Source organism: Marmota monax, unplaced genomic scaffold (genome assembly GCF_021218885.2).
Source record: "Marmota monax isolate L192 unplaced genomic scaffold, Marmota_monax_Labrador192_F-V1.1 WCK01_AAM20220418_F8-fsc00001, whole genome shotgun sequence".
Lineage (NCBI taxonomy): Eukaryota > Metazoa > Chordata > Mammalia > Rodentia > Sciuridae > Marmota > Marmota monax.
In genome coordinates this window covers 56652348-56940705 of record NW_026693777.1, presented here as the reverse complement: position 1 = coordinate 56940705, position 288358 = coordinate 56652348, and the positions used below count along the sequence as shown (strand labels likewise).

At 35.9% G+C, this 288358-nt stretch overlaps 1 protein-coding gene and 1 pseudogene across 3 annotated transcripts; both read left to right on the top strand.

The window, feature by feature from the left end:
• The first annotated feature begins 57130 nt into the window (after window positions 1-57130).
• LOC124104093 (lymphokine-activated killer T-cell-originated protein kinase-like) lies at window positions 57131-58100 on the top strand (annotated as a pseudogene).
• A 19427-nt stretch (window positions 58101-77527) lies between these two features.
• On the top strand, window positions 77528-208936 carry Rfx7 (regulatory factor X7). 3 transcript variants are annotated; one of them, XM_058584828.1, is made up of 10 exons: window positions 77528-77653; window positions 77812-77974; window positions 130062-130095; window positions 170725-170807; window positions 172160-172282; window positions 195727-195847; window positions 197256-197336; window positions 198031-198238; window positions 201356-201651; window positions 202838-208936. In XM_058584828.1, the coding sequence occupies exons 2-10, from the start codon at window positions 77814-77816 to the stop codon at window positions 206108-206110; spliced, it is 4380 nt and encodes a 1459-aa protein (XP_058440811.1). In that variant the 5' UTR covers window positions 77528-77653; window positions 77812-77813; the 3' UTR covers window positions 206111-208936. The 3 variants fall into 3 exon arrangements, with proteins under 3 accessions (XP_058440811.1, XP_058440810.1, XP_058440812.1); XM_058584827.1 differs by lacking the exon at window positions 77528-77653 and having other exon boundaries at window positions 77792-77974; XM_058584829.1 differs by lacking the exons at window positions 77528-77653; window positions 130062-130095 and having other exon boundaries at window positions 77839-77974.
• The last annotated feature ends 79422 nt before the right edge of the window (window positions 208937-288358 follow it).

Here is a 288358-nt window from a genome sequence, read left to right as displayed (position 1 = left end):
TGGTTACCTGGACTCATCCATTTATATGAATAAATGAAAAAAAGATGGAAGTTGTCTCATGTAATCAACTTGCTTCTAAGTAATTGATTAGTCTCCTTAAGATACTATAAATGATCCTCTTGACTATCTAAAATGAAAATAAGCTTTGCTGGCCCTTCAGTTGCAAACCATTCTACAACAGAGGCCCCCCAGCATACCTTTTCTCCTGCTCAAATTTTCAGCATCTCTGACCTAGACCTTTCATATAGGTATTTGAAAGGGTATCTGAATCTACTTTACAAACTGTATAAATGAAGAATTCTAAATTTATCATCTAAGTCCATTAAAACCATTTCTTTATTTATCAGAGATTTTAATCCTCTTCCTATTTCAGTTGGTTCTGCCTTTGAATGATGTTTTCCAAATAAAATGGAAGAAAAACAGGAGTTAAGAAGTCCTGTCTTAACTTCACGTAGTTGAGAGGATAATTTATACTACCTTCAGGCGATCACCCAATTACTCAGTGGCAGGTTGATTACATGAGACAATTTCTACCTTCTTTTCACTTAATATATTTGCTTATATTTTTAATTAACAAGCAAAAATCACAAATATTTATGTTGTACATTACACACACACACACACACACACACACAGAGTTTAACCTTCCTAAAACAGGCAAAGTATGCCTTTCAATTATTTTAATACAATACCCTAAATAGTTTAAAAGGAAGTGGGAGAAAGTACATTTGTCTTATCTAGCATTTCTTATCCATTAGAACTCTAACCTTCCTGATGATAGTCTTAAAGATTTATTTCACATTCTGCTCTTTGCCTTTTAGTGATGCACCACTCCCTTTCCCCTTTTAGGTAATTTTAAGGCCTGAGCTCATTGTAAAGCTCCCTATGAAATTCATTCATTTTATTTATACCTCTCTTTCTCAACAATGTAATTAATGATCGCTTAGTAATTAGCTTCAAATTTTTAAGACTCTCTTACATATTTTGAACCATATTCTTTTATAGATAGCATGTCCTTCATCTCATAACTCATTTCTCTGTGTTTTAAGTACAACAAATTATTGCTTTGACCATTACCATTTGTGGTTCCAAAACTTGAAGAATCAGAGAGGACACGATCTTGCTCTTAGAATTCCAAGCTCAAATGATGTCTCAGGTCTCTGTTAAATTTAAGTTTAAGGGGCTGGGATTGTGGCTCAGTGGCAGAGCACTTGCCTTGTACATATGAGGCACTGGGTTTGATCTTCAGCACCACATAAAAATAAATAAATAAAATGAAGGCATTGTATCCATCTACAATTTAAAAATATTAAAAAATTTAATTTTGACTTAGTAGCCATTGCATTTCCCATTGTTGTATTACCTAGCTTGTCAGGGAAATATTTTTCCTCATGGCTGGCATGGATTTCAGAAGTCACTTTTTTATTGGATTTCACAAAAAAGTCAAAAGTCAACTTATTTTAACCACTATAATGAATTTGACAGGCTGGTTTTCTTTACACTCTTCAAATAAAATTATTCCTATAATCTTGTCCTCTTTAAATAATCTCTTCTGAAGAATAAGGTTTTTGTTCTAGAAGTTTTGCAACACCCTCTCATCAAATGCTTCAAATTTCCAATCTGGGCTAGGGTTGTGGCTCAGTGGTAGAGTGCTTGCCTAGCATGTGTGAGGCACTGAGTTTGATCCTCAACACCACATAAAAATAAATAAATAAAGTCCATTGACAACTAAAAAAAATATTTAAAAAATATTCCAATCTGATCTTAATACTGCAGCAGTTCAGAGGCAAGGCAAACTGGAAAGAAAATAGCTTTTATTGAGTAATTAAATCATGGATAGGAAACATATTTTGAGAAAATGGGAAGAACTGGAAAAAGCTCAAAATGTGTTCAGGAACAACGAGTGAACTCGTTTTTCTGAAGGCTTTGGAGAATGAGATGTAAAAGTTAAATCAGAAATGAAAATGCAGAGAATTTATGTGTGAAGCTAACAATTAGGATATGATTCTGGAGTTAAGGGAAGACCCAGGCAGTGCTTGGAAAGTGAATCAATATAAGTTTTATTTTAAGGTTTGAGATGGCAGTAAGCAGAACAATTAGAAGGACTAGTGGCAGTGAAGAAATTTCAAGCTACCTAAGCACGAGATAATAGGGCTTCACACTGATAGTAGCAAAAATGGAAATAATGAATAAATGGGAAAACTCATTCCAAACTACTGGGACTGTGTGGCAGTTCTTCAAAAAGTTAAACACAGAATAACCATATAACCCAGCATTCCACTTTTGGTATACACCCAAAAGAATGAAAACAGATGTTCAAACAAAAACTTGGACACACATGTTTATAGCAGCATTATTCACAATAGTCAAAAAGATAGAAACAACCCAAATGTCCATCAGCTGATGAATGGATAAATAAAATTTGGCATATCTATACAATAGAATATTACTCAGCCATAAAAAGTAATGATACATGTACTGATACATGCTACTATATGCATGAACCCTAAAGAAATCCAGATACAGAAGGAGAAATATTGTATTATTTCACTTATTTGAAATATGCAAAATAAACAAATGCATAGAGACAAAAAGCAGAATAGTGGTTGCCATAGAATAAGGAAAGGAGATGATGGGAAGAGACTGCTTAATAGGCATTGCATTTCTTTTTAGGGTAATAAAAAAATGTGGAACAAGATAGTAGTAATGATTGCAGTCATTGTGAATGTACTTCATGCTATTGAATTCAGTACTTTAAATGGTAAATTTTATGTTGTGTGAATGCTTTTGTCTGTGTTTGTATCCTCCCAAAATTCATATGAAACCTAATCCCCATTGTAGTTTCATTAAAGAAGTAGAACCATTGGAAGGCGATTAGATCAAAAGTGCTCTGCTTTCATTAATGGAATTAGTGTCCCCAACTAAAGAGGTCTGAGGGAGCTTTTTGACCCTTTCTGCCAAGCAAAGACATAGAAGTCACATTCTATAAAACAGAAGGCTCACCAGACACTGAATCTGCTGGTACTTCCATCTTAGCCTTTACAGCCTCTAGAATTGTAAGTAGTACCATTATGGTTTAGATATTAGGTGTCCCTCGAAAGCTCATGTGTGAGACAATGCTAGAAAGTTTAGAGATAAAATGATTGGGTTATGAGAGTCTTAATTGGTGCATTAATTCCTACTAATCCCTAACAGGGATTAACTGGGTAGTAACTATAGTCAGGTAGGATGTGGCTAGAGGTAGTGTGTCATTGGGGCATGCCTTTGGGGTTTTTATTTTTTCCTTGTTGTGTGGAGCTCCCTCTGTGTTTCCTCATTCCTGGTCTTGAACTGCCTTCCTCCTCCATACCCTTCTGTCATAATGTTCTGCCTCACCTGGGGCTCAGAACAATGGAGTCAGCTATCGACTTCTGAAACCATGAGTCCTGAAATAACATTTTTCCTCCTTTGATTGTTCTTGTCAGGCCTATTGGTCTAGCAGTTTAAAAAGCTGACTAAAACAAGTACATTTCTGTTATTTACAAGTTACCCAGTCTAAGGTATTTGTTATAGCAACCTGAATGGATTTACCAATAAACAATACAAAGTGCAAGGTTAAATACTGACTGCAAATATTAAGAAGAAGCCAAGACATTATTATTTAAAATACAGTTTATTGAGATACTGATGGTATAAGTTGTACATGGCTATTCACTTACAGAAGACTCTCACTTCACACAACATTATGGTTTGATCTGGAACATCCCTCCAAAATTTCATGTGTTGAAAGCATGGTACCCAATGCAGCAAAGTTCAGAGGTGGTGCTTTGAGGCAATGATTGAATCATGGGAGCTCTGACCTATTCAGAATTAATAGTGAATTAATATATTAATTAATAGCAAATTAATCCATTGATAGCTGAATGGACTAGTGGGAGATGGGAACTAGTTAAAGGAAGTAGATCACTGGCAGGGATTATCTTCTCCTCCTTGATTCCTTTATCATCTCTCCCAGATGCCATGAGCTAGGGACTTCCCTCCACCATGCCTTTCCTCCATTATGTTTCTATTAGAGCCAGCCAACCATGGACTGGACCTCGGAAACTGTGACCCAAAATAAACTTTTCTCCTCGAAGTTGTTCTCATTGGGTATTTTTGTGACAGTGACACAAAGCTTACTAACACACACACACACACACACACACACACAATGTATAAAACTAACTTAAACGTATTAAAAGTTGAAATTTCAGACCTAAAATTATAAAACTATTATAAAAATGGAAGAAAAGCTACATGGCATTGATCTGGGGAAAAAAATGACACCCAAAGCACAGGAATCAAACAAAAAAAATAGATAAATGGAATTAGATCAAACTAAAAAGCTTCTGCTTATGTTAAGCAAAATAATTCAGACTTAAAAAGTCAAGAGTAATGTTTTTTCTCATATGTGGAATTTTGAGAGAGAAAAAGGGGAAAAAAAAAGGATCTCATGAAAATAGAAGGAAAACCACTTCTCTCCTACTGGGGAATGAAACTGACCAAATTATGTTAAGTGCATGTATGATTATGTCACAATAAATTCCACTATTATGTATAGTTATTATGCACCAACTTAAAAACCTTCTGCACAGCAAAGGAAAATTAACTGAGTGAAAAAATAAACTACAGAATGGGAGAATATATTTGTGAAACATATATATAATAAGGGATAATATCTCAAATATATAGAGAACTCAAACAACTCAATAGAGAGAAAACAACTAATCTGATTAAAAAGATAGCAAATTCTCATATAGACATTTCACAAAAGAAGACAAAAATGATCATCAGGTATAAGAAAAAACTCAACATTATCAATTATCAGTGAAATGTAAGTTAGGATGGTTATTATCAAAAAGACCAAAGATAAGAAGTATTAGAAAGGATTTTCAAAAAAGAAAATACTTGTATGATGTTGGTGGAAATGTAAATTAGTAAAAAAAAAAAAAGTTGAGCTCATAGATATGGAGAATAAAAGGGTTATTTCCAGAGGCAGGGGTGAGTCAGGGACATTTGGGAGATGTTGGTCAAATGATAAAAAATTTTATACAGGAAGAATAAGTTTAAGAGATATATTGCTCATCATGGGGACTCCAGTTAATTATAATATATACTGGAAAATTGCTGATAGTGGATTTTAGTGTTCTTACCACAAAGTCATAAGTATAAGAGGTAATGCATGTATTAAATAGCTTGATTTATTAAATAGCTTTATTTCACTATATATGCATGTATCAAAACTTCATGTTGTACACTCTGAAACTCAGAGAATGGTGATACACACCTGTAATCCCAGCAGCTCGGGAGGCTGAGCCAGGAGGATTGCAAGTTCAAAGCCAGCCTCAGCTATGGTGAGGCACTAAGCAACTCAGTGAGACCCTGTCTCTAAAAAAAAAAAAAAAAAAAAAATACAAAATACAAAATACAAAATAGGGCTGGGGATGTAGCTCAGTGCTCCCGAGTTCAGTCCCCAGTACTCCCTCCCCCAAAAACTCCATGAATATGCAGTCTAGATTTATATCACTTGGTGCTCCAGAGAACCTCAAACCATGAATGTATTTTGAGATGGTCCTGAAGTGAAGCCTGTGACTAGCAAACACAAGTACCTTCTGGAGAAGGTATTGTAATAGGCTAAATAGCATCCCTCACTCAAAAAGTGTCCATGTCCTAATTCCTAATGCCTGTGAATAAGTAAACTTCCTTGGCAGAAGGAAGAGATGTGATTAAGTTAAGGATCTTTTTTAAAAAATATATTTTTTAGTTGTAGATGAACACAATACCTTCATTTTATTTATTTTTATGTGGTGCTGAGGATCGAACTCAGTGCCTCACACATGCTAGGCAAGTGCTCTACCACTGAGCTACAGCCCCAGCCTCTAAGTTAGGAATCTTGAAATGTACAGATTGTCCTGAATTACTCAGGTGGGTCCAAGACATCACAAGAGGTCTTATAAAAGGGAGAGGGAGAATGGAATCAGAAGTAGGAGATGTGATGGTGGATGCAGAGGTTGGATGATGCGAGGTATGGACCAGAAGTCAAAGGATGCAGGCAAGGAAGCAGGTTCTCACCTAGAGTCTTCAGAAAGAATGCCACCCTATTGATACCGTGATTGCAGGCTTCCAAACGGTGACAGAGTAAGGTTTTGCTTCTTTAAGCTACTAAATTTGTGGCGATTTGTTATAGGAACAAGAGAAAATTGTACAGTATATGTCTCAAAGAATTCTCAGAAATAATTTTCAGAAACAATGAGCCATACACAGTCAAAATAGCAAGCATAGAAAAATTAAAGTCACAATGAGTGAAACCAGCAGAAATAACAGAATAGATGCACAAAGTATTCAGTGAAATCGTAAGTGCAAATTTTTAAAACTTCTATGCCACTGTGTTTAAAGAAATAAAATATAAATTGAAAATTTCCTGTAAAAAATAGATAAAACAGACCTGAACTGACCAATTAGAAATTTTTAAATGTTTGCTTTTATTAAAAATAAAAAATTGAAATATACAATAACCACAATTTAAAATGTTATAGATGTGTTTATTAGTAGTAGATTAGAGCTGGCTGAAGAAAGAATAAACAAATCAAAAAACAAATTAAAAGAAATTATCCAGAATGCAGCATGTAAGATAAAAAAAACATAAAATATGAAAGAAAAGTTAAGAAAAAGAATATACATTTATCTATGTTCCAGAAGGAAAGTAAAGAGAGAATGGTCAGAGACCATATTTTAAAAGATCATGGCTGCTAATTAACAATAAGGGGGGTGGGGCTAAGGAAGGATAGAGTTACTTTGGATTAGGTAGAGGGGAGTGAAGGGAGGGGAGGGAGTATGTGGGTAGGAAGGATAGTAAAATGAATCAGACATTGACACCCTATTGACACCGTGATTATACCTCATGTACAATATATGACTACAGGACCGGTATGATTCTATATCATGTACAACCAGAAGAGTGAGAAATTATACTCCATTTATGTATGATATGTTAAAGTGCATTCTAATGTGATGTATAACTAATTAGAACAAATTTAAAAAAAAAAAAGAATCATGGCTAAGATCTCCAGAACTGACAAAAGACAATAATCTATAGATTCAAAAAGAACAAATCAATAAATAAAGTGAAACCATAATCTAAGTATATCATAGTGAAAATGCAGATACCAAAAACAAAGGCTTTTCAAAGCCAGCCAAATTTAAAATATCACCTTGGAAAGAGCAACTGTTATACTTATGACTGCTTTTTTCAATAGTAACAATGGAAGTCAGAGACAGTAAAACATCTTCAAATTTTCTTACAGGACATAATTGCCAATCTTGAATTCTATGTACCAAGAAAAATCATTTTTGAGATTGAATGCAAAGTAGCACTTTTCAGAGACATAAAAATCAAGTGCAACCAGCAGTTCACACTAATGAAAATTCTAAAGGATAACCAAAGGCAAAAGGAAAGCCATCTCAAATGGAAGGTCTGAGGTACAAAAAAGGAATACAGAACAAAATAGGTGCATATAAGTGGGTGAATCCAAATGAACAATGGCTTTAAAGAGAAATAATAATGACTTGTCAGATAAAGAAAATTACAACATAGAATTAAAATGTTCAAAAACATGTAAGTGAAAATGAGAAATGACTTTAATGTGTTTTAAGAAAATTGCCTTGTGCTGAAGGAGAGTAAAGGTATTGATTAACTTTCAAAAGTTAGTTATGAATTTTTAAATGTCTAGTGTCACCACTAAGAAAAAAGAAACCTAGTATATAACTTACAACTAGAAAGGAGATAATATAAAAAGATTGTTTAAAAGCAGAAAAAAAAGCATGGCAGGAATGAGAGAAAAAGAAACATAGTAAAAGTAGGACCAGTAGAAATCACAAGATGAGATGAAATATTTAAACCCAACTAGATCAGTAATTGCATTAATATAGACTTAATGCTCTAGGAAAAAGAAGTTCAGAAAGGATAAAATAACAAAATATAACTACACATTGTTTACATAAAACATATAAACAATGAGAATAAAATAAAAGAATGGAAAAATTATGCCACATAAATTCTTAATTCTTGCCCCCAAATGAAGTACAGCTATAACCCTATTTATATTGAATAAATAAATGCAAAGGCAGAGGGCTTGCTTAGCATGCCCAAAGCCTTTTGTTCCATCCACATTACCATAAAATAAAATAAATGCAAAGGCAGAAAGCATCATAAAGATAAAGAGGATAATTTTGTTAATAAAAAATTGCAGTTTGCCAGGAAAATATAAACATTTCGAATCAGAATAATCCTAAGAACAAAGTCTCAGAATGTGTAAAGAAAAAACTTTGCCAAATTTTCATCTTGGGACATTTTTAATGCACCTCTCAAAGATTATATAAAAGGAAGAGAAAAATCAATAAGTATGTAAAAGACGAGGACAAAATGAACAAACTAGTCCTAAAAAAAGATTACTACAGAATGCACATACTTTTTTCTCATGTGAAACATAATATAAAATTGGGCTATGTGTCTTAGCAAATCTAACATGATTGAAGTCATATAAAGACTATTCCCTTGTCTCAAGAAAGTTAGGCTATAAATAAATAGCAACAACACAACAAAAAAGATTTAAGGGACTGTGGGTGAAGCTCAGTAGTAGGGCATGCACTTGGCATCCATGAGAACCTGGGTTCCATCCTTAGCAACATAAGAAGAAGAAAAAAAAGAATTAAAATAGGAAGACAAACTGGGAATGTTGCTTAAAATCTGTTGGAGAAGAACAGAACATGGGGAGAGTTCAGGGAGAACTCAGGGAGGGGGGGGATGTTTGCAGGGTGGGTATCAAGCCAGTAACAGTGAGGAAGGAGGGAGGAAAAGAAAGATACAGATGGAAAGTGAAATAACTATAAGAATGTTCATTTAAGAGACTTAGTAACAGGACCATCAAGAAGGGCTGCAAATATTGTAGAGAGGAACATTTGGGAGAGACCAATAAATAATCGTTTCCTATGTATTCTTTTATGTAACATAATAATCATTATCTTATTATTCAACAGTTTTACATTCCTTCTTTTACTTAGTATACAATGCTAGCATTTTCATGCTATCACATACACTTGATAAAATAGCAATATGTTTCATCCGGTGATATCACAGTTGACTTAGCTGGACTTTTATTGCTGGACACCATATTAAAGAATATTTATGAAATTTTTATGTTTTTTTTTCATACTTAGGATCATTACCTTAGGAAAGATTCAAGAATTGTAATTACCAGATCAAAAGACAAACATTTTTAGGGTACTTGATATTTTGCTAAAATGCCTTTTTTAAAAGAAATATTTATTTTTTAGTCGTAGTTGGACACAATACCTTTATTTTACCTATTTATTTTTATGTGGTGCTGAGGATTGAACCCAGGGCCTCACATGTGCTAGGCAAGTGCTCTACTGCTGAGCCACAACCCTAGCCCTTGCTAAAATGCCTTCTAATATATTTACATTTATCTACATGTCCATCTGTAAGGATGGTACACTCCTTAATGATATCAGGAATTATATTATCATTCTTTGAAATTTTGTTAAATTTATGGATGGCATATAGAAGATTTTTTAAATTTGTATTTTTCTGATTACCAGTGAGGTAGGCATTCCCAATGTTTGTTAAAGATTTATATTCCTCCCTTCCATGAAACAATTTTCTTTTGTATATCATTAAATCTTAGCATTTCATAAAATTTATATCACCACTACAAAATAACTCTGATTTTTTTCTCAGTATTGATGTTTGTCTCAATTTTTTTTACATTTTTTATTGGTGCAAAATAGTTGTACATATTGACAGGATTTGTTTTTACATATTCATACATGCATACAATAAAACAATAAAATTTGGCCAATATCAATTCCCAGCACTTCCCCCTTCCCTATTCATCTCCCATCCCCTGGTCCCTTTCCTCTACTGATCACCCATTGGTTTTTAGAAGATCCACCCTCACCTTTATTTTCCATTTCTCTCCCTAGATTCTGCATATGAGACAAAACATACAACTCTTGATTTTCTGACTTATTTCACTTAATATGATGTTCCCCAGCCCCTCTTTCTGATTTTTCTTTTGTTCTTTTTTTTCTGTAAATGTGATGATTTCATTTTTTATGACTGAATAAAATTACATTGTGTATATATACTACATTTTCTTTATTCATTTATCTGCTGACAGACACCTCGGCTGGTTCCAGTTTTCCATTATGAATTGTGCTGCTATAAACATGGATATACTTCTATCACCACAGTAAGATGACATTAATTCTTCAGGATAAATTTGGAGGAGTAGTATGGCTAAACCATATGGTGGTTCCATGCCTAGTCTTTTGAGGAAACTCCATACTGATTTCCATAGTAGTTGTACTAATTTATAGTCCCATCAATGGTGTGAAAGTGTTCCTTTATCTCCCCATCCTCTCCAGCATTTATTATTATTTGTATTCTTGATAATTTCCACTCTGACTGATGTGAGATGAAATCTAGTGTAGTTTTTATTTGCATTTCCCTAATTTCTGATCATGTTGAACATTTTTTCATGTATTTGTTGGCCATTTGTATTTCTGCTTTTGGAAGGGTCTGTTTAATCCATTTTTCCATTTATTAATTGGATTATTTCATTTTTTGTTGTAAAGTTTTTTGGGATCTTTATATATCCTATATAGCCTATATATGTGTGTATAATATATATATATATATATATATATATATATATATATATATTTTCTGTCTCAGAAGAATGGTTAGCAAACATTTTTTTCTCCATTCTGCTGTTTTTGTCTTCACATTCATAATTATCTCCTTGGCTGTGCAGAAGCTTTGTAATTTGATGCTATCAATTTATTAACTCTTGGCATTATTTCCTGAACTTTAGAGAAAGTCATTGCCTGTGCCTAAAAGCTTCAGTCTTGACCCTACATTTTCTTTCCTTTTTTTTTTTTTTTTTGCGTGTGTGTGTGTGTGGTGCTGGGGATTGAACCCAGGGCCTTGTGTATGCAAGGCAAGCACTCTACCAACTGAGCTATATCCCCAGCCCCTCTTTCTGATTTTTCATTTGTTCTTTTTAAATATACATGACAGTAGAGTATGGGAGCATAACTTATTCTAATCAGAATCCCATTCTTACAGTTGTACATGATGTGAAGTTTCATTTGTTGTGTATTCATATATGAACATGTATTCATATATGTCATTCTACTGCCTTCCTTATTCCCATCCCCCTTCTTTTCCTTCCGTCTAATCCAATGAACTTCATTTCTCCACAACCCCTTATTGTTTGTCAGCATCCACATATCAGAGAGAACATTAGGTCTTTGGATTTTATGGGATTGTCTTATTTGCTTAGCATGATAGTCTCCAGTTCCATTCATTTACCAGTAAATGCCATAAATTCATTCTTCTTTATAACAGTAATATTCCATTGTGTATATATACCACATTTTCTTAATCCATTCATCCATTAAAGGGCACCTAGTTTGGTTCCATAGCTTAGCTATTATGAATTGAGCTACTATAAATATTGATGTGGCTGAATCACTGTAGTATGCTGATTTTAAGTCCTTTGAGTACATAACAAAAAGCAGGATAACTGGATAAAATAGTGGTTCCATTCCAAAATTCTTGAGGAATCTCCATATTACTTTCCAGAGTGATTGCACCAATTTGCATTCTTACCAGCAATGTACTAGTGAACATTTCCCCCACATTCTCGCCAACATTTGCTGTTAATTGTATTCTTGATAATTGCTATTCTGACTGGAGTAAGAGGATGTATTAGGGTTCTCTAAAAGAACAGAACCAACAGGAAGTATAATTATAAAAAGGAAAATTATTAGGTTGGTATATGTGACCAGAAGCTAGATAGCTGGAAGAACCAACTCTCCAGCACAGTCCAAGAGGCTGAAGCCCCAGAACAAGAGGTATTGCCCTAGTCTAAGACCTAAGCCTTCTGGAGAATAACTATCAGAGTCCACTTTAGAAGAGTGAAGAAGCGAGACTCTGATATTCTCAGACTATTGCAGCAGCAATCAAGAACCCATTCAAGAAAGTTGAGCTTGCATCTGCTGCTGATTCTTTGTTTTTCCAACTTTTATTCCATCCAAGCCATCATCCTTTTGGTCAGTGCTGCCCACACTTAGGGAGGGTCTCCTTTTCAATTGGCTATCCCACATGCCAATTATTCCTAATCACACCCTCATTGACACATCCATAATACTACTAATCCTTGGCATACTTTTTAAAAATTTGTTCTAATCCATTATACATGACAGCAGAATGCATTTTGGTTCACTGTACACAAATGGAGCACAGCTTTTCATTTCTCTGGTAGTACACAATGTAGAGTTGCACCATATGTGCAGTTATACATGTACCTAGGGTAATGATGTGTCTCTTTCTACCATCTTTCCTATCCCTGTGTCCCCTCCCCACCTCTCCCTCCCCTTTGCCCAATCAAAGTTTCTCCATTTGTCCCATGCTCCTCCCATATTATAGATCAGTATCCTTATCAGGGAGAACATCCAGCCTTTGTTTTTTGGGGATTGGCTTACTTTGCTTAGCATGATATTCTACAACTCCATCTATTTACTTGCAAATGCCGTAATTTTATTTTCTTTTAAGGTTGAGTAATATTCCATTGTGTATATATACCACAGTTTCTTCTTCCTTTTGCTTGGCATCTCTTAATCCAATTAAGTTGACAATTCAAATTAGCCATTACAGATGAAATCTCAGGGTCGTTTTAATTTGCTTTTCTCTAATTGCTATAGATGTTGAACATTTTTTCTTATATCTTTTGATCAACTGTATTTCTTCTTCTGTGAAGTATCTGTTCAATTCCTTAGCCCATTTATTTGTTTTTTTCTGGTGCTGAGCTTTTTGAATTTTTTATATATCCTGGATATTAATGCTCTACCTGAGGTGCTGCTGATGAAGATTTTCTCCCATTCTGTAGACTCTCTTATAATGTTCTTGATTATTTCCTTTGCGGAGAAACTTTTTAATTTTTAAGTATTTCTTTTTTAGTTGTAGATGGACACAATACATTTATTTATTTATTTATTTGTTTGTTTGTTTAGGGGTAGGGTACCAGGGATTAAACTCAGGGGCACTCAACCACTGTGCCACACCCCCAGTCCATTTTTGTATTTTATTAGAGACAGGGTCTCACTGAGTTGCTTAGTACCTCAACATTGCAGAGGCTGGCTTTGAACTCATGATCCTCCTATCTCAACCTCCCAAGCTGCTGAGATTACAGGTGTATGCCACTCTGCCCAGCTCCTTTATTTTATTTTATGTGGTGCTGATGATCAAACCCAGTGCCTCACACATGCTAGGCAAGTGCTCTATCACTGAGCCACAACCCCAGCCCAAGTTTTTTTATTTAGACATCATCCTATTTATTGATTCATGATTTTACTTCTTGCACTTTAGGAGTCTTTTTAAGGAATTCAATTCCTAAGTCAATATGATGGAGACTTGGGCCTGCATTTTCTTGTAGTAGGCACATGGTCTCTGGTCTAATGCCTAGGTCTTTGATCCACTTTGACTTGAGTTTTGTGTAGGGTGAAAGATAGAAATTAAATTTCATTCTACTCCATATGGATTTCCACTTTTCCCAGGACCATTTGTTGAAGAGGCTGTCTTCTATTCAATGTATGTCTATGGTGCCTTGTCTAGGATGAGATAACTGTATTTATGTGGGGGTGTCTCTATGTCTTCTATTCTGTTTCATTGGTCTTTGTGTCTGTTTTTATTCCAATACCATGTTGGGTGTTTTTTTTTTGGTTTGTTTGTTTGTTTTTGTTTTTTTACTATAACCCTATAGTATTATTTAAGGTCTGGTATTGTGATGCCATCTGCTTCATTTTTCTCATTAATTATTCTTTCTGTATTCTAGGTCTCTTGTTTTTCCAAATGAATTTCATGACTCCTTTTTCTATGTCTATGAAGAACCTCATTGAATTTTTTTTTTATTTTTTAATTTTTTTTTGTACTGGGGATTGAACTCAGGGGCACTCAACCACTGAGCCACATTCCTAGCCCCATTTTTTATTTATTTAGAGACAGGGTCTCACTGAGTTGCTTACCACCTTGCTTTGCTGAGGTTGGCTTTGAACTGGAGAGCCTCCTGCCTCAGCCTCCCAAGATGCTAAGATTACAGTTGTGTGCCACCATGCCCAGCCTCATTGGAATTCCATTAAATCAGTATAGTGCTTTTGGTAGTATGGCCATTTTTATTATATTTATTCTACCTAACAAAGAACATGGGAGATCTTTCCATCTTCTAAGATCTTCTTAAATTTCTTTCTTTAGTATTCTGTAGTTTTCATTATAGAGGTCTTTCAATTCTTTTTTTAAAATTTTTTTAGTCATACATGGATGCAATACCTTTATTTTGTTTATTTATTTTTACGTGGTGCTCAGGATCAAACCCAGTGCCTTACATGTTCAAGGTAAGCACTCTGACGCTGAGCCCCAGCCCCAGCTGCTTTCACTTTTTTTTGTTAGATTGATTACCAAGTAATATTTTTTGAGGCTTTTGTGAATGGGATAGTTTTCCTAATTTCTCTTTGGTGTATAGGAATGCAATTCATTTGGGGTATTAATTTTATATCTTGCTACTTTGCTGAATTCATCTATTATTTTTTCTGATGGAGTTTTTTTTGGGTCTTCTATATATAGAATCATGTCATCACTAAATAGGTAGTTTGAGCTCTTCTTTTCCCACTCATATCCCTCTAATTTTGTTCTCTTGCTTAGTTGCTCTGGCAAGGGTTTCAAAGACAATGTTGAATAGAAGTGGTGAAAGAGGACATTCCTGTCTTATTCCTATTTTTGGAGGGAATTTTATAGTTTTACTCCATTTAGAATGATGTTGAAAATGGGACTTACTCAAACTAAAAAGTTTTTTCTCAGCAAAAGATACAATAAGAGAGGTAAATAGAGAGCCTACATCCTGGGAACAAATCTTTACTCCTCACACTTCAGATAGAGCCCTAATATCCAGAGTATACAAAGAACTCAAAAAATTAGACAATAAGAGAACAAACAACCCAATCAACAAATGGGCCAAGGACCTGAACAGACACTTCTCAGAGGAGGACATACAATCAATCAACAAGTACATGAAAAAATGCTCACCATCTCTAGCAGTCAGAGAAATGCAAATCAAAACCACCCTAAGATACCATCTCACTCCAGTTAGATTGGCAGCCATTATGAAGTCAAACAACAACAAGTGCTGGCGAGGATGTGGGGAAAAGGGTACACTTGTACATTGCTGGTGGGAATGCAAATTGGTGCAGCCAATTTGGAAAGCAGTATGGAGATTTCTTGGAAAGCTGGGAATGGAGCCACCATTTGACCCAGCTATTCCCCTTCTCGGTCTATTCCCTAAAGACCTAAAAAGAGCATGCTACAGGGACACTGCTACATCGATGTTCATAGCAGCACAATTCACAATAGCTAGACTGTGGAACCAACCTAGATGCCCTTCAATGGATGAATGGATAAAAAAAATGTGGCATTTATACACAATGGAGTATTACTCTGCATTAAAAAATGACAAAATCATAGAATTTACAGGGAAATGGATGGCATTAGAGCAGATTATGCTAAGTGAAGCTAGCCAATCCCTAAAAAACAAATGCCAAATGTCTTCTTTGATATAAGGAGAGTAACTAAGAACAGAGTAGGGTCAAAGAGCATGAGAAGAAGATTAACATTAAACAGGGATGAGAGGTGGGAGGGAAAGGGAGAGAGAAGGGAAAATGCATGGAAATGGAAGGAGACCCTCAGAGTTATACAAAAGTACATACAAGAGGAAGTGAGGGGAAGGGGAAAAATAATATAAGGGGGACAAACGAATGTCAGTAGAGGGAGCAGAGAGAGAAGAGGGGAGGGGAGGGGAGGGGAGGGGAGGGGAGGGGGGATAGTAGAGGATAGGAAAGGCAGCAGAATACAACAGACACTAGTATGGCAATATGTAAATCAATGGATGTGTAACTGATGTGATTCTGCAATCTGTATATGGGGTAAAAATGGGAGCTCATAACCCACTTGAATCAAATTGTGAAATATGATATATCAAGAACTATGTAATGTTTTGAACAGCCAACAATAAAAAATTAAAAAAAAAAAAAGAATGACAATTAGAATGATGTTGACCTTGGGTTTAGCCAATATTACTTTTACAATGTTGAGATATGTTTCTACTATCCCTAGTTTTTCTAGGAATGAATGCTGTATTTTGTCAAATGCTTTTTCTTTTTCTCTGTCTATTGAGATATAATCATATGATTCTTGTCCTTAAATCTGTGGATGTTATGAATCATGTTTACTCATTTCTGTATGTTGAATAAATCTTGCATCTCTGGGATGAACCCTATTTGATCATGGTACACTATCTTTTCAATATGTTTTTATATGTGGTTTGCCAGCCAGTTTTTTATTAAGATTTGTTTTCATCTATGTTCATTAGGGATATAGGTCTGAAGTTTTCTTTCCTTGATGTGTCTTTGTCTGGTTTTGGTATCAGGGTGATATTGGCTTCATAAAATGAGTTTGGAAGGGTTTTCTCCTTTTTATTTTTCATGAAATAATTCTGAGCAGTATTGATGTAAGTTCTTCATTGACGTTCTGGTAGAACTCGGATGATAATCCATCTGTCCTGGGCTTTTGATTTTTGATAAGCTTTTGAAGGCATCTTTTGCTTAAAATTGATCTATTTAAATTTTTATGTCTCTATAAGTTTGTCAATGTCTTCATGATTTTCTATTTTGTTGAAGTATAGATTTTCAAAATAGTTTCTGATTATCATCTGTATTTCATTAGTATATGTGGTGATGTTTCCTTTTTCATCATGGATTTTAGAGAGTTGAGCTTCTTTCTTTTTTTCATTAGCTTGGCTAATGGTTTTTCTATTTTATTTATTTTTTCAAAGAACCAACTTTTTGTTTCATTGATATTTTGAATTGTATTTTTTATTGCAATTTCATTGATTTGGCTCTGATTTTAATTATTTCCTGTCTTCTACTGCTTTGGGTGTTAATTTTTTCTTCTTTTTCTAGGATTTTTGAGGTGTAATATTAGCTTATGTATTTGATATTCTTTTAAAGAACGTGATTAACACAGTGAAATTTTCTTTTAGAACTGCCTTTTAATATGTTGTGTCACTATTCTCATTTTCCTCTATTTTTTAATTTTATTCCTTACTTCTTCAGCTATCCATTGGTTATTCAATAGCATATTAGTTAGTCTACAGGTGTTAGAGTAACCTTTATTCTTTATTTTTTATTTGATTAATTTCTAATTGCAAAAAAATAAGTTGTAGATGAATATAATACCTTTATTTTATTTATATATTTTTATGTAGTGCTGTGTATCAAACCCAGTGCCTCACATGGTAGGTCAAGTGCTCTACCACTGAGCCACAACCCCAACCCTAATGATTCAAATTTTATTCTATTCTGTTCCAATAGAATACAAGGTATTATCTCTCTTTTATTATTATTATTATTATTATTATTATTATTATTATTATTATTTTGTATTTGCTAAGAGTTGTTTTGAAGCATAAGATATGGTCAATTTTAGAGAAGGATCTGTGTGTTGCTGAGAAGAAAATATATTGAGTCATTGATGGATGAAATATCCCATATTTCATCTAGTAAGTCTGAATTATTAATTGAGTCTTTTAGTTCTATCACCTCTTTATCTAGTTTTTTCTTGGAGATCTATCCTGAAGCAAAAGAGGTGTGTTAAAGTCACCCAGTACTATTATGTTGTGGTCTATTTAATTCTTGAAATTGAGAAGGGTTTCTTTTGATATATGTAGACGCTCCATTTTAGGGAGCATAAATGTTTACAATTGTTATGTTTTGTTGATGTATGATTCTCTTAAGCAGTATGTAATGGTTTTCTTTGTCCCTTCTGATTAACTTTGATTTTTGGTTCACTTTATCTGTGTGAGGATAGAAGCCCTTGCTTATTTATAAGATTCATGTAAATGGTATGTTTTTTCCCATTCTTTCACCTTCAGTCTCTGGATGTCTTTGAGTGTAAGGTGAGGCTCTTGTATATTTGCTTTATCTTGTTTTTTAATTTAATCTCTCAGTCTATATCTTTTGATTGATGAGTTTAGGTTATTTACATTTAATGTTATTATTGAGAAATGAATTTTATTCCCTGTTATTTTGAGCTTGTTTTTCAATTGAATTGGTTTCTCCTTTGACTGATTATTCTTCAGTGTAGTTCCTCTCTTTGCCGGTTTTCACTTTTAGTTTTCATTTCTTCTTCATGAAACATCTTGTTGAGTATTTTCTTAGTGCAGCCTTTCTAATTGTGAATTCTTTTAACTTTTGTTTATTATGAAAGTATTTTATTTCATCATTAATTCTGAAGCTTAGTTTTGCTGGGTATAGTATTCTTAGTTGGCATCTATTTTCTTTCAGAGCTTGGTATATATTATTCTAAGACTTCCTAGCTTTGAGAGTCTGCGTTGAGAAATCAGTTGGGATACTGATTGGTTTGCCTCTAAATTTTACTGTCATTTTTTATGGCAGCCTTTAGAATTCTGTCCTTATTCTGTATTTTGGGCATTTTCATAATAATGTTCCTTGGTGTGAGTTTGTTATAATTTAGTATATTTGGGGTCCTGTATGCCTCTTGTATTTGATTCTTTATTTAATTCTTAAAGCTTGGGAAATTTTCAATTCTGTTTCATTAAAAATATTGTGCATTCAGTTGGTTATTATCTCTGAGCCTTCATCTATCCCAATAAATCTTAAATTTGGTCTTTTCATGTTATCCTATATTTCTTGGAAGTTTTGCTCATGGTCTCTTAACATCTTTTCTATATGGTTAACTTTATTTTCAAGATAACATATTTTGTCTTCATTGTCTGAAACTCTGTCTTCCAAGTGGTCTAGACTGTTGGTGATGCTTTCCAGTGAATTTTTAATTTGGTTTATTGATTCCTTCATTTTGAGAATTTCTTCTTGACTGTTTTTCAGAATCTCGATCTCTTTATTAAAGTGATATTTTGCTTCTGTATTTTCTCCATGAAGTCACTCCTTACATCCCTTTTCACTTTACAGATTAGTTTACCTCTGAACATTCTAAACTCCTTCTCTGACATTTCTTTCACTGTGGTGTTGAAGGATTCTATTATTGAACTGTTTTGGTTTGTTTGGGGCAATTCATTCCCTTGCTTTCTCATGTTATTTCTGTGTCTACTCATTTCACAGTATGATTTTGAGGTAGTTTTCTACCCTGTAGACTTCTAGTGTCCCTGAAGGTTCCCAGTACCTCACCGTTTAGGGGGAAACAGGTAATAAAAACATTCAGTGCAAACAATTTACAACACATTAAACAAAATGGCTCTTGTTTTGGCATCTACAATGTTAATTGACACAATAAACAGAAACTATATGATCAGTTATTGCCCATGGTATAAACAGTAAGTTTACATAAGTGTTTACAATTTTAAGTGGCAAACAGAGATGGAAAACGAGTAATGTAGGACGTGATAATTGTGAGGGAATCAGAGAGAAAATATAAGTAAAACATAAAGGAAGGGTGAAAGAGAGATCAGTAAATATTGGTTCTTAGCAGAGGAAAAGAGAGAAATAGAATCAAGGGAAACAGATAAGTGAGAAAAAAAGTTATAAAATAAATACTGAAAAATAATTTAAAAATGAATGTAAAAGAGTATAAGAACAAAACTAATATATTCTAATCAAACATCTTAGTCCTCAAAATACTGATCTATGAAAAATAACTGCCTTTAAAAAATGCTAGGAATGAGAAAAAACAGATATGAATATAAATGTCCATGAACCATTTATGTCATAGTTGGAGAGAGAGAGAGAGAGAGCAAGAGAGAGAGAGAGAGAGAGAGAGAGAGAGAGAGAGAGAGAGAGAGAGAGAGAATATCTTGGTGAATAGTTAAAGAATTGTTTCCATTAGAGTTCAAAAGATTCTCAGCTTCTCTTCTCAGGTGTGTTAGGTGGGGTTGCTAGATTGTGAATGGAAATCCCATAGGTAGGATTCCCAGGGGTGAAGATTAGGCTTAGGGAGCCTCCATCTTCTTCCTTGAATAGTGATTGGTCTGAAGATTTTAAAAGTGCTTCTTCCAAGGAGGGAAGTTGCTAGACCACATTGGGAGATTGTGTCCCAGGAAAAAAGACTGGGTTTCACTCATGCAGAGGAGGGGCCAATCCTTGTTCCCCTCAGTCACTCATGAACTTCATGTTTTTTGGATTCTCATGTTCAGACTCCAAACTCAATCAAAACCTACCCTGTTCTTTTGAATTCCTGGCAGGGCAAATCTCTCCCAGCCAGGTACATCTCTCCCATCCAATATTCCAAGCAGCCAATCTGGAGGGGAAGTGGGGAAGCTGGTGTGTTTCCCAGACCAGTAGTCCCCCATTTAAACCCCTCTCCATATTTGATTTTCTCCTGGTCACTTAGGCAAACATTATGCTGTGTTTGCCAGATCTGTATTTGGGTCAGGCACAGTTGCCAGGACTTGGTTTCCCCAGTTGCTGATCCACTGCACTGGAGCTTCAAAATGGTTCCTTCCTCTGATTTTCCTGGCAGCCAGGAGAGATGTGGCTTTTTTCCCACACAAGGATGTTGTGAGGGGCACTTTTCAGGTTAGTCAGGCAATGTCTTTGACCTTTGATCTCTCCATATCCAGACACACTTCCGACCTCCTAAAAATGTGGGCTCCTTTAATTGATATAGCACTTTACTATTTCAGCACAGGGGAGCTTGCACCAGCTGGCAGCATTGCCAGTGGCAGCAGCTCAGGGAATTTCTTATTTATTCTGTGTTCTCCCTCTCTGCTAAACCAGCACTGCTGCCACTGCTATAGCCAGAATAGCTCCAATGTAGTTTTCTTCTTTTTTAGTTAATTAATTAATTAATTTTAATTAGGTATATATGACAGCAGAATGCATTGTGATTCATTGTACACAATTGCAGGACTTTTCATTTCTCTGGTTGTACACAATGTAGTGTCACACTATATGTGCTCTCATACATGTACTTAGGGTAATGATGTCTGCCTCATTCCATCATCTTTTCCACCCCTTTACCCCCGCCCCTTAGCCCAATCAACGTTCCTACATTTTTCCCATGCCCGCACCCCATTATGGAGCGGCATCAACTTATCAGAGAGGACATTCGGCATTTGGTTTTTGGGATTTGCTTGCTTCATTTAGCCTTATATTCTCCAACTCCATCTATTTACCTGCAAATGCCATAATTTTATTCTCTTTTAATGCTGAGTAATATTCCATTGTGTATACATACCACAGTTTCTTTATCCAATCATCCATACAATTTAGCTATTTTGAATTGAGCTGCTACAAACATTGATTGGATATAGACCAAGGAGTGGGATAGCTGGGTCAAATGGTGGTTCCATTCCAAGTTTTCTAAGGAATCTCCATACTGCTTTCCAGAGTGGCTGCACCAATTTGCAGTCCCACCAGCAATATATGAGTGTACTTTATACCCCACATCCTTGTCAATATTTATTGTTGTCTGTATTCTTGATAACTGCCATTCTGACTGTGTGAGACAGAATCTTAGAGTAGTTTTGATTTGCATTCCTCTAATTGCTAGAGATGTTGAACACTTCTTCATATATTTGTTGATCAAATTTATATCTTCTTCTGAGAAGTATCTGTTCAGCTCCTTAGCCCATTTATTGTGTTGTTTGTTCTTTTTTTGGTGTTAAGTTTTTAGAGTTCTTTATATATATATTCTGGAGATTAGTGCTCTATATGACATGCATGTGACAAAATTTGCTTCCAAAATGTATATTCTCTTGTCACCTCATTGATTGTTTCTTTTGATGAAAAGAAGCTTTTTAGTTTGAGTACATCCCATTTGTTAATTCTTGATTTTATTTCTTATGCTTTAGGAGTCTTGTTAAGAAAGTCAGGGCCTAATCCAACATGATGAAGATTTTCCTATGTTTTCCTCTATTAGGCACAGGGTCTCTGGTCTAATTCCTAGGTTCTTGATCCACTTTGAGTTGAGTTTTGTGCCTGGCGAGAGGTAAGGGTTTAGTTTCATTTTGCTGTATATGGATTTCCAGTTTTCCCAGCACCATTTGTTGAAGAGGCTATCTTTTCTCCAGTGTGTGTTTTTGGTGCCTTTGTCTACTATGAGAAAACTGTATTTATGTGGGTTTGTCTCTGTGTCTTCTATTCTGTACCATTGGTCTACATGTCTATTTTGGTGCCAATACCATGCATTTTTGTTACTATATCTTTGTATTATAGTTTAAGGTCTGGGATTGTGATGCCTCCTGCTTCACTCCTCTTGCTAAGGATTGCTTTGGCTATTCTGGGTCTATTTTTTTTCCAAATGAATTCCATGATTGCCTTTTCTATTTCTAAAAGGAGTGATGATGGGATTTTAATTGGAGTCACATGAATCTATATATTGCTTTGGGTAGTATGGCTATTTTGACAATATTAATTTTCCCTATCTAAGAGCACAGGATATCTTGTTTTCTTCTAAGTTCTGCTTCAATTTCCTTCTTTAGTGTTCTGTAGTTTTCATTGTAGAGGTCTTTCACCTCTTTTGTTAAGTTGATTCCCAATTTGGGGGAGGGGTGGCTATTATGAATGAGGTAGTTTTTCTAATTTCTCTTTCAGAGGATTCATCACTACTGTGTATAAAATGCATTTGATTTGTAAGTATTGATTTTATATCTGCTACTTTGATGAATTCATTTATTAATTCTAGAAGTTTTCTGGATCCTCTAAATAGAGAATCATGTTTTCAGCAAATAGTGATAGTTTGAGTTCTTCTTTCCCTATTTGTATCCCTTTTAATTTCTTTCATCTAATTGCTCTGGCTAGAGTTTCAAGGACTATGTTGAATAGAAGTGGTGAAAGAGGGCATCTCTGTCTTGGTACAGTTTTTAGAGGGAATGCTTCCAATTTTTCTCCATTTAGAATGATGTTGCCCTTGGGTTTAGTATAGATAGCTTTTACAATGTTGAGGTATGTTACTAATATCCCTAGTTTTTCTAGTGTTTTGAATATGAAAACGTGCTATATTTCTACCAAGTGCTTTTTATGCATTTGAGATGATCATGATTCTTATCTTTAAGTCTATTGATGTGATGAATTACATTTATTGATTTCTGCATGTTGAATGTAACTTACATCCCTGGGATGAACCCCAGTTGATCATGGTGTACTATCTTTTCAATATGTTTTTGTATGCAATTTGTCAGAATTTTATTGAGAATTTTTGCATCTATGTTCATTAATGCTAGTGTTCTGAAATTTTCTTTCCTTGTTCTGTCTTTGTCTGTTTTTTTGGTATCAGAGTAATACTAGCTTCATAGAAAGATTTTGAAAGGCTTCCATCCTTTTCTATTTCTTGCAATAATTTGAGGAGTATTGGTATTAATTCTTCATTCAAGGTCTTGTAGAACTCAGCCAAGAATCCATCTGGTCCTGGGCTTTTCTTGGTTGGTAGGCTTTTGATGGCATCGTTTATTTCATTGCTTGAAATTTATCTGTTTAAATTCTGTATGTCCTTCTGATTCAGTTTGCCAGATAATGTCTCTAGAAATTTGTTGATCTCTTTGACATTTTCTATTTTGCTAAAGTATATGTTTTCAAAATAGTTTCTAATTATCTTCTGAATTTCATTAGTGTCTGTTTGATATTTCCTTTTTCATCATGAATTTTAATAATTTGAGTTTTTCTCTATCCTTCTTTTCATTAGGGTGGCTAAGCATTTATGAACTTTTTTTATTTTTTCAAACAACCAGCTTTTCATTTTGTCAATATTTTCATTTTTTTTTTTTTTTTGGTTGTTGTTTCAATTTCATTGATATCAGCCCTGATTTTAATCATTTCTTGTCTTCTACTACTTTTGGTGTTGGTTTCTTCTTCTTTTTTCTAGGGCTTTTGATGTAATGTTAGATGACTTATTTGTTGACATTTTATTCTTTTAATGAACAAGTTCAATGCAATGAACTTTCCTCTTAGCATAGTGTCCCAGAGATTTGATATGTTGTATTGGTATTCTCATTTACCTCTTAGAATTTTTTTATCTCCTCCCTGATGTCTTCTTATACTCATGTGTCATTAAATAGCTTATTATTTAGTCTCTAGGTATTGGAGTAGCTTCTATTTTTATTTTATCAATGATTTCTAATTTCATTCCATTATGGTCAGATGGAATGCAGGGTAGTATCCCTAATTTCTGTACTTGCTAAGACTTGCTTTGTGACATGTCATATGGTCTCTTTTGGAGAAGGATCCATGTGCTTCTGAGAAAAAAGTGTCTTCATTCATTGATGGATAAAATATTCTATATGTGTTAAGTTTAAATTATTGATTGTATTATTGATTTCTATAGTTTCTTTGTTTAGTTTTTGTTTGGAAGATCTATCCAGTGGTGAGAGAGGTGTGTTGTTGCCACTCAGTATTATTGTCTTGTGGTCTATGTGATTCTTGAAATTGAGAAGGGTTTGTTTGATATACATAGGGCATAAATATTTACAATTCTTATATTTTGTTGATGTATTATTCCCTTAAGCAGTATGAAATATCCTTCTTTATCCCTTCTGACTAACTTTGGTTCAAGGTCCAATTTATCTGAGGCTGTAAACCCCTGCTTGTTTATGTGGCCCATGTGAATGATATGTTTTTTCCCATCCTCTCACCATTAGTCTGTGAATGTCTTTTCCTGTGATATGTGTCTCTTGAAGGCTTGGGTCTTTTTTAAAAATCCAACCTACCAGTCTGTATCTTTTAATTGATGAGTTTAAGCCATTAACATTCAGGGTTATTATTGAAATATGTATTGTATTACCAATCATCTTGGTTTATTTTTGGTTTTTAACTTGACTAGGTTTCTCCTTTGATTTGCTTTTCCTTCAGTGTAGTTTTTCCATTTGCTGATTTTCTATGTTGTTTTTCATTTCCTTCTCAAGGAATGTTTTGCTGAGAAAAGTCTGTAGTGTAGGCTTTCTCATTGTAAATTCTTTTAATTTTTATTTTTCATGGAATGCTTTTATTTTGTCATCAAATCTGAAGCTTAATTTTGCTAGATATAAGATTCTTGGTTGGCATCCATTTTTTTTCAGAGCTTGGTAAATGTTACTACTAGACCTCCTAGCTTTGAGAGTCTAGGTGGAGAAATCTGTTGAGATCCAAATTGGTTTCCTCCAAAAGTAACCTGAAAATCTCTCCTTACTCTGTATGTTAGGCATTTTCATTATAATGTGACTTGGTGTGGATCTATTGTAATTTTGTACATTTTGTGTCCTGTAAGCCTCTTATATTTGATTTTCTACTTCATTATTTAGGTTTGGGAAATTTTATGATATGATTTCATTGAAAATATATGCATTCTTTGGATTTGTATCTCCTCATGTTCATCTCTCCCAATAAATCTTAAATTTGATCTTTTCAGGTTATCCCACATTTTTTGGAAGTTCTGTTCATGGTTTCTTAACATATTCTCTCCATGATCAACTCTATTTTCAAGATTAAATATTATTATTATTATTCATTGGTTGAGGTTTGGAATTCCAAGTGGTCTAGTCTGCTGCTGATGCTTTCCATTGAATTTTAAATTCGATTTATTGTTTCCTTCATTTCAAGATTTTCTGCTTGTTTTTTTCCCCAGAATTTCTGCCTATATATTGAAGTGATCTTTCACTTCCTGTATTTTCTTTCTGACTTTCCTCCTTATACTGTCCTTTACTTCACAGATCAGTCTATCTATGTACTTTCTAAACTCCTTCTCTGACATTTCTTCCATTGTGGTTTCAGTGGATTCTGTTATTGGAGTATCATGGTTTGTTTGGGGTGTTTTTTTTCTCTCGCTTTTTCATGTTGTTTGTGTGTCTGCACATCTAACAGTATGGATCTGAGGCAGTAGAGTTTCAACCACGTTGACTTATAGTGTCCCTGAGGGTTTCCAGTACCTCACTGCTTAGGGGGAGACAAATAATAACAACCACCAATGCAAACAATATATAGCATTAAACCAAATAGGTCCTACTAAGACATTTACAATGTAATTATCACAATAAACAGAAATGATATGATCAGTTCTTGCCCACAATAAAAACAGTAAGTTGCAAAATTGTTTACAATTTCAGATGGAGGACAGGTAGAGAACAGAAGTGATATAGGATATTATGATTATGAGGGAGGAAGAGTGAAAATAACCCTAACCCTAACCCTAACCCTAAATAGAAGTAAAATATTAAAGGAAGAGTGAAAGACAGAACAATAGATATTGCCTGTTAGAAGAAAAGAGAGAATCAAGGAAACAAGATAAAAGAATTTGTAAAGTAAAATTTAAAAAAAATTAAAAATAAAAATAAAAGAATATAAAACAAAGATAAAATATAATAATCAAACATTCTAGTTCATAAAAAAACTGATCCATGAAAAATAACTGGCTTTCAAAAATGCTAGAAGTGAGAAAAAGATTAAATATATATATATATATATATATATATATATATATATATATATATATATATCTGAGGTTTGGAATTCCAAGTGGGCTAGTCTGCTGTATCATTTATATATATGTATGTAAATGATATATATATGTATATACATGTATATATATATATATATATATATGTATATACATGGATATATATATCCATGTATCATTAATGTCACAATTGAACAGAAAAAAAGAATTTAAAAAATCTTGGTGAGGGGTTGGAGTTGTGGCTCAGTGGTGGAGTGCTTGTCTAGCATGCATGAGGCACTGGGTTCTATTCTCAGCACCACATACAAATAAATAAAATAAAGGTCCACCAACAACTCAAAAATATTTTTTAAAAAATCTTGGGGCTGGGCATGTGGCTCAAGTGGTAACGGACTCGCCTGGCATGCACAGGGGGTTGGGTTCGATCCTCAGCACCACATAAAAATAAAATAAAGATGTTGTGTCCACCAAAAACTAAAAAATAAATATCAAAAAATTCTCTCTCTCTCTCTCTCTCTCTCTCTCTCTCTCTCTCTCTCTCTCTCTCTCCCCCTCCCTCTCTCCCTCTTTACTTAATAAAAAATCTTGGTGAAAAGTTAAATAATTCTTTGCATTGGAGTTCAAAATATTCTCATCTTCTCAGAAGTTTTAGAAGAGGTCTTCTGGAGGGTGATGCTCCACCCTCTGGATTGCTGTGGGCAGAACTCCTGAAGGCAGGGTTTAGGCTTAGGTGGGCTCCAGGCTCTTTGCTGAATGCCAATTGGTCTGAAGATTTTAAATCAGAACACCTTTAGCACCCAATACTTGCTGGTCCATGTCAAAAGACCGCACCCCAGAGTTCTCCTCCTGGGTCCACTCTGTGGTGGGGAAGTCAATTTTTATTCCCTCTATCACCTCTGAACCCCTGTTTCCTGGTCTTGGGTTCAGTCTTTAAACAATCTCTCCTGCCCCCACCCCTCCAAGTTCCTGGCCACATGTGTCTCTCCCAGCTGGTCCTGCAAGCACCTGAATTGGAGAGGGAGGAATAGAGCTGGTTGGGTTTCTATGACCAGTTGTCCCCTGTTTAAACCTCTCTCCATATTTTATTTTCTCCTGGTTACTTAAGCACACTCTATTTCATGCACTGTGTTTTTATTGGGCATGTATTTTGGGCCAAACTCAGGTTTGCCAGGAACTGGCTCCTTTAGCAGCCAGCCCCTGTGCTGAGCTGCAAAATTATTCCTTCCTTTGTCCTCTACATGCTGCCTGGAGAGATGTCGGCTTCTTTCCCCATACAAGGATATTGTGCAGCATGTCTTTCCAGTGTGTTGGGCAATGTACTTGATCTCTAATCACTCTGTACCCAGACATGCCTCAGGCCTCCCAAAAATGCAGGTTTCTTTAATTCTTTTATCCTCCCCACTCTGCTTGCTGAGGAACCACTCTGGCTGGTCTTTTGGCCTGATCATGGTAGTGACTGTGCTGCTGGGAATTTTTTTCATTTTTTTTATATCCAATCTCCTGTGTCCCCAATCTGCTTTGAATGTCCAGTTTAAATTTTTAATAAATTCCTCCCTTATATTTTTATTCACCCATCTTTTGGAGAAGCTGCCTGTCTGCTTTCTTGTTTTCACACAATGGAGCAGCCAGGAAAGTCTTAATATTCTTTATAACAGTAATTTAAGACACATGCAATCATTGAGCAATCCTCAATAAAAATATTTCTAGAAGGAAAACAACAAAGATCCATTGAATCCACTCTATGATAAGTACTGATCCCACTAGATACTAAAGCATATTACAATAGTACATTTATAAACATCTTTTAATACTGGGGCAAGAAGAGACTATCAGTGGTGCAAGAAACCTCAGTCTGAAAATAATTTTCATCCTATGTTTATGAAGAGTATATCATATTAATGGAAAAGAAAATAGTTCCCAATTAGTAGGTTCTCTATTCACCTCACTGATTATTTCTTTTGCTGAGAATAAGCTTTTTAGTTTGAATCCATCCCATTTATTGATTCTTGATATTAATTCTTGTGCCATAGGATTCTTACCACACACATGTCAGAGAACTAATTTCTAGAATATATAAAGAACTCAAAAATATTAACATCAAAAAAACAAATAACCCAATCAATAAATAGACCAAGGAACTGAACAGACACTTCTCAGAAGAGAATATACAATCAGTCAACAAATATATGGAAAAAATGTTCAACATCTCTAGCAATTAGAGAAATGCCAATCAAAACTACTCTGAGATTTCATCTCACTCCAGTCAGAATGGCAGCTATCAAGATTACAAACAACAATATGTGTTGGTGAAGATGTGTGGGGAAAGGCACACTCATTTCTAGTGTGACTTCAAATTGGTGCAGTGAAAATGGAAAGAAGTATGGAGAATCCTTGGAACACTGGAAATGAAACCACCATTTGACCCAGCTATCCCACTCCTTGATCTATATCCAAAAGACTTAAAAACAGCAAATTATAGGGTTACAGCCACATCAATGTTTATAGCAGCACAGTTCACAATAGCTAAACTGTGGAACCAACCTAGATGGCCCTCAGTAGATGAATGGATAAAGAAAATGTGATATATATACATAATGGAATATTACTCAGCAATAAAAGAGAATAAAACCATGGCATTTGCAGGTAAATGGATGAAGCTGGTGAATATAATACTAAGTAAAATTAGCCAATCCCAAAAAACTAAATGCCAAGTGATTTCTTTGATTTAAGGATGTCGATCCATAATATGCTGTGTGTGGGGAGGTGGGGATGAGAGGATCAAATGAACTCTAGATAGGGCAAAGGGGAAAAAGAGAAGGGAGGGGGCATAGAGGTAGGAAAGATGCAATGGTCATTATTACCTTAAGTGCATGTAAGAAGAGATGAAGGATGTGACTCTACTTCGTGTACAACCAGAGATATGAAAAATTGTGCTCTATATGTGTAATATGAATTGTAATTCATTCAGCTGTCATATATAACAAATAAAAACTTTTAAAAAAGAAAATAGTTACTTAGTAAATTGTTTTGGAGCAATTATTCAGCAGTTTGGGAAAAAATTCCTGTAGATTCTCACCTCATGTCAAACATCAAAATAAATTCCAGATGGTTTTAGGTAAATATATAATAACAAACCAAAACATATGAAAATTAAAAGTGAACATTTATCAAATTTTTGGAGAGACAGATGAAAAGCAGGCAAATATTTAACTGTGTGAACATTTAAAACTTATATTTATACCCCCAAGAAAAACCACAATTAAAATTAAAAAACAAGAGGGATTCAAGACAGCAAGCTAGAGGAAGTCTGCATGTGGCTTGGGATTCAAGCAGCAGAAGTACTACTTCTCTGTAAGGTGGGTGAAAGAGGGATTTCACTAAATTTCAATATTGGACTGTCAGAGTATTGAGACTCAGAAATTTGTGTGCATTAAAAAAGAAGAAAATGAGGTCTGCCCACTGATCGACAGACCCATGCTTGAGCTCAGGCTCTGGCTCAGGACTACCCATGTCGAATCTACATACCTTCACAGGATCCAGGCCCAGGTCTAAGACCACCTCCACCAATCTGCACAGGAACCCAGGCCCAGCACCGCCCCCAGCGCCCACCTGGGAGTCCACACCTAGCCAAACGCCATCCTGGAACACTGCAGCCATTGCCATAGCCCTCCCCATGCAGTAGCCTCCGCCTTGCAATAACAGATAGGGCCTAGAAGCAGTTGCATCTCAAAACAAGCAGCCCAAAGCCATTGTAAGGCCCACACTTTCAGCCCTATCTCTGAAAGTTGCATTCATTTGGGACATCCCCACTTCTATCTCAAGTTACCTCCACTATTACTACCACCACTTTTAGTTGCATTAGTGGGACAACTGCAGGGTCTGGAAGCCCAACACCAAGGTGAGGTACAATTAATCTCCATGGACACTACAAGATTATAGGGTAGAAACTGTAATACCTCAGATCTGCACTGAAAAAAAGGAAGGCACATAGACAACATGAAAAAACAAGGGAAAAAAGTGCCCCAAACAAACCAGGATACCAGAACAATAGAACCCATGGACAACATAGTTGATGAAATGTCAGACAAGGAATTCAGGATATACATAATTTAAATTATCTGTGAACTAAAGAATAACCTAAATGAACAAATACAGGCAAAAATTGATCACTCCAAGAGATAAGGGAGCAAATACAAGCCACCATTGATCACACCAACAATGAGATAAGGGAGCAAATATATGTAGCAAAAGATTACTTCAAGAAACAGATAGAGATTCTAAAAAATTACCAATCAGAAATCCTTCAATTGAAGTAAACAATCAACCAAATAAAAAACTCAATAGAAAGCATCACCAACAGACTAGATCACTTGGAAGACAGAACATAGATAATGAAGACAAAGTATAAAATCTTGAAAATAAAGTTGCCCACAGAGTGAAGATGGTAAGAAACCATGAACAGAACATCCAAGAATTATGGGACAGCATCAAAAGAACAAATCTAAGATATATTGGGATAGAGGAAGGCACAGAGATTGAAACCAAAGGAATGTACAATCTCTTCAATGAAATAATATCAGGAAATTTACAAAACATGAAGAATGAATTGGAAAATTAAATACAAAAGGCTTACAGGACACCTAATGTACAAAATTACAACATATCTACAATAAGGAACATTATAATGAAAATGCATAGCGTACAGAATAAGGATAGAATCATAAAGGCTCAAGAAAGAAGAATCAGATCACATATAGGGGGAGACCAATTTGTTTCTCAGTAGATTTTTCAACCCAGACCCTCAAAGCCAGGAGATCCTGGAACAACATATACCAAGCTCTGAAAGAAAATGGACGCCAACCAAGAATCTTATATCTAGCAAAATCAAGCTTCAGATTTGATGACAAAATAAAAAGCTAAAAGAATTTACAACTAGAGATCCTGCACTACAGAACATCCTCAGCAAAACATTCCAGGATGAGGAAATGAAAAATAACAATGAAAATTAGCAAAGGGAGGAACTACACTAAAGGAAAAGCCAATCAAAGGAGAAACCAAGTCAGGTTAAAAACCAAAAATAAATGAAAATGTCCAGGAATACAAATCATATTTCAATAATAATCCTGAATGTGAATGGCCTAAACTCATCAATTAAAAGACATAAACTGACAGATTGAATTTAAAAAAAGAGACCAAACAATATGCTGCCTTCAAGAGACTCATCTCACAGGAAAAGATATCCACAGACTGAAAGGTTAAATAAAGGATAGGAAAAAACATACCACTCATATGGACCACATAAACATGCAGGGTTTTCATCTTCACATTAGATAAAATGGACTTCAAATCAAAGCTAGTGAAAAGGGATAAAGAAGGACATGTCATATTGCTTAAGGGATTCATACATCAACAAGACATAATAATTATAAATATCTATGCCTCAAATAATGGGGCATCTATGTATGTCAAACAAACCTTTCTCAAATACTAGAACCAAAAAGACCACAACACAATAATACTGGATGACTTTAATACACCTCTCTCACTACTAGATAGATCTTCCAAACAAAACTAAACAAAGAAACTATAGAACTCAGTAATATAATCAATAATTTGTACTTAACAGACATATAGAGAATTTTCCATCCATCAATGAGTGAATGAATACACTTTCTTCTCAGCAGCACATGGATCTTTCTCCAAAACAGACTATATGTTATGCCAGAAAGCAAGTCTTAGCAAATACAAAAAAATAGATATTACCCTGCATTCTATCTGACCATAATGGAATGAAATTAGAAATCAATGTTAAAATTAAAAATAGGAGCTACTCCAACAACTGAAGAATAAACAATATGCTATTGAATGAGGCGTGGATAACAGAAGACATCAGGGAGGAGATAAAAAACATGCTTAGAGGTAAATGAGAACTCTGATACAAATTATCAAAATCTCTGGGACACTATGAAGGCAGTGCTAAGAGAGGTTCATTGCATGGAGTTGATTCATTAAAAGAAGAAAAAGTCAACAAACAAACAACCTGATATCACATCTCAAAGCCCTAGTAAAAGAAGGACAAACCAACACCAAAAGTAGTAGAAGACAGGAAATGATTAAAAGCAGTGCTAAAACCAATGAAATATAAACAAAAGAAACAATTGAAAAAATTGACAAAATGAAAAGCTGGTTCTATGAAATAATAAACAAAATTGACAAACCCTTAGCCACCCTAATGAAAAGAAGGAAGGAGAAAACTCAAATTACTAAAATTTGTGATTAAAAAAAATCAGACACTACTGAAACAGAGAAGACAATTAGAAACTATTCTGAAAATGTATACTTCAGTAAAATAGAAAGCCTCAAAGACACCAATAAATTTCTAGAGACATATGATCAACCCAAACTGAGTCAAGAGGACATAAACAATTTATGCAGATCAATTTCAAGCAAGGAAATAGAAGATGCCATAAAAAGCCTACCAACCAAGAAAATCCTAGAACCATACAGAATCACAGTTGTGTTCTACAAGACCTATGAAGAAGAATTAATACCCATATTCCTCAAATTATTCCATAAAATAGAAAAGGAAGGAACCCTTCCAGATTCATTCTACGAAGCTAGTATTATGCTGATACCAAAACCAGGCAGAGACATATCAAGGAAAGAAAATTTCAGACAAATGATGAACATTGATGCAAAAATCTCAATAAAATTCTTGCAAATCACATACAAAAACATATTTAAAAAATAGTGCACCATGATCAAGTGGGATTCATTCCAGGGATGCAAAGTTGGTTCAACATATAGAAATCAATAAATATAATTCCTCACATCAATAGACTTAAAGATAAGAATAATATGATTACATCAATTGATGCAGAAAAAAACATTTGACAAAACACATGTTCAAAACACTATAAAAATGTTCAAAACACTATAAAACTAGGAACAGTAGGAACATATCTCAACATTGTAAATGCTACCTATGTTAACCCCAAGGCCAACATCATTCTAAATGGAGAAAAATTGGAAGCATTCCCTCTAAAAACTGGAGCAAGACAGGAATGCCCTCTCTCACTATTTCTATTCAACATAATCCTTGAAACTCTAGCCAGAGCAATTAGACAGATGAAAAAATTAAAAGGATACAAATAGGAAAAAAAAACTCAAACTATCATTATTTTCTGACTACATGTTTCTATACTTAGAGGATCAAAAAAACTCCACCAGAAAACTTCTAGAATTAATAAATGAATTCAGCAAAGTAGCAGGATATAAAATCAATACCCATAAATCAAATGCATTTCTATACAGAAGTGATGAATCCTCTGAAAGAGAAATTAGAAAAACTACCCCATTCACAATAGCCACCCACCCCCAAATTGGGAATCAACTTAACAAAAGAGGTGAAAGACCTCTACAATGAAAACTACAGAACACTAAAGAAGGAAATTGAAGCAGAATTTAAAAGACAGAAAGCTCTCCAATGCTCTTGGATAGGCAAAATAAATATTGTCAAAATTGCCATACTACCCAAAGCAATATATAGATTCAATGTGACTCCAATTAAAATCCCATTGCCACTCCTTTTAGAAAAAGAAGAGGCAATCATGGAATTCATTTGTAAAAATAATAGACCCAGAATAGCCAAAGCAATCCTTAGCAAGAAGAGTGAATTAGGAAGCATCATAGTACCAGACCTTAAACTATAATACAAAGCTATAGTAACAAAAATAGCATGGTATTGGCACCAAAATAGACATGTTGACCAATGGTACAGAATAGAAGACACAGAGACAAACCCACATAAATACAGTTTTCTCATAGTAGACAAAGGCACCAAAAAACATACACTGGAGAAAAGATAGCCTCTTCAACAAATGGTGCTGGGAAAACTGGAAATCCATATGCAGCAATATGAAACTAAACCCCTATCTCTCACCAGGCACAAAACTCAGCTCAAAGTGGATCAAAAACCTAGGAATTAGACCAGAGACCCTGAGCCTAACAGAGGAAAAAGTAGGCCCATTCTGGAAAGCAGTATAGAGATTCCTCAGAAAACTTGGTGAAACCACCATTTGAGCCAGTTATTCCACTCCTAGGTTTACAGCCAAAGGATTTAAAATCAGCATACTAAAGTGACACTGTCTTATTGAGATTTATAGCAGCTCAATTCATAATAGCTAAACTATGAAACCAACCCAGTTGCCCTTCAACAAATGAATGGACTAAGAAAATGTTGTATATATTCACAACTCAGCTATAAAGAAGAATGAAATTGTGTTATTTGCTGGTAAATGGATGGATCTAGAGAATATCATGCTAAGTGAAATAAGCCAATACCAAAGAATCAAAGGACAAATGTTTTCTCTGATATGCAGATGCTAATTCACAATGGAGGTGCCTAGGGAAGAACAGGGAAGTACTTTGGATTAGACAGAGGAGAGTGAAGGGAGGGGACATGATATGCGGTAGAAAGGACAGTTGAATGAATCAGACATTGTTATCCTATGTGCATATATGATTATATGACTGGTGTAACTGTACATTATGCAAACCAGCAGAATGAGAAGTTATACTCTATTTATGCATGATGCATCAAAATGCATTCTACTGTCATGTATAACTAATTAGAACAAATTTTTTAAAAGAAAAAAATATTTTAAAAGTTATAAGAGAACCTGGTCATTGAAACAATGTAAATGATACCAAATGGTATAAAGCATAAAGAATGGGTTCCCTCCATGTTCTTGCAAACTCTTACATCTTCACCTGAAGGTCGCTGTTAACTTTTTTCTTTCTGCGTTCTCTCAGAAATTGTGTGGGGTGTGTGTGTGTGTGTGTGTGTGTGTGTGTGTGTGGTGTTTGACTGTTGACTCCGATTCTTTCAGAGAATATGATTAGGAATAATCTTGATTTTATTAAATACCCTATTGGTATCTGTTGAGATGACAGAGATAGTTTAGATACAGTTTTAGTAATATATTTATAATACGTATCACAGAAAAATGTTTGCTAATATTGTATCTTGATTACATTCCAGGAATGAAATCCCTTTGGTTCTGCTGGATTAAATACACATACTATTGTTTTCTCTTTCTCACATTTTACTTAGCATTTTTACTAATCAATAAAAGGGTTAGTAATATCTCTTTATTATTTGAGAGAAGTATCTTGGAATGAGAGAACACCAACATTTTTAAAGTAGGTATTCTCCACTAAGGACAGAAATGGCTAATATTGCCAATGAAAAACTGATGATGTTTTGGTTCATGAAAGTGGTATCATTTTGTGAATTTGATTAGCATAAATTCATATAAGCTCATTATCCTTAGATGAATCAAGTTCCTCATGTAGATTTTTAGGAAGTTATGAGGATTTTAGATACTATATTTAGATAGAGTTACAAAATATAATAATTATGAGAACTGACTGGAAGTAATCACCAACCAATTCTCACTACACATTCCTAGGACATATATCTTGTTTTTACAGTACAAAAAAATATTATCAAACTCCACTGAACAGATTCTACAGATTTATTTTGCTTTTTAGTTCTTTTGACTTTCAGAGAGCTTAAAATATTTTTTAATCTTTGATAACCAGTATCTTTGGTTTAATTTTTTTTTCATTTGCCATTAAAGGATTTTACTTTTCCCCCTTCTTATTCAGTGATCCAAATCTGTTTTAAGGCACATGGACATATATGAACACTTATATCCAAATATATCAGCAACTTTTATAGTGCTGAAGTTGATAATAAAGCAACTCAGATGCCATTTATCCTCTTCAATATAAAATATCTCTCACCAATAGAATCTTTTTTATGAATCATTGAAAAAAAATTCCTATAGTACCTCTTAACTCAAAAGAAAAAAATCTTAAACTCATCAAGTCCCTCTGAAGCTATAAAAATAACATTGCTTTGGGATACCTCTCTATAAATCTTTGATTGAAATTACTTTAGCAGATCTATGCCAAATTATTCATCTGGCTTTCCAAAAACATGGATTTGTCTAATTAATGCTCACTCTTATCATAAATATGGCTTGAGAATTTACTTATTCCAGGACTGACAGATATAGTAATAATTCCCAGTTCCAATAATTCTGTTATTTCCTTCTTCAGATAACTTTCATTAGGAAGTTCATTCTCTGAAACTAAAAACCCTGATGGACATATGTTCTTTTCTATCTTCCTTACATAGGAGGTTTTCTCTTTCCCATAAATCTGTTGAAAATTTGTTAGAATAGGCATAATCTAGCCTTTTTTATAGCAACCACATTCATTCATTATTTAACACGACTCAGGTAATTTATTCATTATGCACAGATGAGATATATATATATATATATATATATATATATATATATATATGATTTACTCTTCCAATCTTTGCATTAGGGAAGAATGATCTGAAGATATAAAGAGAGTTGTTCTCTGGTAAAATTAGTCCTACATAATGTATATATGTTTCAAGACTTACACAGTGAAAGATTTTAACAATAAAATAATGTCCTTCATTTCCTTAACACCAGAGGCCCTTGCCACAAGGAGAGTTTAAGTGATCCTTGGAGATCATGGGGGGTTTCAGTCCTTACAGTTATATAATGACTTCTGATCACCTGCAGACAATATTTCAGAGTAGTTTGTTTCACTGTAGTGTACTTCTGTTAAGAAAAATTTCCTGCAATTTGAAATAAGGCAAAAGGGCAAGTGTATACACTTTAAAAAATCACTCTAAATGATTAACACCTCTGACCAACATTATTTAATTATTTAAGGGATTTTAATTTTGCTTGACTCACTATTGACTCTTTCTTTTAATTTTTTAATTGATTTTTTTAAAAATAAATGACAGCAGAATGCATTACAATTCTTATTACAACTCTTGATTAGAGGTTAGACACTATAAAATTAGGGGTTCACTTTTAGATTATTCTCTGAAAGTAAAGATAATACCAATACCCATATTTTTCTTGCCCTGTATGATATTATTTTAGTCCATTTTGTGCTGCTATGAAAGAATACCACAGACTGAATAATTTATAAACAATAGAAGTTTATTTGGCTCATGGTTCTAGAGATTGGGAAGTCAAAAATCAAGAGACTACATCTAGTGAGGGCTTCCTGCTGTATCATCTCATGGCAGAAGGTGAGAAGTTGAGAGAAAGCGAGAGGTATAACTCACAGCCTCAAGGATTTTTATAATTGCCATTAATCCATTCATGAGAGCAGAGTCCTTATGACTTAAAATCTTTCCATTAGATTCCACTTCCCAACACTGTTGCATTGAGTATTCAGTTTCCAATACATGCTTTTGGGGGGACACATTCAAACTATAACAGACATTAACCAGTGTGTATATATTAGCAAACTCATTTTAACTTTCCTTTAACTAGATAACTTTGTTTCTGAGAGTCCTCAAATTCTTCTTTCAACTAGCTTTACCATCTGGTTGATTAATTCAATAAAGAGTTAAGAAATCATTCACACATGCTTATTATATGTGTATGAGAGACAGTCTTTTATTTTTTAAAAAAAACTATTCTTTGACAACATTAAGCCTCAGAAAGGCCCCAACATAAATATATTGAGTTATTTCAGCATACCTCTCTCACTAATAGATCATCTACACACAAAATGAACAAAGATAGTATAGAGCTCTACATCTACAGAATATTTTGTTGCACTTTCATTTCATCTGATCATGGAACTTCCTCCAAAAAAGATGATATTTTATGCCACAAAACAAGTCTTAGAAAACACAAAAAAGTTGAAATAATTCCTTTCATATGAGATCATAACAAAATAAAATTTAAATCAATGTCAGGAAAAAAACTGCAGAAACTATTCAAACACATACAGATTAAACAGTATACTTTTGAATAATGAATGTGTCACCAAAGAAATTACAAAGAAATTTTAAAATTCTTAGACTCAAATAAAAATAGAAATTTAAATTACCAAAATCTCTGGGGCATAGTGAAGTAAGTTTAAGGGAAGAGTTTATAAATATGAATGTTATGGTTTATATATATTAGGTGTCATGTGTGAAACAAGACAAGAAGGTTTAGAGGTAAAATGATTGAGTAATGGGAGTCTTAACCTAATCAGTGAATTAATCCCCTGATAAGGATTAACTGGGTAGTAGATAGGTAGGGTGTTGTTGGAGGAGGTGGGTCATTGGGGGTGTGCCCTTGGGGAATATATTTTGTACGCTGAGCTTAGACTCTCTATGCTTCCTAATGTGATGTCCAGAGCTGCTTTCCTCAGCCACACACTTCTGCCATGATGTTCTGCCTCACCTTGATGAGTGGCCTTCTTTGGACTGAGATCTCTGAAACAATGAGCCCCCAAGTAAACTTTTCCACTTCTAAATTTGTTCTTGTTGAATCTTTTGGTCACAGAAGCAAAAAAAGCTGACAAAAACAATGGGTGACTATGAGAAAAAAATCAGAAAGACCCTTAATGAATAAACTAAAAGCAATAACAAACCATTCCCAAAACCAGTAGAAGGAAAGAAATAACAAAGATCATAGCTGAAATTAATGAACTAGAGAATAAAACAACATCTAAAAGGACCACTAAAACAAAGAGTTGGTTCTAACCAAAAGTCAGAGCAAGAAGACTCAATCAAATTAGAAAAGAAAAATAAGATATTACAACAGATACCACTAAAATTCAGAAGATCATTAGGTACTATTTTGAAAACTTATATTCCAATAACTTGGAAAATCTAGAAGAAAGGCATAAATTTCTCATCACAGAGGACCTACCAAAATTGAATCAAGAGGGCAAAAGAACCTAAACAGACCATTAGCAAGCACTGAGATTCAAGCAGTAACAAAAAGACTTTCAATAAAGAAAAGCCCAGGACCAGAAAGATTTACAGCTGAATTCTATTAGACCTTCGAAGAATTAATATCCAAGATCCTCAAATTATTGTAAGAAATAAAAAAGGGAGGTGACCACCGACAGAAAAGGCCCAGTGGCCCGCGGTGGGACAGAGCTTCCAATCACTCCTGCAAGGTAGGCGGGCCTGCGACCCACCGGCAGAAGAGGAGCAGCGGCCTGCTGAGAGGCTGAGCCGCCCCCTCCCCCTGTGCCGGCAAAGTAGAGGGAACTGTGACCATGCACGGAGCAGGCCCAGCAGCCTGCTGAGGGGCAGAGCCGCCCCCTCCCCCCAGCGCCTGCAAGGTAGATGGAACTGTGACCACCATCAGAACAGGCCAGACCTGCAACCGAGAGACAGAACAGGCCCAGTGGCCTGAGGAAGGGTAGAGCCGCCCCCCCCCCACGCCTGCAAGGTAGGCGCACCTGCAACCCACTGGCAGTACAGCCCCAGAGGCCTGCAGAGGGGCAGTGCCGCTGCCTGCGCCTGCAAAGTAGACAGAACTGTGACCACCGACAGAAGAAGCCTAGCAGCCCGCAGAGGGACAGAGCCGCCGCCCGCGCCTGCGAGGGAGACTTTGCAACTATACAAGACCAATATAAATATATAGGGGGAAAATTCAATAGCACAACAGTTTCACCAAGTAGAAAGGAACGCGAACAGTATGAAGAGACAAGGAAAGAAAGGACCACAAGCATTGCAGGTCAACTCAACGTTAGAAGAGGTAATAGCTGCAGCAGATGGAATGTCAGATAAAGAATTCAGGATATACATGCTTCAGATGATCTGGAGTCTCAAGGAAGACATCAGACAGCAAAATCAGACAATGAAAGATCACTTCAACAATGAATTACATAAACAAATCCAAGAAGCAAAAGATCAACTATACAGGGAAATAGAGGTTATAAAAAACAAACAAACAGAAATCCTAGAAATGCAGGAAGCAATAAGCCAACTTAAAAACTCAATTGAGAATACTACCAGCAGAGTAGAACACTTAGAAGACAGAACATCAGACAATGAAGATAAAGTATTTCAACTTGAAAAGAACATAGACAGCTCAGCAAGACTGTTAAGAAACCATGAGCAGAACATCCAAGAAATATGGGATAACATCAAGAGACCAAATTTAAGAGTCATTGGGATACAGGAAGGGACAGAGTTTCAAACCAAAGGAATGAGCAATCTATTCAATGAAATAATACGAGAAAACTTCCCAGACTTGAAGAATGAGACAGAACCCCAAATCCTAGAAGCCTACAGGACGCCGAATGTGCAAAATCATGAGACCCACACCTAGACACATTATAATGAAGATGCCCAACATACAGAATAAGGAGAGAATTTTAAAAGCTACAAGAGAAAGGAAGCAGATCACATTTAGGGGTAAGCCAATCAGGATAACAGCTGATCTTTCAACACAGACTCTGAAAGCTAGAAGATCCTGGAATAACATATTTCAAACACTGAAAGAAAATGGGTTCCAACCAAGAATTGTGTATCCAGCGAAATTAAGCTTCAGGATGGAGGATGAAATTAAAACCTTCCACGATAAACAAAAGTTAAAAGAATTTGCAGCTAGAAAACCATCTCTTCAAAACATCCTTGGCAAAACATTACAGGAAGAGGAAATGGAAAATAACAATGAAAACCAACAGTGGGAGGTAGGACACTAAAGGGGGGAAAATAATCAAAGAGGAAAACAAACCATGTTTAGTAACATAAATAAACAAATATGGCTGGAAGAACAACCCATATCTCAATAATAACCCTAAATGTTAATGGCTTAAACTCACCAATCAAGAGACACAGGCTAGTAGAATGGATCACAAAACAAGACCCAACAATATGCTGCCTACAGGAGACGCATTTGATAGGAAAAGACATACATAGGCTGAAGGTGAAAGGTTGGGAAAAATCATATCACTCATATGGACTTCGGAAACAAGCAGGAGTATCCATACTCATATCAAATAAAATAGATTTCAAGCCAAAGTTAATCAAAAGGGATAAAGAGGGACACTACATACTGCTCAAGGGAACCATACACCAACAAGACATAACAATCATAAATATATATGCCCCAAACAATGGTGCAGCTATGTTCATCAAACAAACTCTTCTCAAGTTCAAGAGTCTAATAGACCACCATACAATAATCATGGGAGGCTTCAACACACCGCTATCACCACTGGACAGATCTTCCAAACAAAAGTTGAATAAGGAAACTATAGAACTCAATAACACAATTAATAACCTAGACTTAATTGACATATATAGAATATACCACCCAACATCAAGCAGTTACACTTTTTTCTCAGCAGCACATGGATCCTTCTCAAAAATAGATCATATATTATATCACAGGGCAACTCTTAGACAATATAAAGGAGTAGAGATAATACCATGCATCCTATCTGATCATAATGGAATGGAACTGAAAATCAATGATAAAAGAAGGAAGGGAAAAGAATACATCACTTGGAGAATGAACAATAGGTTACTGAACGATCAATGGGTTATAGAAGACATCAAGGAAGAAATTAAAAAATTCTTAGAGATTAATGAAAACACAGACACAACATATCGGAATCTATGGGACACATTGAAAGCAGTTCTAAGAGGAAAATTCATTGCTTGGAGTTCATTCCTTAAAAAAAGAAAAAAACAACAAATAAATGATCTCATACTTCATCTCAAAATCCTAGAAAAAGAAGAGCAAAACAACAGCAAAAGAAGTAGAAGGCAAGAAATAATTAAAATCAGAGCTGAAATTAATGAAATCGAAACAAAAGAAACAATTGAAAAAATTGACAAAACTAAAAGTTGGTTCTTTGAAAAAATAAACAAAATCGACAGACCCTTAGCCATGCTAGCGAAGAGAAGAAGAGAGAGAACTCAAATTACTAACATACGGGATGAAAGAGGCAATATCACAACAGACACTTCAGAAATACAGAAGATAATCAAAAATTATTTTGAATCCTTATACTCCAATAAATTAGAAGATAGTGAAGGCATCGATAAATTTCTTAAGTCATATGATCTGCCCAGATTGAGTCAGGAGGATATAGACAACCTAAACAGACCAATATCAATTGAGGAAATAGAAGAAACCATCAAAAGACTACCAACTAAGAAAAGCCCAGGACCGGATGGGTATACAGCAGAGTTTTACAAAACCTTTAAAGAGGAACTAATACCAATACTTTTCAAGCTACTTCGGGAAATAGAAAAAGAGGGAGAACTTCCAAATTCATTCTACGAGGCCAACATCACCCTGATACCGAAACCAGACAAAGACACTTCAAAGAAAGAAAACTACAGACCAATATCTCTAATGAACCTAGATGCAAAAATCCTCAATAAAATTCTGGCCACTCGGATACAAAAACTTATCAAAAAAATTGTGCACCATGATCAAGTAGGATTCATCCCTGGGATGCAAGGCTGGTTCAATATACGGAAATCAATAAATGTTATTCACCACATCAATAGACTTAAAAATAAGAATCATATGATCATCTCGATAGATGCGGAAAAAGCATTCGACAAAGTACAGCATCCCTTTATGTTCAAAACTCTAGAAAAACTAGGGATAACAGGAACATACCTCAATATTGTAAAAGCAATCTATGCTAAGCCTCAGGCTAGCATCATTCTGAATGGAGAAAAATTGAAGGCATTCCCTCTAAAATCTGGAACAAGACAGGGATGCCCTCTCTCACCACTTCTGTTCAACATAGTTCTCGAAACACTGGCCAGAGCAATTAGACAGACGAAAGAAATTAAAGGCATCAAAATAGGAAAAGAAGAACTTAAATTATCACTATTTGCAGATGACATGATTCTATACCTAGCAGACCCAAAAGGGTCTACAAAGAAACTATTAGAGCTAATAAATGAATTCAGCAAAGTGGCAGGATATAAAATCAACACGCATAAATCAAAGGCATTCCTGTATATCAGCGACAAAGCCTCTGAAATGGAAATGAGGACAACCACTCCATTCACAATATCTTCAGAAAAAATAAAATACTTGGGAATCAACCTAACAAAAGAGGTGAATGACTTATACAATGAAAACTACAGAACCCTAAAGAGAGAAATAGAAGAAGATCTTAGAAGATGGAAAAATATACCCTGTTCATGGATAGGCAGAACTAACATCATCAAAATGGCGATATTACCAAAAGTTCTCTATAGGTTTAATGCAATGCCAATCAAAATCCCAACGGCATTTCTTGTAGAAATAGAGAAAGCAATCATGAAATTCATATGGAAAAACAAAAGACCCAGAATAGCAAAAGCAATGCTAAGCAGGAAGTGTGAATCAGGCGGTATAGCGATACCAGACTTCAAACTATACTACAGAGCAATAGTAACAAAAACAGCATGGTACTGGTACCAAAACAGGCGGGTGGACCAATGGTACAGAATAGAGGACACAGAAACCAATCCACAAAACTACAACTACCTTATATTTGATAAAGGGGCTAAAAGCATGCAATGGAGGAAGGATAGCATCTTCAACAAATGGTGCTGGGAAAACTGGAAATCCATATGCAACAAAATGAAACTGAATCCCTTTCTCTCGCCATGCACAAAAGTTAATTCAAAATGGATCAAGGAGCTTGATATCAAATCAGAGACACGCCATCTGATAGAAGAAAAAGTTGGCTACGATCTATATACTGTGGGGTCGGGCTCCAAATTCCTCAATAGGACACCCATAGCACAAAAGTTAATAACTAGAATCAACAAATGGGACTTACTCAAACTAAAAAGTTTTTTCTCAGCAAAAGATACACTAAGAGAGGTAAATAGAGAGCCTACATCCTGGGAACAAATCTTTACTCCTCACACTTCAGATAGAGCCCTAATATCCAGAGTATACAAAGAACTCAAAAAATTAGACAATAAGAGAACAAACAACCCAATCAACAAATGGGCCAAGGACCTGAACAGACACTTCTCAGAGGAGGACATACAATCAATCAACAAGTACATGAAAAAATGCTCACCATCTCTAGCAGTCAGAGAAATGCAAATCAAAACCACCCTAAGATACCATCTCACTCCAGTTAGATTGGCAGCCATTATGAAGTCAAACAACAACAAGTGCTGGCGAGGATGTGGGGAAAAGGGTACACTTGTACATTGCTGGTGGGACTGCAAATTGGTGCAGCCAATTTGGAAAGCAGTATGGAGATTTCTTGGAAAGCTGGGAATGGAGCCACCATTTGACCCAGCTATTCCCCTTCTCGGTCTATTCCCTAAAGACCTAAAAAGAGCATGCTACAGGGACACTGCTACATCGATGTTCATAGCAGCACAATTCACAATAGCTAGACTGTGGAACCAACCTAGATGCCCTTCAATGGATGAATGGATAAAAAAAATGTGGCATTTATACACAATGGAGTATTACTCTGCATTAAAAAATGACAAAATCATAGAATTTACAGGGAAATGGATGGCATTAGAGCAGATTATGCTAAGTGAAGCTAGCCAATCCCTAAAAAACAAATGCCAAATGTCTTCTTTGATATAAGGAGAGTAACTAAGAACAGAGTAGGGTCAAAGAGCATGAGAAGAAGATTAACATTAAACAGGGATGAGAGGTGGGAGGGAAAGGGAGAGAGAAGGGAAAATGCATGGAAATGGAAGGAGACCCTCAGAGTTATACAAAAGTACATACAAGAGGAAGTGAGGGGAAGGGGAAAAATAATATAAGGGGGACAAACGAATGTCAGTAGAGGGAGCAGAGAGAGAAGAGGGGAGGGGAGGGGAGGGGAGGGGGGATAGTAGAGGATAGGAAAGGCAGCAGAATACAACAGACACTAGTATGGCAATATGTAAATCAATGGATGTGTAACTGATGTGATTCTGCAATCTGTATATGGGGTAAAAATGGGAGCTCATAACCCACTTGAATCAAATTGTGAAATATGATATATCAAGAACTATGTAATGTTTTGAACAGCCAACAATAAAAAATTAAAAAAAAGAAAAAGAAAAAGAAATAAAAAAGGATGAAACAGTTCCAAACTCATCCTGGAAAGCCAATATTACCCTGATTCCTAAATCAGAAATGACTCTTCAAGGAAAGACAAATGAAAAGCAATAGCTTTGATGAACATGGATGCAAAAATCCTTAATAAAATATTAACAAATCATATTCAACATCATGTTGAAAACAGTATACATCATGATCAAGTTGATTTAATTCCATAGATACAAGAATGGTTCAACATATCCAAATCAGTAAATGTAATACACTACTTAAATAAAATCAAGGACAAAAATTATATGATCATTACAATAGGTTCAGAGAAAGTCTTTGGGAAAATTCAGCACCCATTTATAACAAAAATACTGAGGAAATCAGGGATAGGAGAAATTTGCCTTAACATCATAATGGCTATGTATTACAAACCCAAAGCCACATCATATTAAATGGGAAAAAACTAAAAGCATTTCCTCTAAAATCAGGAACAAGACAAAGGTGTCCACTCTCATCACTCCTATTTAATAAGTATTTAAAAGTTTAGTCAAAGTAATTAGGCAAGAAAAGAAAAAAAGTGATACAAATAGGAAAAAAATCAAATACATCCTGTTTGTAGATGATATGATTCTATACTTAGAAGATATTAAAAACTCTTTGAGATTATTTCTACAGCTGATAAACAAATTCACCAAAGCAGCAGGATACAAAATCAATATACAAGAATCAATTGCTTTTTCAATCCTCAGTAAGAAAAGTAAAATAGGAAGCATCATTATACCAGACCTTAAATTATACTACAGAGTAATAGTAACAAAAATGACATGGTATTAGCACAAAAACAGAAATGAAGACCAATGCTACAGAATAGAACACACAGAGACTAACCCACATAAATACACTTATCTCATCCTGGACAAAAGTGCCAAAATCATACATTGGAGAAAAGATAGCATTTTCAACAAATGGTGCTAGGAAAACTGAATATCCTTATGTAGCAGAAGGAAATTAAACCCTTCTCACCCTGCACAAAACTCAACTCAAAGTGAATCAAGAACCTAAGCATTAGACCAGAGACTCTACACCTAAAAAAAGAAAAAATAGGCCCAAATCTTCATCATGTTGGCTTAGGAATTGACTTTCTCAATAAGAATCCTAAAGCACAAGAAGTAAAATCAAGAATCAATAAATGGGATGATATGAAACTAAAAAGCTTCTTCTCAGGGAAGGAAACAATCAAGAACATTATGAGATAGCCTACAAAATGGGAGAAAATCTTTACCACACATTTCTCATATCCAGCACTAATCTTCAGGATATACACAAAGAACTCAAAAAACTTAACACCATAAAAACAAATAACCCAACAATAAATGAGGAAAGGAAATGAGTACACACTTCATAGAAGAAGAAATACAATTGAGCAATAAATATATGAAAAAAGGTTTAACATCTCTAGATCTCTAGCAATTAGAGAAACGCAAATTAAAGCTACACTGAGATTCCATCTCACCCCACTCAAAATGGCAATATCAAGAATACAAGCAACAATAAATGTTGGCAAGGATGTGGGGAAAAAAACTTCATACTTGGCTGATAAGACTGCAAATTTGTGCAACCACTATGAAAAGCAATATGCAGAGTCCTCAGAAAACTTGGAATGGAACCACCATTTGACCTAGTTACCCCTTTCCTTGGTTTATACCCAAAGGACTTAAAATAAGCATACTACAATGACACAGTCACCTTAATGTTTATAGCAGCTCAACTCACTATAGCTAAACTATGGAACCAACCTAGGTGCCCTTCAACAGATGAATGGATTAAGAAAATGTAGTATATATACACCATGGAATATTACTCAGTTATAAGGAGAATGAAATTATGGCATTTGCCAGTAAATGGATGGAACTGGAGAATATCATGCTAAGTGAAATAAACCTATCCCAAAAACCCAAAGGCTGAATGTTTTCTCTGATAATTTGGATGCTAACACACAATATGGGGCTGGGGGAGGGAAGAACAGAAGTTCATTGGATTTGACAAAGGGGAATGAAAGTAAGGAAGGGGATGGGAATAGGAAAGACAAGATGAATCAGACATCACTTTCCTACGTTCATACATGAATACATGACCAGTATAATTCCATATCATGTACATCAACAAGAATGGGAATTTATATTCCATGAATGTATAATATATCAAAATACATCCTACTATCATGTATAACTAAAAGAACAAATAAAAAATTTAAAAAGAATTGCTTTTTATATAAAATAATGAATTTGCTGAGAAAGAAATCAGGATAACTATTCCATTCAAAATACCTTCAAAAAATGCTTGTGAATAAATCTAATCAAAGAGGTGAAAGAGCTCTACAACGAAAATTATAGAATGCTAAAAAAAGAAGTCAAAGAAAAACCAAAAGGATGGAAAGATCTCTCTTGTTTGTGTATAGGCAGAATTAATATTGGTAAAAGGGCTGTATTAACAAAGTGATTTACAGATTCGATGCAATCCCCATCAAAATACCGATGATATTCTTCTCAGCCTTAGAAAAATAAGTCTTACAACTGATACAGAAGAACAAAAGACTCAGAATAGCCAAAACAATTCTGAGTAATAACAGCAAAGCTTGAAAGCTTCACACTACTCAACTTCAAAGTATACTACAGAGACATAGAGACAAAAATAATCTGTCACTGGCATAAAAATAGATCAGTAGACCAATTGAACAGAAAAAAAAACTTATAATGGATAAAGGACCATTCCTTTAACAGATGGTGGTAGGAAAATTGCATATACATATGTAAAAAATTGAAAATAGTTCCCTATCTCTCACCCTGTACAAAAGTCAACTCAAAATTGATCAAAGACTGAAATAAGACCAGAAACTTGCAACTGTTAGAAGAAAACATAGAAGAAACACTCGAACATATAGGCATGGGTAGCAACTTCTTCAATAGGACTCCTATAGCTCAGGAAATAATACTGAGTATCAATAAATAGGATCGCATCAAACTAAAAAGCAGAGGAAACAATAGCATACAGAGAGAACCTACAGAATGGGAGAAAATATTTGCCAGCTACTCTTCTAATAGTAGCTTAATATCCAGAATACATAAAGTATTCAAAAACTTTAACACTCCCCACAAAAAAACCCATTTAATAAATGAGTAAACAAGCTGAACACACACTTCTCAAATAAAGTACAAATGGCCAACAATTATATAAAAAAAGTGTTCAATATCTCTAGCCAATAGGGAAACGCAAATCAAAACTGCACTGAAATGTCATCTCACTCCAGTTAGAAAGACAATCACCAAGAATACAAATGACAATGCTGCTGAGGATGCAGAGAAAACGGAAATCTTATAACTGTTGTTGTGAATATAAATTAGTACACTCACTATGGAAATCAATATGGAGTTTCATCAAAAGACTAAGTGTGGAACAACCTTAATACCCAGCTAACGGAATCCTCAGTGTTTACCCAAAAAAACTGAAGTCAGCATATTGTAGAGATACATGCATATCTGTTTTTATAGCAGCACAATTCACAATAGTTAAGTTATGGAACTAGCTTAAGTGTCCACCAACAGATTAATGTGTAAAGAAAATGTGATGTGTATGTGTGTGTGTGTGTGTGTGTGTAAAACACCATGGAGTTTTATTCAGTCATAAAGAAGAATGAAAGTATGACATTTGCAGGGAAATACATGGAACTGGAGAGCATCATGTTAAGTGAAATAAGTCAGACTCAGAAGATCAAGCATTGAATATTTTCTCTCATATGTGTGGAAGTTAAGAGAGAAAAAAGGAAGAACAGAGGATCTTATGAAAATAGAAGGAAGACCAGTAGGATAGGAAAGGGAATCAGGAGGTTGGATGAGGGAAGGGTAAGGAGAGATCCTGGGGAATGAAATTGATCAAAGTATGTTATATGCCACAATGAAACCCACTATTTTGTAAATTGTTATACCTGAATAAAAAATATTCTTTGACAAATCTCATGTTTTTTATAAAATAGGTAATTTTTATTTTTTAATTGACATAATATTTTAACTTATTTGTGGGATATACAGTATGAGACTTTGATATGTGTATATAATGTATAAAAATCACTTTAGGGTAATTAGCATTTCCATCTCCTTGAATATTACCATATCTATGTGTTGAGAACCTTCAAACTTTTCTCCTCTAGTTATCTTGAGATATGTTAATTGACTATACTTGTCTTATTATTCTACAGACCATTATTTTGATACCAGTTGCCACAATCTCATGTTTAACACAGTTCTCTTTTGAGGCCAGGGCCTTCTATATGTCATTTTCTTCTCAAGCTCTTTTCAACAAAGTATTAAGACTTGTAGTTTCAACTAGCTTAAAAAATAAGAGAATTATAAAATTCTGAGGTATCTTTCAGTATGTAGAAACCAAGTAAAAAATATTTTAAAACTTCTTGTCATTGGAAAGTACATGCATAGGGCTTTACCCCTCGAATTAAGCAAATCATACAAGTTTTGGGCAAATTTAATTAATTATACAGATCAATGTGCCAAGCAAAGCGATTAAAGGAAAATGGATAAATGACTGAATACAACTTATTCAGATGGCTAAAAATTAAAGATAAAAGGATAGTTTTAAAGACTGCCAGTTGTAAAGACATGTTATATACAACAATAAAAATTAGACTATTCGTCAGAAATTATCCTAACTAGAAACAATAGAATGAAATATTTAAAGTCCTAAAAGAAAAAAAAAACTTTGTCAGACCAGAATTTTATATTTCATGGAACTATATGAAGAAGAAATAAAGGCTTTCAGACAAAATTAAACAAAGATAATTCATTATCTCCAGATCTGACATTTCTTCAAAAAGAAGGAACCAGGGTCAAAAATCTGGATCCACACAAAGAAATGAAACATAAAAGAAATTTTCCCTTTATTTTAATTCTTCTAAAAGATCATTGGTTGTTTAAAACAAAAATAGGTGTTGTGTTTTGGTTTTACAATATATGTAGTGGTGAAATATATAAAAAATAGAACAACAGGTTGGAGGGAAGAATTGGGAGGATACAGTTGTAAAGTTCTAATATTGCATGTGCAGTGATATAGAATTGTTTAGCTGTAGACTTGATTAATTTTGTATTATATATTCTATGCCAACAACTAAAAAATTAAAAAGAAGTATAAATTAACCAAGAACACAGATAAAATTGAATTACAAAAAATAAGTTAAGAGCAGATACAAAAAGAGGAAAACAAAGAGCAGAGAACAAATTAAATAACAGACAACTAGCAAGGTGGTAGATTTAAATCTGATCATATTAATATGTTAATTTGATATAAATAGTGTTGCAACATTAATATATTTAATTTTTTAAGGGAAAATCTGTTAGGAATGTAAAATGATACAGTCACTATAGAAAACAGTTCGGCAGTTCCTCAAAAAGATACCATATAACCCAACTATTCTACTTCTAGATATATGCTGAAGAAAATTGAAAATACATGCTCACACAAAAAGTTGCATGTGAACATTCATAGAAGCACTGTTCACAATAGCCAGAAAGTGAAAACATCCAAAATTCCTATCAATTAAGCAACTGGATAGATAAAATGTAGTCTATCCATACAATGGAATGTTATTCAGTCATAAAAAGAATGAAGTGTTACTACATGGTATAACATGAATAAGCCCTCTAAATATTATAAGTGAAACAAGTTAGATACAATAGACAAGATATTGTATGTGCATTTATATGAGATACCCAGAATAGTCAATTCTATAAGGACAAAAAGTAGGTTGTAAGGGAATGGACAGAGAAGATAATGGGATTGACTACTAATAGGTATGAGTTTTGTGGGGGGAAGGCAATGAAAATATTTTGGGAGTAAATTGTGATGATAGTTGTGCAACATTGTAAACAGTCTAAAAATCACTAAACTGTATACTTTTAAATGATTGAAATGGTGAATTTTTTGTGAATTTTATTTCAATTTAAGAGACTTGCTTATATCCTGTCCATGAGAAACTTACTTTAATGAAAAGACATAAATTGTCAAAGTGAAGAGTAGAAAATTGTATCTCAAAACACTAGTCAAAGGAAAGTTGGCATGGCAATTTTAATATCAGAAAACTGGAGTTCAGAACAGGAATATTTCCTGGGATTAAACAAAAGAAAAGTAAGTAACAATGAAGAGATCTACATACACACAAATGCTAAGATTATGGGCACCCAGCAAAATATCTTCAGAACACAGGAAGAAAAATCTAATATAATTGAAAAAGATATATAAAAATCCAATTATGTTTGGTAATTTGAACACTTTTGTCTTTGTAATCAATCATTAAAGCAATTGGAACAAAAATCCATAAAGAATTAGAAGACCTATATGATACCAACAACAACCTTAACCTAATTGATATTTATAGAACACTTCTTCCACACAGCAAAATATTCATTCTTTTCAAAAAATGTCAAACATTCTCCAAAATAGATGATATTCTGGGCCATAAAATGAACAACAACAGAATTAAAAGAATTAAATGTGTATGTTTCCTGATCAAAACAGAATTAAAGTACAAATAAACATTTCTCAAAAAAATGTTTGGAAAAAAATTAAAACTCTTCTAAATAGTCAATGAGTCAAACTTACAAAGAAAATAAAAATATTTTGAATTGAATGTTAGTGAAAATCCAATATATCAGAACTACTGGGATACAGATAGGGCTGCCTTTGAGGGAAAATTTTAGCATTAATTTTATATTAGAAAATTAGAATTTGATTAGAAATTAAAGATCTGGGCTTTTATTTTAATAAAGAATAAATTTCATGTGGAAAGGAAAAGTAGCTAGTATCACAAAAGCAAAAATGAAAAGAACAAAGTTGAAAGACTCTTGCTACAAGATTTTGAGAGTACTATAAATACTCAGGTAATCAAGATAGTATATTATTGCTTGAAATATAGATATATATATCAATGGAATCAACAGTACAAAAAAAACTCCTTGGATAACACAGTCCACTGATTTTCAATAATAATAGAAAAGCAATTCAACAGACAAAAGAGTCATCATTTTTTCAACAAATAATGTGAAAAAGCTGCAGATACATTTCAAAATCAAAACAAAATCTCAACCTATACTTCACACCATAAACAAAAATATTAGGTCAAAATGGATAATAAATACAAATGAAAAATCTAAATCTATAAAGATACTGTTTTGTGACTTTAGTTTATGCAAGTATCTCATACTCGGATATCTTCATCAATAATTTCATGTACCATAAGAGAAAAAATTGACAAAAATTTCCCATCAAATTAAAAAAAAAATTAAACTTCAACATTTCAAAAGACTATGGTGAGAACATTAAAAAACAACAACAAATAAGCAATAGACTGGGAGAAAGTATTTGAAAATTATATATTATTAAAAAGTTCTCATGTTCTGAATATATAAAGAATTCTAAAAACTCAATAAGAAGAAACAAACAACCCAGAAAAAGAAAGTTTTGTGAAAGATGTGAATATACATTTTACATATAAAAAAGGACACATGGATAATAAGGATAATAAATAGGCACATAAAAAGATGTTCTACATCAGTAGTGCTAAGATAAATTCAAATTAAAACATAACATGATTCTACTACACAACTATTAGAATGACCAAAAAAGAAACCCCCCAAAAACAAACAAAACTAGTTTATAACAATGCCTGTGAAGATATGAAGCAAAGTGGAATCCTTATGCATTATTGGTAAGAATTTTAAAATGGTATGCATTTTGAAAATGAATTCTCAATTTTTTAATTCAAATTCAAATTTAAATAAACATATGGCATAGCAATTCAATTTCTAGATATTTACCCAATAAAAAGCAAAATATGTTTCCACATAAAAACCTGACCATGCATATAGGGTAATAATATTCATCTCATTCCACTATCCTTCCCTATATACATGTATGATTACACTACTGGTATGACTCTGCACCATATTCAGCCAGAGAAAGAAGTTGTGCTCCATTTGTGTACAATGTGTCAAAATGCATTCTACTGTCATGTATAACTAATTAAAACAATGTTTTAAAAATCTCACCATGATTATTTTTACAGCCCCTCTATTCAAAATCACCAAACACTCGTAGTAAGTCAAATGTATTATCATGGTAGCAAAAAGTGGATCCAATTCATATGGCTTTCAACTGGTGAATGAATAAGTAACTCATAATTCATGCAATGATTCAATACTCAGCAGTAAAAAAGCACAAATGAATGATAAGTGACTAATATGCATATGCTAAATAAAAGAATCTAAGCACACAACTCTGTATACTATGTAATTTCACTGACATTATATGACATTTTTTAAAAGGCAAAACTAGACAGACAGAAAAAAAGATCTGTAGTTGCCTGGGTCTGAGGGGATGGGAAAGGGTGGATCACTCAGGGGGATATACAAATTTGGAGGAATAATAGAACTGCTCTATATCTTGATCATAGTGGTAGTATGTAATTTTATGAAGTTGCCAAAACTCATAGAACTATATAGTTAAAATGGCAAATCTTCAACTGTAGAAATTATTTATTGAGATTATATCTCAATAAACCTGGATTTAAGAAAAACTAATGGAAGAATTAATATGGAATAATAAAACAATCTCCCCAAAATAGGAAAAAAGGGGCAGATAAGATAAATCAAAAATAAAATAAGCATGATGGTAAAGTCAATTACATAAGTAATTACATGAAATGCAAATAGACTGAATACCCCATCTAAAAGGCCATGATTACTAGACCAAATTTTTAAAAAAACAACCCAAGTGTATTCTGTTATGCTTTAAAAATAAATACACAAAATGATTGAAATCCTAAGAATGAAAAAAATATTATCATGAAAACACTAACTTAAAGTAATTCTATGTGACCATATTAATATCAAAGAAAGTAAACTTAAAAGCAGGAAACATACTAGAGATAAATAGTGGCATTTCATAAAGATAAAGAGGCCAATTCACCAGGAAATTACACCAGTCCTAAATTTTTATATCTGTAATAACAGTTTCGAATAATATGAGCAAACATTGATAGAAGTAAATCAGAAATTGACAAATCTCCAATGGTAGTTTAATACACCTAAGTCTGATACTAGACACAAGAGAAAAAACTCGATAACAAACATGAAAAATTGTACAGAATATTTGAGCAAAATGACTAACCAACTGTATTTACTTGAGATATTTGTAGAACACTGCATCCAATAACTTTAGAATGAATTTTTTTTTCAAGTGCACATGAAATGTTTTCAAAATAGACAATATTTGGTACGTAAAACAAGCCTAAACAAACTTCAAAAACTTGAAACCATAAAAGGATATGTTCTCATACTATGGTGGAATTAGAGTAGAAATTAATTAATAGAAAGATAACTAGAAAATCTGAAAATGCTTGGAAATGAATCAGTGCTTTTCCAAATGACCTAATAGTCAAGAAATCACAATGAAACTTGATAACAAAAATGCAACACATCTGGGGCTGGGGTTGTGGCTTAGTGGTGGAGCACTCACCCAGCATGTGTGAGGTACTGGGTTCAATCCTCAGCACAACATAAAAAAATAAATAAACAAAGGTATTGTGTCCATCTACAACTAAAAAAAAAATTTTTTTAATGAAACACATCTAAATTTATGTGAGCAAAACAATGTAGGCTGAAGAGTGATTTATTCCCTTTCTAAGCTCCAAATTTCTCTTGCTTGCCTATTCTGAAAATGGAATTGGGCCCTTTAAATATTTTTCTTTGCCAACTGGAGCTTTGTCATTAGAGAGCACTAGAAGTACCTTGTAGGAAGAAAGTATTTTGCTTCCTGGTTTGGGTGTGTGTGTTAGGTAAGCTTCTCCAGAGCGCATGTGTTGTTTTTTTTTTTTCCCCTCCAGGACCAAATTTCTGCAGTGTACAGTGAACAGAGGCACTTTCCCTTGGCACCGGCCTCAGGTAGTTGTATAGCAGTGCCCCCAGTGAAACACCTCCCCACTAACATCTTTTGCTGCCACTCCAGAGGGTAGATTTCTAACACATTTTGCCTTTAAGGGACAACATCAAGGTCTGTCATTCAGTAAGCCCTAGCAGTGCAGCAAGGTCTGGATCTCAGGTCTCCTTGGTCTCTTCTTTAGGTGTGATATCTGAGTGTAAGAGGAGTGGCTCTTTCCTTTATTTGCTATGCCTATATTATTTAGAATCCTCTTTACTTCTTGCTAGCCAATCTCTCATTACTCAAACACCCTTGTATGGTTAATAATTCTTTATACTAAAACATTTGCAGTTTAAATTGTTGTATGGGTCATCTCTTCTGATTGAATTTATTAATTTGCAGTACTTAATGGGAATCCAACTTTACTTGGGTGTATTAGAATAACAACAACAAAAAAATATTCATTTGTAAGTTACCATCTCAGAGGTTTGAAAAAGAACAGAACATGGAAAGAAATTAATAATAATGAAAACAGGAAGTGATGGAATAGAAAGCTGACAAAAAAATCGACAAAGTCAAAATTGTTTTCTTTGAGAATATTCAACTAGATAAATTCTTATCAAGATCAATCAAAAGAGAAAAAAGAATGAAAGTATGGGCTGGGGACGTGACTCAGTGGTAGAGCATTTGCCTAGCACGTGCAAAAGCCAAAAAGAGGGGGGGGGGGGAAGGAAAAGGAAAAGAAGAAGAGTAAAAATATAAATTACTAATATCAGAATTAAAGGGAAATAAAACTATATATGTCCTACAGACATAAAAGAGAATAGAGAGATATTTTAAACAATTTTATACAGATAAATTTGACAAACTATGCAAAATAATTTTAATAAAACCCAAGTTATCTTAATTGATCAAAGGAAAATCATAAAATCGGAATCACTGTTGAACATATTAAATCTATAATTTATCCCCAAAGAAAATTTCAAGTCTGATGTCTTTCAGAAAGGTAATTTCATCAAAATATTTAAGAAATAAATAATTATCAGTCCTACCCAATTTATTTTAAGGAATAAAGAGAACAATTTTTTTCCTAGCTCATTTTGAAGCTATCATAACCCTGATACAAAAATATGACAAAGACATTACAAGAAGAGAAAATTATAAGGCTTATGAACATATGCACAAAAATTAAAACAAAGTATTAGATAGTTAAATCCAGAGAATAAATACAAAGAATAATATATTATGACCAAATTTGGCTTTTTTTCAGAAGTAAAAATTGGTTTAAACTTTGAAAGTTAATCAGTATTATTCATCTTATCAACATAATAAAGGTGAAAACCATAGGACCACCTCAACAAATACAAAAAGACCTCCAATTAAGTTAGCCACTAGTTCATAAGAAAACTCAGCAAATTGGGGATAGGAGAGAACTTTTTTATTTTTATTATTTTTTTTTATTTTTTAGTAGATGGACACAATTTCCTTTATTTTTATTTATTTATTTTTATGTGGTGCTGAGGATGGAACCCAGTGCTTCATGCATGCGAGGCTTTTCTTTTGTAGCTCCACCACTGAGCTACGACTCCAGCCCCAGAAGAGAACTTCTTTAAGATGATAAAGGATATATATTAAAATTCTAGGGCCGAAGGTGAGCGACACCGGTGCGGATTGGAGAGCTACCTGACCTAGAGTGGTTGTTACAATGGAAGGAACTGATAATTTCAAGACACCAAGCAAATTATCTGAAAAAAAGGAAATTTGTGTTATGTTCAACTCCATATATAACTATCCTTGCCTCTCCATTTATGCAGAAGCTTGGCTTTGGGACTGGGGTAAATGTTTACCTAATGAAAAGATCTCCAAGAGGTTTGTCTCATTCTCTTTGGGCTGTGAAAAAGATTAATCCCATCTGCAGTGATGATTATCGGAGTATATTCCAAAAGAGACTAATTGATGAGGCTAAGATTTTGAAAAGCCTTCATCATCCAAACATTGTAGGTTATCATGCTTTTACTGAAGCCAGTGATGGCAGTCTGTGCCTTGCTATGGAGTATGGAGGTGAAAAGTCTGTAAATGATTTAATAGAGGAGCAAAATAAAGACAGCCAGGATGCCTTTCCAGCAGCTGTAATTTTAAAAGTTGCTTTGAACATGGCAAGAGGGCTAAAGTATTTGCACCAAGAAAAGAAACTGCTTCATGGAGATATAAAGTCTTCAAATGTTGTAATTAAAGGTGATTTTGAAACAATTAAAATCTGTGATGTAGGAGTCTCTCTACCATAGGATGAAAATATGACTGTGACTGATCCTGAGGCCTCTTACATTGGTACTGAGCCATGGAAGCCCAAGGAAGCTTTGGAGGAAAATGGCATTATTACTGATAAGGCAGACATATTTGCATATGGCCTTACTCTATGGGAAATAATGACTTTATCTATTCCACACTTTAATTTTTATGATGATGATGATGAAGATAAAACTTTTGATGAAGGTGACTTCAATGATGAGGTATATTATGCAGCTTTGGGAAACAGGCTACCTATTAGTATGGAAGAACTGGATGAATCCTTCCAGAAAGTAATTGAACTCTTCTCTGTATGCACTAATGAAGATCCTAAAGATGGTCCCTCTGCTGCACACATTGTTGAAGCTTTAGAACTAGATGGCCAGTGATCATGTTCATGACCACCTCACCATGTGTGGTTTGTGTCTATAACTGTTCTGTTTATTTGGATACATTTATATAGTTACTATGATGATCTACACAGTTACTAGTCTCTGAAAGAGGCCTATTGTAGGACCATAGTATTGTTAACATTTGAATTACTTCTTAAGGCTATTTTTTATATTTGCATGATAAGCACTCAGTATTATACTGGATTTTCTGTGAAGTTTAAAAAACTAGCTCTGCAGTCTCTTAAATGTTGCTTATATGGAGTTAAAACACTAGCTATAAAAGTTGTAAACTGTCTAATATTAATTTGAATTGGATGACCATAACTTTTACTAATGATAGTTGTTACATATTTTCTTTTTATGGATCTATTAAAATTAGCACTTTATACAGTGCAAAAGCCTGCATTTGCTTCTATTTTTTGGCTGATGTACTTATTAAATGGTCACTAGAACTTGAAGAAAAAAAATGACTCAATAGAAAACCCTTGGGTAATTTGATTCTTTGGCTTGTCTTGCTGTCTTGGATCTCCCCAGTCTTAGTTGTTTACTTAATTTACTTAATGTATTTTCTGTACTGATCCCTTTTTTAGTTTTTATTTATTAATCTATACTGTATTTCAAGGTTGTATAAAAATAATAGAACTCAAGAAGGTCAATACAAAATAAAGGATAGTTTTCATACTGAAAAAAAAATTAAAAATAAAAATAAAAATTCTACTGTTACATATCTAATGATTAAATGTCAAGTGCTTTCTCTGAGTTCAGAAATAATTCAAGTATATTTAATTACACTATTAATCATTGCCTCTGTGGGTTCTTGTTAGTGTAAGAAGGCAATAACAACAACAAAAATTGTAAGGTATAAGTAATGGAAAGAAGGATCTAAAGCTGTCATTCTGGATGACATGGTTTAAACATAAAAAACTCAAAAGAATGTAATACACATTTAGCATTAGTAAATTCACTTAGATCACTGGATATAAAACCTAAGGTATATATGTATTTGCAAAAAGAATTGATAAATAAAATAATATTTAAGCAATTAATTTCATTGGAAAACATCATATTTCTAGAAAAAAAACTGAGGAAAGACATGCAAGACCACAAAACTGAAAACTACAGAATATTTCAGGGAAAATTAGAGACCTATATAGAAGACTAGATATACCATGCTCATGGATTTGCAGATTCAATATTGTAAAGATGTCAATTCTCCCTAAATTAACATCAATTCCATGCAATCTCAGCCAAGATCTCATTGTGTTTTTCTGTGGAAATTTATTAGGGGCATCTAAAATTTATAAGGGGATGAAAATGGCCTATAATAGTCAAGAAATCAAGAAGAAGACATTGGTGGAGAATTTACTAACATCATATATTAACATTTAACATAAAGTGATATTGGCCAAATTATATTGTGTGGATGTACTAATACGTAACAACAAATTCCACCATTATGTACAATTATAGTGCACCAATAAAAAATGTGCTGGGAGAGCTAGATGCAGTGGCACATGCCTGTAATCCCAGGGGCTTGGGAAGCTGAGACAGGAGAATCGTGAGTTCAAATCCAGCCTCAGCAAATAGTGAGGTGCTAAGCAACTCAGTAAGACCCTGTCTCTAAATAAAATACAAAATAGGGCTGGAGATGTGACTGAGTGGTTGAGTGCTCCTGAGTTCAATCTCTGGTACCAAAAAAAAAAATGTGGAGGGAAAACATTTTAATTTGATTTTTAAAAATTCTTACTATAAAGCTACACTATTTAAGACAGAGGGGTATTTATGTGATGATATGTAAAATAGACCAGTAGAAGAGAAGGGCCTAGAAATAGGCCACACATATATAGTAACCTGATGCATAACAAAGATGCCATTGCAATTTTGTGGTGATAAGATTTCTTTTTTTTTCCCAATAAATTGTGCTGAGGAGCAATTGGATAATTCATGACAGAAACAGACTTTAACTCTACTGTCTTGGTCCATTTTTTTACTGCTATAACAGAATGCCAAATATTGGGTAATTAATAAAGAAAATAAATTTATTTCATTCACAGTTCTGGAGGCTTGGAAGTCCAAAATCAAGGGGATGCATCTGGTAAGGCTCTTCTTGATGCATCAAAACAAGGCAGAAAGACTCACATAGTGGGAGAGTGTGCACAGGAGAGAGAGAGAGAGAGAGAGAGAGAGAGAGAGAGAGAGAGAGAGAGAAATAGAGAAACCTGCTTTTACCAGAAACCCTTCTGCAAATAATGGCATTATTCCATTCATGAAGGCAAAGCCTATTTCACACCATTTACAAAAGTTAATTCCAATAGGATTGTAGGCCTAAATGTGAAAAAAATAACAGTAATATTCTACAAGAGGGGTTGTAGATAGTAAACATTTTCAGCTTTGTGGGCCCTAGGGTCCCCAACTGAAACTACTTGGCTCTGTTCTTAGTAAAAAGACCCCTAAGAACATGAATCATAAAAGAAAATATTAATAAAGTTCTGAAGTTTTGTTTATCAAAAGACATTATTAAGAGAATGGAACAGCAAGACAAAATCTAGTAAAAGATTTGCTATATATATGCATATGTATCAGAGTAGGGATATGTACACATATCATATATTTTGCATATCCGTGATACCTAAAGAATGCTTATAAATCAATAAGGAAAAGGCAAGTAAATCAACAAACAAAATGAGCAAAAAACTTGAGTTGGCATTTTACAAAAGAGAATATCAATATGGACATATGTCATTAAAAGATGTTCCATATAATTAGTTATCAGTAAACTACAAATAAGAATAAACCATAAAGAGGTATCAATATAAGACAGAATCGCTAGCTAAAATGAAAAACACTAACAATATGAAGTGTGGAAAGGCCATGGAGCAGCTAGAATAGGAAATTTTATATAATACAAATGAGAGTGTAAATTTGTACAACCAGTTTGAACTGCTGAAGTCTACTAAAACTTCCACTATGACCTAGAAATTCTAATACTAGGTATATAAGAGAGGAGTATAGATATGTAAAGCAAAAGGAATGTGTAGGACCATTCACAGCAGTTTTCTTTATGATTAGCCATAAACTGGAAATAACTCAGATGTCTATCAACAGCAGAATTGATAAACTGTGGTACACTCATACAATGGAATACCATACAGCAATAAGAATTTTTTAACACTGATGAGTATAGAAGACATGATACCAAAGAAAAGACAAGACATGAAATTGGAAAAAGCAGTATGGGTCCAACTCTACAAAATTCATGATCAGAAATAATAATCTATGGTGATTAAAGTAAAAATAGTGATTACTTATGGTGTAGACACAATGGAGCATTCTGGGTAGCAGAAATATTTTGTATCTTGGTGGTTACATGAGTAATACGTATGTAAAACTTATTATAATTTGATAATTTATCATTTGTGCATGTTTTGTCTATCTTAATTTACAACCAAAATTTTAAAAGTCAAGAAATTTACACAAACATATTTTCATTGAAAGATTCAAATAATACCAAAATACTGACAGTAAAGACATTAATCTTGCCATTATTTCCTACTCTTTCTCACTATTCTCCCTAGAGACTACAATTGTGAGCATAAGTCCTAATTATCTATGTGTATGTAATATTAGAAATTCATTTTTGTGAGCTGGGATTTTGGCTCAGTGGCAGAGCACTTGCCCGCAAGTATGAGGCACTAGGTTCGATCCTCAGCATCACATGAAAATAAATAAATAAAATAAAGATATTGTGTCCATCTGCAACAAAAAAATTGTTAAAAACCTTTTTTTGCTTATAATTTAATCTTACTTTTCAAAATATGTCTCCCAGGTCTTTGTATGTTTAAGTGCACATCATCCTCATTTTTAAATAGCTGCATAATGTTCCAAACTATAAAAGTCATATAATTTAATCATCTCCTTACTAATTGAAACTTCAATTATTTCTAATTTTTCACTATTTAAAACAATACTGAAAGAAGCATATGTCAATATTCTTAGAGCACACTACAAATATATTGATTTGCACTATGCACAATTAATTTCTGTAGGCTAAAATTGTAGAAATAATATTGTTGACTGAAGGAAAATTATAGTGCAAAAATTTAGGTACATTTTGCCAAATTGTCTTGAAGTAGGTATTACAGGTTATATTCTAACCAACTGTCCATAAAAATATCTAATTTCTCACATGTTTATAACTGGATGTATCAATCTTTTAAAATTTTGCCAGTAAGGACAAAACAAACAAAAACCCCCTGAAACTCATTGTTGTTTTAAGTTATATTTCTATGCATCATTTACATTTCCTGTGAAAGTGACTATATTTTTTCCCCATGTTTTTACTAGTCTTCCTATTTTAATTGATTATTTTGGACTTTATTATGAATAATAAATATATTTTAATAGATATTGAAAATATTTTCTTAGTTTGCCACTTGTAAATTTTCTTTTTTTTTTTTTCACATGGCATTGTCTAGGACTCTCACAATAATATTGAACAAGCTTTAGTGGAAAAACTTTTATTCATCATTAGATGTGAGGCTGGTGTATGCATATATCACTCATTAAGATAAGAAAATTTCTCTGTAATTCTGTTGAACTAAAATGGCTTGCTTTCTACTTAAAAATGGTAGTGTCACCACAGGTGGTGGTAAATGCCTTTAATCCCAGGAACTCTGCAGGCTGAGGCAAGAAGATCACAAGTTTGAGGTCAGCCTGGGCAACTTAGCAAGTCCCACCTCAAGTTTTAAAAAAATAAAAATAAACAGGGCTGTTGTTTATTGGTACAGTACCCCTGGATTCCCCCCAGTGTTGTAAAAATAAAACTAATATTATATAACATAAAAATACAAGTGTCCAATTGCATCACATATTTTTGCATTCCTTAAGATAATTATACTTTAATTTGAATATAATGATTTGCATTAATATATGCTGAATTTCAAATCAGCCTTGGATACCTGAGATAAATCCTACTTATATTTTAAGAATGTATTCTGAAAAGTCAAAGTCTAATGTTTTCTCTAATATGCAGAAGCTATAGCAAAACAAGAGAATTTAGAAAAGGGGGGACACCAGAAAATGGAAGGGATATCATTTAATAGAGAAGAGTGGTTGAAGGGAAGTGGAGAGAGATGGGAAAGGGGAAGAACAGAAGAATGAGGTTGACCAAATTATGCTGTATGTATGTGTGAATGTACCACAGTGAATTCACCTTTATCTATACCTATAAAGTACCAATTTATAAAAACAATAAACAGATGGGTGGAAGGCAAATAGAGTAGAGGAGGGGGAATCCGGGTGAGAGGGCAGGGGAGAAAGGAAGGAAAAGAAGAGGCACTGGGGACTGGTAGGAAACAAATTACATTCCATGCATGTGTGATTATGTAAATATGAACCCTACTATCATGTATATCTACAATGTACTAATAAAAAATTTTAAATAAAGTTAAAAAAATTCTGTGTTCATTTTGCTAATACTTAGAATTTCTATATCTGTGTTCATGAATGAGTGTATGTTTTCCTTATATAATTTTAATAGCCAAACCATGTTAGCACCCACATAAGTGAATCAGCAAGCTTTCTATTTTTCCATATTTTGTGTTAATTAATATAGCATAAGAATTACTTGTTCCCTACTTTTAGAACTATCTGTGTTTGATGACTGTTATAGTCTGAATGTTTGTGTCTCCCCTGAACCCTCAACACAGTTCATTTGTTGAAACTGAATCCCCAGTGCAATACTATTATGAAGTGGGGCCTTTAGGGAGGTGGTTAAGCCATGAGGGCAAAGCACTCATTAATGTGATTAGTGCTCTTACAAAAGAGGCCTGAGGGTACTTATTTGTCCCTTCCACCACAGGAGGACACAAATAGAAGGAGGCATTAATGAAGCACAGAGAAACCTTAGTTAAACCCTGAATATGGTGCTTTGATCTTGGATTTCCCAGGCTCCAGAACTGTAAGCAATAACACTTTTGTTGTTTGTAAGTTACACAGTCTAAGATATTTTGTTATAGCAGCCTAAATGGACTAAGACAGGGCCCTTTTATAGATTGATTTTTGATAACCCTTTCAAAATATTCCATGTGTTTTATATCATTGTTTGTTATTTTAAAGTGGATATTTCCTTTTGGATCTATTTTCTCAATTTTAATGATTTATATTTTCTAAAAATATTTTAATATAGATTTTTAAAAATTTACTAGCTTAAACTTCATATTCATCTTGGAGCAGTGGTGCACACCTGGAATCCCAGTAACTCCAGAGGCTGAGGCAGGAGAATTGCAAGTTCAAGGCTAGTCTCAGTAACTTAGTGAGACCCTGTCTCAAAACAAATTTAAAAAACAAGCTGAGGATGTAGCTCAGAGGTGAGGAGTACCCCTGGGTTAAATCCTTATAACCATAAAAAAAAAAATCTACTCCATACTGTAATTTCTAATGCTGATATTCTTTCTCCCCACCCCCACTACATTCCAGACTTTTAACATTTTGATTCTTTTCAAAGAGTAAACGTTTCAGCTTTTTTTTCTGCAACCCCCCCCCATTTATTTCTGGGTTTTTCTTTAGTAATACCCTTCCTTTCTTTTCCCTTATATTTTTTTGCGTTCCTGGTTAGCCATTTCTTCTGAGTATTTGTGGATTTTAATTTGTGTTGTTTTCACTGTCACTCTTGTTGTAGTGGTTCAGTGTACTGGCTCTGGATCACACTATCTTGGTATAAATACCAACTCTGTTATTTATGGACTGTGTGCCCTGGGGCAGCTTATTTAACAAAGCTTTGTTTCAGTCTCATCTGTGAAATGAGATGATAATGGAATTAAACTCTCAAGATTATTGGGAAAATAAAAAGACAATTTATGAAGATCACTTAGCACAATTCTGGTTTGCATAGTCATGTTCAACACTTTTTAGGAATTTTCATTTCTAAATAAGAGCATTTCAAATTTCTTTTTAATAAAGTTATTTAAAGAAGTGGTTTCTATGGCTAAGGTTATAATTTTTTTCTCATTTGTTTATTGATTCCAAAATTTATTACAGTGTGATCAAACATGATTTCTTATCTGGGAATTCATTAACAATTTATTTGTGTTTTTAGCAACTAGTTAATGTTTCATGTGTGTTTGAAGAAATTGTGCATTCACTCTTTATTGTGTACAAAGTCCTTTATTCTATCATTTCATTATTGTGTTATTCAAAGTCTACCCTTAACTTTTTTCTCCCTAATCTGTTACTTTCTGAGATATGTATTAAAGTCTTCCAAAATGGCTGTGTATTTTTCTTTTCTACTTATGTTTTTACCAGTTTTTACTTAGAAGTTATATTTGTGACTTTTGATGATATAATGTGAGATTTATGAAGGTTCATTATTAGCAAAGCTTCTTATGGAATGGTATTATTCCCAAATATGAATTATCTTGTTGAATCCTTTCACATCAAATTCTTTCTTGTCCAGCATGGTTATCATGTTTCTTTTTAGTAGTAGTTGCCTGATTTATCTTTGCATGTTCTTTTATTTTCAACTTCCTTCTTAGATGTGCTTCTAAATAATTTATAATAGATGTTTCACCAAATTTGGGGTTCTTTTTATTGAAGAATTTCATCCATTTGTTGTATAATTACTGATGGTTTGAATTTTTTTCTTGCCAACTGATTGTGTGTGTGAGTGTGTATCATGGTTTTAGAACTTCCCTCCTATCTGTTCAACATGGCTTATCCCTGTCATTCTTACGTTGCAATTATGTAGAACAGGAGCTGTCCTCCTGCTCCTTCTTTTAGTAAATAAAATTTTATTAAAACACAGGCGTGCCATTCATTTACCTCTTATCTATGGCTGCTTTCACATGACAGCAGCAGAGTTGAAGTTGTAACAAAAGACTGTATGGGCTACAAAACCAAAGTTATTAACTTTCTGTCCCTTTATAGAAAACGTTTGCCAATAACTAATCTAGATTTTAATTTTATGTTAATAATTTTAAACATATGCCATATCCAGACAACAAGTTAAATACTTTCTTCACTGATTCTTGAACTTCATATCTACATACTTTTTAAAAAATGTTTTTTAGTTGTTGATAGACCTTTGCTTATTTATATGTGGTGCTGAGAACTGAACCCAGTGCCTCACACATGCTAGGCAAGTGTTCTACCCCTGAGCTACAACTCCAGCCCCTCTTCATCCTTCTTGAATTCATTATTTATTTTGTCGAAGTTCATCTGACAGTGATCCTTTCAAAGAGAATCTATTGCTGATACATACCTTCTCAATTTTTCATATACATACCTTCTCATTTTTTGGGGGGCTGGGGTTGTGGCTCAGTGGTAGAGTGCTTGCCTAACCATGCAAAGCCCTGGGTTCCATCCTCAGCACCACATAAAAATAAATAAAATAAAGGTGTTCTGTCCAACTACAACTAAAAAATAATAATTTTTTAAAATCAAGTTTTTAAGTTTTAATATAACTTTTAATTATTTTCATGGATATAGTATCTGAACTTCTTTGAGGCTAATTACTACATTTGTTATCCAAGAATGTATTTTTACTTACAGAAATCTTATAAAATAAAACTTATCATTTCCTTTTATTTATTAAATTTTTTTCCTTAGGTATTATTCTTCTATTTACTGAGCTTGGTGACTCTAAAAGCATTATTAGTCTTATATTTGATTATTCTTGTACTTTCCAAATGAGAATCCTTGTTATTGCTCTACTTCTGCTTAGTAAGGGCTAGCTGGTGCTTATAGTGGAAGGAAAGAGCATACTGCTAGCAGAAGTTAGCTTCAGTTATGAGTGAGGAGCCTCCCTGTCCTTCCTGGGGTCCACTACAACTGTTCTGTTCTTTGGCTCCAAGACCTATAGGGAACCAAAGACCAACCCATGGGCAGTACAATCAGGTGAAGGGAAGGAGTCTAGCTGTGTCTCAATTAATCACTCTGGTTATTACCCTTGGGCCTGCGATTCACTGAATGGGCTCCCTCTGAGCTTGGAGCTTTCCTGAAATTTCTTCTGCCTCCTCAGAAGTCTGGAGCCTATGAGTATTTAGGGTATAGTTATTTTGGTTTGTTTTTCCAAGATTTGATACCATCTTCTAAAATTTTCTGCCATATCTACAGCACTTTTTATTCCAAGTCCTATTACCAGTTAATATCCCTCCATACTTCTCTCTCAGTCTTTTCTGTTATCTCATAACAGATTTTTGTAGACACTCAGCTTCCTGCAATCTGACATCTTGATTTAATCTTCATACACAGGCATGCCCATTCATTTACCTATTGTTACCAAAGAATTTTTACCAATTAACTCTTTCAAAACACATTTAAATATAATTTATGGGTGGTAACCTATGATCTTGCCATTTTTATTTTAAAATATTTTAAAAGATACTCAGAGTATGTTTGACACAAATAAAAGTGAAGCCCTAGTCTAATAATATTTCTGAGAGGATTCAAAACGATAAGATGACTTCCGTGAATTGAAGTGGAAAGGGGCATGAGACTTGAGTCGCTTGGCTTTGAAAACAGATTGCATAGTCTATTCAATTTTTTAAAAGTATTCTTTCATGGGGCGGGAGACATTGGTTGTAGAAGAGCTATATTTTTTAGTCGTTTTTTTCCCACCTGAAATATTGAGCAGCAATCAGTGACATATGCGACATTTTCAGACAGAAACATCTAGCTATCAAGCTTATCCTGTTTTGGAATTCTACCATCATCCCTGCCTGCTGTGGAGCCTGTTCAAAGTCATCAGGAGCTAAACTTCAGCAGCTTGAAGTGATTAGGGGAAAACTTCCTAGTGTGGGTAGAAAGCATAGGCCCTGACCCCTACATTATCTGGGTTTTTAAGTCCCTACAAAGAATGGGACTTCTTCCCTACATCTTCTTTTAGGGACCCCAGGAAGGACATGGATTTGAAATTCCTATGAATAGTCTTTGAAATTTCCCAACTAATTTTGAGCATCTTCCCTTCCTCCTCCTTTTTCAGTGATGGGATAGGGTTGAGTTTTGGAAGAGTTGTCTGTCAGACATCTTGGTATATTCCCAGAACTGACTCTCTCTCTCTCTCTCCCTCTCTCCACCCCTCCACCTTGGCATCTATTAAATCTCTCATTTCCTTTGCTTCTTGTAGGTCAAAGTTTTTCCCTTGCCATCCAGTACCTGCTGTGCCCTGGTTTTAAACACCCAAAGTTTCACTATCCTTCCATGCTGATCAAGAAATCTCAGGTGGCAGTTATCTCAGTGCAGTGTGGCTCTTGGTGGCATGACCTGTACGTAGCCAATTTTAAGAGGGGATGCTATAACCAGGATGCTGCTGTTTTTGCTTTTGTGTCACTTGTTTTTTTCAAGGTTCCTATCATTGTTGGGGTCCTTGTCCTCTACAATTACCTCCATTTTTCCTTTTCCCTTTTCTACCTCCTCAGAAGTAGAAAAGAAGGGGAGAAATCATATGTATTTGGCTCTTTATATGTATACAGAATCATGCTATTTTCACAAATACTTTTAATTGAATCCTCAGTAGAACTTGTGTGAGGGAGTTATTATCCCCACCTTTACCAGTAAGTAATGGAGGCCCAAAGAGGTAAAGGAGGTCTGAGGTCACAGAAGCGGCTAGAGTAGGGCCAGGATTGAGTTCTGGATACTAACCTTTGATGCCCAGGTACCCTCCCTGAGATTGAGCCTCAAACCTGGCTGGCAAAAGGGTGTATATCTAAATCCAGATGATAAACTGGAGGCTAAAGGGAGAATGTAGAAAACTCTTTTCCTTAAGAGAAACAGGTCTGGCTGAGGGCCTTTAACACAGGAGACTTGTAGCACCAGATAGCAAACTGAACAGACAAAACTGGCTGCTGTGGAAAGTTTTATAGAGTCATGGAGGCAAGAATTCATGAATTTTAAATGCAAATTAAGTAAGTTCTCAGCTCCTGCATTATTACTATAGATATGCTATTGAGGTTTCTTATTAGCCCATTTGTTTTTATTTCTTGGCCTATATAAAAGGAGACTTTCCAAATTTAGTAAGTCAATTCAATAAACATTTATTACCTGGCTACTTTATGGTAGGGACTATATTATGTCTTGCAGATACAGAGAATAAAAACACGCTTCCTTACCTCATGTAGTTCATAGTATATGGAGCCATGGACAGGAAGGGTAGATAGATACAAGAAATATCAAGTAAGCCTACAATGAGATAGCATCTAAGACAGATCTGTACCAGGTACTACGGGACCACAGAAAATAGCTCTAACTCAACTTGGGTGGAGGTATGGGTTGGGTAGGGAATGGACAAGGGAAGACTTCTGAGAGGATGCAATTCTTGACAGACAGGTGAGACCATTAGATGGTCAGGACCATAACTGTATGCATAAGAATCTTTTGGAGGAAGAGAGATTCACAACAAATTAAGGGAGCAGTGGAAACCTGTTCTGAGGTCTGAGAAGACAAATCAGTTGCTAGAAATGCATTGGCATCTAAATGAACGTTTCATTCCCTAGGTTTCTTCCAGTGTCACTGAGGTCACTTGTTATGTCTGTTCCTGGAGTTCTGGGTGGTTTTTCTGGATTTCCCCAAGCTTGGGCTGATGATCTGTTCATCCTCCTTTGTGTCCCCTAACTCTGGCTCATCTGAAAATTACTTAATTTCTATTGATCCCTGGGCCTATTGCTTCTGCCATTACTAAGCAACTATCTTATCTTCTTAAGCCCTGTTGTTGTCTTCTCACCGTTTCTGCTTACTCATTGCTTCTACCGGTTGCTGTTGTCTTAATGGTTTCTAAGGTCCGCTTTCCCTTGTGTGTCTTTCAGCTACTGTTTTTACTGCCAACGGTCTAACCCTCTCTATCATGTTCATATTCTCTAACAAAGGAAACAATATTCTAATTACTAACATCTTTCTTGGACATAGTTCATATATTCAGTCAGCTCAGAAGCCACTTGTCTAGCTAGGAGATTAGTTTCCTTGGTATTGGATGCTGCACTTTGTTCAAATCATGAAGCCAGGGCTGCAAGAAACAAGGATGGAGCTTATACCAACACAGTCAGCCTTAAGCAGAATTGTGGAGATGGCAGACAACCGGAGGCTTGGCAGATTCAGAAGAATGGCACTACAGACACAATTAGAGTCACTACAAATGGGGGGAAAATAAAACAAACCAAAACCAAAAACAACAACAAAAACTAAGCTAACATCAACCACAACATTACCTTGGCATAACTTCAGATGATAGTAAGGGGAAAATGATGAATAAAAGTAGAAAGTTCCTGGGAATAAACATGTTTGTGTACAAGAAAAAGCAGAGGAAATAGAGCTATCCTACAGAAGGATAGTCTATTAATGGGAAATGACTTTTCCTGAGGTCCATATCAAGACTGTTAGTCTGAAGATCTTTTTTTCTCAGACGCAGGGAAGGTGACATGAAGAGTATGATGAGGGTGATGGTTACTTGACCTGGCCAGGATGACACATATTGCTATTCAATTATGTCAAAGTGAAACTGCTTGGTAGATGTGGTTCACTAAAGGAGATTCGCCTGAAAAATCTGTGTGGGTTTCATCCAATCAGGTGAAAGGCCTTAAGAGCAGAACTGAGATTTTCCTGAGGAAGAAATTCCACCTATACAATAGCATCGACTCTTGCCCAAGTCTGGCTGGCCTGCCCAACAGATTTCAGATTTGCCAGCTGCCTTGACCCACAAACTATCCTTCTTCAGTTCATTTCAAGACACATTTAAGTACCTAATGTGTACAAATTATTATGTTGGGACATAACAATATATTATTGGGTCACAGGAAAGATATACCCCAAGTGACCCATCTCCTCCAGCCATGCCCAGCTGCCTACAGTTACCACCAAGTCATTCAAACTCAGGTAGATTGATTAGGTTATAGCTTTCACAATCCAATTATTTCAGCTCTGAACATTCCTGCATTAACAGGAGCTTTTGGTGGTGGGGGGGGCCTCATTTCCAAACCATAACCCATTTAAACTTTATCATTATCTATTCACTCCAATTAGGCCAGTCTCCTGCTGTATTTTCTCATGTATGCTCATATTCTTGCTTATAGTCATACTGCTTTTCCTTCTGACTTGCTTCTACTCTTTCTTCTACTTTTCTAAATTCCTTCTCTCTAATCACACTCTAGCTCCTGCTCAAGTCCCCCATGAAGCCACTTTTCATTGCTTTAGTTCCTTATGTTCTTTTGTCTGAACTCCCTCAGTCATTATTAGCTATGACATTCACTGAGGTTCTTAATCTTACATCTCACCTAACACTGTTTTGTAGACAGTACCCACCATTAGTAAGTATAAATTTGCAAGTACAAATTTGGGTATTCAAGAAATGGTACATTTTTACATTTTCTTTAAGTCAAATTAAATTCACCTCAGACTGAAGTCATCCCAACCTCAATTCTGCTGGAGAAGAAGGAAATACAATCTCAGTTTTTATTGAGTTTCCTCTCTTCATAGGATTGCACTAGAGTCTGGAAGACTTACGTTGAGCCTAGAATATAGGAAAAGATGGATTTTTGACATCATTATTATTCAAAGGTATATGATACCTAGAAGTTGGTAGACAACTCCTCTGCTTGTGGAGCTGACAAGGGCAAGGGGATCAGCATCATGCATCCACCTGAGATGAGGATATCTCCCTGGGGTGCTTCTAGGAAGCAAGGCTGGTATTTCTACTATTGGAACTCTAATTTTTTACTTTGTTCCAGTTTGGGGAGGGTAATTTTTTTCTATAATTCTATCTGTACACAACCCTTTCTTCCTTATTTCTCTTTGTTTCTCTGTCCTCAGATGTGTTTACATTTTCAACTCCCTAATAAAATATTCCCAAGGACCAAGGAATCTGGAAGATTTGTATAGCATTCTGAGGTTCCAACATAGTAGTTTGTACACAGGAGATACTTCAAAGTGCCTTGAAATGAACTAAAGAAGGATACTTGTAGATCATTGGTTAGGCTCCACCAGTTCTGATTGCACAGGCACTGACTTCTCATTGTAGAATTGGCTCTGATGTCTTTTCATTGTCTCTTTTAGGGTTAGGTAAACACGCTTTTTCTTTACCTCTTTTTGTTCACAGCTGTTGCTGGCCTGAATTTCTGAGATATCAAATTTCTACTTGGGACCTTTTTGGCCCCAAGTCAAAGTAAACACTTCCCTTAAAAGTTAGTCAAATGATATTAACTTGAACCCTCTTTAATATGAGATTGCAGATCATAACATAAATATGTGAATGGTATCAACACTGGAAATTTTCTAAATGAAACCCAAGGACTACCGGCATTCATTTTCATCATACCTTTTATTTGAAAAGCCAAGTACACTGTGCAAACTTTATCCATTAATCCTCAGAAATACGTAAAGATATCTAAAAGAGGGGCTTGCATAGATAGGGTAACATAGACAGGCAGTGACGGTGTTGTTGGCAGCCTACTACCTTGGCTGGTATTTGAATAGTTAAGCTATATTGCTTAAACAGCATTGTTTTACTGAAAATGAGATATTTGTGCTGTAATAGATCTCACATTTTCACATCATACTTACATCACTTCTCTTGATATTGAGAACCTTTATCCAAATTTGCCAATATTTACTTAGTTTTGAACTCCCCAACTTTCTTCTGTAATCTTGCTTCTTCCTCTATTCACCTTCCCCCCATCTGTTTCTCTCTCCCCCTAAAGCTATTAAAGGCAAGATGAGCACTCAAATCAAATTATAGCACTGGAACATAATGTATCAACTTCCTAATACTACTTGCATTTCAAAAGACAACATTTTAGTTCAAAGAAATTAAACATCATTTCCTAATATCAAAGATTTGGGGGGATGGAAAGCTTTCTTTCATTGTTCTCTTGAATAACATGTAGGGATTATGTATTCTTCTTTCAGCTCCTAGAGGAAAACATTTGCAATGGAAGAAGGCAAAGAAAGTAATGATTAGGGGAAAACAAGATGTTTTTACTTTTTAAGGGGTTGGAGGGAGAACAGGGTAGAAATTTACCTTTTTCATATCTGGTAAACCATGGTAATTTGTAGTAATAAAATGAATATTTTTAGCCCTTAGCTAATATTTACCAATGATGGAAACTTATTTGGGACTTTATTTTCTTTTGACAGAATGATCATAACTTATAACATAGAGCCACATTTTGTAAAATGGACTGTGTCTCCTTCCCCTTCTTTTTCTTGCCCTGTACTCCATTAAGGATCGGAACTCAGAGCTAACAGAGGGCTACACATTATTATCTCATCAAATAGAGCCCTTTCATGACTTCATGCCAGTGCTCAAGTCAGTCCCCTTACCAGAAATAGTCTTCCCCCAGGTCCCTGCCTATTTAATTTCTACTCATTCAAGGAGACTCAACTCAAATGCTAGCCAAGAGGCCTTCTCTAAACAGCTTCTTCACAATAAACAGACTAATCTCTCCATTACATCTCCATAGTACTAGTGGACACAATTATATTTTAGAACTCATTTTGTATAATTGATATATGTTAATATGTCTCTCTGCTCCACAGAATATAAACTACTTTGAGTTGGGGCTAGGTCTTTTATACATTTTCTGTGTCTTGATACTTTTATGTATTCGACATGATAAATATATGATAAATGGATATGCTAAAGTCTGGTTAGCATAAAAAGTTCACAGTTTTATAAAGGAGACAAGGTTCACAGACATAAGCAAGCAAGATAGTATACTGTACCAGACTAAGAAAATTAAATGTAGGTGACCAATGAATTAAAAGAAAATATATTAAGCAACTAGGAGTCAGGAATTAGGATAGGTAAAATGTAGTCACTACCTTTGAGGTATTCACAATCCACCTTGTACATTCTTTTTATGTGTACACATCACTTTACATGTTGTTTCTTACAACAACCCTGTGAGATAGGTCATTATTTTCATTTTTATAGAAATGGAAACAAGCTGGGTGCAGTGGTGCACACCTATAATCCCAGCAGCCCAAGAGGCTGAGGCAGGAAGGTAATAATTCACAGCCAGCCTCAGCAAAGGCAAAGCACTAAGCAACTCAGTGAGACCTTGTCTCTAAATAAAATACAAAATAGGGCTGGGGATATGGCTTAGCAGCCAAGTGCCCCTGAGTTCAATCCCTGGTATTCGCCCCCTCTCCCCCCCCAAAAAAAAGCAATGGAAACAAAGGGTTTGCATTCCCAGGTCTTCTGACTCCAACACTAAGATTTTTTTTCTCTCCATAAGTGTTTCTCAAATTTTTCCACTGTTGGACACTTTCCCAAGGAAGTATAAATGTACATTCCTCAAGGTTGGGACAAGCTCAATATCTGTACCTTAATAATTAATGTTGAGTATAATTTCTATAACACTTTGCATTGGATCAAACTGAAACTCTGGGAAAATGAGGAACATTGACCCTAAATTCTTGCATGTCCTTAGTACAGGGTTTCATGACCTGAGGGGCACAAGCACAATTTGAGAAAAACATGGCTACACACTAACTTGTACTCATTGTCTCTAGGTTTGGCTTGAGTTCCCACTCAAAATTTTGGGGAATTTCATCAGTTTTTGTTTTTACAGGCTTCTTAGTGGCATAATTTTATTTTTTCATTCTTCTCTATAGATTAACAAAACACACTTACTCCCAGATCTTAAGTGAGTAGCGAAGGATGACCCTTCCCTTCCCGGAAAGGATGTCTCATTCTGACAATAAGATCTCTTTAGTCTGCAAGCTCTCTTGTTGCTGGTTGAATCCAAAAGTTTCAGATGTCTGTCCCAATGGCCAGTTGGTCCTTGAAGGCCCAAAAGGCTCAAGGACACTCTTCTCAGTACCGTCACTAGAGGGCAGCTAGGGGCTGCAGCTCTGCTGAGCCCTCTAGTGGCTACTTGGGGTAACGTGGCTCTTTCATGGAACCTAGGAAGAACTCAAAAGTTGCACTTGGGAAGCCAGCCTGTGCAACACCCGGTAGCGAACATTTAAAAGAATGTCTTGGTTCTCAGCTTCCTTTTCTTAAGGCCTTTAGCGGGTCTCGGTTACCTTCCTTCGATAAGTTTCCCTGCTCCCTTAAAATTTCCCCCTCCCAGGGTATGGCAAAGTAAAGCCATCATTCTCTCTTGGCAAGTAAAATATTAGAACCTGGGGGACCTGGCAACTTTTTCTAATGCTTTTTTGCTTCCTCCATTTTTCCCAGGGACAGAGAGCTCATAGATATACATTTGAGATTTTTCAGTATAATTCATTTCCACATGGCTTGCAGGCTCTGGAATTAGACATCCAGGATTCAAATCATGGCTCTCCCAGTTAGTAACCAGGCAACTTTAAGAATGTTATTTAACCTTCTAAGCTTCTGCTTCATCTGTAAAATATGGATAATAATAATATGTATATTATACAGGTTGGAGGAAGAATAACTCTGATAATGTATGAAAGGTGCTAGTTTGGCATACTGAAAGTGTTTAACAAACATTAGCTATTCTATTCTTTTTCAAAGCTTATGTCTAGTGTATACCATATCTATTAACTGGGTCCATAAAATACAGTCTTTACATAGGACACGAGGGCAAAATGAATTTATTAGTAGCTTGTAGTTTCCTAAAGCGGCTAATTGTGGCCTCAGGTTATGAGAAAGAAGGCTCATTTGTGTGATACAATCTGTGCAATGGGTATTGGGAGCATGAAGAAATCTAAGTGGCCTGGGTCCTTATGGAGGAACTGCGTGTTGCACACAGGTATCCTTCCACACACACACCTACACACCCCATGTGCAAGCATTCACTGAATGTGGACAAAAGCAAGAGGGTTTCAGGACAAGGCAGGAACTGAGCACTCAAAGGCCAGGCCACCCAAACCAATCAGATTCACCATCCACTAGGAATCTAAAAGGTGGCAAAGCCTCACAGCTCAAAGTCCATGCACAGCAGGAAAGTGGCCAGAAAATCTGACAGGTAGAAGCCTGAGAGAAATACTGGAAAAGTTAAAGCTGAGGGCTTATAACACCCACAGGCCCAGAGAAAGGTCAGTGTGAGCTGAACAGCTGTTCCATCTGGTGCCAGAGGCCTTGGCTGTTGTCTTCTACAACCAGGCAACTTAGGCCTCCCTGACCAGCCCCACCTAGAAAAGCCAATTCTTCTGTTCTTAAAGGGGACTGATGTGTTTGTGGCAGGGAGCCTTAGAGAGCAAAGCCATCTCTTAAGAATGAATGGGAAGGGAGGGAGAGAGTGGTGCAGTCTGTGGCAGGGTGGGTTTAACTAGCTCCAAAGGAAGGAGCTGTGGCTTCAGCCTCAGCCTCCATGTTATATTACATGCGTTTCTTTTGGAGACAGGCAGGGGCCTTGGCTGCCAGGGACCCTGACAAGCCGCAACTTGAGCTGTGCTTTAGCGCCCAGGCTGAATTGGGAGCGGTATAAAGGGAAGAGGGAGGGCACTTGGGAAAGGGGGTGGCGTGGGGAGGCGGAGGGGAACAGCATGAGCAAAGGCATGAAGGAAGAATGAATCTGCAGCGCGTTGAGGATGGCATGGAGACTTCACTGATTGGAGCTGGGAGTTCTTGCGGGGGGATGGAGGCAGCTATGATTGGATAGTTAAAGTGGGGCCAGATTTGGAGGGCTTTGAATGCCCGACCCAGGAGCACTCAACCCAGCTCCTGACTTGCGATTTCCGTTCAAGACCGAATTACCTCAAGGGTGGTTAATTCCAACGGGTGTTCTTCTTTGGGGGCTTCAGCAAAGTCAGCTTATCCTCTTACCTGCTTCAATGCTCTTCATTTACTCAGAGAGGAAGTAATCCTCACTTGTCGAGGGGAGGGGGGGATATTGACCAATTTCACTTTACTTGATTTGAAGATACCAAAAAAAAAAAAAATCCACGCTAAATATTATTCAATTTGGTTTCTCCTCCTCACGCAAGTTCTTTCTCTTGCCAGCACCTCCCCCACGTTTTCCTGCTCCCCTCCACCGCTCCGCCTGGCCCCCACGGGCCTCCGGCGGCGCGGTCCCCAGGCCCACCGGCCCGCGCCCACCCTCCGCAGCCGCGCGCTCCGCGCCCGTGCGCCCCCCTCCCGGCCCCCTGCGCCGTGCCCCGCACACACTCGTCCACGCCCCCCCCCCGGCGGAGCGGTAGGTGTTGTGCCGTCTGCGCCGGGCCGCAGTGCGGCTGCGCGCACTGGGCTGCTCCGGGGCTGGCAGGGCAGCGGCGGCGGCGGCGGGGCCGGGAGCGAGCGGCGGCGGCGGCGGTGGCGGCGGCGGCGTGGGGAGTGGCGTGGAGCGGAGCCTGGGGCTGCAGCAGCGTGGGGACCTCGGAGTAGAAAGCCCCGGGGACAAGGAAGGAAGGCCGGGCCGCCAAGTCTCCGAGCGGCCGTTCTCCTCGGATCTGGGGGGAGCCTGCCCCAACACCTCGTCTTCAGACGTCCCCCTCCTCACCCCCCAGCCCCGGCCGCTGACGGGAGGAGGCGGCGGGGGGCTGAGGGGCGCCGCCATGCCTCTGCCGCGGTGAAGCGCCCGGCCGTGAGGAGCCGCTCGGTCTCCCCGGTGATGTCCCCCAGGCGGCAGGCGAAAGCGACTTACTCGAGTCCTGGGGTATAGGCCTAGCTTATCCAGCTTCCTTCCTCCTCCTCCTCCTCTACCCCTCCCCCCTTCTCCTCCCCCCCCCTTTCGTCCTCCCCTCCCCGTCTCTTCCCTCACCCTTCCCCGCGCCCCCATCTTCCCTCCCTCCCTCTCCCCCACCCCTCCAGCAGCTATGGCAGAGGAACAACAACAGCCGCCACCACAGCAGCCTGATGCCCATCAGCAGCTTCCCCCCAGCGCCCCCAACTCGGGGGTGGCTCTGCCAGCCCTTGTGCCCGGGCTGCCAGGGACAGAGGCCAACGCGCTGCAACACAAGATCAAGAACTCCATCTGGTAAGAGGATCCTCCATCGCTGGGGTGAAAAAGCCCAGGCACATTTCTGCTGCAAAGGGGGTGGGGGGCGGCGGATGAGGAGGCTGATGCATTCATTGAATGTGGGTTTCCCGACTTGGGTGCAAATTTGTAGGACCTCTGGTGGTGTGGGGACTTTGCATCAACCCCTGGTCTCCTTAGCCAAAATATGCTTTTACCCGGTCCTCAATTGTTAATGCAGATAAACAAGTTATTTGTGTTTTTCACTTAGTATAGAGAAATATGGGTCAAAATTAAGTAATTATTGCAAGATGATAACATGAATTTGTAACTGGGAATGTGAAATGTGTTTACTCCTTTTTGTAGTCATAGAGAGAGGAAGAAGTGTATTGTGAATTTTCACCAAACAGACATTGTGGGTAAGAATATTAATATGCAGCACAAAACCTAATGTGTCTCTTCCTTTTAGTTGGGTTAGCTGCTGTTTCTGGATGTTTTTGCCTCCTTTATTCTCACGTTGAATTTCCCTTCTAGGGAGCTTATTCTTTACATCGATTGTAAATAAATGCTTCTTTAATATGAAATATTTTAAAGTAGTAGTTTACACTGTAAAGTGAATTTTTAATTTAAAAAGTGGAGAATCAAATAAATGTCTTGCCATTTCGTGTAATTAAAAGAAAGAAAAAAGATAGAAACTACAGATGAAACACTCTTGCTGTTCCTGTGTTTTCCTGTATGAGAATTTCCAATATTTGAGCATTAGATTGAACTCTTACAGACTGGTAGCAGTCTTAATAATTAAATACATTAAATTAAGTTCATCTTCTGTTAGAGCTATTGCAAATATTCTTTGAACATGAACTTGCATTGTTTTGTAGGATTTTTTTCATTAACTGACATTTTTTTTTAAAGCATAGCACTATTTTTTAAATGGAAAGCAATATTTGGAATTTGGTCTAAGAGATTGCTTTTAATAGAAGTTTAAAATAGAATTAAATGTGATGTTAAAAAAAAGGCTTAATTTTGAAAATGAACCTTGCAGGTCCATCATTTGAATATCACTACTAAAATAATGAAAACCACTAACTTTTATATTGCATTTTAAAAACAAACATACAGCAACTGGCATTGCACTTACAGTATTTACACATTTAAAAACAGTGAATTTTTAAATATAAAATTAAGGTTTGTGTTATAGAAATTTTCATTATTTTCTTGGCATGCATCCATGTTGTCATGATGCTAGTATGAAGTAGGTCAGTGCAGGCTTTACTAGTTTCATACTATGCAGTAGTTGGCAGTTGAATATCTTACTTTCAGTTTTAATTTTAAAATGAAGTGTAAATATTTTAAAAGATTTTTTTTGGCTTGCCATATTGTGGCAACTTGAATAGATCAGATATATACTTCTCTGTTGGGAGGGAGCAGAGAAAGCAGGCTTTATTTTTCAGTGGATACACTCACCCCTTTTTAAAAAATGAATTACCTCCTGTCATTTAAATGAAGAGATGGTTCTTTTCCTGCTTATCATCTATATTTCCACAAAAGCATGTTGTTTTGTACCACTATATGATGTGACTTAGTGTCCCTGAAATCTGTAAATTGAATGAAATACCTTGGTAAAAATTTAGATAGGGATATCCAAGTTAAAGTACTTAAGTCTTTTAAGAAAGGCAGATTTTTTAAAGTTGAATTGGTAAGATATATTTTAATATGTGTACTTATGAGGAAAGAATCTTTATACTTTTAAAATAATTGAATTGTATAGGCATTTAGTGAAATGTTTGTGTAATGAAATGATGATAGTAGAGTGCTTTTTTAAAGTAAATAATGCAATTTAATTATCCTTTTATAGATAAAAGGACATGTACACATCCTAATTATGCTGACTTTAACATGAGAAAAACTTCTGAAGTAGAGTGCACTTCAGTTTTTGGTACTTGCTGTGAAAAACTAAATGGCAACAAACATCTTAATCCCCATATATACCATTTTGTATCTTTATTTTAAAATCATAATGACTAGCATTATTAGCATTTAATTTTCAACTTTAAAAATTCTTTTTACAAAAATTATTTCCTTGTATTTAAAACTGAAATAATATTAATAATAAACATTATTGAATATACTTAATACATAGTGTCATACCCCTGCTCTATACAACTGGATTTTTATCATTGGCCAAATAAGTGTATAAAATAAAGGTGTTAAAAAATGAAAGGTCCTTCACTACCATCTTCTAAGAAATATGTACATTCTCAATATTTGAAAAATGTATCTATATATGTGTGTTAAATTTAAATCATTTTTAGTAGATATGACTGCATGTCATTAGGTATCTTATTTTACATTTTTGAGACAAGTCTTTTTTACCAGTTTTTTTGATCACCTGATAATGTTCTGAGGGATTATCAGTTTTCTGTTATATCCTATATCATTCTTTGGTACCATTAATATTAAAGATTAAAATTAGATTCAAAATACATGTGGCATTTAAAAATCATCAAATGAGTTTTTCATTTAGGTTGATCAGTTTTTAAATTACTGAGCTTGCAGGTCACAAACAAGTCTGTACTTGTCCTCCTACTCTATAAATATAAATATAGTTTGTGATGTAGGCCTTTAGTTGTACAATATGTTATTTATTATCTCAGTTCATAATTAATTTATTCTTTTTTAATAAATTAAAATGCTATTTGATGAAAGTATTCCATTGTAATTTTAAATATTAAATAAGTCTTCGAAAAAAGAATAAGCATTCAGAGTTGAAACCATGACACTTAATGAGATTGATAACTTTCTTAAGAGTTGAAAATGTGTATGCTTTAAGTTATTCAAGAAAATAAAGACATAGTTCACTTGTTAGTGTCTTATGTTTGTTATGATTTATGAAAATATCTTCAACATAAATCCTGGTTAACAAGCCTGTATGTTTCCTCATTCCTATTCTGTAGACAAACGGTCCAAATCACTTACACTCCTCACTTGAAAGGAGATTTATTTGTAGAGGTGTATTTAAATATGCTGTAAGAATGGTATTTGTATTTTTTAAACAGTAGAATTTTAAAATAAACTTTATGCATTAGAAAAAAGAAAACTAGAAAACTCATGTCTTTTCTAAAGGAAGACTCATACTGGCAACAGAAAACAAAGGTATAACCCCATCTACTTGTAGACTTCTTTAATTTATATTTCATCCCTTTTTGGCTACTTAAGAATATCAAAGCAAGTTTTCCCTTCCTCTTATCTCCCAGTATCTTCAGAGTTCTCTATTTAGTTTAAATAACAACAACAAAAATTTACTGTTTTTCTTTTCCTTTAAAAAGAAGTTTTACTTGAAACTATTATAGAATTGGAATGGAGAAAATAGGATGGAAAACATTACATTTGAGATGGCTTCATTCTATTGATGAAAAGTTATGTTTAAGACTAGATCATACTTATATGGATTGGAGTGGCTAATATTTTTGCCGTTATGCTGTAGCATAGATAACACACTTACTAAGACATTAAAAAGAAGGTTCAATATTTTATTGTAGAAAACATTGTAATACTCTACTGAAAAAAAAAAAGATTCTTAAAAGAGTTAGCAGTTGCTGTTTTTATTTATGTAATTTTTTATTTGCAGGTAAAACCTTATAAATCTTTTCTTCAAACAGTCCAATAGCATGTAGCATTGTTCTACCCAGTTTATGGAGAGAAATTGAGTGTCAGGGAAGCTATAGGATTTCTTTTGGCAAATCCTGGAAGCAGTGATGATTGGGTCAGAGTTTCTTGTCTTTATTCAATTCTGTAAGTCATACAACTTGAGTCTGGTACATTTTAGAATTAGAATTACAATCTAAAATTTTTTTATGTGATCCATTTTGGATATTTTCTGAGTTCAAATTTAAGCCCAGATTGACTCAGTTTTGTTTTACTTATTGTGATGACAATAAACATCTAGACATTAAGTGATTTCTTGTTTCCTTTTTAGTACAGTGAGCATACCCTGTTAATCCAAAGGTTTACATAGTAATGCCTCATTAGTCCTGATTTCTGTACTTTGTCATAAAACTCAGTAGTTAGTTTTCAGTTATGCAGTTTATTAATTCTGAGAAATAGTTATTGTTCCTTCAACTACAGTGGGAGATATTTACTGTAAAGCTTCTAATTTTATAGTGTACTTTTACCATAAGTCCATGATCTTCATTTTGCTTTAAAATTAAAGACTAACTAGTACCTCAGCTAGCTTTCATGTATTTTTAATTAGTTGCTTAACAGTGCTACCTACCCTGAATTCAACAGTCTTCTATACCAAACACCCAAAAGACTTTATGGTACTTTTTTGGCTTGCTCTGGATTTAGGCCAGCTGTGATGGTTGTATCCCAATAATAACTGTCTTCTCTATTGACTACAAAGACAAGTTGAACAATTTCAAGCTTGTCAGTTTTCTGGTCTCAAGAACAATATGTATGTATATAAATAATTGACTGATTTACTTTTTCTGTTGGAAGGTGTCCTGAATGATGGTGTGTCCAGAACTGATTTGGATTCTGTCTCACTACTAGCTTTTAGTATTAAAGGGAGAAAATAGCTTCACAGTGGTAAAAAAGGACAGAAGTGTCTTATTTATTATGAAAGAAATGCTTTGAATAAAGTTAAACCAAATTGGTTTTAATTAAAATTAAAGTTGTACAAATGCAAATCGAAGCAAACATTGTCAAATATTCACATTTGAACACTTTCAAGAAAGAACAAAAAATGTTCAACTGAATATCTGCTACATCCAAAGTACTATGCTAAAGACTGGCATTTGAGGAATGCCTATTCACTTGTAATATTAACTTTGTAGAATTAAGCTAAGCAAAAATGAGCAATAAAACATCTCTTTTATCCAGTTAGGGAACAAGGGAAAGAAACAATACATGTCAAAGTATGAATTCTGAGGAAAGTACACCTTAATTTCCTCATTTATAAAATGAGACAGTTATACTAAATGACTTACAGGTTCCTTTAGCTAAATATCTGCCCCTCTGCTACTAAATTAACTCTGACAACAATAATAAAACATACCATAAGCATAGTGAAAGACTGATATAATTAACTTATCACAGGCAATCAGCAGAACATTTTCAGTGGACAGGTTATTAGGATTTGTCAGTCTTTCTTTGGGTGTTAGCCCAGGAGGAATATCTGAAGGTGTTTTTCACTTATTGTTACTTTCTGCAAGGGTTCTCTTATATGAGATTAAGTCTGCAAATATTTACTGATCATGTATTGCATTTAAAGTATTCTAAGAGCTGTTTATTATGCAAAAATATGAGAGGCTGTGCAGTAATCCTGGTTGTTGGGGAGATTGCTAACTGCTGGTTGAGGGATTGCAATAAGGGAGGCTATTTGTGTGCTTCTGTTAATTGTTTTCTTTATAAAGAGATGGTTAAATTGACAAGCACCTCCCATAGGAACCTTTTCGTATGGTAATAAGTTAGTAGTCAAAGTCAGATTGTAAATTTGACTGTGTAAATAAGAAAGATGCACATTATTTTCAGAATAGTGTTGAGTTTGACAACTAATTCTCTTCATCTAAGGTAGATATTTTAATGTGTAATTGTGACAGTATTTTTGTAAGTTAAAAGAACAAGGTTGTAAAATGATTACTACACATCTCATTGAAGTAGACCACTCTCATCCAGTACCTCCATTTCTGTCAGTCAGTCTCTGTTTAGTCTTTAATTACTTTCTCTTTGGCTTTCTGGAGGGTTCTAAGAATTGAGGTTAAAGATGAGCAGCAAGGCCAATAGGATGAAGAATCTTCCTGCTCTGGACAGTATAATAAAATAAAGGACAGTAAGCTGTAAGGCCTTAATGCTCTTGATCACTGACTATGATTAAGATAGTAGCATTTAACCTTAACCCACATAAATAAAAACTTTAAAACATGATTTAATTTTTCTTTTTAGGACTATAAATAGGCATTGAGTTTTTCTGAATTTCACAAATTACATTTATCTCTTATTTTATAAGAGGACATAGAAATAAGGTTTGGCTAATTTTGTACAATATTTCTATCAGGCATTGATTACAGTAGCTTTCTAACAGAAAGTTGTGTGGTAGGCGAGGTTTTATATTTCCTCATGTTTGTGAACCAACTGAAAATGTGCAGATATTCTTTGCTATTTGAACCTCTATTTTGGTTCCTGAGTTCAGAGAGTGAGAGGTCATTGGGTGACAGATTCCTATCTGTTATGCCTTGGAGTTTTAGAAGTAGAGTTCATATGGTGTGAAACACTATTGCTTTCAAATAGCCATACCTAAAAAAAAAAATCTTTCATGTGACCCATCTTAGTTTGGATAGCAAGGGTTCAGAGAGCAAACAGTGCCTTTATACTCATTCCAACAAAGGATTAGCAAATTGATTTGAATTTTCATGCTAAGTCTGATACCAAAGGAATGAGAATAGAAAGCTTTACAATGCTTCCCCTTTTTTCTAAATTGAATAATTTTCAGAATTTTAGCTCTGATACAGATAAAGCATTAGAACAATTGGTTATATTGCAGGATGAGAGTCACTGGGGCTATTGTTGACATTTGATATCTAATTTTAAGATAGAAATTAAGCATGGAGAGCACTTGGATTTATGAATTTCTATTATTCCGTGTTTTCCTATTTTAAGCACTTTGTACTGCCAAGTGGATGAGATGTGAAATGGGGGGTTGCTGTATTACATGGCTACTTTGGTTTGTACTCTCCAGGGCCCTTTTTCTTTGTCTTCATTATCTTATTTCTCTGCTTGGATATTTTGTTGATCCCTTTATCCACTATCTTAAGAATCTTTTTTTTTCTGCTGATATAAACTGTAATTCATGAACCATTGCCTTATGAACCTTTCTTATCTCCTAGGGAACAGCGATCTGAGTTGTGTAATTTAATAATATTTTTTGGTTATTTAGACTGGCCTTACTACCTGAGGTGAGTCCATTTTAGTGAGTTTTTTGTGGATTTAAGTGAGACATTCTCATTTTCTAAAATGTAAAATTCATAGGAATTCAGAGACAATATACCTGAAACAAAACAATCACTGCAAAATCTATAATTTATTGTGTAATGGTAAAATCTGTAAAGAATTTGTAGCCAAGGACTTGTAATTGTTTCTGAAGTGTGTGTGTATGTGCGCGCACACACACACACACACACAAATATATATATACACACACGGACACACACTCATATGTATATATATGAAATTTTACATTTTAATCGGATAGAAGTGCCACTTCAGTGACATCTTCTTGGAGTAAAGTTGAAGCTTCTGGGAACCTGAGAAATATATTCTAACAAAATTATTCAGTTTAAGTAAATTAATCACTTCCCTAATTTGATGGTAGCCATTAGGTCTGTTAATAGTATATGTAAGCAATCTATGAAATAAAATTTAAAAATTATGTTATTTGTTCACTTTTTCTAAAGCAAGAGCTATTAGCAAGCAGCATTTGGGTAAATTCTTTTTTTATGAGCTTAAAAACAAAAGGCAGTTTATTAACAGAATAATGCAGTTTAATTTTTAAAATGTATTCACTTAAATATCATATTTATTCAAAATAGTCAATGAGTACCTTCTGTACGACAAACTTTGACCTGAGAACTTGTTCCATTTAAATGGCCTTTTTTGTTTGTTTGTTTTATTTATACATGACATAGGAATGCATCACAATTCTTATTACACATATAGAACAATTTTTCATACCTGTTTGTATATAAAGTATGTTCACACAGCATTTGAGTAAATTCTACACATAAAAGTTTCCAGGAAATGAGAAGGTGAAAGATTAATCCTGAATTAATAGAAGTAAATGATCAAGGAAAACTTAAATTCAATACATGTTTATTTTAATGTCTCCTATATGCAAGACATAGAATTAAAAAGTAATAGCATATTATCCCTTACCTTTAGAACATTTATCGTCTTGTATAATAGATATATGTATCACTAATGGAATTTAACAAAAGATTGTGTTAAATGCACTAATGGTGTAATCAATGTTATAAACAGAGTTAGATGAGGGAGAGATTCCAAGGACATAAATGTTTTTATTGGCAAAATTCAAGATAGGCCCTAGTAAAAAATCAAGGGATAGGCTATAGATACAAACACACCAAAATTCAAGATAGGCACTAGTAAAAAATCAAGGGATAGGCTATAGATGCAAACACACTTAATAAGATACTTACTGGGACTTCTTTATTCTCACTGTGAGAAATAAGAGAGTTGTCAATGGCAAATAAATCTTGACAATAATGTTAATAATTAGAGAAAAATAGATTGGGATAAAACTTACTTGTGAAATATACTAGGAGTGAGGTTTCTACCAACCAATTGTAATCCTCTTATTAAAATTTGATTTCCAAAGGTTAAAAAATATATGTAAAATAATAATAGAGAAGAAAAGGATGGAAGTGAGGCAGAAGACCAGAGTACAAATAGCTATCATTGTTACCTTAAATCTGGCATTTCCACAACAACCTTTCTTTTATACCTTGGTGTACTTCACCACCTCAATTTGCTTTCGTTTTCAGTTATTCTAGGTTTTTTTTGATAGTAGATATCACTGTTCATTCTTTCTATCAGTCTGGCAATATTGGTTTTAGCTTTGGTATTTCTGTCTCATGTCCATGCCCAGTGTTTTAAGTAGTTGTCCAGTTCGCAATATAACTTTATTTTCTTCCTGTTTTCCTCTTTACACTGTCAGAACCATAGATAAGTCCTGCACCATCCTATTTCTGGATAATTACAGCAGCATATAACTCTTCTCTGCCACAACCTTTCTTTTGCAATAAACTATGCTATATATTACTATTAAAACAAGTCTTCTAAAACATCTGTTTTCATGTGATCTCTTTCTAAAAACTTACAGTGATTTCTTCTTGCCCACCATATCATTTAAAGATTTCCATTGAGTTTCAAAGGTCTCAATATTCTAGCCACATATATTCATTCCAATTCTATTTCTTGCTGTTCATCACTATTCAATATCCATCCAAACCAGTAGGTGCTATACTATTTGCCTTATATTTTTTGGTCCTACTTATGTTTCTGCTTTGTTCCTACTTTATATCTTTCCTGCCACTTCCATCTTCAGATCCTACTTAATTACACTTAACCCTTTTTAAAATTATGGCTCAACTCAATGTACCACGAAACATTCTTTGCTACTCTAGTTCACATTGCCCTACTCTAGTTCAGATTGCCCCTTTCTTGACCTCATGTTATATAATGAATTCTGTATGATCTTAATTTTTTTGCTATGCAGTTTTAATAAACATGTTCTTTGAAGCTAAGAACATCTTTTAATTTCTTATCTGCTGGTAAGTACTAGTACATATTTTTTGTTTATTACATTCTTAGAGGTTCTTAATCTTTTCTACATATTATTTCTGCACTGAATATGTTTAGTGTGTTAATTTTCTTCCCAAATATATTATTAAATTTATAATTTTCTGCATTTTACACAATAAAGGACTTATAGCAATTAATTTTTAAAAAATGTGTGCTGATGAAACTGAAGTAATCGTTTATTGATTCATTGAAAGCTGAAAGTCTGTTCTAGTCCCGTGTTTTTTTACCATGTGTCTAGAAAAATAATGTAGGTCCCAAGTGAGAGCCATTGTGGCCCTCATTTTAAATATACCAAGCGTATGACTACTACTTTCATGACTGAGTATAAAACAGAACAATATTCAATTAGTTTTTTTGTGTGCTGATTAGTTATTCTGTGTTAACCTAGTTCCCAGGGGATAAAATTAGAATCTTCTTTTTAAAACTTTTTTTTAGTAGTAGATAGACACACTACCTTTATTTTATTTGTTTTTATTTTTATGTGGTGCTGGGGATCAAACCCAATACCTCATGCATGCTAGGCGTAAGCGTTCTACCACTGAGCTACAACCCCAACCCCTAAACTTAGAATCTTAAAGACACCCTAACATTGAAATGGGGGTGGAGACTTTAAGCTTTTGTCCTGTCATTTCAAGCTAATTTTTTAGACAAGACCCATGGCTGCGGCAACTTGTGGAGTCATGGCCAAAGCCTAAAGATGACAAATGAAATCTGTGAGTGAGGACAAATAATGAAAAAGGTAGATTTATCTGGGAAGTGAGGAGGAAATGACTAAAACAGAAAAACAATTCTAAGGGCTGAAGTATTTCGAATTTTTAAAACTGGCTATTCAGTCTCCTGAACCTTCTTATTTGTCTGACAGATAGCCTCTTTTTATCTGGTGATCTTTCTTTAAAGGACGCTTTGAGCTCTAAATTTTTGTTTTATATTATGCTGCTTGGTAGAATGGTGATTCTTAAGTTGTGGTTATTTTAGCCTCACTTGGAAACTTGTTACAAATGTAAATTTTGAGGCTTCAACCCAGACTTAAGTCTTAACAGAAACTTGGAAGTATTATCAGCAGTCTTTGATTTAATCCTTCATGTGCTTCTGATACTCAAAACTGAAATTTGAAAACCACTAGATTGAAAATTCATCTTCTAATTTAAGCAAAAGTGCTATGTGGCAAAATTTTAGTATTCACAGTCATTCCTTTATTATACTAGGTGGAGTTAATGATTTCTTTATTTTAATTTTTATAGTATTTGAATATAATTCTGCTGTATCTTCCACTATCTATCTCGTCCACTAAACTGAAATCTCCAGTCTCAGTAATTGTATATTAAATGAATTGATGAATAAAAAGTAAACACATAGTATACTCAGATTTAGTCAACAAATAAAAGACAGGCAAATACACACACCAAAAATAGTGATCCATACACAAAAGAGCGTGAAAAGTATAACCCAGAAGTCAGCAAACATTTTTATCCGCATGGCCAAATAATAAAAGTAAATATTTTTTGTCTTTGTAGGGTAGAGAGTCTCTGTTGTACCCACTTTACTCTGTATATGAGAAAAGTAGCCATAGACAATATATAAATGAATAGGTATGTCTGGATTTGGTTCTTAGTAGTTTAGACCATTGCCATACTGGGATTAAAAACTCAAAGAATATAGGTTACAGTTCTCAGTCTTCCTTCCCAGTGCCAGTCAGATACAACAAATACCTGAGGCAGCTAACTTATAAAGAGAAAAAGTTTATTCCTGCTCACAGTTTTGGAGATGCACAGTCCAATATCAGGTTGGCCTCTGGTTAATGCAATGGATGGTAGCTTGTCATGGTAGGAATATATGAAGGAGTTTGTAGTCACATCTTTTTTTTTTTTAATTCTCTCTCTTTATTTATTTATTTTAGTTTTTTTTTTTCGGCAGACACAACATCTTTGTTTGTATGTGGTGCTGAGGATCGAACCTGGGCCGCACGCATGCCAGGCGGGCGTGCTACCGCTTGAGCCACATCCCCAGCCCCATGTAGTCACATCTTGACCAGGAGCAGAGAGAAAGGATTGTTGGGGCCAGGTTGCTCCTTTACAACATCTTCTTGTGAGGAGTTAAGGAGTCACATGGGAACTACAAGGAGTCACACCAGAACCACCTTGCCCCCAATGACCCAAGGCCCTCTTAGTAGGTGGGCCTCACCTTCCAAAGATGCCACCATCACTCACCGATACCACCTTGGGAACCATCTTTAATCATAGTGAACCTTTGGGGGGTCCTCAGACCACACCCAAACCTTAGCACTCCCATTTCTCAACAAACAATGGATGATGGTTATTTAGCCCATCTGATATTTTGTCCTATAATACTTTTTAAAAATATTTTTTAGATGTCAACAGACCTTTGTTTTATTTATTTATATGTGGTGCTGAGAATCAAACCCATGCCTCACATATGCTAGGCAAGAACACTACCACTGAGCTACAACCCCAGCCCCCTGTAATTCTTTTTTGAATAGTCCTAACTCAGTTTCTAATAACAGTGAATGATGATAATGATGATGATGATAAGAAGAAGAAGAAGAAAGTATTACAATTTCTAGTTTCTGGTCTGACACATCAAGAGTTTGGAAATCCTCATTCAGGTCATAACAGCAAGAAAAAAAAAAAAAGTTTAACAAACTAAAAATTAGCTTCAAGGTAAAGAACTGCCCTAAAAATTGGAGAGATAGATGAGTCGTATAATCACAGCTTACTCACAGAGTAGAATCCCAGAAGTAGAAGCCTGTATCTAACACCAGTATACATAGAAACACTTTATAGTGCTATTGATCGATTACTGGAGGCTCATTGTGGATTAGCTGGAGAGTCAAAACTGGGCGCCCAGTTTTGAGGGCAGGGACTCATACTATCCTGAGTTTTACTTCCAGGAGCCCTGTTTCTCACTGTAAAGGTCATAGAAGAATCCTTCTGTTTTTCCAAAAGAAAACAAAAGAGAAAAATATCCATTTTAATATATGTTCACAGCTGTCTGTTCTCTTTAACAAGGCCAACCCTCAAACCAAACTGTTTACAAGAACCTAATCAACTGGAACTTTATGAAGCCTAACTGATCTGCAAGAAAGAAAATATCCAGCTCAGCCCCCTTCAGGCTTTGATAAAGGGAAGGAAAATATTTCAGACTTCTGAAAAACTGAGAAGAGTTTAGAATGTTTCCCCTCCCCTTACAGTTTACTACTCATCTATAGGACTAATACAGATTAGCACATGGTGGCCCACAAGAATTGTAACCCTCACACTCTATTTAAGGAGTTTCAAAGGATGCCTTAAGTCAAAGAAGAGACAAAAGGAAGGACACTGGAAAAAAAAAATCTTAGCCTATGACACCATTGCAACATAACAAATAGTGAATCCAGCCTAACTCCTAGCAGGATATCATAAAACAACACAGATAAGAATCGGACTTAGATATGAAGTTATTAGATTGGGTATTTAGAATAATTATGATTAATATCCTAAGAGCTCTGAAGGAGACAACATGCAAGAATAGATGGATAAACAGAGAAATGGAAACTCTTTAAGAATTTAAATTTAAAGGAAATGCTAAAGATGAAAAACACTGTAACAGAATTGAAGAATGCCTTTGATGGACTCATCGGTACACTGGACATGGCAGGAAAGAATCAGGGAACATGAAGATGTCAGTGGAAACTTCCCAAACTGATAGGTAAAGAAAAACAATGATAAATTATAGGGAGACGAATATTTAAGAAGTGACAGTTACAAAAGGTGTGCCATATGTGTAATGGGAATATTGAAAGTAGAAGACAGGAAACGAAGAAATATTTAAAGTACTAGTGGTTTGAGAAATTTCCACAATTATTGATACATACCACACCACAGATACAGGAAGCTCAAGAGAAAACCAGTCAGAATAAACACACACACAAAAATGACATCTAGGCATATTTTATCCAAGATGCAGAAAGAAAATCTTGAAAGCCAGAAGGAAAAAAAATCGTACTTACAGAAGAATAACAGTAAGAATTACATCATACTTTTCAGAAACTATCAAACAAAAAGAAAAAAGTATTACTACTGAGAATATGAAAAAAAAAAAAACCTCACCAGATAGAATTCTGTATTCAACAAAATTATCTTTCAAGAGTGAAGAAAGAATACTTTCTCAAACAGAAATTGAAGAAAAAAAGAAAGGAAGAAAAGAAAAAAGGGTGACATATTAACCTAGCTGTATCAGTAATCACTTGAAGTATAAATGTTTTAAACACTAATTAAAAGACTGATATGTGGATGCTTATTCACAATAAGTCAGGGGGCTAGAGAAAAATAGAGAGGTACTTTGGATTAGGTAGAGGGGAGTGAAGGGAGGGAAGGGGTAGGAGGGGAGGAAGGGTAGTAGAAGGAATTGGACATTATTACCCTATGTGCACATATGATCATACTACCAGGGTGATTCTACATCATGTACAACCAGAAGAATGAGAAGTCATACTCCATTTATGTATGATGTATCAAAATGCATTCTACTATCATGTATAACTAATTAGAACAAATAAATCTTAAAAAAAAAGTCTGAAACTGTGGATAGTGAATAAAAAATAAGACCCTACCATATAGTATCTACATCATTTACAGATTTTGGTACTTTATTATTTAGTAACCAATTTCTTTTAACATATTCTGTGTATGTATTGTAACACTGAATTTGAGAACCTTTACTGTAAATGTTGCAAGCAAATGGTAAACTGATAAATCATGAACAGTTACAGGGAAAATGGCCATACTTTGTCACTTGTTTTATGTATAAACCATTTAATTTCCTCTGAGAATCTAAAGGAAATGCTAAAGATGAAAAACACTGTAACAGAGTTAATTAGAATTAATTTTACAATTGTTGAGCATTTACATGGATTCTGCTTTTTTTAAAATAAAACAGCTTTATTGAGATAACTTATATACCATAAATATTTCTGCCTTAAATATACAATTAAATGATTTTTATTATATTTACAAAGTTGTAGTCATTATGACCTAATAAAATTTTAAAACATTCTGGTTTTTTAAAGCAGTTATGAAAGTAAATTATATTATCTAAGTTGCACAGCAATTAGAAATAAAAAGCTAATTTATCTAATTATAATTCTAGAGGATCAAAAGTGGTAGAAACATTTGAGATAGTGTTTTTATTTCATATATTGATGAAACTTGACAATAGGACATGAGTTTCTAGAAACTCATGAAGTTACATATGGCTCTCTTCTTTTTCTCTGAAGTCTTTCTTTGTTTTTTCTCCCCTGGATCAGTCTTCTAGCACTTTAGCTATGCTACAAAGCTTTAGGTCACTGGAAAAAAAAAAAATTGTCAAATGTTGTTTTGAGGTTTACCATAAGTAATCAGGTATTTGTGTGGATCTTCCTATGGTGCACATTATTTCCAGACACTTCTACTTGATATATATTTGGCATTTATATAGTACTATTTGTCAGATCTCATTTTTTTCTGCAGCATATTTTGAACTGGTGAGACAATTATTTCTTTAAATTAATATTCTCATTAAGATGGATTAAAAAATTTCTGCTAAGCATAAGAATTTGGAAGCTAGAATAGCTTTTATTAAAAAACTCTTAAGAGTAATTAATAGTTTTAAAATGACAAGTTATCAGAATCACACAAAGAGGCAACAAATTATAATGTGTTCTAGAATTAGTTGCCTGAATTTGCCACCCATGTAACCTAACCTTTTGAAACTGTTTCCTTTTTCAATAAAATAGAAATAGTAATAGTGCTTACCTTGTAGAGTTACAGTGAAGATTAAAAGAGGTATTCAAATAGAACACTTACTGTAGAGTCTGGCACATGGTAATACTTGATAAATGTTGGATATTTGTTTTTTAACCACAGCAAAATTTAAAGAACCATTTCACTTTAATACACCATGTATAAATACAAGGTTATATCATTTGATCCTTATTATTATATTACTGTATTTCTTTATTGTGGTGGAAATAACCCTGATGATAGGTTAAGGAAGTGTTTTCCAGGCAATGGAAATAGTACAGTCATCCCTTGGTATTCCTGGGAATTTGGTTCCAGCACCACCTCACCCCTGCAGATATAAAAACTGCAGGTGCTCAAGTCCCTCATAATAAAATGGCATAGTTTTTGTGTATAACCTATGTATATCCTCCCATCTGCTGGAAATAATTTCTGAATTATATATAATAACTAATACAACGTAAAAGCTATACAAATAGTTGTTATATGTTTAGAGAATAATGACAGAAATAATGTCTGCACATTTCAACAGACACAATTTTTAAAAATATTTTTGATCTGTGGTTGGTTGTACAAATGCATGTAGGACCTACAGATATGGAGGGCAAAGGCTGCATGCAGAGAGACTAAGTAGCAAGAGTGCAGTAAGTATAGTAGAATCAAACAGAAGAGGTAGAGGTAAAGGAGAGGCAGATTTGTATAGGGTTTTGCAGTTATTGTAAGCACTTAGACTTATGCTTTTACTCTGATCAAGATGGGCATTATCATTGGAAGACTCGGCAAAAGAGTGATGAGGTGACTGATCCTTTAAAGGCTCACTCAGTTGCTGAGTTGAGAAGGGTAGACTGTGGAACAAGAGCAGTAACAGAGAGGCCAGACTGGGCTGGATTACTAAAATTTTACACTAAGTATGTATATAAAAGATGAAATAAATACATCAAAATACTAATAAGGACTGAACTTAGGCTATCCTAGTTATCTATGAGTGGTCTTATTTATACTTTTCTGTTTTCCAGAATTAGTCTTTTTGATTAGAGGGATGAACTTGAATATATTAAGTACAGTATTATAGGTACTGTTACTAAATTTGAAACACTTGCCTTCAATAAGACTTAATGTTCATAATCTGTCTACAGGAGTACAGTGAAACATCAGCAATTTTGAATAAATGATCTAAATAAATAAGGGAGAAGTGAGAATTAGAGAACAAACATTTTATACATAGTTCAGTTATTTTAAATTTCATATAATGGAATTAAAATAGAATATATTAATGGTAGAGGTCCTATTTTAAAGAAGATGCAAATGATTATGATAATATGACAGCCTTACTACTTACCCTGGTTTACTCTTGCAGTAGAATTTTATAAATTACTATTTTTTAGGTGATTGCATTTAGATAGTGGTTTTAATAGACCACTTCTAATTGAATTTATTCCTTCCTTTCTTTACCTGTTGTCTTTTTACCTGGTCTACTCTCTCCCAACCCTAGCTCCTTCTTCTAATCTTTCAGAGTTCAGCTCATTTCGCTACAAAAGGGACCTTTCCTGAGTCTGTTAAATCCTATCACTCTCATCCCCTCAGTTCTAATTCTTGTTACTATTACATTGCAGTTGTAATGAAATAGTTATTTGTATAATTGTGTGGTTTCCTTTGTTAGAATATTAGCACCATAAAGATGGGTTTGTATTTCTCCTACTTATAGATGTTTCCTCATTGAATAATGAATACATATGGCAACAGATAAATAAACTTACTGTCATGCTTCTTTTAGAGTTTAGTTGAGGGTCTGGTGCAGTTTTTCTAATATTCCTCCTCCCACAGTCTACCCCCTCATGTAGTTTTTTGTTATAAGTAAATGTGTTTAAATTTTTAAATCAAAACAACAAATTTAGTATTTTTGCTTAATGTTCAGTGCTTTTAATAAAAATATATTGAATTTCTTTATGATTTCTCATTGGGAATGAAAAAGAAAAAAAAATCAACTCTGGTAGCACTGCTACACTTTTAAAACTTTTTTAACCTCTGGACTTGTCAGATTAGTATAGCCTGACTTTTGTGGAAAACAAAGTAAGGAAAGTCTGGTATATTGATAGTTACAACATTTAACTGTGATCCTAAAGGCTTATTCTGGAAGAGTACAGTTTCTTTCTAGAAGACCATTTCCCAAGAGTTTAATTAGCTCAGCATTTATGTTTTTAAAATTTAATTTTATTTTAATCGATAAATAATAATTACATATGTTTATGTGGAGCTTTATGATATTTCAGTATGTGTATACAATGTGGCATGGGCAAATCAGTTTAATTAACATATCCATTACCTTACATATTTACTGTTTGATGAAGAGAACATTTAAAATCTGCTCTTCTGGCAATTTTGAAATATACGTCCTCTTTGACTGTAATCACCTTGCTGTGCAGAAGATCACCAGAACCACTGTTATCTAACTGAATACCCTTTTTTCTAAAACCTCCCTTTTCTTCTTCCCACACCTCTCTAGGACTTATGTCTTTCTCAATTCTTAAAATAATGTTTCTGATTACATTTACTTATTTATAGCATACTGAAGTTTTTATTCAATATTTCTTCCTCCCAAGGGGTTTTTAGAGTTTTAAAAAAAACAAAACGCAAAAGAACACCAATGAATTTCTTATATCCAAAAAAGATCAGAGGAATCTCCAGTCAAAAAAGAAGTAGGTTGTACCCCAACTCACATCCCAGTGTTGGGTGCCATTCTTTGGGGCTGTGGTTTTGTTTTTATGTTCTTCCTTTGTGAAGGGTTTCATATAGTATATGTATAGCTATTTATAATTTTCATTCCGTATGATTAAAAAAAAATATTCAGGTACCAATTTGAATACTAGTGGGTAATTTCTATCAAGGTCATATGATTGTTTTGTTAAATAGCAGAGTTTAGTTTTTTGTTATTGTTGTTTCTTTGTTTTTGCCATACTGGAAATTGAACCCAGGGCCTTGCCATGATAGTCCTATGTAGGACTTAATGTAATACTTAAGTTTTTATATAGTTTTCTACATATCTTATTTTCTTGTTGCACTTTGATTCTTACCCGCCCCATTTAAATCTGGGTTTTTTTTTCCTCAGTTCTTATCATCAGTGTTTTTTGTTGTTGTTGTTTTCTTCTCTCCTTCAGTTCTGTCCTGAAATTGAGGACCCAGTCTTGAGCTTCTTGAAAATAATGATCAGGATTTCTTACTCAGCAGTCTCCCTGAGGTGATCTTCCTTAGTGCATTACCCTTCCCAAAGTTATTCCTAGCTTTTAGTACTATTGGGTGACTTCCCTCTTGGCAATGAATGTACTACACTTGAAAGTTTACACCTGTACTTCCTCTCAGTCTTCATTCATCACATCTCCTAGTCACTACTTTAGGTAGAATCTACTTTAGGTGCCCCAAATATCTGCATTAATCTATTATATCTGCTTACTTAAAATGTGTATTTTATAAATATGGTTCACCTGAGTTTTCACATAGCCTAAAACTAGTCATGAGATAATTTCTAATAAATTATGTAAAGAAATACTTCCTCAGACACTTGGATTAATATTTGTAATGAAAAATTCAGGACCTCCTCGTGTGTGCCACTGCACTCAGCACATAAATTCTTTTGATAGAATATTAGTGACGTGAAAAAAAAATGCAGTACTCACAATTTCATATGCACAACTAGACACAGGCATGCACATACACATGAAACCCCAGTCTTAGGAAAATAATGGAAGCAGAATACGCCAAAATGTTGTTTTTTAATAATGTAGGGAGTAGTGCTATGGTTGATTTAAAAAAAAATTTTATTTTCTTTTTTATTTGCATTTTATTTTATTATATTTATTTTATTTTATTTGCATTTTTATATGCAATTTTGAGCATTTCTGAAATGAGCAGTTTACTTTAAGAAACTTTATTTTTAAATTGCTTAGAGAATTGGTTCCAAATACTTCCAAATTTCTTTCCATCTTGACTTTTCTCTTTATCTTCTCTGTCTTACTTTCTTCTACTCACATTATCTCGGTTCATTCTTCAAAACTTTAAAAATTTTGATGTGAAGGCCTGCAGCTTCTTCATTTCACTGCATGACCCACCATGTTTCACTTGTATTAGATCCAGCTGCATCATACATTTAGATTATTTGCATACATCTGAAGGATATTCTTAGACTTCAAACCCTTGCCTAATAGGTAGGGACTAATTTGGATTACATGCTCTTCTTTTAAAACTCTTGTCATTAGTCTTCTATATCTTTTCTTTGGCTTTGGCTCTACCTGTAGCAATAATTTTTCCTTTGTATTAAAAGATAGCTTTTATAAGATCATAAGCAAGCCCACCCCAGTTTATTTCATACTTTCCAGTTTTCTTCACCCATTTTATCATGTACTTCCAGTGAAGCATTTATCACAGTTTGCATGCACTGTATTTTTAAAAATGTTATTGCATTTTTTATACTTCTACTGTATTTATTTATTTATTTTTATGTGGTGCTGAGGATCGAATCCAGTGCTTCACACTACTGAGTTACAATCCCAGCCCCACATGCACTGTGTTTTTAAATTGTGTATGTCTTTTTGTCCCACTAGATGTTGAACTCTCATGGGCAGCAACTGTATGTTATTCATCTTGTATCTCCCACAGTGCTATGTTAGCAAACATTTATGGTCTTAAGTTGATATAATTCATGATTTAGCACAATTTAAGTCATTAATCAAAATGATGTTTTAGTTCATTTTTACCTATATACATTTCTCCTTTTTTGATATGTAGTTTTAATTCATCATCTTTTTCAAAAGAACATTTATTTTGTACTAAAACAAAAGCATATTAACTGTAGAAAACTTTAAAATATAAAATATTTCAACCACAGCATATTTCTGTTTCTTTTTTTAATACATTTTTGTTTTAGTCTAGTCTAAATCATGTTGCATAATATATCCTTCTCTAATAGTTGTGTAATCATTCAACAAATATTAATTAAGCACCTACTATCAGGAAGGTATTCTAGGATTATACCAATAAACAAAGTAGTCAAAATTACTTGCTTTCATAAAGCTTATATTGTAGTGGAGGGAGACATAGTATACAATAAAAATATATATACTAAGTGATAGGATGATAAATTCTTTGAAGAAAAATGAAGCAGTTGAATAGGAAGTATATGTCAGGAAGAGAATTACAGTTTTAAATAGATCAGTTGGTACAGGAATTTTCATCAAAGTAACTTTAAACAAAGACCTAAATTATTAAAGAGAGCTATATGGTGTCCGAGGACAAAGCATTTATTTATAGTGATGGAACATAAATGTCCACAAAAAGAGAAAGCTTATTATTTTAAAATTATCTAAATTTTAATATATAGCCATACAGGTCCTTTTATCATGTAATTATTACTTGAGGAATTGTGTTAAATAAAACTAATTTCATCCTAATGTTAAAAAATATTTGATATACATGTATATAGATATATATAAATATATATGTGTAAATAAAATACATCAGAAATCAGCACCATTTTATTTATGGAGCATATTCTTGGTTTACAATTTTTTAAATGTTTTTGTTTTTCAGTTTTCTTAATGAACATGTATTAAGATTATAAAAATTACTAGAAATTAATTTTAATACATACTAACTTCAGGTTCCTGTTAATGGAATAATGGGTATTTAACTACGCTCTCTCCAGAATCAAGTGTAAAGCATGAAGCACTTGGTTTTATTTAGCATCTAATTAGCAAAGCACAGTGCCTAGATATTTAAAAGAAGGGAAACCCAAGAAGTGAGCTCATCCTAGTATCCATACTAAGTTCAGGGAAGCAAAGCCCAAATAGCAACTAGCAGGATGGAAGAAACAGTAATTAGAGTACTGCTAAAGTGGTTGGAATTTGTGAATCTAGGTATTGGAAAGAAGGAAACTTCTTACAGAGTTTCAGTAGTCTTTATAGGGGGTCTCTCTGATTTTTTTGCCTTAATATTGAACTCCATGTGTGCAGGGCCACTCTCTTAAGAATGGGTACTGGGGCTTCAAAGGAGATTCTGGAGATCACACAGTGCTGAGAAACTTTTTCAACCAGCCAGATTCAAAATCCTTGCTTAGCACCCTGGGTATTAGTTGTAGATGCAAATAATATAAGAAATAAAAAAATGAGACATAACAATGGATGCAGGAGAGATTTAGGGAATATTATAGACAACTTGATGCCAATAAATTTTAAATATTGAATGCAATGGATAAATATCAAGAACATTTTAGGTTACTTCAGGAATAGAAACCTGATGGTCTTTTAATCATTAAAGAAATGAAATCAATTCTTCAAAAGCTGACTATAAAGAAAATATCAACTCTTGTAAACTTATTTCTAAACTACCATAGAAAATTCCCTGTCTTCTAAGTGTTGAGCCTGTGTAAACTGGAATTTTCTGTTCCTTTAATGTTTGGTAGAACTCATTTATAAAACCATCAAGAGTTGATATTTTAAAAAATGCAATCCTGAAAATATAAGATCAATCAAAAAGAAGGCAAGAAACAAGGAACAATGGAATAAAGAATAGGATGATAGATTGAAAAGCACACATGATGGTAAAGTTAAAACCAACAATATTAACAATTAACTTAAATAAAAATGGACTAAACATTGCAATTATAAGGCAGAGACTTTCAGACTGTTACATTTTTTGTCTGCAACAGTCACTCTGCTTCTTTTTTCCCTATGATATTCCCTTTTTTGAAGAGCCAGGACAACTACTTAAGATACTTAAGATATAGGTAAAGTTTATTTGATTATAGCTTTAATTTGATAAAATTTTAATACTCTTTTTTTTTCTTTTTTGTGGTGCCAGGGATTGAACACAGGGCCTTTTGCATACCAGGCAAGCACTCTACCAACTGAGCTATATTCCCAGCTTGATACAATTTTAATATGATGAATAACTGCTATTTTGTAGCAACATATTTAGGCATGAATGCTAAATAGCTCACATAAATGACAGTAATTACTATTATTTTACTTAACCAATTTGATTTGTCATGATTTATTGGTCATGATTTAAGACCCAATTATATGCTGTTTACAAGAGATAAACTCTAAATATAAAGATACAGAATAAATGTAAAAGGAAGGAGAAAAGATATTCTAAGCAAAAAACTAATCATTAGAAATCTTGAGTGACTCTAATAATATCAGACAAAGTAATCTTCAGGACAAAGAGTCTTCAGGACCAGTAATGATGATAAAAATACTAGTTCATAAAAAGACATAAAAACTGAAATATCTATTTATAACTAATAATGGAGATATTATGAACCAGAAACTTAATTCATTTTATAGTCTTGCCATTTAATAATAAAGAACTTATTACATTTAAACTTCTTATAATAAACATTAGAAGGGTATTTTTCTTTTGGTGTCATCCTGTTTAGTAATTCCTTTACTCATTTACATTTTTTTATTCACTTGTTTTAGTACCCATTTATTCTCTGTGCAATTAAATCTTCTGTTCTCTGATATGGATAAATAGTGGAATGTAGGTTTGTAGTAATACTGTCTAGATTTGAGTTCTGGATCCTCTTCTAGATTTATATTTCTTCATACCTCACTTTGTAAGCAGTGTAATAAAACACTGCATTGACACTTAGTACATAATAGCATTAGGTTTTTGTTTGTTTGTTTGTTTTGTTATTTTTAGTATTTTTATGGGTTTTTTTGGTTTGGATGGAGGTGATTAGAGCCTTCTTGTTGCTCTCTAAACACATGCTGTTAAAGTTGTTTCTCACTTCTTCCTCAGTAAAGAATTACTTTACTTTGTCATTTGTCCTTATTTCTAGAGGCCCAGATGCCATACATTCATACATCATGTTCACTGTCTTTAGTCTTCCAGGTCATCGGACTGCCATTGACCATCATTGATATTGGTACTGGTTAATTATTTGAGAACTAATAAAAAAGAAAGATAAATCATGACAAATCAAATTGGTTAAGTAAAAGAATAGTAATTACTGTCATTTATGTGAGCTATTTCGAATTCATGCCTAAATATGTTACTACAAAATGGCAGCTATTCATCTTATTAAAATTGTATCAAAGCTATAATCAAATAAACTTTACCTATATTTTAAGTGTCTTAAGTAGCTGGCCTGGCTCTTCAAAAAAAAAGGAATATCATAGGGAAAAAAAGAAGCAGAGTGACTTTTGTTGACAAAACACGTAACAGCCACTTATACTGCATAAACCTAGATTTGATCTGGTTCTGGGGGTAAAAGCTCTATAAGAACTCTTGAGATAATTAGGAAAAATGTGAATGTGGACCATATGGTATATTATGTTGTGGAATTGTTAATTTTCTTAGGTGACATGATGGAATTGTGGTTATTTATGAGATTTTGCTTCTTATTAGGAAATGCATGTTGTCCCCTTATTCTTAGGAGATGTCATGCTTTTCAATGGTAGAACAGATGCATGTATTACATATGTGTTTATATGTAGAAAAAGAAAATAAATTTGGCAAATATTGTTGAATCTGGGTGAAGTGTATATGGATTTTTGTTGTACTGTTTTCATTTTTTTTGTTTTAACCACTTTTATAATGAAAAGTTGAATACCTGCACAAATGTAGCAATTTTAAAAATATCTCCAGAAAAAGAAATCATGATGAAAATTAGAAAATATTAAGAATTAGATGCTAATGAAAAGATTCCATATTTGAACTTTAGATATGGCTAATTAATACTTACAGAAAATTTGTAGTGTAGCTTTAGAAAATATGTGTTATGCTTTAGAAAATTAGTGAGACAAGCTTTAAATTCAGATGAAAAATGAGTGATAGAAGTAACTAAAAAAATAGGTGAGAGTAGAAATCAATTAAGTATAAAATTAAAACATGGTAGGATCAATAGCTTCTGAGTTGGTTTCTTTTGCAAACTCCCATTAGATGTTTAAGACTCAGAATGATGAATCAAGAAAAATAAGATATAAAAAATGAGACATAACAATGGATACAGGAGAGATTTAGGGAATATTATAGACAACTTGATGCCAATAAATTTTAAACATTGAATGCAATGGATACATATCAAGAACACTTTAGTTTACTTCAACAATAGAAACCTGATGGCCTTTTAATCATTAAAGAAATGAAATCAATTCTTCAAAAGCTGACTATAAAGGAAATATTAACTCTTGATGGTTTTAAAAGTGAGTTCTACCAAACTTTAAAGGAACAGAAAATTCCAGTTTTACACAGGCTCAAAAATTAGAAGATAGGGAATTTTTTATAGTAATTTAGAAATAAGTGTACAAACTGTTCCTTTATGAGACATTCACTCCATCCTTTATTGTGAGATGGACCTATTAATGCAGCAGAAAAGGGAAAAAAGCAGAAGTGATGCAAGAGAGATTTGAGGGAATGGTTTATGAGGCACAACAGCTTCTTTCTCTCTCTCTCTCTTGGATTGTTTGTTCTGGGAGAAGGAGCTACATCATTAGGACATACAAAGGCCTATGGAAAGACCTCTGTGATGAAGAACTAAGGCCTTCTGCCAAGCATCATGTGAGTAAGTCATCTTGAAAGTGGATACTGCAGCCCTGCTGACATCCTGAATGAAACTTCACGTGAACCCAGCTAGCTAAGCCACTCCCAAATTCCTGACACACACAGAAACAATGTTGGCTGGTTTAAACCTTTAAGTTTTGGGGTAATTACACAGCCATACATAGATAACTTATGTATTAGTAAACATTTGTGAAACTAAGATAATCTCGGCACCCAAATAGGCCATAAAAATGGCCTTTAGATTTACTATCCTACTCATAAACAGGAATAGATAATCTAAAACAAAAATTAGCAAACTGAAGCAAAACATGCCTAAAAAAACATCGTAACTAATTTGAATTTATTACAGAAGTGCAAACTTGGCTCATTAGAAAATCTGTTCATTTAATTTACTACCTTAACAGGTGAGGGAAGATAAACTGATTATCTGAAGTGATGCAGGAAAAGAATAATATATTGTATAACATTCTATCTTTCTTTGGTACCCAGGATTGAACCCAGGGCACTTAACCATTTTTGAGCCACATCCCCAACCCTTTTTTGTTTTTAGAGACAGGGTCTCACTGAGTTGTTGAAGACCTCACTAGGTTGCTGAGACTGGCTTTGAACTTGGCAATCCTCCTGCCTCAGCATCCTGAGCCACTGGGATTACAGGTGTGTGCCACCATGCCCAGTTTACAATTTCTGTTTATGGCAAAGCTCTGAGCAAATTAGGGATATAAGGGGAACTTTCTTAATGAATGTGATCTACAAAGAAACATCAAAAACTATACTCATTAGTGAAAAATATTTAAAATACTCCCTTTAAAATGAATAAACAATAAATGTTCAGAGTTCATAGTACATTTAGATGGAAAGAAAAAAATAAAATGAATAAAACAGAAATAGTTAGAAGAAAGAAATTTACCATAGGTTAACCAATATAGAAAACTCAATCAACATAAAAATTATTGACTTTATTAAGATAGTCAATAAAAATATTTAAAATGTAACTGGAAAATTTCTTGGCGATAGCTCTAATTTTAGATGTTTAAGACTTTATTATATATTTAAAAGCCTTATTGAAAGATATAAATAATTTAGGACTGAATAAATGGAGATATATACCATGTTTGTTGTAATAAAGACTACAATAAATATTTTTTATTTCTCACCAAATATGTTTCATATGTATTCATTGTAATTTTAATCCAAATAGTATTTTTTTTTTAAAAATCTGATTTAGGACTGGAGTTGTAGCTCAGTGGTAGAGCACTTACCTTGCAAGTGTGAGGCACTGGGTTCGATCCTAGCACCACATAAAAACAAATAAAGGTATTGAATCCATATACAACTAAAAAAAAATTAGAAAAAAAATCTGATTTAGGCTTTTTTTATGGAACAGGAAAAGATGTAGAATAGGCAAAATGCACCTAAGAGAGGGAAATCATAGGTTAAGAAATTGCTATACCAAATGCCAAGACTAGTGATGATTACAGTATTTATGATAGTTTGGTATTAACATACAGATAAATAACTGGAGGAAAAGAATTGAACCTAGAAAAGACTCATATATATCCTGACACTTGTTACAGGATAGAGGTGATCTTTCAAACAATGAGAAGAATGGTCTGTTTAATAAACGCTGGTAGAATAACTGAATATAGAAGAAAAATGAAATGGGTCCGTTTTTCACCTTGATACAAAGTCAATTAAACTTTTTTGTTTTGAGATAACTGTTGATTCACATGTGATTGTAAGAAATTGATTGTGTATATCCTGTTACACATTTTGCTCCAATGGTAACATCTTAAAATTTGTAGTAAAATATTACAATAAAGATATTGATGTAGATACAGTCAAGACTGAGTATTTCCATCACCACACAGATCCCTATAGGACCTTTTTACAACCACACCCACTTCCTTCTCACCCTTCACCCACTCCTTAACTCTTAGCAATCACTAACCTGTTTTTCATTTCTAAAATTTTTGCCATTTCAAGAATGTTGTCCTACTAGGTTTATATAGTAAGTAATCTTTTGGCTTTTTTCACTTGAGATAAATCTCTGATTATTTGTTCAGGTTGTCCCAGTTATTAATAATAATGTATTCCTCTTTATTGCTGAATAGTATTCCCTGACATGAATGTACTACAGTTTGTTTTACTCATACCTAAATAATAATGAAATAATCCTAATTCTCACCTCAGTTTCTTTGTATCATTATTGTAATTCTTTTTACTTTATGGAAACATACACAGGGTATATGTATATAAAATCATAATTGAATACATTATTCCTGTTATTATTTTGACCAAACTGTTATCTGTAAGATCATTACATTTTATCTTCACTTTTCCCTTCTCTAACATTCTTTGCTTCTTAATGTAGATTTGAGTTCTGTACTTTATCATTTTTTTTTTGCTTTCTTTTTTGAGGGGAATGGGATATTGGGGATTGAACTCGGGCACTCAGACCACTGAGCCACATCCCCCTCCCCATTTTTTATTTTATTTAGAGACAAGGTCTCACTTGAGTTGCTTAGCACCTCACCTTTGCTAAGGCTGGCTTTGAACCTGTGATCCTCCTTCCCCAGCCTCCTGAGCCAATAGTATTACAGACATACACCACCATGCCTGGCTGTTTTTCTTCTTTCAAAAAAAATTTTTTTTCAACAGTTTTTGCAAGGCATGTCTACTGCCAACAAATTCCCTCAATTTTTTGGTAAGATATTCTTCCTTCAGTATTGAAGGGTATTTTTTTTCTGTTTTAGTATTCTCTCAACAGTTTAAGTATTTCGCTCCACTATGCTCCTGCTTATGTCATTTCTTAGGATTGGTCAGATGTTAATTGTCATCTTGTTTATGCATGTGTAGCTGAAGTGTCCCCCTCACCCCTTGACTTCTTCTAGGATTTTTTTTTTCCTTTATTTTCTGTAGTTTGAGAATGATATGGTTAGGTATAGTGTTTGTTTGTTTGTTGGCATTTGTCCTGGTGCGTGTTCTGTCAGCTTCTTGGATCTGTGGTTTGATGTCTGACATTAATCTGGGGAAATTCCTTGTCATTATTGTTTGAAAAACTTTCTTTGTTCCTTCCTTTCCTATCTTTCTTGAATTTCTCTTACACACTTCACATCTTTTGTAGCTTTTCTACAGTTGGATATTCTGGGGGTCTAAAGTCTTTTTTTTTTTTTTCAATTTCTGTAGTTTCTATTGAGATATCCTCAAGCTTAGATTCTTTGTGCATGTGTGTTCAGTCTATCAAAGCCCATCTGAGTTGAAATACTTCATTTCTGTTAACTAATCTGTAGCTTTTCTTTTTAGTTCTTATAATTTTCATCTCTTCTTCTTATATTATCATCTATCCTTGCAGGCTGTCAGCTTTAGCATCTTAATTATAGTTATTTTAAGTTCCTGACCTTAGAATTTCAACATCTTTGCCATATCAAAGTCTGATTCTATTGCTAGCTGTGCTCATGAAACCAGATATGATATGCTGGGTAAAAGGAACTGCTGTGTTAATATAGCCTTTAGTAATGTGGTGGTAAGGTTTGGGGGAGGGAACATTCTGTAATTCTATAAATTTCACACTTTTAGTAAACCTGAACTGGAATCTGGACTGTAAACTTGCATGAGTACTATTTGATTCCCCCCCAACTCTCAATGAGTCAGAATGATTAAAGGTGGCTGAAGTTGGAAAATTCCCTTCTTTCAGGTCATTTGGTCAGAGGAGGCTATGTTTGAACTAGTTTATCTTGAGGGTTGAACTTGTTAACAAGAATAGAATGCTTTGGTATATTTCAAAATGATTCCTTTGTCTCTTTTACCTGAATTACATGGGAATTTTTCCCCACCATTGACTGAGAATATCTGCTTGAGGTAAAATTCAGAAAAGTTGAAGAACCTCTAGTGACTGGATCCTCTTGGAGTTTTTCTCTCTCAGACTTGTCCACACTGAGCCTCCAGCAACTCATCAGTTACAGAACAAGTTTCCCTGCTTTGATACTGATTCCCACAGAGGTTTTTCTGTTTTGCTCCACCCTGTGAATCTAAGAGAAATTTCTCATTTTCCATTTTGTTTAGCCTTTTTTCTTGTTGTAGATCTTATTGGAGATTTCAGCTTCTTGCATGCAGAATCAAAAATCTAGCTTTTTAAAAATTTTTTTTCTTTTAAACCTTCTAACAGAGTCTTTTCCAAAACTGGCATCCAGTTTATCAGTTTTCTCTATTATGGATAATGCTTTTGATGGCACATCCACCTTGCCCTAGATATGAGAGATTTTTCTCTCTAAAAATTTTGTAGTTTTGTTTTAAATTTAAGTTCATGATCCATTTTGAGTTAATTTCTGAGACTTATCTTTTTGGGGGGATGGGGGGAGATAACAGTTATTGAATCCAAAGATGCTTTTCCTTTTAAGACAGAGTCTTACTGAATTGCTCAGGCTGGTCTTAAACTTAGAATTCTCCTGCCTCAGCCTCCCAAGTTGCTGGGATTACAGGTGTGCGCCACAGTGCCCACTGAGGCTTATCCTGAAGTCCATGTTTTAAACTTTATTTTAATTGTGACAAATACACATAACACAAAATTTGCCATCTTCACCATTTTTAAGAATATAGTTCAGTGGTATTAGGTATGTTCACATAGTTAGGGGGGCATTAACACCTTCCATCTGTACTCAGTAAACAATGATACACTAATCCCCCTCCTACCACACCTTGACACCCACAGTTCTTTTTTTCTCTGAGTTTAGCTAGTTCAACTAAGTACCTCATAAGTAGAATCATACAGTATTATATTTCATTTTGTGACTGGCTTATTTCACTCAGCACATCCTTAGGCTTCACCTATGTTGTAGCATGTATTCATATATATATATATATATATATATATTTTTTTTTTTAAGGCTAAATGATCTGTTGTATGTATATATCTTTTTTTTTTGTCCATGCGTTTATTGGTAGATACTTGAGTTGCTTCCACCTTTTTCTATTATGAACAATGCTGCTCTGAACATGGGTGTACAAATATCTGTTTGAGCCCTTCCATCAGTTCTTTTATGTATATATACAGAATTGGAACTAGTGAGTTCTGTTGTAATTTTATTTTTAATGCTCTGAGGACCACTGTACTATTTCCCATAACAGATGCATCTCCACAAGCACTGGCACTTACATTCTGGTTTTGGGGGTTGGTTTGTTTATTTTTCTAATAGTTGACATCTTACTGGGTATGAAGTGGTATCTATAATATATGAATGGCCCATTGCTACAATACCATTTGTTGAAAAAGCTTTTTCCTCCATTTAATTGTGTTTGCACTTGAGCATATTTGAGTACTTTTATTTCCAAATTTTCTTTTCTGTTTCATTGGTGTGTGTTTCTGTCACCTATCAATACTATGGTAATACTAGCTTCATAAAATGAATTTGTAAGTTTTCCCTGTTCTGTTTTCTGGAAAGAAATGTATAGAATTGGTGATAGTTCTTAAACATTTGTAGAGTTCTCTAGTGAAAACATATGGACATTTACATTCAAGTTTAAAGTTTTGGTAATCATGTCAGAGTATGAGGGGATAAATCACTAACTAACTAGGAGAAGATAGTTGAAGTACAACTGAAAGATTAGTATTTAAAATATTTAAAGATATTCTTCAGTTTACTAAGATTCAAATAAGCAAATAGACATTTGGGCAAAGTTACTTCTTCTTTGATCCTATATAAAAAACATTGAATCTAAACTAAGGATTTGGAGAGACCAGATAATATTTTTTGGAGTGTATACTTTGTTTATATTTGAGACACCTTCCACAAACCATAGAAAAATCTTGCTCCTAAGAGGAAGTAACTCTCGTTTTGTCTTTATTGTTTTACTTGACTCTTATAGGTATTTCAGGTCCCTTTTGGTTCTAGACAGTATTTTAAATATTTTTGTGTGCATTACTTATTCTGGTTGGCTGATGACTTTTTAAAACTTTGTCCTGTGAAGCTCACAGTGCTTTTAAGCATGCCTTTTTTCAGCGGTAGCAGTTTTAAAGTCAGGTGAGTTTATTATCCTCATTCTCATTTGTTTTCAAAAAGTTCTCTCTCCCTCTCTCTCTTTTTTTTGTGGGGGGGGGCGGGGGATTTACAGGAATACAGGAACACAAACTAAAATAAGATTATTTTAAGTAGGATTTTAATTAAAATCATCCTGTATTCCATAGTCATTAAGACTTGAATGTGGGCAAGTTTTTTTTCCCCCCCTAAGGGTTTATGAGTTTTATTTCTTTTTTAAAAAATCCAGCTTTTGTTTTGTCAATTTTTAACTTTTACTTAACCACTGAGCTGCATCCCTTTTTATTTTTTATTTTGAGACAGGATCTTGCTAAGTTGCTGAGGCTGGCTTTGAACTTGGGATCTTCCTACCTCAGCCTCCTGAGTCTATGGGATTATAGGTGTGCACCACACTCAGCTCACCTTTTGGTCTTGATTAAATAAAAAGGTATTCCTGATAATTTAGTTCTTAGAGTTTATATATGAATATTAGTAGGAACTAGACCTTCAGAGTGCTAGCCCATGATATCCTTTTTCTTAAAATCCATCCTTACTAAGAGTTTAGCATTAGATTTTCTCTATAGTTTGGAGTGCATACTAACTACCTATGCTTCTAAATCAACATTTCCCCATTTGCAGTACTAATTCTATGAAAATAAAAGCTTTTGATTAAATTAATTTGGGAAATGTTGCGTAGGATAACTCTGTAACCCACTCTCAAATGGTCAAAGTGCGTGTTAGAATATTAAGATTCATAAGGAATCCTCTTTTATAAGGATGGGGAACGTAATCCTCCTTAAAATCCTATGCTAAATAAAATTAGAATCCTATCTAACTTTGTCGAACTCACACTTGCTAAGTTTTCTTGAACATCAGCCATTTTTGCATGGGTTGTCTATGTGTATTGGGAGAACAGTCCTCACAAAATGCACTTAGAAAATACTGCTAATAAATCACTAATCTGTATCAACTTTGTAGTTCTCTTCAGCTCCGGGTTGTAATTTGACTGGCTACTAGTATTTTCATATTCTTTTATATTTAAAAACTGTCTTCTACCTATGTTATGTAATAATTCCTTACTGACTACAACATAAATGCTTTATACCTGTGCTGTGATTCTTGCTTTAAAGCAAGGAACAGTAGGATATTAGCTTAGTGATTTTGGGCAGCGGGGGGTGGGGGGGGGGTGGGGGTGGGAGACAGATACTATAATATCAATTATTTTACTGTCCTAGTAAAATCTAGAAGGGAATTATTCTGCATGTATTGTGGTCAATGGTGGTCTATACAAGAGTATTGAAAGTTAGGTTTAAGCCTTAAAATAACAGATGACCTCTTTTTGTCTCTGCTTGCTTACTTCTAAAGCAGTCTTCAAACTTTTTTACATTCTTTATAGTTCATAAGACATGCTCTTCCGTGGATCTGTGCTGTCCATTTCACTAGCCAGTAATAACATATGGTCATTGAGCGCTTGAAACATGGCTAGATCAAATTGAGATGTGTTGTAACTGAAAATAACACTGGATTTCAAAGATTTAGTATCAAAAAGGATAAAATGTTTCAAAATTTTTATATTGATTATGTATTTAAATGGTAATATTTTGATAACCCAGCCTCCTGTTGTGCCTTTAAAATATATGTCTCGATATCTTCCTCTCTAAAAGCATCATATATTTGAACATTGAGAAGATGAGCTTACAACTCATTGATTTCATTAAATAGCCTCTCCTTTATAAATTAAAACAACATTTACTCCTTTGTGGGAGAGAATTTTAGTGTTAACTATATAATTGATTTTTGTATTATTTTTATCTTTTATTATGAGAAAAGTACAGTGATTCTTTGGTTTAAGTGAAAGGCAGTTAGACATTAAATTTGATGACTGTTGTTTTTTGAATCAAATACTCAGGTTCTGAACCCTTTACTACTGTAATAAACTCTAGAAAGAAGTAATAAGTCATGTCTCATAAGCATACCAAAGGACCATCCCAACAGCAATTTTCAGAAACTTTCTGGTATTCATTTATATGAGATGTTGGCATTGTCTAATATGCACTTCAAACATCATTATCTGATTCTGCCATCTTATAGGAAAACTCATTCTAACTTTAGTCTTCTATAACATTTCCTTTTTGATTTCTCTTATAATCTGGGTTAAGTGTCTAAAAATGATTTAATGCTTTTTTAGTTTAAAAAGAATCGCATATACCTAGTGCATCACCTATTAGTGATACCTAAGATATATCTAAAGAAAATTATGTCATTTATCTTTATTCCCGTGTGTGTGTGTACGCGCTCACACACACACACACACATACCTCTTATCTCTAACCCAGTTTTTTCATTATGTAACATAAAAAAGGTGCTAAGTTATATGGCTATAAAACCTTTTTTCTGAAATAGTACAGTGTTAGAGAAGAAGAGTTATTTTCCCCACTGGGCTATCCAACAACATTATCCTGCTCCCTGTTTTAGTTTGCTTTTAAGTATTTTATATGTTTATTATAAAATTTAAGCAGTGACAAAAAGTATAAAAGCTTTCTAAAATTTTGAGAAGAAAATGAAGCCTCAGAAATCTCATGTTTCAAAGAAAACAGAACTGTCCTTACAGATGGGTCTCAGTGTACATGCACCTGCCTCCTGGCTCCTTTTATTATTTTTATGGGCTTTCTTACCTATCCTATAGACCAACTAAATTTTCCTGTATTTGGAAACTGCAGCTACTTCTGCAGAATCAGCACTAGAGGGCATTGAAGTTTAGCAAAGGTTAAGCCTTCCTATAACTCACTTCTGGCAATAGATAATTGTTGTTAGGAGAAGAAATTTCCCAAAATTGTGGGACTAGAGCCCACAATTTTCTTGATTAAAATTTTTATTTCTGCTATATATATCACAGTATTTCTTATTAGATAATTCATTTGAAGATTTAATTTTTAAAAGTATGTTATATATGAGTAAATGCTTTCCTAAGACAAAATTGACTATCCACTATATACTTGAAGCCTGTTGACTCTGTGAACTTTTGTTATCAACTTGAAAATCTGTTTGCTTTTGGGGGAAAAAAAGGAGAGAAACATGGATTGAGACTAAAGAAGCAGCAAACTTTGTTCAGAATACTGCCTGCTTTAAAATACAGATTTTTTTATAATCCTTTTAGTGCGTGTTATATCCTCTTAGTGCTATTTGTAAATATTATAATGGAAAAAATCAGGATATGGAGCAATCAGCTATCATTTAATGAAAGACGCCTATATATGGAAGAACAGCAGAAAAGAGAAAATAACTCACTAGAAAGTGAAAATTAGTCATATAATCTATAAGCTTTCAAATACTACCAACATACACTTTCAGTATTACTCCATGACTGCTTAATAAACATCAAGTAACAGTGGCCCAGTAGTCATTGACAATAGTGACTCAATCTGCTATTCTTAGTTTTCTGTGTTGTCTATTTTAATGTTTGTTTCATAGTTTGAATCAACATCAGAAGGTTTTGGGGTCTTAAACTAGTCTCAGCTCTAGAACATACATGATTGATGTGCTTTTCTTTTACATGGATCTGCTAAGCACTTTCCCCTTAAAATTTTCATTGTGAAAAATTTCAGATACATTACAAAAATAGAAAAAAACTATGAACCCTCATATCTTTATTGTTCAGCTTTGACATTGTTAATAACCTTCCCATAACCCCCATTGGTTATTTTGAAGGGAATCCTCACATTTATGATTTCATCTATAAATAAATATAACTGTGATTGACACTAAAAGAGTAGTTTGTTAATAGCAGCAAACATAATCAATACTCAGATATCTAGGTGCATCTCATTTGGGGAGGAGAGGTTACAGTTTGTTTCAATCAATAATATTATAGTACCATTGTTTAATACCTCTTAATCTATAGATTCCCTTTAAAATTTTTTTCTTAACAGTTTTTATTTGTTAAGCAACCCTTCATCTGAATTTTGCTGATATCATCTCCTTGGTGCTATTTAGTATATTCCTCTTCTCCTCTATTTCTAAAAATTAGAAGTTAGATATGATGTGATATTTGGGCAAGTAATGGTGTGTACTTTCATCAAGTATTAAGAATTACTTTCATGACTGTACTGAACTAGATATAATATCGATCTAGGAATATTAGAGTTTTATATTTGTTTTGTTTTGTTAAGGACCACTGAGGCATGTCTTTGACCTCATTCTTCTTTTTATTTTCTAATGCCTTCCCTCACACATACACTTGAACTTCAGGTTGGGAATTGTTGGGAAGACACTGTTACCTACTTGTTGTATGTTCCTGCATTATTTAATTTTAAATATAGGAGCCAATGACTATTCTGAATGGAAGTAATACAATATATCTTTAATCAATTTTTCCCATCTCTAGGTTTCCTATGATGTTTACCACCACGTTCCCTATAGGAATTGTTCAGCTAGAATTGCTGTATCAGGTTTTCAATATGTCATTGCCTTTCTATACCTAGATTTCCCTGAACATTCTACAAAGACATTAATAAATGGTTTTACTGACATATCAGGTTTTTAAAATTTTTTTGTGTTTTGAATTAATTTGGCACTAAGATAAGCAGAATGTTCTCATCTTGGAGGAGAAAGAGCAGAGTCAGTGTCCAGTTACACATAAGCAGTATTTTTGCTTCTAGCATTCCAGAGTCTATTTTAATACCCTTTGACTTTTATGTTATGATACTTGGTTTGTATCAAGGAGCAATATCTAGATATTTTTCCTACATTTTATCTTCCCCTTGCCTCTCTTTCTCTCTCTTCTCTCCATTTCTTCTTTTGAATATACATTTAGAGTTGCCTAATGTGTATCAAAGTGCTAGGCTTAATGAAACACATTAACAAAACAAAAGTTTTTATCTACAAGGGAAATGATGGCCCATTGGGACCTATAGTCATTTATATGGAGTGAGGAGAGTCATATTACACACAGAATCCAGAAAAATTGAACCCCTAAATTTAAAAAGCAGACTTTTAGGAGAAAATAAATCTCTTTGTGGAGCTGGGATTGTGGCTTAGTGGTGGAGCGCTTGCCTAGCATATGTGACACACTGGGTTCGATTCTCAGCACCACATACAAATAAATGAATAAAATAAAAATTTCTTCAACAATGTTTTAGCATTCTTCCTGGATAATGGGGACAAATAAAAATCAATGTGTGAACTTACATAAATCATTTAACTTCTTTCCTGTTCTAGAAGTCAGTAAAGTAACCCCTGTCTTCATTATACCTTTGTGTGTGTGTGTGTGTGTGTGTGTGCGCGCGCGCACGCGCGCCAGGGTTGAACCCAGGGCCTTGTGCATGTGAGGCAAGCACTCTACCAACTGAGCTATATCCCCAGCCCTCATTATACTTTTTTAATCCTCAATTTCCATAACTGGAAGTGTCAGGGTTAGACTAGTGTCATGTAGCATTTATTAAGAACCTATTACATGCTTATTATTGTAATATGGCCTTTATATAAATTGTCTTTTTACCAAAACCTCTGGAGGAGTATAAAAATGGTGCATCTAAGTTAAAAGCATATAACTAGTAGTTGCAGAATTCTTCCTTATAAAGACCATAAAAATAAAAATTTCTTCAAAACTAATAAAAATATTTTTAAAGTAAATAAGTAAATCTCTTTGTGACCTGATAAGGAAAAAAAATTTTAAACACAACACCAGAATCATTTTTCATATAGAAAAACACGTTCAAGTGCCACATAATGATGTTTCAATCAACAGTGGACCATGTGAGCCTGTAAAGAGAATGAAGCTGAAAAATTCTTACTTTCAGATAGTCATTGGCTGTTTTGATAGCACAATACATTATTCACATGTTGGTGAGGATAATGGTATAAACACACTTACTGTGCTTCTAGTCATGTACTAGTATAGAGCACAACATTTATATGCAGTTCACAATATTTGATAATAAACAACTATGTTACTGGAGTATGTATTTGCTATACGTTTTTGTCAGTAGAGAGTTAATCCCCCGCTTATGAAAAAGAATTTACTCTAAAAACAGTATACCTTGTTTTGCCAGCAGCTGACTGATCAAGAGGCCATGATCAACAAAATTGCAATATTGTATTTATAGATATATTTAACATTTGTAATAAAAATACACAAATTCATGAGAATGATAACTTCCAGACAATGGTCACTGCTGAGGAAGGAACGGTAGAATCAGTTTTATCTGTAAAGTTTTTGTCCTTAATTAAAAATGAAAGGCAAAGTATTTATATTTATGCAATGGGTACCAGGTACTTTACTTGGCAATAAAGTTTATTCTTTTGTTAGAAATTTTTTTATGCTCAGTACCACAAAATTGGCTTTATGGTAAAATTAATAAACCTTTAATAAGCATTCCATGTCAAAAGCAAAGTTTGCTTTCCATACCTAAATAGAACTTTTGAAGTGACTCATTTGTTAATCACTAAGTTTACATATTATGGAATTTTATGCACGCCTCAGCACTTGTGAAATTATTTTGCTTTTTACAGTCTAGAGATATGGCTCTCAATTAGGAACAAATGGAAATATGGGAGCAGCTGTGGTTGTCACTATCTGGGCATTTAGTGGGCCCAGATTTAGTGCTACTGATGGCATTTAGTGGGTCCCATCCAGTGATGATAAACATCCTACAATTAGTAGGATAAGCCAATAAAATGAAGAGGGATGCCATTCATAATGTCAGTACCACATTGAGAAACATTGGTCTATAGGTTAATTTCATTTCAAAGTATAGTACAAATGTTGAGGAATGTTTCATTAGTTTTGTCACACAAACAGCATAGAATATATTTAACTAAAGGCTGCTATGATGTCAGTAGGTGATGTTATTTTATAGGACCATCATCATTTAAGCAGTCCGTTGTTGACAAAAATATCCTTATGTGACATACCACTGCAGATCCCCTGAAGGTTCATAAGAATGAACAAGAACCAATGAACTATGATTATTTTAAAAGCAGTTTGAATTTAAAAACAGAATTGATACTTTGGATTTTGTTTCTTGATTAGGTACTAGAAGTATCCAAATGAGGTTTTTCTTAGTCTTATAGTTCTAATTATTTATTTTTATTGAGGTAAAATCTATAATTTAAACATAAATTTAACCATTTAGGGTATGCTCTTACGTGGCGTTTAGTACATTTATAGTGTGTAAACATCACCTCCATCTAGTTATAAAACCTGTCACTCCCCATTTTCCCCCATCCCCACAATGCCCTGGTAACTACCAGTCACTCTGCTTTCTGTCTTTGTATGTAACTATTCTGAATACTTCATATACATACATTAATGTGATCTTTTTTATTAATTTTTCAAAATTTATATATGACAGCGAGATGCATTACGATTCATATTACACATATAGAGCAAAAAGCTAAATACCAAAAAACCAAATAACCCAATCAAAAAATGGGCCAAGGAACTGAACAAACACTTCTCAGAAGATGATATACAGTCAGTCAACAAATATATGAAAAAATGTTCATCATTGCTAGCAATTAGAGAAATGCAAATCAAAACTATTCTAATATTTCATCTCACTCCAGTCAGAATGGCAGCTATTATGAATACAAACCACAGTAAGTGTTGGCAAGGATGTGGGGGAAAAGGTACACTGATACACTGTTGGTGGAACTGCAAATTGGTGCAGCTAACATGGAAAGCAGTATGGAGGGAGATTCCTTGGAAAATTGAGAATGGAACCACCATTTGACCCAGCTGTCCCTCTCCTCAGTCTATATCCACAAGACTTAAAAACAGCATACTACAGGGACATAGCCACATCAATGTGTATAGCAGCACAATTCACAGTAGCTAAATTGTGGAACCAACCTAGATGCCCTTCAGTAGATGAATGGATATAATGCGATCTTTTATGTCTACTTCTTTAATATAAAGTTTCAGTAATCATCCATGTTGTAGCATATATTTTTACACAATTCGTTTTTATCGTAAGTAATATCCCATTGTACTGATTTACCACATTTTGTTTATCCATTCGTTTATTGATGGAGATGCAAATTGTTTTCATCTTTTTGGTTAACCATGCTATTGTAAACATTTGTATCCAAGTTTGTTTATATATTTCTTTGAGTGTTTATACCTAAAAGTAGAGTTGTGGAATTATATGGTAATTCTCATTACCTTTATGAGGAAATGCTAAACTGTTTTTCAGAAAAATACACAGGGTAAGGATCTCTGATCTCAAATATCCAAAATACAAATCATCTATGCTCAATTTCAGATTTCAGATTTTCATATGAGGGATACTTAACCAGCAAGTTCTATCAAATAATCCAAAATCTGGAAAACTCCAAAATGTGATAATTCTGATCCTAAGCATTTTGGATTAGGGATTCTCAACCTTTACCATTTTACATTGACATTACTCATTGAAATATATATTTCCTCAAAAAGATAAACATAGAATTACCATATTTCTCCACATCCTTACCCACAGATCCCAATTAGTTTTAAGATAAACTAAATGAATTAAAATATCTGCATGGTGTAATAATTATTTTCTATGTACTTTATATTTTTCTGGCTACACCTTTCAACTCTCATATAATTAGTACTATTACTATAGTTATAAAAGAATTTAAAAACAATTTGTGTTCTTATATAAGCAAACTAAAGAATAAATACAGGTTGAACATCCATAGTATCGAAATCCAAAGTCTGAAATGTTTTGAATACTGCCGTGATGCCAGAGGTAGAAAATTTCACATCCAACCTGATAATGCTGGATCATAGTCAAAATGCATGCACACTAAATATTGTATAAAATTACCTTTAGGCTATGTGTAGAAGGTATGTATTAAAAAATAAATGAATCTTGTTATTTGAACTTGGATCTCATCTCTGAGAGATCACATACATACACACACACACACCAAAATCTGAAAAATTCTAAAATCCACATTTTGATTCCAAGCATTTTAGATAAGGGATAAGGGATCTTCAACTGTACTTCACATTCATTGGGACAAGTGTAAATACATATTCCTGTAATGTACTCTGAGCAGAGTCACAGTCTGCAAAAGGAATCTGAAGTCAGTGTATTTTTAACAGAATTAATTATTTCATAGGAGCAGAAGCTGGTTTGTTTAATTTGTCTTAGCAGGCATAGAACACAAACACTTTTAAAATTTATAGATGCATATATATCTCCCGTACCTCAGATTTTCCTTAGATGAAATCTTGAACAATATTCACAGATATCTGTTTCTAATACAGAAGATAGTTGATGTAAGTATACAGCAATTGTGAGTCTGACTTCGGACAGGGATTCCAAGTAAATATAAAAATAGTATTAAATTTTTGAATGGAGACCAAACTTGGTATTGGAAAACTGGGACTCAAGTAAGCAAGGTATCTAAGTGTTTTTCCAGGGCTGCTGTTACCTACAATATATTATATACTAACTATTTTTTGGCCCATGACTGTCAATTTACTTATTATGTCATGTTTAAGCCTCAAATGAAGAAATTATTACATGTTATTTTTATAAAGTATTTCTGTGAGGTAAAGTAGACTTAGGTTAAGGTTGTTTGGATGTTTGGGTTTTTTGTTGTTGTTGTTGTTGTTGTTAATTTTTAAACACATGCTTCCTAAATTTGTTTTTGTATAGCCACACTATGTAAGAAAGTTTTATCCAGCTCCACTTAACAGTTTGACTTGGAGAAAATAAAATATGCTTTCTAAAATTATATCTTCAGTGCTTAAATTTTCTACTTGCTGATGTTTCTTCCTCTCTTTCCCTACTCAATTGATATAGGATTCAGGTTTACTTTACAACATACTGGTGATCTGACTTGATATGCAAAGCTTAAACTGAAAGATTTAGAAAATGAATGGTTATTATGTTTCAAAAACATAAAAGTCATAATACCACAGCAAAATTATGATACCAATAGTTTGTTACTGTTTTTAACTAATACCAAAATACAATTAGATATATACTATTTATTTAAGATTTTTACAGAAGTATTTATTTATTTATTTTTTGTTAGTACAGTGGTGGTGGAGGGAGTCAAACCGAGTGATTTGTACATGCTAGGCAAGCCCTCTACCACTAAGCTACACCCCCAACTCAGAAATAATTGTTTTGTTTTGCTTTTAATATTTTTTGTAATTGGACACATTACCTTTATTTTATTTATTTATTTTTATGTGGTGCTGAGGATTGAACCCAGCGCCTCACATGTGCTAGGTGAGCACCCTACCACTGAAGTAATTGTTTTTCAAAACCAGTGAAACTAAGTTTTATGCATATCAAATAGAATAAATTGTCAACAATTTAGAGAATATTTAAAATAGAAAAATATTAATGCTCGATCTACATTATCTGACAAGTTTTTGCATATAAAATCATTAATAGTTTTATTCAGAAATTAAAATGAACATTTAAATTATGGAATATTAAGAAGGCAGATATCTACCTTTTTTAAGTACAAGCTCAAATGTATATCATTGATTCACTATTCATTAGTAAATGTGTTTTGTGCATATTTTTCAGCTTCTGAAAAACTTCATTAATCTTAACTAGTGAGAATAATGGTGAAAAGATAATTAATTCCACATATATTCCTCTGCCTCATTGATCAACACAGATATTCCCATTTGTTAATTTTGAGTTTTTAATGCAAATTTATTTTTTTATTTTTATTTTTTTAGTTTTCGGTGGACACAAGATCTTTATTTGTATGTGGTGCTGAGGATTGAACCCAGGCCACACGCATGCCAGGCGAGCACGCTACCACTTGAGCCACATCCCCAGCCCCTTAATGCAAATTTATTTACATTTAATATACTTTTTAAATTTTTTAATTCTTTTTAGTCATACATGACAGTAGAATATATTTTGACATATTATACATACATGAAGTATAATTTCCCATTCTTGTGGTTGTACATGATGTGGAATTACACTGGTCATGTATTAATATATAAACATAGGAAAGTCATGTTCAATTCATTTTGCTGTCTTTTATATTCCCATCTCCACTTTCTTCCCTTCATTTCCCTTTGTCTAATCCAAAGTACTTCTAGTCTTCCCTTCCCTCTCTTTATTGTGGGTTAGCATCTTCTTATTAGAGAGAACATTAGGCCTTTGCATTTGGAAGATTGGCTTATTTCACTTAACATGATAGTCTCTAATTCCATCCATTTACCTGCAAATGCCATAATTTTATTCTTCTTCATGATTGAATAGTATTCCGTTGTGTATATATAACACATTTTTTCTATTCATTCATCTGTTGAAGGATACCTAAGTTGGTTCCCATAGCTTAGCTATTGAAAATTTAGTTACTATAAACATTAATGTGGCTGCATCACTGTAGTATGCTGATTTTAAGTTCTTTGGGTATAAACCAAGGAGTGGGATAGCTGGGTCAAATGGTGGGTCCATTCCAAGTTTTCTGAGGAAACTCCATATTGCTTTCCAGAGTGGTTGCACCAATTTGCAGTCTCACCAGCAATGTATGAGTGTACCTTTTTCCCCACATTCTTGCCAATATTTATTTTTATTTGTATTGTTTATATTTGCCATTCTGACTGGAGTGAGATGGAATCTCAGTGTACCTTAAAGGATGACTTTTCTCCAGGTTCTACCTGCTTTTGGTCACTGTTTTGCCTTAGTGGTTTTTAAAAAATATTTTGTCCACTGTATATAACTTATGTGTAGCAGGGTTACTCTAAGTTACCTTGTCATTAGCTGAAACAGAACATTGAAGCATTATTTTAATTGAAATAATAAAAATGTCCAGTATTCAGATTATTTTAGGAAGTTATGAAAATAATGTACTATAATATCCACTAAATGGGATATTATAGTACATTATTTTAAAAAGTTGAAACTATCAGTAGAAAATGCTTTTGGTAAAAAAAAAAAATTAGATAATACCCTACTTTGAGTATACATAGGTAAAAATTGGACGTGTTCATGAATATACAATGGAGAAAATATGGAAAAAAGGAAAGAATTTATTGGTTAGAGTGTTGGAATTTGAAGGAAGTTTCCAAATATGTTCTATTAATATTAATAGAAAACTACATACATATAAACTCTACATATTTTGTATACTTATTTATTGTACTTTTAATATATATAGTAAAGGTCTTCTAGATGGTATAGTTGAGCAGTTGTGACAGGATTCTCACCCCACACTCAAGATTTAAATATAAAATGTCAAAAGCAAAATACACAACAATGTTTCATATATATATGTATGTGAGTAAGTAGGTAGGTAGATATTTGCTTAAAATCAAGAAAGTCATAGGTACCAGTAAAAAGGGTTAGGGAGAGTTTGCTTAAGAAAGGCTGGGGTTGTAGCTCAGTGGTGGAGTGCTTGCCTTGCATGTGTAGGATACTGGCTTCAATCCTCAGCACTGCATAAAAATAAATAAATAAAATAAAGGTATTGTGTCCATCCATAACTGAAAAAAAATATATTTTTTTTTAAAAAAAAAGGTAAGCAAGAACTAAATCCTAAATGGTTTGTAGTAGTTTTCATGTTTTGATACAGAACTTAAATGTTGGGATTAATATCTTAATGTTAGTAGGAAAGTATAGGTCACATGGCTCTGAACCTTCACAGATAGTTGAAACCTATCAACTATGTGAAGCTTAGAGCCTGAAGAGAGATTTTTGTGCATGAAATTTGATTAAAAAGAGGAATCCATAGACCCAAAGAGTTTCAGGTAAACTTGATAGTTGCCCAGAGCACAGAGAACGGTAAATTATGAGATCCAGAACCATGTGCTTATATTACTTGATTGTGAAGTTTCGATTTGATAAGCCCCTTATAGTACAAGCACTGTAAATATTAAATTAGTGTAAAACTGGGTCTGAAGCCGTTAAATCCCTAGATTCAAAAAGAGGCAGATGTGAAACTGTTTCCATGAGCCAAGGGATATATGACTGCTCTGAAAAAATAATCCTTGCTGATAATAAATTAATAATTTAAATATTTCACATCACAAGAGAAAACTGACACCAACCCAAGACATGTTTAGGAATTACTTGAGAAGAATAATTCTCACTTAAAATGGACTCATAATTAAATTTTAAAAAGTATAAATCACAGGAAAAATTGATCTGTCTTAAAGGAGACTGACACAACTTCTTTTTTTTTTTTTTAAAGAGAGAGAGAGAATTTTAATATTCATTTTTTAGTTTTCGGCGGACACAACATCTTTGTTTGTATGTGGTGCTGAGGATCGAACCTGGGCCGCACACATGCCAGGCGAACGCGCTACCACTTGAGCCACATCCCCAGCCCTGACACAAACTTCTTATCAGTAGTAGATACTCAGAAGACCACAAAAAGAAAGGTTATTTAACAAAATTAATTGGAGACAACACAGAATTTAAGGGAAAATGGCATTACTAAGGAAAAAAGATACTAGGTCATGATAAATGGAACACTGTGCCAAGAAAATATAAAAATCATAGTCTTACATATATCCATCAGTATAGTATGGGAATTAATAAAGCAAGTGTCAGTAATTACAAAGAGAAATTTAAAAATGAAAAGTGTTATTTGAATATTTAACTTATCTCAGAAACTCTAGTTAAAACAAGTGGGGTTCATCCCAGGGATGCAAAGTTGGCTCAACATACAGAAATCATTAAACATAATTCATCACATCAATAGATTTAAAAATAAGAATCATATGATCCTCTCAATAGATGCAGAAAAAGCATTTAACAAAATATAGCACACCTTTGTGTTCAAAACACTAGAGAAACTAGAGATAGTAGGAATGTACCTCAACATTGTAAAAGCTATATATGCTAAATTCAAGGCCAACATCATTCTAAATGGGGAAAAATTGGAAGCATTCCCTCTAAAAACTGGAACAAGACAAGGATGCCCTCTTTCACCACTTCTATTCAACATGGTCTTTGAAACCCTAGCCAGAGCAATTAGAGAGAAGAAAGAAATTAAGGGGATATGAATAGGAAAAGAAGAACTCAAACTATCACTATTTGCTGATGACATGATTATATACATAGACTATCAAAAAATTCAACTGGAAAGCTTCTAGAACTAATAAATGAATTCAGCAAAGTAGCAGGATATAAAATCAACACCCATAAATCAAATGTGTTCCTATACAACAGTGATGAATACACTGAAAGAGAAATTAGGAAAACTACCCTATTCACAGTAGCCTCAAAAAATACTTGGGAATCAATCTAACAAAAGAGGTGAATGACCTCTACAATGAAAACTACAGAACACTAAAGAAAGAAATTGAAGAAGATCTTAGAAGACAGAAAGATGTCTCATGCTCTTGGATAGGCAGAATTAACATTGACAAAATGGCCATACTATCAAAAGTATTATACAGATTTAATGAAATTCCTATTAAAATAATCTCTATTGTTTATCTACAGTAATCCCCACAAGCATCAGTACCAAATCTTCTCATGATGTTCATTGGTATTTCCTTGAGAAAACATAAGCAATCAAAGAGGAGTTCATATCACTTCCCTACACTAGATCTGTACTTGTGACCTCTGTTGACCCTGTGGAAGAAGTAAAGTGTGGGGATCCTACCTGATGCCAGGCCCTTGTCAAGGACCAAATTCTGATCAGACTCTGAACTCAACTAGGTCCTGACTGACTTGACTTTCTTTTCTTTCTTTTCTTTCCTTCCTTCTTTCTTGGTACTGGAGATTGAACTCAGGGGCACTTCACCACTGAGCCACATCCCCATTCCCTTTTTTTAATATTTATTTTTTAGTTGTGGTTGGACACAATATCTTTATTGATTTATTTTTATGTGGTGCTGAAGATTGAACCTAGGGCCCCACACTTGCTAGGTGAGTGCTCTACAGCTGAGCCACAACCCCAGCCCTTCTTTTTATTTTTGATGTTGAGAAGCTGGTCTTGAACTTGTAATCCTCCTGCCTCAGCCTCCCATATTGCTGGGATTATAAGCAGGCACCACGATGCCTAGATTAAGTTCTGACTTGCTGCGCCCCTCCCCTGACTCAGGCAATGGCAAGGCCCTACTGAGGTGGATGGCGCAAGGCGTCCATCCTCTGGAGGAGCGCAGTATGTTTCTGGGAATGGGCTGGTTTGTTTTTGTATTCCTTTAATAAGTATAGGTGCGACTTCTCATATGACCATTAAGTATGAAGGAAAAAACATGACTTTCCCAATTAATGCAACTACTTCTAAAGAATAAATCTGTTTGTTCTAAATGCAATAATTCAGCTGTAGAACATAAATTGTTAATGTTTAATGAAAAACCCCCTGTAGGGAAAACAGTCAAGGAAGTTTTTGAGAAATTAAATTAAAATCTAGAGAAGAAGAATTAATGTCAAGAAGACAGATTAGTGCTTAGTACTGGGCAACTTGTTCTTGTTCCTGTGCACAATGGTTTGTGCTCGTACTGTTGTTTGATTAAAATTAGTAGCCTCTCTTTTCAAGTTACCCACTTGCCATAACCGTGGTGCCGATTCTAGTCAGTAAGTCAAGAAAGAATAGTCAAGGTATAGGCCAATAGTCTGGGACATTTCTAACTATTATTAAAAGCTAACTAAGCAGAAGCAGCTCAAAGCAAAACGCGAACTGAAAGGAAAAATTCTTGCTTATGCCTAAGCCAAGATACATTCTTATCTAATTGTAGCTACGTAATATTTTGTTTCTTTGAATAATGATTCCTGTTTTGTAACCACAAAGTACTGTGAGCCTGCCAAAATGAAATGTATATATGATTAACTTCACAAGATTGGGATTCAGCACCTTCAAAAAAAAAAAACCAGAAAAAATAGGCAATAAAAGATTTGAATATTAAAATTATTACATTTGATTAAATGAATGTCTATATAGAAGGACTTCTAGAAAATAAGTAGAAAGTATGGATATATTTAAAGAATACATGGATTAGTTTTTTTAAAAATTGGCTATTACCTGGGTCTCAAAGGAAATTTAAATCATGGAAAACACATGCCCCAGATGAAATGAGAAGACAATTGGATCAGTAAATTTAAAAATAGAATGTACATATATATATACACACATCAAGCCCTAAATTACAAAAACTTAAACAACAAAATTTATAGGGTATAGTTTAAAAGATGAAACTTTTCAGGAATAGGAATAAAGTTACAATCCTTCTTTAGTGTACTTTTTTTTAAAAAATATGGGAAATACATGTTTTGTGTTCAACTTTAATAGCATAAATAAAAATAAATAATAAAAAGTGATAATTAAAAAAAGAGAACTGAGTCAACAAAAATATAGTTTTTAAAAAAGATACATGGACACTTCTTGGCCTCTAATATAAAGCTTATATGCTAGTAGAGAAGTTTCGATAGACATAAATACCAGTGGCAATAATTACAATAAAGATAAGTAAATTAGCATAAAGGAGATAGAGGGTGACAAGAGCTGTTTTTTGTTGTTTTTGTTTTTAAGATAACGGTCAGGGATGGTTTCTGAGGAGATAAATGTTTGAACCATGAGCATATGAAGTTAGAGAACAGTCCAGGCAGAACTCCCTTTTGAAGAATGTTCATGGTGAGTGAACAGAAGAGCAAAAGCCCTGACTATCTCCCTAAAAATGATAAATTATATTAATCATAAAAAATGTCACCAGCATTGTTCTTGATTACAATGAGTATATAAGTAAACACTTCAGTGTAGAAATGAAACAAGGATAACTGCTCTCACTCCTACTCTTCATCATTATACTGGAAACTGTAGCCAACGTAATTAGAAAACAGAGGAGAATAAAAGAAACAGAAAGACTGAAAAGGCAATATGGAAAGCAGTATGGAGATTCCTTGGAAATCTGGGAATGAAACTACCATTTGACCCAGCTGTTCCTCTCCTTGGAGTATACCCAATGACTTAAAAACAGCATACTTACAGGGACACAGCCACATCAATATTTATAGCAGCACAATTCACAATAGCTAAACTGTGGAGTCAACCTAGATGCCCTTCAGTGGATGAATGGATTAAAAAAAATGTGGTATATATACACAATGGAATTTTACTCAGCATTAAAAGAGAATAAAATCATGGCATTTACAGGTAAATGGATGGCATTGGAGAAGATAATGCTAAGTGAAATCAGCCAATCCCAAAAAACAAATCCTGAATGTTTTCTTGATGTAAGGAGGCTGCCTCATAGTGGGATAGGGAGGGAGAACATGGGAGGATTAGATATATTCTAGATAGGGAAGAGGGTTGGGAGGGAAAAGGAGGGGGCAGGGGATTAGCAAGGGTGGTGGAATGTGATGGACATCATTATCCAAAGTACATGTTTGAAGACTCGAATTGGGTGTCAACATATTTTATATATAAACAGATATGAAAATTTGTGGTATATATGTATAATAAGAATTGTAATGCAAAAAAACTAAAGTACATGTATAAAGGCATGAATTGGCATGAACATAATACAAAAATGAAATTATACTCTATATGTGTAATGCATTCCATTGTCATGTATTTAAAAAAAATTAAATCAATAAAACAAAAAATTCATTGATAACAATCAAAAAAAAGATTGAAAGGAAGAAAAATATTATGACTTATAAATGAAATTATTATCTACAAGAGAATTTACATTCTATTAGAACTAAAAAGAGTACAGGAAGGTTGATTGAGATAAAGGTCAGCCTAGAAAACCAGGAGTTTTCCATATAAGCAGAAATCAACTAGAATATGTAGTAGGGGAAAAAGATACAATTCAAAAATACCATCTATAAGCTGCCATGGATTCTTTCTAAAATTTTTGAACAGGTTTACAGAGAACATTGTCAGACACTTTAAGGACTGATGAAAATGTATCCAGATTGTCAGTATACCCCTCCTGCAAGTTCAAACTGCAGCATCACTACAACTAAAAAACTGTAGGACTGAAAAATTCACTTAGAAAAGTAAAGGTCCAAGAATTATGAAGACCCTTGAAGATGGGGAAGGAGAGTTATGTCATCAAATAACTAAACCTAATAATTTAAAATGTGGCATTACTTAGGGATAGACAAGTAGACCAATAATAAAACAGAAAAGAAAGGCCCAAAACAGATTCAAGCATTTCTGGAAATTTGGCATAATAAAATAAGGAACAACCAGGTTGCCAGAGAGGAAAAATATGTATATTGCATCATACCATATACAAGAACAAATCCCAACTAGAGAAAATATCTAATTTTAAAAGCTAACTTATTTTTAGGATAACACATAGAATACCTTTGTAAATTTAGCTAGATAGGATTTCTTAAATAAAACCCTCCTAAAAAACCACATTATAAAGGAAAAAAATGATAGGTAAAATTTAGTCAAATTTTTGAATTTTAGTAAAAGGTACCATTAACAGAAGTTAAATATGTATAACAAAATTAATAGCCAGGATATGTAAGGATAACAGTCAACTCCACTTAAAAACAGCCAAAGGATAGGAACCAACAATTTGTGGAGAAGAAAAACCTATATGTCCAACAAAAGATGAAAAAGTACACTTTGCTACTGGTTGAGAAGAATATGATAAATTTTAAAAAAATTGTATTCTTTTGAATTACAAATTTTTAATATGTATTATATATGTGTATCATATATTAATGGACTATATCTACAAGGTAATAGAAAAAAGGAATTATCATATACTGCTGATGGAAGTACAAATGTATATAAGTACTTAGGAGAGGAATTTGGTAATATATAATAAATTGAAAAGATGCATTCATAAGCCCCAGAAAATAGACTTCTAGATTTGTAACAGAAATTTTTGTGGGTTTATATTAGGAGACGTATACAAAACACTTATTTCAATATCATTTGTAGAATAACTAGAAACTTTGTAATTGTCTTTTAACAAATGAATAAACTTGGAAGTCAGTGGGATACTTTTCAGTGATTGATGGTTAAAATTGATGGACTTTATGTCAATATGGATGGACCTCAAAAAGTTGAGTGAAAAAGCAATCGTAGAATCTGCACAATATAATGACATCTTAATAAACATTTTAATGTTTCACAGAACAATAATATATACTTATAGATATTTGTGTATTTAATCCAAATTTCGAAATAACAGTTGAAAAAGTTATACATAAGATTAATGATGGTTGCCTTTTGGAAGGTAGGGAGTGGTATGTGACTAGACAGAGAACCAGGAGAGGGCTGGGGCTGTGGCTCAGTGCTATTGCACTTGCCTGGATGTGTGAGGTACTGGGTTCAATTCTCAGCACCACATATAAATAAATAAAATAAAGGTCTATCAACAACTAAAAAAAAGAACCAAGGGAACTTGAACTTGACCTGTATCATTCTAATAGGTCAGTGTTAAGTATGTATTAAAAATAAGTGGCTAGCTTAAGTGATTGCCAGGGTTCTTAACCGGCTCAGAAGTACTTCCATTTTACTTTTTAATTAAATCATTTAAAAGACTATCTTTTACGTATACCTTCTAGAGATTTTATTAAGTTAATATAGGCATACTCATCCTTTTTAGATAATCTCCAGAATAGTCAGTTTCTGATAAATGGGGATATATTGAGATTATGGTTTATAAAATAATCACATGGTCAGTTTCATGTTGTTTTCTTTATAAAACTTGGGATTCAGTGGGATATTTTTCAGTGATTAATGGTTAAAATTGATGGACTTTATGTTGAACATGGATGGACCTCAAAAAAGTCATTCTCAATGGCCCCAGTTCCAGTTTTCTTCATATGGGGGGACTAAATGTGTTTTTTGTCACTTATTTATTCAGCAGATTTTGTTGAATATCTAACATGTGCCAGATGATATAACAGTGAATAAAAAAAGCCTACTCTCATGGAGTTTAAATTCTAGCCAGGGAAGATAGCCATTAAATAAATAAATTTATGAAAATATAATATGCTAGTAGTTAAAAATAAAGCAGGATAAGAGAAATAGTGATTACAAGAAACAGTGTTGATTTCGACCAAGGTGTTGAGGGATGGTTAGATTCTGGGTATGTTACTTTTTAATAGCAATTCCTAATCCATAGATTACTCTGTGATCTTAAGGGACATTGTGAGAGTTATTGAAAAGAGGTAGCACACATTAGTTGCCAATGAATGATAAAACTGTACAGTGATCATAAAAGGAGATTTTAAAACCTCTTAAAATCTTTTGTAGGATTGTGGAAAGGGAATTTCATTCCTGTTTACTTAGAGGTTTCCTTTACTTTTCTTGCTCCTTTAAGTCATTGTGAATTATACAACTAAACTTAATCTCATCATACTTTGTTGTTTGCAAAAAAAATGAAACTTGAGATCTGGGTACAGATTTTGATGTTAATTGCATTAATAGATCAGATATAAAATACTAATTTTTACTCTATAGCTTAACTGTATAGGTATATACAAAGACAGATCAACCCATTTTTTTTTTTACATTCGTTTGGCTCTAGACCTTTTATGGAAGATAATCTATTTAATGATATTTTATCTTGCATGATTCATTTGCTTTTGCATGTTAATAGATATTGTAACAAAATCCAAATGACAGTTAATTTATACTCCCTTCATTTGTGTTATGTATTATAGTTTAATTAAACTGATGTATAGTGGCTTTATTTGTATTATTTAGTTTCTAAATATAATTTTCTACCCTCCAAATATTACTGTATTAGTTCATCTTTTATTATGGCTTTTATGTCTAAGTATTCCTGTTATGGAAAAGAGAGAGATGTGTGTGTATGCGGGCGCACATGTGCATCTGTGTATGTGTGTGCTACAGGAAAGGAAAAGAGGAAAAGAATTATTTTATGTCAGATCTTTAGAGCTATAGCATATTACATCATTATGGCTTTTTAAGTTCTAAACAAATCATTGTCCAGAAAAGAAGGCAGACAGTAAAATTCATAATTTATTTTAAACTCTGTGTCCTGTTTCTCAGCATAGTAATACATCTGCACTTATATGTCATTAGAAACTTAATTGTGAGCTGGGTATGATGATAGACACCTGTAGTTCCAGCACTCAGGGAAGCTGAGATGGGAGGATCACTTGAGTCCAAGAGTTCTAATTCAGCCTAAGCAACATAGGGAAACCCTGTCTTTAAAAAAGAACAACATTTAGTTTTATATTCAAAACATCTATTTTAGTGTAACAACAGTAGGTTGAGTAGAACAGTAAACAGAAATATTTTGATTGTGCTTTAAAATTTAATTTAGTACAGTGAGTGGGAAATAGATTTTTGTTGTACTTTGTGAAAGAGTATTTCAGGATAATGAGTTTCACTTACATTCACTTATATATTTTTTTTTTCATAAAAAGGAGAGCTAATTACCACATCTGAGAGTATTTCAGGTATTTAATAAAATTTTTATTTCTACTAACCTAACTTTCATTTTTCTTTTAGCAAAACTGTACAATCTAAAGTGGACTGCATTTTGGTAAGTGAAATACCTAACTTAAAAGTTATTTTGTAGTAAGTCTTTTACAAACACTATGCAAAATATACCATTCCTAAGTAAATATTGATTCTAAATATAACACAACTTTAGTGAATAAATTTTGATGATTAATTACAACCCTGTGGGTAAATTGGTTATAAGCTGCCTAGATATTTTCCTGTCTCATCAACACTGAAATCACAAGCTGAGGTAATTGCATGCATTTGAATCATCTTTGGCCTTCACTGAAATATTGCTTAAACAAACATTTAATTAAAGTGAATATTTTTATTCTGATAATGCTGTAAGAATTCATTTAAAGTTTTTAAGATGTTTGATGGGTTTTGTTATGATAGCATATTTTTCATGTTTCAGTTACTAGCCTTTAGAAATTAAGCTACAATGATAGTTTAAATTTAGGTTGTACCTAGAGAACTCTATAAGAATTTGCTTAAAGAAAACTTTTAGTGTTGCGTTCATTTTTGTTGCTGTAATATACTTTGTATTACAGCTTTTAATCTCTGGGTTGCAGTTTTTAGACTTCAAATCACATTAATATTTTAATTTAGATTTTGTTTGTAGTTCCTTAGGTCTTGTCTTAAATATGTAAATGTGTGAGGGAAGAAGCGTGCAACTATTGGGACAACTGGAATAATACTGACTTCTTTGATGAAATCTCTGCAGACAGGCTGCACCATAGGCTCTAGAATATTCAATGACTCTCTCTGCTAGATTACCCGAAGTGTCAGTGTAATTATTGTTCTTCCTTGTTTATGATTTCAGAACTTTTCTTATCCTAGTTTGGGTTTCCTTTTAAGCCAACTTGACTTGTTTGTGTTTTGTTTTGTCTTTTTAAATCATTTTTTCTCATCATTGAGTAAATAGAGGCAAAAGATTATCAAAATTATAAAATATAACATTTTAAAATATAAAATAAGAAAGGAATTTTAAACCTTTGAAGTGTTTATATTTTCATGTAAGATTTAAAATAAACGTGTTATATGTGTGTGTGTATATGTATATATCATGTATAACTTTACTCCATAATTTTTTTAATTAATTTATTTATTTTAATTAGGTATATATGACAGCAGAATGCATTTTGATTCATTGTAGACAATTGCAGCACAACTTTTCATTTCTCTGGTTGTACACGATGTAGTGTCGCACCATATGTGCAGTCATCCTATACCTAGGGTAATGGTGTCCATCTCATTCCACCATCTTTCCTGCCTCCATGTCCCCTCTCCACCCCACCCTCCCCTTTGCCCCATCAAAGCTCCTCCATTTTTCCCATGCCTTCCCCATAATGGATCAGCATCCATTTATCAGAGAGAACATTTGGCCTTTAGTTTTTTGGAATTGGCTTACTTTGCTTAGCATGATGTTCTCCAACTCCATCCATTTACCTGCAAATGCCATAAGTTTATTCTCTTTTAATGCTGAGTAATATTCCATTGTGTATATATACCATAGTTGGTTTTTTTATCCACTCATCTATGGAAGGGCATCTAGATTACTTCCACAGTTTAGCTATTGTGAATCGGGCTGCGTTACAATAACATGCTGATTTTAAGTGTAGACCGAGGAATGAGGATAGCTGGTTCAAATGGTAGTTCCATTCCAAGTTTTCTAAGGAATCTCCATGCTGCTTTCCAGATTGGTTGCACCAATTTGCAGTCCCACCAGCAATGTGTGAGTGTGCTTTTTCCCCCACATCCTCATCAATATTTATTGTTGTCTGTATTCTTGATAACTGTCATTCTGACTGGCATGAGGTGAATGTTTAGAATAGTTTTGATTTTCATTTCTCTAATTACTAGAGAGGTTGAACATATATTTGTTAATCGAATTCTTATCTTCTTCTGAAAAATGTCTGTTCAACTCCCTAGCCCAATTATTGATTGGGTTGTTTATTTTTTTGGTGTTAAGTTTTTATATATCCTGGAGGTTTATCTGACATACGTATGGCAAAAATTTGCTCCAGAAATGTAGGCTCTCTCTCCACCTCGTTGTTTCTTTTGTAGGAAAGAAGCTTTTTAGTTTGAGTTCATCCCATTTATTAATTCTTGATTTTATTTCTTGTGCTTTAGGAGCCTTGTTAAGGAAGTCAGGGCCTAATCCGACGTGATGAAAATTTGGACCTACTTTTTCCTCTGTTAGGTACAGGATCTCTCATCTAATTTCTAGGTCCTGATCCACTTTGAATTTCTTGTTACTCCATAATTTTTTAATGCTGTCTTAGGCCTTGGACATCCAGTGATAAACAAGATAGTAATATCTCTGTCCTCATGATCCTCATATTTTATTAGATGAGGTAGACATTAAATAAGTGAGCAAATAAATGTTATAACTTCAAATATTGATAAATGCCTTTACAGAATTTTTAAAAGGCAAAAGGGAGCAAGTGATGGTGGCTAGGATAAACAGAGTTGTGATCTGACATTTGAGCAGAGATCTGAATTAGAAACTAGCCTTGTTGATGATCTGCCAACAGCGCATACTAGGCAGAGGAAACAACACGAAAATTCAGAAGTTTGGGTAATTTGAAGAAGATAAGTGGGCTAAAATATGTGGAGAAAAGGAAAGAATGATACCAAAGTTCAACTGGAGAGGGTTTAATAATGGTATATTTGGTCACAACAAATTGTATGGTAAGCCAAGTAGAGTGTCCTAAGCAGAAATATAAAATGATCTAATTTTTTTAAGAAATATAATTGGAAATATGGCCTGTAGGGGGAAGGAAAACCAGTTAGGCTATTGTAGACATCAAGAAGGGAATTCTCAGTTCTTACTCAGATGAAGGTAGTGAAAGATGTGAAAAAAATTTGGTGGATTCCGGGCATATTTTGGATATAAAATTCCTTGTTGGTGGATTGAATGTGAAGAAAGAAAAAAGAGGAATAAAGGGTAATTTCTTCAATCTGCTGTTCCTGTTTTTTGGTACTGGGGATTGAACCAGTTTCTGTTTTTTGGTACTGGGGATTAACCACTGAGCCATGTCCCTAGCCCTTTTTATTTTTTGTTTTGAGAGAGGGACCCCATAAGTTGATAAGGCTGAGGCTGGCTTCCCATGTCTCTGGGATTACAGGAGTGTCCCACCACACGTGGCTAGTATTTCTAACATGACAGATTTGCTTATTATGAATACTCTCAGTCTGTATTTATCTGTGGGTGTAATGTGCTTTCAATTTTCAAAGATAGTTTTGCTGGATATGGAATTCCTGCTTAACAGTTTTTTTTGTTTTTTTTTTTTTCTTTCATTGCTTTGAACAAGTTAACTGTTTCTTCTGGACTTTGTTTTTGATACTAAATTAGCAATTAATCATATTGTTATTTTTCTGTACCTGATGAGTTATTTTTCTCCAGTTCCTATCTAGTTTTATTCTGTATTCATTCTGCCACTCACTTGTTCACTTTTCTAGCTTTCAACAGTCCATGACTGTTACATGTGTGGATATTGAAAACTTTGTGTTTATCCAACGTGGGGTTTGTTGAACTCACATTTGTAGATTAGTTAGATTTGGGGGTTTCCAGCCATTTTCTCTTCAAAAAATTTTTCTGTCCTTTGGATTCTCTCCTTCTTCTACATGTTGAAATGATTGATGTTATTCTGATCTCTGGGACTTTGTTCTTTTTTCTCTAATAATCTTTCTCTGTGTTCTGGTTTCTCTGTTAAGATTCTGTTACCTGCCATCGTGCTTTCTTTTGTGGGTTTAAACACAGGCACTTCATTTTGACTGCACTACTATTCAGACCATGTGAATGAAATAAGTTCATGGGAGCAGCTCCAAACAAGAAAAAAAAACACAGGCCCTCATAGTTAGTACCTTATGTTCAGGAATTTTTAATGACTTAATCTCTCTATATATTGTTTATCTTTAGTCAGTTTCCAGACTCCAAAATTATTCTTTTTGACCATTTTGATTCATTTTCTAGTAGTTTTTGGGAGGAAAGGTTTGCCACAATTTTTACTTCACTTTTTCCAGATATTTCAACCTTCCCCTGAGGATTTTTCATACATTTTGTTCTAGGATTTATAGTTTTAGTTTTCTTTCAGATCAGTGAACCATTTTGAATTTAAGTTGATTTTTACCATATGTAGTTGTTTTAGTACCACTTATTTTTCAATATGTCTACCCTTCCCTCCAAATACATTTTGTATCAAAAATCATTATAGGTGGGTCTTTTTCTAGATTCTCTTTATTCTTCCCATAAATTGTTATTCTGTTTTTATGGTGTTGTCTTATCTACTGTAGCATTATAGAAAGTCTTAATATCAGGTATATAAACAATTCAAATATTTTGGCATCGCCATACAAATTTTAGAATTACCATGTCAGTTTCTATTAAAAACAAACAGTTCTAAGCTCTATAGGAAGTTTGATTGAGATTACAATGAATTCATAGATCAGTTTGGGGACGTTGACATCTTACTAATGAGTCTTGATCCGTGAGTTTGGCATATCTATTAGTTGGTTTTTCTATAATTAGTTGGTTTTTCTGTAATTTCTCACAGTAGCATTTTTTTTAGTTTTCTGTGTTTAGGTTTTATACATATTTTCTCACAACTTTTCATAAATAGTCAACATTTTTGAAATTTTCCATTTTATTGTGAAAGGTATTAAAAATTTTTGTTACCCAAGGTCCATCAGGACAGGGCTAAACATAAACAGATATGGTGAGAGTAGATTTTCTTGCCTTGTTCTCAATCATAGGGGGAAGAAAGTCATTCGTTCACCATTTAATATGATGTTAATCTTTTCATGATTGCTCTTTATCAGGTGGAACAAGTTCCCTCCTGTTTCTGTTTTGCTAAGTGTTTTTGTTTGATTTTTGGTTTTGAATTTTAATCATAATTGCATGTTCATGTGCAGGGGCACTGGGTTCAGTATCCCACACCATATACACAAAAACAAATACATGCTAGTTATTATCAAATGACTCTTCTAAGTTTACTGGTAGTTTAAATTTCTATGTTATAATATTTCCTAATCTTTTCCACCAAACTGCTTAATCTGCTATAAATCTTTTTCTTTTTTAGTTCTGAAAATTCTGTTTGTTTGTTTGTTTTTTAAGATTCTTATTATGTTCATGTCTCCCTTTATTTCTTTGGACATATTTATAATACCTGCTTTTAAGTCCTTCTTTGCTAATTATATTTTCTCTGACATTTCTGCATCTGTTTTATTTTCTGATTTTTGTCGCAATTATAGTAATGATTTTCTACTTCTTTACTACTAATTTTTAAGTTAGTGCTGGACAGTGACTTTTATGGTTTGGGGTTTGGTTTGGTTTGTGAGAATCTGGATTTTGATTATCTTTGAACTGTATGGATGTATTGATATTTGTGCAGGCAGCTAAGTTACTTGTAAATTAGTTTGATTCTTTTGAAGCTTGTGTTGAAGAGGAGGTCTAGAATAACATCTACAACTAGAGCTAGTTTAGCTTTTATACTAAGATGTTACCATTCTGTTGTCTTTACATTGGTAAGTTGCTCAATGATGGGGATACAGTCTGCGAAATATATCCTTAGGCGATTTTGTTGTATGAACATCATTGAATATACTTGTATAAGCTTAAGATGGCTACAACAGTACTAGGCAATATGGGACCATCATGGTACATAGGGACTTCTCATTGACAGAAACAAAATTATGCAGTGTATTACTATACTGCATTCTCTCAACTTATGACTGGTTAAAACTGGAATATATGTTTGTCACTTAAAGATCCCTGGTAGTTCTCTGCCTAGCCTCATGGAGTTTTCCTCTATCTGTATACAGTTTAGCATTCGGCAATATATTCCAAATCTATATAGATTTTGTGTAGATTTTGAATCCTTTATCTTTCGTCCATACAATTCTTTGCTTCTTCAAACACCAATTTCTGTCTCTAATTCAGCAATATTGCCTTGCCAAGCTCGCTTGCTCCAAACCACAGTTCAGAAGGTATCTTCTTGTAGAATCATCTCATTTGTTTGTTTCTCTCAGGTGGAACAGTTCTATGCTCTGTGAGGTCCATTTCCAAAACAGTTGTGATTTTGTATGTTTTGAGTTGGTGAAGTGGAAGGTATTACTCTCATTATCGGGTAATCCAGTGTGGTCACATGTAGAATAATTACTAACAGCTACTTAAAGATTCAATAAAATTGAGAATTGTGCTGCTATAACCATTGATGTGGCTATGTCCCTGTAGTATGCTCTTTTTAGGTCTTTTGGGTATAGTCCGAGAAGGGGAATAGCTGGGTCAAATGGTGGTTCCATTCTCGGCTTTCCAAGGAATCTCCATACTGCTTTCCAAATTGGCTGCACCAATTTGCAGTCCCACCAGCAATGTGTGAGTGAACCTTTTTCCCCCCGCATCCTCGCCAGCACTTACTGTTGTTTGACTTCATAATGGCTGCCGTTCTTATTGGAGTGAGATGGTATCTTAGAGTAGTTTTAATTTGCATTTCTCTGATTGCTAGAGATGGTGAGCATTTTTTCATGCATTTGTTAATTGATTGTATATCCTCTTCTGAGAAGTTTCTGTTTAAGTCCTTGGCCCATTTGTTGATTGGGTTATTTGCTTTTTTGTTGTTAAACTTTTTGAGTTCTTTGTATACTCTAGAGATTAGAGCTCTATCTGATGTCTGATGCCCTTCAATAGATGAATGGATTAAAAAGTGGCATTTGTACACAATGGAATATTACTCAGCACTAAAAAATAATAAAATCATGGCATTTGCAGGCAAATGGATGGCATTAGAGCAGATTATGCTAAGTGAAGTTAGCCAATCCCTAAAAAACAAATGCCGAATGTCTTCTCTGATATAAGGGGGGTGACTCAAAATGGGATAGGGAGGAAGAGCATGAGAAGAAGACTACCACTAAATAGGAAAGAGAGGTGGGAGGGAAAAAGAGGGAGAAGGGGGGTTACACAGAAGATGGAAGGAGAACCTCATTGTTATACAGAATACATATATGATGTTGTAATGAGAAAAATTTTTTAAAAAGTGTGTCACATTAGATTGGATAGAGAGAAAGGATGAGAGGGGAGGGAAGGAGTAGGGAGGATAGGAAGGGCAGCAGAATAGAATAGACAATTTGATTGATGTATGTACATTCCATGTATGTATTATATGTCAAAATGCATTCTACTGTCATGTATGACTAAAAAAAATAAATAAAAACTTTTTTTTAAAAAGGTTCAATAAAATATAATCTCCTTTATTGTGTTTTCTATTGAGTTATATTCCACTGTTTTCCACTAATTCTATACTTCTTCAGCTTAAGCTACTAAACTCACCTCTTCTTGGTCACTGTCAACAAATGTTCGGACCTTCTCCTTCTCTGAGAAAATGGGGAGCTATAATGTAGATCATCAAATTAACACCATTTCCAGTTTCAGTTGGATAGTTGCTCAGTTCAGTAGTAATTTTTGTCTTCCATTTCCTTTTCTCAAAAGAGGTATCCATCCTCTGCCTTTCGGAAAGCTGATCTATTTCTCTCTCTCTCTCTCTCTCTCTCTCTCTCTCTCTCTCCCTCTCTCTCTCTCTCCTTCTCCCTCTTTCTTTCTCTCTCTCTTTCCCTTTGCCTCTCTCTCCCTTCCTCTCTCCTTCCTTCCCTCTCCTTCTCTCTCCCTTCCTCTCTCCTTCCTTCCCTCTCCTTCTCTCTCCCTTCCTGTCTCCTTCCCTCCCTCTCCTTCTCTCTCCCTTCCTCCCTCCTTCCCTCCCTCTCCCTCTCCCTTTGTCTACCTAGAGGATCTCATCCCTTTCAGAATTCACTTCATGATTTATTCTTTATCCTTTTTCTGTATTCTCTCATTTTCTACTGACCTTTTCCCATTAATAGTTAAGTGCTTAATTTTTTCCCATCCTTAAAAAAAGTCTTTCCTGAAACTCTTCTCCTGCTACTACCTATCTTCCTTCTCCCCCGTTTTCCCTTTTTTTTTTTTTTTTTTTTTGGTACAAGGGATTGAACCCAGGGGTTCTTTATCACTGAGCCACATCCCCACCCCCTTTTAAAAATTTTATTAGAGACAGGGTCTCACTGAGTTGCTTAAGGCCTTGCTGAGTTGCTGAGGCTGGGTTTAAACTCATGATTCTCCTGTCTCAGCCTTCAAGTCACTGGGTACTTTCTTACTTTTCAAAGAAGGTCAAACTGCTGATTGAATTCAGTCTCGTGTTTCACCTTCCAACCAATTTCATCCCCGGTTACAAAACTCTCCTAATACCACCCTTCTGAAACTTGTATTCATCAAAGATACCAGGATCTCTCTTAAATTCCTTTGACAACACACTGTCCTGGTTTTCCTATTATATCTTAGCCTTTTCATTCTGTTTCTTTCAAGGGCCACTATTCCTCTGCATTCTGTCTATAGCATTCTATCTGTATTTGTCCACAGTATACACATCTACTTTGATGGCTTCAGTTAACCTCAAAGTTCTGATAACTTGTGATTTGTATTGCCAATTTAAGCTCCAGACCCAAATATCAATTTATTAGTTGATCAGTTTTACCGGGATACCCTATAGTCACTTAAAATTCAACTTTTCCAAAGCCAAACTCATGGTGTCACACCTCAAATTCTGTATCCATCTGTATTAGTTTTCTGTTGCTGCTGTACCAAATTATCATAAATTTTTATGAGTAAAAACAACATAAATTTATTATTTGAGGGTTTTATAGGTCAGCTATATGGCATGGGTCTCACTAGGACAACTAAAGTGTTAGCAGAAACTTTAGGTGAGATAAATATTTTCTTGCCTTTCTAGCTTATAATAGCTGCTACTTGAATCTTTCTGCCCCAAATCACTCTGATACTTCTCATTGTTTGTAGTCAGATTTCCCCAGTCTCCCTCTTATCAGGTCACCTGAGTTTACATTAGGCCTACCCAGATAATCTAGGATAATCTCACTATCTCCAGGTCTTTAATTTTATCATATCTGGAAAATCTTTTGTCATCTAAATGAGTAGATTCACAGGTACTAAATGATTCAGGAAAGAACACTTTGAGGGCATTATTCTGTCATATTATATCAGTTAAGAGTAGTCACTTGTGCAATCTAAGAACCTTGTCAGTCCAACTTTACCTTAGAGCTATTTAATCACCAAATTCTATCAGTTCTAACTCCTTGGTAACCCTTTTTTGTCCATCCCTACCACCAGTGCATTAATCATACCAGATCATCATACTTATTTGAAATACCAGCTGGTTTTCTACTTCTAGTTTCTCCACATTTGTTCCATGCTCCACACTACTATCACAGCCATCCTTCTAAAATTCCATTTATTTCACATTCCTGCTTAAAATCTTTCATTGGCTTCCCATTGCTGCCTTATGGCATGGAAGACCCTTCATATATAGATGTTACTTGTTTTTGTCTAACCTCACCTTTGTCTCCTCCCTCCACAAGGTATCCATAAGCTGTAGTAAATAGCAGTAAGGTAGGAAAAGAGAATATTTCTTCTCTCAATCTATAAAGTTATTATCACTAGAACATTCTATACTAGTAAAAATGTGTTCTATATTATATATGCATTGTTTAATATGGTCATCACTAGCCATAGTGGCTGGTGTGCAATTGAAATGTGGATTGTGTGACTAAAGACCTGAACCTTATTATTTCACTTCAGTGAAAGGTAAATAGTCATTTGAGCTATTGGTACCATTTTGGACAGCACAGCCCTAGAATAGTGGTTCTCACCAAGGCCAAATTTTGGCCTTCCTCCCTCTTACACCCCCACGTGGGAACATTTAACAATATCTTGAGAAATTTTTTGTTTTCAAAAAAATGGGAGTTCTACTCCCATTAAATGAGTAGAGGCCAGCATGGTGTTTAAATATTCTACAAAATATAGAAATATCCCCCCATGACAAACTAAAACACCTTGATTGTCAAAAGTACTGAGGTTGAGAAACTATCCTCGTACCCCTACCACCACCTACTTATTTTTTAGGATTCATTTTAGATATTCTCCCTATGGAAAGCCTTTGATTTTTTTTGTTTTTTAAATTTTTAAAATTTTTAATTTGTTATATATGACAGCAGAGTGTATTACAATTCATACTACACATATAGAGCACAATTTTTCATGTCTTTGGTTATACACAAAGTAGAGTTACACTGTTCGTGTCTTCATACATGTACTTAGTGTAGTGATGTCCATCACATTCTACCGTCTTTCCTACCCCCATGCCCCCTCCCTTTACCTCCCTCCCCTTTGCCCTATATATAGTTCATTTAATTCTCTCATGCCCCCCACCCCCACCCCCATTATGAATTAGCTTGCTTAAATCAGAAAAAAACATTCAGCATTTGGTTTGGGGGGATTGGCTTATTTACTTAGCATTATATTCTCCCAACTCCATCCATTTACCTGCAAATGGCATGATTTTATTTTCTTTTAATCTGAATAATATTCCATTGTGTATATACACCACATTTTCTTTATCCATTCATCTCCTGAAAGGCATCTAGGTTGGCTCCACAGTTTAGCTATTGTGAATTGTGCTGCTATAGAACATTGATGTGGCTGTGTCCCTATAGTATGCTGTTTTTAAACCCTTTGAGTATAGACCAAGGAGTGGGATAGCTGGGTGAAATGGTGGTTCCATTACAAGTTTTCCAAGGATTTTCCATACTGCTTTCTAGGTTGGCTGCACAAATTTGCAGTTCCACCAGCAATGTACCAGTGTGCCTTTTCCCCAACATCCTCCCCAACACTTATTATTGTTTGTGTTCTTGATAATTGCCATTTTGACTTGAGTGAGATGAAATCTCAGAGTAGTTTTGATTTTCATTTCTCTAATTGCTAGAGATGTTGAACATTTTCTTCATATGTTTGTTGATTGATTAATTGTGTATCCTCTTCTGAGAAGTGTCTGTTCAGTTTCTTGGCCCATTTGTTGATTGGGTTATTTGTTTTTTCGGTGCTTAGCTTTTTGAGTTTTTTATATACCGTAGAGATTACTCCTCTATCTGATGTGTGAGGGGTAAAAATTTGCTCCCAGGATTTAGTCTCTCTGTTCACCTCACAGATTGTTTCTTTTGCTGAGAAGAAACTTTTTAGTTTGAGGCCATCCCATTTATTGATTCTTGGTTTTAATTCTTGTGCTGTAGGGGTCTTATTAAGGAAGTTGGAGCCTAATCCCACATGATGAAGATTAGGGCCTACTTTTTCTTCTATTAGACGTAGAGTCTCTGGTTTAATTCCTAGATCCTTGATTCATTTTGTGTTAAGTTTTGTGCATGGTGAGAGATAGGGGTTTAATTTCATTTTGTTGCATTTGGATTTCCAGTTTTCCCAGCACCATTTGTTGAAGATCCTATCTTTTCTCCAGTGCATGTTTTTGGCACCTTTGTCTAATATAAGATAATTGTAATTTTGTGGATTAGTCTCTGTGTCCTCTATTCTGTGCCATTGATCTACCAGTCTGTTTTGGTGCCAGTACCATACTGTTTTTGTTATTATCACTCTGTAATATAGTTTAAGGTCTGGTATAGCAATGCCACCTGCTTCACTCTTCCTGCTAAGGATTGCTATAGCTATTCTTGCTCTCTTATTTTGCAGATGAATTTCATGGTTGCTTTTTCTATTTCTATGAGGAAAGCCATTGGGATTTTGATGGGAATTGCATTGAATCTGTTTAGTGCTTTGGGTAGTGTGGTCATTTTGATAATATTAATTCTGCCTATCCAAGAGCAAGGTAGATCTTTTCATCTTCTGAGGTCTTCTTTGATTTCTCTCTTTAGGGTTCGGTAGTTTTCATTATATAGATCTTTCACCTTTTTCTTTGATTCCCAAGTATCTTTCTTATGTATGTATGTATGTATGTATATATGTATTTATTTGATGTTATTGTGAATGGGGTAGTTTTTCTCATTTCCTTCTCGGAGGCTTTGTCACGGATATACAGAAATGTCTTTGATATATGGGTGTTGATTTTATGTCTTGCTACTTTGCTGAATTCATTTATTACTTCTAGAAGTTTTCTGGTGGAGTTTTTGGGTCTTCTAGGTATAGAATCATATCGTCAGCAAATAGTGCTAAATTAAGTTTTTCTTTTCCTATACATATCTCTTTAATTTCTTTCATCTGTCTAATTGCTCTGGCCAGTGTTTCAAGAACTATGTTGAATAGAAGTGGTGAAAGAGGGCATCCCTGTCTTGTTCCATTTTTAGAGGGAATGCCTTCAATTTTTCTCCATTTAGAATAATGTTAGCCTGAGGCTTAGCGTACATAGCCTTTACAATGTTGAAATATTTTCCTGTTATTCTTAGTTTTTCTAGTGTTTTGAACATAAAGCGGTGCTGTATTTTGTCAAATGCTTTTTCTGTGTCCATTGAGGTGATCATATGATTCTTATCTTTAATTCTATTGATATGATGAATTACATTTATTGATTTTATGTATGTTGAACCAACCTTGCGTCCCTGGGATGAATCCCACTTGATCATGGTGCACGATCTTTTTGATATGTTTTTGAATTCGATTTGCTAGAATTTTATTGAAAATTTTTGCGTCTATGTTCATTAGAGATATTGGTCTGAAGTTTTCTATCTTTGATGTGTCTTTACCTGGTTTTGGGATCAGGATGATATGGCTTCATAGAATGAGTTTGGAATTACTGCCTCTATTTCCTGAAATAAATTGAAGAGTATTGGTATTAGTTCTTCTTTAAAGGGCTTGTAGAATTCAGGTGTGTATCTATCCGGTCCTGGGCTTTACTTGGTTGGTAAGCTTCTGATGGCTTCTTCTTATTCCCTCACTTGATATTGGTCTGTTTAAGTTGTATATATCTTCCTGACTCAATCTGGGCAAATTGTATGACTTAAGAAATTTGTTGATGCCTTCAATGTCTTCTATTTTATTGGAGTATAAGATTTCAAAATAATTTCTAATTATCCTTTGTATTTCTGTAGTGTCTGTTGTGATATTACCTTTTTCATCTCGTATGCTGGTTCTCTCTCTCCTTCATTAGCGTGGCTAAAGATCTGTCAATTTTATTTATTTTTTCAAAGAACCAAATTTGTTTTGTCAATTTTTTCAGTTGTTTCTTTTGTTTCAATTTCAATTGATTTCAGCTCTAATTTTACTTATTTCTTGCCTTCTACTGCTTTTGCTGATGATTGTTCTTCTTTTTCTAGGGCTTTGAGATATAGTATGAGGTCATTTATTGACTTTTTATTCTTTTATGGAATGAACTCCATGCAATTAATTTTCCTCTTAGTATTGCTTTCATCGTGTCCCAGAGATTTCAATATGTTGTGTCTGTGTTCTCCTTTACCTCTAAGAATTTTTTAATCTCCTCCTTGATGTCTTCTGTAACCCATTGTTTATTCAGTAGCATATTATTTAGTCTCCAGGTGATGGAGAGATTTTTATTTTTTATTTTGTCATTGATTTCCAATTTCATTCCATTATGATGAGATAAAATGCATGGTGGTATCTCTACTTTTTTGTATTTACTAAGAGTTGCTTTGTGGCATAGTATATGGTCTATTTTAGAGAAGGATCCATATGCTGCTGAGAATAAAGTGTATCCACTTGATGCAGGTTGAAATATTCTATATATGTCAGTTAAGTCTAAGTTATTGATTGTGTTATTGAGTTCTATAGTTTCTTTATTCAACTTTTGTTTGGAAGATCTATCCAGTGGTGAAAGAGGTGTGTTAAAGTCACCCAAGATTATTGTGTTGTGGTCATTTTGACTCTTGAACTTGAGAAGAGCTTGTTTGATGAACATAGCTACACCATTGTTTGGGGCATATATATTTACGATTGTTATGTCTTGTTGGATATGGTTCCCTTGAGCAGTGTGTAATGTCCATCTTTATCCCTTTTGATTAACTTTGGCTTGAAGTCTACTTTATTTGATATGAGTATGGAAACTCCTACTTGCTTCCACAGTCCATGTGAGTGGTATGATTTTTCCCAATCTTTATCCTTCAGTCTTTTCCTATCAGATGAGGAGTCTCCTGGAGGCAGCATATTGTTGGGTCTTTTTTTGTTGTGTTGTGTTGTGTTTTGTTTTGTATGGCAAGCATGTTTAGTTTTGCAAAGAAAAAGCCATCATAGTGGCTTCAAAAGCGCTGTCCCATTTTGTATTCTCACCAAAGATGAATGAGAGGTCTTCTCATTCTCACCAACATTTAGTGTTTTCAGCATTTCAGATTTTAGTTTTTATAATAGGTGTGTAATGACATATCAATGTTACTTTAATTTGCAATGTCCTATTAATGATGTTGAGCATTGTTCCATATACTTACTTGCCATCTTTATATCTTCTTTGGTGAGATGTCTGTTCAGATACTTTGTTTATTTTAAAACTGAATTGTTTGTTTTTTTAGTGATGGACTTTAGAGTTCTGGGTCCTTTTTTTAATCCAATTTGCTAGCCTATGTCTTTTGATTGCAGAGTTTAAGCCATTAACATTTAGGGTTACTATTGAGATATAGTTTGTATTTCCAGACATATTTGTTTATTTTTGTTATTTAACTTGACTTGGTTTTCCTCTTTGATTAGTTTTTCCTTTAGTGTACTACCTCTCTCTGCTGATTTTCATTGTTTTTTCTCATTTCCTCCGCATGAAATATTTTGCCAAGGATGTTTTGTAGTGCCGGTTTTCTAGCTATAAATTCTTTTAACTTTTGTTTATCGTGAAAAGTTTTTATTTCATCTTCAAATCTAAAGCTTAATTTTGTTGGATACAAGATGCTTGGTTGGCATCCATTATCTTTCAGAGCTTGATATATGTTGTTCCAAGATCTTCTAGCTTTCAGGGTTTGTGTTGAAAAATCTGCCGTTATCCTAATTGGTTTTCCCCTATATGTAATCTTATTCCTTTCTCTTGTGGCTTTTAAAATTATGTCCTTATTCTGTATATTGGCCATTTTCATTACAATGTGCCTGTTGTGATTTTCATTATAATGGATCTGTTGTGATTTTGTACATTCAGCGTCCTGTAGGCTTCTTGAATTTGGGTTTCCAATTCATTCTTCATGTTTGGAAAGTTTTCTGATATTATTTCATTGAATAGATTTTTCATTCCTTTGATTTGGACCTCTGTGCCTTCCTCTATCCCAGTAACTCTTAAATTTGGTCTTTGTATGCTATCCCATATTTCTTGAATGTTCTGCTCGTGGTTTCTTATTTTCACTGTGTGGTCTATGTTTTTTTCAAGATGCTATAATTTATCTTCATTGTATAATTTATTTTCATTTATCTTCTAAGTGGTCTACTCTGTTGGTGATACTTTCATTTGAGTTTTTAATTTGGTTTATTATTTTTTCATTTCAAGGATTTCTGTTTGTTCTTTTGTTTATTTTTGTTTATTTATTTATTTTTTTTAGAACCTCTAAGTCCTTGGTGAGCGGATCTTTTGCTTCTTGGATTTGTTTATGTAGCTTATTTGTTGAAGTGATCTTTCATTGCCTGTATTTGTTCTCTTATGTCTTCTTCAAGATCCCTGAACATTTTAACCATGTATATCCTGAAATCTTTCTCTGTCATTTTTTTCCTGTGGTAGCTGCCAATGCTGCTAATGATGTGTTGTGTTGATTTGTTTGTGGCACTTTCTTCCCTTGTCTTTTTATGTTGCTCATGTGTCTTCCTTTCCAGCTCTGTGGATCTGGTGTGTTATTGTTTTTACCCTATAGATTTGTAGTGTTCTTGTAGGGTTCCAAGATCTCTTCTTTGTGGGGAAGGACAATGTTAACAGATCCCAATATCAACAATACATCACCTATGAACAAATTGTTGTTGTTAAGACATTTACAGTTTAGTCTCAATGTCCAGAAATGTCAGATCCAATTATTATTTAAAATACAATCAGTAGTTTCATAAAAAGGTTTACATTTTCTGGCAATGAACAATGAACTGGGTTTCAGGTATAAGAAGATATGCTGAGGGTGAAAGATGTAAGGGTATAGAGTTAATATATCTTAGGAAATGTGAAGGAGAAATCTAATGAAGAGGGTTAATAGCAGGGGAATAGACAGGAAGTAATTTAGGGTAGACAAGTACATGGGAAGACAGTAGAGTACATAAAACAAACACACATATGTATTTAGAAAAATACAGGATATAAAAATAGTAAAATTTGGAGAGTGAAAGAAGAAGAAAGAAGAAAAAAGGGAAAGAAAGAGAAGAAAAAGAAAAAACAGGGCTTATGTAACTCCTCTATATTATATTATTCAGGTGATTCTCCTCAAAGTCCTATTTCATGCAAAGTTCTTGGTTTCACATGTGTTGGGGATGTGAGGCCCAGAGGATAGAAGGGTGGAAGAGAAAAAAGAAGAAGAGAAAATACACTGCTTAGAGATCTGTTTTTTTCCTGCTTCTCTTCTCATTCAGTAGGTGGGTTTGTCTGTTTTAAACTGGTGTCTCTAACCTCAGGATTGTGTAGGTAACCAGAGTGAGAATACTGGACCTGGTGCGGAGCATCTGGAAGTGAGGAGTACTGCCTACCAGTCCCAGCGGGGAAATTGCACGGGTCTCTTCTTGTGATCACTCGTCTGACTTGAGCCCCCCCATAGTCTCCCTCTCTTTCCTGGAGATTTCCCAGATCCTGGTCTCTTTGTTATGCTCCAGATTTTAGTCCCTTCCCCTCTCTTACTTATTAGATCCCAATTGCAGGATCTCTCACCCCCAGGCTCATACCAGGTGGGCGGCGCCCTGGTCACACTGAACTCCTGTCCAACTGAGAGCTGTTTTTGTGTTGGGTGGCCACTATGCTGAGTTATCACCGCTGGGGAGGTGGGGGAGATTGGAAACCAGGTACCTGTTCAAATGGAGATCCGATCTGATAGCCACACCCACCAAAAAAATGGTAAGAAAGTTTTTCCAAGATGGAGTCAGTCTGTTTCCAGCTCTGTGTCTGATGAGGTGTGGGAAACTGGGATGGCCTTGTGATGTGGATAGGTAGCAGCCAAGTGACCTGTGTGGGAGCAGCGCACAGTCTGGAGTTCTGCAGAGGTGCTGATAGGTGATTCTGCTAAGCTGCTTGTGAGCTGTGTGTGATCTAGAACTGCAGGCTTTGGGTCCGGAGTCCATAGACTTACTCGATCACAGAAGCTCTGATTTCTGCAGGGGTGGTTGCAGCGCTAGTGATTTCTGCGAAAATCCGCTGTATAGGGGTCTTCTCACACTCTCTGAGATTTTGTATTCCGTCTAGGTGAGACCTTGTAGAGAAGCTGCCTGTCTGCTTTCTTGGTTTCATGCCACATAGCAGCCAGAAACAGGACCTCCTCTATTACACTATCTTGGGTCTCCCTCTTTGTCATTTTTAAAACTCATATCCACTAAAATAATAGAGCTCAAGTGATGTTAATTATTACTTAAGTTGATTATAAGTGTGAGGATCATGAAAATGTGAAATATGCTAAAAGTAAAACATATAAAATGATATTGTCCAACTCCAACCATTTACTGGAAATGTCATAATTTTACTCTTCTTTAAAGCTGAGTAGTATTCCATTGAGTATGTATACCACATTTTCTTTATCCCTTCATCTATTGAGGGACACCTAGGTTGGTTCCATAGTCTAGCTATTGTGAATTGAGCTGCTATAAACATTGATGAGACTGCATCACTGTAGTATGCTGATTTTAAGTCCTTTGAGTATAAACCAAGAAGTGGGATAGCTGGGTCAAATGGTGATTCCATTCCCAATTTTCTGAGTAATCTCCATACTGCTTTCCAGAGTGCTTGCACCAATTTGCAGTCTCACCAACAATATATGAGTGTACCTTTTTCACCACATCTTCTCCAACATTTATTGTTGCTTGTATTCTTGGTGATTTCCATTCCTGTTTTCTCTAATATGCAAATAATAATTCACAATAATGCGGGGGCACTACAGAAGAATAGTGTTACCTTAGATTAGATAGAAGGAAGTGATGGGAGAGAAAAGGAGGGTATGTGGGGATAGGAAAGATAGTAGAACGAAACAGACATTATTACTATATGTATATATGTGACTGCATGACCAATATGATTCTGCAGCATGTACACTCAGAAAAATGAGAAATTATATCCCATCTATGTATATCAAAGTGCATAAATGCATTCTACTGGCATGTATAAATAACTAAAACAGATTTAAAAAGTTTAAAAACATATAATAGCATCTTTGTAATTTTAAAGCTATGAAAAATTTACTAATTTATCAGAAAGACAAATGAAAAATTTCTAGAGATTAAATTTTATTAATATTTTAATACTGTTGAAATATCTTAATCTAAATTTCTCACTTTAAATCTAACACTTTTAGTTCTGTAATGCTATACCTGTAAAGCTGAACCAGTTATATTTAGTAGTACAAGTAAAATCTTACCTTTAATATGTACAATACCAGAGCATTAAACAACAGAGTTTTAAAGTTTCTCAGACCACATTACTTAGTTCTTTTATTTTTTAATTCAGTTACATTAGACACTTGTCAACTGTAGCAGGACCTAAAATGTTTGAAGAAGTAAACTGCAATATTTGGTTACAAAAGATCTAGTATGATGAGAGTTATCCAAAGAAGGATGGGAAATTCCCCAGAATGTTAGTACATTCTATATAAAAAAAAAAGAAGAAAGAAAAAAAGTTCATTAGTCAAATATATTTCATGAACTATGGATTAAAAGATGTCTTAACAACTATGTCAGCTGCTCTGTATTGTGAATCGTAAGTATTCAAGAGTGTTCATAGAAATTAGAGTAGACAACTTTTATTTAGTTTTTTTCTCATCTACTGGAGAGACGAAGGCTTAAATCCAGGAATAGGGGAATATTTTAAATTCATTTAAGGCCTTATTTTATACCTTCTAGGAATATATTATCTTACTTCAAGGGCACTCTAACCAGCCAGTGTTATAAGAGAGGACTCTGAGAAGGTTGTATTGTACTGTATCATATCATATTGTATTATATGTTAGAACACATGTTGCCAGCTACTTCTAGACTTCAAAAATTCAACATTAGCTCTTTTTGGTGACAACATAGCTTAATAAAGCATCTTCTTTACAAAGCATGCTTATGCTCAGCACCTAGAAGGCCAACTAAAACTCACATTTTAAAAACTCATATGTCTAATGAGTTCCTTTCTACAAATCTATTCAAAAATTTTCTGACTTAAGTTAGCTCTACTGAAGTAGGTTTGGTCGAGAGTTGATGAAAGGGGAATTTTCTAGAACTATAATAGGAGGAGAAAACGAAAAATGTTATAGGGTTGTCAGAATGCCTGTTCCTTCTGGATGACTGTGGGAAGTATTACTTCCTAAAACTTGGTGACAGATGCCATCATTTGGATAATTGAGTAGTGAAGCAGGTTCCCTCCAGAAGGGAATGCTCAGTAGGGTACTGTTGCAGTGGAATATGAGAATCTGTGTCATTATATCTTCAGTTCTGAATACAGATACCTTTAGAGACTGCTTTCTGACTCCCACTGGCATAGTGTTAGCCCTCCTTAGGGAAATTAACAAAAGTAATAGCCTAAACTGTGTTCTCTAAGAATTTTCCCACTTTAGTGGGCACCAAAGCCTGTTAAGTAGGTAAGCCTTAAGAACCAACTTTCTGGTCACACATCAGTTGTCCATTATATAATCTAAATCCTAAAAAGAGAATCACATAGAGGTACTAACTACCCCATGTGAAAAATTCAATTTAGTACACTATAAGTTAGTTAAAAACAGGCAGAAAATGGCAGCGCAAGCCCTCTGTCTATAAGAAGCATATTCATTTATCATGGTTGTCCCTGTGTAAGTTTAGTACTTGAGTTCTTACCAGGGTAATAACTAGGACAGTTTAATAGAGAGTACTTTGTGGGGTATAAGTTTCCTAGTATTATTTTATTTTGGTTTGTGACATCTCCTATTCCCTACCTCAATACTGTTTATTCTAAAGTTCCTGAATTTTATCTAAGAGTTGCTTAGACATCAAGTGGTTGGTAATAACAAAAAAAGGCATGGGTCCAGGAAATTAAGCATCCTAGTACTTATGGTCCTGGAATGAATCCTCTTTTTCAGTACCAGGGATTGAACTCAGGGGCACTCAACCACTGAGCCCATCCCAGCCCTGTTTTGTATTTTATTTAGAGACAGGGTCTCACTTGAGTTGCTTCACACTGCGCCATTGCTAAGGCTGGCTTTGAACTGGTGATCCTCCTGCCTCAACATCCTAAACCACTGGGCTTATAGACGTGCGCCACCACGCCCAGCTGAATCTTCTTTTTGACCATATAGGTAAACCAGAGCGGCTAAACTGAAGAACCACAGGCTGTATCTCTTCCACAGAGGTGTTATTTAGCCCACAGTGGTGTTTTGAATTGGTTGCTCTATCTTAAAATTGGCAGAGTTCAAAGAAAAAAATTGTTGTTGCGTCATGCATGATAGTTTATTCAAGGATACATGGACCAGGATGTGAGGGGGATTAAGAAAAGACAAACACAGAAGTAGAGAAAAAGCCAGGGCACTGGTGGTTCAGTCTGCCTCTGGTGGAGGAAGACTGACCACAGCAAGCTCGGCACATTTATTATATAGGTTTAAACATCAGAATTTATTGTGAGAAAGATTCTTCAAGATAAACAAAACCAAAGCTGAGGATAAAACACCAGGGCCTTCCCATGGAGAGTTCTCCAGAGGAGCGTTGCCTCTGTCTCTGGGCAGTTCAAAGACCATCATTCATTTCACCACTGGACAGTGTCTGGTTTCTCTTAAAAACTTAGGACACTGAGCCCTTATTTCCACATGACAGTAGTTGGACCTAAGTGGCAGTTATTCCTTTCACACTTGATTGACATGCATTGTCCAATCTTCTCAGTCCCTAATGAGTTTTCACCTCCTCAACACAGACTTTTTTTGTTTTTAAACCTGTGATCTGCTTTTCTCATTCGCATTACCTGTCTGACTTTTGTGTTTGTGGCCACTGTCTTTGTGAGCAAGATTCTTCGAAAAACCATCCCTTCACAGAGATGGGGGAGCCATAGCAGTCAATAGAAGAAAAAATAGTCTGAAGAAAGCCTCTATTTTTGTTTTTTAGTAATGTGTATTTTTTACGGTCAGTTCTTGTCTCAGCCAGCCATTACAACATCCAGAAAACAGAAGGCAAAAGTAGAATCTACCAAAAAACTAATGACAACTTTTGAAAGTCTCTGCTGTAGGTCAGCAACTGAACAAAACATTTTGCCTTCTCACTTTGCAGTGAAGCCTCATTTGGCTACTTTAGTTTAAATTATTCCCCTCCCAACACTTTGTATTCACAGCATTTATTGTCATCGTGTAACATGTTTTACTTTTAAGGTTCATTTATCATCTGTCTTCCTCTTAATAAAATATAAGGTAGTGCCTCGAGTATAGTGGATACTGCATGTTGAATGAATGAATAATCTCATTTAATTTTTAAACTTTCCAAGTATATCTCATGATTAGTATTTTAAATCAGAAGCCAGTATTAATGTGCCTACTGCTAAAGTGACTGAGAACAGTCTAGGACGTGAAGGTATAGGATATCTGCTTCATGGGAACCAGACTAATATTAGAATGGGGCCTTCTAAGAGAGATAACCTACTCCTAGCAATAAATTTGAATAGCTTACTCTATTAAGCTAAGAAGATGCCCCACCCCTGGAGATATATACTACATTTTTGAGGGGGTATGTTTGAGATATGTGCAATTTGAAAAGATTCTGTACCTCCTTTTACTTTTTTACAGAAGAAAGGATGCCTTTTTTCACCTCAGATACTTGCCAAACTGAATGCTGAAAGGTGACCAAGGTCAATTTACTGACCCAGACTTTATTAATACTAAAAATTTCCTATAGAGTATCGCATTAAAATATATCATGGCTTGAAAAGGGCTTATGATTGGAAGATAAGATTTATCTTTTGATGTGGCACTGGGAGTTATTGTTTGTAAAGAAATCTCAAACACACCTCTCTCACCACTGGACAGATCTTCCAAACAAAAGTTGAATAAAGAAACTATAGAACTCAATAATACAATTAATAACCTAGACTTAATTGACATATATAGAATATACCACCCAACATCAAGCAGTTACACTTTTTTCTCAGCAGCACATGGATCCTTCTCAAAAATAGATCATATATTATGTCACAGGGCAACTCTTAGACATTATAAAGGAGTAGAGATAATACCATGCATCTTATCTGATCATAATGGAATAAAACTGGAAATCAACGATAAAAGAAAGAAGAAAAAACCATGCATCACTTGGAGAATGAACAATAGGTTACTGAATGATCAATGGGTTATAGAAGACATCAAGGAGGAAATTAAAAAATTCTTAGAGATAAATGAAAACACAGACACAACATATCGGAATCTATGGGACACAATGAAAGCAGTTCTAAGAGGAAAATTCATTGCCTGGAGTTCATTCCTTAAAAAAAGAAAAAACCAACAAATAAATGATCTCACACTTCATCTCAAAATCCTAGAAAAAGAAGAGCTAATCAACAGCAAAAGAAGTAGAAGGCAAGAAATAATTAAAATCAGAGCTGAAATTAATGAAATCGAAACAAAAGAAAAAATTGACAAAACTAAAAGTTGGTTCTTTGAAAAAATAAATAAGATCGACAGACCCTTAGCCATGCTAACGAAGAGAAGAAGAGAGAGAACTCAAATTACTAGCATACGGGATGAAAAAGGCAATATCACAACAGACACTTCAGAAATACAGAAGATAATTAGAAATTATTTTGAATCCTTATACTCCAATAAAATAGAAGATAGTGAAGGCATTGATAAATTTCTTAAGTCATATGATCTACCCAGATTGAGTCAGGAGGATATAGACAACCTAAACAGACCAATATCAATCGAGGAAATAGAAGAAGCCATCAAAAGACTACCAACTAAGAAAAGCCCAGGACCAGATGGGTATACACCAGAGTTTTACAAAACCTTTAAAGAAGAACTAATACCAATACTTTTCAAGCTATTCCAGGAAATAGAGAAAGAGGGAGAATTTCCAAATTCATTCTACGAGGCCAGCATCACCCTGATTCCTAAACCAGACAAAGACACTTCAAAGAAAGAAAACTACAGACCAATATCTCTAATGAATCTAGATGCAAAAATCCTCAATAAAATTCTGGCGAATCGGATACAAAAACATATCAAAAAAATTGTGCACCATGATCAAGTAGGATTCATCCCTGGGATGCAAGGCTGGTTCAATATACGGAAATCAATAAATGTTATTCACCACATCAGTAGACTTAAAGATAAGAACCATATGATCATATTGATAGATGCAGAAAAAGCATTCGACAAAGTACAGCATCCCTTCATGTTCAAAACTCTAGAAAAACTAGGGATAACAGGAACTTACCTCAACATTGTAAAAGCTATATATGCTAAGCCTCAGGCTAGCATCATTCTGAACGGAGAAAAATTGAAGGAATTCCTTCTAAAATCTGGAACAAGACAGGGATGCCCTCTCTCACCACTTCTGTTCAACATAGTTTTTGAAACACTGGCCAGAGCAATTAGACAGATGAAAGAAATTAAAGGCATAAAAATAGGAAAAGAAGAACTTAAATTATCACTATTTGCTGATGACATGATTCTATACCTAGCAGACCCAAAAGGGTCTACAAAGAAACTATTAGAACTAATAAATGAATTCAGCAAAGTGGCAGGCTATAAAATCAACACGCATAAATCAAAGGCATTCCTATATATCAGCGACAAATCCTCTGAAATGGAAATGAGGACAACCACTCCATTCACAATATCCTCAAAAAAAAAAAAAAATACTTGGGAATCAACCTAACAAAAGAGGTGAAAGACTTATACAATGAAAACTACAGAACCCTAAAGAGAGAAATAGAAGAAGATCTTAGAAGATGGAAAAATATACCCTGTTCATGGATAGGCAGAACCAACATCATCAAAATGGCGATATTACCAAAAGTTTTCTATAAGTTTAATGCAATGCCGATCAAAATCCTAATGGCATTTCTTGTAGAAATAGATAAAGCAATCATGAAATTCATATGGAAAAATAAAAGACCCAGAATAGCAAAAGCAACTCTAAGCAGGAAGTGTGAGTCAGGCGGTATAGCGATACCAGACTTCAAACTATACTACAGAGCAATAGTAACAAAAACAGCATGGTACTGGTATCAAAACAGGCGGGTGGACCAATGGTACAGAATAGAGGACACAGAAACCAATCCACAAAATTACAACTATCTTATATTTGATAAATTGGCTAAAAGTATGCAATGGAGGAAGGATAGCATCTTCAACAAATGGTGCTGGGAAAACTGGAAATCCATATGCAACAAAATGAAACTGAATCGCTTTCTCTCGCCATGCACCAAAGTGAACTCAAAATGGATCAAGGAGCTTGATATCAAATCAGAGACACGGCGTCTGATAGAAGAAAAAGTTGGCTACGATCTACATACTGTGGGGTCGGGCTCCAAATTCCTCAATAGGACACCCATAGCACAAGAGTTAATAACTAGAATCAACAAATGGGACTTACTCAAACTAAAAAGTTTTTTCTCAGCAAAAGAAACAATAAGAGAGGTAAATAGGGAGCCTACATCCTGGGAACAAATCTTTACTCCTCACAATTCAGATAGAGCCCTAATATCCAGAGTATACAAAGAACTCAAAAAATTAAACAATAAGATAACAAATAACCCAATCAACAAATGGGCCAAGGACCTGAACAGACACTTCTCAGAGGAGGACATAAAATCAATCTACAAGTACATGAAAAAATGCTCACCATCTCTAGCAGTCAGAGAAATGCAAATCAAAACCACCCTAAGATACCATCTCACTCCAGTAAGATTGGCAGCCATTATGAAGTCAAACAGCAACAAGTGCTGGCGAGGATGTGGGGAAAAGGGTACACTTGTACATTGCTGGTGGGATTGCAAATTGGTGCAGCCAATTTGGAAAGCAGTATGGTGATTTCTTGGAAAGCTGGGAATGGAACCATCATTTGACCCAGCTATTCCCCTTCTTGGTCTATTCCCTAAAGATCTAAAAAGAGCATACTACAGGGACACTGCTACATCGATGTTTATAGCAGCACAATTCACAATAGCTAGACTGTGGAACCAACCTAGATGCCCTTCAATAGACGAATGGATAAAAAAAAATGTGGCATTTATACACAATGGATTATTACTCTGCATTAAAAAATGACAAAATCATAGAATTTGCAGGGAAATGGATGGCATTAGAGCAGATTATGCTAAGTGAAGCTAGCCAATCCCTAAAAAACAAATGCCAAATGCCTTCTTTGATATAAGGAGAGTAACTAAGAACAGAGTAGGGAGGAAGAGCACGAGAAGAAGATTAACATTAAACAGGGATGAGAGGTGGGAGGGAAAGGGAGAGAGAAGGGAAATTGCATGGAAATGGAAGGAGACCCTCAGGGTTATACAAAATTACATACAAGAGGAAGTGAGGGGAAAGGGAAAAAAAAAACAAGGGGGAGAAATGAATTACAGTAGATGGGGTAGAGAGAGAAGAGGGGAGGGGAGGGGAGGGAAGGGGGGATAGTAGAGGATAGGAAAGGCAGCAGAATACAACAGACACTAGTATGGCAATATGTAAATCAGTGGATGTGTAACCGATGTGATTCTGCAATTTGTATACGGGGTAAAAATGGGAGTTCATAACCCACTTGAATCAAAGTGTGAAATATGATATGTCAAGAACTATGTAATGTTTTGAACAACCAACAATAAAAATTTAAAAAAAATAAGAATAATAAAAAAAAGAAATCTCAAAATCTGAATTTTTATTTTCAGTCACTCAGTACTTTTAAAAGTGAAAAGCAAACTTTGTATAGAATTTACTTGGGTGGGAGAAACTTGGCAAAGGAGCAGATATAAGTAGCAGGTTTTGTTTTGTTTTGTTTTTGAGTATCAGCAAAAAGAAACAATCTGTATAAGGCCATGACAGTTTGCAGGACCCTCATTCTTTTACTTTTTTCTTTTACATTAAGCATTGATTTTATCCTTTCTTACTATGGGAGGAAAACAATTATTAATGTTTTGAGATTTTCTCCTGTAAGGAATTAGGTAGACTAAATTGCTACTAAGGCACAAATCAGGAGTTCTATTAACTTTTTTCTTTCATAATTATAGAGAAGCCCCATTGTCAGGTAGCTTTCAAGTTCTTTTTGTCTTTTTTGCGGGGGACAGGAGCTCATGCTAGGGATTGAACCCTGGGCCTCTCCCATGCTAGGCAAGCACATTACCATTGATCTATGTCCTCATCCTTCATTTTATTGTCTTATAAATAATGAGGTAGTGTGTGTGTGTGTGTGTGTGTATGTTATAATCTCTTATCATTACCTGGGAGAAATTCAAGTTTTATTTAATATCTTTATATTTTAAAGCATGATATAATATACAAAGTGTGCTCTGATAGAAAACTAATTTTTATAGTATTCTATTCTATCTTTGTATTTAAAATAATTTCAAATTTAAAGCAATTGGGAGAAAAGAAGAAATAGTTACTAGGAGCAGAGAGATAGGGATTAAAAAACTTAACTTTTCCTCACTGTGGCCTACATCTTTGTTAATGCTGTAGCTTAGAATCTTGAAAAAACAAGTTGAAATCCAGTTGTTTGGGAAAGCATAATGGATGCTAGTCTGTGAGGCCTTTCTTTTCATTCTGTAAAGGTTAAAAACATAGTGACTAAAATCTTTCTTGCTAATGCCCCGGCCCCATCCTCAACTAGTAGAACCCTGGGGTATTTTAAAATGGCGTACAAGAACAACAGTAATATCTTTTAATTCACCTGAATGATCAGAGAAATGTTACATTATGGTCACTTTTGTAGAACTTAACTATGAGAAGTGTCCTCCATAGAAATGACTGTCATTAAGTCCTCTAAGAAATTTCTTGGAGTGTTCCTTTCCTGTATTTATTCTTTTTCTTTTAAAGTATTCTCCCATGTATTTCTTTCGCTCTCTCTCTCGCTTTCTCGCTCTGTGTGTGTGTGTGTGTGTTTGTATATATATTAGTTGTAAGTGAACACAATACCTGTATTTTATTTTTATGTGGTGCTGAGGATCAGACCCAGTGCCTCATGCATGCTAGGCGGCAAGTTCTGTACCACTGAGCCACAACCCCAGCCCCCTGTATTTATTCTTTATTACCATCAACTTATGAACTCAATTTTTAAAAAATATTGAGCAGGCAAATATAAGTAGCTAAGAAAACGAAAGTATTCTTTAGAGCTCATTCATAAAAATGAGCATTGTTTAAATACAGTGAATGTCCTTGGCAAATCTCTTAATGTTTTTCTTTCATAATTTAATCTGTTCTTAATTTTATATACAGAATCTTCACAATATTATACACAGAATCCACTCATAAATATCTTGGAATGTGCATTGGCCAGTGCTAACCTAGCAGCTCCTCAAGGATTTGCCGGACTTAATTGTAGTTTAGGCAAGTTGAAGGAGTTTTTTGTTTTGTTTTTTAGTTTGTTTTCAGATGTCTATAAATTCTCAGGTCATCCAGCAGACTTAAGAGTGAAAAACAAATTTGGAGTTTTGCTGCCGTGGTTCATTTTTCCTTCCCTGTCCCCTAGTAGCTGGTGTCTTTCATATTGAATAAAATTATATTAAGATAACTTCTCAGAGCAGAACATTTTGAACAGAATTAAATCACTTTCATTTAACACCTAGTTCAGTAAGTTTATAAATAGAAGGTTAAATTATCATAATAATCAAATACAATAAAATATAATTTGATTTATATTTTCTAGAACTGAGAATAGAAAAACAAATTAGGGGGTGGAGATAGTGGGAATTGAACCCAGGGGTGCTTTATCACTGGATTCCATCCCAGCCCTTTTTATTTTTTATTTTTGAGACAGTCTTAACAAAGTTGCTTAGGGTGTCTCTATATTGTGGAAGCTGACCTCAAACTTGCAATTCTCCTGTTTCAGCCTCCTGAATCACTGGGATTACAAGCAGCCACCACCTTTCCCAGTGAGAAAAACAGTTTCTTTTGACATTGTTCATAGTAGGCAGTCCTCAAAAGAAAATCACATGCCCCTGCCACCCCGCATGGTTCTTATAACAAGGTTGGAAACTGAAAATGCAAAATTCTAAACAATAGTCATGGAAAATGGAGCCCTCATACCTTGACCTGTTTCTCTATCTTCCTTATTCGGTCTTGTAGAATAATTGCTGGGGCCTGAGAGAATATAGTATCAGGTATGTTGTGTCAATAAATTTAAAAAATCACTGATGCTGGTAAAAAATGAAACTGTGGTCTTGAGTCAGTACCACCTAGGTTGGGGAAAAACTGGAATATTTTTTTCAAGTTTTGCTTTTGTAGTTTACACAATCAAGGACAGGCAGATTCAAGCATGCTTATCCCATCATTGTCTTTATTTTCCCTCCAAATATAACTGAAGAAGCAAACTGGATAATTTAGTTTTATGGATTTTAAACTGACTATTCTAAATACAAAGTTAAAACATTTTTTAAAACATTTTATGGATACCAGTTTGAAAAGTAAAGTTTAATAGACTAATTATGTACAGGACATCCTGGTTACTCATCTTCCATCAAAACTTAGCAATTATCCACCTGGCCATTCTTTGAAAGGTATTTCAAAGTCTCAATAGTACTGCTTCTAGAAATTAAGGTACTAACTCTCTTAATTTGACCACCAAAGATATTCATGGAAGCCCCTCAGTTGTCATTGTTAATGCTCTTCCCCAGTTCTGTGACCTTGTTTTTTTTTTTAAAGGAAAAATAAAAGACTAACATCTCAGAGGAAAGATTCTCACACAAAACAGGAAACATCATGACAGAGAAAAAATAGGAGGAATCATTTTTTATTAAAATTTGAGTAGTTGTGTCTTAAACCTGTTGCTTCACTTTCAAGATGCACCCTAAAACATTGAGACTACTTTTTAACTTTGTCCTGTGTCAGTAAATAATGGAAACATATTTAAAGGTCTTTAAGTTCTAGTAATAAGACAATTCAAAATCCTATCTGTTTCTCTGCAATCCTTCTGATATATAGTAACAGTTCAGAAGCAGATAATCTGAAAAGACAATTGTTTTCATTATTTCTTTATGACAGAAAACTGAAAATTTTCATATTTTGTTACTAGCCCACCCTGGAAAACCCTTTTAATTTCTGACCCATGCTCCATGTATTAATTCCTTTCTGTCTAGTAGCACAACTGTTGTCAGAAATACTTTCTAAGTTTGACAGCATTTTTATGACTCAGGGAGATTAATAATATCCACCTTTTTCCACATTCATCCTGAGGAAAGTCAGGGTTGCTAGAACATTGTCTTGGCAACCAAGTCTGATGCCCACATGTAAGATATAAGAGCTTTTTTCTCTTGATGTACCTCCCAAGTTAGTGGAGATAAATAGGATAAATAACTTACTTAATTTCTTCAGATAAAAATAACATAATTATAATGCACTAATTAAAATAATAATACTAGAAAGGAGATAAGTAGAACAGATTAGGGAAGGGAAGACAAAGGTACTGGAGAATGAGATTGGTCAAATCATGGTATATGCACGTGTGAATATGGCATAATGAATCCCACTATTATGTATAATTACAATGCACCAATTTTAAAAAGATGAAGATACCTTACTCCTGTGTTCATTGAATCATTATTTACAAAGTTATGGAAGCAATCTAGGTGTCCATCATCAGATAAATAAAGAAAACATGGTACATAAACAGTGGAATACTATTTAGCCTTAAAAGGGGGAAATACTATCATTTGTGACACCATGGTTGAACTTGGAGGATATTACACTAAGTATAATAACCAGGCACAGAAAGACAAATGCTTCATGATGTCCTCTATATATGGAATCTTAAAAGGTTAAACTCATAGAAGTAAACAGTAGTATAATAATTACTAGAGCCTGGGGAAGAGGGTTGATAGGGAAAGGAGAAATGTTAATCAAAGGGTACAAAGTTTCAGTTGGGAGGAATAAACATTAGTGATATATTGCACAGAATGCTGACTATATTAAATAGTAATGTATGTCTCAAAATTGCTAAGAGTAGATTTTAAATTTGTTAATCTTATTTAATTATTACACACTATAAACATCAACTTATACTCCATAAGTATATATATAGTTACTTGTCAGTTAAAAATAAAATTTTAAGAAGACATACCATTTTTAAATAAGAGTCTATATTTGATAGAATTTGAATTATATATTCTTCTGCCAAAGATCTGATTTTAAGTAATTATATATTTTAAAATACTATTATTTATTACAAGAATTTTACAAGCATTTTAGCAGTGTTACAGCTTTAAAAACTAATACACAGCTCGAACAACTTGCCTGATATCACAAAGCTAATGGCAGATCTTGAGCTCAGATCCATGTCTTCTGATTCTGTACACTATACCTTACCACTGTGTCCTACAGCTTGAGGATTTGAAGAATCAAGTCAATTGAATTTAAGTAGCGGCGGCTTCATTCATCTATTATATGTTCATGTATACATATAAAGGTCCTGTATTCTGTTTTTAATGATTTCATTAGTGTATTATAGTTACACATAATAGTTGAATTCATTTTGGCATAATCATACATCGGAATTTAATTTGTTCCCTTTTAGTCCCCAGTGCCTCCTCTTTGCTTCCTCTCCTATTCTTCTCCTTCTACTGGTCTTCCATTTATTTATTTATTTTAATTGGTGCTTTATAAATACATAAATAGATAGAAAGAAAAGTGAAATCACTATAGTGTATTTATACATGCACAGAGTATAATTTTGTCGTTCATTTCACATTTCTTCCCCTTTCCTGTCCCTCCTCCCTCCCCTCAATCTCCTTTTACTACACTGATTTTTCCTCTATCCTTATGATATTTGACACCCTTCTTTTTACCCCTTACTTTGCTTTAGCTTCCACATATGAGAAAGAACATTCCACCCTTAATTTTCTGAGTTTGGCTAATTTTACTTAGCATTATGTCCAGTTCCATCCATTTACTAGCCAATGCCATAATTTCATTCTTCTTAATGAGTAAAACTTCATTATGTATGTATATATATATATATATATATATATATATATATATACACACACACACACAATTCTTAATTACGTAGATATTTATATGTACACAGTTTCTTAATCCATTCATGTTGATGGGCACCTGGGCTGGCTTCATACCTTGGCTATGGTGAGTTGCATTACTATAAACATTGAAGTAGCTATATCACCATAGTATGCTGATTTTAGATCTTTTGAATAAATACAAGGCATGAGATAGCTAGATCATACAGTGGTTCTATTCCTAGTGTTTTGAGGGATCTCCATACTACTTTTCAAAGTGATTGTACTGATTTACAGTCCCACCAACAGTATATGAATGTATGGCCTTATATTCTTCCTATTAATTTGTCAGTAAAAGACTTGCCTTTTAAACTTAGATTTGTAAAATTTTCATCAAACTGACTTTTATTAACTATACTAATTAGTTACTAGATGATGGTTTTACATGAAAATTCTCTGTGACATTCTCTAGAAGAGTCAATGACTCATACACTTTTCATTTAAGGGTAAAACTTTGGCTTTTTTCTAAATTAAATTCCACCTCAGAGGAAGATGTTTTTAAGTCTTGAAAGTTGTCAATGGACCTTCATTTTGTTTATTTATGTATGGTGCTGAGAATCAAACCCAGTGCCTCATGTCAGGCAAACGCTCTACCACTGAGCCACCAACCCCAGCCCCTGGCATTCGTTTTAACCTGTACTAAAGAAGAATCCAGTGATACATGTGGCATGGAATATCCATAGGAAAAGGGTGAAATGTTAAATAAATGAAAACTGAAACAATTAGCTAAACTAGTGGGGAAGATTTAATTAGGCTCCTACTTTATTATACCTTACCAAAAAATAAATAAATAAATAAACTCCAGAGGAATTAAGACACTAAGTATGAAAAAAAGTTTTTTAAACCTAAAAGAATAAAGATAGTATCTTTAAGATATTACAATAAAGATTTCAAAGACAAAACACAGAAATCTCAAATTATGAATAGATATTGACACATTTGATTGCCCAGAAATGAAAAAACTTGTCTGTGTCAAAAGACTCCAAAATGAATTGGCAAACAACAACTAGGAGCACATATAACCACTAGAGGATTAGTGTACATGACTGCATGATAAATATCCCCAATTTTAAATATGCAAAAAATCTGAAAGGGCAGTTCCTTGAACAGTGTTCTTTCAAACACAATCCTCTGACTAGCAAGAGCATTGCCTGGGAACTTGTTAGAAATTCAAGTTCTCGATTTTGGTCTTTGTCCGCGGGTCAGGACAGTCTCTTGGTCCACGTGGCACGCAGGACTCTCTCTAAAGTAGATTTCTTCAAGAGGAATTGCCCAGTGCAGGTGATAAAGAGACCAAACTGTATGATCCTCCACTGAAGCAAGAAGATCCACTGGATGGTGGGAAAAAAGTGGAAAAGAGGTCTTGTCAGAAAAAGCCTGAGAAGATGATGAACAGATAGAGAAGCAACAAGACTTGGGAGGCAAGTTGTGTTCATCAAACTACAGACTGAGGAAAAAAGGATGTGAATATAAGAAAATTGGAAAAATCCTTTGTTTGCTCAACCTCATTTCTTTAAGGAAACATTTTTGAAGTTTTAGGTTGAAACCGTTTAGACCTAACCATAAGGGAAGGTATGTAGTTGAGTCTCCAATTTTACTAGCTGGATGTTCTCTACCACTGCTTATTTCTTATGGTAATATCCCCCTGTAAGTGTAAAGCAGTGTGAAATGCCTTCAGTATAAAAAGTGTGATATAGCATCTGATAGCAGAGCATTCATACTGGAGGAAAACCTTATGAGTTTACTGAATGTGGGAAAACTTACCCACATATCACATTTCATTGAACATAGAAGTCATGCTGAAGGGAAACCTTGTGCTTCTAAAGAGTATTGAAAAGCCTTTAGCTAGATGATGAAATTTTCTCACAAATCTTATCCATTCCTCTGCATTTGAGAGGTCATACAGAGAAGCCTTCTAAATGTAAGAAATGTGGAAATATCTTCAGTCAAAAGTAGATCCTCGTGTATCAAGAAATTCATACTGGAGAGAAACCTTGTGAATGTGGGAAAGCTTCCATTCAGATGTCACACCTCAGTCAGCAGAGAATTTATAGTGGGGAAAGCCCCTTTGCCTGTAAGGTATGTGGGAAAGTCTTCAGCCACAAATCCGATCTTACTGAGCATGAGCTTTTTCATAATAGAGAGAAACCTTTTGAATGTAATGAATGTGGGAAGGCCTTTAGCCAAAAGCAGTATGTCATTAAACATCAGAATACTCATACTGGAGAGAAGCTTTTTGAATGTAATGATTGTGGAAAATCCTTCAGCCAGAAAGAAAACCTCCTTACTCATCAGAAAATCCACACTGGAGAGAAACCTTTTGAGTGCAAAGATTGTGGGAAAGCTTTCATTCAAAAGTCCAACCTTATGAGACACCAGAGAACTCACACAGGAGTGTGAGTGTAAGGAGTGTGGGAAAACCTTTAGTGGGAAATCAAATCTTACTGAGCATGAGAAAATTCATATTGGAGAGAAACTCTTTAAATGTAATGAGTGTGGAACAGCTTTTGGCCAGAAGAAGTACCTCATAAAGCATCAAAACATTCACACTGGAGAGAAACCCTATGAATGTAATGAATGTGGAAAAGCCTTCTCTCAACGAACATCATTTATTGTGCATGTGAGAATTCATTCAGGCGATAAACCTTATGAATGCAATGTATGTGGAAAAGCCTTCTCTCAGAGTTCATCTCTCACTGTACATGTAAGAAGCCAAACAGGTGAGAAACCCTACGGATGTAATGAATGTGGAAAAGCTTTCTCTCAATTCTCAACCCTAGCTCTGCATTTGAGAATACATACAGGTAAGAAACCTTACCAGTGCAGTAAATGTGGGAAAGCTTTCAGCCAGAAGTCACACCATATTAGACATCACAAAATTCATACTCATTAAAAACCCTATGAATATCTTCAAGATGGGAACACATCAAAAATTTATATATCATAAAGTCATTCTGAGGCAGTGTACCACAAATGAAGGGAACTTACACAAATGTTAACAACTTTGAGGACACTGAAAATTCATATTGAAGAGGAAGACATTTATATGATAAACAGACTGCCAATAAAAAAATACTCCACAGTCAATGGTAAAGGTAATGCTGAAACAATAGACATTTCCATTAAAATTGGAACAGAAACAGGCCTGTTACTCCATCAGTATAGATGTGAAGTTCTTCACCTGTGTAATAAGTTGTGTTAGAAAGGAAGAGACAAAAACAGATGCTATGATCATCTATAAGTAATAAAAATCTGGTATTGCTTCAGCAGAGAGAAAGAGATTCTAGAAAGAGACCTATTCATTTAGTAGAACTTGCAATATTAAAGAAATCCATCAGATGAGAAAATATGGGACTATTTTAAAAAATTATTTGGAGGTAATTTGTTCTCTGAAGGGGAAAGAAAATAGACCATGAACACACAAGCAAAATTCATGGGAATTGAAGACTGAAAGATACAAAAGCCATGCACTAAAGTGGCTGTGACCTTTGGAGTAGGGAAACTTTCCTTCTTCTTAACAAATTTAAAAATATTTAGCAGTTTTACTTGTGAGTGTATATGCTCAGGAGATACCAGGAAACTTACTGTGGCTTGATTTGTAGCCAAATATTGGAAACAACTTAATTGTTCATCAGGAACAAAAAGAAGTTCTTATGATGTGACACTATACATCTGCAAAATGCAAATATGAGATCCACATGTTATTAACAGAAGGATCTAAAAAAATTGCATTGAGGGGGAAAAAGAAGTTGCAGGATGATACATGTAGTGACTTTGTAAATTTGAATTAAAACTTCATGAAATTTAGTACTTTATATTGGTAATGAATACAAACGAGTATGTTAACGTTTTTGAAATGGAGAAATACAGGCCGAACTTTTGATAGAGGTAGCCTGTGAAGAGTGAGAGGGGTAGGGAATAAGTATGGGAGGTAGGGTGGGGAGGGGGCTTCAGCTTTTTATATATAAAGATCCATTTCTCTTGAAGACTGCAAGTAAATATACGAAGATACTGGCTAGTTCTGGATTGTGGTATATGGATATCTTGTCTTATATTTTGTACTTTTCTGTATTTTTAAAATTTCTCAAAGTTAATAAGAATGGGAGTGAGGATGGGAACTCTGTACCTGTAGAAGTTATGTTATAATGGACTAATTCCCAATCAAATACTAAACTTTTTATAGAAAATATTTCTAAAATGTTACCAACAATGAGTGGATGGACTTGCTCTCTATATAATATGAAATTATCTATTTAATTAAAATTAAAATGATAGCATACTAAAAAAAAAAAAGAAGAAATTCAAGTTCTCATGCTCTCTCTTCAGATCTACTGACTGAGAAAATCAGGAGGTAGGGCCCCGCAATCCTTATTTTATCTAGCTCACCACATGATTGTGATGCAAGCTGAAGTTTGAGAGCTTCTCTGTTAAAACTCAAATGATAAATAGTATGAAAAAAGTCAGCTTATCATCCATCGTAGATAATTTTTATACCCATAAGTTTTAAGAAGAAATTCAAAAATAATAAAGTTAAAGATATGCAACTGTTATGACCCATTATTTCTACTTTTAGGCACGTATTTTACACAGAAACTCTCACAGAAGGACATGGGAGACAAAAATAAGGATTTCATTGCAGCACTATTTGAAATAGTGCAACTTTGTGGTAATTGTCTTTCAATAGAGAAATTAACAAACTGCTTTTGTTCCATAGGATATTGTTTGTTGTATATGCTATTAAAAAGATCAAGTCAAAGAAAGATGAATGACAAAAAGTTTGCATCCTTTAAATATGAATAGTGATACTTAAATACCTTTTCTGCTTCTCTCTGCTTGCTTTGATATTTAGTGGGTTTAATTTTAAAAAATAAATAAATAGGGTATTGAAATATTTGCTATCTAGCTCCATTTTACCTTTCAGAATCTGCCTCAAAGGGGGATTGAATTGAACAAAACAGGTCTTTAATCTAGTTGAGTGGGAAAGTATGACTACATCCTAGAAAGGATTATTTAAAACAATCAGTAGATGCAAGTAATTAAGTATAAACTGAACACTTTCAAGAGTAAATACTATGGCCCAGAGTACAGGAAAAACAAAAAGATCTATTGTAGGATCATGTGTAAAAATTTTCTGGAGTTGAATTTTTAACTAGTTTGTATTTTAAGTTAAAGTGGATGAGAACAACAAGGCTATATACTTCTAAACTGGCTCTCAACCTTTTTTAGCCCATGTCCCGTTGGGATAAGTGTAAATATACTCTTGGTGTTACCATCATTTGAAATTTCAAAATAAGTTAAGTACCGTTCTAAATGTGTGGATGAAAGCTTTTGTAATTACAGGGAAGAGCCTTTTTCCTAGCCTGTCATTTTTTTGTACAAAATTATCACTTAACTTGATCAACAAATTAGCAAATATTTGAGGTTCCCCCTAAATTTGAAATCTTTTCTTTCATATCTTTGCTTTGAGAACATTTTTTCTTCAACTCAAGAAAATGAAAACTTTTAAGACAAGGGAAGATGTAGATATGTGGACCTTCATTTTGTTTATTTATATGTGGTGCTGAGAATCGAACCCAGTGATGTATGTCTTAAATGTTTTTTATTGTGAATTACTCAACATAAAATTCAGCATTGATCATATTTAGTACATTCACAATGTTTTACAACTACCGCCTCAGTCTAGTTCCAAAACATTTTCTTTCTTTTTTTTTTTAAGAGAGAGTGAGAGATAGAGGTAGAGAGAGAGAATTTTTTGAATATTTATTTTTTAGTATTTGGCGGACACAACATCTTTGTTTGTATGTGGTGCTGAGGATCGAACCCGGGCCGCACGCATGCCAGGCGAGCGCGCTACTGCTTGAGCCACATCCCAGCCCCTTTTTTTTTTTTTTAATTTATTTTTTAGTTGTACACAATACCTTTATTTTGCTTATTTATTTTTATGTGGTGCTGAGGATCAAACCCAGGGCCTCCCGCGTGCTAGGCAAGCGCTCTACCGCTGAGCCACAACCCCAGCCCCTAGTTCCAAAACATTTTCATTTCCCTGATTGTTAACCCTATTCGCATTAAGCATCATACACCCTCCCCCCGAGCCTCTGGCAACTGCTAGTCTACTTTCTGTCTCTGTAGATTTGCCTATTCTGGATATTTCATCTAAAGTCATACAATATGTGGCCCCTTACATCTGGCTTCTTTGACTTAGTGTGTTTTCAGGATCCCTATGTATTCTAGTATGTGTCAGTACTGTATTCCTCTATTATAACTGACTTTCAGAATTTTATATTTTTTTAAAATATTTATTTTTCATTTTAGTTGTAGGTGGACACACACCTTTATTTCATTTTTATATGGTGCTGAGGATCGAATCCAGGGCCTCACACATGCTAGGTGAGCGCTCTACCTCTGAGCCACAACTCCAGCCCTCAGAATTTTATAATTTTTACAAATTTATGAGTTGGTCTCTTATGTAGTACTCTAAATAAAAGAGTAGAGCACCATTATCCTTAATTTCACAAATTCAGACAAACATATTTCTTTTTGATTGTCAGTAAATCAGCATGGAATGTTAGATTTTTATTCTTACATTTAAATTTTTTACAAGGCATATCAAATAATCTGATGTTGACCACACTTGGCACATGATACTCTTGCCTAGAGAATCAAGGAACGTTAAAGTCTTCACCTAGATTAGCCAGCATTGTTTGAGAAGCCAGTGATTAGCAGTGAATGGCATAGTATGCCCCAAATCGGAAACCTTTGTGAGGACCCCAGCCTTGCTGGAATAGAATGCCATCAGTACATACTTGGGTAATTTTGTTCCTATTTGCTTCATAGAATTTTTATAAAAATTTTTATAAAATATGCTACTGTTCATATTTTTTCTTCTGTGTGTTGAACCTCAAATAGCAAATGAAACAGTAGTAGAATATTTACAAGTTCTTATTGTTTGAAGTAGTAAAAAAATAATAATAGGACACCGAGTTTGATCTTTTTCAAAGCTACTTTATATATATTCTCCTTTCAGTCATCTCTTTGGTTCTGTTTGTTTGGTTGGTTTTGGGGTTTTGTTTTTTTGTTTGGTTGGTTGGTTTTGGGGTTTTTTTGTTTGTTTTTGTTTTTGTTTTTTGTTTTAGTATTAGACACAATACCTTTATGTTATTTATTTTATGTTATGTGTTGCTGTGAATCTAACCCAGTGCCTCACATGTGCTAGTCAAGCACTCTACCACTGAGCTACATTCCACCAGCCCACCTCTTTGGTTCTTTATCTTAATTTGGAATATCTTCTGAAATTTATTCCCTATTCTGGATTTTTTTCTCTATTCTTTTCTCCAATGTACATAAAATTTGAAAATATAGAATTCCAGGTTTTGTCAACAGTATAAAACATATTTTTATTCTTAATTATCAGAAATCACATTATTATATTTTCTCAGACTTTGCTCATAATAACATGTTTTATTATTATAACATAGCCTTCCTGGATTTAATATGATAGTCATTGTTGGGATTAAGTGGGAAGAGTTGATAGTATATGACAAAAAATATTTTAGGAACCATATTTAAGACAGATTACAGTGAGAAGAGGTTGGAAGCAAGGAAACCAGCTATTTAGACATTTTCATAACATAAATATCATTGTAAGTCCTTAAGGGCATGAATCTTATTAATGTGTTATTTATCTGTGCTTTGTTATGTTCAGTCTTTGTCTAATTCATGATATACAATATGTGTTCAGAGTTATCTTACATAATTTGTGAAACATAACAAAACAAAATGAGTAAACTAATGAGTAAATTAATTCTCCTTCATTGTTGAAAGTAAGACAGCTAAACATCTTGTAGTCCCAGTGAAAATAAAGAGACTAGAAAAATATTGGGCAAAGAATTAGAGGTCTAAATAAAAGATTGGTATGGAATGTACCATGAAGAACAGAATTAAGCATACTTCAAAATTAAACACTCTAGGAATTAGAGAAAAGTGATGTTAACACTTAAGAAGGGAATGTGTCTGGTATGTTTGTTTTCTTTGAGAGCTATATAGGGTATGCATGTAAATCTATTAGTATTGAGGCAAAAGCTAATTGGAAAATACTCATGGACGATGGCATTAAAATGCAGAGCTAGTAAAATTATGGCATTTACCAGTAAATGGATGGAACTGGAGACTATCATGCTAAGTGAATAAGTCAGTCCCCAAAAACCAAAGGCCTAATGTTCTCTCTGATATGTGGATGCTTACGCAAAATAAGGGAAGGGAGGGAAGAATAGAAATTTATTGGATTAGACAAAGGGGGATAAAGGGAAGGGATGAGGGACAGGAATAGGAAGGACAGTAGAATGAATCAGACATAACTTTCCTATGTTCATATATGAGTACACATCCAATATATCTCCACATCATGTTCAACCAAAGAATGAGATCCTAATTAGAATAAGTTATACTCCCTATATATATATATATATATAATGTGTCAAAATACATTCTGTTGTCATGTATATATTCAGGAGTTATTTGCATATAATTGACAGACTAAATCATTCTTGAATGAATTCTCAGACTTAAACTTTTGTGGGTAAATTTTGATGAATATGAATAAGCTCAGTTAAAAACTTTACAAAAATTGGATCAGTGTTTAATCTGTGCTTTATTAAGTAATCTGTCCACATTTTCCATTGCAGTGGAGTTTTACTTGAATTAAGCTACCAAAATTTTGCTCTGGATACTTTTATTGTAATAAGATTTATGTTACATTTGAAGCTATTATTTGGCAAACTCATCTGGGAAACAAAGCTATAAAAAACAATGCAGAAATTATTTTATAGGGTACATTTATAGACAAAATGACATAGTTGCAGGACAATAGTAGTAGAGAATCTTACAAATAGGTTCTCTAAGTAGCAGCCATTGTTGCAAATCAAAGAATAATTACATCTTCATAGTCCCGAAAAGGTTGTTGGTTTCATCTCAGTGTTTTAACTCAGTTCACTCCACAGGTAAGAATAGCAGCAGCTGCAGTCACATATTCTAGGTATTTGAGAATTAGAAAAAGATCCTAGAAATCCTCTCATCCATTTCACAGTTGTAAGGAAAATTTGCCGCAGCCAGAGCCAGTTAAATTCATGTTTAGATTAACTAATGAATGTTTCTCTTGGCTTCTGGTCTAGTACCTGTCCTGCAATATTATAAAACTGTCCTTATTTAAATATAATTAAAAATGAGAAACTTTTTCTCTTAAGCATCGATCTATACTTTTATTTGTACCTTTAAGTATTAATAAGGAAGTACCTTTTCTGTTAACTTTTTATATTTTATGAACATATCAACTTATTTGTATTATTTCATTGATGAGGGGAAAAGCCTAGATTTTTGTTTTGATTAGCAGGCAATTAATTTCATCTGGTTTAAATTTAGAGAATCAATGTCTTTTAAGAGTAGATGTTAGTAAATTTTGTTGGGATGAAAACAAACATTTTTTTAAATGATCTTTCTTTATAATCTTTTATAACCAGCAAGAAGTTGAGAAGTTTACAGACCTAGAGAAACTCTACCTCTACCTTCAACTGCCTTCTGGTCTCAGCAATGGAGAGAAAAGGTATATCTATTCTTGTCTTTACTATAATTAGGTTGTTTCTAGGACAACCTTAGGATTTAGGCATGTTATATATATTCTGGTTGTTAATATTTTAAAATAATTAGAAAACAGAACAGCAAAACAGTAGATCATTTTAGTCTTTGCTATTTGGGAAAGTATTTAACTGCAGTTTCTACTCATTCGTTTGTGCAACTGAATAAATACTGTGAAATGCAATTGGGTTAAGTTTTATAGACAGATGAATTTGTGCAGTCTGAGAAATTGTGAAAATTAAACAGAAAAACGAAGAATAAATGGATAAGTATTTTGAGGAATAAAGTGTAAGATGCTTTTTTGTGTTTTATTTTTAACATTATCAGGTAAGCACATTACAGAATGTAAAAGAAATTACTGGTATAGAATGAATTTATGATAAATGTAAATTGTTTTAAGTGATTAGTTTCATCATTAAAAATATTCAAGTCTTAAAGGCACATGTTCTCTCTGATATGTGGATGCTAACACACAAGAAGAAGGGAAGAATAGAAGTTCAATAGATTAGACAAAGGGGACTGAAGGGAAGGAAGTGGGGATACAAATAGGAAAAACAGTGGCATAAGTCTGACATAATTTTCCTATGTACAAATATGAATACACCACAGTGAATCTCAACATTGTGTATATCCATAATACTGGGATCCTAACTAGAATAAGATGTAGTCCATATTTGTATAAATATATCAAAATAGACTCTACTGACATGCATAACTAAAAAGAACAAATAAAAATTTTAAAAAATATATTGTCTCATCTATAAACTGTGGAGGGAAGTACTCTTAGCCTTTTAAGTATTTCTTAAAATTCATTCATTCATGCTATTCTCAGCAATCTATTACTTTAAAATTGTGCATAAAAAAAACAGAATGAAAATTCTATTACTTTTACCTTTTCTGTCTTACCTCAGACCATGCTGCATAACTATTTTAGTTATTTTATATACTAGAAATTTCTTCAGTATCTTCTTCGAAATTAAATAAATTATTCTTATAGGTAACTGAAATGAATAAGTGAGCAAATATCCATTTAGAGATAATTTTGGCCCAAACAAATACCTTATGTTGTCATTACTTCACTACCTATTCCACTCTAGAAACCATAGAAGAGATGAAACTATAACAATAATTTCAATTTGATCCTACCTTGTGAAACCAGAGATGGACAATTTGGGTATCTACTATATATCCTAACTTTGGTTTACTCATTTGTGATGTGTTTGCACATAGTTCTTTAGTGGAATTTTTAGGTCTGGCTCAGAAATTATCATTGAATTTGCTGTCTAGTTTAGCATAAACATATTTTTATTTTATGATTAGTGATCAGAATGCCATGTCATCTAGTCGGGCACAGCAAATGCATGCCTTTTCCTGGATTCGGAATACCCTAGAGGAACATCCTGAGACTTCACTGCCCAAACAGGAAGTCTATGATGAATACAAGTAAGTATTATATGTATAAGGCATTCTGTACTATATTAAAGAGGTTAAGCACTATATGTAGCTACAATGCTTTGTTTAAAAAAATCATTGTTATAAATATATCAAGTTGATATATGGGAGTTCTTAGTAGAACTCTCCAAGATTTCTTCCAGCTCCAAGCCTCTGTGGTAGTATGTAGTACAGGGCAAAATTATCAAATAAAAGGATGTTTCTAGATTACTTCAGAATGTCTAAGGGGAAAGGGACAATGGCATAGATCAATGGATTCCCATATAGTTCTTAAGGATGACAAGAAATGGGATTGGAGGAATAGTGGAAGGCAACAAATAAGTCAATGTATAAGGAAAAAGCAAAATATGAATTTTACTTGGACTTCCTAAAGGTCCTTATCATGAATCCAAGACTCTTTAATCCTCCATACCAACTAAAGAAGGTTGTGAATTATTTATTCAAAGATGAGTTCAATGACTTGTGCATTTAAACACTCAAAAGATGTAATTATACAGATAGTTTATTTAAATACAGGTAACAAAAACGTGGAGGCTGAAGGATCCTTCTAGATAAAAGTCAATAGATGATAACTCCAAGCTGGTTTAACATTTTTATAATTGATTTGAAAGGGAGAAAATTTATTTTGGCAAAATAAATAAAACCAGAATTTTCTGGTTATTGAAATGTCAAAACAGGCATTAATGTGTTGTAATTATACAATTTGGGAGAAAAGTATCAAGTAAGTGCTGTCATTAACCAGTGTAAGACAATGCAAAGAAACTACATTTGGTGACTTTTAAATAGCTTTAAGAATAATTTGGAAATAAAAACACTGCTGTATAAAAAAAACTACATTTATTCATCATTGATGTTTAGAAAGGAAACTTTCTTATTCAAAAATCTTATTATGGACTTGGGTTATAGCTCAGTGGTAGAGTGCTTGCCTAGCACATGTGAGGCACTGGGTTCAATCCTCAGCACCACATAAAAATAAATAAAATTAAGATACTGTGTCCATCTACAACTGAAAATAAAAAATAAAAATCTTGTCACCAAGAGAAACATAATGAAGCTGAAGAAAAAGATTAGGGAAAAATATCTGAAATAATAAAGAGAACAAAGATAAACTGAAGAACTTCAGGTGTGTTTTTGTTTTTATTTTTTCTCTTTAAAAAGATTAAAACTCTGAGTGAATGCATGTGATCCAAGCCGATCATTCTCTCAGTCTACAATAATCTATTGAATCTACTATGTACAGACCTGTGATAAGTTCTAAAGATAAGATGAATAAGACCAATGCAGTCCTGTCCACATCAAGGAAAATATAAATGTAAAAGCACACATATACATATATGCATGAATTCAAAAGAAGCAAAAATTTTTTGTTTTTTAAAGAGAGAGAATATTTTAGTATTTATTTTTTAGCTTTCGGCGGACACAACATCTTTGTTTGTATGTGGTGCTGAGGATCAAACCCGGGCGGCATGCATGCCAGGCGAGCGCGCTACCGCTTGAGCCACATCCCCAGCCCAAAAGCACGCGTATACATATATGCATGAATTCAAAAGAAGCAAATTTTAATTCAGAAAAAGGTTATGACTATCAGGCAAACTCATGTGTTAATGTATTAAACCCTAAATTGAAAATGAAGAAAATAAATTCTGTCAGAAAACTTATAAGGCAAGTATTTTAGCTACTCCTTCTGTAAGTTGTTTCATCTATTAAATGTAGCAATTGAAGATGCATGAGGTTTTAGTTTTAAAATTATAAAAATTGTCTGCAATAGGAAATGTTGAAGAACTAATTATCCAAAGATATCTTACAAGTTTTCCAAAAAACAAATTAGGCAAATGAATATATGACATTTTTATAATGGTCTAATATTTATATATCCTTTAAGTGATGTTCTTCCACTATACAACCCTTCATCTCACTAATAGAGACAACATCCAACATCTGCTGAAATATGACCATAGTAAAGTTCAATGGTAAAGAGGTCCTGGGTTCCAGCCCTGGTACCTACAAAAAAAAAAAAAAGTTTTTAAATGTTTACTGAAGAAAGCAAAATAGAACGTAACTATATATTTTATTTTCAAAACAATTTTAAATCATAGAAGAATAGATTCCACTTGGACACAAAAAATACTTATTAGTGAAGATTTTGAGAGAATTTTGTCCTTTCCTAAAGGCCTTTTAGAAAGTATTTGTTTTCCTATTTGGAGTGCCTGAATGAAGTTTCCTGAATAAAACCCTAATAGAATGAATAGTCTCAAATTGATTCTGTTCTGAAACATTCACTGAAAAAAGAAAGATGTTATTAATATGAAATGTTTTTAAAGCCATTCCTTTTAGGTATGAATGCTTTTATATTTCATTGTTTAGATATATTTATATGAAAATCAATCCCTTCCACAGTCTTTAAAATCCAAATTACTTTGAGGAAAAAACAATTATGTAATCTAATGGAGTAATGACTAGCTTCTTTTAGCCATGTTTTCCTGTTTAATTAAGACTTAATAGAATTTAACAGTTTTAAGGAATTTTACATGCAAAGATAGTTTAATTTACAAGTCATTGTAAGCTTTTTTCCTTGTTGAAACTTTTGAATTTTGATAGTCATGTGCTTATGAAAATAATCATTGAGGTATTTTTATATTATTTTTCTAATTATGAAAGTAATATGTTTTTATGAAAATTTTAGCAGATAGTTATAAATGTGTAAGGATTAAAAGTAACACAGTATCAATCTCACTACCTAAAACTTAGACTTTAACTTATTTTCTTTTAATTTTTCTAATATCTTCTTTTATGTTTATATTCTTGTTTTACCAAATTTAGCCCTGCTACTTATGTAATTCTTGGATGGGCAGTTATAAATAACACTGCAGTGAACATACTTGATAATAATTTAGTTTAGATAATTAGAATTGGGATTACTGGCTAAACATGTTACAGTTTTTATTTTCTTTGTTATTCACTAAATGCATTTTTTTCTCTGTTCATTCTTCTTTTACATGTCTATTTCTTAATGCTTATGAACCTCTGTATATATTAGATAATAGTAAAATGTCGATGTTTTTCAAGAATTAATTTTAGTTCAATTTATATAACTCTGATTAATGAACTTCGTAGCTTATAATGTTGCTAATGTATGTAGAAAGAACTTACCCATGCCACTAGATGCTGAATACTCATCTTAGGTATTTTTTGTTTCACTTTTCATATATAACCCTTTTGTTTCATCATTAGAGCCTCCTATATTCAATCTTCTTCCTTTATGTTCTCTGTTCTTAAGCCAGTACCATACCGTGTAGATGTTTCAGCCATTAAATGTTGAAATAGCCAGTGAAAGACCAGTCTTTCCTCTATATCCTTCTTTTCACAGTTTTCCTTGGTTTATTTTTTGAACAGTTACTTTTTTCATGGGAATTTGTGAGTCACTTTTCTAATTTTAGATACAAAAACCCAAAACAAGTTTTGATTCAAATGTATTAACTGTAAAAATTTACTTCAGAAAAATTCAACCTGTAAATATTTCTTTTTTTTTAACATTTTTTAGTTGTTAATGGACCTTTATTTTATTTATTTGTATATGGTGCTGAGAATTGAACCCAGTGCCTCACACATGCGAGGCAAGTGCTCTACCACTAAGCCATGACCCCAGCCCAATATTTCTTGATTTATGTCTTTCTTTCATGCCTATCAGTGAAGTTTCCTTTGATTAAGTCCAGTTTTTTCTTGTTATATTTATCCCTTAGGAATTTTTTATTATGTTATTTATATTATAAAAATATATTTTCCTATTGTTTTACTATTGCTTTGTTTGGGTTTATAGGAAATCTATATTTGTTAACATTTACTTGGGAGGGTTTTTTGTTGTTTATTTCTGTTTCTAGTTGTAACTATTGACTTTTTTTGTTAGTTTATTCTGGGTATCTTCTTCATTGTCTTTATTTTGTTACTACATTCTATAGAATTTCCTCCCAACTTTAACTGTAACAATATAGGTATTGTTGCCTCTTCCAGTAAGTTTTCTGATATTAAAGATGTATCATTTATACTTGACCAAAAATAGCATCTTTGGAGATTATTTTGCAGTGATGCTGCTTTGAATTATTAACATGATACATTTTATAAAGATATTATCTAATATAACCTCTTCTTTTATTCATAAAATAAAGGCTCTCACGTGTAGACATATACTTTTGTGCTATTGATTTTTGTACTAAAGTATATTATTTAGGATTTCATAAGTAAATTTGGTCTGTAATTTGTTTTTTCTCTTTGTGTGCTCGTCTGGTTGTGGTATCAGGGTTAAGTCAACATTGTAAAATGAATTTGGAACTCTGTCTCTAATTTTCTGTGCTCTGTAACAGTTTATATAGCATGGTATTATTTGTTCTTGAAAGTTTTAAAGAACTGAACTATAAAACCCATCTAGGCCTGGAGCCTTTGTTGGAGGTAGTTCTTTGAAAATATTTTATGTTTTATTCGGGTTAAATTTTTATAATTTTGGCAATTTGGGGGGGGGTTAGGATTAATTATATTTTTTAACGTATTACAATAGGACTACATATACTACTTTCATAAATTTAATCTTCTATATCTGTTAATTGCTTTTTTAAATTTCTGGTTTGGGGCATTTGTACTTATCACCTCTCCCCAACATTTTTCAAATTTCACTTAGCTGTCATTTATCTTGCTGGTGTTTGAGTTTTTTAAGGAAATCAGATTGGTATAACAGTTTTATTATCCTTTTTTCCTACTTATTAGGTGCCTTTTTGTTTATTTTTCCTGATTTTCTTGGTTTTTTTCTTACTATTTAAATGGAATGCTTATTTCTCATTCTTTCACATTTAAGATATGAATATTTATATCTGCCAGTTTTCCTCTGATTATAGTTTTGACTACACCCACAGGTATGGGTTGTTACACAGTTGCCATTATTTTCTAGTAATGTGTATAGTTTTTATTTCTTCTTTGTTCTAAATTAGTAAGAAGTATAATTTTTCACCCTGTTTCATACTTCTTATTAATTTCTGATTATATATTATGATCAGAGAATATAGCTTAATTTTTAATTTTTAACATTTAGGTTTACTTCTAGTCTAACAATTATCAGTTTTTATAAATATTTTTAGACATTGCCTTTATCACACTCAAACTGTATATTCCATTAATATCCACTTTGCTTTTTGTATTTTTAACTTTTCTAAATTCTACACCAAAAAATACTTTCTTTTTGTCTGTTTAATCAGTTGAGGATGAATAGTGTGCTTATCTCTGACAAAAAGGATGTTTCTCTCTCAGTTCTTGATAGTATCTTGAATGAGTTGTGCTTTATAGATTTTAGGGCTATTTAACTAAAAAAATGCCTAATTTTATATGCTTATTATAATTATTGCCTCTTGTCAACAAAAAACTGATGCTGTGTCATATTTAATGTATTTTACCCTCGATTCCTTGGTATCAATATTTGTGAGCCTTTCTAGGTGTCTTATCTGATAGATACACCTGTCTATCCTTTTAGTCTTACTTTTTATGTATCATTTTGGTTGAGGTGGATTACATTATTTTCTAAAGTTTTTATCTAAAAATTTTTCTTTTTTAAAATCTTAACCCATGCACAAAGTTGGTGGAATGAACCAATCCAGAAACTGGTATATGCAAACACATGATAGCAACAGAGGTAGAAGCAATCACAGCTCTGCTACTTTTTCCTACTGCATGACAGACAGAGACTGGTATTCATCCTGAATGGATTTCTTATTATGTAACATGTAGCCTCTTTTATCAGTCCTGAAGGTCTGTTTGCTTTGGGTAGAAACACAAAGCCTTCAGATTTGTAAACTTGACAACTTTAGCTACAATATTATCTGGTATGTAAATATTCTCTCTAAATCTTTTTTTTTAATCTGATATTTTTAAGGAATATGAATGTTTTAATTTTTTAGTTTGTATATAATTTGTAGTGTGTGAGACACTTTCATGCTTACCTACTAAGTTTGCAATTTCTATTGTATTCATCAATGTAGATTAAACTCTTAGTAGAACATGGAAGGCAGAAATAAACATTCTGGCAACATTTGTTTTACTTAAATATTGAGCATGTCATGAGTTAAATAACATAAATAACGCTTTATGTCTATCTAAAATCTAGGTCATATGTGCATAATTGATAGGGTTTTTTATATGTATAATTGTTGATTAATGTTGTAACATCTATTTAAGGTAGGTGGTAGCAAAGATTAGTGCTCCTTTATGGATGAAGTCATGGCCTAGAGAAGTAAATTGCCTTAGACAAATCTGAACCCATGTTCTCTTTTTTGGTACCAGGGATTGAACTCAGGGGTGCTTAACCACTAAGTTACATCCCTAGCATCCTCCCTGTGCCCCCCCACCAACCCCGCCTTTTTGTTGTTGTTGTTGTTTTGTTATTATTGTTGAAACAGAGTCTCTCTACGTTGCTTAGGGCCTCGCTAAGTTGGTGAGGCTGATTTTGAACTTGTAATCCTCCTGCCTCAGCCTTCCAAACTGCTGGGATTACAGGCATGTGCTACTGCACCTGACTGAACCCATGTTTTCTGACTTCAGGGCCAGGTTCCTTTTTCATTAATTCTTATTCTAAAAATTACTTTCAGAATTTCCTCTTTTAAATTTTTTTTAATTCAAATTAGAATTTGGGCTGGGGTTGTGGCTCAAGTGGTAGGTAGAGTGCTTGCCTAGCACGCATGAGACACTGGGTTCGATCCTCAGCACCACATAAAAGTAAAATAAAGATTGTATCCACCTAAAACTAAAAAATGAATATTTTTTCTAAAAGTAGAATTTGCAAAATTAAAAATTCTAAAGCCATGTATGTAGTACCCACTTACACTGCCAGCACTCAGGAGGCGAAGGTGAGAAGATCCTTTGAGCCCAGAGTTTGAGACCAGCTTAGGCAACACAGTGAGACCCCTATAAAAAAATAAAATTTAAAAAAATTAAAAATTGTAGAGTAGCATTTACCAAGCCTTCACTATATCTTAATTTTTTTAAATAAACAACAGAAAGTTATTTCTTACCATTTTGCAGGTTGAGAAGGCCAAAATTAGAATGTTGGCATGATCAGATTCTGCTGAGAGTATACTTTTTCATATATGGTATTTTCTCACTGTGGTCTCTTTTATAAGGTCACTAATTCCTGTAATAAAGGGTTTGCTCTTGTGATCTCTAATTCACCTTCCAAAGGGCACCACCTCCCAATACTATTATCTTGGAAGTTAGGATTTTAAGATTTTACAATTTAGGCTTATATTAATAGTTAAAATGTCTCAGTTGTTACCCTAAATGCAAGGCACTGGGTTTGATCCTCAGCACCACATAAAAATAAATAAACAAAACAAAGGTATTGTGTCCAACTACAACTAAAAAAAAAAAATTTAAAAAAATAAAATTAAAAAATAAAAATGTGTTTTCTTTCTAGTTATTATCCTGTTCTTGTTTTCCTATAATGATGTATATTTAATGCTTAAAATATTGCCTTTATTCAGCATTCATTTAAGCAGTATTAAGTTCTGTTTACATAGGGTATCAAACAGTAATTACAAAATAATGTATGTCTGTAGGAAGTTTTAAGTCTAATTGGTTAGTTCTGGTTTTCCCATTTGAAGTACTTTTTTCTTCCTCTTCTATTTTCCCAATTACTCGTTAGAAGCCAAGTTTTTATATTCTACCTCAAGTCCCTTCCATCAGTTTTTTTAACTATTTCATGTATGTCCATTTTTAATTATACATGTGCACAATATCTTTATTTATTTTTATGTGGTGCTGAGGATCGAACCCAGGGTCTCACATGTGAGAGGCGTGTGCTCTACCACTGAGCCACAACCCCAGCCCAAACATATATCATTTTAATCACTTATCTTTATTTGGGATTGCCCCCCCCACACACACACACACACACAAAAGCAATATATCCACATGGTTAAAAATGCAAGTAGTAAAGAACAGTCTTCTCTAGAAGTTTCTTTTGATTGTTTTGGTGAGCATCAATGTGTTTCTAACAAATGTGCTAATAATTTTGCTTCTTTAGTATCAGTGTTAGCGCTCATTAAATGCTTAAATGAAATTCTCCCACATAACAGTTCCCTACTCCAGTATCTCAATATGGTTATACCACTATTTTTAATTAAATCAATATAATCATTGTTGACTATGATTTGATCACTATCACTCAATGGTAAAGTAATTAGTTTATCCAGATTACATTTCTTGTAAAGCTTGTGTATTAATTATTGCTATGTTTTTCATTTTTAAAAAGTATCTATATCCTAGCTGGGTGTGTCTATAATCCCAGTTTCTCTGGAGGCTGAGGCAGAAGAATTGTGAGTTTGAGGCCAGCCTGGGCAACAAAAAAAGACCCCATCAATAATAATAATATTAATAATAATATTCATCTATCTGTTCTGAAGTCCATCCAAATGCTCCATCTTATATTCTATTAGGTCTCCTGCTTTGTATTTTTATTTCCTATTTTCCTGGAGAGTTTCTTCCCCATCTTTTGTTCCATTTTGAACTATTGCCTCTCTCTAGTTGTTACAAAGTTAACATCCTTTGATGTGTTTGGTTAACCATTGTTTTATTAATAAGTTTTAAAGCAGTAATACCCAAGAAGTAACCTTTGAGTCCTAATATATCTAAAAATGCATGCATTTTTCCTTCAAAAATATGATTGATATGGCTACATGCAAAATTCTAGGATGAAAATCACTTTCTCAGGCAGGATGCAATGGAACATGCCTATAATCCCAGCAACGCTGAAGACTGAGACAGGAGATCATAAGTTTGACATCAGCCTGTGGGGCTTAGCAAAACCTGTCTCACAAAATAAAAGGCTGGGGATATGGCTCGGTAGCAGAGTGCCCCTAGGTTCAATCCCCAGTACCTCAAGTGGGTGGGGGGAGGAAGGAAAGATGGGAGGTGGGGGGGAAAAAGAGAATCAGCATTGTTGCCCTTATGAAGAGTTCTGCAAAGTTCTTATTCCTTTGTCTATATATAACCTGTACTATTTATTTCTGACTGTGGAAGTTTTTAGGATCATCTCATTATCCTTGGTCTTTTTCATTCATTGAGCAGGACATGTGATAGGCTCTTATGGGGACAGCGGGGGCGGGGGATACTGGGGATTGAACTCAGGGGCACTTAACCACTGAGCCACATCCCCATTCCTATTTTGTATTTTCCTTAGAGACAGGGTCTCACTGAGTTGCTTAGCTCCTCACCATTGCTGAGCCTGCCTTTGAATTCACAATCCTCCTATCTCAGCCTCCAGAGCTGCTAGGATTACAAGTGTGTGTCATGGCACCAGGCTTGTGATGGGCTCTTTCAGTCTGAAAATTCACAGTTCTTCATTCCGAGATATTTTCTTATATTATTTCTTTGACAGTTCTGCCCTCTGCTTTTTTCCTTTTTTTCTTTCTGGAACTTGTGTGGGTCTCAATTAATCCTTCCCAGTTAATGCTCTTGCTATATATATCTTTTTAAAAAAGAAGAACCACCAATTCTAAGTGCTTACTATAATCCAGGGTCTGGTCTTGATATCCAACATACAGTATGGATCCTGTAAGCAAATACTCTTATTTTGCAAACAAAACAATTAGTAACCACCAAATCAGGGATTTGAACAAGAACTATCAGGTTACAAAACCAGCCATCATAATCTCTTTTTATAGTCTCTTCTCCCTCATATTTTTCTTACCAACTTCATCTTCCATTTTTTTTTCTGGTAAATTAATTATTGTTGGATACCCTATAAAAATTACACTCAACTGGAGCTGGGGTTTTGGCTCAGAGTACTCACCTAGCACATGCAAGGTGCTCAGCACCACATAAAAATAAAGGCACTATGTTGTGTCCATCTACACCTAAAAAAATAAATGTTTTTAAAAATAAATAAATAAAAGGTATCCATCTACAACTAAAAACAAAAATATTTTTAAAAATTACTCTCGCTTTTTCATAGCATCATTTCATATTATGGTTGTAATGTCTTTCTATTATCTGTGAGCCTACTGATATGAAGGGTTTCTTTTTTATTTAAATAATTCATTCTTAGGTCTATGAATAATCTGCAAGTATATACTCATAACAAATTAAAATTTTAGAAGTATAACATCAAATCATTGTTGTTGTTGTTGTTGTTGTTGTTGTTGTTGTTTTGGTGCTGGGGATTGAACCCAGGGCCTTGTGCATATGAGGCAAACAACACTGTACCAACTGAGTATATCCCCAGCCCAAATTAAATCATTCTTTACTCTCCCCTTTATCTCTTCCCTCTGAAATTTAAATATTCTCAACAGTTTACTTCTGTACTTTTTCTATACATGTGTTGTCATTCATAAATTTTACTTTTTATTTTTTACTTGAAGTAAAACTATACTGTACATATTATTCACTAAATAGTATGTCCTAAATACCTCTCTTTATCCATATATGTACTATATTTTTTATTTGCTGCCGCATATTTCATGATATGAGTCTTGGTGGATTTTTTAAAGTCCTCAATTCACAGACATTTGGGTAGCTCCTGACTTTCCTACTATTCAAATAATACTGCATTGATCAACCTAGAAATGTGTCTTCCAGCTTGTATACTGAAGTAATATATTATTGAAGTAATACTGTAGTGTAAGCTACTTAGAATTGGAATTTGGGGATCAAAAGCTATAGTACTGGGAGTTTGGGGTATTACACAGTGGTAGATCACTAGCATAGAATGGGTGAGGCTCTGGATTTAGTCCCCAGCACTGCAAAAGTTAAAAATAAAAAGCTTCAGTTTTTTATCAATTTTTAGTTTAATATTTTACTCATTACTATGTTTCCATTATTACAAATCAAAAAGTATAAAAGATATACAGTGAAAAAATTCCATCACTACTTTGCCTTTCTATGAGCCCCTTTGTGTCTCTATAGCCATAATTTGTATTAGTTTCTTATATATCATTCCAGCAGTATTTTGTAATAATGTACAAGTAAGGAATATTTTTTTCTTTCTTTTTTCTTTACACAGATGGTAGCACACTACATGATTTTGTACTTTGCATTTTCTCACCCACCAAGATAACCTGAGATCAATCTGTAACAATATAAATTATTATTATATTTAATAACTACATTACTAATGGCTGCATATTATTTTGTCATGTGAATCATGTATTTAGACATCAGTTGATATAAATCTAAGTTGTTTTAGACTTTAACCATCACTATAAACAGTGATCTATGAATGAACACATACAGATGAGTTTATCAGTATGATTAATTCTAGTGTGTGAAATGACTAAGGATTTGTACATTTTTAATTTGGGTTGTCTAGCCTGTAGAAGTGTGAAGTTTTGTTTGTTTGCATTTTTTTCATTTCCTGCATCATCTCTGCTTCTCCTTTTATTAATAGTCTTGGGGGGCTTTTTTGTGTTTTGGTTTGGTTTGGTTTTTGTCATCTCACATTGGAGATTTTCTTATATCTTGAGATCTTTTGGTTATCTGTTTGTATTTTTTTTTTATTGGTTGTTCAAAACATTACAAAGCTCTTGACATATCATACTTCATACATTAGATTCAAGTGGGTTATGAACTCCCATTTTTACCCCAAATACAGATTGCAGAATCACATCGGTTACACATCCACATTTTTACATAATGCCATACTAGTAACTGTTGTATTCTGCTACCTTTCCTATCCTCTACTATCCCCCCTCCCCTTCCCTCCCATCTTCTCTCTCTACCCCATCTACTGTAATTCATTTCTCTCCTTGTTTTTTTCCCATTCCCCTCACAACCTCTTATATGTAATTTTGTATAACAATGAGGGTCTCCTTCTATTTCCATGCAATTTCCCTTTTCTCTCCCTTTCCGTCACACCTCATGTCTCTGTTTAATGTTAATCTTTTCCTCCTGCTCTTCCTCCCTGCTCTGTTCTTAGTTGCTCTCATATCAAAGAAGACATATGGCATTTGTTTTTTAGGAATTGGCTAGCTTCACTTAGCATAATCTGCTCTAGCGCCATTTCCCTGCAAATTCCATGATTTTGTCATTTTTTGGTGCTGCGTAATACTCCGTGGTGTATAAATGTCACATTTTTTTTATCCATTCATCTATTGAAGGGCATCTGGGTTGGTTCCACAGTCTAGCTATTGTGAATTGTGCTGCTATGAACATCGATGTGGCAGTATCCCTGTAGTATGCTCTTTTAAGGTCTTCAGGGAATAGTCCGAGAAGGGCAATAGCTGGGTCAAATGGTGGTTCCATTCCCAGCTTTCCCAGGAATCTCCATACTGCTTTCCAAATTGGCCGCACCAGTTTGCAGTCCCACAAGCAATGTACAAGAGTACCCTTTTCCCCACATCCTCGCCAGCACTTGTTGTTGTTTGACTTCAGAATGGCTGCCAATCTTACTGGAGTAAGATGGTATCTTAGGGTGGTTTTGATTTGCATTTCTCTGACTGCTAGAGATGGTGAGCATTTATTCATGTACTTGTTGATTGATTGTATGTCCTCCTCTGAGAAGTGTCTGTTCAGGTCCTTGGCCCATTTGTTGATTGGGTTATTTGTTATCTTATTGTCTAGTTTTTTGAGATCTTTGTATACTCTGGATGTTAGGGCTGTATCTGAAGTGTGAGGAGTAAAAATTTGTTCCCATGATGTAGGCTCCCTATTTACCTCTCTTATTGTTTCTTTTGCTGAGAAAAAACTTTTTAGTTTAAGTAAGTCCCATTTGTTGATTCTTGTTATTAACTCAATGCTATGGGTGTCCTATTGAGGAATTTGGAGCCCGACCCCACAATATGTAGATCGGAGCCAACTTTTTCTTCTATCAGACGCAGAGTCTCTGATTTGATATCAAGCTCCTTGATCCATTTTGAGTTAACTTTTGTGCATGGCGAGAGAAGGGGATTCAGTTTCATTTTGTTGCATATGGATTTCCAGTTTTCCCAACACCATTTGTTGAAGATGCTATCCTTCCTCCATTGCATGCTTTTAGCCCCTTTATCAAATATAAGATAGTCTCTGTGTCTCTGTGTCCTCTATTCTGTACCATTGGTCCACCCGCCTGTTTTGGTACCAGTACCATGCTGTTTTTGTTACTATTGCTCTGTAATATAGTTTGAAATCTGGTATCGCTATACCGCCTGACTCACACTTCCTGCTTAGCATTGTTTTTGCTATTCTGGGTCTTTTATTTTTCCATATGAATTTCATGATTGCTTTATCTATTTCTACAAGAAATGCCATTAGGATTTTGATCGGCATTGCATTAAACCTATAGAGAACTTTTGGTAATATCACCATTTTGATGATGTTAGTTCTGCTTATCCAAGAACAGGGTATATTTTTACATCTTCTAAGATCTACTTCTATTTCTCTCTTTAGGGTTCTGTAGTTTTCATTGTATAAGTCTTTCACCTCTTTTGTTAGGTTGATTCACAAGTATTTTATTTTTTTTGAGGATATTGTGAATGGAGTGTTTTTCCTCATTTCCATTTCAGAAGTTTTGTCGCTGATATACAGAAATGCCTTTGATTTATGCGTGTTGATTTTATATCCTGCCACTTTGCTGAATTCATTTATTAGTTCTAGTAGTTTTTTTGTAGACCCTTTTGGGTCTTCTAGGTATAGAATCATGTTATCCGCAAATAGTGATAATTTAAGTTCCTCTTTTCCTATTTTTATGCCTTTAATTTCTGTCGTCTGTCTAATTGCTCTGGCCAGTGTTTCAAGAACTATATTGAATAGAAGTGGTGATAGAGGGCATCCCCGTCTTGTTCCAGATTTTAGAGGGAATGCCTTCAATTTTTCTCCATTCAGAATGATGCTAGTCTGAGTCTTAGCATAGATAGCTTTTACAATGTTGAGGTAAGTTCCTGTTATCCCTAGTTTTTCTAGAGTTTTGAACATAAAGGGATGCTGTACTTTGTCGAATGCTTTTTCAGCGTCTATCGAGATGATCATATGGTTCTTATCTTTAAGTCTATTGACGTGGTGAATAACATTTATTGATTTCCGTATATTGAACCAGCCTTGCATCCCAGGGATGAATCCTACTTGATCATGGTGCACAATTTTTTGGATGTGTTTTTGTATCCGATTCGCCAGAATTTTATTGAGGATTTTTACATCTAGGTTCATTAGGGATATTGGTCTGTAGTTTTCTTTCTTTGAGGTGTCTTTGTCTAGTTTCGGAATCAGGGTGATGTTGGCCTCATAGAATGAATTTGGAAGAGCTCCCTCTTTTTCTATTTCCTGAAATAACTTGAAAAGTATTGGTATTAATTCTTCTTTAAAGGTTTTGTAAAACTCTGCTGTATACCCATCCGGTCCTGGGCTTTTCTTGGTTGGTAGTCTTTTGATTGCTTCTTCTATTTCATCCATTGATATTGGTCTGTTCAAATTGTGTGTATCCTTCTGACTCAGTCTGGGCAAATCATATGACTTAAGAAACTTATCGATGTCTTCACTATCTTCTATTTTATTGGAATATAGGGTTTCAAAATAATTTCTAATTGTCTTCTGTATTTCTGTAGCATCTGTTGTGATATTGCCTTTTTCATCCCGTATGTTAGTAATTTGAGTTCTCGCTCTTCTTCTCTTCATTAGCATGGCTAAGGGTCTGAAGATCTTATTTATTTTTTCGTAGAACCAACTTTTAGTTTTGTCAATTTTTTCAATAGTTTGTTTTGTTTCCATTTCGTTGATTTCCGCTCTGATTTTAATTATTTCTTGCCTTCTGCTACATTTGCTGTTGTTTTGCTCTTCCTTTTCTAGGGCTTTGAGATGAAGTGTGAGCTCATTTATTTGTTGGTTTTTTCTTTTTTTGAGGAATGACCTCCAAGTGATGAATTTCCCTCTTAAAACTGCTTTCATTGTGTCCCATAGATTCTGATATGTTGTGTCTGTATTTTCATTTATATCTAAGAATTTTTTGATTTCCTCCTTTATGTCTTCTGTAACCCATTGATCATTCAGTAACATATTGTTCATTTTCCATGTGATGTAGGATTTTTCCTTCCTTCTTTTATCATTGATTTCCAGTTTCATTCCATTATGATCAGATAAAATGCATGGTATTATCTCCACCCCTTTATATTTACTGAGGGTTGCCCTATGGCATAATATATTGTCTATTTTTGAGAAGGATCCATGTGCTGGTGAGAAAACAGTATATCCACTTGATGATGGTTGATATATTCTATATATGTCAGTTAAGTCTAGGTTATTGATTGTGATATTGAGTTCTATAGTTTCTTTATTAAACTTTTGTTTGGAGGATCTGTCCAATGGGGAGAGAGGTGTATTGAAGTCACCCATAATTATTGTGTTGTGGTCTATTTGATTCTTGAACTTGAGGAGAATTTGTTTTATGAATGTCGGAGTACCATTATTTGGTGCATAAATATTGATAATTGTTATGTCTTGTTGGTGAATGGTTCCTTTTAACAGTATATAATGTCCTTCCTTATCCCTTTTGATTAACTTAGTCTTGAAGTCAATTTTATTCAGTATGAGGATGGCCACCCCTGCTTGCTTACGGGGACCGTGTGCATGGTATGTTTTTTCCCAACCTTTCACCTTCAGCCTGCGTATGTCTTTTCCAATCAGATGTGTCTCCTGGAGGCAGCATATTGTTGGATTTGTTTTTTTAATCCATGTTACCAGCCTATGTTGCTTTATTGGAGAGTTTAAGCCATTAACGTTTAGAGTTACTATTGATATATGGTTTGTACTTCCAGCCATGTTTGATTATTTATCTTTTTTTTTTTTTTAATTTAGTTTGTTTCTCAATGATTAGCTTTCCCCCCACCCTCTGTCTTTACTGAGGCACTTCCCACTGATGGTTTTGGTTATTGTTTTTCATTTCTTCCTCGTGTAGTGTTTTGCTCAAGATGCTTTGCAATGCTGGTTTTCTGGCTGCAAATTCTTTTAACTTTTGTTTATCATGAAAGATTTTTATTTCGTTGTCATACCTGAAGCTTAATTTTGCTGGATACCGAATTCTTGGTTGGCATCCATTGTCTTTCAGTGTTTGAAATACGTTTTTCCAGGATCTTCTCGCTTTCAGCTTCTGTGATGAAAAATCCGTTGTTAACCTTATTGGTTTACCCCTGAATGTAATCTGCCTCCTTTCTCTTGTAGCTTTTAATATTTTCTCTTTGTTCTGTATATTGGATATCTTCATAACAATGTGTCTTGGCGTTGGTCTACTGTGATTTTGTTTGCTCGGTGTCCTGTATGCATCTACAATATTTGTATATCCGTTTTCTTTTTTATTTCTGGAAAGTTTTCTGTAATTACTTCATTCAGCATGTTACTCATTCCCTTGGTTTGAACCTCTATACTTTCCTCTATCCCAATGACTCTTAAGTTTGGTTTTTTTATGCTACCCCATATCTCTTGGATATTTTTCTCGTGATTTTTTACCAGCCTTTCTGAGTTGGCTAGACTCTTTTCAAGATGTTATATTTTGTCTTCATTATCTGATGTTCTGGCTTCTACTTGCTCCACTCTGTTAGTGATACTCTTATTTGAGTTTTTAATTTGGTTTATAGTTTCCTTCATTTCTAGAATTATTGTTTGATTTTTTTTTATAATCTCTATCTCCTGATAAAGATGCTTAACTTCTTCTTTTATCTGTTTATGTAATTCATTTTCAATGTGTTCTTTCACTTTTTGAATTTGCTGTCTCATATCCTCTTTAAGGTTCCATTCCAAATGTCTAAGATATTCCTTGAGTTCTTTATATGACCATTTTTCTGATGACTCTAGGTCCTCCTGAATATTTAGGCTGTCCTGCATTGTTTGTACTCCTTTTCTTCCTTGCTTTTTCATGCTGCTCATGTTATTTCTTGTTCTGTTTGACTGCTGAGTTACTGTTTATTCCTATAAATTTATTTGATGCTTGGGAGGAAAGGTATTAGAAGGGAAGGGAAGAAGTCACTAAAGAGAATGAGAGTAAGCAGGTAGAATTCAAGGAAGGGGGACTAAGAAAATTGAAAAGAAATGAAAAAACAAAAGAAAAAAAATAGAAAGTAAAAAAAGAAAAAAATTTTAAAAAATAAAAATAAAAATTTAAAATTTAAATTTAAAAAAAAAATTTAAAAATTAAAAAACAACAAAAAAAATGAAAATGAAAAAAAACCCAAATTAAAAAAAAATTAATAAATGCAGTCTTAGAGTTTTATTAACTTCTCTTCCAGTAGGTGGAGCTGTGCCCACCGGGCCAAGCTTCTCCTCTCAATACGCGGGAACCAATCACTGTGCCGCAGCTCCTCCTCCCAGACTGGGCGGGTCTCCAATCCTGAGTGCCTAGGGCGTTTTCTTGTGTCTAGTCACTTCCCCACCTTTCCTCAAGCCAGGCCCTGCTCACCGGTGACGTTCACCACGATACTGGCTACACACCAGGTCTGCTGCTCCCGGGAGCCCTGTTTTCATGAACGACTGGGCACACTCTCCCTGTTTGCCATTCCCTCAGACCCTAACTTTGTAGAGCTTGGGGCTGAGAACCCTCAGCGAATTTTGCTAGCCCTCCGGTAGCCACGCCCCCAGTAGCTGGTGCAAGAGACCTCAGTTGTCAGCACTGGTGGGAGCGGTAGCCGGGAGTTCCACGCCGCAGGTCCCGCGCCACTCCTGATTCCCTTGGTCTGGCTATCGCGCTCACGGGAGAGCTGGGAGGGGCCCTTAAGGTTTCCCCGCTGTGTGGAGATGGAAGGCTAGGGGATTACACACCTGTCGCCACTGGTTTCAATGAAGTTATCTCCTCCACCGCATTCTGGTGACATCAGTTCTCTGCCATGGTGGCATCCCATACAAATGGCGACCGTTCATTCCCTTTGCCGGCTGACCAATGCAACGCGTGGGTCCTGAGTGTCTCTCCCAAGCCCCGTTTCAATTCTGTGGCCACTGCCTATGAAGGCTCGGTTGGCATTAACCTCCGTAGGATCAGAAGGTCCAACCAGTTGTTTCAGCGGGATCGTTTAGTGCTGAGTCACAGCAGTTTGTCTGCGAGAAGCAGGCGAACGGGAGCTTGAATTCAGCCGATCCGGGCTCGGTGTGTGTTCTGAGAGGCCCAGACTGTTCGCCCCAGATCCACGTCAGCTCAGCATTGCCTAGTGATCCTGAGCAAACAGCATTTAGACGGTTTACGACTTCCTATGCCCGTGCAGCTGAAGAGGTCAGAGACTTGATCTCGCCCGCCGCCATGTTGGATCTGTTTGTATTTAAATGTGTCGAGAAAAAAGAAAAAACTTTAGAAATCCCATACACACCCAGAATTAGTCCTCCAGGGATCAGAATCATCTAAACTTATGCTGTGTGGTACACACTGGATATTTGTAGCAGTTTTGGGCATAGTCAGGGAATAGTCCACTTCCAGTTTGGAGAAAGGGACTATTTTGTTAACAGTCTCAACAAACCTGCATTCCCATCATATTCCCCACTTCCTACCCACAACTACCTCTTATCACACTGGCTTTAGTTTCCACTTCACTTTTGCAGTCTGCTAATTCCCACTGTTCCTTTTAAAATTTTCCAAAGGAATAAGCTATTTCTACTACCTATGGGGAGTGATACCTGACTGCTGTTACTCCTTGCATGGGGGATGGGGGTATTTATTCCTTATATATTTTTTAATATGTTTATGGGTTGGTATAGCAGTGTAACATAACATATGATTATTCTCTATAAATTTCTCAAGTTTTCTTGTCTTGTAGGTTAATCCTAAATCCCTAAATAGTGTTTAAATTAATATCCTGAGAGCTAAAGCCAGAGTAATTTTTAGATCTCTGTGATGTTTATCAGTAGAGACAATACAGTAGAATTAAGATTCTCACCTTTTATTCAGTCTGCAACTCACAATATTCTAACTTCTTTACAGTTATTAGACAGGGTCTACCAAATTTTCTAATAATTCTAGTCAGTGGATTTGATTGGATAAGAACCTTAACTTTGGGCTGGGGACATAGCTCATTTGGTAGAGTGCTTGCCTCACATGCACAAGGCCCTGGGTTCAATCCAATCAGAGGTTTTAGTCCATAGAAGGTCAGCTCCATTCCTCAGGGCTTGAGGTGAGGCTCAACATCATGAAGGGAGAGGGTAGCAGAGGGAAGCAACTCCCATCACAGTGATCAGGAAACAAAGAGAGACAGACTCCACTCTCCAGATACAAATATATACCCAAAGCCACTCTCTAATTCCCACCTCCTCCAGCCACACTCTACCATCAGGAAACAAAGAGTCAGACTCTGCTCTCAAGATACAAATGTATACAACAAAGCCACTCCCTATTTCCCACCTGCTCCAGTCATACCCTGCCTCTTTAGTTACCACTCAATTAATCATTGTCAGGTGATTAAATCACTGATTGGGTTGAGTTTTACAACCTAGTCATTTCTCCTCTGAACTGTCTTGCATTGTCTCACACATGATCTTTTGGGGGACACCTCACATCTGAACCATAACAGCATTTTTCTAGTGTTTTTCTATTCCCTATGTCATTTATTTCCATTCTCATCATAATTTCCTCCTTTCTGCTTGCTTTGAGTTTACTTTTCTCTCATTTTCCTAGTTTCTTAATATGGAAGATTAGATTATTAATTTAAGATCTTTCTTCTTTTCTAATGTAGGCATATATAATTACAAATTTCCCGCTAAGCATTGCTTTCACTACATTCCATAAATTTTAACATATTGTGTTTTTCTTTTATATTTTCCCCTAAATTGTTTAGTGACTTTTTGGAATTTCCTATATTCTTCATTTTATCGGGCCACTGAAATCTTTTCTCAGCATAGTAGTCAACTAATGATAAGACAGATATTTCCTTAACCACCTGAAACCAGTAAATCTCTCAGGCTTTGCCCAGGGTCTCTGTATGTCTTAAGGTACAGCAACAACACTCAATCACACAGTCAGTTACTCTTCCCTAGCCTTCATTTCCTGCTTTGGGGAGGCCTCAAAACAAGCCAGAGTTGAGAACTTCGTGCTTTATTAGGTCTTTCTTGAGCATACACACAGTCCTTTGCATGCATGTGGCCTTCTAGATTCCTGGGAATATGTAAGCGTGTCCCAAAGCATCTCTGAACATCTTATTTCCCAGATTTTCTTCATACTTTCTGGTTAGTCTGTTATTTGCCACCACTATTTTCCACCATCTTCAGCAGACACAAAGTTAAGAATTTGCCAGTTGGTTTTAACAAATTCTATTCACTTCACCTACACAAGGAGAAGGCTTTTTATAGTGGGCAAGCTCCAGTTTATCAGATCCAGACAATCTTGTAGGTGGAGTCCTTGCTACTCAATTTATTGGGTCAAGACATCCTTCTTCTTCAGTGTTTTGTTAATTCATAATCTGTAAGTGGTTAATGTTTATGTTCACATAATCTGTACATTATCTGTATAGTTAATTTAAAACAAAGGAGAATTGTGATAACCCAAAAATAAAAATAAGCATATAAAGGGGCTGGGGATATAGCTTAGTTGGTAGAGTGCTTGCCTAGCATGTATAAGGCCCTGGGTTCAATCCCCAGTCCCACAAAAAAATAAAAATTAAAAAAAAAAAATAAGCATATAAGTAAAGCTTGTACTCCATGCATGTGAGCAACTCATCTGTCATTTATATATGTGTATGCTTATGTGTGTGTGTGTGTGTGTGTGTGTATATATATATATATATATCTACTTTAAAAATAACAATCAAAAATTACCAAATAATTGTCATATTAAATAGCTGTTTCATTGGCAATAGTGATATCTTTCTTTATAATTTGCTATTTGATGTTATTAAATAATAAAGAACACAAATTTCTTTTTAAAATATCGAGAACTGTCCTAAAACTTATGGGATTTCATTAATTTATAAATTTCAGGATAAGACCTCTATCCTTCAGCATAAGTTCCTTGACTAGGAATGAATCTTTTTTATAGGACTCCTAACTAAAATAATGGAAAGGAAAGGTAAGTTGAAAGGGAGAACCTGTTTAAAAGATCATATATTGCAGCTGGGAACACAACTCAGAAAAGCACCTACTTAACCATGCTAAGGCCCTGGGTTCAGTCCCTAACACCCCAAACAAAATTAAGTCAAACATGATAAATTTTTAATATATCCATTTTAAACTAATTTTGTTTGTTTCAAACATAGCAATCTTTCAGATAATATATATTCATTGTGTGGTTGCCTCAAAAATAAGTATCACCAAGTGAATTTCAGCAGTGATATTTGATCTTAGTTTAAGCTTGGTTAACAGTGCTACTAACAACTCAAAATTTCTCATCAAAGCTTAAAACTAGAAGACACTATAATTAGCCAACAGACTTCTGCAGGCTTTTCCAGTCATGCTACCTTGGGACACCAAATCATCACATACATTACACTGTGCACTTCTATACTGTTCTTGAATATGTATGCCAAATGCTAGAGTCCAGTGAATTTTAGCCATGCTTCAGCTGTGTATTATTATTCTGCCCTGGCCTGGGAACAATATGAAAAAGGAAATTTTTTATGATCAAGATCAGGATTTTCAGAGTTTTCTCTCCAGTCACAAAATCTAATTACTCCATTAATAATCTAATTACTCTTTCAACAACTGTTCCACTTAGAGGCTCAAATTAATTACGTATTTGACCATGTTACTTTTACCTGATTTGTCTTCCAGATTACCTAGCAAATACATTATTTGATGAATAATTCTACCATGTTTTAGAAACTTCCCTAAATTTCTCTATTCTTCATTGTCATCTGTAACACATGAATGCTAAGACTCACTAAAATATAACAATGTGGATCTAAGTGAAAAGGGGGCTTTGAGTAGAAAAAATGGTAATTCTTAATAAATTATCTTTAAGTATTTGGAAAAATAATGAAAGTGTCTCATCTGTGAGATAAACAGATTAACCAAATCCTTCCCAGATATACCTTTCTTTGCAGGTTCCTCATCTATAAAATATAATTAATAAAAATACCTGCCTCAGGGTTGTTGGGGAGGATTAAATGAGATAACAAAGCACTCAAAAAATGTCCAGTAACATAATTAATTTGTAAATGGTATTTATAAGCACTAAAGATTGAATCACCATATGGGTTGTGAATTACTTGTTCATGATCATGTTGAATATTAGGCTTATTTTCAATCTTAAGAACAATTTAAATAAAGATCAAGAGAAAAAGTACTAAACAATTTGAATTTAAGAATGCTATGAGGACCAGGACTGTAGCTCAGTGACAGAGTGTTTGCCTAGCACATGTGAGGCACTGGGTTCTATCCTTAGCACCACATAAAAATAAATAAAATAAAAGCATGCTGTTCATCTACAACTACAAAAAACTTAAAAAAGAAAAAAAAAAGAAAGAATGCTATGAAAGTGTTAGTTATCCTGTGAATAGAACATTCTTTGTTTCTCATTCTTTTTTGAGTCTTGCATAAATATAATCTTATGCTGAGTTAGGTGTTAATTGACACCATATCTTACTTTATCAACCTTCAGTTAAAGTTATGAAGTAGGAAAACAAGATGTAAGCTAATCAAGATCTCTACGTGGCCTAGAATGACCTATGGTTAATGTAGCACTGGTTTTAAAATTATGAATACATACCCTGCAGATACTCTACTAAATTAGATTTAAAACAGAATTATTGAATATCTAGATCTTTCCAGTGGGTAAGAGACTCTAATAATAGAATTATTTTTCTTTAAAAATTGTGTAACAACTGAAAATTGGATAGGTCATCTCCTAACATCAAGCTGTTCCCTTTAGGGAAAATGTTCACATTGAGTTAACCCATTATTTAAGGGTATGACCATTTCTGTAGCTGTCAGGAAGTTGAACTTCTGAATCCATTTTTAATTCTAAGCTTTCACCAAAAAAGGGATTCTAAGGGAAGAGGGGAAGAACGTTAGACAAGAACCTCTGACTGTGCCCTCATTTTTAACCTCATCAGTAAAAGGAGGTTGTTGGTACAGATGATCTCTAAAGTTTCCTTTAGTCCTACCATATCACGTTTCTAAATTTTAAACCATCTGGTAGTATTATCTTAATGTCTAGCTTGTATGATGTTTCTATTGGAAATTATCCCAGTATATGAGCCTGATACATATGTGGAAACTTAAAACACTGCTAGATGAGCTGGATGAACTCATTTTATAGTGTGGCTTGGAATTAGTTGAAAAACTTCATCTCAATATTATATCTTACTCCAAATTTCCTGAGTGCTTTTGAAAGCAATACTGTATATTCTGAACATAAAGGCAGGTAGTTAAACCTGAGTTAGTAGTCTCTAAAAAGTAGTGATTCTATAAATCTTGGCACATAACTTGAAGATCCATTGCTTCACTTTGTCAAAAGGATCAAATTGTATTGAAATAGCATCTTGCTCTGTAATGCTGAATTCTGTCACTCACTAAATTGGTTCCTCCTTCTTCTGCAGGAGCTACTGTGACAATCTTGGTTACCATCCGTTAAGTGCTGCTGACTTTGGAAAGATAATGAAAAACGTCTTTCCAAACATGAAGGCACGTCGTTTGGGCACTAGAGGCAAATCTAAATATCCTTTACCAGAAGGTTACTACTAATCTCTTTAGATTCACACTAATAGAAAATCCACTGTCATAGTTCAGCTAGTGACTATATTTAGAAGTAAATTTAAGTCAACAAATATAAATGGTTCAAAAGTACTTAGTAGAATAATGTTTTCTTAGCTTTTTGAAACTAAAAAAATGAATAAATAATGATTTATGTGTTTATTAGGATTATTAAAGATGTTATCTTTCTCTGTTGCTATAAAGTGTTAATGGTCTGATCTTTTTTGCTTTAACAATAAGAATTAATGATTACAGCAGCTCACCAGGCTAAGGCAGGAGGATCATGAGTTCAAAGCCAGCCTCAACAACTTACTGAGACTCTCTCTTAATAAAATATAAATATAAAAAGAGTTAAGGAATGTGGCTCAGTGGTTAAGTGACCTGGGTTCAATCCTGGGTACCAAAAAATAAAGGATTAATGAGATATACCATATATTCAGAAATTATAAATTATATCACCAAAAGTAGAGAAAGATGTTAGCTTATGTTCTCTCTTCTAACTTAGAAACACGGGGATCTCCTTAGTAATAATACTAATAATAATAGTCAACATTCAAAAAATTGTTTGTGGAAAACCTGTGCTAAAATTGCAGTGAGGACATAGGAAAGGTTCTTATGATGAAAAAATACTTAGGAACAAACAGAAGTAAGGAAATGAAAATTAAGTATTTATTAAAATTTTTTATACTTTTGGAAGAAGATGGTGTTAGAAGTACATTCATTTTCTCCCTGCTTAGCTTTTAGCCTTTTTCAAAACATAAAATTAGTTACTATGGAAGAGATGAGAGAAAGGGGAAAGGAGGAAGGCTGCTTTTCTAAAATAGTTCCAGGTGTTCTTCAACCATTTGGTTCATGACCTATCCTTGTTTCCTTAATATAAACAAAAATGTCTTGATGTGTCTTTGGCATGTTACAGGTGATAATCCTGTATGTTTCAGTGGAAAAAGAGAAATGAAAAGGTTAAAGCCCTTGTGACACTCTGGAGAGTTGTTTTTGTCCTAGTGCCCTGGGCTAAAGTTTCCCTTCCCTGTGCCAGGTTTCCATCCGGCTATTCCTTTCCTTCTGACCTGTTTGTTACTGGTGGCTGGCACAGCATATTAGGAACATTTATTCATAAAATTTGTAACAGATGAGAATCATTGCATTTAGAATAGTAATATTTAACATTCTATAAGAATTATTCCAGTTTCAAGACAATATAAACGTATTCTTTATTTCTAATACTAAAGTGTTTTCTTACTGAAGAATTCAGAAAGTACATGTTATTTCATGCTAATCTTATTCTCATTTCATATATGGTTACTTCTCAAGTATTTTCTATATAGGCAGTCCATTTACTTTGGAGTACTTTAGACCTTAACTATTTATTACATATTGTTACAGTGGACTAAGGAAAAAAGCTTTTGTTCATATGCCAACACTGCCCAACCTTGACTTTCACAAAACTGGAGATGGGGTAAGAATTCTACCATGTCTTTTTAATAAGTAGAATTGTGGGGACTAGGATGTAGCTTAGTGGTAGAGTGCCTACCTAGCATGTACAAGGTCCTGGGATCAATCCTCAGCCCCCCCCCACCCCCCCCCACACACACACACACCAAAAAGAGAAGGTAGAATTATATAGAAATATCAAAATTGAAATGCATTCTTCAAAGCCTCATTTGGATGGAACCAAGAACCAGGAACTGTGCTCTTTACAAAGTAAATAAGCAAAAATATCCCACTGTGGTTAAAAGATATTAGTGTATATCAACTTGAAGTTTTGGAAAACAAAGACCCAAAGTTACTGGTTTGTAGATTTGACAATAATATATATTTACTTTGTGTGCTTGTTTGTGTAGGTTGTAAGATAAGAGAAAATATATCATAGTTATACTGGCATCCCTAACTTTCAGCTTTTAGAAAGATTTAAAACATCTGTTAGTCTGTTTATGTTTAACAACCATTTGAAATGTTATATTCAGATACTGCTGACTGCTGTACACTGGTACATTTGGGTCTCTTATATCTGCCAATAGGCTACTTCATGTTACTTTGGCCCAACAGATTTAGATTTTATCTCCTAATAAAAATACATGTCTTGAATGTTTTCAATTTAATTTCTCTAAACTTTACTTAAAAGTTAACTTGTCCTTTTTGCCTTTGTTTAGTTGGAAGGAGCTGAACCTTCTGGGCAGCTTCAAAATATTGATGAGGAAGTTATATCTTCTGCTTGCCGTCTTGTGTGTGAGTGGGCCCAGAAAGTGTTAAGCCAGCCGTTTGACACAGTCTTGGAATTAGCCCGTTTCCTTGTAAAAAGTCACTATATAGGCACCAAGTCAATGGCAGCTTTAACTGTAATGGCAGCAGCACCAGCAGGTATGAAATTATTATTAAGCTAAAACTGGCAGTGTTACTGTATTTAGAGTTGGTAGCTAAAGTAGAGATTAACCAGAAAACTTCATCTTTTTAGTACTTATATGAGTTCCTTCTTACTTCACTTTACACTAAATTCAGAGGGACTTATTAAGTCAATAAAATAAAAATTCTTTCATTATAGAACTTACTGCTGTAGTTTTGTATATCTGCTGTAATATAAAACTATTTGGATTCCCCTGAAGATATTTTATTAATTTTTTCATTGCTATTTTTAAATTTAAAAAATATATGTACATATACTTTTAAGTATATATGTATGTAACTAGTGGATTAAATATTAGTTAAATAAGACTTTTAAATTACATGGTAGAATCCTATCCCAGAAAGAAAGTTTATAAATAAAATGGTCTTTGGACACTGTGACAGATAACTTTGTTTCACAAGAAATAAAATGTGTCAAGTATTACTATAAAGTAACAAGAGCAATATTTTTTAAATACCCATTCAAATGAGAATTTGAGCTCAAAGAATAGTTTTTTGAATTGACAACTAATTTGAGGAATTAAGAGTAGTGTTGGAATAAATGACTGCCTTTTAAATTAATAGCTGTCTAATTATCACTTCTTTAATTATCAGTTCCAATGAAACTTTTGAAATGTCTTATTTGGACATACCTTATAAACCTAAAGAAGAATGAATAGGGGGTAGGGTTGTGGCTCAGTGGTAGAGCGTTTGCCTAGCATGTATGAGGCACTGGGTTCAATTCTCAGCACCGCATATAAATAAATAAAATAAAGGTTCATTGACAACTAAAAAATATTTTTTAAAAAAGAAGAATGAATAAATCTGATTACTCTAGAAAATCATTTCTGTGTATATGGAAAGTATGTTAATATGAAATTTGTTTTCCAAGATGATTCTTGTAAGTATTTCTACAGTAGATTTATCCTGACCAGAATTACAGTATGTGTTAGGTGTTTGTACATGTTCATGTAATCTGTCCTCTCATTTTGTAGTTCAGGACCAAGTTTAGCAAAACAGTCTCTTACAAGAGCTAGTCATAATTTTTCCTATCTTTGTGTAAACTGTGTACTACTTAAATTTGTTCACTCATACACACAAGCTAGAGAGAGCTTGAGCAGCTCACTGTAGCTATAGATAGCTCACCTGTGTTACCTCATTTAATTCCCTCAGCAGTCCTGAGAGATAGGTGATTTTTATTGACAATATTTAGATCAGGAAGCACACTTAGGGAGGTTACTAGCTTATCCACGGGCAGATAAGTGGTGGGGTCAGGATTTGAATCCTGATTTGTCTGTCTCCAAAGCCCAGGTTAACTCAGTTATATCGTACTGCCTTCTTATCTTCTGGCAAAATGAGACTTTATTCTTCTTCAACTTTTTTTGTTCTCTTTTTCCTACCATACTAACACCAAGAAGGGTTCAATAGAATGAAAAGTTGGGAGGCATCATGGAGGAAAGAATCATTAGCATCTCTCTTATTTCCCACTTTATTCACAAATCTGAAAGAAATGTTGAATGAATAGAATGAGTGAATTTTTAAGGTATAAGTGTAAATAAAGGTTTTTCTTTAAATGAAAGTACTAAAAATGACAGGTGTTTTCTCTTTGAAAGCAGTTAGCTTGAAAGACTATTCACTTTGCCAATTTATCATTACTCAAAACATTTTTTAAATCTTTTGAAATTTTGTTCTATATATTTTTTTAAAGATTCTTGATGGTAAGTTAATTCTTGTCCTTTGACTATGAATTTGATTTTTTATAAATATAGTCTCCATATTAAGAACAGGTTGTGTTACAAATGTCCTTTCATAAGTCAGCTGCTTGGAACTCATTCCTGTTCAGACACCCTGGCAGGAGAATCAAGACAGCCCAACTGTGAGCCATTAGCAGAGGCTCTCCAGGGTGCAGGGTCCAGCTGAGTTCTGGGGCCAGGAGGAAACAATGCAGCTGGATTTGTAGAGTAAAACAATACAATGTGATAAAAAGAGGTAAAGATGAGGGATTACTGACCAGTGAGTGTGTGGGAAAGTTATAGTCTCTTCTCTTTTTTCTTGGCCCCCCTAACCCTCCACCCCACCCAGTAGTTGTTGCTGTTTTCTAGAATGAAGAAAAGCAGAAATTGGGCTGGGAAGTATTCCAGAAGATACTTCCTCCCCTTTCTTTTCCCCATTATTTTTACTAACCACAATTTATTTTCTAATTATCTTAACATGAAATTAGCTTTTAAAAAATTAATTTTATTACACAATTTATTAAAATTTGTATCTTACCATTCCTTCCTCTTTTTTTTTTTTTTTTACTGTTTATCTTACTATTAAAAAGTTTTCTCATTGGGCTGGGGTTGTAGCTCAGTGGTAGAGTGCTTGCCCCGCACACATGAGGCCCTGGGTTCAATCCTCAGCACTGCATTAAAGCAAATAAATAAAAATAAAGATATTGTGTCCATGTACAACTAAAAAAAGTTTTCTCACTGACACTTTTCAGAATATCTTAACCTTAGTCTTACTAAGAAATTCTGTTTCTTAATCTGGAATAATCATGTGGTAGCAATTAAAATAGCGGTGCCCATTTTTATGAATTTCTTGTAGGCTTAAAAGCCTGTTTTCCCCACAAAAATTTTTTTAGGATATGGAATGATTTCAACAAATATTTATTAGTTGCCTCTTTTGAGCTGAATGTTTATGAAAATGAATGAATTTCATTCTAATAGAGAAGAAGATAAGAAAATTTACTGACATCTGATAAAATGTAAAAATGCTATTTTGGCATTTATCTCAACTTTTGCACATTTATAATATGGGTACACTTTTTAAAATCATCTGTTATTATTGATTTATCTAAAACTGTCACCTGAGTTGAACCATATTTTTAAGATTTCAAAATCACATTGAAAAATGTTTATAAATTTGGGAGTCTAATACTTTAATGCTGTAGTAAGAAATTGACTTAAATTGACTGCTGAAGTAAGAAATTGACTTAAAACTTGCTCATGTGGTTGAATTGTCCAGTAGATGGCTACATATTTAAAGAAATCACGTTGTAGCTTTCTTTTATAAAGGAGGATATTTACTTAGCTTTCCTTTGTTTATTTTCAGGAATTAAAGGAATTACCCAGCCTTCTGCTTTTATACCTACAGCTGAAAGTAATTCCTTTCAGCCACAAGTAAAGACTTTGCCATCTCCTATTGATGCTAAACAGCAGTTGCAAAGGAAAATCCAGAAAAAGCAGCAAGAACAGAAACTACAATCCCCTTTGCCAGGAGAATCCTCAGCAAAAAAATCAGAAGGCGCGACAGCCAATGGAGTGGCTAATCTTCCTAATGGAAATCCTGCAATTCTTTCTCCTCAACCCATTGGTATCGTTGTGGCAGCTGTCCCTAGTCCCATTCCGGTAATATTAAGTGGTGTTTAGCCTTTCTGGGTTGGTGGGAAGTTAATCATCTAACAGTTGTCTTTCATTCAGAATTGGTTACAAAATGATCTATAAAACTAAGATGTGAAGATCCAAGATACATAAACTATGCATATAACTACTTGAGTTATTTTCAATTGTATCTTCCCTGGCTGAACCCAAAAAAAAGTAATTGTAAACTTTGGATCAAGATTTTTTATTCACATTAAGACAGAACAAAACTGTAGTGTGAATTGATGGTAATCTAATATATGCCTGTTTCTGGCTTGCTGGATATAGGAGTAGGAGGTTGGGCAAGTCCCTTAATTATTCTAAATTGTTTCCTTATCTATAAATATAACTTAAAAGTCTCCTTTCCTTTCTCACACAACTGAGGTTATGATGAAGGGACTTTGGGGGGGGGGGGGGAGCGGGTACCAGGGATTGAACTCAAGGGCACTTACCCACTGAGCCACATCCCCAGTCCTGTTTGTATTTTGTTTAGAGACAGAGTCTCACTGATGGTGAAGGCACTTAAAAAAAAAAAAAAAGTACATGCTGCTGAAGTAAAATGATACATTGTTATTATTGATGGTACTACTACTAGGGGACATTTTATCTTATTTTTGTTGTTCTTGTTAGTATCATTGTCATGTCATTAAAACATGAAATACCTGGAGTATTTACTATAGAGCAGACTTGGGTAGCCAGTGGTTTTGTCTGGAATCTTATCCATAGTGATCTAGTTACTAATGTCCAAGGTACACCCATTTATAAGATAGTCTCCCTCAAAATGAGCCATCTTCTTGGCATAAATTCCACTAGATACTTTATAGTTGTTTCTAGATTCAAGATTTTATCTCCTTTTCTTATAACTTCTTTAAATCACTATTTTAGCAAGTATTCATAACAAGGGTGAAGTTTTTAATCTTGTTAACTGAGCAGTATCTTAATGTTTTATGTATCATCATTTAATAACTATATTGCATTATGGTTATATCTTTTAAAATATGTATGTCTTTCTAGCAGCTGATCTAAAAGGACTCCCTACTGATAGGCAAACTGTTTTTCTTTTCAACAAACATTTAACAAATGCTTCAATATTATATAGGTATACAAATTACTCTTTATATCCTGGACTTGTTAAATCTGATTTTGTTTTGGTTTTTTCCCCATCTTTTCACAGGTCCAGCGGACCAGGCAATTGGTAACTTCACCAAGTCCTATGAGTTCTTCTGAAGGCAAAGTTCTTCCCCTCAACGTACAGGTGGTCACTCAGCACATGCAGTCTGTTAAACAGGCACCAAAGACTCCTCAGAATGTCCCAGCCAGTCCTGGTGGGGATCGTTCTGCCCGACACCGTTACCCTCAGATCTTACCCAAACCAGCCAACAGCAGTGCACTCACCATTCGCTCTCCAACTACTGTCCTCTTTACTAGCAGTCCCATCAAAACAGCTGTTGTACCCGCTTCACACATGAGTTCTCTGAATGTGGTGAAAATGACAACTATATCCCTCACACCCAGCAACAGTAATGCCCCTCTTAAACATTCTGCCTCAGTCAATAGTGCTACAGGAACAACAGAAGAATCAAGGAGCATTCCACAGATTAAGAATGGTTCTGTTGTTTCTCTTCAGTCTCCTGGGTCCAGGACCAGTGGCACTGGGGGAATATCTGCTGTGGAAGTCAAAATGGAGCCAGAAACATCATCAGATGAGCATCCTGTACAGTGCCAAGAAAACTCTGATGGGGCTAAAATTCCCCAAACACCTAGTGCTCTTTTGGGGCAGAAAAGTAATACAGATGGAGCAGTGCAAAAACCTTCAAATGAAGGTGTCATTGAAATAAAAGCAACTAAGGTCTGTGACCAGAGGACCAAATGTAAAAGTCGCTGTAATGAAGTTCTGCCAGGCACTTCGACAGGCAATAATCAAAGCACTATCACTCTCTCAGTTGCTACTCAGAACCTAACTTTCACCAGCACTAGCTCACCATCTAATGGTGACTCAATAAATAAAGACCCAAAATTATGCACTAGAAGTCCAAGAAAACGACTATCTTCTACATTGCAAGAGTCCCAGGTGCCTCCTGTAAAGAAACCAATTGTAGAACAGCTTCCTGGAGTTAGCATAGAAGGTCAGAAAACGGGCAATGTTAAGAAGGACCAAAAGGTTCCACATTCAGGGAAATCAGAAAGTTCAACAGCAGGTGCTCAGATTCCTAACAAGGTATCAATCAGTGTCAATTCACACATGGTGGAAAATCAACCCTTGGGTTCTGCTCTTATTACCAGTGATTCAGCTTTGGAACAACAAACAACACCATCATCGTCTCCAGATATAAAAGTAAAACTTGAAGGGAGTGTCTTTCTCTTGGACAGTGATTCAAAATCAGATGGCAGCTTTAATACAAATGAATGGCAACAAGTCACTAAGGATTCTGAATTTATATCTGCCACCTGTGAACAACAGCAAGATATTGGTGTTATGACAATTCCAGAGCACTCTGATATCAATGATTTAGAGAAATCCGTTTGGGAATTAGAAGGAATGCCACAGGATGCATATAGCCAGCAGCTACATAGCCAGATACAAGAATCTCCTTTGAATCAAATACAAGCACAGTCTTCAGATCAGTTACCTCTGCAATCCGAACTGAAAGAGTTTGAACCTTCTGTTTCCCAGACAAATGAAAGCTACTTTCCTTTTGATGATGAACTTACTCAAGATAGTATTGTGGAAGAACTGGTGCTTATGGAACAGCAAATGTCAATGAACAATTCACATTCATATGGTAACTGTTTGGGAATGACCCTTCAGAGTCAGTCAGTAACTCCGGGAGCTCCCATGTCATCTCTTGCCTCTAGCACCCACTTCTATCATCCAATCCATAGCAATGGCACTCCAATTCACACACCCACACCCACACCCACTCCTACACCAACCCCAACACCAACTCCAACTCCTACATCTGAAATGATTGCCGGGTCTCAGAGTCTATCACGGGAGAGCCCTTGCTCCAGGTTAGCCCAGACTACACCTGTGGATAGTGCTTTAGGAAGTAGCCGACATACACCCATTGGTACTCCACATTCTAATTGCAGCAGTAGTGTCCCTCCCAGCCCTGTTGAATGCAGGAATCCTTTTGCATTCACCCCAATAAGCTCCAGTATGGCATATCATGATGCCAGCATTGTCTCAAGCAGTCCTGTGAAACCAATGCAAAGACCCATGGCCACACACCCTGATAAAACCAAGCTTGAATGGATGAATAATGGGTATAGTGGGGTTGGTAACTCATCAGTTTCTGGCCATGGCATTCTCCCAAGCTATCAGGAACTAGTGGAAGATCGTTTCAGGAAACCTCATGCTTTTGCTGTGCCTGGACAGTCTTACCAATCTCAATCCAGACATCATGATACTCATTTTGGTCGTTTGACTCCTGTCTCTCCTGTGCAGCATCAAGGTGCCACTGTAAATAACACCAACAAACAGGAAGGTTTTGCCGTCCCTGCGCCTCTTGATAATAAAGCAACTAATTCATCTGCCAGCAGCAACTTCAGATGCCGGAGTGTGAGCCCTGCTGTCCATCGCCAACGTAATCTTAGTGGAAGCACCCTCTATCCAGTGTCTAATATCCCACGATCTAATGTGACCCCCTTTGGAAGCCCAGTAGCCCCAGAAATTCATGTTTTCGCAAATGTTCACACAGATGCATGTGCCAACACCATAGCTCAAAGAAGTCAGTCAGTTCCATTAACAGTCATGATGCAGACAGCCTTCCCAAATGCTCTTCAGAAGCAAACTAACAGTAAAAAAATAACCAATGTTTTGTTGAGTAAACTTGATTCTGACAATGATGATGCAGTGAGAGGTTTGGGAATGAACAACCTTCCCTCAAATTACACAGCCCGGATGAATCTCACCCAGATTTTGGAAACTTCCACTGTTTTTCCTAGTGCCAACTCTCAGAATATGATTGATTCCAGCACTTCTGTGTATGAATTCCAAACACCATCTTACCTCACCAAAAGTAATAGCACCGATCAGATCAGTTTTTCTCCTGGAGATAATCAAGCACAATCTGAAATTGGAGAGCAACAATTAGATTTCAGTAGCACTGTTAAAGACCTGTTGAGTGGAGACAGCTTGCAAACCAACCAGCAGCTGGTAGGTCAGGTAGCGTCTGATCTTACCAACACTGCATCTGATTTCTCTAGTGATATCAGGTTGTCTTCTGACCTCTCAGGCAGCATCAATGATTTGAACACTTTAGACCCAAATCTACTGTTTGATCCAGGTCGTCAGCAGGGACAAGATGATGAAGCTACACTGGAAGAATTAAAGAATGACCCGTTATTTCAACAAATTTGCAGTGAATCCATGAACTCTATGACTTCATCAGGTTTTGAATGGATAGAAAGCAAGGACCATCCTACTGTTGAAATGTTGGGTTAAATTGTGTTTTATAATATGTAGCACACTGTATCTAAAGACATATGTATTGTATTTGTCTTAATGGAAGTGCCTCCCGCAGCAGAAACACTTACTATTAATTGTGACATTTTAAAAGCGTTTGCTGCAGAAGTGGTTTCTTCTTCAGTAGGAAATGGTTAGACTTGCCTCGGTTCTTAACAAGTTTCTGAAGACAGTAGGCTGTAGAAGAACAAGTATTAGGTTTTAAATTTTATAATGTTCCCCATTTAATCACATTGTTTGCTAGTAAAGAATCAGCTATCCAGCTTTTACAAGAGCAGTCTAGATCTTTATTTTGTATAAGTTCATTTTAATTCATTAGTTGATCTGCACAAAATTTAGAAGAAACCATCATTTAAGTATAGGCTATTTCTTGTTGGCATTATCTTTTAGATATGAAATCATAGCTAAGGTGAACTGTAGACAAGAAGGTCTTCCTTGAAACAGGGATAATATTCAGGTTATTATAAATATTTAGGCTTGAAGCATAGAGCTACTGTAGGATGAAAAATCTCTGTAGAACTTTCTGGGGCTTCAGTACCATTTATACCCACAATGAAGGGCTTAAATAGGAGAAAATAATGGAAATAAGTATTAATTTAAGGAAAGTTAAAGCTGCACTAAATTTTTTAAAAGGAAAAACTAGTAGCCATTTATATTTGTGACCTTGCATTAGTCCAGTTTTAAAATGTTGATTTTAATATGGAGCTAACACACACAAAACAAATAACTCCAGACATTGTAATTTAATAGGGTAAATACAAGCATGTTAGAACACTTTGATGTTTTATTATTTGCTAGTTGAGGTAGGGGTATTTTCCTAGTCCCACCACAATGGCTGCATATACATATTAAAATTCTATTTAAGATTTATTTTGAAGTTTTTTTCCTTATGATATTCTTAAGTAATCAGGTTTTTTTCCTCAATTTAGTGACTCACTCCTTTGCTCCTCCTGCATATAATAATGCAATTTGATCATGGGGTCTCTTTGAAAAACAAGCAGGAAGGAGATGACATTAAAAATGAGAAAAAAAAAAACATTTCACCCTCTAAGGTCTGAAGCCACACATCTTTATATCTCTAATAAAACAAAGGGGATAATAGCAGTACTTGAAGAAGAGGAATGTTTTATTACATGCTTAATTTATTTATTGTGATAAACACAATTGCAAAAGAAGCAAAGCACTCAGGATTTGTTTTAAAATGTTTCTCTCTATGGCTCCCATTTTGTTTTATGATAATATTTATGAATTTCATGTTGACACAAATCTACTCACCAGTTGACAGCTCCATTTAGGTGAGTTTCAAGATCACTTTCAAAGAGATTAACGTTAAGTTTTTAAAGCTAACATTAAACCATCTGCTATGCTACCTTGAACCTAGCTAAGCTTTTCTTTACCTTAATTCATAAACCAATCAGAAGACTACAACCAAACAATGAATATTTAACACATGTGATGAAGGGTTTAATTTAATAAGATTTTTATTGTTCAATAAATTTGAAAGGTAGGGTATTAACATATTTTGATAAATAAATGGTGCTAGGGTTGGCTCAGAGGTTTATATATTGATATGTCCTAGTTATTGGCATTTGTGTGTGTTTGCTGTTATCTTGATTTAATGATCTGTTAGGTTTTTTTTCCTCGATGCTAGTTATTTCTTCACTGTACATTGAGACACAGCACTACTGCACACCAAAGTATGCAATACCCAAAGGAAACTGTGTGATTTCTTTTAACAAATAATGGGAGTCTTTCTATATGAGACATTCTGAAAAGGAGATTTTGAGGCCATTCTAATCCCTTGTTTACATTATTAGCTTCCTACTAATATAAAAATAATGGAAATCTTTTTTGATAAAAATATAAAGACTGGAGGATTTTTTAACCCCCTGTACAGTATTGCAGCAAACTCTTTAAATTTGGTTGAATTCGTCCAGCAAACTTTCCGGGGTTCATATATTGCACTAAATTTGTTGAACCTGTGGTAGGCACATCTCTTAGGATAAATGCAACCAATACAGTCCACAGATTAAACTTTTTAAATGTGTTTCATTATGAAAAGACAAGATGTCATCAAAGTGACAGATAAAATTGTCTTATGTAGCAATGTGCATTGATCTCAATGAGATATTTCTATTTTTTATTCTCTTACATGAGAATATTACAGCAGGAAGAATTAAGTTTAGTTTGCTTCACCATGTTAATACATGATCACAAAATGTGCATGAGTGTTATTGACTTATCTTGTACAGTACTAGGTATTCCTGTAACCACTTTTTTTTCTTGGCTGTATTGAAACTGGTTCAGTGTTAACCAGGCAGGCATAGTTATTCACAAGTTATTTACTTTTTTTATGTTTACTAATTATGCTTAGTTGTTGAATATGTTCTTTTCTCAGATTATTTTCATTGTTTTGATGTTGGAAACATTTTGCATACTGTTTATCATGATAAGACTTCATGAAGTAAATAATTTTGCATATAATTGCAATAAGCACTGACTTTTGAACTGAAAAGAAGGAAAGTGTTGTTGTTTTTTTTTTTGTGCAGTGCATCTGAGGTTCAAATAATAGTCTTGTACTACAATGTGCTTTACTACACCATAAATAACAAAAACAAGCCCTGTTTCATGTTTTCATTTAGTGCAAAAAAGTCAAATTTCCCCAGTGTTTTGTTGTCTGTTGTACCTGCTGAAACTACAGTAGTTGAATATTGCAGTAGCATTTCAGTTCTCTTTTTTTATTAAAAGTGCTCAAAATTGTTTTTTAAATGTTTTCAAAAACAATTAAAAACATTTTATATTAAACTGACTGGATCTTAAGGTGATTTATGAGATATATTTTATATAGGCAATACACCATTTTGTAAATAGGCTCAATGCTGTATTACTTTTTATCTTATAAAATTTGGGGAAGTAGATAAAAATCAGCACAAAGCAGAATAGAACTGCTAATCTGCTCTTTTATTAACCCAGAACAACACAACATCTTCATTCATTGGAACTCTGCTGTTTAATTGGGATTTGTTACCAGGCATGGAGATAGAGCTTTATGTGGTCCAAATTGCCATTTTTTCTTTTGGTCTTTCATGTAATATTTCCTTTAAAATGTTAGCCTGGGGAGTACCAATATATCTATTTCTGGAGCCTTGAATGGGCGGGGATCGGGGGAGATAGAATAGAAGAAAAATTAAAAACCCACCTGTGTTTGAATGCAATATAGGCATTTCCATGAACCAGAAATATAACTGACTTATAAACTAGAACTAGGCTGTGGGTCTAGAAGCAGGCAAATGTAGCCAGAAATTTCAACTCCTGCAAAGTAGTAAAGCCAGAGTTTGGGGTGGAATTTACTCACTCTTGAGAGAATAAGCAACAACCAGCATCTAAGACTAATACATGCTGAGCATGGTGGTGCACACCTATAATTCTAGTGGCTCAGGAGGCTATGGCAGGAGGATTGCAGGTCAGCCTTGGCAACTTAGCAAGGCTATAAGCAACCTAGTGAAACCCTGTCTCAAGTTTTTCAAAAAGCACTAGGGATGTAGCTCATGGTAAGGCATCCCTATGTTCAACTCTTGGTACCACCCCCCAAAAAAAATTTTTTAAGGGTTGAAGGTGTAACTCAGTGGTAGAGAGCTTGGCTAGCATGTGCAAGGCAATCCCCAGTACCATCAAAAAAAAAAAAAAAAAAAAAGTTTACTGATGTCAATTGCTATATCATGCTTTCTCTGTTAGCTGAAAAATTGGGTATCATAAGTACAAATTGCCTTAATAGGAGACCGATTTTTTTATTTTATTAAATTTATGAAATAAATTGATTATAACAAGTAATGCCATAAATGAATTTTAATAGCTAAAATTATAAATTTGTGGATGGGATCACTTTTTATATATTATAAAACCTAGAACTTTATATATGCCATCCCTAGAGCCATATAATTGCTTACAGGAGAAGAAAGCAAAGGAAAAAAGCCACACTTTTCAAAATAGATTTTATTTTGAATTAGTACTTTTTTCTTAGAAAAGGGAAAACAATCTTATATATCATGAGAATGGTATCACTACAACAGAGCATTTCTTTGAATTAGATCCTGTGTTAGTTTGCACATATTCTCGTTTTCTGATTATAAAAGTTCTGAAAGAATATTTTTTAGGTGAGAAAATTTTAGTTCAGAGATTTAAATGGTGGAGTTAACAGGGCTAGTAACAGGAAGAGCCAGAATTGATTAATTCTAATCCCAGTTCTTAACCATTATGCTATATTTCAGATACTTGTTCATAATGTCCCTGCTGCAATTTGACCTGGTGACTTCTTTTGAAATTTTCATTCTCGTTTAAAATTGAGGATTGAGTTTGGTTTTATGAGGGTTTTATGATTCTTTAACTGCCAATGCTTTTTTGTCTTAACAGTTCTTTTTCTCTCCCAGCCCACTTTATTTTTGGCTTTATATTTCACCTGTGTTTCAAAATAGTCCTCTAAATTTTCCAAGTTCCTTTTTTCTCCTCTCTCTTTTTGGAAATGCCCTATTATATTCAGAGAAGTAAGATTTAAACATAAAATGTTGTGTTTTACACAAATTTTCAAGCACATTTCTTAGAGGAAACGTAGTCATACTTATTTTTAAGCCACTTTCACATTTTCACCAGACAATAAAAACTAGTCTCTTGTTGATAAAGTGCCTAAAATATATGTCAGTCTATGCCCGGTGCTGGAGAAGACACCTGCCATTTTTAAACATTTGCATTATAAGGAGGAAGACACAATGAACAAGGAATTCAGAATGTGATGAGGTCACTGTAGCAAACTGTTGTTTACCACTAGTGTGCATTCTCCCCTTCTTACAGAAATTACTGATAAATTCCCTGATTCTTAGCCGGGAACATAGCCGTCTGAACAAACAACTATGTAAACCAGCTTCCCTGATAGTGAAGTAGAATCCCCTACAAAGTACTGGACCAAAAGAATGGAATCAAAAGGTTTATGTGCTACATTGAAATGTTCTTCTTCCCACCACTGAAGTACAGATTGAATGGATAGAACTCAAGGAGCTCACTTGGGCTTTGAGGTAAAGCCACATGCTGGGGATGATAAGAGTGACAAGACAGAGGAGCCTGAGGCCCTAATGAATGGGGGGAGATACCCTGTCAGTCCTGACTGCTTACTGCCAAATGTGTTTACACAAGAGAAATAAACTGTGTGGTTAAAGTCATACTTATTTTGAGTCCTCTATAACTCAACAGAAATCCAATTTTAACCAATATAGCCACCAGAAGGATTTAAGCAGGAGCTTGAGGAAATGTTAAATTAGCATCAGGATCCAGGAATCATCATGGGTCATCCCCAGGAATGGCAAACTTCCCATGACCCCAGAAATGAGCATTTTCTAATGGTGTGTCACTTAGTTCTGGACTGCTCCTTATTTTTGCCAACATCTTGAATGAAGACAAAACGATTGGTGGGACAAATGTTGTAGGTTGACTTGCTCAAATTCTATTCTTGCCACTTAAGTGTGCAGAAGCTGGAAACCCAAAAGCTATATTTTTCAGAGCTCCTACCAGTTTGGGTTCTGAAATATGAATTACATTCCTTCTACTAGACTCATTCAAGATTTGAGGTATGAAAATACAGCAGAAGTCATCCTACTTTTTAAGTGACCTTTTCTTACAAGCAAACATGGAGACATTTCTCAGTAACAGGGTAGTTGAGACAGCAATTTCAAAATTGATAGCAATCTTTAATTCATATAGTCTATTATGATTCTTAAGAACTGGGGCCACATTCCAAAAGCAGGTTGCCCTTTTATGAACATCAAGAGGCTGTTGGGTGCAACAGTGGTATGTTAGCAACAGTACCAGCAATACCCCGCACCCTGTCTTCCTGATGGCAGAAGTAGTTCCAGGAGGGAACAGCCCCCTGATCATCAGCGCTGCTGTATTGGTTCCAGGACTCATTTCTGAAGGCAGGGTGTAAAGTCTGTTCCTCCATTTATTTACAAGCACCCAATTCCCTGCAATCCTCTTTTGTTTTAAATACCTGGAATAAACATTTCCCATACATTGCCTCAACATGTGCCTATAAGCTAGGGGTCAAGAAAATCTGAGGTCTAGACCCAGTTCTGTTATTCTTTTACCCACTCTACACTTCAAGTAATGAGCTTCTGTTCAGTGAGATAGGACAACATTTTGTAAACTCTTAAGCTGACGCTACTATAATTGTTTAAAAAAAAAAAAAGCCTATGTAATGCCAGACATGGTGGCACACACCTGTAATCCCAGTTGCCAGGAGGCTAAGACAAGAGGAGCACAAGTTCAAAGACAGCCTCAGCAAAACTGAGGCACTAAGCAACTCAGACCCTGTCTTTAAATAAAATCCAAAATAAGGCTGGGGATGCGTCCCAGTGGGCAAGTCCCCCTCAGTTGTTCAATCCCCGCCAACAGAAAAAAAAAGCCTATGTAAAAGGACAAATGTTGAGTAGGAAAAAGTCTTGTACTTTTCAGCACTCAATGAAGTGTTGTGTTTTACTTGAACACACACCTGTCAGAAGGTAAGGTATACTTAGTAAATGTATACTTAGAAAGCTAAAATTTGAGTTAATGGCCACACATAAGAAATAACAGTAAAAAAAAATTTAATTTAGGCCAGACTTTACATCTGACCATGTTTAACTGATATAAACATGAGTTATTCCAATTATGACATCTCTTCTGTTTACATTTCACGTGTTTGAAATACAGTTTAAAATTTCCTAACACAACTCCACGCTGGCTGTTATGATCTCTTTAACTATTTAATCCTTCACAATCTTACCTTACCCTCCTAACAGTTTTGAAATTGCTGTCTCAAAATTAATGGAAATTTCCTAATGGGTAAACCTGTTCCTTAGGTTTGTACAGTTGGATTTGGTTCACTTCCTACCTCAGACTCCTTCATTAACAGTCTTTTTCCAGGATCAGCTTCCTCTGCTTCGTATTTAAATAAAGAAAATTTTGACCATCTGAAATTGGCTTTTCTATTCTACTTTTCCTAGTCAATGTAAAAACTCCTACAGCTCTACTTAATGGCTTCCTATTTGACCTTTCTATAGCTCAAAGGTTTTAAAAATCTAATTCCCTAAACTAAAATTCATTCTCTTTTCCCCAGTCCTTCCTCTTCCAATTGAAAGCTCACAGGGCCATTCCTTCACTCTCCCCTCAATATCAAATTAGTTTCCACAGTCTATTCCTTTGAGATATCTATCTATCTGTCCCCCACTTCCCACCCTCCACTTCCTCTCCTGACTCTGCCTTGATTTATTTATTCCTTGGTCACTAGAAATACTGAATGATTAATCACTTTCCTAATAATTTTGGTATAATATAACCATAGCAGTCCTTAACTCAAAAGCCTTTGATATTTAGGAGTTAATAGTATTTATATATAATAACCAGTGAGAAAAAATACAAGAGGATGCATTTGTTAGGCTAATAACAAAAAGGTAAAATTCTGGGCATGACGTTAATGAAAAATGCAAAACTTATATAAAGAAAACATTTAAAACCCTTTTGCTGACAAACTAAAGGTAAACCAGAGCAAATTGAATTTAAAAAAAGTATGTACTCAGATGGGAAGACAACATCATAAAGGTGATTAGGTCTTGCTAAATTTAACATGCTCCCCTCCCCCCCCCCAAAAAAAATAATGATTTTCTTTTCTATAACTAGACAAGTTAAATATACATTTAAAATTAAAACAAAATTATACCCCCCAAAATATCTGGGGAAAAAAGCTGTCAGAGGTACTAGCCTGACAAGGTATTCAACACATTTTAGAGTCATATTCCAAAAATGCCTCATGGGTAATGTCAACCAACAAATGACAAAATAGGGAGGGATATTGCAACCTATGAAACATAAAAGGGGGTAATAACCGTAATACAGAAAGATCCAAAATGCCAGAGGGAGAAGACCAAAAGTCCAATAGATAAATGGACAAAATAATGAGCAGACATTTCATAGAAAAAGAAATGGTCCTTAAACATGAAAAACTTGCTCAACCTGACAGAAATCCAAATTTGAGTTATGCCAAGATACCGCTTTGCCAGGCACAGTGGTGCACGTCTGTAATCCCAGTGGCTCGGGAGGCTGAGACAGGAGAATCGCAAGTTCAAAGCCAACCTCAGCAATGGCGAGGCATTAAGCAACTCAGTGAGACCCTGTCTCTAAATAAATACAAAATAGGGCTGGGGATGTGGCTCAGTGGTTAAGTGCCCTGAGTTCAGTCCCCAGAATCCCACACCACCACCAAAAAGAAGACACTACTTCTTTAGTATCCGTTTGATTAAAAATCTGTTTGACAGCATCTGCTGTAGGAAATGTAGTGGAACACAGACATTCAATTTCACTTCCTTGCACATTTCCTAAGGAATCTACTAGATGTCCAAAGGACTAGAGAAAGGTCTACCTAAGGACCAGCAGAGAGCATTACACACTGATTTTTAAACAAGACCACCTGAGTGTTCAAGAGGAGAGAGTATACCATGTATTGAATCTATGCTGTGAACATGGAGATAAAAAAACAACTATAGAAAACGAGGAGAGCATATGAAAACAATTTTTTCACTTTAACTTTTTCAATCATTTTGGTGTTGGCAGAATGGGTGATTTTGCTGAGAGTGTTGTGTGCATAAAACCAGGCAATAAAAACTAATCATGTAATATCCTAGTTTTGTTATTCTCAGGTCTCTGAGGACCTGGAATCTCAGAAAAAGAGAAGAATATCAACCTAAGATAGAAAAAGTTAAAAGTCTACACTCCTGACTTTGAATTGGAAGTATCAATATGAACTCGTGGAGCATCTTGCCACATGTAGAAAGGACATTTTCAAAGATTACCAAGGTCATATCAAAAGGACTCAAGAGCCAACTCAAAGAAGCTGCCACTGACCAAACTAGATAATCTAAAAATAAGGATAATAACTATGCCAGGTTGAAACACTTAAGATGTGCTTGAATCTGAACTTTACAGATCTTAAAAAAATTAATCACAGGCACTTTCCTGAGCCTTGTCCTGGGCTGTCTCTTTGGGGGTGCTGGAGTTTCCACTGGTTCTGGTTGTGGGGATATACAGGGTATTGGGGGGGGGATTCCTTCATCTGCTGATCCCTTGGTGGGGCCTGGTGCTTGGATTGGTTCTGTGGAGCCAGTCAGGTCCTCCAGGGGCTGGGCCTTTTCCCTGGGTGCCCCTAGTTGTCGCTTGCTCCCTGTTACCTTTGCTGCTGGGTGCAGGGCCTGCTGTGCAGGCAGCCCAGGACAAGGTTCAGGAAAGCACTTGTGACAGAAGAGCTCTCAGTGCAGGCAAAGGTAGCAAGGACATCAGGGGGACCCAGGCACACACACCAGGAACCCAAAGGTGACAGTAAAAATATCAAAGTGCTCAAAGAACCTGTAAAATGGAAACTGGATCCTATTGCAGGTGCAACTGGCAGCAAGAGGTGCCAAGGGGTACCTGAGGTAAAGGCCTAGCCCCTGGAGGACCTGGCTGGCTCCAAAGAACCAATCTCAGCCCAGGCCCCACTGAGGAACCCACAGTGATGAGAAGACCACAGAAATGCCCTGGAGATCCCCACAACCAGCACCAGGGGACACGCCAGCAAGCACAAAGAGATGGACAGGACGTGGTTCCGGACAGCAGAGGTGAAAGAGGAGCCCCAACTGTGAGGAAGCCAACGCGGACATCATGGGCTACCACACTCATGCGCAGAGCACCAGGAGGTGAGGACCAAGGCAGTAGAGCTTCTAAGGAGTCTCCATGGCCAGCAGGCCCTGGTCCCAGCAGCAAGAGCAACTGGTAGCAGGTGGCTGCAAGGGGCACCTGAGGTCCAGGTCCAGGCCCAGGCCCTGGAGGACTGGCTGGCTCCACAGGACCAATCCAAGCACTAGGCCCCACTGAGGGAGACCACAACATGATGCTCACAGCCTGAAGAGCACTCCAAAGCAAACGGCTGAAAGAGCAAAGCCTCTATCGACATGCAGAAGAGTCCTTAGGGCCCCTAAAGAAAAGCCAGTGGAAGACGGAGTGGGCAAGAGACACCCAACAGCATCACAAAGCCAAAGCAATATGTCCCTGCCCAAGGGTAAATCTGGAACAGATGAACTTCTCTCAGGCGTCAGGGCGCTGTGCTCAGAGACTGTGCCACAGGACACTATGCAGGCTAAGGCAGTCCGTGGGGAAAAGAGGGCCTCTCCCAAGGACAGAGGCAAATCTCCTGAGCCCTTGATGATGAATAAGGTTCTAAAAATTTTAACAAACAGAATTGAACCTGTGGAAAAACACAATCCCAATAGGGAAGCTGAAAAAAGGAACACAAAGTAAAAGACTCTGCACCTGCAGATAAGGGAATGTTGCTGTGAACCAGACACCAAAATAAAGCTGAAGGAGAAGAGCAAAGACCAGAGATCACTGTAACAGCAGAAAAGACAAAGACACAGGAAAAGAAGCCCATGAAAACCTCCCAGGAGATGGAGCTACAGAACTATGGGTGTTGGAGATGAGAAAGCTGCATCTAGGGGCAAAGTCAGGGAAAAGAGAATGTGCTTGAGATCTGGAAGATTTCCCAGCCTCGCACAGCAGAGGAGGAAGTGAGGGAGAAAAGCATGGCCATTCCCATGGGGAACCAGGAAGAGAAGGGAGCAACCGCAAATTCAGACGTCAGGTGTCTGAGGTCCAGAAAGCCAGGCATGCAGCCTAGACTGGAGAGTGAATCTGAGCAGAGTCACTCAAGGTGCCAAGAGATGCACAGAAAACCTACAGAAGGAGAAGGACACAGTGTACACCAAGAAAAAGGAAGCAGAAGTCACCGGGACAGTGAATATTTAACAAAGAAATTTAAGAGGGAAAAATACAATAAAGTTAGTTCTAGTGATAAATTTTTAGTATGATTTTTGATACCAGTATAAAAGTGAATTCTGTAAATAATGATATGGGTGTGTTTAAGGGAAGAAAATTTTTTTCGGGCTCTGGTTTGTCTTTAGAATACTGCAAGGGGTCTGCGAGGGGCATTGCTGGCCAGTTCCTGAGTAGTAACGATTTACGTCTGAGGCAGGTGAGCAAAGCATGTTTCTTCCACATTGCAGAATAAATCCTTGCTTCCTGGGGGAAAAAATTAATCAACCTTTAGGATTAAAGGTAACCAACACTATTTATAATTGATAAGAGGAAAAAAATCAAATATTTATGGTGTCCTTCCTGTATAGGTATACACTGGATAACCAAGTAATAGATGAGGAAGCTGCTCTGTTTAGAAATATTTTAGCTAGATATCCATATGTAGAAGAATTAAACTATATCCCTATCCCTCACCTTGCACAAAAGTCAATGCAAATGAATCAAAGACCTAGGAACTAGATCAGAAACTTTACAACAGTTAGAAAGAAATATAAGGTCAACACTCCAACATAAAGATAAAGGAAATAATTTCCTCAATAGGACTCCTAAAGCTCAGAAAATATTACCAAGAATTAATAAATAAGATGGTATCATATTAAAAAGCTTCTGCAAAGCAAACAGTGTGAAGAAACTGACTACAGAATGGGAGAAAACACTTTTGCCAGCTAGTCTTCCAACAGAGAAATTAGTATCCAGAATAAAGAACTCAAAAAATTTACCACCAAAAAAAAAAAATCAATAAATGGGAAAAAATCATGTCTCAAAAGAATAAATACAAATGGCCAACAAATATATAAAAAATGTTCAACCTTTTGGGTAATCAAAGAAATGCAAATCAAAACTATGCTGAATAAAAAAATATAAATAATAATAAAATAAAAATAAACTATGCTGAGATTTCATCTCGTGCCAGTCAGAATGGCAGTCATCAAGAATACAAATAATAATAAATACTGATGAGAATGTAGGTAAAAAGAAATAAACACTTAAACAGTGTTAGTGCAATTGTAAATTAGTACAACCACGATGGAAATCAGAATTTATGTTCTTCAAAAGACTAGGAATGGAAGTACCATTGGGCACAACTATACCACTCATCAGTATTTATCCAAAAGAATGAAAGTCAGCACACTATAGTGATACACACATACCCACGTTCACAGCAGCCCAATAGCCAAATGGTGGAATCACCAATTAAATGGGTAAATAAAATGTCACACACACACAAACACACACACACTCTCTCTCTCTCTCTCTCTCTCTCACACACACACACACACACACACAAAAAAAAGTTTTATTCAGCCATAAAGAATGAAATTATACCAATTTAGGAATACAGATGGAACTCAAGAGCATTATGTTAGTGAAATAAGCCAGACTCAGAACTCAAGGGTCATAAATTTTCTCTCATATGAGGGAGCAAGAAGGAAGAAGGGGGAAGGATCTCAGAAATATTCTGGATAATAAATAAGGAAGGAGCAATAAAATTAAAATATCATTCTTTTGCAACCCCTTGAATGGAATTGAACCAGATGAAGGGCAATAGCTACTAACATTAGAAAAAGAAGACAAGCAGATATTATGTGTGTGCCCCCTAGCAAAAGATCACACTTCTCAATGAAGTAGTTGTGCTTTTCAAAAATTAAACCTAAAAATTAATCAAGTCTCTATACTCAATTATTAATTTATAACTAATACATAGATCAAGAAACACTGCATCCTGGAGATGAAAATCAATAAAATCCAGAGCTGGGAAACTACAGATCAAATAGTCTAGAGGCTTTAATAAACCTTAAGGGAAATATAAAAGTAAAGGAAGGGGAACCCGTAAATTAAAAGTCACCTTTTAAAATGTCATATTAAAGTTCATATTAAATAAACAGGTGAGACTAAACTAAAGTATTTATAAATGCATACTTGGGTGATATAACTCTGATGAAAAGCAAGGAAATGATTATCACACAAGAATAAGTAGACACACAGAGGGCTTCTGGGACAGCTGCCAAAATTCTGTTTCCTTACCTAGGCGGTGGTTTCAAGGTTTGCTTACAGTAATTTATTAAATAGTTACCTGACCAAGAGAAAATTTTCTTAATGAAACAATTCTGGGTAATGAATGTGGAGAGATTGACAAAATTAGAAAATCACCATTTTGTAAACCCTAATAAGATAGATGATTCAGGCAAAGATCTTCAATGGATGAAATCAACAGTTAATAGATGAAATGAAAATTCTATAATGAAAGGATCACACTGTCACCACATGAACCCACTAATCAATCTCAGCATTACTACAATAAACATGGTCAAGCAAATACTGGGCAATTTCCACTTAAGAAACACAGGAGATAAAGAGAAAATTTAACACCACAGGGAAGCAACCAGACCTATCCAGATTTGAGAGCATTCTAAGGGACAAGTGGCATAGTTTTCTCAACAGATCACTGAATAAAGGGGGAAAAGTGAGGTGAGGAGGGTTGCACTGTATTAAAACAAGTTAAAAGGTATAAAAGCCACATGCCATATGGGAACCTTGTTTAGACAATGATTTAAACAATCCAGCTTTGAAAAGACAATTTTGAGATAATCAGATAATCAAGGAAATTTGATTCACTTTGGGGGGATAATTCACTGACTATTCATCAATGCCAGGAACTCATTAGGTGTAGTAATGGCATTTTGTATGTAAGAAAATGTCCACACTTTTTACAGATACATACTGAATATACATGAAAACAAAGAGTGTCCAGGGTTTACTCTTAAATGCCCTGGAGAAAAAAACAGAAGATTGGGAAAGAACATCTATTAAAATCTTGACAATTTAATCTACATATGAGTTTATATAGACTCATTGGGGTTTGTTTTATCTTGTTTTTTACTTCTGTATATATTTGATTTTTCTTTAAAATAAGTTTTTTAATGATTCTCCATTCTTAATCAAATAAGAGATTTAAAAGACATAACTCAAAATCTAAGCGGCTTTAGAGAATATTTATGGCATTGCCCATAATCACTATTATGTTAGTCAGGTTTTTCATGGCTGTGAATAAAATGTCTGACAAGAACAACTTAAAGGAGGAAAAGTAGGCACATGGTTTTAGAGGTTTAGTCCAGAGTCAGCTGATTCCATTGCTGTGGGCCCATGCTGAGGCAGAAGGGTATCGCAGAGGAAAACTTCTCAGCTCATGGTAGCCAAGAAGGACAGAGAGCTAGGGTAAGGAGTGATAGGGAAGATGACACACCTCCTCCAACCATGACTCACCTGCCCACAGTTATCAACCAGTCATCCCATTCAAACCAGGATGAACTGATTAGGTCACAGCTCTCATGATCTAATCATTTCACCTCTGAATATTCCTGCATAAACATAGGAGCTTTGGGGGGATAATTCACTTAAAAACCATAGCATTGCTCCTCTGGCTTCCAGAATCTCATGCCCATCTCAAAATGCAAAATACATTTAGTTAACTTTAAAGAATCTGCATAATCTTAGGGCTGGGGTTGTGGCTCAGTGGCAGAGTGCTTGCCTGGCACATGTGAGGCACTGGGTTCAATTCTCAGCACCACATAAAAACAAGGTATTGTGTCCATCAACCACTAAAAAGAAAAAATTAAAAAAAGAAAAAAAAAGAATCCCCATAATCTTAACAGCTTCCACATTGCTCTGAAGTCCAAGTCTATCTAAGGTCTTCTCTGAAATTCAAAGTAAATTCTTGGCTGAAAGTACCTATAGGATCAAAATCAAATTACATATATCTGACATGGAACAGAGTAAACAGTGGAACAGAGTAAATATTCCCATTCCAAAAGGAAGGAATGGGGCCAAAACAAGACTGAGACCCAATGAAGCAAACAGATCCCATAACTCTGCACACAGCATCTAGGACACATAGTGGCAAGATGTACTCTCCAAAGGGCTAGGACAGCCTTGCCCTCTTGTCTGCCCAGTTGCAGCACTCATGGCCCCTCTCTTAGCCTGGCTTTCTCTACAGCCAACAGCTTTCCTTGGAAGATAGTCCGCATTACTGGCATCTTTCAAATCCTGGAATCTCTATTCCAGCTTTGGCTTTACCTTCACAGCTTCACATATTGCCATCTCAGGGGCAGCCCACAGGGATTCCAAGACTGCTATACTTTTCCTGACTTCCCAGGCCTTCCTTTGAAATGTTGATGGAAGTATCCATGACCCTCTCATTCCAGCATCCTGCAGAACTAGCACCATATGAACAATGCCAAGGTCTGCTACCAGCTCAAGCAGTAGTCAAATCACCATGGACCAAGGCTGCAACAGCCTCTGAATGCTTGAGAAGCTGAGCATGATGAAATGGATCCTGATTCCCCTGGTTTGGGGGCATTCCTATGTGAGCAGGATGCCCTCATTGTCTCCGAAAGGAGTTTTCACTTCTGCAGTCTTAAACCCACAATGAGTGTCGTCTTGAAAATTTCTGAGATGTCCTCAAGACATCTCTTTCTACTGTCTCTGTGCAGAGTGTTTAGCATCTCTTTAGTGCCTATAATATCTTCAACAGCCACTCCTTTCTTGGCTTCAATTGTACATACACTTTTTTGCCAAACTGTGTTTTAAATATTTCTGCTCTGCTTTATTCTCCTGAATCTCACACAAACCTGGCTACAAGCTGCCAGAAAAGTGCATACCATTGCCTGAATTATGTGCTGTCTTGAAATTTCCTCTGCCAGATTAATTAGTCCACCACCTTTAAATTTAACCTCACAGAAAGTCTCAGGATGAGGGAAAATGTAGACCAGTTCTTTTCCTTAATGAAACAATAATAACCCCTTTCCCTCTGAAACCTCATGAACACAGTCTTTATTACTGTCTTTATTACACATTACTGTGGGCATTCTGGTCTTCTAAGCTCCCACCAGAATCACCCAGTAAGCTCTGCTTATAATATTCTAAGGCCTATCCAGCCTGCATCTCCAACCTTTTCCAAACTCCTTCCACAAACCAGTTCCAAATGTTTCTGAATTACATGATTGGGTATGTCACACCAATGATCCCACTTCTAGTACCAATTTCTGTGTTAGCTTTGTGTCACTGTGACCAAAATACTCAACAAGAGTACCTTAGAGAAGGACCTCACAGTTTCAGAAGTTCAATCCATATTGAGCCACTCCATTGCTTGGGGCACAAGGTAAGGCAGAAGAACATCATGGTGGAAGGGCATGGTGGAGGGAAACTACTCTGGCCATAGCAGCTGGAAAGTAGGGATGGGGAGAATGAGCCACAGGGAAAAGTAACTATTCCAGGGTATGCATCCAATCCTGCCGCCTACAGGCATCACTCAGTTAGTTAATCCATTCAAACTAGGATGGACTGATCATATTATAGCTCTTATCCAATCATTTTACCTCCTTCATTAAGACAGTCATATTCAGACCATAACAAGCTCCTTCAAGTCATATGAGCTGAGAAGAAGGCAGGCATAATTTCCCTAAAGGGAACTCAGGGTGTTATTTCCAGAAGGAGAGTCAAAAGCAGACAAAAAAAAAAAAAAAAAAAAAACATAATAGGCAATCAATACTGTCTCACACAAATTTTTGAGTTTCATTTTTGCAGGAAACGGACTGGTCAAGAAGCAGCAGGCATCACTTGGAGAGGAGAACTCCAAACTTTATTTTATGCTGGCTGGCCCAGAGGCAAACAAAAACTACAAATTCTGAGCCCTGATCCACAGTTTCTCACAGTATTTATAGGTTATATGACATTATCTTAGATCCCTCCTTTCATTGAGGCTTTTTCCTCTTTTTTAAACAAACAAACAAAAATTCCTAATCTACATGGCTGAAGGCCTTGGGCAGGGTCTCTAACATAAAGCATACTTTCAGAAACAGGCATCTTTTACATTTCAAGAGGGAGAAGTCAGACTCCTAGGCAGTTATTTATAATCCAAAAGGTAGAGATGCATGGTTAATTAGGCTTCCTGGAGAAAGGCTGAGAGAGGGGAGTGGAATTGACCCCTACCCCAGGCATTGGTTTCTTACCTTAATATTTTTATAATTTAATTTCACAACCAGGTCTGGTTTTGCCATTACATTAACTTAAAAAGTGTTTCTAGCCTGTTATGGTTTGGATGTGAGGTGTCCCTCCAAAGTTAACATGTAAGACAATGCAAGAAGGTTCAGAGGAGAAATGGTTGGGTTATTAGAGTCTTAACCTAATCAGTGAATTAATCCCCTGATGGGGATTAATTGAGTGGAAATTGAAATGGTAGGGTGTGGCTGTAGGAGGTGGGAACTGGGGCGTGTGTTTGGAGTATATACTTGTATCTAGCAAGTGGAGATTTCTCTCTCTCTCTCTCTCTGCTTCCTAATCACCATGTGAGCTGCTTCCCCCTGCCACACTCTTCTATGATGATGTTCTGCCTCACCAAGAGCCCTAAGGAATGGAGCCGGGTTTCTATGGACTGAGACCTCTGAAACCCATGAGCTCCCAAATAAATTTTCCTGCTCTACAATTGTTCTGGTCAGATCTCTTAGTCACAGCAGCAAAAAACCTGACTAAAACATAGCCAAATAGAACTACATGCTGTTTCCTGAATTGTAGGGCACATCACATCAGAGAAATAGAAACCTATGATGGAGAAAAGGAAATCTAACTTGCAGACTGATGCTCACTTCCTGGTCTTGGGGCCGCACATGGCTAAGATGGTGCCTGGTGAACAGCCAGAAGGCATTACCGTGGGTTGTGACGAAAAGTCGGACCACCTCTAGGATAGGCTCAGAACCCTTCCGCCCTCTTAGACAGCTCATGTCTCCCCTTACTGCCTGTAGAATGGGTGTACACATGAACTCTCCTCACCCTGCTGACCTTTATCCTGATTGGCTCCTGTGCCTTATATTAGCTGTGTGTGCTTCCTCAATAAATGAGCTCCAGCCTTGACTGGTCTCCCTGATGTGTCTGACTGTCTTCCGGCGAGGGAGGGCTGGGTGCAGGTGGTCAGTTGGCCCTCTCCTTTATTGGCTTGTCCTAGCCGGGGCGTGTTCTCCCTATCTCTCCTGCAGGTCAGGAGGGAACAAGGACTAAAAACCCCCACACTGAATAAAGTACACATTCCCGTGATATATATATCATATATATATATATGATTTGTAGATAGACATGACAGTGTGGTGTGATTTTTTAAAATATTTTTTTAGTTGTACATGGACACAATACTTTATTTATTTATTTATTTATTTTTATATGGTGCTGAGGATCAAACCCAGTGCCTCACATATGCTAGGCAAGCACTCTACCTCTGAGCCACAATCCCAGCCCCTAGAGTGTGTTTTGATATATTATACATACATGGAGTGTGACCCATTATAATTTTGATTCTATTCTTATGGTTGAACATGATGTGGAGTTACACTGGTCGTGTATTCATATATGAGCATAGGAAAGTTACATCAGATTTATTCTACTTTTTAAAAATGCTTTTCCTTTAAAATCCAACTCAACTGCCATCTGAGGGAAAGACTTTGACAATCCCTACATAACAGTAAGACAACTTCAGTGGTACTTGACTTGGGGTCTCTATGATTTTGTCTTATGTGGGTAAATATTTGTGTATCCCTATCCTCCTCTAAATTGGAAGCTTCTTAAAGGCACCTTTCATTGGATACCTCAAAACACAAAGCCTAATAATTGCTGCAAGGGTACAATCCTTATTTGTTGAGTTAAATTGATGCTTGTGATTTTCAGATAGTTTCTCAAGATGGCATAAAGTATTAAGCTAAGAAATTGATGCTCTTCATAATAGCAAACAAATAGGACATTTATTTTATTTTTTATAATATTTTTCAGGTGTCAGTGGACCTTTATTTTATTTATTTATATGCAGTGCTGAGAATCAAACCCAGTGCCTCACACGTGCCAGGTAAGTGCTCCACCACTGAGCCACTACTCCAGCCCCAGAACATTTATTATTTACTATCTCTTGCATATTTAGCTTAGTTTAAGGACTAAATATTAGATCCAAATTATATATAGTGAAGATGCTTGATGTAGGGGAAGCCTGAGATGTGTTTGCATCTTGAAATATATTACTTTCTTTGCCAACCACAGCAGATGGTCACTGTTACTGCTTGTAACAGAAATATAAACTGATTTGACAATAGCCTTATGGTCTTTCTGGGAAGATGCCAAATATTTGTGTTAAACTAATCTTTGATTAAGCTACCATTTTATTGCATGAGTCTATAATTGGTAACATCCTCAGATAAAACTGAACTTGAATAAAAATAAAGATTTTTATTTTATTTTGATGACTGATATCTACTACATGCAGTCTTTGTGAATTGTGTTATGCAAATGTATTTTAAAATGTTTTAAAAATGCTTTTTCAAAGGAAATCTTGATGAAGGCCTGTGTTTACATTTTCAAACCAGAAGTTTTCTGTCTCATGTCTAGGTAAGGTGATCCTGTGTATGGAAGGTGAGCCTCACCTTGGGAAGGGAAAAAAGACTAACTTTTATTGAGCACTCTATAGATACCTAACTTTAACTCATTGCAAAATGCCATGGTCAGTCTGAGGCTTTGGTTGTAATTTCAAGGTGAGGATCTAGTTCTTCCCACTTCTCGATGATCCTTAGCCACCCACAGGGAACCCAAGTCCTCCAAAGGCCCTATGACCAAACCCAGCACTTAATTCAGAACTTACTAATTCCTGGACCTTGGGAACCTGGTGATATCTCACATAAGTTAGAACACTTCCCTTATCTTTGGTGGGGAAATGAGATTTGGAAAAGTGAGAACATTAATGAGTAAGGACCAGTATTCAAGCCACTTGGCCCTGGCCCAGTGCTATTTCTACTGCACACTCAGGGTCTCCCTGAGAGTGTGCAGCTTCCTGGGGAAGTGAGACTAGATGAGACAATCCACCCTTGAGGTCCACTGCTCCTTGCAGCTAAAAACACCTTAGACTGTTATGCCTCTGTTCCTCTAGCTTTCTTCCCCTCCTTCCAACCTCCCTTCCATCTTCCTTTCTTCTTTCCTTCCTGTTATTTACCTTTTCCCCTCACATCAAAAAAATTTTAGAGCAATTTTAGATTCACAGCAAAATTGAGAGGAAGATAAAGAGATTTTCCATCCACCCTCCACCCCACACAGGCACATCCTCCCTCATTGTCAGCATCCCCCACTTGAGTAGCATATTTGTTAAAAACTGATGGAACTGTATTCATCATAATTATAAGCCCATAGTTTATAGTAGGGTTCAGTTTGCTTTTGCAGATTCTATGGGTTTGGGCAAATGTACAATGATATGTGTCCATCCTTAGGATATTATAGAGAATATTTTCACTGTCTTAAAAATGCTTTGTCCTTGGCCCAGCATGGTGGCGCATACCTATAGTCCCAGTGACTCAGAAGGCTGAAGCAGGAGGATGGCAAATTCAAGGCAAGCCTCAACAACTTAGCGAGTCCCTAAGTAACTTAATTAAACCCTGTCTCAAAATTTTAAAAAGGGTTGGGGATGTGGCTCAGTGGTAAAATAACCCTGGATTCAATGCCCAGTATTGCCAAAAAAAAAAGCTTTATGCTCTATCTATTCATCTCCTTCTATCCCCAGCCTCTGGAAACCACTGTGTTTTTTTTTGTTTGTTTGGTTTTTTTTTTGTTTTTGTTTTTTTTTTTACCATCTCCATAGTTTTATCTTTTCCAGAATATCATATAATTTGAATTATACAGGGTATAGTCTTCTCAGACTGGGCTCTTTCACTTATTCATATCCCTATTTCATTGTCTAGATGTACTGATTTATTTATCCATTTGCCTATTAAAGAACATCTTGGTTGTTTTCCAAGTTTTGACAACTATGAATAAAGCTACAATAAACATTCATGTGCAGGGTTTTCTGGGGACACATATTTTCAGCTTCTTTTAGTTAATATCACAGAGTGTGAAGGTTAGGTAACAATATATTTAGTTTTGTAAAAAACAACCCAACTGTCCTCCAAGGTTACTCTATCAGTTGCATTGCTACCATCAATGAACAGGAGTTCCTGTTGCTGCATGTCTTCACCAGCATTTGATTTTATCAGTGCTCTGAATTTTGGCTATCCTAATAGGAATGTACAGCTATTTCATTGTTGTTTAAATGTACATTTACCTGATGATTCTTAGGTGAATCATTTTTAATTGTTTATCAGTACATCTTCCTTGGTGAGGTGTCTGTTCAGAACTTTGGTCCAACTTTTGAACCAGGTTGTACTCTTATTGCTGAGTCTTAAGAATTTTTGTATATTTTAGGTAACAGTCCTTTATTAAAATTGTCTTTTACAAATATTTTCTCCAAGTCTGTGGCATATCTTTTCATTCTCTAAATGTCATGGCCAAACCAAGGTCATCTACATTTTCTCCCCTGTTATCTTCCGGGAATTTCAGTTTTGCATTGAATGGTGTAATGTCTGTATCTAGGTTCATTTTTGTTTCAATTGAGAGAGTCCAGTTCTTCTAGCACCATTTAGAGAAAAGACTCTTTTTCATTTTCCTGCCTTTTGCTACCTTGTTAAAGATCTGTTGACTATATTTCAGTGAGCCTGTTTCTGGAGTTTTCTATCACACTGATCTATTTGTTTTTTCACCAATACACATTGTCTTTATAATAGGTCTTGAGGTCATGTAGTTTCAATCTCCTGAGTGTGTTCTTCTCCTTCAATACTGAGTTAGCTATTCTGAGTTTTTTGCTTCTGAATATAAATTTTAGAATCAGATTGTGAATAGCCACATAATAATTTTCTGGAATTTTGATCGGGATTGTACTGAACCTATAGATAAAGTCGGGAAGAATTGACATTGTGATAAACTGAGACCTTCAACCTGTGAACATAAACTATATCTTTATTTATTTCATGGCTCTTTGTGTTTTTTCATTACAGTTTTGTAGCTTTCCTCTTATAGATCTCATACATATTTTGTTAGATTTATACCTAAGTATTTCACTTTGGAGTATAATAATGTAAATGGTATTTTTTAAATTTCAAATTTCACATATTCATCTGAGATAGACTTCTGTAATATTAACATTATATCCTGTAATATTTCTATAATTGCTTATTAGTTCCAGGACTTTTGTTATTGATTCTTTGAGATTTTCTACATAAAAAATCATATCATCTGTGAACAAATAATTTCATTTCTTTATTTCTCATATGTATATAATTATTTTCCTTCTCTTATTGCATTGGCTAGAACTTGTATGATGATGCTAAAAAGGTGTGATGAGAGGAGATATTCTTGATTTATTAGTGGGAAAATTTTGAATTTTTCACTGTTAAATACTATGTTAGATATATATATATATATATATATATATATATATATATATATATATACATCAAATTGAGGAAGTTTCCCTTTATTCCTAATTTTCTTTTTTTTAATATTTATTTTTTAGTTGTAGTTGAACAGAATACCTTTATTTTATTTATTTATTTTTATGTAGTGCTAAGGATCGAACCCAGGGCCTTGCACTGCTAGGCAAGTGCTCTACCGCTGAGCCACAACCCCAGCCCCTATTCCTAATTTTCTGAGATTTTCTTTTATCACAAATGAGTTTTAGATTTTGTTAAATGATTTTCCTGTATCTAATGATATGACCATGTGATTTTTCTTCTGCAATCTGTTGATGTAATGGATAACGTGAATTGATTTTCTAATTTTAATCCAGCCCTTCATACCTGGATAGCCCTTCATTTGGTCCTGGTGTATAATTTTTTTATACATTATTAGATTCAATTGCCAATATTTTGTTGAGGATTTCTACATCTGTGTTCCTGAGAGATATTGGTGTGTAGTTTTCTTTGCTTTTAATGTCTTTGTCTGGTTTGGTATTTGGAAAATGTTGGCCTCATAGAATAAGTTAGGAGTATCCCTTCTTCTTTTATCTTCTGAAAGAAATATGGAGAAGTGGTATAATTTCTTACTTAACTATTTGGTAGAATTCACCAATGAACTCATTTGGGTTTGTTTGTTAATTTCTGTTTTAAAAGGTTATTAATTATTAATTCAATATCTATCTATCTATCTATCTATGCCTTTTCAGATAGACTATTTCTTCTCACAGGAATTTTGGCACATTGCACCTTTCAATTGGTTCACTTTATCAAATTTGTGAGCATAGAGTTGTTCATGGTATTTGTTTTCTATCCTGCTAATGGTCATGGGGTCTATAATTGTGTCTCCTCTTTCACTTCTGATATTAATAATTTTCACCTTCTTTTTTTCTCAGCCTAGCTAGAGGCTTATTAATATTATTCATCTTTTCAAATAACTAGCTTCTGGTTTCATAGGTTTTCTATATTAACTTCCTATTTTCAGTTTGATTGATTTCTTTTGTTATTATTGTGCTTATGCCTACTTTGACTTGATTTCCTCTACTTTTTCTAGTTTCCTAAGGTGAAAATTTAGATTATTGACTTTAGATCTTTCTTTCTATCATATGCATTCAATGTTACAAATTTTCCTAAAAGCACTAATTTTTCTGCATCCTGCAAATTTTGATAAGTTATGTCTTTGTTTTCACCTAATTCAAAGAATTTGTTAATTTCTTAAGATTTTTCCTTTGATCCATGTGTTGTATGTATATAATATATATAATAATATGTCTATAAATATGGTGTTTAATCTCCACATAGTTAAGGATTTTTACAGCTGTCACTTGATTTTTTTTTTTTTTTTTTTTTTTTTTTGGTAACAGGAATTGAACCCTGGGGCACTCAACCACTCAGCCACATCCCCAGCCCCTTTTTGTATTTTATTTAAAACAGGGTCTTGCTGAGTTGCTTAGGCCCTCACTAAGTTGCTGAGGATGGCTTTGAACTCGAAATTCTCCTGCCGCAGGATTATAGGCATATGCCACTGTGCCCAGCTTATCATTTGATTTTAATTCTGCTATATCTGAGAGTAAGCAATGTATAAGTTATATTGTTTAAAATTTGCTAAAGTGTGTTTTATGGCCAAGAATGTGATCTGTCTTGATGAATGTTCTTTAGGAGCTTTATAAGATGGTATATTCCACTGTTGTTGGATAAATTGTTCTATAAATATTCATTTTACCCAATTGATTGGTATCATTATTTAGATTAACTATGTCCCTACTGATTTTATGCCTGCTGAACTGTCCACTTCTGGTAGAAGGATGTTGAAGTCTCCAACTATAATAGTGGACTCACCTATTTCTCCTTGCAGTTCTATCAGTTTTTCCCTCACATAATTTAATGCTCAGTTAAATTACCAATTGGGTCTTCTTGAAGAATTTACCATTTTTTTTCATTAAGATATGCCCTTATTTTTTTAAAATTGTATATGTATTTATATATTTTAGTCGTCAGTGGACCTTTATTTTATTTATTTATTTATATATGGTGCTGAGAATTGAACCCAGTGCCTCACACGTGCCAGGCAAGTGCTCCACCACTAAACCAAAACTCCAGCCCAAGATATGCCCTTCTTTTTCTGTGACAGTTTCCTTTATTTGAATTCTGCTCTATCTGAAATTAAAATAATAACTCTTGCTTTCTTTTTTTAAAATATCATCTTTTCAAAATTTTTTATATATTTTTATGTGGTATCTCACATGTGCTAGGCAAGCAGTCTACCACAGAGCCACAAAACCCATCAACTCTTGTTTCCTTTTTTTTAATATTTATTTTTTAGTTGTAGTTGGACACAGTACCTTTATTTTATTTATTTTTTTTTATGTCGGCTGAGGATCAAACCCAGGGCCTTGCACGTGCTAGGCAAGCACTCTACTGATGAGCCACAACTCCAATCCAAATCTTGCTTTCTTAATAGAATATATTTCTCCATCCATTTACTTTTAATCTGTTATATCTTATAGACAATGTATAGTTGCTTCTTACTTTTTGATGCACCCTGATAATCTAAGTCTTTTAATTTATGGTTTTAGACCATTGACATTCAAAGTGGATATTGGTATAGTAGGTTTAACATCTACCATTTTCATTTCTGATATCCATTTGTTACCCTTGTTCTTTGTTCTCATTTTGCCCTTTCTTTCTTTTTCTGCCTTTTTAAAAAATTAAGCATTTTATATGCTCCTTTTCTCTCCCTAGCTTATCAGTTTTTACTCCTTTTTAGCATTTTTAAGTAGTTGCTATGGAATTTGTAGTATACATTCCAACTAATTCAAATAACAACACTTCATAAGTATTGTGAGTACCTTATAATAACAAAATAATCCCAATTCTCCCTTTGAGTGATAATTTGCAGTATACAGAATTCTAGGTTGGTTAAACTTTTTCTCACAATACTTTAAATATTTTACTCTCTTCTTGCTTACATAGTTTCTAAGAAGTCAGATGTATTTCTTGTCCTTCCCCCCCCCCAACATCTTTTAGGATTTTTTTCTTTACCTTTGACTTTCTGTGGGTTTTCAGTTTGGGAGGTTTCTATAGAGAGATCCTCAGTCTAAGAGATTCTTTCTCAGCTGTGAATGGTCAACTAATAAGCCCATTAAAGCATTCTTCATTTCTGTTACAGTAGGGTTTTATCTCTAGCATTCCTCTCTGTCTCCTTATGATTTCCATCTCTTTACTTAGATTACCCATCTGGTCTTTCATGTTATCTACTCTATCCATTATAGCTCCTAGCATATTAATCATAGTTGTTTTAAATTCCCAGTCTAATATATGACCCAACACCTCTGCCATGTCTGGTTCTGATGCTTCCTCCCGGCCTTTTTTTAAATTTAGAGACAGGGTCTCACTGAGTTGCTTAGGGCCTCTCTAAATTACTGAGGTTGGCTTTGAACTCGGGATCTTCCTGCCTCGCCTCTCAAGCCATTGGGATTACAGGCATGCACCACCACATCCAGATTTTGTTGCCTTTTAATATGCCTTTTTTTTTTGGTAAATAGCTGGATATGATTTACCAAATAAAATGAGCTATTACAAATAGGCCTCAATATTGTGATGATCTGGTATAAGGGCAAGGGAAGTATTCCATAGTCCTAGGATGTGGTGTTGGTCTTTTAGTGAGCCTACGCCTCGAGACTGTGAACCTCACAAGTGCTTCTTATTCCCCACCCCTACTACACCTTTAGGTGGGACACAATGGTACCAGGGGCTGGAAGTGGGTATTTCCCTTCTCGCCTATCACTAGGTTCTGATTAAACACCATAGAGTCAGGCTCTGGTTAAATAGTCTCTCCTGAGAGCAGAACGTGTTACAAAGAAGAGGGCTCTGGCATATTTCAAAGTGTTTCCTCCCCTCCCACCACTCCCAGAAACACAAGGGCATTTTTTTCCAATATTTCCTGTGAGAACTTGTTGTGAAACTCCTGGAGGTGAAGCTCACAAAAGTGTGAGGATCCTCCTCCAGCTGGGTTCCCTGGAGCTGTTTCAATCCATACCCGCCTCCAGCAATTCATCAGTTATGTCCAGTTTCTTTCCCCAGCCCTGGTTCCAGTGGTGGTTTCCACCTGTGAGAATCTGCTCAGGTAAGCCTGTCTTTCTTTGCAATCTTGTGGGCAGTGAATTGGCCTGTGTCCTCACCTCTCCTGTGAATCCAAGACAGTTGTTGATTTTTCAGTCTGTTCATCTATTTAGTTGTTATAAGATGGAACAGCAGCTTCTAAAGTCCCTTATGCTTGGAACTGTGATAGTAGGAGCAAATGTGACTCCATTTTGTTTTATGACTTCATCCTGTAAAACAACCATGCCAAGTAGAAGAGTAATGACTGGAGCAAGATGTTCTTTTCCTTTTGCTATAGAAAACTTTAAGAACACAAAAGTACCTAATGGGGTATTGTTTCTGTAACTAGGGTAATGGGGCTCTGTTTCTGTAACTGGGGTGACTGGGCTAACTGTGATGGGTTAGGCTTCCTCCGCTTGACTGCACTGTCCCGCTTCTGTAACCTGGCTTGTTTGCATTGGCTAGACCCCTGAACAACCCTTTTGCGGTTTTCAGGCTTATAAGGAGTGCCCTTGCAATTGTTCGGGGCTGATCAGGGGAACAGCTTTATGTTCTGGTCAGCCGCCACCGGTGTGCTTCAATAAAGGCTTGATTCGATTATACGTGAGTGGTCTGGAAGTCAGTTTATGAAACCCTGGGACAAAGCTTTAACTATAACAGAACCAGAAGCTAAAATCACCTATTTCTATTTCTTGACCTTTTCCCAACCACCCTTATAATCAAACAGCATTATATGAAGTGTGTATGAGAGTTATGAGTAAGGACAAATCTCCTGGCCAAGACTTCCACTAAAACACATTTGGGGCCAGGCACAGTGGTACACACCTGTAATCCCAGCAGGTTGGGAGGCTGAGGCAGTAGGGTCATGACTTCAAAGCCAGCCTCAGCAACTTAGTGAGGCCCTAAGCAACTCAGTGTGATCCTGTCTCTGAATAAAATACAAAATAGGGCTGGGGATGTGGCTCAGAGGTTGAGTGCCCCCAAGTTCAATCCCCAGTACCACCCCCCCCCAACAAAAAACCCCACATTTGGTTTCTTATCTGTGTTTCAAATGCAGAAATGCCAGCAGAATAGATCTTCCTGAGTGAATTTCCCTGGTTATGCAGAATGCTTCTCTTATACCTTGCTGAAAAGTGACTCAAGAGACCATTGAGTGATGAGAGGCCACAAGAAGATATAGTCTGAAGGATGAATTCATCTGAGACAGCTCATCCCAGAAAACCTCCTAGATGAATGCAGTAAACCCACAAAATCATGGAAAAGCTAAAATCCCCTATTTCTATTTCTTGACCATCCTTGCAGTAAACAAACCCACAAAATCATGGGAAAGAATAAACCACTGTTGCTTTTAGCCATTACATTTGGGGTGGTTTTTTAAATAGCAATAGATTACTAAAACAGAAATGAGTATCTGGAAGTGGGGTGCTGCTGTGCTGGGTGGTTTTGATAGGGGAAGGCTAGAAGGTTGGCAAGGCAGGAAGGAGATTGTTACTGGAGACTGGAAAGCATCATCTGTGTTTTAAGGTAGTGGAACAGTTAATGAAACTGACAACTACAGTAACATGTAAGAGAAAATGTACCTTAGGAAATTTCCAAGTTGAATGCTAAATGGGGATAATCTAATTCTTTTAACTGCCTGTGATAAAATATCAGGAGGAGAGGTGAAACAAGGATGGGCAATTCAGTTTTCAAGCAGAATTTAGAGTAAATACATCCAATCAAGCTTGCTGGGCAGGAAAACAAAACTCCTGCTCCAAGGAGTCTCACAGTAAGAAATGGACTGAGAAAACTGCCACCAAGATGTGATCTTAGTCTACAACATAAGATTGAGAGTACTGCTGTAAGACCTGATTGAAGACCTCATAGCCAAAGCAAAGGTGTCTTGGGCAGATGCACTCATACACACCTGTAATCCCAGTGACTCAGAAGGCTGAGGCAGGAGGATTGCAAATTCAAGGATAGCCTCAGTGACTTTTTGAGACCCTGTCTAAAAATTTAAAAATAAAAAGGACTGGGGATGTGGGTCAGTGTTAAAGCACCTCTGGGTTCAATCCCTAGTAGGAAGGAAGGAAGGAAGGAAGGAAGGAAGGAAGGAAGGAAGGGAGGGAGGGAGGGAGGGAGGAAAGGAGGGAGAATAAAGAAAGGAAGGGAGGGAGGGAGGGAGGGGGAAAAGGACAAAGAAAGAAAGAATCATCTCCAGAGAAGAGGAACGGGCCCTAAACAAGTAATAGTTCCTGCCTCTGGAGACAAAGGAACTGGCTCCATAGGCCCAGCTGGATTTCAGAATTGCTAAAGGCCAGTGCCTGCTAGGTGGCCTTGATTTCCTCTCCTCAGGATTGGATGGCCCTATTCCTCTCCCATCATTATAAATGGGGATAGGGGAAGGGCAATGATGGTGGCAGATAACTTGATTTTTTTTTATTTCACAGGTTTCCAGACTGGAAAGCTGCGCTCGAATAATCTTATCCAAATTTAGACCCAATGCAGATGATGCACTTGTGAACCCTGGTCTGCTGCCATATTAGATAAAACTTTTGGGGATTCTTGGTAGGAGATGAATGTATTTTGAATGTAGAAGAAATGCAAAGAAGAAAGACTGTGGTTAATTTAAGATAAGCACAAAATTTCTCCTGTTCCCCTCACCAGAACAGAGTCTATTTCCCCTCCTCTTCAATCTGGGCTGGCTTTGTGACTTGTTTTGACACATAGAAAGCAGCAAAAGTGACAGTGTGTCAATTCTGGGCCTAGATTTTAAAAGACTAGGCGGGTTCCACTTTTGCCTTCTTGGAACCCTGAGCCACCATGGAAAGAGGTTCAGCTACCCAGATGGGAAGACTATGTGGAAACAGAACGTGGTCAAGCCCCAGATGTTCCCGCTCTCATGGTAAGATGCCAGACACATGGGTGAGCTTGTCTTGAATTCCCAGCTGCAGACAATGCACCCTCCTAAGTCCAGTGAAGCCAAATTGCAAAATGGTGAATAACTAAATGCTGTTTTAAACAACTAAATAACTGGTGATAACTGGTTACAACACAATAGATGAATGAAACAAACACTGTGATGAATGTAAGATAGCTACAAAATATTGGGGATTCCATGTAGCAAAAGGTTGAAGCTATCTCCCCTTCCCTTGAATCTGGGCTGGTCCTGTTACTGGACTTTGACAAATATTTCACTTCTCAGGCTCTGTGGATTTGCTGGACAATCCTCTTCTGGCTTGTCCTGGGCTCACTCATGTGATTGTGCTCAGCTGGAGAGGTAGCTGGGCTGCAAATTCCAAATGAATTCACTCACAGGTCTGGCAGCTATCATTAGCTGTTAGCTGGTGCATCTTGGTTGTCCTCCACAACCCCTCTCTCCTTGGTTAGGCTAGACCAGTTTCCTTATGTTATGGTCTTGGGGCAGGGATCCCAGAAGCAACAGGCAAGAGTTGCCAGGCTCCTGGAAGCCAAGCCTCTAGAACTTGTACAGCATCACTTCTACCACATTCTACTGTCAAAGCAAGTCATATGGCCAGCCCAAATTCAAGAGATGAAGAACTAGCAGAAAAAAATGGACGTTTCTCCATTTACTAATGTAGAGCCAAAAAATATTGTGGCAGTGTCTTTCAGTCTATCTCCAGTGTGCACACTGTACCACGAGAACTGTAATTGAATGGCAAACATTCTGCTTTAGAATGTAAGTGCTAAATAGAGCAGAACTATGATTGTCAGCATAATAAAATGTATGACATTTAAAAATCAGTCTCATGAGAGCATTATAACATCATTTTATTTTAGCCCCATCATTATAGTCTAGTGCGGATAACACATGTCAAAACTACCTTAACTTTCCTGTTTCTTTCCTTTGCCTGCCTTCTTTTTGTTCTTTTTTTTTTTTTTAGGAAGTGGATTTTAAAAGAAAACTACAAAGTGCTAAAGCAAGGTTTCCAAACCATTTAATGAGTTGCCAAACCTTTCCTCTTGAGTTCATCCTGCATGTTTCTCTGGGGGGATGCAATTGCTGCTAAGAGCTCTTCTCCCCTGAAATCCTGCTAAGTCCAGGAATCAAAAGTAAGGAGGAAGTAGGAGAGGAGAGCTGCAAACACTGGAAACCTTGCTAGGTAAGACCTTAGGATCACTGGGTAGGGCTGAGCTTCTAGTAATCCTGCTCTAAAGACTTCTGTGGAAGCTACATTTCAAGGTTGACCTTGACTTTTCTGGCATTATCCTCTAAAGATTAATAGTTAGCATTGTACCAGATCTGATAGAGAAATCTTTAGTCCATAAATTCCACAAATACAGGTTTGCTGAACTAGAAGAGCAGTATCTGCCTTTAGTCATGGGTCAGGAATTAGTGGTGAAGGACATTTGTCTAAGATTGTCATATGAAAAGTAAACCTAGCCATGTAAAGGACTCTTAATAATTGTATCATCTCTTATCACCTAGTAAAATTTCTTGAATCAAGTATTTTGATAAAAAATGCTATACAAAGGATTTAGGTCTATTTGAAAAGTAACACAGTGTGTTTTCTAAAACAGATTTTGATTGAAACAATCTATAGTATTAAAAAGGCACTCTCTTTTCTTTTTTTCTATTTCTTTCTTCTTTTTTTTTTTTAAGTTTTGGTGTCATTTTCAGTTTACATCACAATTGTGATGGATAAGGTTAACATTGCATGCAGTTTTCAGTTTTACCACTAGATGGAGGATATATCTTCTCACCAAGTTTTAAAAAGTGGATAGTTAGTGCACAACAGAGTACTAGTCGCTGCCAATGATCAATAGAAAATGCAGATGATAAACATCATTATACTCTAGTGGGGATAATACAAGAACTCAAGTATCTGTATTTCAAAGCCGCATGAAGATTAAAAAAAAATGGGGTCTAACTCCATTGCCTAGGTAGGACCTGAACTCCTGGACTCAAGTCATCCTCCTGACTCCCTTCCACATAGCTGGGACAATAGGCACCCAGTTTCAAAGCAGAACATAATTGTAAAATCTAGACTATTCTATGGAAACACAAAAGAAAGAAAAACTCCAAAAGTGAGCAGATTTTTGGACACAGTAGTACGTGGGTGCTGAAGTTCAAGTAGCATTTCCCCAGACCATGGAAAAACGTGCAAGTGAAACACAGAGGCAGCAAGCACAACAGTACAGTTTTCTTGGCAGAGATAAGACTCAAGATGTAGTTTAGCACTATCTGGCCATAAATTTGGAAATGCCAAGATTATAATTAATTTGCTCAGTGATGAAGTTGCCCTTGGAGATTTCTTTGAAGTAGCAATTAATGAACTAATTCCTTCCTCAGGCAGAGTGACCACTCCCTCCTCCCCACACCACAACCCTCCTACCTCCGAGAATGACTAGAAAACAAATTTCTTGAGTGCAGAGATTTTGTTTATATTTGGGTCTGTAGCATTGTGCTAGATACTTGCTAGCTGCTCCAAAATAAGAGGCATATAGAATAACTGGGGAGCCCAGAGACATAGGAAGTTACTTGGAACAGTTTATTAAAGGGAAACAAGTAACAATTGCTTGGATTAGGATGGCAATGATGAGAAAGCCAAAGATATTTTTAAGATAGACTCCAAGATGTTATAATAAATATATATGAGTTGGTAAATGTGACAGAAAAAAATATGTTCAATTTTCCCTATTTTTCTTCTGATATCAAATGATATTCATGTTATTATTTTGGCTATTTTAAAATGAAAATTGGCCTAAAGATTATAAATTTCATACCAGTAAGAATATTCAAAAGAGTATGCTACAGCCAGGCCTGGTAGCGCAGACCTGTAATCCCAGCAACTGGGAGAATAAAGCAGGAGGATTTTAAGTTTGAGGCTAGCAACTTAGAATAAAAAATAAAAAGGATTTGAGTTGTAACTCAGTGACAAAGTTACCCTGGGTTCAATCTCCAATACCAAATATATATATGTGCGTGTGTGTGTGTGCACTATATTAGGAAGATAACTCTAAAACATCAGTCTGCAAATTTTTGAGTTAAGGCAGCATTATTGAGCACATATATATATATATATATATTGCTCCATGTAACATGTACAGTTGGGACAGATTAAAAGCTGGTCACATAGGGTCCATGGTTGCTGCAGATATGCTTTGTTAAATTTGCACAATGTTTTTAAATATTTTCAATTAATTGATATTAATTTACAAGTAATGAGATTTTCACATGCAATCTAGATTTCTGGCCTCTCTTCAAAAATTTGGAAAATCACACAACAAAGCGTCCCTGTTCTCACCTAGCATAATCAGCTGGGGCTGGGTAGAGACCCTCTCATGAGACTGTACATGTGCTCTCCAGTTTCCACAGGCCTGCTGCTCCCTTTTGTAATGTACAGGGTCTGCTTTTTCATTTATATTGCCTGTGTGGCCCACAGACACTTGATTTGTGTGACCTCTATGTCTACTCATGAATTTTAGTATGTTTACTGAGCTGGTCATTACCAGTTACTACACTGGTGTTCTAAACCTCTTTTAGAAGCATCCACATTTTGGCCAGTATAGAAAATCCGTTTTGTCATAACTGAGCAAAAAGGCCATTACTCAATAAGCTGAGTGTGTTGGGCCACTTGCTAATGAATGAGATATATGCTAATACAAGTAAGAAGTAAGAGACAGTGTAAAACCAAAGAAAAATCACATAATTATCGTAACAGCTGAGAACAACGAGCATAAGCAGATAGGGCAGCAAAATGTCTATTCATAAAGCAATAAAATTGAATGTAGTACTTGCATACTTTGGTAATGAGATTTTTCTGACATATTTTAATGTGCTTTTTATTTTCCTACTTCTCTGATCAATTTAGTATCCATTGCCTTAAGAAAAGTTACTCTTTTTTTTTTTTTTTTTTTTGTACCAGAGATTGAACTCAAGGGCACTCAACAACTGAGCCACATCCCCAGCCTTTTTTTTGTATTTTATTTAGAGACAGGGTATCACTGAGTTGCTTAGGGCCTCACTAAATTGCTGAGGCTGGCTTGAACTCAAAATCCTCCTTCCTCAGCCTTCCAAACCACTGGGATTACAGGTGTGGGCCACCAAGCCCTGCAAAAGTTAGGATTTTTTTTTTATAATAGGAATGCCATTTACCTCCTGAAGCCCATTTCAGAAGCAAGAGTTTTGAAAGCCAGTCTCTCAGTCAGGAGTCTAATTTGGCAAACAAACCTCTTTAAAGAAAATTAACATAGGCATTTGCATACACAGGTAATGGAGGAGGTGAGAAACAGAGTAGTTGGTGACATCCCCCAGAGGTCAACCACATCAACAGAGCTGGAGAAACAAGGGGGTCCCCCTTGGATCCACAGGGGGACACAGCAGCTCCTACTAGACACCTCCCAAGTACCCAGAAAGACTCTGACTTCTCCTTCCTGGAACCCCCTTCTCCTGTTAGTATTTCCAGGGGCTGAGTCAGTGCCAGCTGCCATGGAGGCCTGCAGTCATCAGGACCCAGACCGGAAATGGGCAGGGGAAGGGCAGGAATTCTGTGCAAAACAAACAGCTCAGGGCCTGCTTGCTGATGACAAGGGCCAACCACCTGAGACAGAACAGCGTTTTGCTCTGTTCTTAACTTACAAAACATTCTAAGTATCTGTATCTAATGCATGGAGGAGCAAGTTTGAAGTTTTTAATATAAACCATAGTGTATAAGACATATAAGGTCATGGCAATTTCCTGTCACAATAACCCCTTCCTGGTTTGGGAGGAGGAGCATGGAGAGAAGGCTGGGGCGGTGGGCAGGGCAGAATTCTCCAACTATGTGAATAGGGACACTTCCATGCTTGAGATTCCTAGGACAGCGGGGTCTCAGGCACTCTTTCTATCTGGAAATTTAGGACACCACCTTAAAGAATGCCCCACATCTGGGGCTGGGGTTGTGACTCACGGATAGAGTGCTTGCCTAACATGTGTGAGGCACTGGGCTCCATTCTCAGCACTGCATGATGATAAATTCATTAAATAAAGGTATATATATATATATATATATATATATATATATATATATATATATATGAAAGAATGCCCCACATCAACATGGGAATGCCAATCCAGCAGCAATTGTGGGGTGGGGCAGTCGAGCAGAGAAACAGTCTGGGCTGTGACTTGCCATGGGTTTTTCACGGTCATCAGTGCCTAGACAAGAGCCTCCATGTGGGGTGCATGATTGCTGGGAGGGCTGGTGGGCCTCAGAGGACTGGATTTTGTTGAGGAGGCATACACGTGTAGTAGGGCCTCAAGACAAGCACCAGAGGCATCTAGGGCTGGAGATGGCAAGCCTAGTAGTGTGCAGTGCATGTGGTAGAGAGTAACACACCATAGCTGAGGCCAGCAAGGGCAGAGGCCAGCTAAATGGGCCAGACCTTCTCTCCACAGCACAGAGTTGAGTGTGTGCCCCTGCTACCTGCTACCTACACTCAGAGCACAGTCATGGAGGCAAAAGGAAAGGGAGATTTAGAAAAGCCTAAACATGGAATTTGACTTTGAATTATTTAAGTTTGAATCATAAATTATGTTTTTCCAAAAGAAATGAGATTTCTAAACTGCAGGTGTCGGAGTTTCTTTAAAGGGACAGGATGAAATGTTGCCATTTTTAAAAATAAGGAGCTTTGCATTTTTATTGACACATAAAGTAAGTTACATTTCTTTGCATCTGAGTCATGTTGACCATAAACTTCAGATCTACTCCATGTGTAGGGTTTCAGGCAAGTATGCCCACTCTGAATCTAAATGTACACGCATGCTGGACATGGCGGGAGGCACCTGTAGTCCTGATGACACAGAGGCTGATAGAGGAAGATCCCTTGAGCTCATAGGTTCAAAACCAACTTAAGCAACATAGGGAGACCCTGTTTCAAAAAACAAAAACAAAACGAACAGACTGCAAACACACATACCACAGAGACTGCACATACATACAGACTTTGTACACAGACTAAATACAAAACACATAACATATGGATTTCATACACACACATGTTCAACCCTCATGGCCTTCACTGTTCTAGGCTGAATCAGCCTTTCCCTGAAACAATGATTAGTTTTCTAATGGGTAAAAGATCATTGGGCAACAAGTATCACTTGGGGAAAGAAAACAATCTTTGTTTAAAATTTCTAAGTATCATCTAAAATTCCAGATTCATTTCTCCTGGAAAATTACCTGTAATCCCCACAAAGACATTTAATCTAGATATGCCCCCCTCCAAGAAGGCCTCTGTGTGGAATGTTTAGTATCTCTTAGTAAGGCCTCACGGTTTACCTGGGTGGCCTTGGTCTTAAGTAAAATTCTCCATCCATCCCTTCATCAGTGGCTCACCTTCATTCTTTCACCCCTCAGGAAGCTTCAGCCAAGAGGCAGGCAGAGCAGCCCTTGATGAGGATAAGTTACAGGGAGACTTTTAACAGGGGCTGCAAGCAGACATGTGCAGAATGTACACTTTAGGTTAGGGACATCATTGCCACCTACTCTGTATATAGTCCCTCCCCCAGAGGCTGTGTATGGTGTACATGATGGCCCTCACTTCATATCTACAGGAGTAATCAGCTGTTTTTCCTTAAGAGCAACAGAAAGTGCAGGCTGATTCCTCAACCCAAAACTCTTCTTTCAGCAATAGACAGAATCTTCCATGGCTGACTGACTGAGAAAGAACCCTGGGAGCCTCCTGAGCCCAGATTCTTCCAGCCAGTGAGGGCCTCCCTGCTTTGCTCTCTACCCCCATCTCCCAAGTCAGCCTCAGCTTCTTTATCAATAAATTATTGGTGCTTTTTTAAGCACAGCTATATCATGTCTTCTCTAAACCCAGTCTTTCAAGTATTTCTTTTTTTTTAAATATTTATCTTCTCAGTCTTTTTTTTAAAGAGAGAGAGAGAGAGAGAGAGAGAGAGAGAATTTTTTTAATATTTATTTTTTAGTTTTCGGCGGACACAACATCTTTGTTTGTATGTGGTGCTGAGGATTGAACCCCGGCCGCACGCATGCCAGGCGAGTGTGCTACCCTTGAGCCACATCCCCAGCCCATCAAGTATTTCTTAAACTTCCACACTTATGGCCTGAGTTGTTTAATGAATATGCATGATACTTCATGTCTTTCTCTCTGAAAAGAGATTCCATTCTTGGAACTACTCAGAATCCAAGAAAGAATCCTTCAGCAATGCACCACACGTTCTGTTCTTTCTTCTCCAGCATCTTCCTTCAATTAGTGTTCTGGTCTGTGCACCTTGTTCTCTCTATTAAGAACTCACAGTTCCCCTCCCGGTCATGGGGAACAATGGGGCACCAACTCAGACTCTCTGTACCCACCAAACTTTCCCAGTACCATTTCTACCCTACTAAGGCTACCAAGTGGCCTGGGGCATTCTGCATGGGGTTCTCTCCTCCAGGTCATGTAGGAAGTGGGAATAGGCTCCTTCTCCTCTGAGTACTTACCCAAGCCCCATCAACCTGTCTCCCCCCTGCAGGTTTGGACCAGCAGGGTGTTGGTCCCCCTGGAGCACTTCAGCTCTCTAACTGTCCTCACCTGATCTGAGTACTCCTTCCAGCTCAGGAAAACTTTCTTGGTTTTCCTGCCTGCAAGGGAGGCAGGGAAACTGCCCATGAGTCATAGTCTGTATTGTTCCCTACTCTATGGTTACTTTTTATAAAGCCTAAACTCTAATCCTCCAATTTGGTTTAAGCTTTGGAACCAAGCCCTCTTTAAATTACAAACAAAACCATTTTTCTCTCAAATTTGGCTCATACAAATTTGACTCTTTTGCCAGGTGTTAACTTAAAGATCCATTCAACCCTGCAATTAAATCATTTATTTGTAGGCCATATCTACCCTCAACATACAATGAATGCTCTTATCCTGTGGTTGGGGAACTGCAGAATAACTGTAAGAGACAAAAACAATCCTGGCTGAAATCTCCAAATACTATCCCAGAACACCTTTAGAGTCAAAGTGAGACATTGTTTTGCTTTGAAATTATGACTGATAGTGTAGTTTTGTTTTTACCCTTTGCATTTCTTCAAAAATACTGTCATGACTTTGAAGATATCTGATGAACCACATTGCTACTGCCATGTTGTGCAAAGTCTTTATGGAAAGATGGGTGTTAAACAGTGTTATGGCCAGGTTTGGTGGCACAGGCCTGTGATCCCAATGACTTGGGGGAAGCTGAGGTAGGAAAATCACAAATTCATAGCCAGCCTCAGCAACTTAGCAAGATCCTATAAAAAATAAAAGGAGGCTGGGGATATAGCTCAGTGATAGATTCCTCCTGGATACATTAAAAAAAAAAAAAAAAAACATGGGCTGGGGATGTGGCTCAAACAGTAGCACGCCTGGCATGTGTGCGGCCCGGGTTCCATCCTCAGCACCACATACAAAGATGTTGTGTCCGCCGAAAACTAAAAAATAAATATTAAAAAAATTTTCTCTCTCTCTCTCTCCCCTCTCTATCTTTAAAAAAAAAAAGAAAAGAAAAAAGTTATGGCTTAAAGATTTTGTCAAAGTTTCTGGATTTAGGGATTTCCTTATGACATCTGGTTAGTTCCAATGTATTAAAGGTCTCTTCACAATCTATTTTTCAATAAGAAGATTCCCTACTTATATATGGAGCTTGGTTTTATAGGAGAAGACATGAACGGATTAGTAATTGAACTAAAACTTCATTTATAAATTTATGAAGAAGTAGGATAAATTTAAGACTTACTTTACTTAGCAGCTTGTTTTAGTCAGCTTTTTCACCACTGTGACTAAAGGACCTGACCAGAACAATTTTAGAGGAGGAAAAGTTTATTTGGAGGCTTACAATTTTAGAGGTCTCAGTCCATAGACAGCCAGGTCCATTTCTTAGGGCTCATGGTGAGGATGAACATGATGTAGAAGAGTACTGCGGAGGGAGGCAGCTCACATGCTGATCTGGAAGCAGAGAGACTCCACTCTCCAGATACAAAATATATACCCCATAGACACGCCCCCCCAATGAACCACTTCCTCCAGTTGCACCCTAATTACTCCTGCCTCCAGTTACCATTCAATCCCATCAGGGATTAATTCACTGATTAGGTTAAGGCTATAGCCCAATCATTTCTCCTCCAAACCTTGCATTGTCTCACATGTGAGCTTTGGGGGGACATTTCTCACATCCAAACCATACACAGCTTGTTTCTCCATATCTCCACTCTGGTTATAATGTTTAGTTACTCCTTGAGAAGAAGATTCTTGAAAAAAACTTCAGTGTTGTTGATTTTTTCCCAAAAGAGTCTTTAAATAATCTAAATAATTCTTTGTACTGAATAACCAGATAAACCCTGATCTATGTCTCCTGACCCTATAGATCTTCTCTGCTTAGTATCTGTAGCTATTCTTGATTTTTCCCTGGGGCATGATCTAATTTATTATTATTGAAGGAATAATGTGGTTTATTTTATTTTATTTATATATGGTGCTGAGAATTGAAAGCAGTGCCTCATGCATGCTAGGCAAGCACTCTACCACTGAGCCACAAACCCAGCCCAAGGATAATGGGTTTTAAAAATACTTTGTAAAGAGTTTTTTCAGCCTACATGATTAATGAGGAAGTGATGTAGTTATCAAAAGATTGCAAATTTTTTTGTTAGCTAAGTATTCTATGGTTTTCAAATTATCTCAGACTACAGCTCAACAATATTCTATAATAATGAAGCAGTTGCTTTGAATTTCTAGGTAATAGGCATTTACTGCAAAGATATTCTGGCTGATTTAGAGAAAGCAATGCCCTCCTGTGGACAGCCTTCCCACTTCCCTGTTCTGAGTTCCAATATATTCATGGATTTTCCTTCCTGGAAATCTCAGTTCTTTTCATTAAGGGAGAGTTAGGTCCTGCATGACAGGCATCCTCAAAGAGGGCAGTCTCATATCTTCTGGAAGGGAACAGAGCTAGTTCATCTCTAACATGTTTAATTAAATTAATGTTTTCATCTCTAAATTATTCATTGAAAAGAAGTAGTCTAAGGCTGGGGCTGTATGTAGCTCAGTGGTAAAGCGCTTGCCTCGAATGTGTGAGGCACTGGGTTTGACCCTCACAACACTGCATAAAAATAAACAAAGATATTGTGTGTCCATCTACAACTAAAAAAATTTTTAAAAAGTAGTCTAATTTACCACTGGTGCATATATATACACACATACACACACACATATATAGATGCTGACCTTTGGGATCACATATATGATCATAACAACATTTGTTCATAAATATATATATATATATATATATATATATATATATATATATATATATATAGTCCCAAAGGTCAGCATCTATAGATATCTCCATCACCTGCCTGTGGTTTTAGACTGCTTATCGCTATTCTGAAACTCAGTAAGGGAAGGAAAAGAAAGTTTCAACTTCCAGTACATATAATAACATTTACCTTGTTTGAAATCTCTCAGCTCATCCTCACTGTCATCAGTTCAATTTCTCCAAAGTGCCCCTTCTGCTACTAGTGTTAGAGAGAAGAGGGGTCCTGATTGCTTGGAGTGTGTATGGCAACCTGGTGATCTGACTTGCTTATATAATCTTCAATCTCCTTGTTTTTGTTTTACACACACACACACACACACACACACGTGCAAACACATTCCCAATCCTGCCTTCTGAGATACCTGGCACCTCCAATTTCTGAAAATTTCCAGGGCTCTGGAAATCAAATCAGCTCCATAACAAATAATATTCCCCTTTATAGAAAGTCTTCCATCTAAAATTGTAATTACATTTAACATGTACAAGAGGTGGGAGGGATGGGAATTTATCTTCAAATAAGCAATATCAAAGAATCATGCTAAGTGAAGTAAGCCAATCCCAAAAATCTAAAGTCAAAATGTTCTCTCTGATAAGGGGAAGCTGATCCATAATGCGGAGAGGGGAGGCATGGGAAAATGGAAAAACTTTGATTGGGCAAAGGGAAGGGAGGGTAGGGAGGGAGCATGGGGGCAGGAAAGATGGTAGAATGAGATGGACATCATTACCTTAGGTACATGTATGACTGCACATACAGTGCGACACTACATCATGTACAACCAGAGAAATGTAATTGTGTACAATGAATCAAAATGCATTCTGCTGTCATATATACCTAATTACAATAAATAAATTTTAAAAAAATTAAAAAAAAAAACAGAAAATAGAAGACCAGTAGAGAAAGCATATTGGGAAGGGAGGAGTAGAAGGAAAGGGGAAGTACTAGGAATTGAAATGGAATAAATTAGGTTATACACATTTATAAATATGTGAAAATAAGCCCTGCTATTATGTATAAGTATTACGTATTAATAAAAAACATTTAAAATTTTTTAAAAATTTTTTATTATTAGTTGTTCAAAACATTACAAAGCTCTTGACATATCATATTTCATACATTTGATTCAAGCGGATTATGAACTCCCATTTTTACCCCGTATACATATTGCAGATTCACATCGGTTACACATCCACTTTTTTACATACTGCCATACTAGTGTCTGTTGTATTCTGCTGCCTTTCCTATCCTCTACTATCCCCACTCCCATCCCCTGTACTCCCCTCCCCTCCCCTCCCATCTTCTCTCTCTACCCCATCTACTATAATTCATTTCTCTCTCGTTTTTTCCCCTTTCCCCTCACTTCCTCTTAAATGTAATTTTGTACAACAATGAGGGTCTCCTTCCTTTACCATGCAATTTCCCTTATCTCTCTCTTTCCCTCCCTCCTCTCGTCCCTGTTTAATGGTGATCTTCTTCTCATGCTCTTCCTCCATATTCTGTTCTTAGTTGCTCTCCTTATATCAAAGATGACATTTGGCATTTGTTTTTTAGGGATTGGCTAGCTTCACTTAGTATAATCTGCTCTAGTGCCATCCATTTCCGTGCAAATTCCATGATTTTGTCATTTTTTAGTGCAGAGTAATATTCCATTGTGTATAAATGCCACATGTTTTTTATCCATTCATCTATTGAAGGGCATCTGGGTTGGTTCCACAGTCTAGCTATTGTGAATTGTGCTGCTATGAACATTGTTGTAGCAGTATCCCTATAGTACGCTCTTTTAAGGTCTTTAGGGAATAGTCCAAGAAGGGGAATAGCTGGGTCAAATGGTGGTTCCATTCCCAGCTTTCCGAGGAATCTCCATACTGCTTTCCAAATTGGCCACACCAATTTGCAGTCCCAACAGCAATGTACAAGTGTACCCTTTTCCCCACATCCCCACCAGCACTTGTTGTTTGACTTCAGAATGGCTGCCAATCTTACTGAAATGAGATGGTATCTTAGGGTGGTTTTGATTTGCATTTCTCTGACTGCTAGAAACGGTGAGCATTTTTTCATGTACTTGTTGATTGATTGTATGTCCTCCTCTGTGAAGTGTCTGTTCAGGTCCTTGGCCCATTTGTTGATTGGGTTATTTGTTATCTTATTGTTTAATTTTTTGAGTTCTTTGTATACTCTGGATATTAGGGCTCTATCTGAAGTGTGGGGAGTAAAAATTTGTTCCCAGGATGTAGGCTCTCTATTTACCTCTCTTATTGTATCTCTTGCTGAGAAAAAAACTTTTTAGTTTAAGTAAGTCCCATTTGTTGATTCTTGTTATTAACTCTTGTGCTATGGGTGTCCTATTAAGGAATTTGGAGCCCGACCCCACAATATGTAGATCGGAGCCCACTTTTTCTTCCATCAGACCAAGAGTCTCTGATTTGATATCAAGCTACTTGATCCATTTTGAGTTAACTTTTGTGCATGGTGAGAGAAGGGGATTCAGTTTCATTTTGTTGCATATGGATTTCCAGTTTTCCCAACACCATTTGTTGAAGATGCTATCCTTCCTCCATTGCATACTTTTAGCCCCTTTATCAAATATAAGATAGCTGTGGATTAGTCTCTGTGTCCTTTATTCTGTACCATTGGTCCACCCGCCTGTTTTGGTACCAGTACCATGCTGTTTTTGTTACTATTGCTCTGTAGTATAGTTTGAAATCTGGTATCGCTATATCGCCCAATTCACACTTCCTGCTTAGAGTTTCTTTTGCTATTCTGGGTCATTTATTTTGCCATATGAATTTCATGATTGCTTTATCTATTTCTACAAGAAATGCCATCGGGATTTTGATTGGCATTGCATTAAACCTATAGAGAACTTTTGGTAATATCGCCATATTGATGATGTTAGTTCTGCCTATCCATGAACAGGGTATATTTTTACATCTTCTAAGATCTTCTATTTCTCTCTTTAGGGTTCTGTAGTTTTCATTCTATAAATCTTTCACCTCTTTTGTTAGGTTGATTCCCAAGTATTTTTTTTTTTTGAGGATATTTTGAATGGAGTGTTTTTCCTCATTTGCCTTTCAGAAATTTTGTCGCTGATATACAGGAATGCCTTTGATTTATGCGTGTTGATTTTATATCCTGCCACTTTGCTGAATTCATTTATTAGTTCTAGTAGTTTCTTTGTAGAACCTTTTGGGTCTTCTAGGTATAGAATCATGTTATCCGCAAATAGTGATAATTTAAGTTCTTCTTTTCCTATTTTTATGCCTTGAATTTCTTTCGTCTGTCTAATTGCTCTGGCCAGTGTTTCGAGAACTATATTGAATACAAGTGGTGATAGAGGGCATCCCTGTCTTGTTCCAGATTTTAGAGGGAATGCCTTCAATTTTTCTCCATTCAGAATGATGCTAGCCTGAGGCTTAGCATAGATAGCTTTTACAATATTGAGGTAAGTTCCTGTTATCCCTAGTTTTTCTAGTGTTTTGAACATAAAAGGATGCTGTACTTTTTTGAATGCTTTTTCTGTGTCTATAGAGATGATCATATGGTTTTTATCTTTAAGTCTATTGATGTGGTGAATAACATTTATTGATTTCCGTATATTGAACCAGCCTTGCATCCCAGGAATGAATCCTACTTGATCATGGTGCACAATTTTTTTGATGTGTTTTTGTATCCGATTTGCCAGAATTTTATTGAGGATTTTTGCATCTAGGTTCATTAGAGATATTGGTCTGTAATTTTCTTTCTTTGAGGTGTCTTTGTCTGGTTTTGGAATCAGGGTGATGTTGGCCTCATAGAATGAATTTGGAAGAGCTCCCTCTTTTTCTATTTCCTGAAATAACTTGAAAAGTATTGGTATTAATTCTTCTTTAAAGGTTTTGTAAAACTCTGCTGTATACCCATCCGGTCCTGGGCTTTTCTTGGTTGGTAGTCTTTTGATTGCTTCTTCTATTTCATCCATTGATATTGGCCCATTCAAATTGTGTGTATCCTCCTGACTCAGTCTGGGCAAATCATATGACTTAAGAAACTTATCAATGTCTTCACTATCTTCTATTTTATTGGAATATAGGGTTTCAAAATAATTTCTAATTATCTTCTGTATTTCTGTAGCATCTGTTGTGATATTGCCTTTTTCATCCCGTATGTTAGTAATTTGAGTTCTCTCTCTTCTTCTCTTCATTAGCATGGCTAAGGGTCTGTCGATCTTATTTATTTTTTCGAAGAACCAACTTTTAGTTTTGTCAATTTTTACAATAGTTTCTTTTGTTTCCATTTCGTTGATTTCCGCTCTGATTTTAATTATTTCTTGCCTTCTGCTACATTTGCTGTTGTTTTGCTCTTCCTTTTCTAGGGCTTTGAGATGAAGTGTGAGCTCATTTATTTGTTGGTTTTTTCTTTTTTTGAGGAATGACCTCCAAGTGATGAATTTCCCTCTTAAAACTGCTTTCAATGTGTCCCATAGATTCCGATATGTTGTGTCTGTATTTTCATTTATCTCTAAGAATTTTTTGATTTCCTCCTTTATGACTTCTGTAACCCATTGATCATTCAGTAACATATTGTTCATTTTCCATGTGATGTAGGATTTTTCCTTCCTTCTTTTATCATTGATTTTCAGTTTCATTCCATTATGATCAGATAAAATGCATGGTATTATCTCCACCCTTTTATATTTACTGAGGGTTGCCCTATGGTATAATATATGGTCTCTTTTTTGAGAAGGATCCATGTGCTACTGAGAAAAAGTATATCCACTTGATGATGGTTGTTATATTCTATATATGTCAGTTAAGTCTAGGTTATTGATTGTGATATTGAGTTCTATAGTTTCTTTATTCAACTTTTGTCTGGAGGATCTGTCCAATGGAGAGAGCGGTGTGTTGAAGTCACCCATAATTATTGTGTTGTGGTCTATTTGATTCTTGAACTTGAGGAGAGTTTGTTTTGTGAACATTGCAGCAACATTATTTGGTGCATAAATATTGATAATTGTTATGTCTTGTTGGTGAATGGTTCCTTTTAACAGTATATAATGTCCTTCCTTATCCCTTTTGATTAACTTAGTCTTGAAGTCGATTTTATTCGATATGAGGATGGCCACCCCTGCTTGCTTACGGGGACCGTGTGCGTGGTATTTTTTTTCCCAACCTTTCACCTTCAGCCTGTGTATGTCTTTTCCAATCAGATGTGTCTCCTGGAGGCAGCATATTGTTGGATTTGTTTTTTTAATCCATGTTACCAGCCTATGTCGCTTTATTGGTGAGTTTAAGCCATTAAAATTTAGAGTTACTATTGATATATGGTTTGTACTTCCAGCCATGTTTGATGATTTCTCTTTTTTTATTAATTTGGTTTGTTTCTCCATGATTAGCTTTCCCCCCACCCTCTTGCTTTACTGAGGTACTTCCCACTGTTGGTTTTGGTTATTGTTTTTCATTTCTTCCTCGTGTAGTGTTTTGCTCAAGATTCTTTGCAATGCTGGTTTTCTGGCTGCAAATTCTTTTAACTTTTGTTTATCATGAAAGATTTTTATTTCGTTGTCATACCTGAAGTTTAATTTTGCTGGATACAAAATTCTTGTTTGGCACCCATTGTCTTTCAGTGTTTGAAATACGTTGTTCCAGGATCTTCTCGCTTTCAGAGTCTGTGATGAAAAATCCGTTGTTAACCTTATTGGTTTACCCCTGAATGTAATCTGCCTCCTTTCTCTTGTAGCTTTTAATATTTTCTCTTTGTTCTGTATATTGGATATCTTCATAACAATGTGTCTTGGCGTTGGTCTACTGTGATTTTGTATGCTCGGTGTCCTGTATGCATCTACCATTTGTACATCCGTTTCCTTTTTTATTTCTGGAAAGTTTTCTATAATTATTTCATTCAACAGGTTGCTCATTCCCTTGGTTTGAACCTCTATACCTTCCTCTATCCCAATGACCCTTAAGTTTGGTTTTTTTATGTTATCCCATATCTCTTGGATGTTTTTCTCGTGATTTTTTACCAGCCTTTCTGAGTTGGCTAGACTCTTCTCAAGTTGATATATTTTGTCTTCATTATCTTATGTTCTGGCTTCTACTTGCTCCACTTCGTTAGTGATACTCTCATTTGAGTTTTTAATTTGGTTTATAGTTTCCTTCATTTCTAGAATTATTGATTGATTTTTTTATAATCTCTACCTCCTGATAAATATGCTTATTTGCTTCTTTTATCTGTTTATGTAATTCATTTTCAATGTGTTCTTTCATTGTTTGAATTTGCTGTCTCATGTCCTCTTTAAGATTCCATTCCATCTGTCTAAGGTATTCCTTGAGTTGTTTATTTGACCATTTTTCTGATGCCTCTAGGTCCTCCTGAATATTTAGGCTGTCCTGCATTGTTTGTACTCCTTTTCTTCCTTGCTTTTTCATGCTGCTCATGTTACTTCTTGTTCTGTTTGACTGCTGAGTTACTGTTTACTCCTATAAATTTATTTGGTTTTGTGTGTCTCTGGGGTCTATCTTTTGTGATGGGAGACTATGACTAGAGATGATGAGTTTTGTTGAACTTTAATGCAGATTCATTCATTTCCTAAACTGTGTACGGATTCTGATGGCATATATCGGTCTGCGGTTTGGTCTTGGGACTTATATTTAGGTCGAATGATGTGATGGTATTGAGGTTGTTATCTCTTGGCAACCTTGGAAGGTTGCTTTATTGATGAGGGATATTAACAGGAGAATCGTCTGGAGTATTTGGGGGTAGCTAGGGATTTGGTAGCACTATATAACACCTTGGAACATTTACCTATACATATTTAGTAAATTACACATAAACAGCGTCGTGATGCTTGGGAGGAAAGGTATTAGAAGGGAAGGGAAGAAGTCACTAAAGAGAATGAGAGTAAACAGGTAGAATTCAAGAAAAGGGGCATAAGGAAATTGAAAAGAAATGAAAGGACAAAAGAAAAACAGAAAAAAATTTTAAAAAATAAAAAAATAAAAATAAATTTAAAAAAACAAATAATAAAAATTTAAAAAAATAAAAATTTAAAAGTGCAGTCTTAGAGTTCGATTAACTTCTCTTCCAGTAGGTGGAGCTGTGCCCACTGGGCCAAGCTTCTCTCAATATGCAGGAATCAATCACTGTGAAGCAGCTCCTCCTCCCTGACTGGGCGGGTCTCCAATCCTGATTGCCTAGGGCCCTTTCTTATGTCTAGTCACTTCCCCACTTTTCCTCCAGCCAGGCCCTGCTCATCGGTAATGCTCACCACAATACTGGCTACACGCCAGGTCTGCTGCTCCCGGGAGCCCTATTTTCATGAATGACTGGGCACACTCTCCCTGCTTGCCATTCCCTCAGATCCTAAGGTTGTGGAGTTTGGGGCTGAGAACCCTCAGCGTATTTTGCTTGCCCTCCGGTAGCCACGCCCCCGGTAGCTGGTGCTAGAGACCTCAGTTGTCAGCACTGGTGGGAGCGGTAGCCGGGATCCCGCGCCGGACCCTCCTGATTCCCTCAGTCTGACTATGGCGCTCATGGGAGAGATGGGAGGGGCCCTTGAGGTTTCCCCGCTGTGTGGAGAGGGAGGGCTAGGGGGTTATACACCTGTCGCTGCAGGTTTCAATGAAGTTATCTCCTCCGCAGCATTCTGGTGATGTCAGTTCTCTGCCATGGGGATATCTCATGCGAATGGTGATAGTTTGTTTCCTTTGCAGGGTGAACGATGCAACGGGTGGGTCCTGACCGGCTCTCCCAAGCCCCGTCTCAATCCTGTGGCCACTGCCTATGAAGGTTTGGTTGGTATTAACCTCCGCAGGATCAGGAAAAGCCGACAAGTTGTTTCAGCGGGATCGTTTAGTGCTGAGTCACAGCGTTTTTGTCTGTGAGACGCAGGCGAACGGGAGCCTGAATTCAGCTGCTCCGGGCTCGGTGTGTGTTCTGAGAGGCGCAGACTGTTTGCCCCAGATCCACATCAACTCAGCATTGCCTAGTGATCCTGAGCAAACAGCATTTCGACGGTTTAAGACTCCCTATGCCCGCGCAGCTGAAGAGGTCAGAGACTTGATCTCTCTGCGCCCGCCGCCATGTTGGATCTCCAACATTTTAAAATTTTGAGGGCCTGGGGATGTGGCTCAAGTGGTAGCACGCTCGCCTGGCATGTATGCGGCCCGGATTCGATCCTCAGCACCACATACAAACAAAGATGTTGTGTCTGCTGAAAACTAAAAAATAAATATTAAAAAAAATTCTCTCTCTCTCTCTCTCTCTCTCTCTCTCTTAAAAAAATTTGAAAAAAAAGAATCAATTGGATTTTGTTCATTGTTGTTATGAACAAAACTCCTATGTTAATGCAGAAATATTCAGAGGTGAAATGATTGGATCAAGAGCTGTGACCTAATCAATCCATAGGGTTTGAATGGATTAACTGGGTGGTAACTATAGGCAGGCAGGGTGGGGCTGGAGGAGATAGGTAACTAAGGCTGTGCCCTGAAAGGGGCATTTTTCCTGTAGCCTGCTTACCATGGTGGATTGAATCTCTAAAATCAGAGCCCAAAGAAACTTCTCCTCTAAATAGCTCTTGTCGGGTATTTTGGTCACAATGACGGAAAGCTAATGCAATGGTCTATATGTAATTATAAATCACACTTTTCACTTAATTCAAATATAGAGATTTCTACTATTCTCCATTAGTTAGGCTAAAAAGTTTTCTTTAAAACAGAGTTAAATATTGATAAATATTTAGAAAGGAATCTCAAAATAGCACTTGTCTTTTGCCAGAAGCCTTGCTGGGACAGTGGTCCCTGGGCTCCTGCACTATAGGTAAGGTCAAAGCTCCACTTTACCCTTGGAAACATTCTAGTAACTCCAGGACACAGGAGAACAAGAATTGAACAAGAGTCTCTAGAGTACACTGAAGTTGTAGAAGAGCAACAGGCTAGGATTAACTCTGAGTATCTAATTCCATCCCTGGCTAGATACTTTCCCAGGGGACCCTGCATCCAGGAAATAAGTTGCACCCAGAGTCTATACAGGCTCTGTGTTCCTGGTCTTCCCAGTGAATTTACCTGTAGGCACACATTGTTTTGATTGGTGTAGGTACCAAGTGGAATTGTTATACCAGAACACCCTGGTTGCTGAGTGGAATCCCAACTTCAACGTGGCCTCTAGGATTTACATATTAATGTTTTCCTTCACTCCTATTCGATAATAGAAAGTGAAGGACTTTCTGATTTTGAATTGTGTGGCACCTGATATGTCAATATGTCAAACCAACATATTCTTTGTTTTGTGTGTGTGTGGGAGGAGGCTTCTTATTTATGCAAATGTTGGCATTAATCTCGAACACAATCATGGATATAAAAGGTGACTAAGAGTTGGTCATTTGCTTTTATCTGGAAATAATCTTAAAACACCAAGTCCCACTCTTTAAATCCTAAAGTGTGTGGATGTGGAAATCTTAAGTGGGGCCTCTTTCCTGGAAAACCACTAAAGACAATCTTAAAATATGAACAGCAATATCAAACAATAATAGAAAAATCAAATCCCAAATCTAATTAAAAGAAAGCTCTGATTTTTGAGGCTAACAATTAATGACCAGCATGTTGAACAACTAAAATAGCAATGTCCTGTCTGGCATAACTCACAGTGGACCAGGTCTAAGAAACAGGTTCCTAGGAGATAACACACAACCTGAGTAATGACATAAGATGTTTGCATCTCAATTGCCTCATCTAAAAAACAGGCTGCCTACCTCCTTGGATTGTTGTGATGATTAATAGGGCAAAACTCTTAGATGAGGGTCTGGTACCATGTAAATTAGCAGTTACTATGATCACCTTCTACCTCATAGACAAATGCTAAAACAAAACAAAATGGGAGAGAAGGATGAGGGATTGAATTAGCTAGAAATAATGCCCTAATCACCCAACTGAGGGCCTCTCCCTTCTACTTCCAACTTGTACTGTACTTCCATTCAGGAAATTCCAGGATTGCATCAGCTGAATGAGATAACTGGATGGTTGTCCAATCCCTTGGTAACATGTGACACTCTTATTGTACCAACTTGCTGTTTTCACGTGAACCACACATGTGAGCCATAGCTCTCCACAGATGGAACAAAATGTTTCCTCAAAATGCTTCATCCATTTCTCTCACCTTTGACCTGAAAAATCACGCAGGACTTATTTACTAAGTATTAGCTCTATGGTTAACTCCAGATTATCCGTGCTAAGAGAGGACAAGAGACATAAATGGTCATTGTATTAGTCATCTTTGCATCACTGTGACCAGAATATTTGACATAAACACCTTAAAGCAGGAAAAGATGATTTTGGCTCACAGGTTCAGATGTTCCAGTCCATGGTTGGCTAGGTCTATTGCCCTGGGCCTGAGGTGAAGCAGAATATCTTAGCAGAAGGGCTCATGACTGCCAAGATGGAGAAGGAGCAGGAGGGGGAGGGGAGAGGTACAGGGAGAATGGCAGGGGAGAAGATAAACTTCCAGGCACATTCCCAGTGGCCTACTTCCTCCAACTAGGTCCCACCTCCCAGTAGTCCATTCAGCTGTCCAATCAAATGGATTAATTCACTGAAGAAATCAAAGCCTTCAGGATCCAGTCATTTTCTAAAAGCCCACCTCTGAACCTTGATGAATTAGGGACCATGCTTTCAATGTGAGACTTTGGACAACATTCCAGATGCAAATGATAAGAGTCATGAAGAACAACTACTTCAAAACTGCCTTATAATTTGTGATTTTTGTAGTTAAGAACTTTATATTTGAGAATTGTTGTCTACACATTCTGAAAACAGAACTTTAAGCAAAATAAGTCTTACTAAAAGACTGAACTCCAAGAAGTCAGAAAGTGTATCCCATACTCCATCCATAATCTAGTGTGAAGCCCTGCTGTTTTCTTCCCCTGAGCTGGGATACACTGCAGCATCCCAATGGGGGGAAACATGCCCAACTTGCATAGGTTAGAGGCAAACACTAAGTCATTAATAAGGGACTTGAGTCCAGATTTTAATGTCCATAGGAACTCAAGAACCAATGCCCCATGGATATACCAAGAGAGATCTGTAATTGATAGAGAAGCAGCTGTTACTCATATTAGCTGAGACAGGGGCATATCTAGTTGGTCCTTTTCATGGTTAGGATAATGTTCATGTTTGTCTGTCTTCAGACATGATTGCAGAGTAATCTCATTTCTGTCCTGATCTCTCCTGATATTAGAGTAACCTTGTCTGAAGTTGTTCTATGAAATTACTTAAGTGCTATAGGAGAAGGTTAAAGCCAAGATATGAGTGCCAGGACAGTGCCAAGGGGCAGGGCTTCTTATCTTTCTTAAAGTCAAGTTTGTAATATGCAGAGTTCTGAAAGATCACAGCAGGCAACACAGTGGTGGGAAGGGGTGTAAGAATGCTGAGCAGTGGGAGGGGAGGGTGGGAAGCCATGGACAGGCTGAAGCCAACATCTGAGGAGTCAGACATGCTGGCTGGGAACACAGAGGAACACACTGCCAGACGCAGGCATGAGTCCCTTGGTGTCTGAGGTCTCAACAGACGGGGAGAGCACAGGTGAGCAAGAGACACAGAGAATCAGAAGGAAATGGGGAAGGAATAGATTCCTAGGCTGTTACACCAGGAGTCAGGCTTCCTTGTGTAGTGTTATAAGAGTGAACAGTTCAATAGGTTTGTCCCATGGGTGTGAAGGTGGAGTGGCTCATGTCTTAATCTTTTACATCTTGGAAGATGTGGACTGAAAGCCATTGAAGGCTTCCAAGATGCAATTTTTATTCTTAGCCAATCTCAAAATGTTCATCTTCACTAACTAGTAGATGAATTGTGAACTAGGTATTGGGAACAGAAAATAAATTGAATTGATAGTTCCTAAAGTAAGGTTTTGTGAAATATATATATCCAGAATGAAGGGATAGATAGATATAGATATCTCCACATCTACCCAGTTAAATCTGGATTTCAGATAAACTTTGAACATGTAATGATTGGGAATACTTACTCTAAAATAAAAAAATTTTTTTACATTATCTGATATTCAAGTTTAACTGACATATTTTATCTGGCAGCCCACACCTAGGAAGGTGTGACCAATAAAATAATTAGCATAGAGGAAAGATGTTGTTAACCCAAATGGGACAAGTTGAACAGTACACTGAGATGCCTGACCACAAGACAAATGGTCCTAATGGAGCCCATGATATGCCTGTCCCTCTTCTGACAGAATGGTGTTACCTTAGGATGAGGGAATCTTTAATTCAATAAACCTTTTCCTTTTTTTCTTTTTTTTTGGTAGCAAAGTCTTAGACATGCTAAGTGCACGATCTACGGCTAAGCTATACCCTCTGCCAGTTAGCTTCATCATTCAAACTGTTGTGATGCTTTCCAAACTTTACATTGGTTATGTTTTTCTGATTTTATCCTTAGTTTATTGTCAATTATCTTTTGAACTATCTGCTACATGTTAGCCATACTAAGAAGTAAAAGCATGTATAAAATTAACAAAGCCCCAATTAATCTAAGAATTTCATAAAGATCTACTCAAACAACTTTAGAGAAAGGTAGGTTTGAGTAAAAGAAACAATGTTTTACATTCTGAGTTGAAAACAGCTAGCATGATGAGAAGAGCATCACCCTTTCAGATTTAGTCAGAGATTCAATGCAATATGATTAAAATACTGATAGAAATCTCTATCGAAAATAACAAACCCTTTGGCTGGGGATGTGGCTCAGCGGTAGAGTGCTTCCCTAGCATGTGTGAGGTCCTGGGTTCGATCCTCAGTGCCACATAAAAATGAATAAATAAAATAAAGGTATTGTGTTCAACTACAACTAAAAAATAAATATTTAAAAAAAAGAAAATAACAAACCCTTTATAGAAAATAAATAGTAAAATTCTAGACATGATTTTAAATGGAAAAATAGTTACCTTTTAAATTATAAAATAAGTATGATTTTAAATGGATAGTAATAAAGGTTATTATGAATAGTAATAGAGGCTAATGATAGAATGTAAAAAGAGATCCTGACATTTAAATGGGTGGCTGCATTTGACTTTCTTTCCCCCTCACTCCCTTTCTTCTTTGTATCCTCCTTCCCTTTTTACTGCCACAGCCCCTTGAAGCCAGATTTACAGATAGGTAGTTAGTGTAGTTAGGTAAATTGGATCTAATATCGAGTAAAATCAAGAGTGGAGGCCATTATAGAAAATGGAGTCAAGGAAATCAGAGAAGCACTTGGGGGAATTGAAATGATAATGTCCCCAAGGCCCAGAGCCCATCCTAAGGAAATTTTTTTTTTTTTTTTTAATTTTTTATTGTGGGTTGTTCAAAACATTACAAATTTCTTGACATATCATATTCCACACTTTGATTCTAGTGGGTTATGAACTCCCACCTTCACCCCATACACAGATTGCAGATTCACATCAGTTACACATCCATTGATTTACAAATTGCCATACTAGTGTCTGTTGTGCTCCGCTGCCTTTCCCATCATCCACCCTCCCCCCTCCCCACCTCTCCCCTCCCCTCCCCTCCTCTCTCTCTACCCCCTCCACTGTATAACCCTGAGGGTCTCCTTCCATTACCGTGCAATTTACCTTCTCTCTCCCTTTCCCTCCCACCTCTCATCCCTGTTAAATGTTAATCTTCTTCTCCTGTTCTTCGTCCCTACTCTATTCTTAGTTACTTTCCTTATATCAAAGAAGACATTTGGCATTTGTTTTTTAGGGATTGGCTAGCTTCACTTAGCATAATCTGCTCTAATGCCATCCATTTCCCTGTAAATTCTATGATTTTGTCATTTTTTAATGCAGAGTAATACTCCATTGTGTATAAATGCCACATTTTTTTTATCCATTCATCTATTGAAGGGCATCTAGGTTGGTTCCACAGTCTTGCTATTGTGAACTGTGCTGCTATGAACATCGATGTAGCAGTGTCCCTGTAGCATGCTCTTTTTAGGTCTTTAGGGAATAGACCAAGAAGGGGAATAGCTGGGTCAAATGGTGGCTCCATTCCCAGCTTTCCAAGAAATCTCCATACTGCTTTCCAAATTCGCTGCACCAATCTGCAGTCCCACCAGCAATGTACAAGTGTACCCTTTTCCCCACATCCTCGCCAGCACTTGTTGTTGTTTGACTTCCTAATGGCTGCCAATCTTACTGGAGTGAGATGGTATCTTAGGGTGGTTTTGATTTGCATTTCTCTGACAGCTAGAGATGTTGAGCATTTTTTCAAGTACTTGTTGATTGACTGTATGTCCTCCTCTGTGAAGTGTCTGTTCAGGTCCTTGGCCCATTTGTTGATTGGGTTGTTTGTTCTCTTATTGTCTAATTTTTTGAGTTCTTTGTATACTCTGGATATTAGGGCTCTATCTGAAGTGTGAGGAGTAAAGATTTGTTCCCAGGATGTAGGCTCCCTATTTACCTCTCTTATTGTTTCTTTTGCTGAGAAAAAACTTCTTAGTTTGAGTAAGTCCCATTGGTTGATTCTAGTTATTAACTTTTGTGCTATGGGTGTCCTATTGAGGAATTTGGAGCCCGACCCCACCGACTGTAGATCGCAGCCAACTTTTTCTTCTATCAGACGGCGCGTCTCTGATTGATATCAAGGAAATTTTAATGAAGCAGCTCCCAGCAAACATGGAGATGCTAATCCAAAAGCCTTTCCTGACCAGATTACTCCTTCAATCCACTTGTCTCCCACCCTTTAGGCCTTCCCACCTACATTGCATCACTGCAAGATAACAGAACAAAGGACAGGAATGTGAAAGGAATGCAGGAAAGCTGAACGAAGAACTTAGCTATAAAAGAGTGAAGATCTTGCCCTTCCACGGATTCCACCTCTTGGGTCCCTTTCTTCCTCTGGGAAAAGTCTTTTCTACTGTCCTTTAATAAAGCTTCAATTTTCCACTCTAAACTTGCCACGGCATGCTTCTCTGGTGTTATACTTCAGCATCGGGGAAGTAAGGACTCATCACCAGTAAACAGCGGTAACAGATTGGAGGTCCCACCAAGATCTACACTGAGGTAAGCACCTCTCCATGCTCCCATGTCTGTCTGAGATGCATCTTTCTCTCTCTTTCTTTCTGGAATGGGTGATGTGGGCACCCAATGGCTACTTAAACGCAATAAGTCCGGCCACCACTCTTCAAGACTCAGGTAAGAGGTTTCCAGGCCTAGGCAGCTCTCAATCACCTGTTCCATACAGAGCAGGCATGTTGGGTTCTGCCAAAGCCGCTTCCCACTTTTCTGTCTGGGCCTGGAGAGCAATTGGTGTGAGTACACAGTGTCACTAATCCCGATCTACCTTGGATGCGTGGAGTGGAGGAAGGAGTTTGGAACAACTGCGGAATTCCAGTCTGGGCTACACTCAGTCGTATTCCTAAGGTTCCTTTCTCTTGAATCCCTTTCTGACACCCCTAAGGGACATCTAGGGTGAACGGTAGATGAATGGTACTGAGGGAAAGCCCCAATTACATTTGCCTCTGTATGGGCTACGCAACACTCCCAACCCTGCATCCATTCCCTCCTGGATGTTCCCCTTCCTTCGCTGGTCAGAAACACTAGCAATTCAGGTTGTAGGACTGAGAAAGACATGGGATAATTAGTAAAAAGGTGCCCAGGTTCCCTCATGTGCATAGGTAACTTTCACTAGTCTGTTTTAAAATTTCCCATTACTGCTCCAATGTTTAGATGTGCTATATTCTCTTTAAGCTGCTAGAGGGAGGCATTTTTTAGAATCAACTCTTCTGGTAGTCTCTCTGATAGAAAGCACTAGCACTATACGCCTTACAACCAGTAAATATCCCTTACCCTCAGGAGATTCCTTTAGGAGCAAAAGGCAACAAGAAGAGTGGATGATTCTCTTTTGCTGTGGGTTTTTAGTGGCAGGGAGGAAAGCAGTAAGGCCCTCAAGTCTGAATCCTTTCAGGGTCTCTGGCACAGGGCAAACTGAGACCCTAGCACTTTGCCAAAGGGGACCAGAAACACTCTTGGCAAAGCAAGGTGAGAGACGGGTTTTCTGGACCATAAGGAAGCTCAAGCTTAGGGAGACGTCCCTAAGGAAACTCAAGCTTAGGGAGATGTCCCTAATGAGAACAGTTTTCTCCGGCGCGGGCACCTGAGTACTGTATTTTTTTTCTCTTCTCACTCAGGTATGCTAGACACACCACTTACCTGCATATTGAAAAATTGGGATAAATTTGACCCACAGACACTCAAGAAAAAGCACCTCATTTTCTTCTGCCTCCAGGCCTGGCCTCAATACAAACTCCCTGATGGAGAAACCTGGCCACCAGAGGGAAGTATCAATTTTAATACAATTTTACAGCTTGATAAATTTTGCAAAAGGGAAGGGAAATGGTATGAGGTGCCATATATCCAGGTTTTCTTTGCCCTAAGGGAAAACCCCAAATTATGCCAACAATGTAAAGTAGACTTAGCTATGATATCTGCCATGAAGAGAGAAAATCTTGGGGACTCACCTACTGAGGAGAAAGAATCAGGACGACCCACAAAATCTCCATCTGCTGTTGATGTGCAACAGCGGCCCTCCTGTCCTCCATACCCTGGCCTCTCTGCATCTGCCCCCAATAGGCAGATCAAATATATTACCTCTCCAGGAGATGCCAGGAGGAGAATTTGGACCAATCAAAGTACATACCCCCTTCTCCCTTCAAGATCTAAGGCAGATAAAAACAGACTTGGAGATTTTCGGAGGACCTAGATAAATATATTGAGGTATTTCAAAACATATACCAGGTGTTTGACCTCACCTGGAAAGATATTATGCTATTACTCAACCAGACTTTGACTTTCAATGAGAAGGAAGTAGCCCTAAGAGCAGCTGAGGAATTTGAGGATGACCTACACGTTGCTCTTGCCCCAGCAGAACAGACTAGGAGCAAACCCAATTATCCATCTGGAGCACAGGCAGTTCCCAGAAATGATCCTGACTGGGACCCAAATGATGAGCAAAATGCTTGAAAAATTAGACATTTCCAAGTGTTGGTCCTTGAGGCCCTCAGGAGAATCAAGCAAAAGCCCATTAACTATTCTAAGGTTTCAGAAATTATTCAGGGACCCCAGGAAAGCCCTGCTATTTTCATGGAGAAACTCAGAGAGGCAATGAGAAAACACACCATGGTGGATCCTGAATCCAAAGAGGGCCAACTACTTTTAAAGGACAAATTTATCACTCAGTCAGCCCCAGACATTAGGAGGAAGTTACAAAAATTGGCATATGGCCCTGATCAATCTTTAGATAACATCCTCCAACTTGCTACTTCCATTTTTTATAATAGAGATCAAGAGAAAAAGAAGGAGAAAGAGTGCAGAGACAGAAAAAGAACTGAAGTGCTGGTATTTGCTCTTAGAGGAATAAGCTCCCAGGGTGAAAAAGGACGAAGATGAAATGCTCCTCAATCCACAAAAGGGACTTGTTTCCATTGTGGAGAGGAAGGACATTTCAAATGGGATTGCCCAATAGCCAGGCGACCACCCCAAAAGCCCTGCCCTAAATGTCAAGGCAATGACTGGAAGAGTGACTGTCCTCAGGGGCGTAGGTCCTTGAAGCCAGACTCCTCTGCTGCGCCCCTCCCCTGACTCTGGCAATGGCAAGGCCCTACTGAGGTGGATGGCGCAAGGCGTCCATCCTCTGGAGGAGTGCAGTATGTTACTGGGAATGGGCTAGTTTGTTTTTGTATTTCTTTAATAAATATAGTTGCAACTTCTCATGACCATTAAGTATGAAGGAAAAAACATGACTTTCCCAATTAACGTAACTACTTCTAAAGAATAAATCTGTTTGCTCTAAATGCAATGATAATGTAAATTGTTAATGTTTAGTGAAAAAACCCCTGTAGGAAAAACAGTCAAGAAAGTTTTTGAGAAATTAAATTAAAATTTAGAGAAGAAGAATTAATGTTAAGAAGACAGATTAGTGCTTAGTACTGGGCAACTTGTTCTTGTTCCTGTGCACAATGGTTTGTGCTCTTACTCTTGTTTGATTAAAATTAGTAGCCTCTCTTTTCAAGTTAACCACTTGCCATAACCGTGGCACCGATTCTAGTCAGTAAGTCAAGAAAGAATAGTCAAGGTATAGGCCAATAGTCTGGGACATTTCTAACTATTATTAAAAGCTAACTAAGCAGAAACAGCTCAAAGCAAAACGTGAACTGAAAGTAAAAATGCTTGCTTATGCATAAGCCAAGATACATTCTTCTTATCTAATTGTAGCTACATAATATTTTGTTTCTTTGAATAATGATTCCTGTTTTGTAACCACAAAATACTGTGAGCCTGCCAAAATGAAAAGTATATATGATTAACTTCACAAGTAAATATTGGGATTCAGCACCTTCACTCTGGTGTCTGTGTTGTTTCTCCACCCCCTTTCGCCGACTCCTCACCATCCATTCTTGTCTCCTGAGACACCCCCCCCTCCCCCCCGTTGGAGCTGGACTCCAACACTCCTCCACCCAGGCCTGACAGGCCTGGGCTCAATTCTGGCTTCCGTAACTCCTATCACCGCACATGAACCCTGGGTATGCTTCTCCGTAAGGAGCTAAGAGGTCAACTTCCTCTTAAATACTGGTGCCAGTTATTCTATGCTCACCTCTTACCCCGGACCTCTTTCCTCTAATATTATAACAGTACAAGGAGTGTCTGGACGGCCTATTACCAGAAAGTTCACTCCCCCACTGAGTTGTGAATGGGGCGGGATGATTTTTTCATGCATTTCTGATAATCCCAGAATGTCCTACCCCTTTATTGGGAAGGGACTTACTTTCAAAACTTCAGATGTCCATTACAATGAATTTGGGATCACAAAGGCCATTATGTTTGCCTTTATTAGAATGAAATATAAACCCTGAAGTGTGGGCTACTGAAGGCAAAATTGGATAGGCAAAAAGTGCAGTTCCAATCAAAATAGTCTTAAAAGATCCTTCTGCCTTTCCACATCAGAAACAATAACCCCTACGCCCAGAGGCAAAAAAGGGCTTATTGAAGATCTTTCAGAGTCTCAAAAGACAAACACTTTTAGTGCCCTGCAACAGCCCATGTATCACACCCACTTTAGGAATTCAAAAACCCAATGGGGAATGGCAACTAGTTCAGGACCTGAGAATAATTAAGCAGTTGTTCCTCTCCGCCCTATAGTTCCTAATCCATACACTCTGTTATCTGAGATTCCAGCAGCCGCTGCTTGGTTTACTGTGTTAGATTTAAAGGCCTTTTTGTGTATACCCTTAGACTTCCAATCACAATATTTGTTTGCCTTTGAGGAACCAGATAGCAGATCTCAACTAACTTGGACAGTATTGCCCCAAGGGTTCAGAGATAGCCCTCATTTGTTTGGCCAAACTCTAGCTAAGGATTTAACAGAGTTCAGAGATAAAACATCTCTGACTATCCTACAATATGTAGATGACATACTTTTATGTGCCTCCACTCAAAGGAAGTGTCAGGAAGCCACTAAAGAACTTTTAAACTTCTTAGCTGATAAAGGTTATAAAGTCTCAAAGAAAAAAGCTCATTGTGCCAAAAACAAGTTCAATATTTAGGATTACAGGTGTCTCAAGGAACTTGCAAACTAGGACCAGAAAGAATAACCCCTATAGGACAGTATCCTCTACCTCAAACCATAAGACAATTTAGAGGTTTCCGAGGGATAACTGGATACTGTAGGCTTTGGATCCCTGGATATGGGGAAATAGCTAAGCCTCTCTATAGCCTCCTCAAAGAGACAATATGCCAAGGAACAACTTCCCTGATATGGGAACCAGAACAGATCCACTGAGACTAACTCTTTTCTAATATGGGCCCAACAATATGCCACTAAGTTGCAGAAAGACAATTGCTGGATATGTGGACTATTACCCCTTTCCAGCACTTCTGGACTGCCTTGGTGGGTATCCCCCTTACAAGGAAATGATTGGATAAATTTACAATCCTTAATGTTAGAACAAAAGAAATAAAGACCCTCTTTACAAAATGCCTCTCATGCCAATGTTAATTTATGGCCTATAAATGAAACTTTATCACAACTTGGTCATGGAAAGATTTTCACTTTAAACCAGACCAACCTTCAGACTTCTACCACTGTTAAATCCCATATAGGCCCATCTAATTCTCTCCTTCCACCATCTGCACCATCAACATGTCACAGATATAAAGATGGTTACTATCAAATTTGGGACAGATATTTATGGCTCATTCCCACTATTGGACATTTAAACCAAGAAGCCCCAATCTGTTGGGTACAACCAAACCATACCTATGACAAGTGGCCTAATGCTACTCGAGAATTAGGATGGACCCCAGAGTTGCTATGCCAACAAATTACAATTTTACAAGCGAATGATTGGTTTGGAACAGATTGGCTCTCTTGACCTAAAATTATTTGGTCAGCACCCAATGGGACTCAGTGGATATGTGGAACTAACTTATGGCCCTGGCTTTCCCCAGGCTGGATAGGGAGATGTACTATTGGGTACCCCTGGATGCAGGGGAGATGGACCCCAATTATAAAGCAGCCAGCAAACCTCTCCAATCTCAAACATAGATGGGGATGATTTGTGTTTCATTGGTATGATCATCTAGCTTCACTGTTTATCCCACAAATTGGTTTGGAAGATGTAATGTGGCATGTAGAGACTTTAAACAATTATACTCACACTGCCCTCCATGATGTTGGGGAAAGTATCTCTCTCCTTAACATGAAATAACACTTATGAGGAAGGCCATCTTACAAAACTGAATGGCTTTAGATGTCCTCACTGCAGCTCAAGGCAGTACTTATGCCATTATTAAAACTGAATGTTGTGTTTACATCCCTGACAATTCTGGCAATGTGACTAATATCCTTAAAAATATTCCTATGCTGTGGCATTTATTGTTGCATTAATCTAGTTCCAGTACTAATAACTTCTTGTTTCTCTTATAGACCACCCATCACTCAAATGGCCCTCCAGCCTGTTACTTCTCAATCTGATTTCTATCATGGACCACTCGATAGACCCGATTTTTAAAAAGGGGGACTCCAAAACTGCTTGCTCAACACCGCCCCCTTTCAGCTCAAAGAAGCCAGCATGGTCATCATCCCCTTTCCTTATAGCAGTAAGGAGTTCCCAAAATTAGAGAGGGGAATGAAGCCAGATTTAAAGATAGGTAATTAGTGTAGTTATGTAAATAGGGTCTAATATTGGGTAAGATGAAGATGGAGCCCGTCCCAAGGAAATGTTAATGAAGCAGCTCCCAGCAAACATGGAGATGCTAATCCAAAAGTCGTCACCCCCAGATTACTCCTTCAGTCCACCTGTCCCCCACCCTTTGGGCCTTCCCACCTACATTCCATCACTGCCAGAAACAGAACAAAGGACAGGAATGCGACAGGAATGTGGGAAAACTATAAAAGAGGGAAGATCTTGCCCTTCCACAGATTCCACCTCTTGGGTCCCCTTCTTCCTCTGGGGAGAAGTCTTTTAATAAAGCTGTCCTTTAATAAAGCTTCAAATTTTCCACTCTAAACTTGCCTCAGCTTGCTTCTCTGGTGTTATACTTCAGCATCAGGAAAGTAAGGACTCATCACCGGTAAACAGCGGTAACATGGGGAGAAGTCTTTTCTACTGTCCTTTAATAAAGCTTCTACTTTCTACTCTATACTTGCCTTGGTGTGCTTCTCTGGTGTCATACTTCAGCATTCGGTGAAGCAAGGACTCGTCACCAGTAAACAGTGGTAACACCCTCACATGCAAATAAGCACTTGGTAAGACTTTGCACCAATGATCAGCTATGAGAAGTGGGCACCATCTGCAAGGGAAAGCTTCATCTCATAGATGCTACATTCCCAAGGACTCCAAGAAATGAAGCATCCTCTGGGAGTGCCAGCTCCACTCCAGCCACTGCTGTTCCAGCCCTGCAGGACAAAGCTGGACCTGAGGAGAAGCACCAGGGTCTCCCAGTGGAGGAGGAGGAGGCCGGAGGGTGCCATTTTGTATATTGTGCCATTTTATAGAAAGGCCTCAAGCATTCTTGGATTTTTGTATACACAAGGGTTCTAGAATCAATTCCCCCAAGAATACTGAGGAAGAACTATATTAAATTAGGGACCTTTAAACAGAAACACACATAAAACCATATTATGTACTGATCTGCTGAAAATATGACCAGGGGCTTCTGGATCCTAGCCTTGAATTTTCCCTAAAATCAGCAGTTCAGTATTCACTTAGTCACAGTTATGGCAACTCTATAGAATATTACTACCACAGAGATCTGACCATGTTCTCTTTTTCTTTAAATTAGTTTGAATTGCAAGAAGCAGCACACCAATTAGCATGGGGTTGTAGGAAGGTTTTGCAAAGAAATGATGTGTAAGTGGAAAGCCCATTGATGCATAGTATTTAACTAGAACAGGGGGTGGGAAAAGAAACCTCTAGGTAAGAGAACAGCCTAAGCAAAGTCCTTAGTAGGCAAGGAGCAAAACTTGACTGAAGATCTAAAGGACAGTGCAGCTGGAGCACAAAAAGCAAGGGGGAGACAGTGCAAGAACTTGAAGAAGTTAGAAAAAATACAGCAGGTATTCTTGTTGCCCATTGATAACCCACTCTCAAACCTCTCACAGAGCACCAGTTTTGTCCTTTGTGGTACCCATCCTATCCTCCCCAGCCTGTGGGACTCAGGGAATTCTAACTCCATCTTCAACATATCCCATGAGGACTAAAGTAAGCCAATCATATGATCACATTCTCTGCCAGCAAATGGTTCAGGAAGAAGAATGTGCCCTAATGTTGGCCAATAAAATTTTAGTTATTTAAAGCTTTTAGAACAGTTTTTCCCTAATTTTGAAAGATAGAAAAAATCGATCTCACTCATCCATCTTGCATGTAGGCAAAGAAGCCCATTGCCTCATTTGCTGCTGGCAGTCATTTTGTGACCATGAGGGAAGCCAGCATGAGGGCACAAGCTACACATAATGGAGACTCAAGAACTGCAAGAAAATCAAGCAAGAACCTAGATCACATTGTACCTGAAACTTGAATGTGTCTATAGATTTCTGGTTATGTTATAAAGCCAACTTCATTGTTTAAGGCTTTGAGTTAATTTTCTGTTAATTATGGTAGAAAACTTCTTAATTAAAACAATATATATCTAGGTATAGCCCCTGAAATGATAAATCTAAGATGGATGCAATTGGACAGAGAACTGGAAAGCTACAATGAGCAAGTCATAACCAGATAATCTAGTTTGGTGTTACACAGTGAGTTTATTTCCCTTTTGTTGCTTCCTAGCTTTTAGTAAAGTCACCTGTATGCCACGTGCAGTTGGAGCTTCTTTGTCCATGAGATTATCTTGAGAATGTCTTGATCCTCTCATTCTGGCCCTATAGAAATTCAAAACAACAACAACAAAAAGAAATTCAAAACAACCCCTTATGTTTCTTTTTACTCTGTATGTATTTGTATTTAGTGTTTGTCTGAATGGCTCAGTTCAATTTAGGGGCATCTCACTTCAGTGTATTGAGTGACTGTCATTTTCTGAGCCCCAGACTATAGAAATGCAAACAGCTTTACTGCTAAGACCCTGGTTCTAAATGAGTGTGTAGCCCAGGTATTTTTTTTTCCTTTTCCTGCTCATTTCTCCCCAGGCAATCACCAGCTCGAAGTCATTTTTTTTTCTTCCACCTCATTTCCACCCCTCACTGAGTATACCAGAAACTCCAATTTCTTCTTTCTCTAAAATGCAAAACAATTCAACCCTTCAATCCCAAATTTGGCTTGAGGCTCACTTTGCATATCCAAACCTATCAAGGTATTCAGCAGAACATAAGGGACTTTCTTGCAACAGAATCCATCCTTTTTAGAAGAGAATTATCCTTATAAGTTAGCAATTTTAAACAAATTCTTGTTTAAACATTCCAAACTTCTTGGTTGCACTAGGGAATATTAAGGATCAGTTAATAACTTTTAGGTCAGTGTGCTCTAGAGTAGTACTTGGCAAGAGAACCCATCTCCCTGGCTGCTCTTGCCCATGTAGATATTATTCTTTTAGTTCAGATCTTAGGGGTTTTATTGCTATGAAGTTAGATGGCATTCCCTTACAGTTCAGATGCAAGTTACATGAAGTTATTGCTTTTTGTCAGACATTCCAGGTGTATTCAATTAGGTTTCTGTTGTGTAGAGCAGAAACAGTTTTTCCTTGTCACTTTATATATATTCGCCCTTAAAAATTACTATTTATCTCAAGAATAATATCAACATTTTTCTCAACTCAACTGGGTCTCAGTAAGCTACCAACTTTTGTTGCCTAAAGCTTGGTCCTTATCTCCGATGACAATTCAATAACTAGGACATGGTTTTGAGAAAAAGGAAAAAGAAGGTTTATTGCTTTGCTAGCAAAGGAGAAACACAGGGGATTCCTGTCCCAAAGGTTGTGATTCTGCCCATCAGCAGCAACAGGGGGCTTTTAAAGAGGTGATTCAAATGCTACATTCCAGTGTTCTCTGGTGGAATTGTCCCATTTTTTTAACCTAGGAGATAGTCATTTCTGAGATCTTCTGGCACCATCCCCAAAGTCTGGGTTACTTCATTCCTATGGTGGGTGTGTACTCAGGGACAGATAACTCTGCCTAGGATGGGTAAGAAAACTAATCCTGTTTCCCCAGAAATTAGGGAGGGGGAGAGATTAGAGAGGAACAGGGAGAGAGGAAGAGAAAGAAACAAGTCCATTTTAAAAATAAGTTGCAGTAGCAGAGCAGCAAGGGTTATATTCAAAGTATAACATGGACCATGGTTAAATTTCCCCACTGTAAATTTCCACATTCCATTTCTATGAAAAAAAAAAATGGGCACAGACTGCTTCCTGCTGAAAGAGGGCGAAGTTGGGGGAAGTAACCCAAAGTTCTTGTTCTCTGTCAGGTGGGGCGTGGACAGTTAAGAGCATTCAACATCAGAGCAGTCCAGAGGTCCACAGTAGCAGGTGACTGGACAAGGGATTAATAGGGCAGATATCATGCTAAGACAACAATAAAGACAGCAAAGCATTACTTTTTTGGTGGATAATTAGCATAAAAATAATTAGTATAACCAGTCTCTGAAAACCACAGTAACTCATAATCTTATCCATGAAAAACAGATCAAGTTCATTAATGTAGGAGGTTAGGAAGATTTATAGGTTTATGAAATCAGACTCAGATTAACTCAGGACAAATTTACAACTCTTGTTATTGTTATTATTAGGCACTCTCACACAAGAACCCTTCCTTTATAACCTCCAGCTTCACTTACTTGTGGCAGGGCTGACACCAGTGTACATCTTAAGTTACATTAAAAAAGCCATTGTTTTTCCTTTCAAATGTCCCTTACATTAAAAAAGCCATTGTTTTTCCTTTCAAATGTCCCTGTAGGACTGTGTTCAGGCTATATTCTCCTCTCAGGTGTTTAAGACCAAGTTGGTCAAAACTGACCTTGTTCCTATCTGGTCTTAAGAGTTGGCTAAGATTCCTCAGAGATCATTCTCGGGGACATGTCGGAAGTCTCCTGGCTCCTTTAGCTTTCCTCTTGCAGTGGTGCCACTTGCAAGGATGGGTCTGGGTCTGGCTGACCGTATGTGGCTTCTCTTGGAAGCATCAGGGACATCTCCAGTGATCCTCCTCTTTGGAAAACGTGCACTGGGTGGTTTCCTGTTCTCTAGCATATGGACCACTGTTACAAAACAAGGAACCAAAACGCTGGCTTTTGGTGGCTCCAGGACACTGTCACTGAAGGGAAAGCGAGGACTGAGAGCGAGAAATCAAAGACAGACACCAGACAGAGATACACAAAAGAGTTTATTTGTCAGAGCTGACAAATAAAGACCATCTCTCTATAGCAGAGAGAGGCAAAACAGGCTTGGGTTCCAGGACTTTTATGGGGCAGGCTCAGGAATCAGAGCTGGGAGGATCCTAATGCAGGTGGTTAGGGGTTGGGTTGGTATGAGGGAGTGGTGAACCTTTCTCAGAAACGCCCTTGTGTGGGAAAGCAAAACTTTTTCCTTGAAATGGCCATCCGGATGTTTAGCAAGGACCTTATAGTTACTTAAAAAGAAGGAAGCACCTGGCACTGTGGTGCACTCTTGTAATCCCAGTGACTTTTTTTGAATTATCTGGCTCCTTACAATAAGTGTTTTCCTCCAGTGCAGTAATGTACCAATGGTCCACTTTAGGTTTTGAATATAACCCTTGCTGCTCTGCTACTGCAACTTATTTTAATGGACATGTTTCTTTCTCTTCCTCTCTCCCTGTTCCTCTCTAATCTCTCCCCCTCCCTAATTTCTGGGGAAACAGGATTAGTTTTCTTACCCATCCTAGGCAGAGTTATCTGTCCCTGAGTACACACCCACCATAGGAATGAAGTAACCCAGACTTTGGGGATGGTGCCAGAAGATCTCAGAAATGACTATCTCCTAGGTTAAAAAAAATGGGACAACTCCACCAGAGAACACTGGAATGTAGCCTTTGAATCACCTCTTTAAAAGCCCCCTGTTGCTGCTGATGGGCAGAATCACAACCTTTGGGACAGGAATCCCCTGTGTTTCTCCTTTGCTAGCAAAGCAATAAACCTTCTTTTTCCTTTTTCTCAAAACCATGTCCTAGTTATTGAATTGTCATCGGAGACAAGGACCGAGTTTTTGGCAACAACACCATTTTTGAATTTATTCTTGATAAAAAAAAAATTATCTTTCAGCATGTTAACAATGAGGGGATGCTCTCCTGTATTAAATCCTGTGCTTTTGCAAGGATTCTCAACAAGGTATGCCAAGTTGCTTCCCACTATATACTAGACAAATATTGTATTTCGATATCAAAGTATCTGCTTGGAAGTGGTCTCAGAAATAAGTCAAAAGAAGAAAGAACAAATGTGCACATACAATGAATTTATTTAACAAGTTCCTTGCAAAGTATTTATCTGCTCTTGAGTCTCTTCAACCAAAACTAAACATGTTTGTGCAAGTAGATATGACGTTTAGCTTAATTTACAGGTGGTTTCCTGCAAAACCCTTAAGCCATTTAATCACTCTCCATCTCTTCATAGCAAAACTGGAAGTGCCAGGTACCATGGCACACACTGGAGACAGATGAGAGGATCAAGAGTTCAAGGCCAACCAGGACAACAGGCAAGACCCCCATCTTTTTTTTTTTTTAAAGAGAGAGAGAGAGAGAGAGAGAGAGAGAATTTTCTAAATATTTATTTCTTTTTTAGTTCTCGGCAGACACAACATCTTTGTTTGTATGTGGTGCTGAGGATCGAACCCGGGCCGCATGCATGCCAGGCGAGCATGATACCCCTTGAGCCACATCCCCAGCCCCAAGACCCACATCTTAAAAACAGACAAACGAAAAAACTGGAATGTTAATCTCTATTTGCTTAGAAAATTCGGAGACAGTTTTCTCAATGGCTTAGACATTTTGGGTTATATGTAACTTAAATATAACTTCTTTGTCTCAGAAATGTTACATATAAAGAAAGAAGACAGAGGCTTGGCTCAGTGGCAGAGCACTTGCCTTAAACATGTGAGGCACTGGGTTCAATCCTCAGCACCACATAAAAACAAACAAATAAAAGGCATGCTGTTCATCTACAACTACAAACAACAATTTAAAAAAAAAAAGAAAGAAGACAAAACTATACATGTACACATACTATACATGACATTTCCCATAGAATAACATCAAGCACTTATAACTGTTTGCTAGCTTGCCCTCTTGGTCTTATATGGAGATTGTTGGGTGTGTGGGAGAACTTGCCTTTTGGTTTTATTTTCCCCATTGGGTTTCTCCCTGCTGAAGTTAAGCTTCTGTCTCTACAAGACATCACAAATCAAGACTCCACCATTGAAACCTTACCCCTGCCTTTGATGCACCCCCTTAAATACACCATAGGAGCCATTTTCTAGTTGTCTTCTCCCAGCTCCTGTGTGGACTAGACCTATCAGGTGCTCCAATTCTTTAAATCCAATTCTGACTTTGTCTTTTGTTCTTCACTAATTATTCTAGACTTTAATTTCTCAGGTGGCTTACACTCTCCTTGGCAGGAAGAAGAACCCCCTAACTAGGCGCTGGCCGCCTCCCCATAATTGACACCTTGATTTGGGGCTTTTAACTTTGGGAATAGTAAGAGGATAGATTTATGGGCTGGGATTGTGGCTCAGTGGTAGTGCACTTGCCTAGCACAGGCAACGCCCTAGGTTCGATCCCTGGCACCACATAAAAATAAATAAATAAAGATATTGTGTCCAACTACAACTAAAAAATAAATATTAAAAAAAGAGGATAAATTTGTACTATTTAAACCACCCATTTTGTGGGATGGCTTTGTGGCTCAATGGTAGAACGCTCACCTACCATGCGTGAGGCACCAGGTTCAATCCTCAGCACCACATAAAAATAAAATAAAGATATTGTGTCCACCTATAACTAAAAAATAAATATTTTTAAAAGTCTTTTAAAAAATAAAAATAAAAAATAAACCACCCAGTTTGTGGTAATTTGTTCTGGCAGCCCTAGGAAACAAATACACCCATTTCCCTAGAACTCTCTGCACTGACAGAAGCAGTTCCCTTGCTGGAGTTGAACAGCCTACCTCACCTGGAAACCCTGCAAAGATGTTCCATGAGGCAGGTGCCACTCAACCTCATGCTTGTCCTCCTCAAGGTTCTGTCCCATCAATGCCTACAGATGAATAATGAATGCTTTTGGGAGCCAGATCACAGTTCAGCCTTAAGAAATACGATAAACACCTGAGAAGTACCCAGACAGAAACGAAGATCTCCTTGCAAGAGGAGATCTTGAGGGTGTTGGACCCAGAGTAGACTGTAAAGGCTGAACTGATAATTCAGGCACATTTATCCAAGTCAGGGTTTGATTTATGGGTGAGGATTCCTAGATCTAGCCTTTATTGCATGGGTGGTTTTGGGAATTGAATCCAGGCCCTTGCGCATGCTAGGCAAGTGCTCTATCCTGATACTTCCCAGCCCTAGATCCAGTCTTAATATGCTGCTGGAGTTGTTCTTTGAAGTTTGCATGTGACTGGAACATAGAGCAAATGAGGTAGAAGTGTCTTAGCATAAACTGTCTTGGCAGAATCATTAAAGAAGAAACCAGAGGGCTCAGAGAATGAGGAATATTAGAATTGATTTATAATGTGGGGCCAGAGAACTCACCACCCGTCACTTTCCCTAAGAGGAGACTCTCTTCACTTTGGTGCTAAACAATGCCCTCTGGAGGGGACTACCAACAACTCTGAGTTAATGGGCTGTCCTTGGTAGGGCAGGCAAGGCAACAGTAAATACTTTTGGGAAGTCATATTTATAAAGATGATAGAACTCTACAAGAGCAGAGGAATGTGGTCATACTTACGATAGTTGGCAGTAAGGTGGATGACATATGGTATGGTGTCCCTCAATTAGATCTATGCCTCAAAGGGTAAAAGTTGGCCAGACCCTTCTCATAATTAGCTTGGTAACTCATTTGTGGAATTTGTGCTTCCTGCTCTAACACTTTAGGTGCTGCTGGATGAGAATCCTAGCTCCTGGGGTGGAGCGGAAAGGATGCTTCTTATGGGTCACACTGTAAAGGTTCCTCTGTACTACAAGCTATGTCCACCTCTTAGTCAATAGGAGTGACTCATGCTAGTGAACATATACACAAATAAAGGAATTACCACACTGGAGTGCTATAATTTGGATCTTAAGTATCCCTTAAATGTTCTTGTGGTAAAAGCTTAGTTTCTAGCATGGTATTTTGGAAAGTGGTGGAGCTTCAGTAGATGGGATCTAGTGGGAAGTCTTTATGTCACAGGGAACATGCCCTTGAAGGATCCTTCCTCTTTCTTTCACTTCTCAGGCATGAGGTGAGCAGGTTTGCTGCACCATGAGTTCCTGCCATGGGCCCAAAGCATCAGGGACAAGCAATCATGGATGGAAAGCTCCAAAGCTTTCCAATTTTGTGAACCAAAATAAAGCTTTTCTCCCCCCCCCCCTTTTTTTTTAAAGAGAGAGAGAGACTGAGAGAGAGAATTTTTTAATATTTATTTTTTAGTTTTCGGCAGACACAACATCTTTGTTTGTATGTGGTGCTGAGGATCAAACCTGGGCCGCGCATATGCCAGGCGAGCGCGCTACCGCTTAAGCCACATCCCCAGCCCAAGCTTTTCTCTTTATAAGTCAATTATCTCAGGTATTTGTTGATGGAAAGTTGACTAACAGGCAGGGAGGTGGAGGAATTGACATTGATTACTGTGAGGAGCTATGGTTGATCTACACCTGAAAGACAAGAGGATGTGTTGATCCCGTGGAATTCACTGGGGCATGTCTTAGTATTTGCATGCTCAGTGATAACTGTAAATGGGCAATGGCAGTGACCATGGCCCAATAAGTTTAGAACAACTGATGATTCATATTCTTTGAGGATGAAAACTGAGTCACCACCAGGCAACAACCCTAATTTGCTGAGATGCTAGCCAAGAGTGGGGACATTTAGAATGGATGGTATAAAAAGGAGGCGATACATAACAATTATGGCCTGAGACCAGTAACTGAAGTAGATGCTGCAGCCTATTCTCCTACACTTTGCTATTTAGTCTTTTAGAGGGGCCAATGCTGGCCACCACTGAAAGATTCTGGGATAGTTCAGACACTATATGGCAGATCTGACAGTATATCAGGTTCCTCTTACACTCTGCTTCATATGCTTGCAACTAACCTTTACTTTAGTTCTTGTGGCAGCAACCAGCTGTATATGATGTAACCAGGCCCCCATTACATAAATCAATTTCTGTCATGGGCTTTGCTGCAGCTGCTGTTTAAGATACTCAGCCATTATTCACATCAGCAAACCTGGAAATGAAAGAGAATTAACACTTTAGGAGGCAACCCCTTTCTAATGGGGATGCAAACTAATGGGTAAACACCCTTTCTTGAAAGAGCAATTCTGAGGTACATTCTACATGTTTCTGAGGGGTTCCTAGTGAGAGTGAGTTCCAAATCAGTTCAATAATAAATGTAAAAATTAAATAATAATAATATAAGTCAAAATTAATAGCTCAAAAATCATTGTACTAGTACTACTCTCTTTCCTGTTTTACTCTTCTGTTTCCCATTTGTGTTTCCTAGGATTCGTGGTATTCTGATAAATGTTCCATAACTGGCATTTCAGGGGAAAAATTCTGGGGTTAGTAGTGTTTTCTTCTTTCTGTGATGTAAATACATACCTTGTCATTAATTTTTAAAAATATTTTTTTCAGTTGTAGATGGACACAATACCTTTTTTATTTACATTTTTAAATGTGGTGCTGAAGATCAAACCCAGTGCCTTACACGTGCTAGGCAAGCACTCTACCACTGAGCCGCAACCTAGGCTCACTGTAGCTAATTTTAAGTTAACAATATGACATCATCAAATCTGCAGTTGGATAAGAGTTGTGCACAACTGGCCCTTGAAAGCCAGTATGAGCTGAATCCAGAGCACTACTGTTGGGCAGTATGTCTCAAAATAAATTCTCTGCATGCAAACACTTATCTCAGAAGGCACAGGGCTACCAGCCTGAGCCAAAAAAGAGAATCACAGGTCCATAAACATTAGCTGTGGGTACCAATAAGATGAGAGGAAAAGACATAACTCAGGTAAAATAGAAAATAATTTCTATTGTATAATAAATTGGTGAAGAAAAGTCCAGGAAGGGCAGGGAGTAAGATTTTGAGGATACTCACAAGTGTCCTTTGAAACTGAATAGATAATAATACCATCTCTAGAGACAGGGAATACAGGGCAATGGTGAGTTCATTTTTGGATCTATTAAGTCTAAGGTTTCTTCATGATATTCACAGAGAGATAGCTATTGGGAAATACAGGTCTGCGGCTTAGGAAAGGGATAAGGATGGGGAAGCTGTGGCAACATATTTTTATGAAACTTTATTGCTAATAACTACTTAGTGTTTCTGGAATCTCCTGCCACCTTTCCCCTCCCCCACCCAGGCAGCAGCAACGCTTCCTGTGCTCCCATTACAGAGGCCAGGAGAGGAAGATGAGTCAGTGTTCAGTTTATCTCTCTCAGTATAGAGATTTGAATCTCCTGGTAGAGAAAATAAGTTTAGTGGTGTAACGCCAGATTTGTGGGACCCCAATAGACCTCCAGGAGCCATTAGGGCCTGGACTCACAACCATTTCTGATGCAGTGCTCCCAAGTGGTCCCAAGGAGTGAGTACCTCGGGAAAAATCGAACAACAACTCTTTTTTAAAAAAAAAAATATTTTATTTTATTTCATGTGGTGCTAACGATCCAACCCAGTACTTCATTCGCGCTAGGCAAGCACTCTGCCACTGAGCCACAACCCCAGCCCCTCAAACAACAACTCTTAACATTAATTAGCACATTCACTGGCGAGAACAAGTTGGGTAAGGGTGATTGGTTAGTCTAAGTGGTGGATACATTTAAACTGATTGGTTTAGAACGCGAGGGGTTGCAAAGAGTGTATATGCTAAACTTGCAGGGTTGCCTAATCATGTTATCAATCACCAAAACTAGGCCTCAAGCATTCTTTTGGTCTTTTCAGGAACTTGCATTTGCTGAGTCAAGGACATATGACAAATGACTCAGCAGGGTAGCTATGTGCCTAGGAACGCTGGGTCATTCCCCCCACCCCCCACTTTGGACAGGCCCTGCTCTGAGGTAGAGGCTGGTTTTTTCAAAAATGGAGTCACATCAGCTTCTCAGTGGAAACCTAGATTTTGGATCCCAAGAGACAAAGTTGATGCCATAACCAATAGATTGGGGTAGAATGAGGGAAAAGCCACTTTTCCTACCTGAGGATAGTTGGAAAGCAGAGGCAAGATAAAGATGAGCATCTTTGAGGAAGGATCCTGCTTCCTCTCCACATCCTCACTGCTGAGTATCAGCAGGGGGCAATTATAGAGTTCCCTAATAACTGTGGAGATCTAGAAGTGGAGTGCACTCCACTTCCTGTGTAAAGCCCCGACCATTCTTTGGCTGACACAGCTTAGCAGGAGGGACTGCAGTAGAGATGGCAACATGGTGTGATTTGACAGTGTGCTGGAGTCCAGCTACCAAAATTTCTGTCTGCAGAGTACTGTGGAATATCATCTGGAAGTGTCTACAATCCCAAAGAGGACATAAAAATCGTTGAGAGGGGCAAGTGAACCAGAGGAGTCCTTAGAGAATGGACAACCAGAGAATAAAAAGTAAATTGACAGCTGTTCATTCCCAAATAGAGGGACAACAGTAAAATGCTGGACACTCTCCTCCTTGGTCATGACCATAATGAGCTCCTAGAACTGAGATTCAAACTGTTAAAAGATAAACTCAGGCATATTAAAATTTCAGAGTTCATTTGAGCAAGGAATGATCTACAAATTGGGCAAAACTCAGAACCAGAGGGGTTCAGAGGATTTTGCCCAGCTGTTGGACAGGGAATTTCATAGACCACCTTTGGAAGTGAAGAAATTACCTGATGAAAGAAATTACAGATAGGTGTCTGCCTTATTTGGTGTGATCATGTGAAACATTCCTAGTTGGAGGTTAACTGAGTTTCTGATTGGTTACGCTTAAATTGTACTTTCCTGTTCACATTGGGTTTCAGTTTGCTTATTAGGAAATCAAGGCACTACAACCCAAGGTGCTAGAGTCAGCTCAGCCTAACGGCCTCCTAATTACTTGTCTTAATACTCTCATAAGAGAAGTAGGAGAAATTTATTTGATGAAGTCAAAACCTGAAAAGACTGAGAGGTATGGAATATCTATGTCAGTCATTATACCAAAAATTTATCATAATTAACTACCATATATATTAGCCAGAATTCTGAATGTATATAGAGATTTATTATTTATTTGGAATTCTGCATATATAAATACATATACCTATAAAAGTTAATTCCATATAGATAGGTAAATATTATATGTATAAAGATATACACATATAAAGATATGTATTTACACACAAATGTATAAAGATATTTTATTGTGAAGGATATATATATGTATAAAGATTTATATATGAATAGGAATATATAAAGAGATTTATTAGAGGAATGGGCTCCCTCAAGGATGGAGGCTAAGGCCCCAGATCTGTAAACTGGAGGCCCCAGAAAGCTGGTGGTACAGTCCCAATCCAAACCCAAAGGCCCAAGAACCAACGGTATAAGTCTCATTCCTTGTCTAAAAGCCCAAGAACCAGGAACTTTGATGTCTGTGGATATCAAAGGTATGTCCCAGCTAGAGATGCAGTTCTCCTTTCCTCTACGTTTTTTTTTTTTTTGGTGGGGGGGAAGTACCCAGGATTGAACTCGGGGCACTTGGCCACTGAGCCGCATCCCCAGCCCTATTTTGTATTTTATTTAGAGACAGGGTCTCACTGAGTTGCTTAGGGCCTTGCCATTGCTGAGACTGGCTTTGAACTCGTGATCTTCCTGTCTCAGCCCCCTGAGCCGTTGTAATTGCTGGCCAGTGGTTACCACGCCTGGCTCCTCTACCTTTTTGTTCTATTTAAGCTCTCATCAGTGAGGGTGATCTTCACTTAGTCTACAGATTCAAATGTTCAACTTTTATTCAAACAAACAGACAAAAGTAGAAATAATGTTTTACTGCTATCTGGGCATTCCAAGTTGACATAGAAAGTTGGCCATTACACAGAGTATCTATAACATCTGTAATAATTTATTTGGAATTCTGCAGATTTGTCTCTTCTCTCCTGTTCACCTACTTAATCATTTATGTGTATCAATATGAACTCATGTATCTTTACTTTATGCTTTGGGTTATAATCCAACACTACTTCTTTCTGTTGCTCAAGACTCATATCCCCATCATCACTGTGGACTGGATTTTTGCTCTCCTTCCCTCTCTCCCTGACTTCTTCCTTCCTTCCATTTTTTTCCCTGCCCTTCTGGTACTACAAGATGCTCCAGATTCATCTAGTATTTTTCCTGTTTCAGTGCTAGAATCATCAGGAAGTCCTGGTTCCTTTTATTGGAGTCATTTATTTTTGACCAGCACAATTTCTCCATTTTTTAAAAAAATTCAAAGCAATCTCAAACTCACAGAGAAATGTGACAACTAAATTAGAAGAATCTGTGTTCTTGTGCCATTTGAAGCGTACTTTGCCAACTTGCTGCCCCACCACATCCTAACACTTGAGTATGTACTTGTTACAAACAAGGTCATTCTTATCCTCGAAACCAAACATAAGTATTAGAATCTGACAATAATCATTCATACATTACAACTATATAAACCTTGGATACATTCATTTCCAGCAGGTGCTCTTTTATATCCATAGGGTTCAGAATCATGAGTTGTCTTAGTTGTCATGTTTCTTTCATTAACTTTATTTGTCAACTAGGAAGTGTTTTTGAAAGAGAGTAACATTTTAATTGGTGAACTCTGAGTAAAGCAGACTGCCCTCCAATCAAAGGCCTGGATAGAACAAAAAGACCAGTCTCTGAGCAAGCGAGAAATTTCCAGTGACAGCCTGTGGATTTTATCTTCACCATCCCCTCTCCCAGGTCTCCAGGCTGCTGTCTCACACTGCATTTTTTTTTTTTTTTTTTTTTTGCTATACTCCACAGTGTCTTTTTAACATGTCATCATCATTACTTTTATTATTTTTCTGGCATAACAAGACATTTCAGGCTAATCTGTTACTTTCTCTGTCCTAGTCCTGGCATCAGCCATTTTTTCCAAGAAGTCCCGGTTCTTTTCAGTAAATAAGGTAAGATCTGGGTGTAAGTGTGCTTATGGCTTTTGGGACATCACTGCTGTCAGAACCTCTTACTGTACACAGGTTGTGAAGATATGCACATATACATATGAAGACACAGCACATGTTTACATTTACATTTATTTCTATATATATATAGATATCGAAAACTCTGAGTTCATATAAACATTTCAATTTTATTCTAACAATACAGGGCTCTTTCCAGTTTTCTCCCTTTCCATTCTTTTAACTCCCTTCTTCAACAGTGAAAACAGTGTTATTCTCATTATCATTTCTGTTCATCAGTTTTTTGTCACTGGTCTTTTGGTTCTATCCAGGCCTTTGATTTCATGACCAAAATACCCAACAAGAACAACTTAGAGAAGGAAAAGTTTATTATTACTCACAGCTTCAGAGATTTAGTTCATGGTAGCCAGACTTCATTGCTCTGGGCCCAAGGTGAGGCAGAACATCATGGCAGAAGGGTGTGGTGGTCTATTCATAGCTTATGGGAGCAGAAGATAGAGGAAAGAGGGCCACGGGGAAGATGAACCCTTCCAGGGCATATCCCCAGTGAACCACCTTCTCTGGCCACACCCCACCTGCCTATGATTACCACCCAATTGGTGCATTCAACTAGGATGGACCAATTAGGTTAAAGCTCTCATAATCAAATCATTTCACCCGATGAATATTTCTGCATTAACACAGGTTCTTTGGGGGACACTTACTATCCAAACCATAACATTATCCATATATTACTTACCTAATTCCCCCTACAAGTAATTAATTTTCTATTGCTGCCCTCATCCCTCCACCAAGCAGACCCTTTCTAAACACACTCAGTCTTTGGTGCCCATGTCTGATCACCCCTTGTAGATGCCCTCCTCATGTGTTTAATCCTGGGTTCATAAAAAAGAGAGGAAAGGGAGAGGGAGAGGGAGAGGGGGAGAGGGAGACGGGGAGAGGGAGAGGGGGAGAGGGAGACGGGGAGAGGGAGAGGGGGAGAGGGAGGGGGAGGTAGGGAGAGAGGGGGGAGGGGAAGGGGAAGAAAGGAGAGAGGGGAAAGGGAAGAGAGGGGAGGAGGAGGGGGGAGAGGAGGAGAGGGGGAGAGGGGGAGAGGGGAAAAAGGGGAAAGGGGAAGGGGGAGAGGGGAGAAGGGGAGGGGGGAAAAGGGGAGAGGGGGAGAGAAGGAGAGGGGAGGGGGAGGGAGAAAGAGAAATCAATTTGTATTTTTTTTTAATATTTATTTTTTAGTTTTTGGAGGACACAACATCTTTATTTTATTTTTTTTTAGGTGTTGAGGATCAATCCCAGCGCCCCGCACATGCCAGGCGAGCACGCTACCGCTTGAGCCACATCCCCAGCCCCATTTGTATTTTTAAGATTGCCAAAATATCAAGAGTAGGCAGGGGCTGGAGTTGTAGCTCAGCGGTAAAGCACTCACCTAGCATGTGTGAGGACCTGGGTTCAATCCTCAGCACCACATAAGAATAAATAAATAAAATAAAGGCATTGTGTCCAACTACACTATATATATATATATATATATATATATATATATATTTTTTTTTTTTTTAAAGAGTAGAAAAAATGTACAGCAAGAGGACTTCTGTAAACTATAAGTGGGAGTGTAAACTTGTATGAGCCTTTGTTGGCATTACACAGTAAAGATCTGCTTACAGTCCCAGCTGGAAAAAACATTTTTAGACAAGTACCCTGGACAAGCTGTTTCACAGGCATTCCAAGAAACATGTGAGTGACTGTTTATAGCAGTATTATTTGTGACAGTGAAAAGACAAAACAATAAGAAAAAAAATACTACTTCTCATTGGTGAAATATGAAATCCAAAATTCTTAACATCTAAAGAAAAAGAAAGTTAAAACAAGAAGCATTGTTTTGTGTTTGGGTTTCAGTGGGGAAAAACTTTTAGAATTTTTACTGTATCTAAAAACATGTAAGAAGATAAGGGGATGAATATCACACAGATCTTTTTGTCTTTGAATATAATGTGCCTTTGGGTTAAGCTCAACCATTTCACTGATGTCTCATTTATTTCAACTGATAAAAATTTGAATCATTAAATTTCACAGATATTATTATAATTTACTTAAACAATGTGGTCCAAACATTTGAAAGAGCTAAATCATATAAATAAAGGTCTTTGAAGACTACAATAAAAATAATAAAACCAGAAATGATCAATGTTTAATTACTATAGTCATTCAAAAGAATATTACACAGTAGAGAAAAAATTAACTACTCCAACCACATCAATATGAATTAATCTCACAAATAGAATATCAAATGAAGAAAAGCAAGTCACTCAATTAATCCACTTATATAAAGTAAAAATTAAAAACGTATTATTTAGGAATATATACATGTACAGTGAAACAATTTTTTTTTTAATTTTTTATTGTTGGTTGTTCAAAACATTACAAATTTCTTGATATATCATATTTCACACTTTGATTCAAGTGGGTTATGAACTCCCATTTTTGCCCCACATACAGATTGCAGAATTACATCAGTTACACATCCATTGATTTACATATTGCCATACTAGTGTCTGTTGTGTTCTGCTGCCTTTCCTATCCTCTACTATCCCCCCTCCCCTCCCCTCCCCTCCCCTCCCCTCTTCTCTCTCTACCCCCTCTACTGTCATTCATTTTTCCCCCTTGTATTATTTTCCCCTTTCCCCTCACTTCCTCTTGTATGTACTTTTGTATAACCCTGAGGGTCTCCTTCCATTTCCATGCAATTTCCCCTTCTCTCTCCCTTTCCCTCCCACCTCTCATCCCTGTTTAATGTTAATCTTCTTCTCCTGCTCTTCGTCCCTACTCTGTTCTTAGTTACTCTCCTTATATCAAAGAAGACATTTGGCATTTGTTTTTTAGGGATTGGCTAGCTTCACTTAGCATAATCTGCTCTAATGCCATCCATTTCCCTGCAAATTCTATGATTTTGTCATTTTTTAATGCAGAGTAATACTCCATTGTGTATAAATGCCACATTTTTTTATCCATTCGTCTATTGAAGGGCATCTAGGTTGGTTCCACAGTCTTGCTATTGTGAATTGTGCTGTTATGAACATCGATGTAGCAGTGTCCCTGTAGCATGCTCTTTTTAGGTCTTTAGGGAATAGACCGAGAAGGGGAATAGCTGGGTCAAATGGTGGCTCCATTCCCAGCTTTCCAAGAAATCTCCATACTGCTTTCCAAATTGGCTGCACCAATTTGCAGTCCCACCAGCAATGTACAAGTGTACCCTTTTCCCCACATCCTCGCCAGCACTTGTTGTTGTTTGACTTCATAATGGCTGCCAATCTTACTGGAGTGAGATGAATTAATTCATCAATATGAATTAATCTCACAAATAGAATATCAAATGAAGAAAAGCAAGTCACTCAATTAATCCACTTATATAAAGTAAAAATTAAAAACGTATTATTTAGGAATATATACATGTACAGTGAAACAATTTTTAAAAAATGAGAAAATGTAAACAATTCAGAATAGTAGTTATCTCATGGCAGGGTGGGAAGGAGATAAAGAGGAGCATATACAAGGGACAAAAAAGTTTTTGGTAATATTCTTTGTCTTACAGTGGATGATGGGTGCCCAACTGTTCATGTCATTGTTATTCTTTATACATTTTCCATAGCCTTTTGTATATATTCAAAATTTAATAAAGGGAAAAAAAAGTTTCCACAGGGTTAGGGATGTAACTCAGTGGAAGAGCACTTGCCTAGCATGCACTAGGCCCATAGAATTTTTGACACGTTAAACACATTTTCTATGTTGTCCTTGAGGTAGGAACAAAGTTCAATTACAGAAAAGCAAATAATAACATTTCTTGCACTATGGAGCTCTGGGTCTGAGACAGGTTCTACAAAGATGGTACCTGGTTGAGGTCCTGAGAGTTTACAATGGAAGAAAAGATGAACTCTTAAGAGCTTCCACATTTAGTGTTAGAGAAGAGGCAGCCAGCAGATACTATGAGTGAGAGAAAGCATTTCCATTTAAGACTTTTTTATATTCCTTAGAGAATTATAACCAACATTTTAAAGTATCTTTCTTATTGTTAGATGATTCAATACCCAATTTTTATCTCAAGGGGTCATCTTTTAAAAACTAAGAAACATTTCAACTTGTGTGTCACAAGGAATACTACAGGCAGAGATAAAGAGGGTTAGATATGTAGCCTACTAGAAGGGCCAAAGCAGGTTTACCAATTTTCATTAATTTATTGCTCCTTTTATCAATAATTTATTTGCTTGTGTAAAGGCAGAGCTGAAGGAAGAACAGGTTCAAGAACAAGGGATAGAATGGGGATCCCAAGGGAGGTTGTTAGAATTGCCTGTACTGTTACTTAGAATGATCCCTAGAGAAGTAGAAGGCGTGGGGCATGCTCTCATGCACAATATCACATGCTGCACCCTCGTTTCTTACATATTTAACCAAATCAAATCAACATGAATTGAACTGGAGGAAGCCTGGATGGGCAAAAGACTTCTGTGAAAATGCTATTTAGTTGAGCATATGAAGAGAAGGGGGTTGTCCAATCCAAACAGTTTCTCAATTGGTGGTTGGTTATTGAACTAGCTGTCATCACTTTCTTTATGTGAACTTCCTTTTAATTTCAGGTGCCAGCTGCACAGGGCCCCTCCGAAATTCAGTCAGGATATAATAATTACTCAGTTTATCTTATATCAGTAGTTGTCTGTTTCATTCTTTGTTATGATTTTGAATTTGGACAGAAAGAATAAGAAACCATGAAATCAGTATTATCCGGAATTATCAGCAGTGAAGACTTGCTGCCTATTGGCTGTATCCAATGTTTTACTTTATAATCCCTTTGGGAATTTCTCATTGATATTTGTTACCAGTTTTAGGCTGTGTGTATATTTCTCATGCATTCATTAAATTTTGCTAGTAATAATAGAAGTAGTTTACCTACCTGTTTGGAAGTGTGCCCTGAAATTATATGAGCAACCTACTTAAAATATAGAAAATATATATCATAAGCGATTAGGGGGAAATATTTTCAAAAGGAAAGGGCACACTAAATATTTTCAGATTTTTTTCCCCTGATACTAGGGGTGCCACATCTTCAGCCCTTTTCATCTTTTATTTTGAGAAAAGATGTCACTATATCACTGGGTTTACAGGCACATGCCTGTGAACCTGGCCTGATATTTTGTTCTTAATACAAATATAGATTTGTAACAGGTTATAAAACAAAAAATTGGGCTGGGGCTATAGCTCAGTTGGTAGAGTGCTTGCTTTGCATGCACAAGGCCCTGGATTCAATCCCCAGCACCACAAAAATAAATAAATAAAAATAAAAATCAAAGAAATTAATGCCATGATAACATTTATTTTTTTGCTGTGCAGGGGACTGAACACAAGGCCTCATACATAAGCCCTACCATTGTGCTACATCCCAAGCCCTATGATAGTTTATTTATTTTGCCTCACTGGGGATTGAATCCAGGGTGCTCTACCACTGAGCTACAACCCCAACCCTTTTTTGAGACAGGGTCTTGATAGGTTTTCCTCCAACTTGTGATCCTCCTGTCTCAGTCTCCTGAGTCACTGGGATTTTAGGTAAGTGCCATGTTTGGCTTCCTATGATAGCTTTTTAGATTTAAGTGAGCCAACACTTTCTGGCCATTCTGGAATTTTGTACTCATGTTTACTTAATTGCTAACTCTTTCCCTCAAAAACATGACAAAATTTGGGTTATATATAATTCTTATAGATAATATGAATGAAATGGATTTGCCAAAGAAAAAGTAAAATATACTTCTGTGTAACAAAACAAAAATATAAACTGTCTTGTTGCCACCTATTGACAACTTAAACTTAATAATTCAGAATTAGTCTGAATTCCTGGAGGAAAATTAAAATTAGATTTTGAGATTCCATACTTTGAAAATTTCTGCAACTACAGGAAAATGAAAAGTATAAAATCTAACTTGAACAATGGAAACTTACAATTTTCCTTAGTTATTTTCATGGGTGTTTTGTTATTTGTTCATTTATTTTTGTACTGGGGGTTGAACCCAGGGACACTCTACCACTGAGCTACATCCCTAGCCCTTTTCAATTTTAATTTTGAGACAGGGTCTTACTAAGTTGCTTAGGGTCTCACTAAATTGCTGAGACTGGCTTTGAACTTGCAAACCTCCTACCTCAGCCTCTAGAATCTCGGGGATTACAGGCGTGTGGGCCACCATGACCTGCTCATGGGTCCTCTTGTTATGTGGTACTATAAAACCCAGCAGACATTGACCCCCCAAAAACATGATCATTCCATAGCACTGGTGGGTTCAAGTTATCTCCCCATCCCCCCTGCACTACCCTCCAGTGCTATTGAGAAGATAAGCAGGTTTAGAGCCTTACAGTTACACAGGGAAGCTGGACCCTGGGTAATGGTGGGATTTAAGGATAGACATAACACAGAACAGGAAATAGCTTGAGTCCGTAGTGTATACAAGTCACAGGGAGAGAATTTCAGATTCGGAGTCCAAAACTGTTGAGATCCCTGGAGGCCTGCCCATTTGCTACCACACTCCGGAGGGCTTTTTCTGGCGGTCCCAAAGTCTAGCATAAATCAACACGAGAGCGCTGCAATTTTGTTGTTGTTGGGGATTTAGGCTGGGACTAAGCACGCCTATCTCCAGGCATCTAGTCAGAGGCCGAGTTCTGGATCTGATCTCAGCGAGACTAGTTGCTGAGGAAAAACACTGCGCCCTTTCCCCGGGAAAGGGCTGACGTTACCCCGGCCTCCCCAGCCGGCGCCGCGCAGAGCCCCGGGGCTGCCCGACTCCCCCACCGGC

Excerpts from the sequence above, each read along its gene's own strand:
- Rfx7 (XM_058584828.1), top strand. The coding sequence starts at position 77,814 with ATGGCAGAGGAACAACAACAGCCGCCACCACAGCAGCCTGATGCCCAT. Across the intron at positions 195,848-197,255 it reads CTAGAGGCAAATCTAAATAT|TGTTACAGTGGACTAAGGAA; the intron begins CCTTTACCAGAA and ends TTTATTACATAT. Across the intron at positions 197,337-198,030 it reads TTCACAAAACTGGAGATGGG|TTGGAAGGAGCTGAACCTTC; the intron begins GTAAGAATTCTA and ends GCCTTTGTTTAG.